Consider the following 250,668-nt stretch of genomic DNA (forward strand, 5'->3'; position numbering starts at 1 on the left):
GGGGGGGGGGGCAGCAGGGCAGGCAAAACAGGCAAGGGAACATCTCTAATGTTATTGAGACAAGTCTACAAAAAAAAAGATTATTATTCATATTAATTCAATTTCAAACACTCAGATTTACAGGTGATTGCCAAAACATAGGATGCTAAAAACTGATTGAGTTTAAAACCTCAGATTTGGACACTAATGCAGACCATAGCAATCAATATTGGAAAAAACAACAATAAAAGAAAGATAGGATAATAAAAAATGTATAATCAAACACTTTAATTTAAATAAAACAATATAGAATATTGATAATGATGAGTGGTGTATATAAAGTGAATATAAATAATAAACACTTGAATAACAGAACACTGTGTGCCTGCAACAACACCAGGGTCAGAAACCCCCTAATGAGGCCCCCAGCCAATAGAACACACTCTGCACTTAGTCTATAATGTTGATAATTTTAAGACATGGAATTAAGTATTAGTATCATGTGTTTCCTGAGGTGGGAGTGGATTGTTGGTTTGGCAGTTTTGCCCAGGGCCCCCAAAAACCCTTGATGCGCTCCTGTTAAGGGTTTAATGAATCGTCTCTTTCCTCATCAAAAAATATATCATCAACTTTCCCTTTTGGAGAAATCGCCCACGGCAACCAGGTATTTGAATGCTTGAAACAGGTCCTGGCGTGTGAGCTATAGTCCTGGGAATTAATTAACCCTTACACACACACACAGACACACAGACACCCACACGTATGTATATATATATCATACATGCATAAACAACACTCGTGAGAATTCAGCTGGAAACGCAAGAAACAAACCTTCCTTTTTCTTTAAAATGTTTTCTATGCAATTACAAATATTTGACTCGCTTCAAAAATTGGCCCCTGGATCCTACGAACACTGAGGAGACATACGCCTTTAAATTTGAGACTTGAATCCTTCTGCTTGTTTTAAATGTATAAATACATGACTGCATTGACCTGCTTTGGGATTATAGGTCCTTAGTATTATTAAATCTGCATCTCTGAAAGTAGAGGTTCAAAAAGACGTGAAAACAGCCCCAACCTTCAGGTCAGGGGTCACAAACCTTTTCCCCTTTAAGAGTGATTCTAAATTATTGAACACATTTATCTGTATATATCACACTTACCTCTCCAAGGCGATGCCTGGAAATGCTTCTCTTGGGCGAAATGTCTGTTGTCAGGTGGTAGTGATGACGATTGCAGCTGTAGTTCCAGGTTTGGATTAGTGGAACCAAGTTTCGGTCGGTTGTGGAAAAACAAACCCTTACAAGTTGTCCCAAACTAATATGTTAAGTCTTGAATCCATTTACCAAATCCATTTGAATTCCCTTTGGGATCAATGATCTATCGATGGGGGAAGATCTTAGTAGAGCAGAGGGAGGGTGTGGTGTTTAACTTTCAGGTTTTCCTTTTGTTAATCTGCCACGAAAAGCTTGAGGGAGTTTTGCAAACTCCTCCGCACATAAATCAGTTCTGTTACCTCACTTGGCAGAGGCTTCTATACAAAGTAAACTATAGCTTTGGATTGTGCAAAGAAGAACATTTCTTGTGGTTTCTTCAGATTTCTTGGTGTGTTTTTTATTATGTCTGCCAAAGAAGTTGTGTTTTCATTCTTTTAAATATTTGCACGATTTTGCATCATTTTCACTGATTTATATATTTCTCTGGTGGTTGGCTGCAAAAAAGAAAAAGTTTTATGAAGAAGCGTCCTGCACATTCTGCCGAAATGGAGACACAGAGACAGGGAATCTGATTTGAGGCTGTGTCTTCTTGTTTCCTGTAGATGAATGATAACGTGTGATCTAGAGGATTTTGATTGTCTTCCAGCATCTGGAGTGTGAATAAAAAAAACCTCTGTCTCTGCAGTGCAGTGATACGGAGGGGGACCCCCCATTGTCCACAAGGCGAGACGAAAGGATTCCAGTTTTAAATAAAAGACAAAAACAAAACATCATCCTCTTCTCACTCGACGGCTCCCAGAAGGAAAATCTCTTTCTCTCTGTGACTAATCTTTTTCTCTTTCTTTATCGTCGTCTGTTACAGACACAAAGACACACACAGGGTAAATGAACTTAGATCTTTGTGTTCTCCATGCCGGGGACTCTTAAACACCACATGTTTCTAAGAAGCAGGCGGCACGGTGGTTCAGTGGTTAGCACTCTCTCTTTACAGTTCGAATCCCAGCTTGGACGGGGTCTTTAATTCACTGTATGATTACGTCAGATTTTACTGTATTTTAGATCGATGTAATTCTTTGTCATAATTATGTGGCAGTGAAATAAGAAAAACAACTTACCATCAACCGTAAGAAATATGTCAGTGTTCATCACAGATAATGAACACAATTAATTAATCACTGTGCTGTGGTCGACGTTTGACTGCAATCATTTGTCGTAAATATACTTTGCTGTCACAGGCGACATCATTAATTATGGATTTTATTGTCGTCTGTGAATGTTTTCCTTTTTTTTTAATATCAGTCCATGTCAGTGTCATTACAAGAACCGAAGCATGACAGTGTTTAAACATGCAACATCACTCAAAGCTCAAGATAAAGTAAACGTGTATCATCCTGTATTTTCTGTTTTACTTTGAAATGTTACTGTCACTTCCTGGATTCACCTGCACCTGCTCAGTCCTACCCCTGTACTTCCTGTCAGGAAACCCCTTGTACAGGCTCATTCACAATGGGGCCTGTAATATTCCAACTTTGTGAGTGATGATGCCAACACACGCGATTAACTTAGCTCGTTTATGAGTTGTTTACTTTCTTCACGGCTCATCTGCTTGAGGGACTGAACTTGTGATGTCATCATGATCCAGCTGTTATCAGCACTGCGCTGTGTAAACCATAGATATCATATATAAAGGCTAGATGTCTCGTTCGACGGAGCCGGACGTCACCACATGGCGGCCATCTTGCTACGGGGTAGCTCGCTCACCCATAACATTATGTTGGTAGTGGTAAATAACCATAACTTGCTCAATTTTCAACCGATTTTTAAACGATCTGGTTTGTTATAAACGTCAGAGATGTAGTTATGACACTGCATAAATTATTAATTTTTCTTAGAAAATAACATAATTATTCATAAGTATGCAGTGTCATATCTACATCTCTGACGTTCATAACAAACCAAACCGTTTAAAAATCGGTTGAAAATTGAGCAAGTTATGGTTATTTACCACTACCAACACAATGTTATGGGTGAGCGAGCTGCCCCCTAGCAAGATGGCCGCCATGTGCGGACGTTCGTCTCCGTTGGCCGGCAACGCAGACGAGACATCTAGCCTTTATATATAAATCTATGGTGTAAACTGTAGACAACAAGATGGACGACACGACCGAATCTTCTCCATTGCCTCCTAGTGGCTGGCTGCAGTTTAGGTTGTAAATCCAAAATACACCTCAAATAACATTCTTTGAATCCATAAAGGTTGGTTTGTTTACCCGCACCAGACGCTATGAATTGTGGGTAATGACCATTTGGAAAAGTCTGCGGAAATGCCTCCTTTATTAGTTCTCTAAACTACAATAGAATATGTAGTAAACATGTTACCTGGTGCACAAACTACCATTTTATTATGAGCAGGCATCTGCTAATGACTCTTTGGACCTGTAATTGTTTCGTACAATTTCCGTTAGCTACTGTTTTATTTTACTACTTTTAATTGTTATCGCTTCCTTGTTTCTCCCAGGGACGCAACAACGTGAAATACACTTAAAATAGGGCACATCTCATTTTAGTTTGAGTCCCCGTACGCGCAAAGGAAATGTTCCCATCGTGCATTGTATTCCGCAGATGACTCCTTTTTATGAATTTACGAGAGCATTAAAGGAGGAATGAACCCACGGTGTCCATTTCGCTGCAACATAATAAATTGCTCGTTAAAGCTAATTCTCATTCAGCAGATATTGATTTGGCCTGAACTAAAGTCTAATTACGTCGTGTTACTTCCTGTGTGATGGGCTGTGGGGGGGCTCGTCTCTGCTGACGCCTTCTAAGGCCGCTGGTGCTGAGCCGCGCTGATAAGCCAAAGTCGTTGGTGTAAACTCGCCGGCTCTGTGTCCGCGTGCGCTGTAAAACACGACAATAAAATATGGACTCGGTGCCTTGGTGAGCTGTTTGTTGGTGCCGGGCACGGATTAAAATCTGACCACTCATGCACGGTCAAGGCTTCGGTCAGACTTTTAGTAGATTCCATTTCCTTTAGGGTTAATTGGTTTGGAAATGGGTTGTACCTCTTTTAGTGGACTCATTGTTTCCCACAATATAAAATTGAGTTGTGTGGGAAAGCCTTATTTTCTTGTGTATCCCTCTAAGTAGAAGTCCCTTTATAGTGAGAAGAGGCTGGTGAATGCGCGGGTGGTTTTGCACACAGTCTATATTTGGAGGAGAATGGGGGTGGAGCCTGTAAACCCGCCTACACTAATAGAAAAATGTTTACAGACGTTTTAAATCAAGTGAGAAGTAGACTCACATTGCGATAGACTTCTTTTTGCATCAAGCGGGATTCGCCCTCTACTGGTCATTCAAGAGAACACAGTTTTCAGGCACCTCCGCATTGGCTTCACTTTCCAGATCCAGAGTTTACCTCTGTCACAGCGATGCAGAGAGTAGAACATCACTTCCTGGTTTTTTTAGACACAGTGCACTACATTTCCCAGAGATCACTTGTCCTGAACAGTATCTGGAGTCTGTGATTAAAAATGAGAACAGCAGAACTTTTAAACCTCTTTAGAAGAGGGTTGGAATTAATATAATGGTTGAAAAAGCATGTAATTCCGACAATATTAATTTTCTCTTCCATCTCATATATATGAGCTGTCCTTCATTTAATCAGGTTTTTCTTTTAGCCATGAACCGTTGTGTCCTTAAAAATAAATGTTTTTTAAAATCCTCTTAAACGCTGAAGCATGATACTTGAGTTGTGGAGGTGACTAAGATGGTAAAGACCTTTTTTTCCACACAGTCAGAAACTTATCATAAGAATATTTGTGAACATTATTGGTAAAGATCATGTTCAGGCCTCAGGTTGGATCAGAGCGTGTTTGTGTGTGACAAATAACTAAATATATGAATGACTACTTGTGGGATCATCTGGAGGAGCCATAAAACCACACATGCCAGAACCTTAACTTCAGTTTAGGAGTCACCATGCATACAAGTCACAGACTTCAAGATAATTAAGGACCTTTCTGTAAATGTCACGAAAATAACATCAATCTTAAGATGGCATTAAGCTGCCAAAAGCTGAAAATACACTGAAACGTCTGTTATTGTTAATTAGCGTCTCCGTCTGCTGTGTTTGCGAAAGGAAGAGGGAAGATGTAACCATGGTGATGTTGCTGTGGTTTATTGTCGTCTTGAATAATGCAGTTTAGGATCATAAAAGGTTACTTGAGCTTTATGCATACGCAGCAGCTCTGGCCGGAGGCGTCGTGTTTTGGGTTTCGTGTGCATGTTCGATTCCTGTTGAGTTCACTGAACCCCCACAAACCCCGTTATTCTGGCCTCTTGACTGTGATATGTGAAGAATGGCCCCCGGGGGGAGGCTTCTTCAAATTTCAGCACAAACAGAATCAAGGTGGTCAGAAGTCAAGGTCAATGTGCCGCCACCGTCCATGTGATGAAATTCCCTACGTGCTTTCCTGATGTATCGAGTCCCCCCCCCCAAGAGTGAGAGAAAACACATCACTTCCCTGAGACTGTCCATTGCTGCAGCTCCTCTTTCAAATCTCTGTCTGAAACACTGAAACCCCTCCAACTCTTGAGAAAGCCCTGTCTGCTCGGATTGGTCAGGAGGCGTACCTGACTAATTGTGTGTTTATGCAAATGTTGGGGAATTCGGTTATCACATGACGCTGCGATTCTGCACCACTGCATCTCGGAAGTTTGCCGAGCTCTCGTTGTTTTCACTTCCGTCCTCACGCGGGCGTCCTCACATCGCCGGACTGCTTGTTCAGAACCTGGCCGACAGGGTCATTGATTGTGGCGTTTTATTACCAGAGGGGGGCGTGTTCATCTCATCTCTGGGTGCTCAATCAATGTAAATCCATCCGGGCGGGGAATTTACGCCCCACATGATGAAGTGCTCCGCTTTACTGCGCCGCATTAATTTGACGGAGCTGTGATGTCGTCTACTGGAATGATAAGTGAGGCGTAATTCATTCAGTTCGACATCGTTCCTCCACTTCTCTCAGGGTCTGCGTTCAGCTTTGCAAAGCACACACATCCCATAACTTTAATTTTCAACACTATTTGTCTTCTTCATCCGTCCGCACACTTGTTGAATTTGTCCTCGTCCTGCACGGGGACAGTTCCTCAGACCCACAGAACCGAGCCATCGTTCTCTGCTCCGGGAACACGCCAGCTGACCCAATGCTTCAGCTGAGAACCAGTTGCTAGGAGACGCCTCCTCGCTGCCCAGTGGATGTATGGGTTGTTTGGATTGGAGTTGGAGAGCGAGATAGTTTTATGGTTCTTACTTATTTTCTAAATTGTATTTTTATTAACATATAAAACCACAGTAGACATATTGTCTCTGTCTCACACTTGTTAGAAATGCCCTCTCAGTTTTTGCAAAACATGCACCTACATTTACTATTATAGATATCGATATAGATAAAGACCCTCTTCTACATTGGCTTTGTAAAATAATTATGTTATAACCAAAACAACATTTATTGTTTTTGGGAGAAGATCCAAAAAGACAGAAATCACAGCAGCAGAAGTGAGGGTGAACATCTGGAGCCGAATCCATCGTTGTGACAGATGTTTGTTATTTTTCGCTGCCGCATTTGGAAGCTTGATCCGTCAGCAGCTGTGCAGGAGGCGAGGACACAAACGCACCAAGAGAAAAATTCACCTTTATTAACATAAGCTGCACACCAACCTCACCGAGCCCGGTTTGTACGGCTGCTACCTTTATAATACATGAAGAAAATGGTGGCCACGAAAGCACCTGAAACTTGAGTCGAGAGGCAGAAGTAAAACAGTTGCTCAGATACATACGTTTAGGGCCTTTATTGTTTCTTTCGAGGACACACTCCTTTCTCCCAGAGCTAAATAATACAAACAAATATTCATCACGTTGTCCTGAATCTTTTCTGAACACAAAGAGGACTGTGTTACAGCAGTTTGGCAAAAAGGAGAATATCTGAAGGGAGGAAAAAGCAAATAGTCATGTCTACTTTTCTTAATCAGTTTCCTTCACCTCATTTGAACCACACACACACACACACACACACACACACACACACACACACACACACACACACACACACACACACACACTGCTCCAGTCAGAAGATGTTAACTGTGTTACAATCTTCCCTGAAGTCGGTTTAGTGCATATGGGAAGTAGGAGGAGATGCATTAGTGTGTGTGGGCTGCTGCTGTCATGTGTGTCCTCCTGATTCTATCTCACCCTAACACACGGTTGCACACTTCCTTTTTTAGGCTCTCAGGTAATTTATCTGATTCTGTATGAAGCTAAATTAAGTGTTTTTCATTTGTTCAGATTAAATGACATGCAACCGCTTGTTAGAGGGAAAAACAAGACAATCAACTGATCTTTGAACAGGATGTGATGTCCAGGTCGCACACGTCTCCATCCTGTTCCCTCTGCAGCCTCTTATCTCGTTCACATCAACAGACACAGGTCGAATCATCTTTTATTTGGACAAGACACGGCTAAGACTGTTTATGAAATACGTTTCCTGATGTCGAGGCCCAAGCTCATAAAAAGCCAGAGCGCCATTATCTCTCTCACACACACACACACACACACACACACACACACACACACACACACACACACACACACCTCATAACTGAGATTAAATCACAGGCGCTGCGACGGAGCTCACGGCAACAATTTCACAATTACACTGTTGTCGAAATCGTCTGCCTCCCCTGCAACACTATCGATTAATCAACGAGACAACGGGGCAGAGCCTTCATGCATGTTTGACTCACGCATTCATAAACCACAATAAAACATAGATTAACACTGAATTATTAATCACTGCCGCTATAATCAATATTCTACTTTAAATATTGAATAATTAACGGTGTGAGAAGAATCGTCCCTCGTGACAAACACAGAAAAGGATTCATCAGCTTTGTCTGCAGTTTTCCTTTCGCATCTTTTACTTCCTCCACCAAGGACGGCCTGTTTTCACTCCTGTCAGTTTTGATTTGTTCGTTTATGATTATGCAAAATGGACCCATTAAACCATCACCCCCAACCCATTAAATACTTGGCTTAAAGCTCGGGCTGGTAACCCTGGAAAAGATGACGATAGCAGTCTGTTATTTCAACAAATAAGATAACAAGTGTTTCAGAGACAAATTACCAACCCTGGTTTTAAGAGGAATACTTAAGAACCAATTCACAACTCAAAGCTGGATGTGAACCAGGCAGTAACTTGTTCCTAGTTCCAGTTTCATCATGGCGCTCTAAGTTTTTCTGTTCCTTCCACCTACACAGAATGAAACCTACTTTCTTCCCCTGACCCCGTGCGCTGACTCACACAGCCTCTTTGTTAACTCACCCTCCACACAGACGAGCATGCAGGCTAATATAGTGTATATATACAGTATATATAATATGTGAATAATGTTGAGTTAAACACTCAGTATAACATGTTAAATACACGCCTGATCACTGAGCCAAACACGCCTGCATGATCCCACCCCCCGTGTTCTGGAATTAGACGTGTGACGTGTCTGACCCACTGTGCCGCCCTATTCTGTGTTTATATACCTTTTCATACAGAATAGTGAGGCCTTGAACAGGTTATGTAAAAAAGGCGACATTGTGACTAGTGTGCCACTCATGTTTGAGTAATTTATTCAGAACTTTAGAGACATTGAACTGGTTTCCTCTTGACCCAGAACAGGAGGTCAGATCTCTCCCTGGAGTTCATCATCACGTTATTTCAAACACATGAAATAAAAGCAACTACCGTGGTTGAGACACACACACACACACACATACACTGATTCTTAAATACAGATCAGATTTGGTGTCTGCGTTCACACCTGTAGGAGTCCGCTTGTGATCTGATCACAAAAACCACATGTTAATAAAAATGAGAGATGCTCCATAATCAATCCTCAGATGACAGGATCAGATTTTGATCATCCTATAGTTATATAAGTAGTCTAGACTAGATTTGGAGTTTTAGAAACCTACAAACAGTGACTGCCTGATAATTTAAACCTTTTTTACTGCAGTTTTGAATTAAAATAAATTGTAATATCATCACCACTTGAACTTGCCGAAATTTCACTATTGTTTGGTATCTCAAAATCGGCAAAAGTCCTCGTGAAATTGTCCGAACCCTCACCTACAGGCAGAGGACGGTGTCTTCTCCATCTGATCGGTGACATAATAGAATAAGTTATCCACAGAGAAGTGTGATAAATAGATTTGGAGGGAAAAGGGAGAGAGCTTTTCTTTCTTGTCTCCTCTATTGACCCCCCCCCCCCCCCCCCCAGGTCTTCCTGTGAGGATGGTCCGAGCAGAAAGTAGTCATGAATAAATCATGGCTCAGCAAAGCATGAAAGAAAAATTGAAATGAGGCGTTAAGTGTCTAAAGGTGAACACATCTGCACATTTTGCCGTTTGGCTTGGAGAGAACACAGCGCCCCCTGGAGGCTGCTTCAGTTTTGTTCTTCTGGACTCAATGCGGTCGACTGATCTGAGGCGTTGACCGAGGGCCGTCCCACCCGGAGACACTGTGTCCAACAGGCTTCGTTGTGTCCACTGGTGGGTTATTAAGATTCAGCTCGACCACGGGCGGCTGACCTTTGCTCCTCCGCACGTTATTCTGCTGTTAATGAGGAGGAAGTCGATTTCAGCCCGTTCCCAGGGCTTCAGTGTGTGTTTTCACTCGCTGAGCTGCAATCCCTGATTCACACTGGCCTGAGAGGATGGACGGCAGCCAACCGTTTGGACCAGTGTGCAGTCCTGGATCTCTGTCAGCCAGAACAGAAGCTCAAGAGGCTAATAGCTTCGATTTATTAGTGACTCCAGACTAAACGCTTCGGTGTAAAATAATGTTTATGCTAATTACAGCGGCCGGATGCTGAAATAAGATGATATAATTTGGCCTTAAGTCAAGTATGCAACTCCTTTGACAATCAGTATCTAGTCATAGACGTATGCAGCCTGGTTGCTATGGGACCAGGTGGGAGGCACTGGCTAATCGCTCAGGGTATAAATCCAGTGGAACGAGCTCGGCCCTGGTCGAATGGGTTGATCGAGTCTGACCTGCCATGATTAAGTGGGAAATGTTCAGGGCTTTAAAATGCATTAAGCTTTCTTCCTGCTGGGTTCCTGGATGCACTCGAGGGAGGGACACTGCACGACCTTGTCCCTCCGGAGGGGGGGACTTTTGGACCCATGCGTCCAGAGGATTTGGCGCTAGGCTTCAATTTGAAATTGCAAAATCCATCGTCGGAAATCCCAATATTCCCAATAGAGACAAGGAAGATCACTGAAAGTTGACATCTAATAACTTTTTAGAATTTATTTAACCTCTCATCGTCGACTTATCCTGTCTTATGATCCACAAATGATCAAATAGGATGATATCACATTGAACAACAGATTTTCACCTCCACAAACCAGATGTCAATAAGCTCTTACTCCCAGCTGCCACCTTGATATCTCTTGATTACACGTCGACTGCAGTTTTGCATGCATGCATGTTCTGAGTCACACATTGTGCAGCGGCTTCACTCTCATTTCATGCCCGGTGGCTTTGGCTAATTAGTCTTTCTGTTTAATTCTAAACGTATCCACTCTTGAGGAGACTTGATCAGCCTGCCTGGGTTTTTTATTTATACTTCCGCTCAGCGTGCTAAATATAGAGCGTCCGTTGCTGCGGATGCTCTGTTTAGGATGAATTGGAGGGAAATGGAAGTTCCCTTGGCAGCCGATTCGAGGAATCCTCCCCTAGATGAGTCACAACTATCAACTCATGAATTAATTTAGCGATTCGATGTCTTGACCCACCTTCATTTAACAGTATTTTTCTTTAGTCCCTTGGAGTAATGAAATCATTTCCCACTCTCTGACGTAGGTAATCGCCTCGCTCCCTTTTCTATTTCTGGTGCGATGCCGTTACTCCGGATACGGGATCTTAACCCCAGCCAATTACAACTGCAGCCACAGCTCTCATTCCATTTATAAACTCCAGAGAGCGTCCGCGCTACTGTTTTCAACCCGAGAATCATCCTGCGTCAAAAAACCTTCCAGAGGCCCCGGAGGAAGACGTCAGAGCTTCTTCTTCACCCCTTGCTCCAGCCTAAATAACCAGTCCGGCACTGGTGAGATCTCTGAGGAGCCCGTGTGTATCCTGCCCTTGCAGCCGCTTGAATTATTTATGTCTGCTGCCTATCTGGCCTCTCAGCAGGACCAAGACACTTTGCCTTTGAAACGGAGAGCACAAAACATACAGGAGGAAATGATGCAGCGTGCAGAAGACGACAGGATGTTTTCCATATACGTCAGCTGTCCAGGAAGTCATTTCCTGTCACATGGATGAGCACTGATTGGCTGTTTGAGCCGATTTAAGATTTAACGACTGTGGTGTAATATATATTTGTGGAAAGAAACTCAAAATGCTGCATGTTGCATGCACTTTCACCACAGAGAATAGAGATAAATACCTCCACTTCCTCTGAAATACATCACGTGACTTCAACATGTAACGATTCCTTCCCTCGCCGTGTAGTCCCATGATGCACCGGACAGGTGGTCCATCATACAACATACAGTGGAAACCACAGCAGGCGAGAGTACAAGGCCCTTTGACACTGGCCTCATAAAACCTTTATGGGACACCATCAATCAGTTGTTGCCGGCAGAGAGAAAGTGTTGGAAGACCTTGACGGGCGGCTCTTATCTATCCTGGGACCCGGCGATCTTGATTTTTTTTCCCACATTAGAAGATTCATCGTACACCGGACGTGTCGTACATGACGCGACGAGGTGATTCCGGGTGTCCAAAAGTGTTTATGATGATATTTAGTTACCGTTGAGACATGAAGAGAGATGATCATGAGGCTGACGTGCAGTGAAAGGATTATATTATTATTATGTTATATTATATTTCCTGTGTCAAAGTGCTTGTTAATATATTTATTAAAGTTTACTTTAATCTATTACTGAGTATTAATGGCTTTATGCTATAGAAGAAAAAACAGTTTAGATGGGAGTGAAGATACAAGGCTTGAGTTTGCATTCTGAGTATGACTGAGGACACTTGGAAAAAGAAGAGATGCAGTTGAAAGCTGCAGAAAATGTTAGTTTATATGTCAAAATAAAATAGCAGTTAAACATTCCATTCCTCTGTTTGATGGTTGTTACTTTTGATTTTCTTCTGAAACCTGAAAGTTGCTTCATAGCTTAGACACTGATAGTGAAAGTTCGGCGACGTCATGTATCACAACTGCTGCTTGTATGTTGCACATTTGGTGAAACAGGCCTCGGCTACACAGAACAGACACTGAATGAATTTCATACACACCGCTTTTTTTGATTCATTCCCAGACGTTGTTTCAGGCAGAAATGTGAATTTAGCCGGGATCTGAGCTGTGATCCATTTACACCACAAACAAGCTCAGCAGAGAGTCACCAGGGACCCGACAGCCCAGTGACCTTGTTTTAGGGGCTTCACATAATGGATGCTGAAGTCAGGCTGCATTAATGAACTGAGAATTTTATTAAGCATCGACGCAACATGCAGCAGAAGAGTCTAAACACTGAGACGGACAATGAAGAAGAAGGCAAGTACAGCTCAAGACTCCATCATGAGTGCAATGAGATACTTTGGTGAACAGTTGGGACACAAACATGTTTTCACCCCTTTTATTTTGTGTGTTTGCAGGATGATGCAAAAACTACAAAACAGATTTGAACAAAACTTAAGGGAAGGATGGGACTTGAGTCAAGAGAGGACCCCATCAAGTTTGAAGTGGATCAGGGTAAAGGTACAGATTCAGATTTTTCTCTTTAACATTGTGAGATGATTTCATGGACCTTAATGATAAAGACAAATAAATCAGGTATATTTAGGGGCCTGATATTGATGAGTGTTTTCAATATAGAAGTCTGGATCCAGCAGATTTTAAATGTGGTTTCATAAGGAGACTGTTAGTCCTTGGCTGAATCGTGTGTCATTCCAGTTCCCATTGAATCTTCAGTGAGTCTGAGCAGGACGCTCGCTGTGCAGGATCTGTATGTGTGACCTGCTCCTGCACGGCAATCAACACTTCACTCTCTGGTCATCATGTTTGGTGTGGATGCCATCTGTGTCCTCACGCCTCTGAATCCTCCATCTTTCAGAAACCTCACGAGTGAAGGGGAGACGTTGGCTTCTCTCTCTGGAACCTTGTGGGCATGTATAGAGCTTATGGACGCATTTCCCTCCTTCCGCTGTGTAAATATTAGTCATTGGGTGATGAGGGGGATGGTGGTGGTGTAAGAGATGGGGTATGTCACAGACGTGATTGCGTTCAAGCATCTGACTCTGGCCCCTCTGGGAGGATGCTCCACACACACACACACACACACAAACACACACAGCGAGGAAGCAAATGAGTGTGGTGTAGATGCACACCCCTGCCTCGGTGTAACAGGACCACAGGACGTGTGAGGCATGAGAAAAGAGGTCGGATAGCCCCCTGTTCCTGTAGCGCACTCCCTCCACCCGCCATCCCAGCTTCATTAGCAGCTGTCTGTCAGCTATAGGCCCCTTACACCACTGGATGGTTGCCTGGCAACTGGGACCCTGCTCGGCCAATCGGGACCAGATGCAACAGGAGTTCTCGGCGCACGCAAGAGGGAGAATTTCATCGCCAGTTCAAGCGATTTGGATTTAGGATCATTCACTGCAGAGCGAGGAGGAGCAGGTGGACAAACGAGTCCAGAAATCTGAATCTGACTCGTATATCTCAAGAACCGTTCATCTTATCACACTTGGCCTATGCATTGTTAAGGGCCCAATAAAATGCAGCATTGAATTTGGTGCGATTTGGTATTGAACCAACGGGTGAACAGCTCTTTGTGCAGCAGCAGGTCTGTACTCACCACAGCACAATCACTGCAGGTCACTTCTACAGTTTCAGGAAGAAAAGCTGCAACCTGCATCACCACTGACCAAACAAACAGTGACTGTACAACTAAGTAAAGTACATAAGCACTTAAAAGTCCTTGAACTACGGTTGTATTCTAAAAAAGCAGATGCTGTCATGAACCAAAAGGTATTTCAGACCTGTGGGAGGATTTGGAAAAAACTCAACAGTCTCTTAGCAACATCAGTGCAGGTAGAACTTTGAAAAAAAAGGTAAAGAATCCACGTGTCTGCTCTGTGTAATTCTAACATATCATCACAAATAATTTACATTGTTAATATCTTCTTCTAAAAAGAGGATTTATTCTTCGGTTTCTACTTTTTCAGAATAAAGTTTTGTTTGTTTTTAAATGTTTCTAATTATTATTCCATTTAAAAAATTTGAAGCCGAACTTCCTCCTTGTTTCTCACCATCTTCTGCATTGGAAACAGGAACAGTAACTTCATTGCATCGGTTTGAAAACGCCCGCACGCATTAAAAATATATGACAGTTTGAAAAGCAATGTGGCGGCACACAGGACTGTAATCATGGCGAACAATTCATCACGCCGGGGGTTACAGTCGACTCAAAGCTCCACTGATGGGTTCAAGGCAGAGCTTTCTCTCCGCTCCTCTTGTCCCTGATGTGCTGCCACACAAAGTCAATTGGATTTTCAAATTGCGGAGGCGCACACTGGATTAATACTTAATGGTTACAGCGGCAATGCTCGTCTTCCTGTCTGTGCGAGGTACGATGATGGAGACACACGTGGCCTTGACGCTCGGACGCTGACCTCTGACACGCCAGGTCTGTGGACTTTGTGGATGACGTACACAGATTTTAAAATGAAAAATGTATCAAACGCTGGAATGAAGTGATGTTTAAGTGTCTTTTTCTTTTTCCTTTTCAGAGCATTCATTTACATTTTACTTTATTTCCGCCTCTAAAGCTTTTGTTGCGTTACGATCTCCCTCCGGTGTCGGCGAGAGACGTTTGAAACTGTTATGTAATGTTTGACAGACTTTTTCCCCCAGACGTCTGCTTTGTAGGTGAAGTGTGATACCAGAGCTATGAAACTTTAATCCACTTAGTCAGCGAGCCATTCATTTATAATTTATCATCATTATTTATCTTTTATTCTTAGATACTCTCCAACAAAAATTAAAAAAAAACCAATGCAGCCGTCTGTACTTTATTCAAACAGCTTCACATGCTGGTTTCAGGGATTCTCGACACTGTCCCCGTGTTTGTCATAAAAACATAAAGTGCCTCTCGTGAGGGCACTTTATTCTATCGTGGCCTTTAACTCAACTCTCTCCTACTTGGATTAATGAGATGACTCACATCTCTCAAGACACCGCGGCACATGGTGGGCGTGTAATAACTGTTGCGGCATGAATCACGAGGTAGAGACGGGCGTCGGTAGTTTGATTCCCTGCTCCTCCAGTCCATTGGCAACATACTGAAATCGGAACAGTGAATGAATAGTGTGTGATAAAAGAAAGTGCAGGGTGTAGAAGTGTGTGCACAGATGGGTGGATGTAAATTTAACTGTCAAGCCAGTAAGATTGGAATGGCACGATATAAATAGTGTGTTTATTAGTATTAACTCTCTTTAATGTGGGGACATGGCTCCGGTGTTTTGTGCCGTCGAGCTGAGAGATAGTGGAGATGTGCGATAAGGTGCAATAACATCAATTTCGCTGGGGAGAGAGCAGCAGGAAAAAAGAGATGTAATCCTCCGCGGTCCGTCTCCTGCTTCCCTCCCGCTCTGCACGCTTCTACACCTGATGTATGTCGTGGATGTGTGACTCTTTCACCCCCGTGGGAGAGGGACACAGCGAGAGGGAGGCTGTGGTGATGGACTTTTAAAGAGGGAGGCTTCAAAAAGACATGTTAACAGGAGTGGAAAGTGTCAGACATTTTCTTTGATCTCCTGTGAAACAGCCCCGGAGAGACAGGCAGCACGCCACACCGCTGTCCCCTGAGTTCACCTGGGCCTTTTCTCAGCTGTCACATCATATGGGTGACTGCTTATTTTAACCTTTACTCATTAATATTAACCAGTGCACAAAACCCAAGTCCCATCGTCCTGGGCAAACATTTGCCAAATCGTTTCCCCGCAGCCTGCGAGTGTCTGTGTTTCTAATCGGCTGCGAGGAGCTCAACTGCTCAGCCTTTATTATTTAGCCTTTTGAGATCCTTGAGATTTGCATGCACGAACCCGGCTTGTGAAAAGAGGGGCCATTTGCGTGACGAAGGGGAGGAGAGGGGGCGGGTGACTCGTTTAATGACATTCACACTTCGAGCGTCGAGGAGGAGGATTAAGATCTGAGCAGCGTCACAGGTCTCTTTGCTTTTTATAGCTTCCTCTTGATTCCCTTATCGCTTTGATCATTGGCTTTTAACCCCGGCGCCCGTTTTAGCATCATTTCAAGTGAGAGCACAGTCAAAGGATGCAACGTGCAAATATATATATATATATATATTTTCAGATAAGGTTTTCATCAACTGGCTGCATTACAAGCATTCATATGCAGAGGCATACGCTGACTGCTCTGGGGAAATTAATAACCAGTGAGTGACAGAGCCCTGTAGTGGCAGATGAGGCATGTGGTGGTCAATATGGTGGGTGGGATGCTATAGGAGCAGTCACTTGCATGATAAACACATGACTATAATGGTTATTGTCGCGATAGTAATAAGGAGCATTTATTCATGGGTAGCGCCATCAACCAAATCGAACCCTGAGATGAATCCTGAGATCTGAACCGGTTCATTTAGTTTCTCCATTCAAACGGAGAGAGGCTACTCCCCTCCCTCTCAGGCCAATGTGAGACACACGCCCATCTCCAAACCAATCAGAAGAATTAGAGACTTTAATGATGTTATCGTTGCAATAGTCATGAGGATTTATCCGTGAGTAACTGATCCATAAGCCAAATCAAACCTGCAGGTGAATCTCTGCCGCGGTGAACCTCGGGTTCCGGGTGTGTCGGTACTCACCAGCTTCACCACCTGCAAGCTAGAGTATTTCTTCACCTTGTGGGACAGCCAGCTCCACTTTGCCACTGTGTTTGTTTTGGTAATTTATCAGATGAGAGGCAAAAAAAGAAGAAGCTGGAGCTGCAGCAGAGGAAGAAGACATCTGAAAGCGCTTTCCCCAGACGGGACCCGGTTGCCGCTAAAGAGAAGAATTAGACAGGAAACACCAAACTAGTGTCTGTTGATTAAATGGCGTAGCCGGCAACGGGCGGCGGGAAGATAAATCAACCAGGATGGATGTTTTCCCAGAATCCAGGGAGGGTAGATTCCTGTGAATGGAGATCCAAGTCCATAGATCTTACACGGTGATTGTTTTTTTTTTACAAAAAGACGAGATGTAATTATCTAAGTGAGGACAACACACAGTCTCTGAAGGACTTTGGCTAAAAAATCATTGTTTCTCCACAGACCCTCCCCAGTGGGACATAGTATAAAGGTATCAGCACCATGGACAGAGACAACCACGACTACAGGCTACAAATTGTCCCATTGACGTTATGTGTGCATGTGTATATGTCTTTATCTTTCTATCTCTGTGTTCTTGGTCCCACCTGCCATTAGATTCCCACTGTATTGAAGAGCGTTGTGTTTTCACACTGTTTTCACTAATTTCTTCTTCTGATAAGAAAATACCAATAGAGTGGCTCTCTGTAGAGCACGTAGCTGCGCCAAGGCCAAACAGACCAACGCACCATTGTCTGGCTCCCTGTTGTTGTTGGGATATAAAAGAAAAATTGCAACAAGTGCACTAACAACATATTTGATTTATTTGTCATAAAACAAAGTTGAAGAAAGTTCCTGGATCTGTTATTTAATCCACATCCATTTATCTGTTGTGTATAAAAGCTTGAGTTATTTTTTATATGCATGTCTTTGTTCGGTTAGAGTCAAATTTTGTCCACAAATGGTGAGTAAGAGTTAAAAAAATTGCTTTTTTACCATCTGTGGTTTGTAAAATCTTTATTTCAACATCTTCATTTCACTGGTTCACATCTAAAACAAGAGAGAGATGATTCGGTCTTTTCAAAACAATCTTTGCTGGAGACGCACTCAGGCTTTACTAAAACATTCATGCCTCCCTTTTTTTTCTTAACCTAAATTATAGCAGTTTCAGTGACACTCAGACTCAACTCATTCAAGCTCTTTAATATTTGATGAGCAGAGAAATGGTGTTAGTCTTTCTGGGGTCGCACCATCACTGAGCCGCTGGGTAACATTTCGCTTCGGGTCGAAAGTTGAACCGTAAAGAAAAACACAGAAGAGAGAAGCTTAAAAATGTTTATATTCCATGACATTCAACATGGAATAAGAGACCTCTGTATGTTTTCAGCAGTAAACATTAGGTTCAGGTTGGACTCATCACCTGCTGTTTTATTTCCTGTGATTCAAAGTTGCTTTGTCTTTAATCTATAAGTAATCAATCGTCTCTTTCCCCAAAACAGAATTAAGTAAAACGAATCAGAGAGTAAAACCATTAAAGTGCATGTGTGGGTTTTAGTGGCTCCTCCCACTGCTACTTCTCTTGTGAGGTAAACAGACTCGATCAATACCCAGCAGCACTGACACAAGACTGAACTGCTTGTGACCCAGTGTTTAGATTCATGCTGGTTGGCTCAGTGTCGGGTGTGGAAGGTGGTGCAGTGGTTAGATGGTTCCTGGTTTGAATCCCAGCTTGGCACTGGGAACTTCTCACAGGGTAATTCCAACCCAGGTACTCCACCCAAAGACATGCAGTATAAATAATTGGGTTTATTAGGATACTCTTAATTGAACCCCAACTCTCGCATAATGTCAGCCTCATGGTCTTAAACTGGAAAACACAAACCAGAAGATTAGTGTCATATTAAACCACGTTCAATGCGTTTGGGCATGAAGTGAAAATGATCACAAGACTAGTCGAAAGACTTGTATTCAAATATACAATTCACCATCTCTTAAATATTCTTTTAAAAAATTAAAATGAATCAATGATCTTCGATGAAATTTCTCTCATTTTCAAAACTGAACCAGACTAAATGCAACAGCCTCAGAAAACGGTCCCAGAACAATCCCAGTTTCAACAATTGGAAGCCGGCACAGACCAACTGTGTGACTGGAGAAGGTGAAGCTGCTGCAGCTTCCAGTGGCGGCTGCTTTAATGACCCTGGGAAAAACTGAATGGAACAACATCACACTCATATAGTGTATGGACAGGAAATAAATTAATTTCAGATATGTGATTTTTGTTATTTCTATGAATTTGTAGCCTTGTGCTTCCTCTAATCTTTTTTTTAAAGTTTGCACCTCAAATGCTTGCACCTCAAATGTTTGCACCTCAAAATTGTGTATTATCACCCTCATTATTACCAGTAAGAGTAGTAGTAGTATTGATAGTAGTGGTAGTATTGGTAGTAGTGGTATTGCTGTGGAAAGAATTGCACAGCTGCAACTTTAAGACTCCGCACGCCTCCCCTCCGTCCTCTCCGACAATGGTCTTTTCCAGCTCCGCTTGTCACAGCAGAATTTGTAACATGCCATAATTCCTCCACCGGTGTGTATGTGTGTATGTGTATATATGTGTGTGTGTGTGTGTGTGTGTCGTCCCCGGAAATCAAATGTCATCACCCGACGCGGCTAATTTGGCGACCACCGGCCCTTCGCGTTTTTGACGATGCCCGCGGCGGGGACCAGCCGCACCTTCAGCTCCATCAGCTCCATCAGCTCCAACCTCGGATCCTCAGAATCCCTGCTGCTGCTCGACGGTGCCTGGTAGGACCGAGCGGAGACTGCGGTCGCCACCGATCCGCTGCCGGAGCCTCTCCTCGTAGCGGAGGGATAAATTGTGAGTATGCACCCGCCTGACCTACATCGCTCCTGCAGCCTCAAGGTGATTCCTCTGCGGTGCCCTCCTCCTTCCGAAGCATCCTCGGGGTTTTTTGAATTTTTTTTCTGGACTGCAGATGTGGATGGATGCTGCACGCATGGTGTATGTGACATATGCATTGCATGTGTGTGTATCTGTGTGTATGTGTGTGTGGTTGACATTGTGGGGGCTCTGCAGGAGGAGAGAGGGGAGGAAAGAAGCAGAGGAGGAAGGAGAAGATGGGGCCGGCTGTCACAGGAGAGAGTTAAAGGGGGGCGGGATGCAGACTGAGAGGCTGGAATGATGTAATGCACTTGAGACAATGGCCAAGGATTCTCCCCAATTAACATTTCAGAGGATGTGGAGATGTTACAACGCCGCAGTCAGTGTGTGTGTGTGTGTGTGTGTGTGTATGTGTGTGTGTGTGTGTGTGTGTGTGTCTGTGTGTGTGTGTGTGTGTGTGTGGGGTTCATAACAATAAAAGAGAGGAGCTGTCATAGGGAAACAGCTGCCCTCCTATAAACGATATTATCACCGGCTATTATAGAGATGCAAAGAGGGAGAGAGAGGTTGTTGCTCTATAATAGCTCTGTGAGTGTGTGTGTGTGTGTGTGTATGTGTGTAGCAGCTCTCACACTTCCTATGTGGCCAATCTATGAATGAATGAATGGATGAATGTAAATGAATGAACACATGCAACACATGCAGGAGCTGGCCTTAATTCCACGCCACAGGCAAACCACAAGCATCACCCACCACCCTCATCACACACGCACACGACAACCGCACACGACAACCGACTGAAGTTGTGTTGTTCACTATATCTGAATGTAGCACAGAGGTGGAACGCCTCATATGACGTGTGACTTTCCAGTGACGCACCTCCACCGTGCAAATGCTGAATTTGTCTGGTGTGCAGACTAAGCTGATTGTCCAGAGCAGAGGGCTACTACCTGTGGCAGGAGTCTCCTAGGCCAGGGTGTCTCCTCATGGCCATTGGACACAGCCTACCTATAACCAGGAAGGTGAGACGTTGGCGTTGGTGGCGCCCGGCGTGTTGCAAACCACTTACAACCTGCAGCTCGTCTCTTTTTCATTCACCTCGATCTGTGCTCTTATTCAATCTGTATCGATTGATGGTTTGCGTGACCTTGCTGCAGGAGATTGTGGGCGATGGTGGAAGCTGCACGCTGTTCACTCGTGCTTTAATGTGCACGCGGACTTTACTCTCAGTTCAGCACACACACACACACATCAGAAGAGCCCCCCCACCCCAGCAGAGGCTCACCCACAGGCTGAGGTGTAGCACCCTCAGAGACAAATAGACCCACAGACACACATACACAAACTCAGTCTCCACAGCAGCCAGGGTGTAACTCTACACCCGTGCCATCCTCCGTCTCCTTCACCTTTCTACTACTCTCTGTGTCTACTATAGAGGAATATCGTTTTTTTGTGTTAATTCATGTTTGGCCTTATCTCCATTTACATTCTGTGAATATCATACTTTGATATTTAAGGAAATTAAGCAGCAGCTATCAGTAGATTTTAGGTCCGAGGCGACTTTAAACATCTGTCCTCTTGCAGATGGGACAACGTGGATGGAACGTGCATAACTAAGATAAATCAGCGTTTGGGTTCCTCCCAGTAACAGTGGGACACATGCTATATTCTCAGCTGTGGGAAACAGTGGGAATGGACAAATACCAGTGCACCTGTGGCATTTATTTCAGATCAGGAAGTTCTTACAGGAGCTAATAGCAGCGACATTTTAAAATGAGAAGATGTCAATTAAAGGCTCATAGTCACCATTTTCCTTCCGTGATTCTATGGAACATAATTTGCTTTTAATTACCTTCAGTCTTTCAAGAGATTTACCTTGATTGTCCTTTACGATCTCTTTCCTGCGCTGCCTCGTCGCCTGGTGTCTGTGTCCCTGTCGCCCACAGGTACAGTGAGATGCTCGCTGAAGGTCATTACTCTGAAATGCATTGAACTGAGCGCAGCCGTTCACAGACTGCAGGAGAGTTTTAAAAAATTCATTACACTTAACATTTAGGCGTCTAAAGTGCAGATTTTCCAAAACGTTGGTTTCTGTGTAACAGTGTGAACATGTAAAACAGAGCGTTTGTGTAGAATGGCGGCTTCATACTGGTTTATCTGCATTTTTTTTAGCACTGCTGGTGTGATTGCAAGTTTGAAGCTAAATTTAGCATCACTGCACCACATGACATTCACAGGCGTACGTCTGCCTCGCCCAATATTACCTGGACCACAGCGTTCTTCACTGGTATTTGATGGATCATCGATATCTTGTATAATGAGGGAGAGAATATTGGGTCAAAAAATAGCACAGAAGAGGCATAAATGTTTTCTATTGAAGGACTACTATTCTGATGGAGAAATGCTGAACCTTTTTTTCTTCTGTTGGCATGGAAATAGTCTAAAAATATTAATAATATAAAAAAATATTAGAAACTATCGTAAAAATGTTGCTCCAAGCATCATTTCTTAAATATTGTGTATTTCCAACTCCAACTGTTTTCATTAGTAAGACCTTGTAGTGTTTATACTAGTAAATATTCTAGTTATGTATTTTATTTAAAGAGTATTTTCCAAGTTGCTCAAAGAGGATTCACAAAACAACAGCAAAAAAACAGCCAGTATAGATAATTACTGGTCTGGGATGGAAATACAACATTTGAGGCGTCTTTCCACTAAGTACAATTTTTATTTAAAGAGTGAAAACTACACTTGAGGTCACAAAAACACAGAATTCCCATGATAAACACAGCTGAAGTGACCTCAGTGACCTCAGTGTATAGCAGTATACCTGCATTAAAAACCAGTCCCACTGCAGAAATCACAGCCTCGTGTGGTTTATTACTTCTATATTTGATGTCCCAGCCTCGGAGTGTCAGAGATGAGTGAACTGTTCACTCCATCTGCTCGCTGGACTCCACTTTGAGCGTGATTGTATGATCCTGTGGCTCCGATTGAATCCAACAGACTTGAATTGCCGTTTTCTTGGCAGCTCTGTCTCTGTGCTTGTCTCTCCGGTGCAGGGAGCCATATGAATGGGATTTCTCTCGGTGCAATCTGGCCCGTTCCATTCACAAAAAACGCTGTGTCACCCTTTCCCCCCGACTGCCAGTCTGATACGGATGCCAAAGTGGGAAGGAGTGGCGTACAACAGCTTCTCCATTACCCTCAGGGCTCATCAATACGGCCTGCAGGTGCACTTTGTGCCCAGCGCCACGCCAAGAAATCACACACCGACGTTATTTAAAGGTGGAGTTCCGCAGCAGTCAGCTCCCCTGGTGGCCGCAAAGCAACGCGCGCCATCAGCCTCGTGCTGCTGGCGCTGTTGCGGAGGAGGTGCGTTGTCACTCGTGGTCGTGCGGTGAGGAAACGAGCTCAAACAGACGAGCCGGGGTGATCTCAGCTGTTTGAGAAGCTGACCTCACGTTTGATAAAGACATTACGTCCTAAATTGTTTTTTTTCCGGGCCTAATTTGTCTCATCTTCCTTGTGTCTAAATGATCATCTCCCTGCTTAACAAGTGAAAGAATTCCATGCTTGATGAAAACAAAACTTTAAACACACTATTAAGTGACGCCTCTTTCCTTTCCCAGTCCCTCCTCGGCCGGCATCGAGCGCACGGTGCAGCGCTGCTTATCTCCAAAGCCGCAGAGTGTCATGCTCGCTCCGCTGCCCGTTCTGCTGCCCGTTCTGCACACGCTCCTCACGACTCTTGATGTTTCCCAAGCCGCAGATAGCGCTGAATGTGCCCCACATGGCCGAACACAGCTCAGGAACATACTGCTGTTTTGTGCACGGCTCCTTATCTGCTCGCACAATTGTTCCCATTAATGAGATTAACTGAGGACATTCAGGGAATTAGCTGCCGCTTGCCGATTTCTTCTTCTTCGCCAAAACGAAGAGGTTCTGCACAAGTGGCAGAATTTGCGTTCCTTTCCTGAAATAGACGGTTCACTGCCTGTGCCTTTTGTCCATTTCTCCGAACTGAATCAATAGTCAAGTTTCTTTTTTTTGTAGTCAACCCTCCGAGGACCCTAATGTCCAATACCAATGTTTTAAAAATGTCTCGCTCTCTGTTGACCAGAGTTCGAAACCCTCCTCCTCCTACCCATCTGTTGTCTAAATTACATGTAGGCGAGGCTGTTTTCCACATTTTCTTTAAAGTAGATATATTACACTCATATTCAGGCTCATAGTTTTGATTTGTGTTATTGCTTAAAAAGGTTCACGTGCTCTGTAAACTCTGTTGTGATTGGTCGACCGCTTCCTGTGCGTGTAGGAAAGGTCGGCCTCTGCTCTCACTTGACATGGCTTTGTCAGGGGTCATTCCACACCCCCCCGCTAGGTGTGCGTTATGCAAATTAACGATGTAGAGGCGTCAGACCGACGACTGAAGAGGCGTTCAGGAACTTCAGGAGCTGTGGAGGTTTGTGGAGGCAGAACTCTTACATTTCCCCCCAAAAAACCTGTATAGATTTCTCGTTTTAAATAACAAAATCCACAACACCGAACTGAACGAGTGGAAGTCTGTCACGGGATGCAAACTCTGGGCTCCTGCATGAAAGAGGTGCACTACTTAGTGATCTGTGGAGGCAGCTCAGGGGGTAGAGAGGAGGTTGTCCAATAACCAGGATGTCGGTTGTTCGAGGCCCGGTTCACCCAGTCTGCATTTCGAAGTGTCCTTACTGGACCCCTGCCCCTGATGGCTCTGCCGACAGTGTATGAATGGTGTGTGTTTGTAAAAGTGCAGCATATAGAAGTGTTGTATGAAAGTGTGTCATCGGGTGAATGTGACTTGTGCTGGCAAGTTCTCTGAGTAGTTTTAATAAATGGTATTTGAGCAAAATATATACCATTGACTTTGTGCATGGATGTTAACTGTTAGGTGTAGTATTGTACATTAGGCCATTGTGGTATTTTGTACATGTTGCAAAGCGCATTGAGCCGCTGAACAGAACTGACTACAAAAGTGAGAATGAGGATCTTAGCACAAGTTTCCCGGACTTTTACATAAACTTTGATTAGTGCGAGTTCAGGTTTTTGCTGTGTCTGACTCGCTCTCATCCTTATTGGATCACGTGAAGCTTTGTACTCTGCTCTTGTGCTTGTTGAACCTTTGCTCAGCAGGTCTGTGCTCTTGGCTCCACTTGCATCTGCAGCCACGTGTCTCTGTCCGAGGTTGGATGAGGCTACGTGCAGTAAAAATAAACGACTTCTGGATCTGTTGCACCGATTGGGAAGAAAAACCTCTCTCCCACCCCCCTGAATAATTCATTGATTGGCATCTGGCACGGAGAGAAAAGCCCAATGATCCCTGCCTGTCTGTCTGTGTGCGTCTCTCGCTGCATCTGCGGCTCACAATGTGCTCAATTGAGCGCGCTGCTCTTCCTCCCCTCCTGCAATTCCAGCATAATTTTAGCCTCAGATTCCACATCTTTAACCAGCCGCACTGAATCCAGTCACTTGAGCTTCGTCTTGTTTATACAACAGTCTTAGGTCTATTACCACAAGTACCAATTTCTCTCCATGAGGATCACGCTGACAGATAAAATCGTACATATTCATTATTAGACATGCATTTATGCAAAGCTGGAGCCTGACACGCTCGTGGCGTTCCGGGGCAGATTTCCCCGCCGTACGTTATCGTAATGTGGCGTGATGTTGCGTTGCGGAGGAAATGTGCAGAGACTCTCTCAGTCGTCGTCCTGTTGACCATTTTAATAGGGGGGTCAAATTGACTGCTCCGCTGAGATGAAGCAGTGTTGTCAGTGTGTGCGACGGGCAATCAAGACAACATCTGCATCCCGGCTGGCAGCGACAGCTCCGACGGCACATTCCTCACACTGTGGGTGATTAGTGTTTATCTACTCAGGAGGATCACAGTAACTCGTACCTGTCACCACCACCGCAGCCTGCCTGCACTTTACTAAAGAGAAAAGAACGACTTGCTCTTCAAACCCTATAAAACAAAAAACAGCAGAGGAGCATTTTGGTGAAAGCAGCGACTATTTTATCACTTCATTTTGCTTCAAGACATTTCTGTTATTTTTTCTGAATCTCAGGTTCAGCCAAAAAGCCTTTTCAATGGCACAATTGAGTGGATACACCTTTCATTGAGGGATGTGGTTTTTCTGCCTCTTTTTTTACTGGTGAGGGTGAAGACAATAGCAGATCAGTCAGTCCACTTACCCTCCGTGTCTATTGATTTTTCATAGACAGCGGGAATGATTTAAGGGACGGTCACGGCACGATCAAAGCAGGAGGTGCATCAACAGGACAGCAGGGGATCGCACGCGCCACGAAGCAGAACAACACCCGTCCTCCGTGCACTTTGCTTTCCTCGCAGATTAAAGGAGAAATAAAAACCCCTTTTTAAACATGAGAAATTGTGCCTTGGATTTTGAGGACGGATTTGTTGGTGCACTGAGGGGACAAGAGCTGAATGTTTTCAAGGAGAAGTTGCAAAGACCCCTTGAAAAAACGTGAAATCTGTCCTGAGCGGCCATTTTGGACGTAGAAATCGACAGAATAGTTCTCTTGAAATTTTGAATCTTTTCTTGTTGCTACTCAACCTGTGGCCTATAGCTTCTTTCTGTTTCCACTCCCGGATGATTCAGATGCATTTCTACTCATCCAGCGCATCCCCCCCCCCCCCCCCCCTCCCCTTGCACACATCTTCTGAGCCACAGTCAGGAATAAACCTTCTACTTAAAATGCACCACCCATGTCTCAGTCTGTCCTCCGGCTGGCATGTGCAGCGTGTCCAGCCAAGCAGCACGCCGGGCCCCGGTCTCTCAGATCTAAGCGGCAGCGGATGGTGGCTGAATGGTGGACTGGTGGGGGTCTGGCCTGGTGCCTGCAGAAGATATGGTACACCCCAGTTTAGTGCCAGAACACGCTGAGACCCAGACCTGCCATTTTAACCCACTCGGGAGGAGCTAGTGCCTGGTCGATGGGTTATTGAAGGACATTACTCTGTGCGCGTCACCAATGTGTGATGATGCAAACCCAGATTTGTGTTGTGATGAATCCTGAGGCTCCTCTGGGAAGCTGGAACATGGCCTCACATTTCCACTATAGCATAGATACGGTGTATTATGTAACTCAATCCAGGCTGGCCCATTAAACAGCACAAGCATGAAATCTAGGGCAACATGCCCGGCCTCCCAAGACGTCTCTGCAGCTCTGAGTCGGTGGGGTGACGCTCAGCCGAGCTCCGGTTCTCTCAAGCCCAGTCACATACACGAAACCACACAAACAGTGACAGGGGATATTCATACATCCACTGACTTGGACACGTTTGTTTTGCAACACAAATATTTTAATTTCCACTCATAAATCTTCATCTCTACGGATGAGTTATAATTCTTACCTCCAGCCTGAATCCAATTTAGATATTAAAGAGGTTTTTATTTAAATACCACGCCCAATTTCAATTTTAACTGTCATCATTTAGTTTCTGTTCTCTTACTATTAGCACCTTTAAGCTCTCGATGATGAAGTTTCTATTCTTATATGTATCAGATGCGCTACAACATTATTCTATTCAACACCACCCTCCTTAACCCCCGATCTTCCTCCTCTCCAGCAGAGCCAAGATGATGTGCGAGGTGATGCCCACCATCAGCGAGGACACGGCTCTGAGCCAGCGCGGCTCTCAGAGCAGCTCCTCGGACCCCGACTCCCACTTCGAGCAGCTGATGGTCAACATGCTGGACGAGCGGGACCGGCTGCTGGACACGCTGAGGGAAACCCAGGAGAGCCTGGGACTGGCCCAGCAGCACGCGCAGGACGTGATCTACGACCGCGACGCGCTGCAGCGCCAGCTCAGCTCCGCCCTGCCACAGGTGAGAAACCCGGACGCCGCTTGATATGATGTTTGTGCAGATATGGACGGGAAAGATGGGAACACATGCAACTAAGGTCCGTGGCTGTATGTGAACCAGGGATGCTATAGTGATATGTGTGTGTGTGTGTGTGTGTGTGTGTGTGTGTGTGTGCTTTGTACTCTTGACGATGTGGACATCCACGTTTTGACCTTTGTCTGTTTGTTTTAAGCAAAAACTACCGGACAGATCTGTTCAGTGACATCCTAGTTGTGGATCTGATTTTTGTCAGAAACATTTTGCGGTTTGCAATGAAATTGAGAGACATTGATGTATTTTGGCCTCAAAGTCCATTTGAACTTCATTGAATCTTCCTCCAGTTTTGTTGCTCCAGGATCTTGTTGCATGCAGTTTGTGGTTTGTGTGAAATCAGATCTGATGTATGGTGGAGTGATGTATGAATGCTGGTATTTGATGAGTGATATTGGTGCCGCTTTGCCAAGAAATACAAGGTTTGACCGGGTGTTTTCCTTTATGAGTAGATGATGGACACACAGGTTGTGAGGATGAAATGCTGCATCAGTGTCCCTCACTGAAACTGTGTGTACTTTTAATTTACCGTCTATAACTTGACTTCAGCTTAACTGAACATTGCTCAAACTTTGTGTCTTCCAGTGGCTTTACTTTGGCAAATTTTCCATTTCAGTGATTCTCATTAATTTCTAATTAAATCATGCAAGAGTTTAAAAAAAGTGAATTTAGCATAATCGCTTGCATCCATTAATATTTTGGGGAAGTGGGCCAGTTAGCAGTTGGACTCCCAGCACATGAAGATCTTTTTGTGTAAGGCTGTTGTTTATTTATCAACACCACAGTATGCGGCCTATGTGAAGGAATATGGTGAAACAATAAACGTTGTTGTGTGTTTTGTTCATGTTTGGAAACATGTGGGAAAAAGAGGAGTTTTATGTAATAATTCCTACAGCCAGCGGAGATTAGCACTTTTTGTGTCTGTAATTCCAGTCACATGCTCTCTCTCCTCACACCAGCAGACTCTGGAGGTTTCGCTGGTGGAGAGAGGAGGACTTTGTCCACCGATAGCGTCAGTAATCCGCATGGTTTCACAGACCCAGGCGGGGCGCACACTGTGTCTGCATTAGCTCTGGTGTCATCGCACATTAAGGCTCAAAGGGGGTTTGAAAATGTTAAAATGATGCTTCCTATTTTGAGTTTTTGGCCTTTGGAATAATTTGAATTAACCCACTTAGACCTCTTCATTCTGGAACATGTTGTCGGAGGGTGCGTGCTGAGATGTTGTAAATATAGCTTTTTTTATCAGTGTCTGCATTTGCTGTGGTTTCTTCGACGCTGTGGTTTTGAACTCGGGGTGAAGTGGTCTCCGGCTCTCACTGCAGCCTCTGGGCTTTCTGCTTCTTCAGAAGTTTCACAGAGGACATGATATACAGTTTGAGAGTACGAGACAAAAAAGGGAAAAACTAACCAGCTACAAAACGCTCCTCACATATTTTACCCTCTGAGAAAAAGAACGAGGACATCAATCTTGCATGTCTCTTTCCTTATTCTCATCGGAATTGCAAATCTGACTATTTCACTTCCAATCTCGCAGAAAACATCCAGGGCTCCCGACGTGAAGTAACATTTCCATTATCAGACAACTGACGTCCACTGGCGGCGAGGGCTCTGCATTGATGCGGTGATGCATTGGTTGTCATTGTGTAATGACAGAGCTGACATACTGTTCTGGTGCTTTGCCTGGCACCCGGCTTAAATTAGATGTCACTCCGGTGATTGGGATCCTCCGAGCGGCGTCCTGGCACAACCGATTCCATTAATTAGCCTGATGGAGTCTCATTGGCCTGTGTGATATCAACGTTACTCTAATGGTTTGTGAAGAGGTTTGTTAGACCCTGGTAATTACACAGAGACGTTTAGTTAGTCGAGGGAAAGCGCTCCTGCTGTGATGCTGCTCAATCTGCATAATGATGCGAGCTCTGCTGGCAGCTTCTTCCTTTCTGGACCGAGGGAATGATTTTATTCTGCAGATGCAGTCGTCACCTTTGTGTTTGTGTGAATGTCTTTGGACTTTATGGGTGTGTAGTTATTGTACACTTCTTTTTATGAATGGGGTTTTGAGGCTGAAAAGAGGAGCTGCAGCAATGGACACTCTAAGGAAAGTGATTGTTTTTTTTTAAAATTGAGATTATGAACCTGAATATGATTGTTTCTCCTCTAAATAAAGATGTAATTAAGCAGGATTTTTGGGGGCATTGCATTTTGGATCAACGCTCCGATAACGAGTCATAAACGATAGGTAACTTCCAGGTCACTCTTCACTCTGTGGAGGTTGTTAATGAGAAGAGAAGCAGCAGAAATTCCCTTTAAAAAGACACAAGTGGGCGAAACGTAGCCTGTGAGTGTGTCTTCGCTGATATCACTCTGTTCCCGAAGCCCCGAGCTCTGGCAGGATTAGGCGTCGGCCCGCCACAAACTCCCCCCCCATACCCTGTTCCTTCTCCCTCTGTTTCTGCTGTCGCTGCCTCTTCTGTTATGTTTACGCTTTGCTTTGTGTCTTCCTCCTCTCCTCTGTTTTTTCATTCTCCCCCAGCCCCTCCATCCGAGGTCACGGCTCCGCTTCACATCATGACACTTCCGACCGATCGGAGTGACATTCGCCGTCCCAGCTCAACGCTTCCAGGGCAACACCGCACCCCCCCCCCCCCCCCCTTCACATGCAAAACAATCCCACTGTCCCTTCCCCAGCCACTGTCCCTCGTCTTTCCTTCCTACATTTCATCCGTCCATTTTGTGACACAGCGGGCGACCATTAGCTGTATATGTGTCATAGGCCCATTCGCTGCATGGCGTGCCTTGTGCACATAGACGTAAATGTCACAGTTAAAGGAATACGCCACCGAAAACCTCAAGTCTCAATCACTCACCTTTGGCAGGTTTGGAAAGTTTGTAACTTGCTCCTTTGGTTGTCTGGATTCAAGGAGTTTACGTCTTTATCTGTGTTTGTCTGTGTGCGACTACTGGACGGATTAGCCTGACACTGGGTGAACAGATGCAGTATTTGAGTTGGTGTTTTTCCATATTTTCATTGATTTCTCTGAGAATAATTCATTGATCCTGGTGAAAAACATCAGGGACTGACATTTACGAGTCTGTGTAATTTGTTGTGGCTGAATTGGATTTAATTAATTTAATTTTGTGGAAGTATGAGCAATTTATCCAAAGAAATTTCTCAAATCAGTCTTCTATAATAAATCTTTACTTCACAGTTATTGTCAAGTTTATCTAGTTTTTCATTACTTACAGTTCTGAAGCTCAACAGGATATAATTAATTCAATGATTTATTAAATTAGCCACTTATCAAGTCCAGAGGATGAAGGTTAAACTCGGTGGAGTCAAGTGTCTGCTTTTGAAAGCAGAATTATACGGCAACTAGAGTGGACCTCATTAGAGAACGTACCTCTCTCAAGGCCAAACGGTCTCCTTAAATTCTCTCTCATAGATATCTGTACCCTATATATGCTAGATTCAATGCGAAATCAAGATCCATGAATTGGATGAAGGAGAAGCAGTATCTTCTTGTGTGGAATGAGGGGCACCACCGCCCCCCGAAAACCTCTTGTTCTTCCTCATCTCTCATTATTCTGTCTGTTTCCCTCTGCAACGAGGAATCTGGAGTCGCTCTGCTCGGAGAAAAGACTCCATGGACTCAGTTCAGAGAGAGAGAGAGAGAGCTGAGGAAAGACATGTAGAGCGCGCAGACAACCAGAAGCCTAAAGCGCCGAGCTCATGTGACCGTCCTCCCATCCCCCCACACACCACCCGGCTTGGTGCAGGCGAGCCGGCAGACAGGCAGTGTCCTCCGCAGCGCTCAGCTGCGTTACTGTACTCCGAGGGTCCCGGGGGGCTGCGGGAGCCTTCTCTTCGTGTTGTTCGTTCTCTGTTGCCAAACATGGTCTCATGGACACTGTTGCTGATGCTAATGTTCTCCACAGCGTCGAGATTTCTTGTCGGTGAACCTACTCTGGAGACTCTGTGACTATGACCTTGGTGTCGTTGACCCTGGAAGGTCAGCAGGTGGATTTAAACTGTCGGGGAAACACCAGAAGTGCAGTTGACCTTTAAATTGTGCAAAAAGGAATAACAACTGTACAAGCTCGTAAGGTTGAGAAAGTGAAGTGGGCCACTGTTTTTTTATTGTTCTTCCAAAAAACAAATGAGACATGTGAGTCGCCTTCGAAATGAGCAGGTCTGCATCACAGTGGCTGTTTTGGGATGTAACAGCAGTTTGTGTAATCACAGACAGACGGACGCTTTGATACTGTTCGATCTTGTTGATTTACGCTGGTTTATCTTGAAAAGTTCACATTCATCTTTGAAATTCATCTCACAAAAACGTTTTATTCCCTCCCTTCCAAAGACGTTCTGTCTTTGCCCCTAATTTCGTTGTTTGTATGTTCCTCAGCAGAATTATGTAAAAACCTCTGGATTGATTTCCACAGAACTCTGTGAAATAGTAGAACATGAGCTGAGAAAGAACTTTGCATTGTGAGATTTGGATTTCTTTTGACATTGTCACTAATTTCCCAGGGAATATTTTATGCACGAATTTGTGAAATTTGGTGTCCCTTGATTGAATTTAAGGAAATGGTTGGGTTCAAGGGGGATTCTGTTTTTAGCCGTGTTCCTTTGCTTGTTAGTTAGCAGGATTACGCAAAAACTACTGGACAGATTACCTGGAAACTTGGTAGAAGGATGCTGCATGGGTCAGAGAGGAACTAGTGGATTTAAATGTGGTTTCATAGCAGTGTAGTCTTTTTCAGCTGCTGCAGTCAAAAATACAGATTTAAACCTGTAACTACATCCGATGTGTAACAGAGAAATGTGGTCTCAGCTACAAGGTAAGGTAAACTTGTTTAATTTAAGTGGCCTCGGCGGAGGTATGCTCTCTGAGGGTCTTTATTTTATTCGCGTTCAAATTTAGAAATGTAATAATAATAAATCTAGTAATAAGTCAAATAAATCCTGAATTCCTTTTTTCCGTCTCTGTGGATGTGTAAATCTCTGCTTCTGGACACTCAGGACCAGCAGCTCGGCCTCAGGTCCCCAGACGCTGATCCCAGAGCTTTCTCTGCCCGGCCGCACAGTAATGAGATACCAGGCAATTGATCACACGCACACTCACTGATGTAGTAATGAAAACTACGTCTGCAGCAGATTACTGTACAGAGCAGCCCATTGATCTGTGGTCTGTTCATTCACGACCATCCCACTGGTTTCGGCAGACGTCGTTCCCGATGCCTGGAAACATGCTCGTCACACAGGAATCAAAGTTTCATTTAAAGATTAGTAATCAATGCAGCAGTGGACGCCATCTACTCTGTTTATTAATCACACATGACACGGCAGTTCATCAAAGGGTCTCTCTGCAGCCGTGTCATCGCATTCTTCTTAAAGCTCCAGTTGATATTGGCAAATAATCATGGAACATACCCCTCCTGGACGTCCGTGGGGGTGAGTCGAGAACAGCCCAGTGGTTCAGAAGGAGGGAGGAGGGAGGAGGGAGGAGGGAGATGGTGGAGCTCCCCGACACGGGCACAGCGTTGAAACGAAGATGACGAAGTTCTTCGAGGAGGAGGAAGAGGAGGAAGAGGGGGATGAGAAGGCGAATCCTTCTCTGATGTGTCTTTTTTCCCCGTCCCCCTCCTCGCTGCTGCCCTTCCTCCACCCCTGACTCTCTGTTGCTTGTACAGGAGGCCCTGTGGGCTCCAGCAGTCAGCCAGTCAGCTGGTCTCCTCCGCCAGAGCAGCACATGATTTTCCATGATTACTGTTATTGTTTGTGCCCCAGTTCACGCCGCCTGCAGGCTAGATGTGCAGCCGATGCGTGGTCGGAAGAGGAGATGGGGGCTTAGATCGAGTAGGTCCACAGTGACGACTCCAAGATTCAGAACGTGATAAGGAAATGTGGGGGGAGGTCATTCATAGATGTCCTGGCCCGGTCAGTTCCAATCTTCCCGTCTCACAAGTGAAATTAAAGTTATTTCTTCTCAGTTTCCCCCGAAAGCCTTGATTTTCCTCCCTTCCCCTAATTCCTCTCTCCCCTTCAGTCTTCTCCACATCGACAGAACCCGTGATGGACCCTTGGCCCACGCGCCGCTGTCTGCGTCGGCGTCTCTGACAGAGATGCCTGATCAATACCCTTGAAAGGTTAGGGTCTGATTAGGGAGACGGATCTAGTGCCTCCCCCCAGATGAATCATCCCGGTGCCAGGCGCCAGATGCCGGGTGACCGGAGTCTGACAGTGGGGTTGGCGAGGGGGGGGGACAGAAGACGGGGTTCGGATCTCCTGCAGATGTCATTATCTGTGTAATGAAGGGGGGGGGGGGGGTGCTGCTGTAAAGTCAGAAAGTTACAGGATCAGTGCATCAACCTAACAAGGAGACAGCAGCTGCTTGTGTACAAAGACTTTCTTATTTATCCGTCTCTTCATCCGGTCGGTGTATCTACATCCCACTGTGGTTCATGTCAGTGGGATAATAATAAAATCCAGCTCCTCCTCTTCAGTGTTTGCAGATGAGTGATGAAGTTGCAGTTGTTTTTCCTGACAGTTAAACGACGAGAGCGTGTAACTGTTTGACCTGCAGAGAATAGAGCAGTCGTTGTGATGATGTGTGTCTCGTAAGAATGTTTGGAATTTTACGACTGTAATGAGGGTAAATGTCGGAATAAACACTCTTTGAATAAAGTATCAAATTTCTAAAAAGTCCCAAATAACTAAAGGGGATGTTAAGTTTAGTTTAACGACCACAAACAACCAGCCCGTGGTTTTAACAAGAAGAAAAACTGAATCTATCAGTGATCACGACGTACAGAGTAAATGGTTTTGATGGTGATGTGTTGATTGATATAAGACTTAAGAAGGAAAGTGCGTCTGTGCAGCTTCAGCCTGTCAGAGCGTCTGCAGCAGGGACGACTCCTCCACACACGGGAAGTTATTACTAAAGCATGACCGACCCAGTTGCCGGATTAAATATTTGGTGCTGCTAAGCTGTAGCTTCTGTTTGGCTTTTGTAAGGTTTTAATTTTTGATCTAGGTTCCTTCACATCAATCTTGTAAACGAGCTTCTCCTCCGACGCGTCTTTCGTCAGATTGAAGAGCATCTGAAATGTTACTTGTGGAAATATTAGGAAAAACTTTAGGGTCAGTGTGGTTAGAATTATTACTATTTTGACACAGAGGCTAATACAACAACAATACAGACAATAAAAACCTTCTCCACTGACCAATCACAGCTCTGTTTGAAGCCCAGGTAGCTCCTAAAGTCAGCCAGGGTGGAACCTCACGCACATGCCACAGACACAGAGAACCCCAACAAAGACAAAACACAAACCCTCCATGAAATGTCATAAACATGGAGTCAACATCGTTCGATAGCTGGAAATCCTCCATTTTCTCACATGCTGTGTGACAGTCACTCGGCGAGAGGGAGGACCCCAGGGATAGGGAGAGGAAGTAATCCCCTAATAACCAGGACTCACGCTGCTGGTCAGTGGTTTATGAGTTTAATTCACTTAATGAAATCAGTCTGTTAGAGACGTATAAATATATACGAGCCTGTTCCCTGTGTGAGGTGATTTCACGCAGCCTCTGGTTCCTGTGGACGTGATGAGTTACATGCTCGACTCCCTGTTTTTCCCACTTCGTTTTCAAGAAGCGAGATGGATGTGAGACCCTCCTGGGGATATTTTCTTCTGTCCTTCTTTTTCAATTTTCCACACAAACATTTGATGATCAATCACGTGCGCAGAGGAAGCGACAACGCTCAGGCAGACGTACGCCTGCGACACTTTGATGTCACCTCCTCCAGTGGGTGGAGATCCACGTACGTGAGTGTGGGCGGGGGAGGTGGGGGGAGTTTACATCACTGCGAGGAAGAACTGCGGCGTGACTCAGACCCTGAGGCTAGAAATACATCATTTTTCAAGTCGTAGTCCACATACACACGTTCCAGCCACGCTGCCTTCCTGCTCTGCCTGAATGAAATAGAGAGCCGGCTCCCTTGAGAGCCACTTAAGTGAGCCGAGTGAAAACGAGGTTATGACCAATACTCACTGCTCCTCGCCCGTGCTCATCTGCAAAACGTAATCCTGCCTCCAAAAGCAATTACATCTGTTTATTTTCTCTCTGCCGTGGATGGATACCAGTTTCCTTTTTCACCAGTTGCTGCCTCCACTCTGGAATCAGCTGCTTCCTCGTCTCAGTTTCCTCAGACTCTCCAGACACGAAAGCAGAAATGTCCCGGATGCAAACGTCGATGATGTCATATCAAGGCCCGGCCAATACACACGCTCAGCCAATAACGCTTCATTTCTAACATATCTGACATTGACCAGAACGTGCAGTCATCCCCCCCTCTGCCCCCAGCCACCTCCAAGGCCCAACACGCATTCACCCAAATGAGCCTCAGGAGCTTTTTATAGCAGCAACACACGACCTATATCTGATTTCTCCCTCCCACACGCGTGATGAGGACGGGCGTGGAATCCTTGGGTTTTGAAGGTGAAACATAACGACTTGCTCACGCTCTCCGAGGAATTGATTCCCCCCCCAGCGCCTTGTCTCCGTACCTGCATCTTACTCAAACTACATCTACAACCTCCTCCTCCTCTTCCTCTTCTCTGAGGCAGATGTGCAGCCCATGTGACTCCACCACCACCACCACCACAACCAGCAGCGTGCAGCACAGCATTGCACTTCATCATGTTTCTCCTCATCACGTTCCCCAGTGTTTGGTGATATAGAGCGATACTGAGGCACTGCTGCAGGGAGGGTCTGGTGGGGGGGGGGAGATGGAGTCAATGAGCCACAGATGCTTGATATAATTAAGTCACAGATTTAGTTTGTAATTGTTTTTAAACACTTTAACGTCGTGTAACGTGTCTCAGCTTCTTAATGTCACTGTTTTGCACATTTGCAGTTTGAACTTGTAAAATGTAAATGTTCAAGAACTTTTTTCATCTCTTTCTTTCATTTTCGCAATAATTCCAAAGTTAAATATCAATTTTTTTAAATCTTTGAAATTGTCATTTACATTTACATTGGCCTAGTAGATTGAAAATGATCAGGCTTGTTTAGGAAACTGCAGCTCTGAGTGTGTGCAGCTTGGATTTCAGGAGACTGCTGGGACTGAGTTTTACTGACTGCCATTCTAGTTATTGGGGGGGGGGTTTATTCCTCCGTGCCGAGGACAGCAAGTGGCTGCAGTGATTATGTTTTCTGGGTTGTGTGTACGGCCCATTTTTGTGAACACGATATCTCAACAACGCCTTGAAATGTCGTAGTTTGACTAATTAGATGTGGATGGTTGAAGGTCAAGGTGACAGTGACCTCACAGAACAACTCTTTGTCTTCCGAATGCAACATCTCAGGAAAACCTTGAGGGGACAAATTCAAATTTGGTACAAACGTTCACTTCAACTCAAAGATGAACTGATTAGATTTTGGTGGACGAAGGTCAAGACCTCATGTGAGTCTGGGAGGGGGATGTATGGAATTGCACTGGTCAGTGGAGACACACAACCACAGGGTGATAATTCATCTCATCGTCCTCCTGTAGGAAACTGCACAACTGAAATCGTAAAAAAAAAAGCCTAAACTGTGAATGACATTCTGATGTCGGCCTCTTCAAACTTAAATAACGAGCGAGTCCTTGTAGACACGCCGTTTTGCACTAATATTCAGCGCCTTGAATAAATCATAAAGCGGCAGAGATTTCAATTTTCCAAGTGACGGTGGCTGGAATGCACAGTGGAGCTTCCTGACTTATTGCATTTTCCGCTGAGGTTTTCTCAGGCTGTCTGGCTCCTGCCTCTGCTGCCACGGTTGCTGTCTGTGTGTTTAATTTACAGCTGAATGCAGCAGGTTTTCACACTGAAACAAGGATATGTGGATTCTCTCAGAAGACAAAACCCAGTCAGAGGCAGGTTAATTCTATTTCTTTAAATACATGGACACACAGACCAATAGTGGAACCACACTCTGCTCTCTGGAGTTATTAAAATCCAGCTAGAATTACTCGGTTTATGATTATAAACCAGCAAACTTTCAATCCATTATTTCTTGAATTGTAATGAGAAGACGCGTCACTTAAAATCCCAGAGAAAACTCGAGGATTTAATGCAGTTACATGAAAATGTAATTCTTTTCATGCCGCAGATTGAATTAACCTTTCATTTTATGTTCTTCGAACCGACAACAGACATCTTGGTGTCTGTTTAAACAAACTAATTTAGAGGTATGGTATTTAATGACCATATTTTAAACATAATTAAACCTAGAGAAATACCTAATTTTAAACATACTAATGGTCTATTTCATTTGATTCTGTCCGTTCCACATCTCCACTGTCTTCTATGAATCAGTATAATGGTTCTTTCCATTATTTACCAGAAACTGTTCAAAATGAACTCTTTATCTAATTGTAAGGAACATTTTTACAATACATCTTTTTAAAGCTTGGTCATTTTAAGTTCATATGTTTGTCCTTTGTTGCTGTTTGGATCATAGACTATCAATAAAGATGGACCAATATTTTTGTACACGCTCTCGACCAATTTTTTGTCTGTCTCGACTGTTTTTATATCATCAAACAACCAAACTTACCAGAAACATGAACACTTGGACATCAGCGTGATCAGAACTACCTAAAATGACAGAAACCATCTTTGAAAATAATGTATTTTGACATATCTTGCGTTTGTATCGGTCTTTTCTGTCCTGATGTAAAAACGAACATCTCACTCAGCGTTGGAGTCAGAGTGAAGCTGTGGGCTGCAGGTGTCAGTGGTTAATTAGCCTCAAGTGTTCGCTCGCTGGCCTGGTTACATTCACAGCTTCCTGTGGCCCCGCTCTGCACTGTGATAATCACAGCCTGGCTTCCTTTTAAAGACCGGGCCCTCCCACCCACCGCTCCCACAGCTGCATGTTTTGTTCCCCGTGCTGAGAGCAGTCATCTGGTGCCAGCCTCCCGTGGCCAGCTGCTGCCCGCCGCGCTCCTCTCGCAGGTATCTCACAAAGGGCGTGTGGTTGAACGGCAGCGCGGCCACGTCCAGTCCCACTGCTGCTGAGGCGGCGCTGCACTGGAGCCGCCAAGTTCTCATGAGCTGCTTCAAAACAATTTGATTGATTAGAAACACGTCCAGCTTGTTGATAATGCTGGGAAAAGCCATTTATGGGTTATAGGGGCAAAATTATCTCATAATCAAACACGCACGTCTTCCTATCTGTCTTAAAATCGTGGTTTTTGATACATTTTATATTTAGGACAACAGTAAATTAGCCTTGGCTCCTTTACACGAGAGCATCATCTTATTTACAGTTTTCCTGATCATTTATGAAGCAAACAAATGTGTTAAACTAAAGCGACTGTTTAAACCTTTGGTTTCTGTAAATAAACAGTTAGATACACAAGCGCACAAAGCTTTACAGCATCAAAGGAAGGAAATGGATGCGATGAATGTTTAATTTGTTGTGTGAGTCAGTGTTTGTGCGTCTGAGTAACAGCGTCGCTGTGCACGGAGCGTCTCGTAAGCTCGAACCCAAATAGAAACACGGGAGGCGGAGGAATGAAATAACAAGAAAACAATATGAATGAGAGGACAGTGCATCGCTTGTATCAGAGAGTTTTCACTTTCCTATCTAACCTGGTATGATTGTTTATCCCTGCAGTTGTTAGAGGCCTGTTGAGAAACCCCAGAAACAAATTAAGACCTCTAGGACGGAACTATCGATAAAGATAAACGATGCGTCTCCACTTCCAGAAACGAAGCCAAAATATCTCAGAAAGGAATTCAGTCATCTTGCACCGATGACGTCATTTAGGGCCAATTAAAGGGACGGAAATTCTAACGCTCACACAGTACAGACTCTTAATTGCTTGTACAATTACTGCAGACCATTCTCTGTGGCTTCATGCAAAGAGGGACCAACAGATGTGCGTCCAATCAAAGCCAATTTTACCCCTGTTGGTGCTTAAAGGATGAATTTCACATTTACACCTCTTTTTTTAATTTCTTAATTCTCAGTAAAACTGTAATCACAGCTCCCTGCAGATGTGTGCACATCATATCAGAGTATGTGGTGTGAGATGATGCCGCAATGCCGCAGAGACTGAAGACATTCATCTGTCGCGCCACTAACTGTGTTACTGTTTCTCTGTGTACGGCAAAATGTTTCCATTGTCCCCGACAAAGAAGCGTTTGACTGAAGCCGCTCGGCTGCAAGAGCGTCGCTGCACCGCTGCCGCAGCCGGTGAGCATCACAGCTCTCCTGATTTATGGGCGCCTGTAAATGACTGATGGCCTCAGGCGACCGAAACTGCATTTTATCGAACCTCTGCTCCTAGTGTATCGCTCTGTGTACGTTACCGTCCCCACCTCGCAGAGCGCCCCCTGAATATAGATCAGCAGCAGTTGATTTTGATCTACTGCCGTCGGCGCCGGCCACCGAAATGCCTCGTGCCGCTAATTAGCATCCTGATTGGCCAATCTGGGGTAATCTCCCTCCATCTCTGACAGCATTAGTCATGTAATATGCAGACAAATGCTCGGCTGATCACTGATCCCCCGGAGTTTGGATTAGCAACCGAGTATGGTTCGTGTCAGTCATTCTGTCTGTATTATGGGATGTATTTATAGGCCTGTGCTTGGACGCCTTGTGTTGAGTCGACGGCGCCGTGCTGCTTGCTTGATGATTTCTGTCTGCTCAGTGTTCATCTTTAGCAGCTACGGGAGGAGACCAGGACGATGGGATCAATCCACTGATTCAGGATTCAACTGATTTGCAGTGTGATGTCAATGCTCCTCTGTTTATTGACCAAAAGGCATTTCTTTTGGTTTTCATTTTATATATAAACGCAGCAGTGCAATGACGCAACCCTCAGATGATAATTTCTCTCCGTCTGAATCGATGCTTTGGATTTCCCAGGACCGAGCACTTCAGTACAGAGTGGAGATGAAATGACCGAAGCTCCAACCTCAATATGGCGACAGTAAAAGCAGCAGATTTTTTAAACCAAGATTTCTCTCGTGATGCCTCCAGAGGGTTAGGGTTATTACTCTCACATGATAGAATGATCTCTGCAGACCTACAGTATAATGTAATCTATATTCAGAGGTTATCAGTGTGAGCCTCAGGGAGTTGATCCGGTGCATGTATATGTGTGGGTGGAAATAATGCTTTGGTTGTTTGAGGTAAATATACACTTCATGCTCTATGCATTGTGTTTTATTGGATAATATATGACATTTTGAGACATGAGTACTGAGTTACTCAATAGACGTCCAACAGTCCCTTTAAATTCAATCAAGGTGAAACAAATTGCAGACACACTCGTACAGATTAGATATCCTCATCAAGATCCATGAGTCCTCGGGGAAAACGTTAAAAAGAAACATCCTATTTCGCAATGTCAGTGGAAAAAAGGGAAAAATAATTCTTGGATCTGCTTATTGTCCAGATTCGTGACAAAATGTAACTGACTTAATTTGCCTTAGATCAATTGCTGCAGCTTTTACAGTTTCAGAAAGAAAACTGCACCACAGGACACTGCACTAGTATTGAAAAAAACATCAATATCTAGAAATGATAAATGAGATAATTATGTTGTGATGCTCCGAGTAAAATACACACACGGTCTCTCGGGGCTTCTCTCTGTTTTCTTTTCCAATAACTTCTTGTCTTTTTCTCACAAACAAAAATGTGACTGAAGCCGTTGTCATTGATCCTGATGCGCAGTTGTTATGACAAATAAATCTCTGCGGCTGCAACGCCTGTTTAGATTCGTCCGTCAGTGTGACAGCAATGATCCGCTCGAACGCAAGAGGGAAGGAGGGGAACCAGTTCTGACTCATCTGAGCCTTAACTCCCCGCATGACCTCTTCCCATGTTCTCCTCCCATTCACACTGGACACCGCTCATTCAAAGAAAGTTTCCTGCGTTCACAAACTCCCACATAAAACCTCCAACTTATACAGTTTCCTCCCAGGTAGATGCAGAGGAAGCTTCTTGGCTCGCAGCAGCTGGAGACAACGGGCGTAAATTGCTATCGACTTTTTTCAGCGCTCCAGAATGAAATAAGAACGGAATCAGTACAATTTTTCTGGCATTTAGTCCATGACGGCTCTGTAAAAGATATTGTGGCAGATTAAACTTATGAAGTAAGGCTAAATCTGTACTGAAGTTCATTTTCAAATTCAAACGATCAATGTCCACTCAAGTGTTTGGATTCTGTATCAGTTTAAAGTCCTTCTAACGTGCCTGAAAACCTGCCTGTGTGCTCAGATTGCTCTAAAAATGTCCCAGTATCCGACATGTTTGAGGTATTTAAAGTTTGTGCAATTTGGTTCATCTTGATTGAATCTAAAGGAGGAGATGTGCTCTCTACTGAAACGATCTAGTTTGGGATTTGGACTCATCAAGCGATCGCAGCATCGGCGTGAGCTCGATAGAAACATTAACAAGTCCGACGACATGATGGCAGCTGTAGGTAAAATAAATATCGAGTGGCAGCCGCCTCCTGCCAGCAGCTTTCTGTTTAGTAAACGCATTGGCAGCCTTTCACCCAGTTGATGGTCTCGATAAATCAGCCGTCACTTATTCTGGACTAATGGATGTAAACACCACCTTCCTGTGCTAATGGAGCCGCTGGATGTGAAGGAGGCCAGGATCGTCTTTTAGGAGGGGCCACTTGAAGATCTCCATACATCCTGCTTCTATCGTTACGCAATATGGCTACTCGCTTTTCTAGATGGAGTTCCAATCCCCGTGCGTTGTTTATGGCAACGACACCCAGAGGGTTAGGAGCAGCCACGGCAGGAGAGCAGGACACATCATCCGGTGTGGAAGCTGTGACTGTGGCGGCGGGGAGGGCGGACCGGAGCGAGGCAGCAGGATCCTCTCGGCGGCGGGTGACGCACAGCTGAATGACTGACAGCCCCGGTTCTGCCTCGCAAAGTAGGTCGCAGCCAACGACCCCCTCTGGTGAGACGCTGGCACAGAGACAGACCCGAGGAAGGAGATGGAGACGGGAGGAGGTGCAGCAGAGAAGGTGCACTGATCAGATTAGTACCCGGCTCGTGTCTTGTTGATCCAACAGCCAGAAACATACAACGCTGTGTCTGAGTGATATTCTCTGGATGTCAACAAATCATCTTTATTGGTTTATTGAGATTTAGCACAGGGGAAGTGATGCAGCTTCTTTTTGACGTGTCTTCGCCTCCGTCAGACGCAGATTAGGTCATGAGTCATGAGCGAATAACTGTTATTGTCCTAAATTACAGGGATTAGCTGGGTGACAAGTGGCTGTGAGTCTGACAGCCACGAGTGCCAACTTGTCTCTTCCTGACCTCTGCACATCATGTGATCAGCGTCCTCCTCCGTTCTGGATATTTAGAGATGGACGATGAGGTGATGAACCAACGAAGACAAAAAAATGGCAGGATTAGGGTGAGAATGACGACTTGCTTGATGCTTGATCCTCCTTGCATGGAGCTAACACCACGGCATGTTAAACCATGGTAATATTTTGACCGAGTAAATTGGTTGGATGTTTAGTCTCTGGAAAAACCCAGACACGGTGGAATTGATAATCAATCATTTTTGTCTGCTGCGCTTCAGGCTGGTGACGCAGGAGTTTGAGGTATAAACAAAACATTTGTTTGTGTTTTAGCCTCAAGGAGAACAAGTAATGCTGTAATCAATAAATATGTTAATTCTATGGGGGGGGGATTTCACCAAAAACTGAGATGAAGAGAAAACTATGTGTAAATGCAACAAAACAAGCATCTTTCAATACTTCAAATAAAGTATATCCACAACCATTCAAGTGAAAGCAAAGGATATTGGAAATATTTTTAGAGGAAAAAGTGTTTGTATATATATATATAAACTCACATAAACCCTGCCCAGTTCGGCATGAAATGATCATAGCGATTATAGCGCTTCAAAGTTTCCTGCGATCTAACATCTCTTGAGTGGATTGTCTAAAAATAGCTGTGACACACACACACACAAAAAGGTTTCACACACTTTTGGGCCAATCTAGTTGTATTTTTTTATATTACAACATGAATGAGGGTATCTGGTCCATGCATACAGTCACACATTCATTTTATATAACATGGTACTTGTTCAGTGTGTTTATGTTCTACCCTCTAGGCTTAATCCTGTGGTATTTAAACCAGCGGGAACATCTTGGAGGTTTAAATTGTGTTTGTAATGTACAGCTCCCCGGGGTTTCCCTCTTAAATAAACACATGACAGACACACACATACTGGGGACATGTACACGAAACAATGTCCATGGCCTCCACACATAACTCGTGGTCCTAAGATATGACCAGTGGCTTCTGTCGATATGAAACCAGCTCAAACTTTGTGTATTAACATCGTAAAATTGATTAATTGGTTGTTGAACCAAACACACCCTGCCCTCCCCATCTTAATGCCTGTGTGCAAAAGGTCCATTAAAATGTGTCAATGCTCAGATTGGTAAAGATAAATGTCTATAGTTTAATATTGTTTGAAAAAGACTTGAAATGATTATATCACATGAGTCGTGTTTGGCGACATAAGTGTATTTGTGCTTTTTTTATTGTAAATGTTTCCAATATAAATCGTAGAGTTTGTGGTATCTGTGGATGAATCAATACATTTGACTGTACAGCCCATATTCCTCATGTCATGACAAAGCCAACAATCTGTATGATGTTGTGTTTGATGGTTTGACTGTTTGTTTGATGTCTCATTTGATACTTTGACTCCTTTGATAATCTGATACTTTGATCTAGTGACTCCTTCGATACTTGGAGATACAATCTAGATCAAAGCCAAGTTCAGTGTCTAACACAGTTGTGGAAGAGAAACTTCTGTCATCAGTGTGGAGCTCCTGGACTCGACCACTGATCCACAAACCCTGCTACAGACAAGTAGCCGGTGAGAAGACAGCAGCTCCGATAGAGATTTGTCAGCAGCTCCTATAAACCGAGACTGTCAAAGCACGTGAGAGTTCAGGAGTACTACTTCAGTACTCCTACTCTGCACCTGTATTCAACCAAGATAGAGGGGAACAACGAAACCAGCGGCGAGGTGAGGTTTTTGTGTTACACTTATTCGGGACACCATAGATTTAATTGTATATTTTTTCATCTTTCGACTCAACAACCTTAAAAATGCTAGTGTTAGCATGCTAACGTTAACGCTTTTGTTTGTATGATAATCCCGTATTTTGACATCATTTCATGTCGCACCCCCCCTCGTTGAAGATACACTATGCACCTATTTTAATTAGCACTTATCATGGAAGCACTGCAAACAGACCACTGCTAGCAGCCTGAAGCATTTTGCTTTTGATTTATATGTGAAATAATACAGAGCATTCAAGCTTTTGAATTTCTTTTGAAAATGGGATATGGCCTTGCTTTCTAAATGTTACAATAGTTTGTGGTTATTATGCAGCAGCTGTTAAAGATACTTAGAATGTGTTCAAAGTTAGTATGGGGCTGTGTTTTTATCCATTATTTGAATGTTTGTGTCTTTCAGGCAGTGCTGCAACATGTGCATTCTCCCAGTAAAATGGTGGAGGAGCTCCATGGAGAAATCAAGCACCTGGAGTTTAAAAATTTGGGGCTGGTTCAGCAAAATGCAACTCTCAAAATGGTTATGTCCAGCCGAGAAGCCGCATGGAAAAAGGAAAATGAGGGTTCCGAGTACGAAAGACTCCGGGCCGAATTGGAGAGCGAGATCAAGCAGGTTAAAAAGGAGTTGAAATACCAAGAGAAAGACTACAGATGCTTAAGTGCTCTTTTCCAAAACCAGCAGACAGAAAACGAGGAGCTCCGAAGGGAGCTCAGGCAAAACGGCCACCTGAATGAGAGGGAGTGCTTTCCTGACGAGAAAATGACACCCGATGTCCATGAAGGGTATGAAATGATCAACATGGTCACACGTCAAAGAAATGCGCTGGAAGACGAAAACAAGGAGCTCATGGCCGAGCTGAAAGTCAGTGGCTTAACAATCACCCAGAACAAGATTGAGTGGGAGGCGAGATACGAGGATCTGGAGTTCCATCTCAGACGTGAGCTGGCAGAGGGCAGGAAAAGCTCAATGAAAATCAAGCAGCTGGAGAAACTGGTCAATCACACAGAGGTGACATGGGCTGCCAAGATCAAGGCCTCGCTCAGTAAAGCGAGCAAGATGGAGGAGGATATAATTCTCCAAAAGGATCAGGTGATCGCCAGCGTCACCAGTAGAAATATGGCTCTGGAAGATGGCAACCGGGAGCTCGTGGCCAAGCTGCTAGCCATGGAGAATGATATCCTCCAGAGCAAGACCGAGTGGCAGACGAAAGTCAACGATCTGGAGGACAGTCTCTGGCGTGTGCAGGCAGAGATGGAGGCCAACTTCAAGATAATCAAGGAGCTGGAGAAACGGGTCAAAGATACTGAGGAGATGTGGACGACCAAGCAGGAAGAATCCTTCAACAAAGAGAGGAAGATGGAGGAGGACATAACCCCTCAGCTCAGTTTTATTGAGTAAAACCAAGTAACTCCTGTCTTTCAAACCCCCAAACATCTCAACCCCTCTCCCTTCACTACCCTCATTACCCTTGCCTCACCTCCTTACCCTCTTTTTCCTCTTTCCCGTCCCTACCCTTCATCCCTAAACTGGAAATATCTATGTATATTTGTTGGGGGAAAAAATTAAAACTTAAAGTCAATCCAGCCTGATTTTTAATTTTATTCACTGACCTGACAGACGTTCTGTTCTGTGTTTTTTGTGGATTTGACACACCTCAGGTTTTTGGTTTGCATGCTGGGTCAGCATGCAAGGAGGAGGAGGAGGGGGGGTGGGGTGGGGGAGGGTGGACGTGCTGTTGTCACACTGCACTGGAATTCTGTGGACGTCTAATTCGAATGTGAGATCACGTAAACAGGCGAGTGAGGTGTTGGGATCTGAGGCTCACACTCTGCTGTATTTTCAGGCTTTTCCCAGAGGTTTTCACAGCTTTATTTACAGTCCATGGTTGGCAATGCTGATATAATATTGTAAATATTAATATATAGACAGGCTCACTGATTAGAACAGACTCCAAAAAGGTTGTTCATTTCATTTAAACATGAAGTTGAACTGAGGTGAAACGGTGTGAAATGGCACAAATCTGCAGGAACTGTGTACGTTATTTTCGTTTTCCTGTACTACAACACACACATTGATTTTTCCAATGGCTTGAATGTTAGGAGCTGTGTTCTAATCATCGTAATGACAAATCGTTGGACATCGTGTCGACTGATGGAGCCTCTGCAGGGAGGGGAAGTTCAGTCTCCATCCCGGTGGCTGGATAAGTGAGAGACCATCTCCGCTGATGGAGGGTGTGTGTCCAGCTTTGTGCAGCTGTGGACCGAACTTTTTAAAGTCATTAAAGCTGCACCGATCAATATTTCTTTATTAACAATGGATTGAGATTACCATGCATGAAGTAAAAGACGTCTTTCAAATAATTTAACACAGAGAAAAATGTATATCCCATCCCTGCAGTTCACTTTATACTTTTTCTTGGTGAAGTTTGCATGTTCTCCTCGTGGGGTTTTCCTTTGGATATTCCGGATTCCTCCCACAATCCCACACACACAATCCCACACACACACGCACACACACACACACACACACACACACACACACACACACACACACACACACACACACACACACACACACACACACACACACACACACACACACACACACACACACACACTAATGTACCATTAGCTCATCGTGTCTACAACACTTGACAAAGTCAGATTTCCCATTAGGTCCTTTGGCTCCACGTGGCACCAGAGATGTTACAGCCACAGTGGATTTGATGAACTCATTAGCCTTTCAGTCTGACTCCACACAGCACAGAGACCAGTGGTTAGTTCCAAGTGACTCTCTGACTCTTATCACACTAAGCACATCACCACTTCTCTGCACAAGAAGCATTCGCTGGGTTCAAATTGGATCATAATGGTCCTTTAGCCAAATTAGCTCGTTGTGAAGCTGCTGTTGCAACATGAGACGTCGGCAATTCTTTGGAAGCATCGACACGGCATCTGGTATTTCTCTCCTCCGTTGGTTCTGTCCAATATAAAACAGCAAATAAATCCAAACCCACCTCGGAAAATAGTTTTGGCCCAACACTGCCACACTGTCATTTGGCCCCTTGAGCCATATACCTCATGTCAAGGTGCCAGAGGTTTGTTTTGTGCTATTTGAGCCACTTTAGGCTCACAATCCAATTTGCAAGAGGGGCTGCATCATTGCCTGAAGTGGCCCACATCCTCAGCCGCCTGGAACCGACGGGTGAGGAGTGGTCACTGGCTCATTTACAGCAGGAAACTGTAAATTAAGTAGGAAGAGGAATTGAAAATAGGGTGGATTAGCCAGGATTCAGGGCAGCATTTGCATGTGTATTTGTGTGCTTCAAAATTCCGATGCTTCCTTATGTCAGCGTGTGAAGGTCAAGGACGCTCTCTCCCCCCCTTTCTCTCGTCCTCTCTCTCTCTCTCTTTCTCTCCTCCCTCTCTCTCTTGTCTGTTACCCACCGGCCATCTGTGCCCCAGTGTTTCTCTGCTTCTCTCTACTGACCGGGTTGAACTCGCACTGTATGAAAAAGGAAAGAAAATCTCATTTTGAAAGTGTTGCCACTCCGGAGCAGGTTATTGCAAACACACGGGAGCGTTGACACTCGGCTGGAGGAAGTGTTGGGAAGCATCCGCCCACATGCAGGAGGGGACAAAGACGTAGTCCAGTGTCTTTACAGTCCATCGTTGTCTTTATGGATGGATTATAGATTTGTGCACCTGAAAGCATCTTGTCAGGGGCAGGAAGAAAAGAGGAAATGCACAAGTCAACATACACACACACACACAAACTGTACTCCCATTACTTGTTGTGGTTTGACCTACCACTGTTTGATTAAGGGCTAGCTGTGGGAGGCTTGTGCTGACTGACCTGGTCACAGCATGTCACACACACTCACACACACACACACACTCACTCCCACACTCACACAGTGGCTCATTTTGTGATTGGATGAGCGCTCGTCCCTGGCTCAGGCATCACGGTCTCCCTGGAGCCGCCTGCCAAGAAGTGATGTCACCATCTCTGTTTAGACACATCTCGTCTCTCCCTTCAACAAGGGCAAAGCACAAAGCTCTGCTCCGCCTTTGTCTCTCTCTCTCTCTCTGACTCACACGCGCACACTCATGCACACACACATTCACACCTTTTCTGTTGCAGCCCGGGCACCGGCGTCGATATATGCTGGTGTGTGAGAACGCTGGCCGGAGTGTCCTTTCTCTTGTTTTCATCAGGTCACCCAAGAACCGTGTGCACCCGTTCTGCTTCTAAACGGCACGTAGCCCGTCCATGCCTCAGTTTGTGGCCTCAGGCAAACACCGAACCACTTGAGCTGCTGCTCCGAGGGGAGCGGTGCAGCGGTTAGAGACGTGACCTTGTGGCCGAGGGTTCGCCGGTTTGACCGACAGGCACAAAGCGGGTGGGCAAAAATCCTCGACTACAATTTCAAGAAAGGGAGCTATACCGCAGCCGCCCCAGTGGAGCTGCTCAACGGTCAGAATAAGATTATTTCAGTCCTCCTCCTCCTGCTGCTGTCATAAGAGTTCTTTTTCCACATCTGCTTAGATCTGCAGATGTGAACCTCTGATCAAAGTCTGTTCTCTTGATGCATCGCAGTCACAAAAGTAAAAAAAAACACCTGCCAGTCGAACCTTGAATTTCTCCAGATCTTTGAAAAAAATGCAGGGTGTACTTATTAATACATTATTATTAAGTATTTACAGAATCTTCAAAGTCTCTATCGACTTTCTGGAGCAAATATATTTATTTATTTATAATAAGCTTTTTAATCACACCACTTTCTCCTAAAGCAAAAACATGCAAACTAGAAAGTTAACATATGCTCCTAATTTGTGAGACAATAAAGATAAAGACTATTTATAAAGATTTACAAAATAATTGAGCTTCATATTTATAATTTTATGGAAATGCGTAACAGTTAACTTTTTAGTTAGCAGTCATTTTTAATTGCTTTGCTAATTCCTCTCCATAAATTTCATCTGCCTTAATGGAGCATATTGTCTTTGTAGCCACCGTTTATACCTCCTATAATAGTATATAGTTTTACAGCGTTTTCATGGATTTAATAGTTTAATTTACACTATTTTCTTTTCACTTGGAAAGCAGCTTGTTATCATTAAGAAATATATATATATATATATATATATATATATATTCCTTATCCCTGACTGGACACGGGACAGTTGGATGAATTTCTGACATGTCAGAGGTTTTGGTTGGACGACTTCTTCTTCTCTGACAATATCCGGACAGGTCCAGCACGTGAGGAGTCAGATCCACACACTGTACACTTCAGTTGCTTTTCCTTCACACGATTATCTTATATCGAGTGAGCTGGAAATTACCCACAACAGTTTTATTTAGGACCACGCTCTGTCCACATGTTGCTATTGTTCATGAATTGAAGTGCGTTCCCGTCATTTAACCTCAGTATCACCAGTTTATTCTTTCCACCGGCAGAAACATCAATTGTGACAATAATTCCCTCATGTCAGTAGAATGAGTAAAGGTCATTTCACGGAGTAGTTAAATCTGTGAGTGGAGCCTTCCTTAGATAAACCGAAAGGGTCGCGCAGCTCTCAGCACTTTCCTGCATAAAAGATATTCAAAATGATTCATGTGAGTACAAGGTCAGTGTGTGAGTTTCCTACGCTCAGAGCACGGTTACCAGCTCGTTACAACCACTCTGCAGCCTGAAATCTTTCAAACCGACTCGGCGTCTGAAGCACCTGGCAGCCGACGCTCGAGCCACGCACACACAACGCCGATATATTCAAATGCCAAATGGTGCGGCATATGTGAGGCGATGTATCTGTGGGCAGGCTGACATTTCTGAGGAGGAGAGGAGGGCTAATGAGAGGGATGGAGAGAGAGGGGTGAGGAGAGGGCGAGGAGAGAGAAGCCTTCCTACACACCTCCACGAGTGGATCCGTGTCAGACGTGCAGAAGCGAGAATATGAGCTGGTGCGTTTTTAATGTTAAGTGCGTGAGCGTCGTTTTATTTTTTTGTGTTTGCCTGTGGAAGAGCGTGTGACCTAGAGAGCTCGTCATGTGACTGACAGCATCGGAGACAGAGGACATCGGTTGTGGAAGTCACGCGTGTCGTGTGTGTGTGAGGGACTGAAGAACTTGCAGGGTTTAATGTAGAGCTGGCATTCTGCATTATTAAGGCAAATACTGCATTTTAAAGTATGATCTATATGGGGATTTCTGTGTTGAGGAAAGAGCGCCCTCTACAGCACGATGACACTGATGCATCTTTGGGCATATTGTGTTTTTTGAGGCCTATTTCCCGCCCGATGTAATGGTAAATTCAATCAAGCTGCCTTATGCTGCAGACACTCGTTGATATCAGTCCCTTAAATAGATCCATGAATTATTCCCTGGGGGAAAACATCCGAAGAATAAAACCTGGATCCGCCACAAAATTGAATGAACTCTTTCTTGGCTCGTGTCTCATCCTTCCACGAGCGCAATGCAAATCTGCTCAGTGGTTTCTGCGCAATCCTAAAAGTAGAAGAAGAAACAAAACAACCTCTTTTCAGCTCCATTGTCTCTGAGTAACAGTTTTTCTCTCCGTCTCTGGAGGTTTTCTGAAATTGTTAGAAATTCAGGAATTCATTCAAATCTCTAAAAACACAGTACTGACTTTAAATTCAGCATGATCTGTGCCTGAGGTGGATTTACCTTTAAATGAGAGCCCCCTAGTGGCTGAAGTTGCACATTTCAAGTTCAAACAAGGTGATAATTGATAGAATATCGCATCCTTTTGAAATCTATCACTGTGAAAAAGCATAAATCATACATTTTATGTCTATGAAGTAAAATATATACTTTCAAATGACTATTTCAAAGAAAAAATATACAATCTTCAATTTTTTTTCGGTTTTCATTGGAAAAGATATTAAAATTATTAGAGATTAATGGCAAATATGAGCAGAACTAGCAGCTGCAAGCAAAAAATATTATTAGCAAATGCCCCAAGTTGATCTCAGCTTCATATTTCTTGTTATTTTGGGACACATTTGATCCTCTTCTCCCAAATTCCCAAAACGACCAGTGAAAGTGATGAGAGGAGGAGGAGGAGGAAGAGGAGAGTTTGCGTGACAAACTCAAACCCCCCCCTAAGTCTTTGCCCTCAGAGTTGATTTTGGTCTGTGCTCTTCTTCCGCTGGGTGATTCTGTCCTGTCCATCCCGTTCCATTTCTTCCACTCCTGTCCCCTGTGGACGAGGCCGCTCTCGTCCACCGCCACATATACCAGCACTTACCAGACATATACTGAGGAAGACGAGGAGGAAGACGAGGAGGAAGGAAATGGGACTGCGGATTGCAAAGTTTGCTGTGAAGACGCAGAGCTGTTTAGTGGTTAAAACACAAGAAAGGAGTAAAGACTCTCTTTCATTTCTCCGTCTCACAACCCTGAGCTCAGAAGCTTCGTCCTGAGTTATTTTGGGAAACCGTAGCAAACTCTCAGACCCCCCCCTCCACCCCCGTCTGCAGCAGCATCACAAAACGCTTCAGCATGAGATTCATTCACGTGCCTGCCATCAAAGAAAAGAGGGGGAGACTAGGAGGAGGAGAGAGGGTGGGGGGGGCGACAAAGAGGCAGGGGCGCAGGTGGCTGAGGAGAATAAAGATGTCGCTCAACCGGAGGCTCGAGCAGCTTCACAGGAAGTGTTTGATTCTCATGGACGTCGGCAGCAATCGGTGTACGTGTCATTTCCTTTTATCACGTCTGTGTGTGTGTGTGTGTGTGTCTTTGTGTGTGCCCGTGTGTGTCAGCAGAACAGGGTCATTTGTGCCTTTACATTCTCCTCTGTATTACTTGTTTTGGTATACCTCCGCGCTGGCGACACCTTGTGGCCGGAGACCTCAGCTGGACTCAAGGATGAATGATGATTCGATTTTGGTTGTCAAAGGTTAAAGGTCACTGTGACCTCACTCATCTAATATGTTGATTTAATTTGTGTGTGTAAGGTTTTAAATGTTCCCCTGGTGACGTTTGTTCTCTCTCTCTTTCTCCTTGTTGGTTCCTTCCACTGGATCCTGGCCCCTTGTTTCCACTGCTGCACCCACAGGTAAATAACTTCCAATCATTTCCATAGAGTCAAGTGGTAATTTTTGATTTGGAAGATCCTTACTGTGTCGAAATCTGGTTTCTAAACCTTCTCAGGTACAGAAATCTCACCTCAAAGTTAAATGATTGGTTGATTGATTATGCTGAGGGTTGTGATCCTGTGCAGTTTACTCAGTTGTCAGTTTTCAATCATTTACTGTGCACTTGAAGAACCTCTCCTCCATGTCGACTATAAAGTTGAGCTCAAGATTTAGATTTTTCTTATTTGGCAAACAACTTTGTGTGTCATTAAATAATCTTCATCAGTGGAAAAATAATTCAGCTGCTACAGGTTCGCTCGCAAATGGAGCTCGAGGTGTTTTCAAAGTCAAGAATGATCGTTGAAGCTCAAACCTCAGTTTGATGTTTTCATGTTGCATAATCCCAAATGAATGTGTTTAATCAAATTACCACACAGCAAATCTGACACCAGAGACGAGTCGAGAACATTATGGAGAAACACAGAAAATCTCAAGGAGGAATTGGGTTTGAAAAAGAGCCCAGAGACTCATTTTGGACTTGTTGCTTCTTTACGGATTAGTTCTGGCCTGTTCAGCTGATTGGAGACGTTTTGGCTTCGGGGCTTTGTCACCGAAAAAAGCTTCTTTGGCGGAGAGAGTTTGTGGTTTCGAAGTTTTCTGTCACAGTTTGGTTAAGAGGAACAGGAGCGCAGCACCAGCCGCTCGTCTCCGTGTCGTCCAATAGCAGCAGCCATGAAATGTCCCAAAGCGAAAGGTTATTTCCTACTTCAAAAGTGCTCGGGGAGGAAAAAACTAAACAAAGCAGCGACGTCTGGTTTGTGGCCGAGCAAGTTTCAGTTGTCAGTGGGTCAAGGACGGTGCTGGTCAGAGATAAAGGTAGAGAGAGTAATTATAGCAGCAGGTAAAAGTGGTTCATTAGCTTATTCTATTTATTTGTTTATATGATCTTATCGATTTTATAGTTCAATCTCAGCTCATGTTTCTCATTTTTCCCGCCTGTCTGGTGTTATTTCTTCTTCTCAGTTTATTTATACTTTTCGTAGTATTTTACTTTATACCAGGTGGAGGTGGAAGTTGCCACCTACAATATTATGTATTGCAGAGGTTTCTTATCTGGGTAGATAAATAAATAAAACTAGATGAATCGGAGGGGTCATAGGATGATGAATGGGCGGAAACACATTGTCGGACATGAGGGATACTATTAGAATTATGCAGTAATTCTACCAGATAAGAGATATAATGTAATCCTGGAGATAAGACATCATAGAAAGGGTAGAAAGGGTCCTGGTCGGTTTCAGAGATCATCTATAATAAACAAGTAGATCAACTCAATACACTTTTTACAACAGTTTGTGCCTAAATAAGCTAAATCCTTATATTTTGAAGATATTTGTCATATTTAGAAAAAATAAAAAATTTTGTCGAACCTCTTTGTATTCTTCGAAATCTCTTGTATCTCTCTTGTATCTTAACAATCTGCAGTTGGCCTCTCAGATGACACTCCAGCATTTATACTGACACATGGCTACACACACACACAGAGCACCACACATCCTGCTTACTCAGAGAATAACCAGTCATTACTAGGCCTCTGTAGTTTCTGTGGCGTGGGCCGAGCTCTGGAGATTGGAGGCGCTGGCTGCAGCTGACTCCGAGCCTACCCCCCCCTGCTGCTGCTGCTGCTGCAGGGGGGGGGTTATAGTGGCTGCTGTAATTTGCTGCTCTGACAGGAAGCCGCTTCCTCGAGAGCGCCTCGTATGGATTTGCGTGCTCTGAGTGTGGGAGGATGCTCCGTCCTGATGGCTGACACGAGGGGCCTCGAGATGCCCGGTGTCTCATCGATCGGGGGGGATCTACGGTGCAGACGGCATCGTTTCCTGTCTGGATGGAAAAGGGCAGGGCTCACGTCTGACTCCTGGAACCAGGGATGAGGGATGGCGGTGCTGGACATGTTACCAGATTAAAGATGGAAGACGTTTGGATTTCTTTTGAGAAGAGCTGGACTGAAACACGACAAAGACATGTGACACATATTTAAGAGAGTGAACGACAGGACTCTTTTAATTTAAGCCTCGAGAGAATTAGATGCTGTAAAATGAGCTGATACAAGATTGACTTTTTCCTGTTGTAGGATTCTGCCATCTTGTGGCCAAGTCAGGAAGCACAGGGATCAGAGATTTATCTATCTGTTATCTATTCTTATCCTTGTCAGGATCAAGTTAGAATTAATAACATAATAGGTATTTAATTATTATATTATCTTCATTATTATAATAACAGTTCACGTTTTATTTGGGGATTTGATGAAGTGTAGAAATAATAATTTCACCTGGAGACTATGCTGAAGAGACAACAAAACTCAATTAAACAATATGAACAACAAAATAAATCATCCATCTTCCAATTCATTATCAGAATGAAATGGGGGAGCGGGTTAAAAAACAGACACTCAGCAAAGGGTCGGAAATTATCTTTTTACTCCAACTTAGCATAACTTGTAATATCTGGAGAATATCTGCCAAATATTTCTCTTTATTATTTTAGGGCAGTGATCTCATGTATTTATTTTCGAAGCAAATACTATTGCAGCAGCTGTCTTTGCCCAGCAGATGGCGCTGTTTGACAAGGAGACAACCCTTCCTGCAACACAAACTCCTCATGTCTTCACCTTCAGTCCTGCACATGGATAATTTACTCCTCCTCCTTCTGAGTCTTCCAACAATCACTGATCTCGACAAAGTGATGCTGCCCCCGGCCGGGATCGTTCCTGAGACGATATGAATTTAACTCTCTGACAAAGTGTGAATCAAAACCATAGATCACAAGTGATTTGTGTCAGTGCACTCGCTCTGACTTCATGATCAGGTTAAAAGCAGCAACAGCAGCCGATGGAGGAAAACAGATGATTTTCTGCTCGTCCTCTCTTCACTTAAGGAGACTGACTGGAGTTGTAACATCTCATGACACCACAGACAGAAACAGAGACGTGTTTTCCCAGGTCGTGCACGTGTGTTAACTTCTTTTCCCAAAGCTTCATCTGTTTGTTTGGTGGGTTTATATCTACATAGGAGTATGTTTGCACTGTCACGAGGCCAATTAGGGCGTTTGATCCAGTGCAGGCCTCTGCTGGTCGGCGGCGACAGGCCAGAAGACGTAGTGCTCGGGGTGCACGTCGGGGGGGAGGATGGATGGCGTGCTCGGGGACAGTGTTTGTTGTCTCAGTTAAACAGCCGAGGCGGCGTTCCTCTCCATCCATCACCTCCGCCCTGACGACGTGGCCTTTAGAGAGCGAGGGGCTGTCGGCCCTGTTAATGAACTTTTTAGTGGATTCACTTTCTTAAGCTGATAGAAGAGTTTTCTCTTCGCTCTCTGCGCCGTAATTGTCCCATAAATTCCCATTTTTCCGCCTTAATTGAACCAGATTGGAAATATTATGTCTGCTCATCCTTTAGATGTATTGTTTTTTGTCCAGGTTTTCAGCCTAAATATTACACATGCTCACTTTAAATCTTTTTTTCCCATCATCATGAGAACTTTAACCTTATTTACCTCACCCCCCTTATTGGGTTACTTAACGACTTTCAGCGTCGGGAAGCAAAAGCGCTGCAGAAACAGTATTTCGTCTCCCAAAAGCAGGTCTGTTGTTATCTCTGAGCAGCAGCAGTGCTCTTCACGAGGCCGGGGGGGCGGTAATGAGAAACTTATGAGATTGTTCCTTCCCCCCCGGCGCCGCTGCAGAAGACTGATGAGCCCGAAGTTGCAAATGAAGTAAAAACAATCAGGGGAAAGAGGGCGGCGAGGAGGAAGAGGCGCTCAGACACACATGAGCCAAATAAAACGAGATGTGGTTGCATCCTCCTGGAAGATTGATTGGGTCAATATCCACTTCATTTCTATGCCGAGCATGGCTCCTCTTAGATTTCCTCCTCATCCTCCTCATCCTCCTCATCCTCCTCATCCTCCTCATCCTCCTCCTCATCCTCCGCCGTCGTCAGCCTTCAGCCGCACGACTGAAACTCCAGCGCTGAGTGAAGCTTGTTAACTTCCCTCTGTGGGAGTCTCATCAAGCAGCGGCTCTAATGGGACTCGTTCAGATTTAGTGGCCCAGATCCTGCCTTTGGAAATTTAGATATTTAAGATTGGTTGGTGTTTACTTACATGAAAACATTTACATTCGTAAACTAGAATTTCAGTCCCCTTAAATAACATGAAGCTGCATAGAGCACCTAAATGCACCTGACAATTTTCTTCAACATCCAGTAATCAGTCCCTGGGAAACTGGTGAAAAACTCACTATTTCATTCTTGGCCCATGTGCCATCGTTTCACTAAATTTCGTGGAAATCCGATCAGCAGTTTCTCTGTAATCCTGCTGAAAAACAAAACAACAGCAAAGACAACATGAAGGAGGTAAATATTGTCTTCTTTTTGAAACTAAATTGAATTTCTGTAGTCGAGCAAATGGGGGTTAGATTCTAGAACATCCAAAATCATGTCGGTCTTGTTTTCTAACATGCACCTTGACGACACCACGGATTTAGAGTCTTATCTTAGACTAAAACAAACTCTAGTTAATATTGAAGGATTCAACACGTTTCTCCAGGATAAATAAAAACATCTAAGGATTAGATCTCTGGGTGGATTTTCAGATTAACACTCATCATGAATTATCTTGCCGTGGTCTCCAGTCACACCCACTTGTGCATGTGTTCACTCAACCATCAGAATGACTTCGATGCACAGGACACTGGAGATGTTCCCAGACCTGCCACTAGGGGCGCTTCACTCATACGTTTCAGTGGAGTATAATGTGCAGGATGTGTCAGTTGTCGTAGTTTTTTCCAGCGACATGAGTAATCACATTGTTGTCCGTGGTCCTGTCTGGGTGGAGGAGGTGTAATCCCAGCCTGGCTGACTCAGCAGAATCCTTCACATCCCCAGAGGAGCAGGAAGCTGCCGTCTTGTCGTCTGTGTCTATGCCTCCATGCTGAAGACATTGTTTTCATGTCCGTCCCACTGTTGTGTTGATGTCTCAGGAACGCCTAGAGGGAATCCTTTCAAATTAGACTAATGGATTAACTCATTACATTTGGGAGGTCAAAGGTCACAGCTGCTTCACAGAACATGTTTTGGACCTGTTGAACATATCTCCAATATCTTCTTCAAATTTGGACGAGTTGGACTAATTTATTGAATTTGTAGATATATCCTGTTCGTAATAGTTCTTGAAAACTATTACGAATATTTTTCTTGTATAAAACTCTTTGATTGATAAGAAAAGTTGCATCAGCAGCTACAAGAGAACAAGGTGTTTTAGAACTGAAGCTGTTTTCTCTGCTCACATTTACCAAAGGTCGCTATTGTTCTTTAAACTTTAAATTTTTTTTACATCAACCGTCAAACAGTGAAAATCCTGAAGCTTAACTGAAAGGTTTTCATCTATTGTTAAAGTGTTGAGTTACACGGTTAAATATAGTTTCACAGTTTCTCCTCTAATGTGGTTACTAAGCGATTTTGTGCCTCCAGAAAAAAGCTTCTAATGAGACGGAGACGTGGGCGGCTCCACTTCACTTCTCTGCTTTTTGTGACTCAGCCAGTTGGACCTTTTAAAATGTATCCTTCATAATCATCGAACTAGCAGCTTCATGAATGAGTGTGCAGGTCCCAATTTGATATTTAAACTTTTTAAGAAGTTTTGCACACTTCTATGAATGTATTATTTATTGTAATGTTGATTGCAATGAAAATGAACTTGACATTTGACCCCAAAGACACAGCATCAGCAGATTTAAGTGCGTTCACAGAGAAACAAACTCGTCTATTTCGCAGCTTCGACTTCATCTGCTTCTTTTTGTCACATTCTTATTTAATGTGGAAAATCGCCAGCGTAACCTTCGGATGTTTTCCGTCAGCGAATGCACATGAAAGAACTGATTGACAGCTCATATTCCTGAGTCAGCGTTTTTCTTCAGAAGTGCTGAGCACGACGGGCACATGTCGTCAGGACGGACAAGAAGCAGCACGATTGTAATGCAGCGTTGTTTCTCAAGGGGGGGGGGTGATTGAAAACCTGCTCCACCGCTCTGGCTTTGCGTTTGATTACTTTGCCCGACGGAGTCTCAGAGTGAAGCTGGAATTGGTTTAGTCTGTTGTTATTTTACGTATATGATTAATACAAATACCTGTCAGCAGGAGCAATGTTGGAAGAGCTAAATATAAAGTATGAACAACAATAGGATCAACTGTTTCTGCATTTTCCTTTCAATGGAACTCAATGTTTAATTGTGTCCATAAACTTAGGTCTGCAGGAAAAGAGAGAGCGTTGAAGTGAGAGCTGCAAAATGGGAAAGTCCATCAGGGTTAAGGAAGCAGGCTTCTTTAGTGTCTGTTGTCAGGAAGCACAGAAGCGGTCGGTCGACCACAGGGATGAAACCTCAACTCCTCTCTAGCTCCATTTCCTGTTTGTCCTCCAGGCTTCATCATCAGAATTCTGTCTCTATCTTATAGCTTGTGTAGAATAAGAGATATTTCCAATGACAACCTCCTCACAAACTCTTCTTTTGAGATGAACCTCCAAGGGAAAAAGATGTCAAAGGCTGTTTCAGGCTCGCAGTGCAAGTTTGGAAAGAAGTAAAACAAGTCGACTGTAAAGGAGACTTGGAATTTCCCAGAGGGGGGCGAGCGATACTTTAACTCACAGCCTGGTCGACTGCCTCCGCCTCCTTTTCCCAGTGTCGTTGGAAGTCTGACACGAGCTGCTTTGAAATCTTGCAGATCAAAAATGGAGAATAATGGCTCCTTGGATTTCATCATCCGCCCTTTGCTCCGAAGAAATCTCACAGCAGCTAAAAAAGAAAGAAGACGACATGAGTAAGATCTTTAAAATGACGGAAGTCAAGAGACTCGGAGGAGCAGAACATGAAAGATGCAGTCACATGATTGATCCTGTGCTTTAAAAGTAACTGGTCTACCTCTTCAAAATGAGTTTGATGGTTCACTGACTTGAAATATGAAGCATTCCGAACAGAGGTTGGTTGCTTTGCTACAGCAGCAGCTCTTCTGGTTCAGGAAGCCGGGGATCATGGGTAATATCCAGGGTTCAGTTGGAGGATTTGTTTTTTCCCGATATAAAAAAACACTTAATGTTGAGGATTAATCACCTGCAGAGGGCGCTGTTGCTCAGTAAAAGTTAATGTTGCTTTAATATAATTTTTTTCCGAATATGGCCTGTTTATTAAAGCTTTGTCCACATGAGTTATTATATTAGGGCTTTTATTGTGAGGTGTAATTATGTAACAACACAAGCACACATACATGCAAATATTTGTGTTTGCCATTCAAAAGACATTGATTATCTTATCACATTAATAAAAATGCTAATAATCGATCAGGGCTTTTGTCCAAGATGCTTCACCCATAAAAGTCCTGATTCAAACCAGGCTTTTCTACCACCTACATTTTAGTTTCTTGTGTCACCTCTTATTGACGAGTCGAGGTCACACACGCACACATACACACACACACACACACACACACACACACACACACAAAGACACACATTCAGTCACACTATATCCCTGATAATGTTTTAGCCGTGACTCGGCCATTGCGACGTCCATTACGCTCGCCTGCCCACACATGACTGTTGACACGATCAATACGCCTCCGCTGCCGTTCCTCCTCAGGCCGTTGTTTTCCAAGATGGCCTCCGTGCAGGGAGGGACCCACGACCTTCGCTCGCACCCGCAGATTGTATGGGATCGTTGCTTGTTAGTCTTTTAAGATGACAGATATTGAAACTCTAAGGTAAGTAGTTTTCTGGTTGTGATGACAGATCAGTCGCATTTGAGGAAATGAGGGCACCAACAATTCTGAATAAGATATTTGATGCTAATAACAGCCACTGGAGTTTCAGTGGAGTTCTGCAACAGGGAAAATCCCAATTAGGCAGCGACATGTGTGCTAATGGAGGGTGACAGCGCTGTGGAGCCTGGGGGGGGCCCGTCAGCTGCAGGCTGAGCTGTCAGGAAGTCGCATAGAGAATAAGAGCGAAAACCACAAGCTTTCCCAGCAAAACTTTCTTTCAGGAATGTTATAATGACCAAAAAAAAACTAATTTCCTTCAATGATTTGTCCTGAAAATGTCCCATCTCTTGTTATTTTTTGGAGACTCAGTGAAGTCTATTCTTGAGGCTCGTAGATCCTTGTCTGTGTGTAATCTCACTCCGCACCCAGAGGACGAGTGTGGATTTGCAGATTGCTCCGGCTGACAGTTGAGCTCTTCTGGGAGCTCGGGAACGCAGCGGCTACCACGGCACATGACAACACCGCCTCGGCTTAAAGGGGCTCGGCTCCACTCGGCTCGTTAAGGGTGCGTGTTGACACTGTGTGCCCGGCACAGTGACGACAGGGTATGCTAATTCTACCCCCCCAATCCGTGCAGTCCCTCAGTGATTCATCATGTGCTGCATATCAAGTGTGCACCTTGGCACGTCGTGGAAACAGCCTCTGGAGCTGAGCTATTTACAGCACCAGCAACTTACGCTACAGCTTGAACTGAGAACACGTGTTTCCAGGTAACACACAAGAAAGCGATGAACCTTTTGTTTTGTGAAGTCATTGAAGTCTGGAAGGTGAGGGAACTTTGCACGAGTCAATCTCAGCTATCATTTTATTTCATATTAATTTATTCTACTTCGACTTTTGGAGTTTGGTCCATTTCCCATTCACATACACGGAGGGAGGCAGGGTTTATGACACACATCTCACAGGCTGTGTGTTTAAATATGAAGTTAATGTTCATATTCCCCCCGCGTCAATGCTTTTGACAGCTCTGGCTGCAAATGTGTATTTTATGCTCTGCACGTCAGGGACAGACCCTTGTGACTCTTATTCCCAGAATAATCGCTTTAGGTCATCTTCTCTCCCTTGTTTCCAGCTCATTTGCAGTTTAAGTGTTTGTCTCTTTGAACTGAACTGACTCGCAGCAAAACGCCCGGTTACAGCTCCGGGTTTTATGAGGTATTCTTATTGAATCTGTCCCAAACAAGATCTCTCGAAGCAGCTTCAAACATTCCTGCACTAAATGCATATTAGCTTTGCTCTGCGGCACTACACACATGCCTCTCATATTCCAATTTGTGTATTATCACTGCTGCTGTGTGATATATCTGTCAAAGGCTGCAGCTTCTTAGATTAGAGGCGCACAGCGATCAAACACACGCTTTAAAACCCAAAATCAATTTGTTTGAGCTCTTTGATTGATAAAACATGGACTGTGTGTGTTTTTCTGCTTATGGGATTTAGATGGACGGAGGGATGAGAAGGAGGAGGAGGAGGAGCAGGCCAACATGAAAACACACACATTCAGCACATGCACACTCACTCAGGTGTTGGTTTAATGAATATCCAGCAGCGTTTGCACAGACTGCCTCCGTGGTGCCCATGTGAATAAGCCCTTTGATGAAATATTGATTTGAAATATAATTTTTAACCGCTTTGATCAAAGATTCAAGCTGTATAATGTGTACAATAACATAATACAATGAAAATATAATTTCACTAGTGGAAGACAAACAGGAGCGTGGATCAGGGACGAAACACAGAGAGGAGAGAGAGGCTGCAGCCAATCAGCGCACGGAGGCACTATGCCACGCCCACTGCACATCTGTAGAAATGATGTCAGAGTCCAGTGCACTGCAGCGCGCAGTCTCTCACTGTGACTGATGTGCGGGACGGCTTAGTGCAGCCCCTGGTGGCAACAATCCTGCACGCCCACTCTTCACTGTGTGTTAGGCTGCAGCAGGATGAGTTCAGCTCCAGAGACACAAGTGAAACAGATCGATTTTAAAAGAAGTTTCCTGTTGAAGGTATAAAGGCTGAAGTACGTGAAGATTATCATTTTAGAATTCATGTCTGAAACCAGTCCTGATGGGCTCAGGTTGGGAATCCACATTCTAGTTGGTCACACTCCCTAAAAGAGACAGTGAAACACCAGAGGCTGACACTTGTCATATTAGAGCATTTTCAAGTAAAAACACAAGTTAGAATCCTCAACTTGAACCTGAATTTGATCAGAATCTGTCTCCTTTAACTTTAACACTGAACGTCTTTCTCACTTCATGTCTCCAACCTGCCCTCCTGCTGCTGTAGCAAGAGTCGGGGGGGCTGGATGTGTCTGAAACCTACTTTCACTCCCCTCAGGATTCCTCCCTTTCGCGTTCTATCAGCCAATCAGATGCCTCGACTTTGGACCCCATCTGGAGGTGTCTGCCTTGGTCAGAGGAGCGTGACTCACTTCCCAGCATGCATCTCTCTTTAAACGACAGGCGCATCAGAGAGGATGATTTCCTGCACTTTTGGGGGCCCTCTCCTTTAATTACCGCTAATCCTTATTCCTGGAGGTCTTATCTGTTTATTAAAAGCATTTATTACCGCACATGTAAGGTTAAACCCGTGGTGGGTACAGAGCAGTGCTGAGGACGAGCTGGAGAAGTGAGTCTTGAATTAGTTTGGGCCTCGTATTCCCCGGGTCGGGATGAGTGTGTAACCTCGGCTCGTGTCTGGTTAATGGGATCTGCCGCTCCACAGCTGGAGACGCTGTTAACCTGCGATGTCGGGAGCAAGTACTTTGAAGTGTCTCCGATCCAAATCCCTGCTAAGAGCGTGAGGGAAGCAGTGAGTTCAACCTGCTCGGCTTAATCAAGCTCGCTGAGCCGTGTCTAACAGAACAGGATCCGGCCGGGCCTTGAACCGCCGCAGCTGTTTAAGTGGATTTGATATCTGAATAAAAGCTCAATACTATTTGATCCAATTATCAGTTCATTGAGATAAAATGCTGAACACTCCAATGCTGCCGCTCGGGTTCAATTGCGACAAATGCTTTCACTTCTTCACCATTAGATTGAGAACGAATTGGATTAAACCAGCAAATGTGGCGTATTCTCATGAAAAGGCCACTTGATGTGGGGAAATTGGAGGAAAAGTAGAAATTTTTCTCAAATAGGTTGAAGCAGTTTTATTTGCATGTGGATCTGGATGAGTTTGGTTCCAGTCCCACTAAACCTTTTACTGTGTGCTTTGGTGAAAGTGAAGACAAAGACAACACGCTGATTAAACACTCAATCACTCAAATCGCCTCATAACCATCGTGTGGAACGACAGCGACTGAACCAAATCAGATTTTTTTTGTTAAAACATCAGTTTGCAGGTTTTCAATATGTGACAGCAGCAGCTGACCTATATTTACTCCTCCAGCAGCACTGGGGGAAATTCAAAGGGATTCTGCACCACAGTAATTTCACCTCCCGCCCTCTGAGGGAGCAGAGAAGGCCATTTCTCACCCAGTGTGATTTGTTTTTACATGGTGACAACCTCTCATCTTGTGCCACAAAGAAAATTGCCTCAGTTAAGGAATTCAAGCATCCTCCACCAATCAATACAGAGCTACACTGCAAAACATGAAAGCGCAACACACGAGCCATTTTTAAAGCTTAACTTCACCACCACCTCTGAGCCAGTAGCTCCACCCACTGTTTTGGAAGTGCATTCACTTAAGAGAATAAAGGGGCCTGTTTTTTTTAAGTTTTTATAAACGAGATAAATAATTAAAATACGTTTCTCAAAATCCTGCTAGAATGTTTTTTGAAAGGAAATTTGAACTTCCCCCTAAAAAAATTCTCAGATTAACGATTACAATTTCTTTCAAGTGAATGCAATACCTTCTGTTTAGTTATTTAATACATCTATTTTTATTTGAGATAGATTCTTATTTCTTTTTCCATTTTATTTCATTAAGCCGCATAAAAAGATGAATAGTTCTTTTTTTCTTTTTAATTTCCAGCAGTGTTGCACGATCAGATCAACAAATAATAAAAATCTGAATATGGTCACACTTTGAAATGTTGTTTGTGTCTGAGAAAGAAAAGACAGGGATATTTGTACAGTGTAGAAAAAGAGCCAACGTGCGTCGCTGCTGCTGCTCCCGGTGCGCGCGTCTCCGTGCGCGTGGCTGTGATGCTCTGTGTGATTATTGGAGAAGCTGGAGGAGGAGGAGGAGGAGGAGGAGGACCAGGAGGAGGAGGAGGAGGAGGAGGACCAGGACCAGGAGGAAGGTGATAATCCGCGCACACACGGACGCATCCGAGCCGCTGGCAGAGCCGCTGTCAGCCGGTGTCCGGGACCATGGAGTCGGTGTCTCTCCTCCGGATTCGATCTGCAGAGGAACCGCTGCAGAGGAGCATCTAGTGGGGGGGTGCGTGCGGGAGGGGGGACGCGCAGCCCGGAGAGTTTCCTCTTTGCTTTCCCTGCACATTTCACCGGAGCGCTGCGCCTTGTGATGCCGGGGTTGCAGCGTCGGGTCACGGGCTGATCCCAGCCCTCGCCCCGGTGCCGGATCCCTTACTGCGTTTGGCTGATTCTGTTTTTTTTTTTTTTTTAACACAACATCAACAACACACGGATTGTTCCAGCTGTGGATTGTTTACCCATCAACCGAGATTATGATTTTCTCAGACATGAGCGCGGGGACCAACTCCCCGAAGGTGCATCCGCCGAACGGGACGAGGTTTTACACGTTCCAGGCAAGTGTGAACAAGGGTTTTCTTAATTTCCAACGCACCTCTCCTCACCACATTTATCACTCATAGCAGATTTCTCCTTGTGCAATGTGTGAGAGGTGCATGGTTGTCTGCAGATCTTGGAGTGCTGGGTGTTTCCTCACATGCATTTTTGCAAAAAAATCACAATTTCTCATGAGTTTGTTTTGGCTTTTCATTGCAGCCGTGCAGTGTTTTGCCTTCCAGGTGATGGATTTAAGTCTGAACTGTTTGTCATGATGTGTGTTGAGTCTAAAGCAAATGAGGACACTGTGTGTGCAGAACTAACACAAGGGACTTCTCCCCTCACTTAAGGAAATAAAACATCTGAGAGTGAGATCCGGAGAGAGTTCAGCTCTTCATAACGCATGATGTGCAGGCTATTCCTGCTCAGCCCACTGTGTATATATCTGTATTTGAATCGCGCCCCATGCTCCTGAAGAGGAATATATTAAGGATGCATGTGCACGGTGCCCTACATTGATTACTGTACGCGGCCCCGTGCATATTACATCTTTGCCCGGAGCCTGTGCATTGCAATGAAGCAGCGTCAGTGGGAATCGATCGAGCGTGTTCCACATGACGCCTGGAACAAAGCCAGGGCTGTGTTTTGATTCACTGTGGGTGGAAGAAGGGAATGACATGTTTCAGTGAGTGAGATATCTACCATTTATTTCTGCATTGTAGAAACAGGGAGGGAGGGGGGGGGGGGGGGGGCGCGCTTTTCCCCATCCAGGTGCAGCTCTGCGTGGTTTCATTCCTGAGGACGACCTCAAAGTGGTTTGTGCGTTTGCTTCTCAAGTGCTGCCGGGAGCTCGTGTTCCTGCGATGAGACGTTGATGCAGAAACACACCTGCTCTTATCAGTGACAAGTTCAAGTTCTGCTTTTTTTGTCAAATCAGTTGTGAGTCTGTGGTGAGATTCCAAACAGCCCCTTGTTTTTACAGTAAACAAGAAAGAAAAGGCCCAGAGGCTGTGAAAGCCCAATAAAGCACGGTATCATTATCTCTGCAGCTTAAATCACCTCCATCCAATATCTGTTTTCTCTTCTTCCCTTGAGCCTGTGACTTTCACATTTGAAGATGTCCCCCCCCCCTTCGGTGTTTTGCGCTGGGCGTCGTAAACCCCGAGCTTTGCCTCTTCATGTCAAATCATTAGTGAAGACAGGTTCCCCCCAGGGCTCGTACCTGTTGGAAGGAGACGCTCCTATGATATCACAGAATCAAAGGGACCCTCGCAGATTACAGTTTCAGGAAATCCCCATGAAGGAGAGAATTGAAGGGGAAAGTCGGTATCGGGCGGCTTCAACGCCCATAAATCACAAATCTCTTCCTTCCACCCTCGAGGTGATAGAAGGATCCATCATGCCTGGTTTGGTGAACGCATGCATCGCGGCACCGAGCCACGCCAAAATCTCTTACTTTCTCCATTTCTGAACGCACTTCCTCTCAGATTGTTTACCAACTCCTAATGATATTCATTTTTTATCAGATTGCCCTTCCCCTCGTTTGCAATTATAAACCGGCGAGGGCAAATTGAATTAAATTGCAAAGTAGGGTGTCTTTTGAAGCCTCAGCAGCTCCGTCTGGGCGATGGAGCTGCTCAGATCTTTTAGTATTCACCGCCAACTTACGCAAACACGGACTCAGAAGTGTTATCGTTTGCTCAGGTCTTTTCAGGGGGGGGGGGGCTTCGCTCGTCTGTTGCACAGCTGTGTCCACACACAAGCGATTTCTCTTTCGGGGACATTTGGAGGCAGTGAAGTTGGCAAGTTAACACCAAGCACAAGCACAAGAGAGGGAAAGGAAAACAACATGTCCTCCTTTGCGGTTGTTTTGTTTAGAAAGTGATGGATGGTCCGGTAATTGACTGAGGTGCTGTACAGACTTGCACAAGATGCTAACATGTTGTCATTCAGTAGGTAATGTTGTCTTTTCACCTCTGTGGGTCGATTGGGCCATGTGTCAGGATTTCCCTTTGTAAGTGGATTTGCTGCTATCGGAGTGAGATTGCACATATTTGTGAGTCCTTGCCATGTGAGAGTTGGATGTGATCCATGTTTTTTCTGCCCAGAGCAAAACCACGACTGTTGTTCTGCTTTGTGTCTTCCAACCGATTTGCCTCATACCCCTGTGAGCTGCCGTTATACAACCCGGCAGTGTTAGTGTAATGTCATCAGCATGCAACGTTTCACGGAGTTTGTTCTGGACAAAGTCGGTGGAAGAAACAATGCACACATGCCTCGGCTCCCTGGGCAATTTCTCTTTTTTCTGCTGAGATGAACGCACTTCTGAGATTTGAGCTTTCATGAAACACCGAGTGTGAAAGTTCAAACAAGCGGAGTCGAGTGTTGTGAGTCAGAGTTTGGGACCGAGAATCTGATTTTCCACCTTCAGTAAGAGGAATAAAACCCTGGATCTTTCCTCTATTAGATTATAGCTTTGTCCTCGTATTTAATGTCCCATCGTTCCCATCCCATAATACCCTGCCAAGCATTGACGGGGTTGAGCTACCTGAAAAATGGGATAATTGTTGCCTCGTACTTGTCCTTGATTAGCAAATTATCCCTTTATGCGATTAGTCTTTTCAGCTGTAATGTCTTTACCCTAAAGGTTTCTGAGCTCTTCCCTTCTGTCTCTCTCCATCTCGGCCTCAAATGCATTGTAGAAGCTACGATTACAGCAGGCCGCTCCCGCTGCAGCTCTAATTGAGGGAAATTGGAGAGCGCAAACGAGGTAACACCGACGACCGGATCTAATCAGAGCTCCGGCAAAGTCGCACCAAAGTTGGCAGACAACTTTTCTGACAGATTGTCAGATAAACTCGTCCCTGCAGCTTTTTTTGGGGGTTTTGTTTAAAAAAATCCCTCTGGCCCCTGTTAAAGTGGAGGGGAAGGAAAATTAGCTGCTTCTCCCTGCACTCCTTCAAAGTGATCCTCCCTTCTTCTGCAGTCAACTGGCATTCAGGCAGCGTTCAGGCAGCGTGGCCGCAGAGGGAATTTGGCTAAAGAGCGGCTGTTTGGAGTCGGGTTTGTCTGTGAGCATCTGTCCCCTTGTTTGCAAGCACGACCACGCCCCCCCCCCCGCTCAATCAAGCCGTTAAAGCGCCGTTTGGCTCGTTCTCCTGACAGTCGAACCGAAGGCTCACATTCGGGGTCCGACAGACAAGACGGATGACGCGGTTAAAGGCACTGATTAAAAAGTGCTACTTCTCATTTAGCCCGCCCCCCCACCCACCCACCCACCCCACAACACGTGCAGGGCTCTCTCAGTTCTGCTGTTGTTCTACTGGAGCTGTGGTTCCGTATCCTCACATCTTCAGATAAATCAGTGCAGACGCTCACAACACCTTCACACCCACACCTGAACGTCCTCATTCGCCCAATCGGGCTCGTGGAGCAGAGAAGGTCTGCGAGACAGGATGATTCATCACGTATATGACAAGTAGGCTCCTATTTTTACTGCACTGTGATGCCTCGGCTCCCAGTTTATTTCCTGTTGACTGCCTAAGTTCTCTCATGCACATCAGAATTTCCTACGCCTTTATTAGTAAAGCAGAGCGTTGTATGTGCTCTCGGTTTGTGGTGTTAAAACTTAATTTGATTTGACTGGATATGTAGGAAGCAGAAATGTCGGATGTCTGCAGTTTCCATCTCAACTCTTTTTATTATTTCCTTGGTTGAAGGATGGAACAAGGGCCCTGAAACAAAAAGTTATATCTTCATGATGATCTTCAGCATTGTGAGATTGGCCTTTTTTGACATTTTCAACAGGTTCTTAGGGAATGATATCAACGCCTATGTGAAGTTTGGTGCAACTTGATTAAACTGTTGGGCCTTGGCAGAGGAATGTGCTCCACTGAGTTCCACTCTAGTTGTAAACTGAATCCATTTGGGTTCTGTTGTGTTGAACTTCACATGTCGGTCAACAATCAATCAGAAACCATTGATTTGCTGTAATTTAAATAAGCAGAAATTCCATTTAGACAGGTTATGGAAATTGGGACTATTGATACTGATAATGAAAATGTCATTATTTGCAGCCATAGAATTGTCAGGGGTAAAAAACAGCCACTGGCAGACTTTCAGCTGTATTAATGCATTTTCTATCATCTCTGCTCAACTTGCTGTATTAGTGACCTCTCGCTGTCTGCTGCACGTCAACTATTAATCTTGGAAATCCCCATTTGTGCAGCGTGACGACGGGCTAAGTGCAGGGTCCCGCCCCTCTGATGATCTCTGTGCGTGTATCAAAGCCGTTTGAGGCGACGCCGCTCGTCACGTGACACGGGGACAGCGGTGGAGGCGGAGCCGGAGGGGAACCGCTGCTGAAGGATGAAAGTCAGCAGCGTGAAAGTGTGCATCCACAGCAACGTGCAATTATACATGAAAACACAAGCGGCTGCAAAAAAAATAAATAAATAATGCACCCAGCTGTGGGAGCAAGCTTATCCCCACAGTGGTCCCACACACACACACACACACACACACACACACACACACACACACACACACACACACACACACTCACTCCCCTTGTCTGCTGTCCAGCCCAACCTGTGTCATGTGCCGGGGGAATGACAAAAGGTGGCCGTATGCAAATTAGCGCAAACACAGCAAATTGATGCCCGGCCGACAGATTGAAGTCGAAGTGGTTGACCTTTCATCTTAAACACTGACATGTTGTAATTGCTTACAAGTACGTCTGACACCCTGGCTAACACACACTCAAACACAGTCCTCCCTTAGGTATCCATTTCCTGCCACTGGTCTCCTGAGCGGTGTGTGTGTGTGTGTGTGTGTACGTGTGTGTGTTGTAGGCGTTTGCCCTATTTTCTTGGTCTTTTTTTAATCAGCCCTCATGCATTTAAAATCTGGCCAGGGCAGATGGGAAAGGGAGTTTGACCCACTTTAATGGATTCCACACCGATTAAAAGGATGAGTGAGCTTTCGAAAGCAAGAGGCCCCTGTGTGCATGTGTGTGTGTGTGTGTGGGTGTGTGTGCGTTGCCGTGTGTCGGTGGGCGTCAACAAGGGACAGAGGGAAGGAATTGAAGACTGTTTGTGTAATCATGGTTGTGCGTACTGTATGTGTTATCACGAAGCCTACACTTCACAACCTACTCTGCTGCTGATTCCTCCAGGAATATGTGAACTCGCCTCAACTCAGACTCTTTGACTCGGACAAACTTAGTTTTATATTTATGTGAAGGATTCTGAACGTCCCTACAGGCCATGTACAGCGAGTTCCCCCAGTATCTTTATTTTCCAACTATTTGGTTTGTGGAGAATATTCTTTTTTACTCTCTGGTTAGCGGCTACGTGCAGAAATGAACATCATCAGTGCGTTGTTGGTTTTTGAGTTTCTGGAAATTTCATATTTATCACATCTGCCAGGTCGTGTTTTCACCCTGCTCTCTTTGCTTGTTGCTCGATTTGTCTCTTTGTCGGTCTGAGTACGCAAAAAATACTAAATGGATTTCCACGAAACTTGGGGGAAGGATGAAGCTTCCTGATTTCCCAGGAAATGTGTCATGGATCCGGATAATAAAACTCATCAATATTTAGAGGACTGATATCTATGAGAGTGTGCAATGGTGGCTTGATTGTATTTAATGGGATTGATGGGCCATAGTGGTGGAGGTGTGTGCTCTGCTGCCTCATTACATCACTCCAAGAAACACATTTTACACATTAGTAAATCGACAGAAGCCGAGTTGTACAGATCTGAGGGACTCGCTCACTCAGGGTTGATGCAGCATGAGACTTTTCAAACGGCAACAAAAAGTGTAGAATATTTCCCGGCCCTCATCCTTTAATGCGAGACACAGATTTCTTCCTCCCTTTATCAAACATCATCCTTTAATCTCCCCCGGTGCAGCGTCAGCCGCGGTTCGCACGTGGCGAACACTGAAGCATATTTGATAAACGCGTGCGCACGTACACAGCACAGATCCCGCAGAGATTGTAAATTGGAGGAGGCTGAGCACACAGGCCGAGCCGCTCACTTCAATGGGCTCTGCTGTGGCAACAAGCGCTCGTCATTGATGTAATTATGGCGTAACCCTTTGTCACGGCCCGCTGCAGCAGCCCAATCCCATTCATCCGACAAGTTGAAAGGTGGAGAGTTTATTTTTAGTGTCTGGATTGACAGAATACGAAGCTGTCGGGTGTTTCGTTTTTGTCATTTCCACGCTGGAATCAAAGTCTGCTTGCTGCGTCGGGTCAAGGGACTGATGAAGTTACAGTTAATCAGGACGTATAGGCTGCGGCTGAAATCACTCACCAACCACTATACTCCAAATGTTTTAAGTAGTCCAAATGTTTAATGCCCTGTACGTCTCTGCCTTTTGTCTCTGACGATTTTGCTCCTTCATTCTCATCAACAGTATCTGAATTATCATGAGGATAAAGACAGACAGGTTTATATTTCCTGAGATTTTCACACACAGAAAACGGACTAATATTTCCAACGGTGTGGTTTTTATGACCTGCACGCTAAATATGTAATGAAGCAGCGCACCACAGCACAAACTCCAGCAAACAAGATCGTTTCAAGTCATTCCACATGCGTTTCACCCAAAAGACTTAATGCCAAAGTGTGAGATAAACCGATAGTCTATTTTACTCACTACATAGTCCTCTATAGAAGTCCTTATATAGTGAGTAGGGGGTAGAGCATGAGTGATTTCAGACACAGCCATATATCCTCCAGAAAACCTGTTTACAAATGGCTCGGTGCTTCCAGGAGTGCCGCCGCACCTTCTCAAATGATTCTCATTAGAATCACGTCAGCAGGTAATTTCGCCGGAGTAAAGAAGCTGCATTCTGGCTGGTTTGGGCAGCGGAAAAAATAATGAGACAGGAGGATAGTGGAGCAGTGAATCATGGGTAGTAATAAAAGCAGCACTAGCTCGGCGCTCATCGCCTCACTAGGGACTCGTTCAGCCATTGACATTGTGTCATTTCCCATCCAGATTCAATGCTCAGTGACCAAGTAAGCCCGTAGAAGCTCACAGTGGAAATGATGCACGGCCGTGACATGATCACCACGTCCATCCGTCACTTGACCTCTGTGTCTGCGTCACGTTCGCACCTGCACCGGCCACATAGTCCCACTTTAGGTGTTCCCATCCTCCCTCTGTCCTGTAACAGGGTCACGTCTTCGCCCAGATAGAGACGAACATCGTCAGCGTATTCGTCTCAGCACCGAACCTGCGAACACCACCTGCAGCACCACCAGCTTGTTTTGGGATTTGCGAGTTGGAGTTGGAATAAAAACAGAAATCCCAAATACGAACGCTGCCATATTTCGCCCCGACTGTCAACCCTGAAATGACCAACCATTTACAACTTTACCTGACGTGTACTTCAACTTTTTTTAATTTGACCCATCTGCTTTTTTACCAGTTTTACATCCTATCCTTCAGACAGCCACCAGGGGGTTTGGGTTCTCTTTTGGGAAGCTGCCCACGTCGTCCATATTCACACACACTCTGTGGTCCATTGTTATTCCGACAGGCCTCACTGCGGCTGTCGGGCTTGAGACTTTTATATCGTAAGCAGAAAAAAAGGAGGTCAGGAACTGTCTTATTTTTTATTATCACTCTATCTTTTATTATCTATTTTCCATTCATTCAGACCGAGCGGATATTTCCTCCCGTTCCACTCAGACTGGGAGATCGTCCACTCACAGTCCATGCTGCTCAAACTGGAGCCGTTCCACGCTGCTTCCCTCCATGGCCGTTTAATCTTATAGCTGCTGTGTGCTCCATAATGGGAGCAGTGGTGGACGTCGCTGTGGTTTAACTCCTCACCAGTCTCTTTGTTTCTCATCCCCCTCCCTCCCTCTCCACGATCCTAACGGACATCTCTTTCCCTTTTTTACCGCCGGGTTTCATTCGTCCATTTGTAGTTGGACAACTTTTTCAAATCGCTGTATCATTGCAGATTCATTCATCCCGAGCCGCTTCCCCTCAGCCACACTGTCTTGTTTGCAACATTACATTTCCCCCGCAGTCATTCACACCAGGCGATGCAGTATGCAGTGGCCTTTGTGAATAATGCAGTGGCAATAAAATCCATGCTATGTTCAATTACAGCAGCTTTGGCTCTCTCCTGTTTTACTGCCGCTCCCCCCCCCCCTCTGGTGTGTGTGTGTAACTTTGTCGGCCGAACTCGGCTATTAGATGCAACAGCAATAATTCCGCTCCCTCCTTTTATTTCTCTATTAAACCGCGCTGGTTTTGCCAAGCAGATTGGCCCCAGTGTCAGAACCGTCCTGCCGGTCGAATAGCAGATTCCCACTCTCTCCCCTGTGACCTTTACCGTAGATCTAACATGTTGTCTCGCAGTCAATTGACAAACGAGGGACAGTGAACTTAATTAGCAGGACATGCCGAAGAAAGTGAACCCCCCCACTCTAAGGGAGGAAGTCGATGCATAGTTATTATAGGTTCCCTGACCTCTGACCCTCATTGTCCTCAACCAGCTCAACACAAGAGAATGTTATTTGACGTCAGAAGCTCTATATTCCTCTATGAAGGAGAATTCAAGCTTTAAATGCTGATATTTTGAAGAGAAAAATAGAAACGGGCCGTAAAAAGCAAATCAATCTGGTGTCTAACACAACAGGGTTATTAAGTTTACAAGGTCGTAGAGGGACGCTGGTGGTCGTTAACGTACGTGTGGATCTATATATCTTGTTGGCTGTTCACATGAGACATGTCAAACAGGACGTAAACAGTGGATCGTAAACAGACAGAAGCAGTTTTGTTGCCGGTAGTTCTGTTCTCCCGCTCCTGCTGCCGCCGCCCTCCCATAATGCACTGAAATGAAAACCCTCCAGAATCAATACATCCGCTCGCAGGCTCGCTCGGGATGAAGAGGGAGTTCATCCAGTAGCAGCCCCCCCCCCCTCCCGCTGAGACAACACCAACTCTGCACCTAATGTTTTCCATAAAGGCTTCCTCACCGGGCGCCACTGGTGAGCGGGTGTGTTTAGAGAAGCCGACGGCGAGAAGCTGATTATCTGAGATCTTCATTGTCTGCACATAGAAACATTCTCACCTGCTGCGGGAGAATACTCTAGTTTTTTAAAAATTATTTCCGAGGAGATGATTTGTGTCAAGAGCCCTTCAGGTGAGCAGGTGGCGTGGAGTCATTCAGGAATTTTAATGAAAGTGTGTAATGTCGCAGCAGGCGACGCGACTGGAGAGGACTCGCCGACGGGCACGAGGGAGGTCGTGAGTCAGTTTACCGGGGGGCGCGGCAATTACCACGCAAAGACATGGAGGGACAGATGAGTTTGGCTCACTCTGTTACAGCAGGAAAAGAAAATAGTAATTTCTGGATTTTTAAAGGCCAATTTATCCCTCTGTAGAAATTGGAGCAGGACAATAAAGGCAGCTGAATAATTGACCACGGCCTCTGGCGAAGGTTCTGCAGGTCACGTCTCATCTGCACCAGTTAACCAGACAAACAAGTAAATGGTGGACGGCAAATTCTCACCTAAATGATTAAACACTGTGATTATATCAACTGTTGACCGTAGTTGACTATAGCAAATGGAATCAGGCTTAAAATACAAAAAATTCTAAAAAATAAAAGAATATAGAATATATTCTTTAGTGAAAAGAAGCGAAAGTGCCTCTTTTTCCATCCTTTTCAAGCCTCTATTTATTTTCAAGGTTGATGCTGCAGCCGCTGAGTTCCTCTATCTGTGTTTTTGTCAGTTTAGCCTGAGAGTTGCTGTTTACGTGTCTAACAGACGTTAGCTCCCTGCACGTTGACTCACTCAGGTCAACGGGAGACTCAAAGAAACGGTGAAACCTGTCGAGTGCCTGTCGCTGTGCTGACACCGATACCAGGCTTTTACACGCGGCACTTTCCTTCTGCTCAATTCATGCAGCTCTTTGAGGATTCGGCGTAAAAAACTAAAGTTCGATCTCAGCCTGTTTCATTTCAGCCCCTCGAAGTTGTAAGTTGGTCCCTGAAGGACGATTGTTGTAAATTAGTTTTGAACTGTGAGTCAAAAGTTAAGATTGCATTCATTAATCTTCTGTTATTGTGGAAAGCAAATTGCATTGAAATTAAAGAAGGTCTCATTTTCTGGAGGGTTCTTGGTGGAATGCTCTCGAGTCCCCGGACCCCGACTTCAAGGAGCTCTCCACGCAGGAGTCGCCTGTTGTTCCTCTGCTTCTGTAATAACTCTGACACCAACACAGACCAGGCCTCAGACTGGCGTTAGCTCTGTGATCTGCTTTAATGTGAGCTGACAGCTAGCCCAGCATGGCCCGGCTCTGTCCAGGCCTGGTGGCCCTGCAGGCGACACTCCACTGGAGGAGGGGAGCGCCACCTGCTACATGACAATCACTTTAACGCGCGGCGGAGGCACCATCCGCCCCGCGAGGACCGCCGCATCCTCCCTGGGTTGCCGTGGAGACGGTGGCTGCGGCTCGAGCTGGCGGATTGGCTTTTTTTTTTGCCACACCCATGAAAGAATGGAAAGGGTTCAGAGAGAAAGCAGGAGATTAGAGCGAGAGAAGAGCATCAGGCAGCGGCCGTCTAATCCAGAGGAAGAGTTTTATTACTGTGTTAATCACCTGTTGCCAATAGTCAAAACACAGCATCTCATTTTCCTGTAAGGATCAATTGGGGCATCAGGGAATTGTGCAATTGATTGACTGAAATTAATCCATGTGAAAACAAAATTTGCATATTATTGATCAAAATCCTTCAAGGAATAATCCATTCTTCATTTTTAGTTTAATGATCTGCAGGAGAAAATCCAAACATTCTTTCTGGTTGCATGAAGTCAGTATGTTCCTCAACATTTGAGTGTGTCATGAGGTGTTGCTGCATGTGAGCACATTGTAAAAACACACTGACAGTATGAGACACTGCAGGACTGTGAGATTCTGCACGAATATACTTAAGGTTAGATACGATTTTGGAATTCCCAAAGGTTGCTTTAATATTACAGTGTCACAACAAGTAACAGAGAATAAAACAATAGAGTATTATGTCTGAAAGATAAAGGTTAAAATACAAATTATGTATTTTGTTCTATTCTAACTACCTTGTGCCCTAATTGTGATCTGATTCCTCCACATGTCTTTTTAGACAGTGATGCATGTGTTGGCTTTGCAAACGCTGTTAGAAAAAGACATCGCTGTTAATGTTTATATTCTGTAGCTCGTATTGCACATGAGCAATATTTCCCCTCAGGTGGTGAATTTTTACTCAGGTCTGGAATTTCCCTGCGACGCATCTTATTATTCACAAGGCCGGGAGGGAAACCTTGTAGAAATAACCTCACTGTAACCTTGCATGTGTGTTACTGGTTTTCTGTGGATCTACTTTAACGGGTTATTAGAAAACAAATGATATGTGAATTTGAAATAACGATGGAGCCATTCGTGGGGAGCGGTTGTTCCCGAAACCAGATTATTGCCTCCTTCCTTTACGAGAATCAGAATCAACATATTATATATAGAATGTAAATATATATATATAGAGAGAATATTATCTTATTCTCAGGAGGCGTACCCTGACGTGCCAGGTGGTGATTTTCCGAGCGTACATATTTCTGCTTGTTGTACCGGCCCTTGAATAATTCAGTGCAAAAGTATAAAGGTGGATGTTATTTTAAAGAATGCCATGAATTATGAATGTGGTCAGCTCAGGTACGTTATCGTTCACATTAGATGATGAATGAAACCTTGTGGATTCGTGCTGGAGGTCACGTGACCCAGCAGCTGAACAGGAAGTGATCGGTTAAATGTTTGTTCTCAGCAGAAAGAAAAATGTCAAGAACGTATTTTTTATCTTTGGACTTAAATCATAGAAATGCTGACGTGCGTCTCTTTTTGCTGCGTGTTGGCTTTTTTCCCAGCTGGAATCTGATTTGGTTTTGAAAGTGAAATGAAAGATTTTGGCGAAGATCAACCCCCATGATCCTCTTCTTCTCTGTAGTCGTCTGCTTTTTGAAAGTGTTCTTATTTCCGAGCAGCTTCAACAAGCTGAGTTGAGAACAACCGTACAACCACTCCGGTGTGATCCTCCGTCCTGCTCCTGGACGAACCTCAAGATATTTGCAAAGAGTGAGAGACATTTCTCCAACGTGACTGGTTTGGCTCATCTGGGCTCTGCTAACGAGGATCCTGCTCCGACCCCCTGACTCTGAGTCTAATGGATCCTCCGTGTTCATGTTAACGCAAGTGTCCCCACTTAGAGGCGCTGAGACGTCTGTTGTGTCAACCTCCCGTCCACCTCTCAGCAGAGGAGTCCTCTGGTTTCACCGGCGGTTGGAGTGCGCAGCGGGTTGTGTGGAGGCATTAATGGCTCGGGGGGGCTTTTAGTGCAACATGACGAACTGTCAGTTGTGCGCTCTGTATTCCCTCCCCCCTCTTGTGTGTTTCATATGTAAGTTCAAGTGAGGGTTTGTGTTTGTGGAGAAACGTGCACGTCTGACGGCTAAAGCTACTTTCACATGATCCGCATCAAAGCTCCGAACACCATTCAGTTCTTTATAGAGGGAATACTGATGGAGCTACACATGCCATCCCAATGCCTATTTTTAAAACTTTGAGTTTGACCTTTCCTGAGGGTTGTTGGGTTTTTATGAACAGTCCAGGTTGTCGTCATCCTTGTGTTTAAGATCATAAAGAGGACTATCTGAGTTTCTGAGGTTTTAAAAACTCCCGTCGAAGCTTCATCCTCATCCCTCGGTCGCTCTCCTCTTCCTCACCCCATGAACTCACTCACTCAGAGTTCCTTCCCATCGCTTCGAGAGATGAGTAATAATTTCTTTTCAGGAAAGTCAGAATGCTTCTCAGGTGTAGTGGGCCTTGGGATTGGAAGAGAAACCTGTGCTGGAAAATTGGATCATCTGAGTCGATGGGAGTAAATATGTTGTCTCACTTCACTCTGTTTTAGCGTTTGTTCTATTTCAAGCCTCGACGCTGAATCCTATCAGCACCTGTTCCATTCCTTACCTGCTCTTCTCCTTCTAACAAGTAACTGTCACTCTTATATTTTAAAATCATCGGCAAGTCCTGTCCGTGCAGATATTTTACAAGACAACCTTTTTCCCAAACGTCTTTCAAAGTACAGATTTAAGAAATCATGTAAGACATCGAAGGACGCGTCGATTTCTTTCAAAAACATCTGCAGTCGTGTAAACAATGTCAAGAAAAACCTCGAGCGCTGTTCTCTGATGCTTCAGTCTGTCTCTTCCACCTGTGTTTGTCTCTTTGTGTGTGTGTGTGTGTGTGTGTTTTGACGCCTGTATCCACCTCCCTGATGAGTTTTCACACCTTCTCGGCAGCAGTGATTATTTTATCTCTGCGTAATCCTGATTTCATGCTCGGCGTACGCCTTGTCACAGACGCTGCTCCCACTTCTCCGGCACCATTCTCTCTCTCTCTATCTCTTTAGTTTTTTTTAGGCCCTTCGGTGTGACTCTGTTATCTTTGTGCTCTCTGTTAATCTTCATTAAAACTCTCAGTGGGAGTGAATATAGAGCCCGTTATCAGGTTGGGTTGAAAGTGCTAAAAAAGGAAAAAGGATATTGCTTTGACACACATGCTGACGGAGTCCAACCTGTTGCTTATTTTTAAATCATCGCATGACTCAGATCTATGGAACGTTTAAGATCCAGAAAATTATTTTTCTTTAGTTATTTCACCCAACATGTCAGAACAAAAAATCTGTCACTAACCCACAGTTCTTTATCTACCATTTCTGCTTCTTCATTGTGTGTGTGTGTCTGCAGGTCCTAACTTTTATTTCTCGATCACCTTTCCCTCTACGGATCCATGGAGAAATATTGTCAGCATGAAAAAACTAAAGGAATTATTACTTTGCTTTCCACAAAGTTCAAATCCTAACGAGGCTCAGAAGACAACATAATGTTATAATTTTCCCTTTTAACTGTTCTTACACGAGTAACTGAAGTCAGAAGACAGACAGTCGTTATTTCACAAAGCTCTTTTGTTCCCTTCTCCTGGAAATAACCTTTCTTTTTACAGAGATTTTCTTTCTGGAATCTCCTACAGATTAGTTAACTGTATTAGTCGAGTGTCACAGATGCTCCATTCACCCGGCACAGTCTTCTCATTGTCTCTTTTGGCTGTAATCTCATGAAAGAGGCAGCAGCTTCTTCTTAATAAGTCACTTTTAATAACTTCGTCAAGTAGGAGCAGAACTCGGCGTGTAACCCATTAGTGGCTGCAGCCGCCGGCCAGTCCGACTTCACCGGATAATATCTTGTTTTTGTTTTTCTCTGGGTTTGAGTGGTTGTTAATGAGGCAGAAGAGTGGAGGCTGAAGTGGGAAAGTAATTGAAGCTGGTTTTGTGAGAATATCAAATCGAATGTGTGGAGTAGAAATGTTTTAATACAGATACCAGGTAGGAAAATCACAAATCTGATATCTTGTGGTCCGGACCAACCAGAAGCAGAAAGTCAATTTGATTAATGTTGGATGGAGATTGCAGGCGTCTTCCTATAGTCCCATACAGTCCCTTCCTCTAATTACACTCGACCACCTCCTCCACCCAGGGAGCTCCCTGCTCACGTCCATATCCATCCCCTCTACGTTGATGGGCTGGATATGGACGTGTGATGTGAGCAGAGATGATGGAGCTGGGACGGGCGGCGGGTTATCGCGTGGCGCTCGGCAGCGGAGCGCGAGTCTCCGTGTTCATTTCCCCCAAACGGATCCACTTCATCTCGTTTCCTCGCGATGCTATCCACCTAACAGGAAATAACGTGTCTCTGTGTTTCCCATCAGACATCCTGCTCTCTGCATTGATATTTGTCACTTCCATTTTCATGCTGGTGTTTTCTTAATTTCCCTTTGTACGTATTCCAAGTAGTCAGCTGTCCATCAGCAGGTTTTACTCTATTTCCTTTTCCGTCTTTTCGCGGCTGTCTCCCGTCCATTTGATCCCATCGCTGCTCATTTGAACTCTGTGTAAAAGCTTCAAAGGCCGAGAGCGGAGGCGTTTTCCGCGTCCCGCTGCCGCACTTGTGATGTGCAGAGGGAAAGTGTTTTGGTGTTTGAAGCGACTTCATCGTGACACCAGTGAAGCTGATCTCCAGAGGAAATCACTCGGCTCCGTGGGCGTCCCTCTCACGTCCCATCCTCTGTTTTAGCCTCTTTTTAATTAACTATTTAAACCCTCAATCAATCATTGCCTTCTCGTGTATTATGCATCCATCCGCAGAGTGATGGCGTTCTTTTATATATGTGCTGTAATTATTGGAGCAAAGCAGAGATATGACATGAAAGGCAGAAGTTTTACCGGCCAAGTGCAGCAGCGGCGGTTGGGCAGCGGCGGCGAAGTTTCATGTTTTTGATGTTTTTTGCTTGTGATAAGCTTCAAAGTCTCAGAGGCATCGAGACTGAGCTAAAGACCGATGGAGGATCCTCACTGTTTGTGTGTCTGTGTGAAGTCGGTCTTAACAGCTCACATCAGTGGATTTTAACTCTTTAACTTGGTCCATGTCCCATTTGCTAACATAGAGGAGACACAGGGTTTATGACCTCTTCTGCAGCCAGCCACCAGGGGGCGATCCAGGGGAAACCTGTGGAGTATTTAACAGCAACACCACCACAGAGTTCAGTGATGGTGTTAAACTTAGAAATCTGCATAGTCACTTATCACCTGTGCAATGAAATGGTCCAGAAGTTGATGATCTGAGACCAGAGGAATGAAGCCAGCGTGTTTTAAAATCCATATTCCAGCTCCTGTTGATTAATGGGAAGAGCTCAGTGGACTAGAATGGAGCCGGATGGAGTTTCACGTTCCAGTCGATACGTAATAGGATTCAGCTCCAAATACAAATTAATTAACTCACCGTGAGAAGTTTAAACGAGGCCACTGGACTGAGTTTCCACGTTATGCTCATGCAGCGACTGAACAGGCGTCACATGGGAGAGCAGGACTTTCCCAGAGTGTGTGAACAGATACATATGACAATAGAGGAACAGTTGTAGTTAACACACATAAAAAGTATGAAGCTGCAATCAGTTTTCAGTCATTTAAGTGTCACTTTACCATTAAGTCTTGGGTGAAATTCAAAAAATCCGCTTAGAACTTGGCTTTAACAGTCATTTAATTTAGTTTTCAGCTGTAAAAACACATCTAAGTGCAGAATCTCTTTAATCTGTGGTGACGCTACATCAGGTTCAATTTAGGGAATTATTATTCGACATCCGGCCCCTGGGAGCACGTTGTTCTGGAGAAGATCCACATGATGAGAGTGTGTGTAACGGACATTATACAGGTGATCTGAAAGCCTCTCATCACAGGCTGTGTCACATCAACACAACAAAGTGGAAAAAGGGTTAAAAAGAATTGAAATGAAGCTGAATTTAAATTAGTGCATCAGATTTCCATAATGCAGTGTGTGTGTGTGTGTGTGTGTGTGTGTACATGTGTGTGTGTCTGAGTCATCACGTCCGTGTTCTCTGTGAGTCGCTGCTGCGTTTGTGAATAAAGATGAAAAGGCTCCTTTACTCTCTGACGCTCCTCCAGGAGATTGTTGGTGGACACTTTCCAGGAGTGCGTCTTTCAGAAAAACTCTCTGACCTCCAGGTTTGTTGGTCTGAAGTTTGTTTACGTGTTTTTTTTTTACGCCGCAGAATTCCTCTCTTAACCTTGATTGCAGCGGTGGGGGGGCGGATTTGTCTCTGGAAAGGAGGTTATTGGAATATTGGATTTGCAGGCTCAGCTCGGTTCTGCATGAATGAGCCGGTTCTGCTGCGTCCTGGAGGAACTGCTGCCGCTGACCGGCCTCCGCTGACCTGCTGTTTACACTGCCGTCAGATTAATTCGCACATTTTGCATCTGTTTTTCCATTTCGAAACTCCATCCAGGAAACGGCTGAGGGGGACAGGGGCGTTTCTCTTCTTATTCTGAACCCTCACCCCTGAATGTGAGAGCTGTGAGCTGTTCATGTTGTGTAACAGCTTCTGTAGTGGAGTCAGTGGAGGAGGAATTCAGATCCTGAGAGTAACAATAGCACAATTTACTGTCGGGTCATTAAATGTGCAGCACTTTGTCGTATTTTCTACAATTGCAGCGTTGTTGTAGCTGTTGAACGAATGTATCTGTGAATTTAAGTGAAATATGAAATGGAAGGAAATATAAAAATAACTAATTAAGTACAAATACCTTAATAGTGGCAGGAAAAGTAAATCTGTTTTGTGTTGGTGTCAAGCTACTCAGGAATTCATATTATTGACCACAGTTGTGCGACGCTGCGAGTAGGGATGAATTAATAATACCGTGTCCAAGCTGGAACTCAGTGACTGTCCACCTCACAGCAGCAGCAGCAGCAGCTGAACTCCTCCACCCCCGAGGAACCGAACATCATGTTGATGCATGACTCCTCCACCGAGTCTCCACAGTATTGAACCTCCTCTCCCCTCGTCCTCTTTTCAGCTCAGGCCCCGAAGCCGCTCCTGACCTTTGCTGTGCTGCTGAGGAAAGACAGAAGCTCAGAGTGTGTAGCTGTGACGTTTGTGTAGGCGCGTCGGGGGTGAAAGGACACTGTCTTCACTATTCATTCCAGGTCCAGTCCATATGGGTTTAAGTGTGTTTTATAAAACATCGATGCAGAGACTCTATTATCTCAAGGCCGTCGAAGAGGAGGTCATTGTAACAGCACAGGCTGAAGCTGTGTCACGTGATCATTATTACATGTCCACTTCACTCTGGAGGAGAAGTTGTCCTTTTAGCAGTTGAAGCGTTTGACTCTGAATTGAATGTGAAGCCACGGGAGCTCAAGGACGTTTCACTCTCGTGTTTTTTCTCTTACCCGCGGACATTTGATTCCACTTCAGGATACTTGAAATGTGAAGTCGGCTGCAGAAGCCAAAATACTCCACAGGTGATCAGTGCAATAATCATCCCTCAATGTTTATATTATTTTTGTATAATTTTTACAATTTAAAGAAGACATGACACGTTTTCAGTTTTTCTTTCTTCCATCCCGTCTATCAAGTGCCCTTAAAACTTAATTTTCTTTCAAAAAGTGGAAGTATTTGTCAGTTTTTACAATAATTCCCACAAGAAGCAAATTTTTTTTTGAATTTTCTATGAAAATTGACCTTTTATTTTGCACAAGAACCATGAAAAATGTAGAAAAACTAGAAAAAATTGATTTCCCTGAGTAAAACAGCAGATTTTTCCACAATAAGACAACATTGAATTTATCCCACTGGTATCAGCGCATGTTGCTGAATACAGCAGCTCCTCACCTGCAGCTCACTGTGTCCTAATATAGAACAGAGAGGGAAAGAAGGGGGCTGCCACTTTTAGAACCTGGTTATTCAGAGATAATACTGACATGAAATATTTAAACAGATGAGGATCTGTCACCTTCTGTCACACCTGACAGACGGGGGTCTTCTTCTCCATCAGCCGGGTTCTTTTCCCTGCAGCTTAAGTCATAATTTGTCGTATCACTTGAATCTTTGTGTGTTTGTGAAGTTTCCTGTAAAAAACACAGGCGCTTCACCTTTTTTAAAACCACCTCCTTTCAATGTCACCTTGAGACGCAACACATTCATCTTCTAGTGACTTTTTTCTCCTCCTGACTTTATTGTATATTTTTCATATGACCGTAAATCGTTAATTCTTGGAGTATGACGACTGAATCCGTCTCCGCACGTGTAATTTAAAACTGCTTTTTGCTAACAGAGCGTTGGACTCCACATGTGGGCGGAGGCTTGGAAAAGAAAAGCAAGTTTCCAAGGAAACAAACAATTGAGATTCTGTGTTCAATAGTGAACGTGCATCTTTAGACTGAAACACTGTTTATCTGCTGTTAGTTAAAAATGTCCCTTGGGACTGGATCGCTTTCGTTTTGGCCCAAAGTAACAATTTGCTTTAAATAAAAGGTCTGAACGAGTGGAAGCGATTTCTGAGGGCTGATGTGGAAACTGGCCTGATGACACTGTTGATGACACGCCCTAATCTACAGCCGAGTGCTGCTTTAGTTAATGAAGCCATTTGTCCTCTAATGAACGTCCTCAGATTGTGTAAGTACATTTTAGTGGATTGTTTAAGAGGTTTATATAATAAGAATTTAAGATTGATGATGATCTGTTGGTTTGTCCATGTCAGGAAAACCCAAGAGGAAAAGCTAAGAGAGATTAAAGGTAGCAGATCGTTAACTGGTTAAATGTATCTCGCACTGGATGGAAGTGCAGTGGTTAGATCTCACACACCCTCACATTGAAACAGGTCACAATCCAAACACATGCAACATGTGACAGACGCTCACATGTCCACGTTGCTTCATTCTGGCGGATTGATTGGAAACCCAACACTGGGAAACACTGCTCTAGTTTATTTTTTCCACAGTGTAGAACAAATCTGTGTGGGCGTCGAGAGGTTTGTTTGAGCACAAATCTCCCATTTCCTGCTGCCAGTTACTTTCTGAAGATGTCAAATCTCCCATGATGGATTTTTTTTTACGGGTCTTGAAGGGAGGATGTCACCTTTTTATGAACATTGGAGCGGGAGTCACCTGGTGTTTATTCATCTGGCGACGGCTGAGTCCCAGCGAAGGGGAACAATCAGTTTTATCTCCTGCAAACACAAAACCTCGGCAGCATACCGGAGGGGAGAGGTCACATGCTTTACTATGGTAACAATGCTTGGAGAAGAAGAAGAGCACTTGTTTCCAAGGTGACGCGTGTTGCCACATTGCAAAATGTGGGCTGGAGAAGATGCTCCACCTCGAGGCCGGCCTCTGTTTCATAAATGGCGCCCCATCAGGTGGTGTCATTAGCGGAGCACTGCCCGCTCTCTTCATTTCGTCTGATTGTTCCTTTAAAAAACATCTCCTGCAGAAAATCAGTCATTCAAATGTGTGTTTTATTATTGTCTTATGCATCTGCAATTTGTGGCAGAATCATCACATGAGTGCAGCTCTCTCAGGAGGATTGTTTTGTCCTGCGCACCAATCAGTTCACTACAGGGAGGGAGGAGGGACACGCAGCCAAATATAGGAAGAGATCATCCCCCGGTTTCATGAAGTTGTTTTTTTACTTCAATCCCTTTTCCTAGTTTTAATCTCAACCATAATCGTAACGATCCTTTGTACAGTATTATAATCCAGAGATCCTGAAGATTACATGTGTGCCAATGGGGCGGGGGGGGTACTGTACTTTTAGAAAAGGTTATGAAACAATGTCCTCATTGATGGGGGGGGGGGGCTCCTCCTCTTCCCTTTAACCTTCTCATAGTGGAGCTCATAGTACGTTTGTGCTGCTTCTGCCAAGATCCTGGTTTTAATTAAGCAACTTTTGTCTGGGGAAGCCGACATCAGCATTAATGACGGGGACAGACAGTGAGAGAAGTTGGACTGGGTGTTGGGGGGGGGATATAAATAGCAGTTTTTGTAGGCTAAGGGTCCCCTGTTGGGTTGCAGCCAAGCTAATAGCAGATCGCGCCAGCTGAGTAGCAGAGACATGCTCCCGTGGCTGTGGATGCAGATGAGCCATGGTGATGTAGTCGACAGGATATGCTGAGGAACAAGTCCCCCCCCATCGCATAAATACACGGCTCTCATTTGCATTGTGTGTGTTTGTGGAAGTGCACACGTCCACAAGGAAATGTCAGAAAACATCAGGTTTGACGGAAGATACTGAGGAAATAACAGGTTTATGTATTTTAAACGGATGAAGCACATAAATGCTGGAGTCCAACATGTAAATGGGGCAGATTTATCCATAAGGGCTAGTTTTCATCTGCAAATCATGCAGATAGCACATGGACATATGAATAAAAACACAGAATGCATGCACAGACACAAACAAAAGCACAGTAACACAAATAACCAGTAAAGAAAAGTAAATATGGGTGTTTAAAGCAAAATAAAGGAGTTGAAGTCCTGCTCTCCCTCCACAGAAATCCTCTCTTTACGCCTTGTGCATGAAGCAAAAATTGCACTTAAATTTAGTTTTTTCATGTTTAGATGAATAAATAATAATTATCCGATAGCATTTAAAGGTGGGCGATGCTGTTTCTTCCCCCAGCGCGAGTCGCAGCAGTTCAGATTGACAGGATGTGCGATTTGTGGATCACCGCGGCGAATTGCTTTGACTGAATAGATGTGTACGTCCTCCCTGTTCTCTGGATTCTTCTTCCTTCAGTTGAGAGAAAATACAGTCGCTCAAGGTCCAGTCAATCAGCGCCATAATGGATTTCCTGTCTGCCTTGACTCTTCGACAATGTCTCTTTGTGGCTGCTTGTGTGTCCCACATTGTGTGTGTGTGCTCGGTGGATAGCAGATGTGTGTGTTGTAGATTTAAAAAAAAAAATAATGAGGATATAAATGAGAATACAGATGCACACATGAGACTTGTAGCCTTGCTTCCCCTTTAACAGCAGGTTTCTGTTTTGAATTATGCTTCATCTGCACCTTATACTTTTTACAATGTTGCTTGCAGCCAACCTGCAGCGTGCTTCAAATAGGAAGAATGTGGTGATAAGAGCCTTTCTAAAGAGCCTGAACAATTTGAAGTTCAATTTGCAATTCAAATCTTTTTCAGACTCTGATTGTCAGTTTTCAGAAGAAATGCGTGAGCCTCTATTCTCAGTATCAGCATCAGCAGAGTGAGAAATACTCGTAAAAGCATGTGTGTGTGGGAGAAACCAGCAAAGACTGATGAGAGAACAAAAAAGATTTATAAATTCAACCAAAACCATTTCTCTAATGTGTCGTCCTTGAAAGCTTTTATCGTGAAGGGGAATATATGCTTCTGCTTTGCTGCTCCATCCGTCTCTAAAAAGGATTTGATCTGAAGCTATACCAAACCCTGCTGTTGCTTCAGGAGCTCATGATGTGCGGCACACTTCAGAGCCGATATTTCACCTTCTGTGGCACATTTGGCAACCCGACATCACACCAGAGCCTTTGGTGCTTATCTGTCAACCGAGTAGCGCTCGCTATGTGGGTCAGAGCTGGCAACGCTCGGTAGCTGTCGAGGTTTGAGGTGGAGTTGGCAGCCCTCGATAACCCTGAAGATTTCTGACACATATCTGACAACCCCGCGGTAACCCGTGGGATTTTCAAACGCTCTATCTGGCAACGCTTCACTCCACCGGGGCTCGTTCCACGTGGCGCGTCTTGATCTGGCATCGCGGCGGCCTTGAAGAGCTGCGGGGAGCCGGCTGGTGCAGAGGATGGAGCTGGCGAGTCACCAGAAGATCTCATGTGAGGCCCATTGGAGACTAAAGGCAACTAAAACAAAGATGTTCACTGAGAGTGGTTGTGATGGTTCATTTCTCCACTTTTTCTTATCTAATTTTACAAAGAAGAATAAAGTTGTCGTGCTATAATCGTTACGTTTTAAGTTTCCCTCCCATCTTGCCCTTATGAATGAATGGATAGAAACAAATAGATATTAGTCGCAAAATTACACGAATAGAAGACCGTTGAAAATTGCACATCATTCATATTCTCATAGAACAGCCGTGATCAGGCAAATCAGAGAATGCCAGGGAATTGAACCACAGACTTTCTGGTTGGTGGATAACCCGCTCTACCTCCTGAGCTACAGCTGAAAAGAACATAATACATATTACACATGTATATACACAGTTTAAAGATGTGTAAAAGGATGTATTTTTTTGTATTTGTTGCCGTTAGCTAAGACATTTTAATAGTTTTGGTTTATTCAAGGACACTATTACTGAGATATGTCGTTGCTTTTGCTGATGAACCAAGATTGGGGGGTTTACACCTAAATAAAAAGGGGATTTATTCCTTTCCCGTTGCTGTTAGAGAAGTTTCAAGTTTCAAGTTTTCCCAGTGAGTCACGTTTGAACATCACAAACACGTCAGAAACCATGACTGTCTTGCCACCGTGCACGATTCTAAGAAAAGCTAGTGGTTGCACGTTGTTGCCAAGACGTTAAGGTGGAATGTGTGGAAACTGAGTTTTACAACAGAGGAAGCACATTCAATATGTGTATTAGACCTGCAGGGTGCGTTTCAGAGAGAAACTCTAAATGCAAATCACTTTGTTTTGTTGTGACGTGACCATCAACACAGAAGAAACATGACAAACGATTGTAATTACAGTAACTGTCATAACGAGCCGGGTGTTTCTTTGGCCTTAATTGCACAGATGCACGTCCTAACAAGCGCCCTTCGTTTTAATCAAGGCCTCGAGAAAATAATAATGAGAAATTAACCTGTGTGTTATTATTTCTCTGAGGCTCGCGTCGAGTGTTAATGTTCGGAGAGAGAGGGAGGCGTCACGGAACAATCGGACCGTGGGACGAGAGGGAAGATCCACAGAATCGTGACGGACGCCGTTCACTCAGCTTGTTGATTTACTTCATGTCATTCCCCCCCCTCATGTATTATTGAGACCCGTTCCAAGTGTTTTCTGTGATACGTCTCCTCGACGATGCATCATGTGGCAGGTCACTACCCGTCTGCCCTCGGCGTGACCCCGACGCCACATTAGGACGCCACCGGGGAACCTCTGCTCTTGTTTGTGTTCATGGAGGAGGAGGATGTGGTGCTTCTTGCTTCTCTGTAGTAAGTGCGTGCTGGGAAACATGTCACCGTGCGTCACAGGTCTGTATCCCACAGGTGTTGAAAAGTAGTTGTATCTCGCAGGATGTGTCACTTCGTCTGTGAAGTGTGAGATTTACCTGCTTGGAGATTCAGCAGATATGAATAGAGGCACTGTATCTACAGTATACAGGAAAGGCTGCTGCTGTGTAAAGCATCAGAAACACGTGTGCTAACTCCTTCTGCACCGATACGAGCTTCGGCCAGAGCCCAGTTTACTTCATTTCTACTTCTACACTGTGTTTTTTCTGTATTTTATTAAAAATTTATATTTGTAGTGGGTCAACAGCTTCCCGGTGTTTCCCTGCGCTCCTTCCAGGAAACAGCGTTGGTCAGTGTGTGTCCTTGAAGCAGATCCAACCTCTTACTAGTGCACTCTAGAGCAGAAAGCGTTAATGTACTGAATACTCTGAGGTCGCTCAACCCTCTTCCTGTTGCTGTCTGTTGGACCAGATTGAATTACTGTTTGCTGCTAGATGTCATCTTTAAAAACAGGAATCTGAATCTAGTATTGAGTTCCAGGAATTTAGCATTTCACATACGATTTTGTAGATGAATGTCAAAGCGTGACTGCACAGGGAGTTGTTGTCTTGCCGCTTGCGAGCTTTGTGTTGTCGTGTGATGGATGCAGCGTGTAACGGAGGCACCGGGGCCCGGACCCAGGAAGACAAAGCTAAACATCTGGTCACCGTGCCCTGAGGAACTGAGGGACATTAGCCTCCCAAGTACAGTTCTCTCTTCACTTCATATTCATTTGTTCTCTGTGTGTGTGTGTGTGTGTGTGTGTGTGTGTGTGTGTGTGTGTATACTGCACGTTTGCCACACAGTCCAGTCCAGATGAAGGAAAAGTCATGATAAGCAGCTCAAAACCTAAAAAAAACGTATAATCATCTATTATCTCTAAGTCCTGCTTGAAGCAACCAAAGGCGTTTTATCTTCTTCTTTTTTTTTTAAAGAAAACCGATCACTCCTTCAAGTCACTGCTCAAACGCTCGGCGCCGAACTGCATGTTCACCACCTGCGAGTTGTTTGTGTTGCATTTCCCCTGCAGGTCCAATCCACGTTTCCTTATCTCAGCGCCACTGCCTGCCTGCTCTGCCTTTGGACGGCACTATCATCCCGCTCTGCCTCAGCCTGTGGTGAACACTCGGCTTCTGCCCGGCTGGACGCTCGCTCTCTCTCTCTCTTTCCGCCGCATTGCATTGGAGGAAACCAGGGGAAGTGATTATAAGCTCGGTCTGTTTTCTAAACACGCGTTGGCCCTGTTCTGCTCCGACTCTCCCGGTTATGTGAGTTGTTTTGATCAGCGGCTGCGCTCTGAATGGCGTTTCCTGAATGCCGGCTGACTCTCAGGTGGTCGCCTTCGTGCCACAGACCTTTCATGAAATGCCAGAGATTCCCAGCACCAGGCCTTCAGCACTGATTCATTTTGAACGGCGCCGGAGGCCATTTGACTTCCAGTGTTTACCTACAGAGAGAGAGGGGGGGAGGAAATACTCGTGTTTGTGTAGCGATTGAATATGTACACACTTGTATATGTAGTTATTTAATACTGATGTGAATTCTGTCGTTTGTTCTGTAAACAGTAGCAGCATGACATGGAAACCTTATTATCCCGAGCGGTTTGACCTTTAAAAGCCAAACGCCGCGGCTCCGGCACAGCTTGGATGTTACAGGAGTCTTTGGCAGCGCTCGGCGATGATGTGAACGGCGATTTCTGAGTCGGTTTTTGAACCGGCCTCAGTCACGCCGCCTCTTTGAGAACCTGTGGGTCGCCTCGGATACCGTCTCTCTTTCTCTCCGCGTCCACGACTGTTGTTTTCATTCGAGTCCATATAATTCATGGAGGATCCCTGTGATCTTCGGCCGAGTGAAGTGACCACGAGGCTGGGCAGGAGAGAGGGCTGAGGGGAACGATAACGCCGGCCACACATACAAGAAATCAGGGAAAGTAGGTGAAGATTTGTATCAGATGGTTTGTAACGATGACCTTAAAGGTATCAGCCCTCCGACCAGTGCTTCTCCAGTTTCCTCCACGCACCGTAGCTACTTCATGAGCTATTTCTGTTCGGTCCCTGTCGGTACAGCTCGATACGAGGTGGAGCAGATCCAGGCAGCGCGCGTACACAACTCGTCTTAATATCATGCGTAGTATCATGTTCATTTGTTTTTTGATAAATTGTATTTTTGGGATAGTAATACACCAGTTTGTTCATCCCCTCAACTAGTTTTTACAAGGTATATATTATGAAATATTAACTCTGGTGGCAGTATACTCTCTACATGGCTCTGGCAGCTCTATGTAGCGTTAGCCTACAGTTAGCTCATAGCTGCCTCAAGCTCAAGTTGACACAACAACAAAATGCCTAAAACTATTTTTCTTTCAAAAGTGTGGCTGTATTTCTGGTGATTCCGCCAAATCTAAATTTTAAAACCAAAAATATGATGCTACTATGTCTCAATTAAACATAGCACATTGTCCATTGGCAGATTGAGTTAGTCCTCTTATTGCTGCCTGCACTTTGAAACTGCACCAAATCTCCAAATCCTGGAAACCATGAGATGCAACTGAGGACATATGTTGTTTTCTATCTATTTAGATGCAATCACAAATGAAAGCAATAACCCATAAAGCAGGAATGAAAGTCCAGAGTTGCTGCCCGCTCTGAAATCCTCCGTTCAACGCTCTGTGACACTAATTCATAACTTCTGCTGTTTGATATTAACACACCATTTAACTTGACTTGCTGTGTTCAGGACTAAGTGGACACACACACAGCATGCACAGTCAATGCCGCACTGGTACTAGAGAGATTGTATTAGCACCTTGATGGTTTGAAGTGTGGTCAGACGATGATGCATCCTCCCCCCCGGTGTCGTTAGAAAGTAAATGTTAATGGACGAGCCGTTAGAGCTGTACAGAGACACAGAGGCAGTAAAACAGTTTTTATACCCCTGGTCTGTTCCAATGTTTCCTGGGCATCGTACATCCACCCTATACGTTCTCCTTTTATTTTCATGGACTTTTCACTTTATTCTTTGGGTTCCCGAGCGCCGTCCTTTCAAGGAGGCTGCGATAAATGGAGCCAAGGTTCAGGTCGCTGGGGTCGGAGCTCGCTTTTCAGCTTCCAGTGTGGACAAACCACCCAGGACACAAAGACGGAGAAGACAAGTGAATGTCAAGGCCTAAACTATACTATTTTAGATGGAATCGTGGAGATGTGGCTGTGTCTTTTGAAGCTTTGTAGCTTTGCAGTTTCCCTCCCTCTCTCCCACGCTCTCTGGCCATTGTCCCTTTTGTTAAGACTCCTGTAATGAAGCTTTAGATTCCTCTGATCTGTCCGATCTTTTTCATACCTCGGAGAACCGAACCTCAGACGGTGCGTCGGGGGTGTTTTGTTGATTACGGCTGTCGCTGGACGATGTTATCCGCACGGACAGGGATTGAATCCTAGTTCTCCCCATCGTCTGTAATCTTTGCAAATCCCACCACTCGTCTGATGAATTTTCCACAAGTGGCATCTCGCCCGTAACCAAACGGCTCCGCTGCTCAGTCGTCGGTTATCAGGCCTTTAAATAAAATTGCCCCGGTTATCTGGTAACAGGACTTTGATTTACGATATTAAACTGGAGCGCGCGTCCTGCGGTTCATCTCCGCTGGGTTCATTCATCTCCCGTCGCAGGACAGAAACAATATGTTTGTCAGGAGCTTGGCGCTGGTGAACGTGGATGTACCACAGTGTGTCTTTGTTCACAGTCTGAACACCAGGACGCTCCAAACCCCATTGTTTTTTTTCCGTGGTTAATTTTCATGATTTCAATTAGTTTACCTCTTGTCAGATTTATTGAATAAAAGACGACTTGACCACAGTTTGATAAGGAAATTGTAATAAAATAATAAGTAATCAATCAAGCCACCTCGATTTCAGCATCTCAGATACATACTAATTTTCAATTTCCATGAAACATGATAATTGTAACTTTCCATCTTGCCCCATAATCTTTAAATTTAGACTTTCCTGAAAACAATAGGTGCTTGTTTTCCTTGCATCCATTTTTAACAATATTAGGTGGATAAAAACTTGACGTCTGCAAATAAAGGGATTTGTCGAAAGCAGTTCCAGCCTCTGGCAAAACGGTAAAACCATTTCCCCTCCATAAGCCAGGATAAGAAGACACAGCGTCCTCAGCCATGGGAGCCCCCCCCCCTCCTGCTGCACAAGGTGGACGACAGTCACAGCACATCAACCAGCAGCTGTCCCTCTGCCGCTCTGTCCCTGGAATAAAAAAAACAACAACAGGACACTCAGAGACCATTTGTCTTGTTTTGGTGCGTCCTGCTCTCCGTGGATAATACATGATGGATGGTGTGACATTTGCGGCCATGCTTGTTCGGGTGCTCCTCAGCGATATAGTACTCGCTTGCTGCCTGGATGCCCAGCGTCATTGGGACCAAATGGAGAGTGTGAGGGAACGTTACACGTGGGACACAGAGAGTCGGGGCTTCTGGTTAGGGAACCATCAGCGCTCCCCCACCTCCCTGACCTTTTTAAATATGGACATTGTATGGCCATGCATCGCAGTGGCATCAATTTATCACCATTCTGTAGCTGGATGTGTCAAGTGGAGAGCGCGTGTGGAGACTTCTCTCGCTCTCATTTCCCCAACGAAAGCCAAATAATCCATCTGGAGGCTCGCTGCCTCTCTACCTTGACCTCGGCCTCCTCACACAGACACAAGGCTGGGCGGATCGCTCATCAGGGAGCCGGGGTCTCCTCCGAGCCGTTCACACCTCGTCAGACTCTAACCGTTATTCCAGTTGATACAATGCCTCAGAGACAAGGAGATGGAGAGGGACTATCTAAACTTATTACAGTGGATATTACGTATTTCCCTCCCAAACCAAGTATTTGAATTACTTTTCCTGTCAGACAGCACAGGGATTGTGTGTCTGCTCTCTCAGAGCTTCCCTCACCTCTGAGACAGATTGACTCTGACAGAACGTGTCGGGCAGATTGTGGTCTGATATCAAAACCATTTTGTTTTCTGAGATACTTCCACTAAACAGTGAGTCTATAGAAAATGATATATGTAGGTTTACATCTATTCTATAAACATATGCAACATTAAAAGATTAGAAGAGGTGCATTAAAGACGTACATAAATACATTAACAAACATGTACGGGTATTTATATGCAAACAGGGGAATACAGGGACTGTAAAACATACATATTTCCACACTTTTCCTTCTCTTGTATTTACCAGTGAGAGACTCGTGTTGTGATGGGAGGCTGGAAGAAGGCGTGCGAGTTCAAAGGGATCAAAATTAGTTATTAGTTGCTGGAAGGGCAGTAAATTGTCGTGCTGTAATTTCCCCCCTCAGATTTACGATTTGGCCTCAAGGGGCCTTTACAGCACCGGGACGACCCCTCTTACCTCGGCAGCTAAAGGTTATTGTAAATCACGCCCCTGCCCCCCCCCAGCACCATCACACACCCACACTCTCTCACACACACACACACACACATGGAGTCACACAAACATCCTGACCTTTTCATTTCCCTGTTTTTCTTTAATCTGCTGTACATGTCTGCTGCGCTGTACCGGGAATAATCCCGTCTACAGGTTGATTTTTTGAATTCATTTTTATGCCTCCATTGAAAACATCGGGGCAGTGACCAGTCCGTCCGCCGCTGACCCGAGAAGACATCAGAGCGGCGCAACACAAAGTCCATTCAGGGCCACCGGGCATTGTCCTCCTCAGGGCCTGTCTCTGGTTTGTGTGTTCAGCGTCGCCTTTTGTCCCTGGAGCTCATTTATTAAACTGTTCAACTCCCCGACAAAATAATCACAGGCCATCGAGCAGAATGGAATCAATGCGTTATTCAACCAGAGAGAGTTCACTGGTTTCCCCTTCACTCATGGCTGGCTCGGTTTAAGTTAGTGGTTAATTGTGGATGATTAATTTCTTCAAGGTCCATTGTGCGTAAACGATCCTCCTCTGGGAATTAGAATCTTCTTGTGGATGTTTGCAGAGGACGTGCACGAAGGGAATCACACGAGCATGTTCGCCTTCGTTCTGAACGTGTCGGGGACGCAGTAAAAATCCAATCTAGCTCGATGGTTTTACTCCTATAGCGTCTTTACATCTTTCCTTCTTTTATATGCTCTTTCATTTGAGCGTCTCTTTGAGGCTGTGACGTTTTACAACCTGACACTTTCTCTCAGGGAATATTCATGTCTTCTCTCTCGGCTTCTGCAGGTGCTGTGCAACTGCATGAAAGCAATAATTCAATTGTCAGCTGAGTCGTTGTGCGTCCTTGGTTCTGTGTTTTGACAGAAAGACAGAGATGTTTCATCTTTGATAAAAGCTCGCTGTGTGTCGTTGTAACACTTGTCGTCTGCACCTGCAGCTCAGCGATGTGTTGCCGTGTAAGAAGAAGAGCGGCTCGTCAGCACGGATCGCCTTCTTGAATATTTAAAGCAGAGGAAATGAGCCGGCTGCTGGCTGAGCAGTGGTTTCTTCCTTCTTCCTGTCTGTGGCTCCTCGGTGTCCGAGCCAGAGACGCTGTGATGGATTTCTTTATCAGCACGATGCTGGCCAGGAATCGAGCTGGTGCTGGTCCTGGGTGGACGGCTACTGCTGCTGATGTGTGGTTGATGAGATGGGTCTCTTGTGGGGTTGATCTTCTTCTATTAACTAAAGTCCAGATGAGTCTTTAAAAAACAATTTCTCTTTGTGGTTAGGTGCTGCAAATACACCCAAAACTCTTCATATATAATTACTTAAATTAAGTATAAAAAAGTTACATATGGTGTTTTTTGCAAACAAGTCAACAAAATAGTAGAAATACGACTTCTCCTTTCATAGATATGAGATATACAGTAAAAGAAAAGATTGTTTATTACCTACTTCTGTCTGTTGTGGTCACTTTATTTCCCCTGAACAGTTTTTTACCAATTTACAAGCTCGCACAGTCGTTTGGTTTCCATTCGTCTGATCTCCGTGTTTGAATGTGATCATAGTGATATTAGTCGGCTTTACCCCCGTGTCCCTCTGCAGATTCTATTGTCTGTGGGGATTTATAACATCGGTATTGACGGCAGCCGGCTCGTCTCATCACTTATTCATCAGCTCCCTCTGTCCTCTCCTCCCTCTGGTCCCACGCTGTAAATATAACACTGTTTATCAAATATTCAAGATCTACGCCGGAGCTTTTTTCGTTGTGAAAAGCTCAAAAATCCCAATAAGACTTCTGTCTGCGCTCATTGGTCATTGTCTGCTGGTGTTTTTTTGTCGTAAAATCACAGTCACAAAAAGCTTTGTTTGCAGTTTCAAAGCTTCGCGACTGTGTGAGAGAATTTACTGCTGGTTTCAGATAACGTTTCCCATCATGCAGTCCTGCAAGAAGATTCCTGGAGCCCGGCTGCTGCAGATGACGGAAGCATCATATCATAGAAGTGTTTTTTATTTTATATTTTTACTTTGTGAGTCAGCATCACCGTCAATCACACCTCCGATTCGCCCTCTCTCTCCTGAGAGTGATGCACAATCGGCAGGATTTGTTTTTTTAGCCCGGAAGCTCGACTGCAGAATCACACGTCCCGTTTCTTTAAAAAATAGAAAATAGCTGCTGCTGTAATTTTTGGGACAACTCAGGGAGGAAACCTTGTCCACCATTTCATTTAGAGTTCACCTTCCAGGCTCCACACACACACACCCACACACCCACACACACAGAACCTGACAAATTGCAGTGCGAGGCAGTTTGCCCAGGTAATGAGAAGTGGGGAATAGAAGGAGGTGTTGGGAGGCGGGGGGGTAGTGGTCCAGCAGGTCATGGGTAAAATAGTGCTGCAGAGAAGCTCGGAGCCAAACCTCAGCTCAACCCGGTGGAATTTAATTCTACCCAGCTGTTTGAATGGGCAATAAAACACAGCACTAACACTTCATCACGCGCTGATGATGGCGTTTTTCAGCCGAAGCAAAGACGAGCCTCTGAACAACAGAGACTTTTTTAAAGATCCATGTCAGGCACCACAGAGATGGAGGAATACCAGAGTCCCCACAAATACTGCCACTGCTCCATAATTGATGATAAAGTGAAGTAGACGTGGAGAGAATAACCAGGTTGTAGATGTGTGTGGTGTGGAGATACACAACCCAGAGAAATATCTGAAACAATATCTCACAGCAGCCCAACGTTCAGCAGCATTCACCGTCCAGATCTGTACTTATCCCATTTATCTGTCGACTCGACCATCACAACGTCCTAATTATCACAAACTGCCACTCCACGGCTCACGGGGGGGGGCAGCAGTTGGCAGCGTGGAAGATGTCAGCGTCACTCTCATCACTTTCCCCTGAGGGAGTTTGCCAATGTCCACAGGCCCTTAACCTCTACTGTGTGTGTCTTTGTGCGTGTGTGTGTATACTTTTACACCACATCTGTACATCCGACTTGTAAAACCACGGCAGAGGTGAAAGTCCACTCAACTGCCTGCATTAAATATGCTGTCACGCAAGGCCCTGGCATGCGCAGCTTCACCTTTCTTTATTTATACGCCTCCACTCGAACTCCTCTCTCCGTCCCTCCGGCTTCTCTGAGTCGTATATTTCTGCAGCGGCGCTTTCGACCATTTGCAGGTTATTTCTGAGAGCGGCGTCGGGAGGCAGAGTTTCCTGGGAATTCAAATTCATTGTTTTCACTTGAGAGATGGAGGAGAAGAAAGAAAAGATCCGATGGAAACAAACTTTGATTGATGCATTTTCAAAGTTCTTGCACCTTTTTGTTATTTCAATGTTGATGTGTTTGTACATAGTTTGTGGATGTTGCCGATACTTTGTACAGTTTCCCATTTTCAAGCTAAGCTAATCATCCTAAACTCTAGACTCATATTGAACACATAGATCTTAGATTGATATTGATCTGGGCAAGAAAGCTTTAAATCTAGAAATGCAAATCGGGGTATTGCTTTTTTGCTTTTGATCGTTATTTACGGTAGATATAAAGACGGATGACATGACGGCTCCCAGAAGCTAAATCATCTAGATCGACCCCTGGTGGCTGTCGACAGTATAGGTACTAAACCCTGGCTGCTCCGTGTTAGTGGTTGGATTTGATCCAGACCTTTTCTCAAAGATGGATTGAAGGTCGTTCTTATCGCACTGATGTATGTCCAAGTGTTTATGTTTCTGATACCGTTTGGTTTTAATTAGATATTTGATGCTCTGGAAATGATTGACACCTTAGACTGAATCTTGATTAGTCATTTTTGTGAATTTCACGAATCCTCTACACCTCAGCTCTAGTCCTGCCTACCTGAGAGAACTTGCAAGTCAATAAATCCAGGTGTTGTGAGGATACTGGTGATAAAACAAACACTTCCACAAAAACCAACACCCACCGTCTTTATCAATCACGCTGCAGCTGGACTGTGGTCGATGCTCTGGCAGCCGCCGTCGTGGGTGAAATGTTGTTTCGGCGGAGCTCATAATCTTTCAAGGTCCTGACAGCGTGGCCTTTAGGAAGAGGCGGTCTTAAAAACATTTCCCTGGCCCCCTGGGGTCGCAGCCTTTCTCCTTTTAACTCGGCTCTGAGAGGAGCGGTCGCCCTGAGACGGCTGCTTTAAAGAAGGGCTCCGGGGGGGGGGGGGGGGTGCTGTTGCTGAGGAAGCTTATACCAGCACTGTCGGAGCAGGAGGAGAGAGAGAGGGGGGGAAATAACAGCAATTTGTGCTATTATTTCTTTATTTTTGGATGCGAGGAGGTGACTGTGATGAGCTGCTTTCCTCTGGGAGGCCGGTCTGTGAGCTTCTTTGAGCTGCTGCACGTCCACAGTGAAAGTTTGGAAAACGAAAAAGACGAACCCTGTCCTTTAACGACTCTGGAACTTCATTCACAAATTATTCCCAAGATGATTGAGCGATGAAAGGGGGGGGATGAGCACTCTGGGGAATATGGATTTTGTAAGTAGCAGTGTAGTCGTTGGATACAGAATATTTAACAAGTCATAATATAATCTGCAATCATTTAAGATTCCAGTATTTTTAAAAATCATAGCAAAGGAGTAAATCTTACAAGCCGTCCTTCTCGCTGTTTCACGGGGGCCATTATCTGCTGTTGCCATGGTAACAGCCGTGCCCCGACGGTTGACCCGATCTTGCTCGGCAGATAATCTAGTTGTTAACTCAGCAGTCTTCTCCCACTCGCTATAAAAAAACACATTTGTCCCGACAGGTCAACCTTTGTCTTCTTGATTTGTGCCGACAGGCTGCAATTAGACGTGAGGAAGGCGTCCAAGGAGCTGGATTCTGGCCTGTTTTGGACTGTGTGGATGTAATTAACCAGCGTAACGGCAGGTTGACGTGTAATTAATGACGACGTGAACATTTTCCTTAAAGTTGTGTTTGCTCTCGATACCAACATAGTGCTTTCTCTGATGAGAAATCAGTGGAAGTGAAAGGTTTTTAATTTATGACAAGTTGTCAGAATAATATCTTGATTTCTTTTCCCCAAATGATTTTGTTTTTAAGAACTGAATCATAAGAAAATAGACCTCAGTTAATAAACACAACAGACGTTATTCCCCAAAAACACACACTGACATTCAAAGGACTTTGTTCCACTAGAGAATTCATTTAAAATAATATAATTAAATGATCTCAGGATAATGTGATTAAAGTCCTGCTCGATATTCTTCACACAACATGTCTTTAAATCACGGTGCACAAAAACATTACTGTGAATAGAACGTTGTCCAGTTCAATGACCTATTTATTTATTAATTTAATCTTTAATCTAAACCAGAAACATTAAGATCCACACCGTCCTGGCTTCTGCACTTTTATTTGTTGAAGCTGCAGTTTAAATCCAAGTGGCTTCTTTACATCCTTTAGGCTGTAATCCTGAACCCTGCCCCCTGATTGGCTGCCAGGTCCATTAAAGATCTGAAACACGTCTGAACCTAGCAGGCGTACGACTCCTCTCAGTCGATCCCCTGACGACACAGAGGCCGTGTTTCTCTACAAATCGTCACCACAGACCTAAAATCTCATGTTTGATCATGGAGTTAAATCCACTTCACTCCCCGGCACAGAGCGGCAGTCGGGGGGGGATTTGGGGGGGATTTTATAGTGAGGATGATTCTTTGTGCGGATGATTTGTCGCTCTATAAGATCTGTGAGGATTTGTTGTGTAGGTGCGAGACGTTTGTCGCACTCCCCGGAGTTTGTCTGTTACCCTGAGTTATCGTCCTTGTCGCCTGAAGGACAGGTTGTGTCTCAGAATAACAACGTGTGCTCAGACTCAGATCACAGCTCCTCACAGGTGATTTAGAAGATTTTCATTTTATTATGAGCACATTTTTATTTTATTACACTGAAATAATACTAGAGGTGCAACTCTTTTTCATATTTTTATTTGAATTATTTGATTAAATTATTGCTCTATAGAATCTGAAGCAAAATAGAATATTAACTGATCCCCTTGATATTTTGAAGCAGGATATTATTTGTGAGATTTTCCTGCTGTACTCTGCAGACGGTATACGTTCAAATATATAGTCACGTTTTTGCATGGATTAAAATAAAGGACGCCCCCTGTCAGACTGTGACAGTCGTCTCCAGCTTCACCTGCGTGTTTCTGTCTTTATTCAGACAGAGGTGACGGGGACTAAGGCTTGAAGTCGTCCTGAGTGACGTCCTGTCTCTCCTCCTCTGATGTTTGTTTACCACAGCGTTGTCAACATATAGCTCAAAATCCCCCGATTGGATTTGAAACGTGCGTCTCGCTGCTGGTGTTTCTGTGGCTGGAGTTCAGGGGTTTGTGTGTCTGCAGCAGCAGCAGCGTGATCAGGCTCTAATTGGTGTGTAAATGTAGCTCAGGCGTATTTAAACCTTTTGTTCTTATCCATCTGCAGAAAGATGGAGTGAGACGGACGGAGAGGTTTGGCAGAGGAGAGCACGGCGCTGATTCAGACTCGTGTTCATCTGGAGTTTCAGTCTCAGGCGTTTTGGTTTCTGTGAATTTCCCTCTCCCAGTATGTGAACTTGCTGACCTATAAGTTGCTGCAGCTTCATCGTAGTTTGTGTTGCTTAGAATTTCTGTCCAGCAACCTTTAAAAAGCCTGTTTTAAAGCAAAAACATGTAAAATCCTTTGGGTGCAGACCATAGACCTTATATAAAGATGGATGACAGGTCTGCACTTCCTCCTGTTGTAGAATAATGAAGCTATAGTGCACTATATAGAGAATTCACCATTTTCCGATGTAGTGCACTTCCCACAAGGCATCGTGAGAAGTAGCGAACAAGGGCCCGACCTGTCACATAGATGCAAATAGTAGCAGAGCAAGTTAACGAGTTATTTCTACATTTTACTTAAAGTATTAATATAACTGTAAAATAAATTTACACCGGCTGACATTTTTTTCTTCTCTTCCTCCTTCTACATCCTCTGCTCCTTCACCTTCTCGTATTATCATTCTTCTCATTCCTCTTCTTCTTCTCTTGTCATCCCACGTTCTCCTCCTTATTCTTCCTCCCACCCCTGTGTCCTTCCTCTTCTCCCCCCTCTGCCACATTACATGTCTCAACCTCTTATTTTCTCCATCTCTCTCAGCTTCACCAAATCTACAAAACAGAGTTAACCTCGGGTCTGTGAGCTTATATCCGTCTCTGTGAAATATTTGTGCGACTGAAACCAGACGCAGCCTCAACACCTGCTGCTCCTCAGCTGTCGCTCACCATGTCGTGCTCAGTTTGCCGTACGACTTCACAGGCGGCACCGCAGGCCTCTGTGGTGCCGCCGCTCTGCACCGTGGGTTTGAATCCACTACACCTGCACCAGTGCACCGAGCCAATCCTCTTTTCCAAAAACATTTGTTTGTACATGTGACACTTCTGCACCAAATAGTGTAAGTGTTTCACCAGTTACATCAGTAGCTGTTAGGAGAAGTCGTGCTTGGTGATTTCATTTTGTTGTTGTTGTATTTTCACTTTCCAGCAAACGTCTGCCGAGCTCGGCGGTTTTTTGAAGTATTGCGTCAGTGCACCGTGCACAATGCAGAGCTGCAGCAGAGCGTGATTCTGACCCTTTCTCCTCCCTTGTGTTTGTTGTTGTTGTTGTGCAGGAGTTTGCGGCGCTGACCAAGGAGCTGAACGCCTGCAGGGAGAACCTGCTGGAGAAGGAGGAGGAGATCTCCGAGCTGAAAGCGGAGAGGAACAACACCAGGGTGAGGACAACCTCCACACACATACTAAAAACATTAACTAAACTCTCCATGCTCATCCAGACTAACTTCTGCCACCTGATTTAAAGAAACACCAGAGTTTATCTCCAATATTCAGCAAGGAAACTTGAAATATGAAGAAATGAAGCTTATGATGACGCTCGATTCTTCCAAATTCATCCTCCACGGGGAAACTTGTGCAAACGTCCCAACTTGCCCCAAATTGTCTATGTCAGCTGCAGAAAATACAAAATAAACCCCTGAAAAACCTGCTGCGCTCTGTGATAGACGGCGTCCAGAGGAAGCTTAAGCTATCTTGTGGGTTCCGGTTTTTCCGGCTGCAGAAGCACCGGAGCAGCCGTGCGGCACAGTGTGCTTCCAATGCCCAGACACAACTCATTAGCTCCCCACATTCAGTCTCCCCACTTATTCCACAGCTTCACGTGCACGGCTGTTCAACAGTGAAACGTCCAAACGGCGCCGATGCTCCGCGGCGTCCACTTCACAGCGTCTCCAGCAGTGGAAGACATTAGTGGATCAGCTTAATTTTTGGTGGGCTGATGTCCCGTATCGTCAATGACAAGTATTTATTTTCTTTTCTGAAGCAGTAAGCAGACTTTGCTGTTCTGCTGTGCACAGATAAGAGCCTGTGTGCCCCCCCCCCCCCCTTCCTGTGCTGATGAAGGAAGGATTTTCCTGCACCGTCTCTCTCTGGGTGTGGAGGCAGGAGGAGGAGAGGGAGGTGCAAGGAAACAGAGTCATTCTCACTCTCTCACTTTATTATCACCTCCAATCCTCAGACGGGCAATTACCAGGCAAACTTTAATTAAGCTCGGTTCTGGTGTCTGGAAAGTTTTAATGAATGTTGGAAGGCATGTGTGGGCAGTGAGCGGACTGAGGAGCTGAGGTAACTAAACTGGTTTTTGGGGACAAGGACATGGACTGAATATGAAGACGGACGACAACACTGCAGCCAAAGCCTCTTCATTGCCTCCTGGTGGCTGGCTGCAGTAGAGATCATCGACCCGAACTCCTCCCTGTTAGTGGACGGGTTGTGGAACAAACTAAGAAAACTAATAAACTGTTCTCCAAAGAGGGTTTCTGCCATTTTATGTAGCTGTAATGCTTGATGATGATGATGATGTTGACAGTGATCTCTCCCGTCTGTGTCCTCAGCTCCTGCTGGAACATCTGGAGTGTCTGGTGTCCAGACACGAGCGGTCGCTGCGCATGACGGTGGTCAAGCGTCAGGCTCAGTCACCCTCGGGGGTCTCCAGCGAGGTTGAGGTCCTCAAAGCTCTCAAGTCCCTGTTTGAACACCACAAAGCCCTCGATGAGAAGGTGAGTCATGGCAGCGCGATGGCCGTAGCGTCCAGTCGGAGCGCTAACGGCTTAAACCAAGTGTTTCAGACAGAGGCTGAACAGAGGAGCTGCAGCAATGGACAGTCTGAGGAGAGTGATGTGTTTTCTGAACAATAGATAAATTATGTTAACTAATAACGCACATTAAAAGTCTGAATATGTCTCTTTTTAATTTATTGCTGGATTGACCAGCTAATCCTAAACGTGACACACATTGGCGCTGCAGCGTTATCTGTGTCCTCCTGGTATCACTTGATGGTTTGAGCCTCCACTTGTCCCCACCATCATTTCACAGCTACACATTTATGACCTCCGTCCCCCGTGCGTTATCACCGCCGCTCCTGTTATCCATTCAACCACTCCCGTAAAAGCCGTCATGTCCACAGCCTCTCCACTGGCGAGGGACTGAAAGCTGTCCCGTGGAGGTGGGGGTCCCATCGCACCCCAGACCCCCGGCTAACCTCTAATCCAGTATGCCACTGGGCCACAGCAGTGATAGTGCACGGTCGCCACGCGGTGACAGTAATTGCTCCATCACAGCTGCAGCGACCCTGGAAGAGGACAAACATGATCTGAGTTCACAGGCGACGAGGGGAGGAGGAGGAGGGGAGGAGGGGAGGAGGAGGAGGGGAATCTCCTCCCAGCAACTGGTGCTTTAAAAGCACTAACAGCCTCATGTCGCTGCTTTGAAGAACCTGCAGAGTGCTGTTGTTCAGCTCCGGGAGGAAGAGCACACACTCCTTTTTCTTTCTTTTATTCCTGCTCTGTTCATCCCTGACGGCCCAGACTGGAATTTAAACTGTGAGAAAAGGAGCTGTGTAACCGACCTGAGAGCAAAATACACAACGTGTAGAGAACATAGATTTACAAACGTGTGCTGATGTGTGTTTGGTTTGTTTTGGATTTCAGGTCAGGGAGAGACTACGGGTGTCACTGGAGAGGGTGTCCGCCTTGGAGGAGGAGCTTACAGCAAACAATCAGGAGGTAAGAATCAACACAAGATAACAAACATTATATTAAAGTTTAATCGTTAGATTTGGACAGCGACTGTTATAAACATTAAAAGGAGAATAAGACTCAGAGCTGCTCTCACTCTGCAGACGGGCTGAGAAAAAGCCCTCAGGCTGGCACTTCACAGCCAGTCAGACACTCAGGCCCACACTGAAGGTCTGAGAGAAGAGGGGCAGAGGAGGGGGGGAGGAGGGAGAAGAGGGAGAGGTGGGGAGGTGAGTGGACGGACAGGTAGTGAGGAGGTTTAAGATCTGAAGAGAGAGAGAGAGAAAGAACAGTTTTTAAAAAGAAAGGTGACAGACGTCTGGCTCCTTAAAGCTCTGCTTCTCCTCCCTGACAAACATCTGTGTGATGGACACTTTGAAGACATTTCCCACATCACAGCAGCCCAGGTTAGAAAGACAAGGCTGCACATCTGCACGGCCCGGGCTCCTAAATGGTTAACGCACCTCGCACTTGTCAGGAAGGCGGACGGATGAGTGATTAGTCGGTGAGGCGGCGGAGGCGGAATAGAAATGTCCACACCTCGGAGGCTCCTGGGAGCCGGGAGCTGCTGCGAGCCGGGGAACCGGTAATTGATTTGGAACGGAGCACTGGTACCAGTCCCTCTCTGGCTGCTGGGGGGGGTAGAGACAACAGCAAAGAGCCTGATGAAACCGACGACCTTTGACCTGCTGCAGTCAGAAGTGTTTACAAGAAACTGAATGTGTCGGAAACTCTCTGACTGTTGTTTAGGGTAATGAATATTAATCCACATTTTGGGCAAATTATACTCCCTACATCTAACGCTAGATGATTTGGTCAAAAATAATATCAGGATAAGAGTTTTAATATCAGTCGATATCGTGCGTGTGTGTCTATAAAGCACATGATCGATGACAATTTAAATGCGGTGCACCAGCCTCCAGCACGTCCACAGCTCTCACCTCGACAACATCAATCTTTGGAAACTCCCCCCCCCCCCGTCACTCCCTCCTCCTTCATCACAGAGGTGCTGAGGAGAGATAAGTAAATCCTGATGCATGCGTCCTGTCTGTTGCTTTCTCTGGTTTCTCCATCGGACGTCTGCCTTTGACGTGAGGTAAATCAATGACATGAAGAAGGAGGACAAATTAAATAATAGGCGGTGCGGAAACGTACGGAGGCATCATTACGCCGTTGTTTAAAACATAGAGCAGAGACACAGTGGAGAAGAGGAAGAAGAAGAAGAAGAAGAAGAAGAAGAAGACCTCAGGATGCTGATGGTGAAGTTTCAGGCTGCAGATGTTACAGTCGGAGAAACGAGAAGTTGACGTGTCTGCTGCCTCCCCCCCATTGGTTAACAAGTACAAGTGGCAGCTCAGTCTCGGAGGCATTACCTGCCTTTCTCTTCCCCGTCCTGAAGAGAGTGATAATCACACGGTGTCAAGACGAGAAGTTAATTACTGTTGTCGTCCGTCAGAACTGTGACAGGATTATGAGGGGAGGACGGATGTTTAAACGAGACTCGAGGTCCAGAGGACGTGAAGATTATAGTGGTCGTGTCGGCGCTCACATGTTTCCATGTTAAGATTCCTGAAGAGGGCGTCGCCGTAATTTACTCGTTTGGCATAAGATGGAAACATGAGTTCATAGCTGAGGACGGATGTTTATCTCATGTATTGATGCTTTTGTGCTCATTTTTAAGGAGGTTTGGAGAAGTTGCAGAGCAGGAAAGAGCAGGAATCAAGATCAAATGAGATAATTCACTCATTATAGCAGCAGATTGTGAGAATGATGAGGACAAGGGAATAAAATATGCAATAACATAGAAAATTTAAATATATAAAATAAAAAATCTGATGACCTCGCTGCATTTCCCACCCGTCCTGCAGATTGTGGCCTTACGGGAACAGAATGCTCACATCCAGAGGAAAGTGGCGTCCGGGGACGGAGGAGACGACCTCCTGGACGGAAGTGACGCTCAGCAGAAAGTCCACAGCAAGGTGAGCAGCTGAGATCAAAAGACAAAGAGGAGCAGTACCACTCAATATTAATCATGTGCATCATACAGGATTCACAGACCTTATCTACCATGATCTCAAACATTCAGCCTCAGAAGTCGTTGATTGTCTCCACCGCTGGATTCTATGATACATGTACAGTATGTTCCCCCCCCGCTGCTGTGATCGTCAGCACAAACATACTTGTTATTCAAACATCACAACATTTATTGACAGGTTTTGATGACACACATTTAGCTCTGTGGGACTCCTGAAGGGGAGGAGGGCGCTCTCGCTGTGACCTCGGCTCCTCTTCTCATGCAGGAGCACGCGTGGATCTGCATAGCTGAATACAAATCCCTTTTGATTATTAATTTAAAGACGTGGGGGGTGTAACAGCAGCCACGTTCCCCTACATGATGCGATGCTGTTCGATATCAGTAAAACATGCACCCTCCCTGAGCCCGTCTCACAGAGGAGACCTGGGAGGAGATGAAAAGATGAAACATGCGCGTGACTGACGCTAACCAGGAGACGGCCATCGTCTGCTCGGGTGTGTGAAGTTAAAACGCGGAGAATATTTGTGATGGAAGTTTGCAGAAGGAAAATTGAGCTCATGCTTAAACTGCTGCGGCGAGTATTTCCTCCGGTGAACGGACTGACAGCCCTGTAACCTTGTCGCGAGGCGGAAGGGCTTAGTTATTCAATGTCACCGCAGTGAGACGTGGGCCGAGGGAGCGGAGTGACAGCGCTGATGTGCAGAACGCTCCCCCCCTTGCTGGGTGGCTGATGTGACAGGTGGGAAGGGTCAGCGAGAGGGGGCGGGGGGGCGGGGGACTCAGCTCCTGAAGTGCATGATGACCCTCGGCACAGACCTGGATCTCCCTGATAAGCAGCTAATGCCGACTGACACATGAGGCTCGCTGCTTCTGCCACTTTAAATTTTCATATCGTGGATTAGATTCATTGCCTCTCACTCGTCGGATGAATTGATTTACTCTGAAGCTGAGTTACTTTCTATCTTGGTCAAGGAGGTGATGTCTCTACTCAACAGATTTCCATGAAACTTAGTGGAAGGGAAGAATTCTTTCTTTCTTGGATTATGGATATAATATAATATAAATAAAATTTAGGGCGGCTGTGTTTATTTATTGTAAAGTTGTTTTGTGACGTCGTCCTCGAACCTGTGTGATTTGAGTCTCTCCGTTGCCCCCCTCCCCTCTCTTCAATAATCTACCTCATGCAGAGAGAACCCAGCGCAACCTCATCATATCACTAATGTGAGCGTCCAAGCAATTTCTCCAGTGGAGTCAGAAGCGATTCTCATTCCCAAAAATAATCAAAGCAGAGAAAAAAGAACCAAAGCCTCGAGCGGCTGAACCCTGGATCTCAGAAGCAGAAATGTCTTCTGAAGTGGGAGCGAGACCTGATTTGTCAAAGCCCACTTCAGTGCACGGCAGGAAACCAGAGCATGATGGGAAATCAGAAGATTGTTTTTTCCATCCGGTTCAGTTTTTTAATCTGGATAACATTTGACTGATTTCACAGAACGTCTTTTCCTGGAACTGGATTTGTTTAATCTTTAGTGCCTGTGAGGTTAAAACAGTTTATTGGAAGACACATGTTTTCATTATTTGATTTTTATATAAACTCCAATGTGTCCTACTCCAATTGCTGCTCAGTTTTTATGAGTTTACAAAACACGAAAAGACAACAAGAAATTTATTCCATGAAATTTAAGATCTACTAATTCGAGACAATTACACAAAACCTGAATTTATATATATGATGTAAGACTCATTTTCACCGTTTTGAGTGTTTTACTTTCTTCCTTAGATTCAGACATGAGAGCGTTGATTGCTCTTAATTAGTTTGTGCTTCATTTGTCTTGTTTTTCAGATTTTTTTGCGCTCAAGTCTCAAACTTTAATGTCTCTTCTGGTCGTCTTCTCTTGAAGTTTAATAAGCTCAGTATTCTTTCTCGCAGACAGGAGATTATATTGATTTTGTTATGTCTCCCCTCCTCACCCGTCTCTCCCCCTCAGCGCCTGTCCAACGGCTCCCTGGAGTCGGCCCACGAGGCGAGTCAGGTGGTGGAGCTGCAGGACCTGCTGGAGAAGCAGAACTACGAGCTGGCCCAGATGAAGGAGCGCATGTCCTCGCTCTCCTCGCGGGTCTCCGAGGTGGAGCAGGAGCTGGAGACCGCCCGCAAGGACCTCATCAAGTCGGAGGAGATGAACATCAAGTACCAGAGGGACATCAAAGAGGTTACACAACACACACACACTCACTCAAACACACACTTTCACATATTTGCAAAGGGAATAACAGTCGCAAGAGAGACATCAAAGAAGGCGGCGGCCTAAAAAAAGCTTGTATTAGCATCCGCACTCACAGTCTCCCTCCCTCTGTGTCTCTGAGTATCACACACACTAACACACACAAACACACACTAACACACGCTTACACACACAAACACACACAATTCAATGCAAATCAATGCAAACTGCTTTATTTAAGTACAAATAAATAAATAGATGTATAGAGTCCTTTATAAACATGTATTCTTTATGTTGAAACAATCAAACACAAGTTGGTGATTGTTATAAATAAACTATGTATATATATATATATATATATATGCACAAAACCAGCCGGCTGGAAGCCACTTTCAAGGACAAATATGAATGCTTGTGTGTTAAACTGGAAATAACGAGCAATCATGAGCCCACTCGATGCGTCTATATGTGAGGTGAATGCCTCTGAAGTGGACTGTACACAAATAGAAGCGGATCTCCTCTGACTCTGAGCTGAGATCACTATTGATTGCTAACGGGCCGGAGCAGTGATTGTGGGGCAGGAGAACGTGGTCTCATCAGAGCGGCTGCATGTTATTACTGCTGCTCTATATTCAGCTCACTGCAGGTAGCTCGTGTGTGTGTGTAATATCGTTCTGTGGTTTTTGATTTTGTTTCTGCGGGCTGTGGATCGGTCGTCCACTAACTTGAATGTCAATGGTCCCGGGCAAAAGACCGAACTGTGACATACAGTGTAAAGTGCTTTGAGTTTTTGATATCATTTTAAAAACTCAATATAAATACAGTCTATTTAACATTTTAATACAAGACCTGTGACCCAAAAGAGCTGAAATTCAAGACGGAGCTTAGATTACAAATATTGAAGATCACACTCATGCTTGTTGTGTTTTGCTGAACCTGCGATGTTCTCACTTTGCTTGTTTGTGTCCGTGTGCATGTGTGTGTGCAGGCCATGTGTCAAAAGGAAGACATGGAGGAGCGGATCGTCACGCTGGAGAAACGCTACCTGATGGCCCAGCGCGAGTCGACCTCGGTGCACGACATCAACGACAAACTGGAGAATGAGCTGGCCAACAAGGAGGCATTCCTCAGACAGGTCGGTAACGGGACTGACCGGTCCAGCAGCTTCTGTGTTTTCTTATTTCCAGGATTTGGGATCTTGTGCCGTTCCCCAGCCAAACGTTCTCCATCATCTAAACCGGATCCAGGAGAATGAAGCCTGCATGCAGCCGGTTGTTTCAGACATTTTCTGTCAGTGAGCTTAAGAGCCGCTCCACTGAGAGAAGCTCTTGACATTGTGTCAGATAATGTCAGAGGAAATTACTGCTGGGGAAGGAACTCTGACGATTTCACCCTGTTTACTTTGAGCAGATGCACTCGGCTCGGTCCCGTCCTCATAATTGTCGTAACGCTGAATGATCCGATCGAACCACGGAGCAGATTCATTCTCCTTTTGATGATATCTTAGTGAGTCACTGCAGCCAATTAGATAAATTGCCCGGCCATACAAGGCTGAGTGACATTTTCATGAGCACCGAGCTCGAGCACCAGCTGAGCTCTGGAGGGAGAGGAAAGAATTTCACATTAACGTGAGCAGAAGAAGTTGGAGACGCCACGAGACGCAGGAGCAGGAAGTAGACACCGGGCAACGATCGGTTAAAGAGCACAGGACGACAGGACGAGCTGAAAGAACGTGGACAGGAGGGCAGCTTGGGAGGATGGTGCAACAAAAACACTCTGTCCTGCTTCCCCCGGTGTCAAACACAAAATATAAGTGACACTCAACACGACACAGCTCCAGCCCTCTCTGGTCTAATAGCCGGAGATTGAGCTGCCAGGCCCCGGTGCTTTCAGGAGCAGAGTCACTGAGCGTTGGGTCTTTTATTCCCATCTTTTTAATGGCAAGTGCCGTATCTGAATGTGAAAATCAGGCCGATCGTTGTTATCTGCTGAGCAAAAGTTGCCTCCGTCATTCTTGGCGAGTGCAGAGCTGCTGCTATTCTCACAGTCACGTTGCTATTTCGAAAGACGGGTCGAGGCAAACTGCCAGCGGCCGCTTTCTCCTGCTGGAGACGGAAATCTGTGGTTCTGTTTCCCACCGGGAGACTTCGGCAGGAAAAGAGAGTGAAGAGGTTCACATTGAAAGTGAATTCTGTATTTTTACACCAGCCTCACTGACTAGTTTGAGAACCAGACCTTTATTTCTAGAAGTACATTTTTAATCTGACAAACAAACTCAACATCTTCTCCCTTCATTTTGATTAATGCACATTTTCCGAGCTTGTTGACGTCCTATAAGACAAACTGTGATTTGTGAATACGGGCTGTAGAAATGAAATTTTATTTATTGATAATATGGAATATGGACACAGCTGCATCACTTCATATTTCCTGTCAGGCCTTTACTGTGAACGAGTAGCAATCTAGTTAGCGAGTTAGTGAGTTTACTGTGACAGCTCTTGACTGCTCCGTCACATCTATCCTTCTGATGTTGCTTCTGCGCAGATGGAGGAGAAGAACCGGCAGCTCCAGGAGAGGTTGGAGCTGGCCGAGCAGAAGCTCCAGCAGACCATGAGGAAGGCCGAGACGCTGCCGGAGGTCGAGGCTGAACTGGCCCAGCGGATAGCGGCCCTCACAAAGGTAGGAAGATAAACACACGCACACGCACATGTCAACACACGTGACGTTGCCACATTCTGACACTTGCCCTCGTCTCTGGATTTGTTGTGTGTGCACATGGTGTCGTGTCATGACGTTTCAACGTGTCCCTCTCCTCTTCCTCGGCCACCTAGTCCGACTCCAGCTCCTCTTCCTCCCCCGATGATTATCACTTTGTTATGGAAGCTAAACTCCAAGACATGAACTCCATTCTTAGGAAGGTAGACCCACAGGGCATCACAGCTACTGCCGACTCCTGCAGGGAGCAGATTCCATTCATCTCTGGAGTGTTGTGTGGCGAGCGTGTTTACTGGGACTCTGCTCTGGCTGTTCTACCAGCATAGGACAGCTGCATGGCTCTTCTGGCTGGAGCTCATACTTGGCAGTGCTGGAGCGGCTCTCCTCCTCCTCCATTCTGTCCTTTGGTGGCCTCGTTCTCCATCTTTCCTCTCGTCACTCTTTGTTTCAACCAGCTCTCTCTCTGTCCCTCTCTCTCTCTCTCTCTCTCTCTCTCTCTCTCTCTCTCTCTCTCTCTCTCTCTCTCTCTCTCTCTCTCTCTCTCCAGTTATGCTTGAAACAATAGATCTCCATCTTTGAGTTTGGGGTAGAGGCTTTGGCTTGTGTCGTTGCCACTGCTTTGTTTTGTTGTTGTTGTTTTTTTTGGTTGTCGCCCTCTCGGCCGTCACAAACAAGGCAGATCATCGTACCCTCTTTCTGTTCTGTCTACGCTGTGATCCGTGTGTAGGCGGAGGAGCGTCACGGGAGCATCGAGGAGCGCATGAGGCACTTGGAGTGCCAGCTGGAGGAGAAGAACCAGGAGCTGCTGCGGGTGAGTCACTGCGGAGGCGTCGTGCCAGCGACCGTTAACCAGGCGGCCGCTCGGGTGACGAGCGTGACAGCTTGAGGCGACGTTGACATGTTGGCACGGCGACACTGATTAAACTTCACCAAATCATTTCTATGTCGTACTCTGCTGATAGAATGGTTTCACTTGATCGTGGTCACGTTTTACATAGATAAACACAGTTTTCACAACATAAAGTGTAAATACAGATGGATGACTAATTCATGCTGTACAATAAGAAGTCTTCTGGGCTTCTGATAAATTTGGAACCAGAACCACGGCAGCGAGGTCCTGTTAATAAGCAACAAAAAGCAAGTCAGTCTCTGCTGTCAATCATGATGTTTCACACCATTTTTATAGCAGCAAGTTACTATTTAAAATGAGCATTTGAACAAATATAAGTGGGATAAAAATTACCCACGGAAAAGTCTTTGAGAGAATTGTATTTGAGGTGAGATTTGACTTTTTGGTTTGCTCCATGTCCAATGCACTCACATGGAGGAGGCAGGGTTCATGTCCTCTACTGCAACCAGCCACCAGGGGTCAATCAAGATAATTCAGTCTTTAAAAGCGCGGTGTGAGATTACTGACGGGAATATAAAGCTGAAAATGTGTGTTCTACTCACTTCTTTAAGCCTTCCTCTGCCTTTAATTACATAATAATTTGTTTTCAATACTTCTAGCCTTTTAAAAATATTCTACAACTGAAAATAAGTCTGTTCTGTTGTATTTGGCACAGCTAAGGGCTTCATTGTTGCTGCATAATCATTATAATTATGTTGAAATACGAATACGCTTCTGCCTCCAGGCTCGACAGAGAGAGAAGATGAACGAGGAGCACAACAAGCGGCTGTCGGACACGGTGGACCGACTCCTCACCGAGTCCAACGAGCGTCTGCAGCTTCACCTCAAGGAGAGAATGGCAGCTCTGGAGGAGAAGGTTCAATATACAAACGAACACAGATCAGTTCTTTCAATGAAATGTCAGGGCTGGATTTCCTCACCTCTTCTTTCTCCGCTGCTCCTCACAGAACGTGTTGATCCAGGACTCTGAAGGTTACAGGAAACAGTACGAGGACTCCATCCACGAAAAAGTAGGTTTATGTTCCCTCATCATTTTACACAAGGTCTCCTTAATTAAGTATTTATTAACTGGGAAATAATGAGGTTGGTTGTTGGAGTTAGTTACATTTTTATAAACCGTCCGCTGAATATTCATAAGCTCCTGTCGCACAGGGGGGGGGGATGAATTTCATAAGCAGCAGAGAAAGAATCAGAGTGTCAGTTTCATCAATATGAATTTAATCAGCTCCACAAGCTCTGAGCCACGACACTGTTGACATGAACTAATGACTGCTGGCTGATGCACTGTAATCACACACACACACAGACACACACACACACTGACATGTTGTTAACCTGTTATTTGCAGACGCATCTAGCAGAGGAGATTGAGAAACTGAGATCGGAGATCGACCAGTTCAGACTGAGGACAGGTTCCCTCACAGAACCCAGCCTGTCAAGGTAAGGCTGTCAGCAAAATCCTCGTTTAGGAACTGAACCGGAATTTGACTCGAGATTCGGTGTCTCTCTCGTCTCTCAGGTCTCATCTGGACACGTCCACCGAGCTTCGCTTCTCTCTGGGATCTCTGGCTGAAACCCAGTCGGACCACTACCGCTCGGCCAAGGTCATCCGCCGGCCGAGGAGAGGTCGAATGGGTCTGCGTGAAACCAAGGTGAGTGGGCGACTCCGTTGGGTCTGCCCCTCCATCGCTGTTCTTCTTCTACTACTCTAACTGCTTATACATGTTGGTGCAGCTCGTAGAAATTGCCTCGTTAGCCTGAGGCTGTAAAGATTAAACAGCTGAGAGAAAAGTCGCCTGTGTGGTAAAATAATTAACCTTTGGTAAAGTTTCTAAAATCAGATTTAACATCTTGTCCTTTTCAGAATCTGAATGTTTTAACAGAAATATATGAAGAGAATATATGGGAGGAGATAAATGTCCCTGCCTTAATAATTAACTTTACAGATACAGAAATATAAAAAAGTTACAGATGAGAAAACAGTTAAAACAAGAAGTTAAAATGAAACATTACAAAATTATTAAAACAGATTAGGAGAAAGCACAGCTGTAAACATTTTTATTCAAGACAGATTTAAAAGGAGAATAAAAGAGATAATAAAACAGCAATAATATATGCAACATAAACAGGATTCTGCAGTTTATTTCTATACTACGATGTTCATAGTCTGTCCACGTCTGTCTTGTTCAGGCCAAATCCCTGGGCGAGCACGAGTGGCGCTCCCAGCAGCTCGGCGTTCTGGGCGGTCACCACTTCGAGAGCGACACCGAGATGTCGGACATCGACGACGACGACAGGGAAACGATGTTCAGCTCCATGGACCTGCTCTCGCCCAGCGGCCACTCCGACGCACAAACCCTGGCCATGATGCTGCAGGAGCAGCTGGACGCCATCAACAAGGAGATTCGGTGAAAATTAAAATATAAAAAGCCGCATTGCCAGATCTGCTTCCTTTGCTTATTGTGTTCCTAATCCATTTTGCTCAAAATCCACTTAGCACGTGATGGGGTTTTAAGATGGTGTCCCAGAAAGCTGAGCCCTTTGGGATTCATGTTTCTGACATTGAGGTGTTATTATGTAGTATTATTACGTCTTTGCAGTACTTCTACATCTCATCCTTGGATTCAAAATGTGTACTTCTACTATCAAATAACACTTATTAATGTCAGAGCCTCCAGAAGCAGAAAGAAAGCTGCAGCGTTATGATCATATGATCTAGAGACGTGTTTATTTTCATTCGAAGGTTTCACTTCTCTCATCGTCTGTAAATAATATTTCTTATCAGTGAGCGAACACTGTTTCACTCTGCGTTTCTGGAAGTGCGATCTGCCTCTTGCTTGTAATTATGCGCTGCTACATATTCATAACCTCGGGCACATTTCAGTGAGTTCTTTATTTCAAGGGTTCTTAATGTGCCGTTTGCTCTTCGCTGATCTACACAGACAAAGTTTCAGGAAGCTTAAATTCAGACCTGGTGGCAGATAGTGATCCTGGATCCCTAGTGCTGAGCTCTCAGCTAATTACAAGCCTGGACCCGGGAAAGGGTTAAAAACTAATGACCTGACTTCCAGCCTTTTTTTTTGTCTGTGGACTTTAATTAGTTTGTCTCATTTACTGGAATTAGATGCAAATCTCCAGGAATCCACATCCAAAGCCTCTTGTAGATAAACTCGGTCATGGTGTCACTGATCAGTCTAATCCAGGATGATGCACAGCTTAACACCACATCGCATCACTTATATTTCAGCTGTTAAGATATTTACAATAACACACAAGGCATCAAACCCACCAGCAGCTTTTCACCACGTCTCCTCCTCCACCTCCTCCTCCTCCTCCACTTCCTCCTTCTCCTCCTTCTCCTCCTCCTTCTCCTCCTCCTCCTCCTCTTCCTCTCTCCGTGTCCCAGGCTGATCCAGGAGGAGAAGGAGTCCACGGAGCTGCGGGCGGAGGAGATCGAGAACCGCGTGGCCAGCGTCAGCCTGGAGGGGCTCAACCTGGCCCGAATGCACCACCACGGAGCCTCCATCACTGCCTCGGCCACCGCCTCCTCCCTGGCCTCCTCCTCCCCACCCAGCGGACACTCCACCCCCAAACTCGACTCCCGGAGTCCTGCTCGGGACATGGAGCGGATGGGGGTCATGACACTGGTGAGTTCTGACCGAATATCAGAATCTTCTTCAGACCCTCTTGGATTGTGGTGATTTAAGGAGCAACAGTATAAATGCTATGAGCTTTTTATGTGCTTTTTGACGCCATATTACACTATGACGTGAAGTTTGAGGTAAAAACTTCACAGTATAGGGTCAGAGAGTTCATCAGTAGATGTTTTATGGTCTTCCCTGCAGCACGTGCAGCTCTCCTGTCTGAGGTTTACAGTTTCTCTGCGTGCTCGGCTGTACAGTAAAGACATTAATCTTTGAAGACTTGCTGCATTAAATCTGCGTGCAGAGGAATGTCGTGAACAGAGAGTGTTCTTCTCCGTCAGCTGTCATGGTGCAGGTGTCACAGGGTGGTGGCGTACACACACACACACACACACACACACACACACACACACACACACACACACACACACATACATCTCTTAGAATAGACAATCAGATGAATTCCTCTCTACAATGACCTGAGGCTCAAACGCTCCACATGAGCCCAACAAGGGGGGAAGACTGTAAAGATAAAAATATTCACACCCGCCTCCACATCCCAGGATGTGAGGGGATGAGTTCTTTGTTTTTTTCCAGGCGTCTCTCAAAGGAATGTGATTTTATCATTGATCGGTCAAATGATTTGTTGTCCAATCTGCGTCCGTCCCTCTGGTATCGATCTGTGAATTGATGCTCTGGTATCAGTTGAAGGCTCATGAGCATCTAATGGTTCATGATGTTCTGACCAAGGAGCCAATCGTCTCTCATTTGTTTCTGTCCCTTCTTCAACATGAGGATATTGACGGTTGTCTTTTCCTTTTCACATCCAACAGCCCAGTGATCTGAGGAAACACAGGAGAAAGGTGCGTCTTGTGATTTTTAATATGACACCGTTTCTACACAACTTCTTTATCCTCACTGGATAAATAAGATGCTTCATTAGACTCATGTTCCGTGTATTTTCTTTTCTGTGTGTCCTCGTCTCCCAGATCGCAGCGGTGGACGAGGACGGCCACGAGGACAAGGCCACCATCAAGTGTGAGACATCCCCCCCTCCAACGCCACGCACAGTCCGAATGACACACACACTGCCAGCCTCCTCGCACAATGACGCACGAGGGTAGGTGTCAGCTGCACGGAAGATAAAGCTCATTGGGTTAAAAAATGTAAAACTGCAGAGCAAAGAAACAGTATGAAGCAGAAATGTAAAAAAAACATGGAGGTTTAAAGGTCTGAGAAACGTCTGTTTTCATCATCTATCAACACGTTGTGACCTTTTGAGAAATGGCCTCTCAAACATGTGGTCTCGTGCTCGTCCTCAGGATGGTGGCCTCCCTGGAGGCTGAGGCCAGCGCCCTGAGCAGCGTCGCCAGCAGCCAAGACTCCCTCCACAAGCAGCCGAAGAAGAAGGGCATCAAGTCATCCATCGGGCGGCTGTTCGGCAAGAAGGAGAAAGGCCGGATGGCTCACATGGCGCACAGACACGTCATGGTGGATCCGCAAGGTGAGTGCTGCTCGCGGAGGTTCTATAAATATCTTTTTATTCACGTAGCACGTCTCAAAACAACCTGCGTTCTTCTGTTCATCAGCGACCATGATGGACCCGGACATGGCCGGCCAGGACCTGGGCCTGGGGAAGCTGGGGACTCAGGCTGAGAAGGACCGCAGGATGAAAAAGAAGTAAGCTGTCATTCAAGTGGACCCCGCCCCTTCTCAGTGGTCCTCAGAACAGAAATGTCCCCACTGGCAGTATAGTCTCTTTACAAAGTGGCTCATCGTATTTAGGAGAATCCTGTCTGGAGGTCATCCGGCTGGAGGATAAACAAATCGTAGCTTTAGCGTCTGTCCACGTCCTGTTCCTCTTCACGTCTTCTTGTGCGTGAACATTGGCTGTGCTCTAACCATATGTAACACCACAGCACCGGGAGCCGGGTCGATAGAGCAGCCGGAGCCGGACCAGCATCCAGCAGCAGAGATCAGCTCCTCTGTGTTCAGACGCACAGCCAAAGTCAGAGTATTGATCCCGAGCAGAGAAGACGATTAATCTCACAAAGCTGCTTCGTATATTTGGAGGTGGTTTCCCGACACGTAGATTCCGCTCGCTGCCAGGTCGGGGGTGTTCTGCCCTCTAGAAAGAAAACAGGGGGGGGGGGATATCTCTTCTCTATCTTTCAGACGGAGTGTGTGTGTGTGTGCGTGTGTCCGTCTGTGTGTGTGTGCGTGCATTTGCCCATTTGCCCCAGTGCCAAATGATGGATGTCATTTGCTCGAAGTGCACATTGACTTGTCATGACCAATAACTTTGCCCCCCCCCGGTGAAGTCGATCAATAGCGAGTATTGTTTTCCTTCGCTATGTTGACAAACGTGATGTTTTCTCTTCCACCGCGCCGACTTCCTTCATAGCAGTGTCCGGGGATTAAGGCCACGCCCCCACCACCCACCGCCGCCGCCATCTTGCATCTTGGCGCCTCCTCCACGCTGCATGCCATTAAGCTGCCTGCACTATTTTCCATTTCAGCATCTTGGGGTCGATCAATACCGCTGTGGTCTCATTGTGGGGCTTTGTTTTGTTTTCCTCCCTTCAACCACAAATATGTGAATGTAAACGGAGCATTTGAATGTGAGGTCATGGACGGCGAGGGGCGGGGGGGTTGTGGGCGGGGCCTTGCTGTGTTTCCGGTGCATTCCTCATTTCCTCTGCTGCACGCCACGTGGTCAGGACTGCATTGTAGAAGACAACCTGTTTGGACTGGTCTACAGATGCTCCTGCAAAACGAATGCCTTTCCATTGTGACGTCTACGTGTGCGACTGCGTGCGAGTGTGTGCGTTGTTTTTTTTTGTCTGGATCCATGCGGTTTAAAATGACAATTAACTCATTAACATGTGTGTACTTTTGTCTCCCCCTCCGTCGCTCTCTCTCTCTCTCTTTCTCTTTCTCTTTCTCTCTCTCTCTCTCTCTCTCTCTCTCTCTCTCTCTCTCTCTCTCTCTCTCTCTCTCTCTCTCTCTCTCTCTCTCTCTCACTCTTGCTCTCTCGCTCTCTCTCTCTCTCTCTCTCTCTCTCTCTCTCTCTCTCTCTCTCTCTCTCTCTCTTCCTCTCCTCCCCCTCCTCTCCCTCTCATCACCCTCTGACTCTTACAAAAGCGGGTAAGTTGTGAGGATGTGAAACTGAGCTCCTGGATAATGAAAACTGTCTCAGCCATACACCGCCCTGTCTGCCATCTCTCCTGTCTGTCCGCCACATCCTGTTGCCCCCCCCCTCCCCCTCCCCCTCCTCTCCTGAATGACCAGTGCCAAAGCTGACGTCTCTTTATCTACTTATCTCTCTCTTTCTCTCTCTCTCTCCTCCATGGCTGTTAAGAGCACAATTGCTTTCTTTCTTTCTTTCTTTCCTTCTTCATTTACCATCTGAAGACGTTTCTTCCCCCCCTTTCTACAGTTCAGTTTCCGCAGCTGCATCCTTGGCTGGACAGAGAATGTGCCCGCCGCTAAAAAAAAAAAAAAAAACACACACACACTGGGGTCCAATTTTTCAAAACCCCGGAATGTCTTCCTCTCCTTACACGTGTCTTTCTCTCTATTTGTGTGAAATAACCAGCTGCATTTTTCTGGTTATGGGAATGTGGTTTTTGTTTGTATGATTTGATCATAACTGTTTCCTTACTTCCCCTTCTCCCCCCAGCTATGTTCAGTGGATGTATAATTCTCCATGCATTAGACCCGACCTGAACATAAAACATGAGCTATCTCCCCGGCGATAGACAGTGAATGTACCCGGTTGTGTTTGGATGAACACATTTCTCCTGTCACCTGTATTTAAGTGGCCTTTCACCGCGAGCGCTACGTGTTATCATGTTATTACGAAAGCCCACTCCTTCCATTTGTCAAGATCTTTGACAACATACTCAGGGAATGGGTTGTTGACTCAGTTTTTTTTTTATCCGTTATGAAATGTGTTCGCTAAATAGAATAAGAAGTGGCATTGTTTGTATGTGTGGGTGTGAGTGTGTCCTCAGCTTGTCAGGCCTGTTTATCAGTTTTCTGCGAGTGTGGGAGGATTGGACACAAGCGACTGCGAGCGCCTATCCGCCGCTCGTCGTCGATAAGGTGCAATTTGCATCGTGTCGAGCAGGTCGGCTCTCGAAAGTGAGGCGAGACAAACATCTCCCCTCTCCAGTTACACTCCAGCACCTGCTGGGGGGGGGGCGTGGAGCAGAGCCCAGAAAACGAGAGGAAAAGTTCCTTTAAAAAAAAAAAGCCCTGCTGCATTATTCACAAACTGCAAAGTAACAGTGCAGCGAAAGAAAAATCTCGCTCAGCAGAATAAGCCCTGAGTGGCTGAACTGGGATGAGCAGAGCAGCGGTTAAGTGTCCGACTTCACTGAGCCGCTACTGGAACATAGTGTCCTGCTGGTGTGTGTGTGTTGTGTTTACGATAAGAGAGGACACACACAACTTCAGCCATTTGTGTATGTATATATATATATATATATGTAGATTTAAAGAATTTACATAGAAAATACGAGCAGGGCACTCGGAGGGCACGTAGAGAAACAAAAATCAGATACAGATACCATGTACACAATCAACTCAGGCAGATATTTTAATATTCATTCTGTAACACAGCTGAAAGTTATATTTGTCATCGTACAGTTGCTAAAAACTGATCACTGCCTTTAAAAAATACTTCAAATCATGACAAATGCACAAATGATCCTCACCAGATTTGATTGTGTCCTTCTAAAATTTGAAAAATACAGAAATATGACGGGGACAATGTTAACAGCAGGATGTAGCTACAGGGTGTGTTTGTGTGTCTGACTGTGTGTCTGTGTGTGTGTGTGCTCCACTCTCGAGGGATGAATGATAAAACAATGCCCTGTCCAGCTCTTCATGTGAGATGAAACGTGTGTGAGTCTCTTGCTCTCGTTCATGTTGTGTGTACAGACACACACACTGTATTGCTGCAGGTTTTCACACTGTGCAGGGATGAGGATGTTGAATGAGGGATGAAGATGAAGCTGTTTTTAAATGTGTGCTTATGACAATGCACAGCTTCACGTGCTCACACCTGCTCTCCTCTGTGCCCCGCCCTCAGACACGAGCTATTGGAGGATGCCAGGAGAAAGGGTTTACCTTTCGCCCAATGGGACGGCCCAACTGTCGTCGCCTGGCTGGAGGTAAGAAAAGACAAATCGTTCTTTATTCATCGCTGCACTTTTATATTGCTGCTGCAATTCTTTGAGTTTATTATTGAGGGGTTACAATAATGAGAGTTAGAACTTCACTGGTGATGAATCAAAATGACACTCCCAACAACTTATGATGAGTTTTGGAGAAGAAAGGGGAAACATGTAGAAACACTACTGCCCCCTATTGTTGAGAGGAGGATGTACAGCCACGAGCCAAATCATGAACCTATTTATCTCCCACATGAATGTTGAGATTAATGCACCTGATGGTTATATATTTACAGCCTTCAGTATTTGTTAACAACATAACAGACTGTTTTAATGTTAGATAATAAGAATTCAGTGTTTCCAGGGATAGTTAATTAGGAAAGGAAATTAACACTTAATTTCTTTCCCTTTCAAAAATGTTCACCTTATTCTTTGTCTTGAAGTAATGAATAAACTAAACTTAACATTCCGTGTCTCCCTTGTTTCCTCTCCCGTCTGTGTGGTCAAGCTGTGGTTGGGGATGCCGGCGTGGTACGTGGCGGCGTGTCGAGCCAACGTGAAGAGCGGCGCCATCATGTCGGCGCTCTCCGACACGGAGATCCAGAGGGAGATCGGCATCAGCAACCCGCTGCACCGGCTCAAGCTCCGCCTGGCCATCCAGGAAATGGTCTCCCTCACCAGCCCCTCAGCCCCGCCCACTTCGAGAACCGTGAGTCCAACCGGGAAAAAAACGTGACGGACACGGAGAGAAAGTTCAGTCGTCCAGAAACAGGAGTCGTTTGGAGGAAGGAGAGGTTTCATTTGAGACTCTCAGAGAATACTTTGGGAAATTTGCTTGTAAGATGTTACGATAGCAGGCTGATTAGCTTAGCATTAAGAGTGGAAGATGAGAAACGGCTCCTTACAAGCTCATATCTTTTTCAGATTCTGTTTATTGACAATAACATAGTTAATAACTTTGTTGGGGACCGATCGATATGTCCAATCACTGACTTTGGCGTGTACACTGTCCTCCAACCTATAATAAGAAGGAGAGAGTTTTTAAGTTGCACCATGAAACTCTGAATCACAAGAACAAACACTGTATTAAATATTTTCTGAAAGTATAGAAGGTCAGTCAGTGATACCTGAAAGAGAAGTAAAGATGAATTATTTTGTTTAATCTGGATAAAAGATTTTAAACATTGTTTAATTAGTTTGCTTTAGACGTTCTGTTGCATTGAGTCACAGTTTAGCCTCTTAATGCTAAGCTAACAGGCAGGTGATGTTTAATGTAAACCACAGAGTTTAATGTCTTCCTCCAAAGCAGCTCTGCCAACTGTTCCCACGACTGAACGTCCTCTCTGCTCACATGCACGACTCCCGCACACATGGGCGACACCCGTGTGGGTGGGTGACAGGAAGGGAAGTGGCGCCGGCGGCGACGTAATAACAATAATATTAAACTCCCAGCCCACGTGTCAGTGATACTCTTATTTTTATCCCCGTAGTCGGTGCTTGTGTATGACAGTGGGAGTCGCTGACGGCCTGGTGTGCAAAACATTGCACCAGTGTGTAGCTCTCCAGTTGCTCCCTGTTGTCATGGTAATTGCACCTGGTCTCTGAGGACTCCTTAACGATAGCGGAGCGAGGACGAATGAGCTTCATACTGGAGGGGCACAGACCATACATCACAGACACGACACGTTCTGTGCTCTTAGATATATAAACCCAGAAGTTTTCTTTTTAACAATCACATCTCTGCATGAAGCCGCCATCACTCACAAGCTCCTGGTTCTCCCTCTCCCCCTCCTCCCCGGTGTCTCCCTCTCTTTACCTCACCCTCTCCTCTGCCACTTGGCTCCACTGTCCCCACCTCATGAAATTTTCATTACAGTGCATGCGACAAACTCCCCCGACCGTGACGGGGCTTCTGCCTGTTGTCACAATCGAGTTAACTGACCTTGTAGTGTTTGTCCGAGTAGGAAACTGAGAGAGGGGAAGGAAGCGCTCGTTCAGAAACCTCCTCGTGCATCAAGTCCACCACTGCTGCCATGTCTGTGGCTGCACCAATATACTGTTCATACCATTGACTGTAAAAAAAAAAGATGGACGACATGTTCTGCCTCCTCCCGCTACACAAACATGAAGCAAAGATATTTCTGTTGAGCGAGATGATCCTGGTGTGGAGCCTTGGTATCAAAGTCCCGCCCATACACAAGCTCATGACGTAAAACAAAACTAAACACAAACATGAACACTTGTACATCAGTGTGAAAATTATGTGAGATTCAATTTTTTAGTTTGGTCGATGTCCCTTCCACTTACATGGAGGAAGAGGCAGGGTTTATGACTTCAACAGCAGCCAGCCACCAGGGGGGGCGATTTGTCGTCCATCTTTATTTACAGTCTCTGGCATCTTGACCGCCGCCGCGATGAAACAACAATGTGGACAATAATTAAGTAGTATAAGCATTAAAAGGGTTATTCACACAAATTACAAAAAAAGAAAAATCTGTGAACTTTGGGATTTTGCCACCATGTTTTAGAAATCTGTCTATTATCCGTCTATTAGGACATAATGGTAAAACAGTAAAACTGCTGTGAGCTCTGAATGCCTTAAATTTTTTTAATCCATTTAATTGACAAAGCAGAAATCTAGGATATTGCGATTGGTGTTAACAATTGGTTAATAATCAACAATCACAGATCTCCTCAGTGGCAGATAGAGATAAACATGACGTCATGGCTAACACCTCTAGAGTCCAGGTTGTTTCTCTGTAATTTGCCTGACAGGACCTTCCCAGCTGCAGAGGAGCACTTGTGTGTGTGTTGTCGTCCTCGGTACTAACTCGTCCGCTCTGTCTCGTTGTGCATGGCCTCTGTCGTTTGTTATCTGTGTTCGTCCTGCACAGTCTGTAGCTGAAGATTGTTCCCGTGCCCAGTTCTGTTTGTGTTTTTTTTTTGTTTCTCTGTATTTGCCCTTTGACCCCCGGTGGGTTCAGGGGCCAGGTCATCATCTGACTGTGATGCTTTAACACTATTGGCTTACAGTGGTGCTGCTCTTCTTCTTTAACACTGCTTGCCCCTCCTGCCGGACCTCTACTACCAACCCTGCTGCTGCTGCTGCTGCTGCTGCTCTGTCTCTTGGGCTCTGCCCCCTGTAGGCGTCAGGCAATGTATGGCTGACCCATGAGGAGATGGAGACCATGGCAGCCCCCTCTAAAACGGTCAGTCCCCCTGTGTCCCTCACCCGCTCACCCCTTCTCTACCTCTACCAGTCGTGTGTGTGTGTGCATATTAAATGGACTAAATGAAGCTGGACCCCGGTGGTGACTGATAGAGGAGGCATGCGTTGGATTAACCCCGTCGGTGACCTGTGGACGTGGATCTAGTCAACTTTAAGACTTAAGGAATAATTTAGTTTAGGTTTAGAAGCCTATTGTTTAATGAGGGGTTGCTGAGAACGGCCCCAAGAACAAAATTCAGCTTTTTAAAGGCAACTGTAACGACACCACAGTCAGAAACCCCCTAATGAGGCCCCACGTCTTGAACCTTCTGACAAACACGTCAGAACTTTAGAGGTTTGGTTGAAGATTGAAGTTTAACTTTAGCACTTTACTATTATTGATGTGTACGGACAGTGAAGGGGGGGGTTTGGTTCTGGTCCAATGAAGACCCCCCCTGGTTCCTTTTGCCTGGAGCCCCTGTTGTCCCTAGAAGCGCTGCTGTTTTTAATGATACACACAAGCTCTATATATGTACAACTTTAATGTTTCAGAATAAGTTTGATCCTGTTGACTAAGCTGATAAAACCCAAACAAAAAAACAAACTCAATATACAGCAGATCTTTAAAAGCTTCTTGCTCTTGACATCCAGCTGTGATAAGTCATCCTGAAGAAGCAAGACGTGAAATGCAGGATTCGCTTCTACAGAAAAAAAGACTAAACGCAAACACAAATGAAAACAAAGAGTATTTAGGTTTTTCCATCCATACTGAGGGTAAGAAACTGTCTTTATGTTGGGTTTTAATTATCATACACGACTGAATGTAAAACATATAGGTTACTACCTTATTTCAATGCCATCTGCTAGACATCAACATGTATTATAGACGTACGGCAGATATTCTGAACCTCCTATCTGGTTTGAGGAACAACAAACCTAAAAGGCCAATCTTGTACCTTTTTTTTTCACGGACAGCATTTTAGTCCATTAGGATCCTTTCTTCCACAAATGCAAACTGTTGGGTCGGACAACATCTGAGAGTAAGAGAGGCCCCCTGAGGCCAATTCAGATGCCATTTAGTTTTGAGCTATTTCTCCTTTTTTCCTCTACTCAACAGTTACCCCGAGCTATTTACTGTGTCTTGAAAGCTGCTTGTGGATATATTTAAAGGTTTGGGAAGAGGAAAGTTTTCTTCTGTTGTCTGGTTTTCTTATAGACGTAGGAGTTAGACAACCAACTCGACACTGGGTAACATCATAGTATTGTGCAGCAGATATCTGACAGTAGCAACGTAAAACCAGCCCTGCTTAAATTGGCGATTAATTCAGCATGCAATGTGTTGTTGGTTTGGTTCAGCTGCAGGATTTGTCACAGAATGATCACATGACGTTGTTTTGTCTTTGTCATTGTGTTGCAACCAGAAATCAGACTCTGAAGAGGGCAGCTGGGCACAGGTACGAGAACCCTGTTTCTACTCACACATCAAGTAAAAGTTTTCTTTCAAGGTTCTGAATGTGTCCTGACGTGCGTCTCCTCTCAGACTCTGGCTTACGGCGACATGAACCATGAGTGGATAGGGAACGAGTGGCTGCCCAGTCTCGGACTACCTCAGTACCGCAGCTACTTCATGGAGTGCCTGGTGGACGCCCGCATGCTGGACCACCTCACCAAGAAGGACCTGAGGGTGCACCTCAAAATGGTGGACAGCTTCCACAGGTACTCAGGACTCAGGGCGACTGTCTGAGAAAGAAATGGATTTCAGAGAGTAGAATTAACTCCTGTAAAATAGGGGGATGAGGGAGTTTTCATTCTAAAAAGAAGATTCTAAGAAGTGTTTTGCTTTTTGTGACGCCAGAACAAGTTTACAGTACGGAATCATGGGTCTGAAGAAGCTCAACTACGACAGGAAGGAGCTGGAGAGACGCCGGGAGCACAGCCAGCATGAGATGAGAGGCCAGTGGAACAAAGAAAACTCAATGACGTAGCACATCAAAAAATGTTTAAGAGGGAGATTGAAATGGGAATTGTATCCTCGTGTCTGCAGACGTGCTGGTGTGGAGCAACGAGCGGGTGATCCGCTGGGTGCAGAGCATCGGCCTGAGGGACTACGCCAACATCCTACTGGAGAGCGGCGTGCACGGGGCCCTGGTCGCCCTGGACGACAACTTTGACTTCACCAGCCTTGCCCTGCTCCTCCAGATCCCCAATCAAAACACTCAGGTACGTGAGGCTGTTAACTGCAGAGCCACTTAATGGGATATTTATCAAATATTCCACGCACAAGATAATTACCTTGTGGGAACGAGTTGATGTCGGTTTAATTAATTAATTGTTTGTCTCCGAGCTAGAGCAGAAGGAATTTCATTTCATTTCAAGGTGAAAATGAAACTTGAGCTTGCTCCGTCATGGCGGCTGCGTGCATCTTCAGTTGTTAAAGACACAGAATCGTTTTTTTTCAATTTGATTGTTTTAAAACATATCACCTTTCTGGACTCTAGGGGTTTGATACTTATCATAAAGTATATCTGTATTTCCCTTAGCTTTCAGACAGGCGGGGCATAAACCCACACAGGGAGGGAGAAGTTATTTTTAAGGTGCTGATTATGGACCGAAATATCCTCTGTCACCACCTCCAGTCCAGAAATAGAAGCATGTTATCATCCCTCAGAAGCCGGTGCGGTCTAAATCAGAACACGCAGATCTGCCAACTGTCACTCTGGCGCTCTGCCCCGCGAGTCGTCACTGCTCCTCCACACGCGGATAAAATAGAAATGCAGTGCAAATAACGCTAAAAATAACCCCCCTGTTTTGAAAGCCGAGTTGATTGTGTTTTTATTTTGTCCTTCTTCTCTCAGGCACGTCAGATTCTGGAGCGAGAGTACAACAATCTGTTGGCCCTGGGCACCGACAGGAGGCTGGACGAGGTGAAGCGTCACAACAAACTCAGCCCGTGGCCGTCACTGAGGAGCATTTGCAATTATTATATATTCACGACCTTATTGATATTCAAGGGGTCAAACGTAATTTATTAGCTCCCACTCACAAGAATAAATGATGTATTTAAGTGACAGTGTCAGACGGTGATTTCTCATCCATTTTAAAGTGATGGTGATGCATCGGTTTAATGATGGGAGTCTGTCAGTGTAATAGTTCTGAATTATTCATGTCCATCAGTAAAGATGCTGAAATTCTCCCGTGCGTCTCAATTAACTTTACAGTGACCCACGATTTCCCTTTGTCTCAGAATGTGTCACATTAATGATTTGAAACCAGATTTTTACAGTAAATAAAATATCAACAGTCAAACAAAGTCTGTGCATTTAAACCTTTCTTTGATAAGTGAACCATCCTAATGGTTGTAATTAGAGGACAAATCTTTACTTTTACTGAGAAACAATTAAGCTAAAGGACAGAAAATACTTTTAAAATCCACTAGGAAAAGATTTGCAAGAACAGAACTGTTTCCAGTTGCCAAAACAGAGGTGAAACGATAAGCTGACTGTATTTATCCAATCTGAAAACAATGATTTCTCTGTTTTCGTTGGTCAGTGTGACGACAAAGATTTCCGCGGCCCCTCGTGGAGGCGACAGTTCCAGCCCAGAGACCCTCACGGTATGTGTATGATGGCCGGATCAGCAGAGACGCTCCCTGCCGGTTTCCGTCTCACCACGTCGGCTCACTCTCGGAGGCTGCCCCCTGAGGGTGAGTTCCTCCAACTGCACCTTTTTCTGTTTTAATTTAAATCATTATGTAGGTTGTAAATACTTCAAGCTGGTTGGCAACAAAACAGCACAGCTGAACACAGGGGTTGCTGCTCCTCGCCGTTTTGTGACCATGTCTCTTGTTCTCTCTGACTCTGTGACGGCTGCTCCGCAGTCCTCTATGAGGCGCTGGACGACAGTCCTGACGACATGTATTTGGACTGGTATCAAGGTCAGATATGTCCCAATGAAGGTTCCGGGCCTGTTCGCCCTTCGTGTATTATTAATATTCTACATATAATCCCTCCTCCTCTCATGGTCTCCGCCCACCACTGTCCTGCTGTGTCTTTGATTTTCTTCCCGGTCTCTCACCCTCATCGTTCTATTCTCTTACCCGTCTACTTCAATCTCTCTTCTATCCAACTCTGAGGGTGTTGTCTTGCGGAGTTGCTAAACAAGTTGTTGTCTAGTCGTCCCCCCCCCCCCCCCCGGTGGTGAAAGCTAGTGAGTCAAGTTATGGATTCCAACCCATGCTTGCTACTGTAACCCTTGAAGTTACAGAGATTGAGCAGCAAAACAAACGGTGGCCGAGCGGCGCTATGTAAGTTGGCCTGAATCAGGAGGTTTGCATAGGCGACGTCTTGGATGTTTCAAGAAGTCAAGCGGAGCGTTTGTGTCGTTCCCTGTTCCCCTGATGTTAAGAGGACACTGGCTGAAAGGGGCTCGGAATAAAGGATCATTTTAGATCATTGCAACTAAGTTCATTCTTCCAGTTCTTTTTTTGTTCTGGGAGTAACAGCAACATTATTGTTTAACAGACAGAGCGAGAAACACAAGCACTCAGACTGGAGTTGAAACCGGAATTCGAGCGTGAACACGTACATGTTAGTTTGTACTTCCATTCAATTCGGCAGCGCAGTTTAAAACCTGTACCTTTGTCTGACTGAGAATAAAACGTCAAACTCGACACAGAAGTTGTAATAAACTGGAAATAACCTTTAAACGGATGCAGAGTGTATTAGCAACTGTGTCTTTACTAGTTTACTCCACACAAGTTGTGATACATGAATATAGATCATCCAGCAGTTCTGATTTGAGCCAGTGTTCCTCTCTAACAAGGTGCCCCCCCCCCTGTCTCTATTCTCTGTGCCCCCTGGTCTGTGATGTCCACAACTACACTAAAACCGTCTCACTGGTGGTGTCCACTCAAAACTAAAAACCTCCTTTGAGTGTGTGATGCCTGGTTTTTCTCTGCTGAAGGTTGTTTCTCTCTGAATAATCTCCGTTGTGTGGAAGAAGTGTGTTCAGTGTGTGATCTCACTCATCCTGTGGAGGATTGTCTCCTCTTGTTCGAGGTGGTCGACAAGCGGAGGAAGGTTTCCTTCTCCCTCTGAGTCCATCTGACGCGGTAAGAGCCGAGAAGCCGAAACCTAACGCTCTCTCCCTGTCTCGCTGTCTCCCCCTACAGTCGGATCCTCTACGGTGCAGCGGCTGGACACCTCCACGGTGAGAACCTATTCCTGCTGAGAGGAGGAGAGGGACCTTACACTGTACACTGTATGTAACATCTCACATTACAACACACAGCTTTCCTCTCAGCTACTGCACAGGAGAAAAGGGCCAGTTGGGTTTTTCCTAGATGAGCATGTTTGTGTAGATTTCTTATTTCTGTCCCGAGCTGGAAAACAATCAAAACACGAGAAACGCAGCTTTCATTTGGTCCCAAAGAACTCTGACTCCTCCTCCACTCACCGACAGCTGGTTGTTCTCAGTCCGGTGGAGGTGGTTCACGTGTCCCGCTCCTCCTCAGGGATCCTGGGGCCGGTCCATGGCCTGATGAGCCAGTGTTTTCAGGGTCTGTCCCGGGGGGGGTCTCCTGTTAGTCGGAGCCTCTGTTATTCAAGAGTCGCGGCAGAAGCTTTCCCAGGAAGGCTGTGTAGTGTGATACCCCCCCGATAGTTGTCCCTCCAGCCCACACACAGACACACACACTGTCGACTGATACCTCATCCTCACCTAGCGACCTCTGCTTTGGGTTTAGGAGTTCTTCTAGAGTTTAACAATCCTTCACTACGCATTTTGCATAGAGAATATTATTGTCATATTTTGGACTAACAACTAATAACGAGCAACAAACTACCACAAGTTAAATGACTTTCCTGTCGTTTCATGGTCAGTGGAGACTTCAGGACTCATTGAACGTCTTTGTGTTTCCCCTGCAGGTTCAGTTCTGAGTGGAGCGCTGGACGGGCCCCCCCCCCCAGCCGAGGAACAAACCATTCTGACGACACGCACTGCCAAGAAGCCCTGCTTTCCTCTCTGAACCCCCCGCCCCCCCCTGTCCCGTCCCGTCCTCCCCCCCGTGATGTAGGCACCAGCTGCCGGTGCTAAACTGTCCCGCAGGCTGCTGACTCTCTCCCCCCCCCCCACCCACCCTCGTTCTCCCCATTTCTAACCTTTTACATGTACAGTAACTTGTCAAAGCATAACGTACTGTGTATTTCTTCTACAGGAGATGTGTAGGTTATCTGTAAATTAATATAAATATGCCATTTTTTAAATATATATACACACACATCTATGTATAAAAAAAGATATTCAGAGTTTGTGAAAAAGTTGTCCCTGCCACCTCATTTAGTGGACCATAGATGAATATATGCTGCTCTTCAAACTGTCTCCATAGTCCCCCCCGGCCCCCTACCATTTTGTACATATGGTTTTATTTTTTCATTGTGCTGATGATGACGAGTATAAAGACGAAGAACCTTCGCTGAGACTGGGTGTGTTGTGCGAGAGCCCGCCCTCTAGTGGTGAACAAGAACACTACATTCCTGGCACCATCAACCTTTCTTACGGACTCGCCGTCACACGAGGAGCATTTCAACGAGGGGACGCGTCGACGCACTGGAAACGACACAACAAGCACTTTGATACAACCGCATCAACTCAACGGACTCGTTAGTAGCCAAGGACAAAACCAAGAGATGCTGTTGCTCTCCGAAGTCGCACAAAAAAACTTCCTCTCAGAGAACACACACAAAAAAACAACAGAAAAAGAAGAAGCAGGAGGTCATTTGTAGAACCTGTCACTTGTTGTACTGTACGTTTCGGCAGGAGATACAATAACACAAAAAGGACACACAACCACACACGCAAACACTCAGCCAAGCTGGCCTTCTCGACAGTCCGTTCACAGGACAGATGAAATAACTGAAAGACAGACGGCTTCAGCTCCTAGTGTGCGTAGAGTGTATATGACCATGTTGAAGTGAGGTGACTTTTCAAAAACGGGAAAAAGAAAAACCTGTTTCTTGCTGTGACCTTGGTGTAACTGTTGACTCTTTGTTTTTCTGTCGGGCGTGTCCGGGGGGGGGCGACCGATCGTGCGGCCCCCCGTTTATCTATCTGTCTTTTAGTTATTTCTGGACGGACGACAACAAAAAACAACGTCTTACGCCATTGACTTATTTTTACATCTTTTTTCGATTTGCACGAATGACGAAAAACCATTTTATTTTGTCTCCCATGTTTTTTTATTTTTATTTATTACTTGTACTTTGGTCAAAAACTAAGTGGTGAGCAAACAAATTTTCATTGTCAATAAAAAAACTGTCAGTGAACGAGGAGTCCATTCATTTAGTATAAGCAGCAGCTGTAGCTTGCTTCTGTGTGTTAGTTATGAATATGCAAAGCTTATAATACAGCATAATTTACATCATGATTCAGATTACATTAAGAAAGATGATTTAATTACATTGTTACAAGCGGAAACATGAGCCCTGCAGCATGGAGTTGCCGTTGGTTAGCGTCCCTGTGCAAAAGACGTGCACGTGCTTCCTCTCACGTTGGAATCGATCTGACCTCAGTTTTTCTCGGTCGTCCCCTTTTAAATTAATTCAGCTCCCACGAGGTCTCAGGGCTTTTTCCACCTGCTCCAAGATGTCCTTGAAAACGTCCGGGTCCTCGATGGTCGGAGTGATCTGTGCAGAGGAAGTAGTGCAAGGCTGATTTGAAAAAAGCTAATGAAGCCAACACAACCTGCTAATTGGCACCAAATTAAAGTAATAACTGAACAATTAGGGAAGTCTATTATATTTTAACATAGATTCTCTAAAGCAGCATCCTTGAAAACTCTCCTTTAAACAAAACTACATTCTACTATATTACGTTTTATTCAAATTGTTTCTCTCTTATGACCGTCGGCACCTGATCAGCAGAAAACTGAGTCCGTAACTGAAATTCCAAATCAGCCCCGAGTTCTATTTAACAAGAGCACGTTCTGTTAATGCAGCATCATCCCTCCTAATGAGCTTTACTCTGAGCAACTGTAAATATTTGGACAGGGGATAAAAAGTGTACTGTTCAAACAATATTACCACTTTCATCCTGCAGCACTGGAGCTGATGGGAATGAGGCTACGTTAGAAGAGCTGTGTGTTACCTTGAAGGGTTTCCCGTTGACCAGATTGGCCAGAGACGACCGGGGGATCTTGCCCGAGCGTGTCTTCGGCAAACTCCGCACAAAGAGCACTTTCCTGAAGGCAGCGACGGGTCCAATGTGGTCTCTCACCAGGGTCACCATCTGTTTGACGATCTCCTCCTCATTCTTCTGAACGCCTGAGACAAACAGAAACGTTATATCACACACAAATGATTATAGTGATTTTTAAACTCCTGTATTATAGATGGACATGTTGCAGAATGCTTCTCACCTTTCTTGAGCACACACAGGGCCAAGGGGACGTGACCCTTCAGAGCGTCCTCCAGAGCGACCACAGCACAGTCTCCCACTGCAGGGTGCTGCAGCACAGACTACACAAACACAGACACAGACACAGACATGACAACACCACAAAGAAGCATGGGGGGGGGGATGGGGCTTTGTGTCTGTTCTCTTACCTCCTCCAAGGCTCCGGCAGACAACCTGTGACCGGCCACATTGATGACATCATCCGACCGGGACATGATGTACAGGAAACCCTCGTCGTCCACGAAGCCTGCGTCCATGGTGTCGTAATAACCCTGATGGAGAGAGAGAGATGGTGCATTGACTTCACTGAAATTCATGGTATAAACAGAATTGGAATCTGAAACATTCAGCTCCTTCCATTTAAAGATCCTCACATAAGACAGGAATTCTGCAATGAAAGGGTTTAAACACTAGAGGGCCACCTTTCACCAGGTATCACTACCCATTCTCCTACAGTTTATATCCTGCAACTTGAGGAATTATCTTTTATTTCTAGATTCCCTGGTCATAAATCCAAGGAAGCCACTACTGTGCAGGTTATTTAATGTAATAAACACATTTGATTGTTGGTGAATGATTGACCGACTTACTGGGAACTTGGTGAAGTAGAGTTCTCTAAACAGACTGTGGTTCTGCCAGAGTGACAGGGCTGCTCCAGGTGGAAGAGGAAGTCTGAAGGGAACAGGACAAATGTGTAAATGTATAAATGTGCCCAGATTTAACTTGATGAAGCCGAAAGGTTGTGTGAAGATGGAGATTTAACTGTTTTACACACACACACACAAACACACACATACACGAGAGCATAGTCGCTGAGTTTTTTGTTTATGCAGGGACAAGATATCCGCCCTCTTCTCGACCAGACCCTTGACCGAGATGTTTCCCTTTCCATTCGGCGCTGTAAACACGTCTCTGCACAGATTGATTTCTGAAGTTTATTTCCTGTGGGAGGATGTTGATAGTAAAATCTGCACTCGTCTACAATACTGCTCGCTTCAAAACTGGCAAAATACCTTCTATCATAAGCTGCTTTCCATTTCAGTCGTCCACAGGTAGTATAAATATAAACAAGAGCTCCACTTGCATCAATAAATGCCACAAAATCAACATTTACTTTGGATTAAAACACATAAACCTTAAAAGCGGTGACACAAGTCGATATTTCCTTTCGCAAATATTGAAAATTACTTCACGAGGCGTCTGTGCCGCCACCGTGCTTTGATTCAAAGCTTTATCAGACTTTAAGGGGCGACGGGGAGGAATTACAGTAAGACAGCTGTGTCTACCTGTCGCTGTTCCTGGATGCACCCTACACATGGATTCCCTAGAACCCCCCCCACCCTCCCTTGTTGGAGTGGTGACAGATACTGGAGGTAGCAGGCGGCAGAACGGGCTGCAAGTCGACACATGTTCTTCTCTGACATCAACAACAAAACAAGGCCTGATGTGTGAGTCCGATACACGAGTGAATTATTAGGATTAATGACTGAAAGTCAGGAGGAGTTTAAATTTGATTAGTGTGCAGAATGCTTCCTGTGTCACATTTTGAATGCGAGTGCATGTGCCGGTGACAGAGGAAAGGCTGTTAAATCCTCCACTCAGCTTACCTCACCACTATATTTCCCAGGGTTCTTGGCTTCACCTCCTGCATGTCATCATCGATCACCGTGACTGCAGGAAGGGAGAGAACACAGAGAGGTGGTGTTACTACACACAGGCAAACTGGAGGAGAGAATTTATTAAATCCTCTGCAGGGAATTACACAGAGTCCTTTTTGATTTATGTGTACACATCTATATATAGGCGATTTAAATACATTTAAATTGTTACTAGAATATGAAAATGTAGGAATACACATGCTGGACGTTTATAGGTTTTTATTTGGGTCTCACCATTGTAACCTGGTACAGGTTTTCCAGCCTGGCCTGCAGGTGGCGTGAGTGAGTTCCCGAGACCAATACATGTGGAGGTGATGGCTGAGCCGGTTTCTGATGAGAGGGACACAGACACAGAGGATCAATGAAAACACACCAGCCTCTGTCGTCAATTTGACTCAACAGGACCATAATTTATGAATGTCATAAATGAAGTGAGATGTCGAATGATTTTCTCATTCTACAGAAAGGTAACAGAGATTTGCCAAAATGTCGTCTGGCCCCTGAGAATATATCAGCTATTGTGAATATCAAACTCACAATATCTGATATTTTCCAAAAGGTATTTTTGGTAAGAGCATACTCCTTTTTTTAAGTGAGCCAAACAGATGAAATAGGAAACAGTGGCGTGAAACAATAATCCTGATTCCTTAAACAACCATATTGGTTTCTTTTTCTTTACTGTACATGAACAAGAGCCAGTGAGGCACTGCCTCTGTGACGGCATTAACCTATTTTACACAGAACTGTGGCAGCTCCTATGGGCTCTCCACAGCTCCACCACCCAGCTGAGCTCCACCACAGCGAACACTCGCCTGTATGGAGGCTCCGCCCGCCGCCGCCCGAAGAATAAATCACATTCTTGATCCGGCTCACTGAGCAAGATTACATCAGAAATGACACAGCGGCAGACAGGCCCAGGATCAGCGTCTGTCTTCTGTGTTTGACTTGAGTTTTAAAAACACTGAAGAAAACGCTGCAGCTTCTCAGTCGGTGGGTGACCATCAGTTTCTCAGCGTGAATAAAAGAGAGAGACCTATTTAATCTACTCAGTTGTAGAGATGAAAGTGACTGTAAAAGATTGAATTATCAGTCTTATCATAGGATGAGTGAAATCACTGTAATCATTTTTATAGTTATTAATGATGTCTGGTTAAGGATTTTGTATGATTTCCTCCTGCAATTTTCTTTCTGTATGATGTAAGTTATATTCAGCCCATATTCATCCATAATATTTGCCTCAAAGGGCTGAAAAATCTGCACAAGGTGCAACATCTCCTGTCCACAAATACAAAACATAACCTGTCCACCCTTTTGCCATTTAACTTGGAGCAAAACAAATAATAGGGTCATTCATTTGCTGCGACACATCTAAAAGCATTTCAGAAACAGTCCATGGCCTCAGTTCCACATATTACAAACAGTTCTTCTTCACCTCATATGCAAATGTGGCCCAAGCTGCTCAAAAACCAAATCAGATCATCTCTCAGGAAGCGCAGACAGCAGAGATGATGTCTATGTCATGTTTTGTTCTCAGATTACCGCAGCCGAGCATCGTGGCATTTTGCCCGGTTAATATGCAGATTTATGCAGCAAGGTGCACGATAACAGATCATTTACTGCGCAGGGAGGAAGTTTACAGTTTTCTGTCAGGTTCTCCTCTGAAATATGCCGACGGCGATGTACCTGATGCTTCGCCATTAGTCTGGCATTGGCCAATTCTCTCCTGAGAGCACCGATGGCAAAAGATTCAAGGCAGCGACAGCAGCAGTAATGCAAATGACAGCTCAGTTAACACGGTCATGTGCAAAAAGGAATCATCGACTTTTATTAATCCTTCAGGGAAAGCTACAGCTTCACCGAGGTTTCATACCTGTCGGCTACAAAACAGAGGGACTGGACTGCAGTGAGAGCCTGACCACCAAATAACAGAGGGACCGGGAGGAGACCCACTCTCTCAGACAAGTCTAGAACCAGTCGAAACCACCTCTGGGCAACTGTAAATTGCAGCATGCTGAATGTGGTGTCAGATTGTGGGGAGAGGAGCATCAATCCACGAGATCCCAACAGAGAGAGTTCTTCGGGGGTTCTTCAGAGAGATTTTGGAACTATGAGGTCAGCGTGGACTGAGACGAATGCATCTCTTGCTGAGTTACAAATTCTTTCAGCTGAAGTGGCCTCAGAAGATGTCTGCCCTCTACTGCTAATCAAACAAGTGCACAGAGCTCCAGAACCGCTTCCAGCTCCAGCTCAGCGGGCTTCAAAGACCTGAGCTCAGGGGCAGGAGGCTGCTGTTGGTCCAGGAAAGGATTAAGTTAGCAAATAATGAGGACTAGATGGAGGGAGTAGGGCGGAGTGGAGTTTAACACATTACTCCACCACAGCGGCCTCTGAACCATGTATGCCTAATTCGTCAGTGGCAGGTTCGCTGCTCCCTGCAGGGTTCAAAGCCCCGTCAAGTAAAAGTGTTTTCAGGGCAGCGTTTGGTCCAACCTACCTAGTCAGAGAGCGGGGTCACGACAAAGTGATGACCCTGACTTTCCTCAGGTGTGGAGTAATGCACGGCTCAAGGCAACACAACATTTACAGCCCTCATATTATCCGAATGGAACCAGAGCAAAGGGGAATTTACCTGCTCTAATGTGTGCAGGTAAAATCACTTTCCTCCGACTGTCCATTGCTGAAATGCTTGGTTTTTAGCGCCTGTCTCTTTAAAGCCCCCCCACGATAAAGTTCAATCTGGTCATTATGAGCCACTTATTTAACTTTGCGGACTTTTTACATCCACAACACACTGAGAAAGATTCATGCGACTCATTAAAAAAAAGAATTACGTTATATGATAAAAAGCTCATAAAGCAGCATTGTAATGTAGGTGGATGACATCGTGTTAATAATGAGCCAGAACATCGGGCCTGACCCTGAAGGACACTATGAGGAGCACTGGTGAATTAGAGCTCGACACTGAACCGTGTCGGCTTGAGTGCTGTGTTTAAACCTGGCTGTTTACAGCAGGACTCAGGGATCACTGGTCACAAACCAGCTTCAGAGAGTCCGTTCAGAAACCAAATGAAAGCAGACAGAATAATTGGGTCTTGATGTTTTTTTACAGATGCACAGGAAGACAGGATTGGCCGTGCAGCTTTCAGGCATGAAATTAAAGATCTATCCCACCAATAGATAGCCCCACGAGAACTTAAACAAACTAAAGTTATGATTTAATATTAATATTTTAAATATTAATGTTTTATATTTTATTTTGATAACCAAATGTATTGAACGCCTAAAGGCACACCAGCTTATGGTATCACTCCTAACCATTATTGCACAACACTGGTCACTGACAACAGCACAGACGAGAGACTGCAACTGACAAACAAGAGAAGTAATCAATCAAAACACTAGAGGGGCTTTCACCCCCCCCCCCCCGCCTCTACCAAGGCCTGACAGTCCCCTAATGAAAACACATTTAAATTCAATAGAGCTGGATTATTTGCTGGGTCAGCATGTCATGGTTTGTTCCTGCGTTTGTTGTTATTCTTCTTCATTTTCCAATTATTAATCTAGAACCATGAATTTTTCTATGAGAAATCCACAAACGTGTGGAAAACGCCCTCATCTTGCAACGTTAAAGAAAGTAAGTGACCCAGAGCTCATCCAAGTTTCAGGGTGATCAGTCCAGTAGTTTTTCGGACTCCTGGTAATTAACAGACCCAGATGAAAACTAATTGGCAGACGTAATAAAATTATAGGTCAGATTTCTAAATAAAAAGGGCCTCTGCTTATAAAAAAATTCATCCTGTTTATCTCAAAAGGTGTCCGATTTGTAATTCAGGCTTCTGCATCTTGAACTTTTCTGCTGATGCACAGACCTGCACTTGTGTATTTGTCTCAAGGAAAATAAGTCTCATCACTAAAACCTTGTGTCCTCACATTTACATGAAAGATGGTGAATTGACAAGAAGGGAACTTCGTCTCCAGCAGCTGACTCAGAAGTTTACCAGGAAGTCTCAGCCCACAATGTGAAGGTATAATACATCATAACACAGTAGCTGTTGTCTGTGTACATCCTCACACTACTGCGGCCAAGAGAGAACAGACAAGAATTATTAAAACATGTATTAAGACAACACGCAACAGTAGAAATACGACTGTGGACACACGCTTTGTGATTTACTCCACTCTGACAGCTGGAAAAGACATGGTCCTTCCATTGCTTCTATTTTGGTCAAATATGTGAATATCCTGAATGAGACAGGCAGACAGAACAGGCCGGGACACTAGAAGAAAAAATGTTTGTGGGCTCCACCCCTCCCAGCTCTCTCTCGCTCTTACACACACACACACACACAGGTGAGTGGCTGTCCATCTGCTTGTCGGACCGGTGATGTGAATCTTTCACAAACACAAACACCTCTGTATCAGTCGTCTCCTCCTCCCACCTCGGTCGTCTCCTTTTGCTTTTTGCTCCGTCTTGTTCCCTCGCGCTCTCTTTTCCTGCTGCACACAAACAAATCAATCTTCCTTCGACCTGTTGGAGATGAGCTTGGCTGGCGAGGGGGGGGCGGAAGGTGGAGTTGTTGGAGGTTGTGTTGGAATTGCAGAACGGGTGACACACTGTCGTACTTTCAGCTGAGAAGGTGCCACTGACCGGGCTTTGGTCATTACAAGTTAGTTACCTGATGGGAAAATCAAAGCTGGCACTCATAATCTCTTTGTGCAGCTCCACTATTTCTTTAACAGATGAAATAACTGTCTTCTCCTCTCCACCTCCACTCTGTCTGTGGGATGTAGGATCAGACCTACAGAGGCAGGAGAGATGAGCACACTCAGAACTCAAGTGCATCTGAGCAAATACGCTGAAACACTAATTTACACATTTTCAGTAGGACGCATCTTTCTAATAACTCAATCATTCAGTATTTGAAGCCAATTATGACCATGATTGGTTCATAATTTGACTATAATTCCTTAATTTTCAGTTTAAATTTCAGAAATTTATCTCTTGCACTTTTCAGAGATTTGGGGATCATGAGTAAAAAAACTGGATTTAGCTGCCGAAGGGAAAGTTTCCCTCAGAAAGAGAGAACATATAAAAACGTATTGGAAACACAACTCTACATGTATGCTAATGTTCAAACTATTTGCTAATGCACGGTTAGATCTTTCATATTTATTTTCAAATCTAATGAACCAAAAAACACAAGAGAAAGTGTGTTTCTGTCCAAACGTTTATGAATAAGTGTCAAAACTCTGAAGTCTGTTGATGTAACGATAGCAGGGAAGCTAATATATTGTAAAGCACAAACAAAACAACACTTGTCACTTAACGAGTCGGGTGCAGGAAACAACAAGCCTGTCAGAAAGAAGCCGTCTGGGTGGGGGTGCTTTCTGTACATCACACGTATGCAAAGCAGTGCTCGTGGTTGTCCTGGTGACGTGCGGTTGCCGGGGCAACTCCGTCAGGTGCTAAACAAGGCGGTCGACCGGAGGTCATCTGAAAAGATGGAGTAGCGTAGGAGGACGAGGACAGAAAGAGAGGGAATCGATTGCAAGCTGCTCGGCTCGACTTGGAAATATTAAGTTTTTCTTTTTCTTTTTTGCTGTTTTCTTAAACAACACCGATTTCAATTTCCCTCCCTTCAGACAAAACCTAAAAAATACTTCAGCCTCATTTTAAATTGGTTGTGAAAACACCATGAAATTTTGAAATAGCAAATCGTGAACAATACTTTTGCAGAATACTGCAGCAAAGGCCAATGTAGGACATGCAGGTGAGAGAGGAGGAACCTGCACACCGTCCTGTACTTGAAATCAAACTTTATTAAGTGTAACACGTTCCGCTCCTGTGGGGGGAACCTGATGAAGGTCTACCCGTGTTACACTTAATAAAGTTTGATTTCAAGTACAGGACGTGTAGGTTCCTCCTCTCTCACCTGCACAAAAACACACATCCAAACACAACATGTTTGTCTTTAGAGACAAGCTTTTCATCGTGTGTGTTTTTCTCTCCTCCTGTTTTGAATCAGGAATGAGCGAAAACAAAATCTTACTGCAAATCCTGTGGGATTAGTTCTGCATGAAGTCTGTGTTGGACAACGCTGCTGAGACGATCACCATCATTGGCGTGTGGGCCTCAACCCAAACACAGGTGGAAACAGAAAAGGGTTGGTTAGCCAGGCCTCTCCGATTGGACAGAATGTTCAAATCCAGGAAAATAACAACTAACAACAGTCGTGAAAAAAGAGGGGACACTGTAAAATGTGTGTTGGGGAGAGATGAGAGAAAGATGAGTTTTCAGGTGTTACGTGCACACGCATCTTCACACACTTTCCCATTTACACTCAGACTTTTCGAGTCTCCCTGATCGTTCCTCAGAACTCCCTGCTTCACTTGGTAATGAAAGATTCCCGTCTAGTGCCTCAAAAACCTCAGCAGACAAAAAGCAACAATGGCTAGAAACGAATGCCAGATGAATTCCCAGGTTGGAGAGACGACGACAGCAGGCGATTCGAACCCCCCCCCCCCCCCCCCCCCGCCTGTCCCACTCCCCCCCCTGTCCCACTCCACAGTAAACAAAGAGAAAACACCGCCGTGGCACCCTCGGCTCTTGGAGATATAATTACATGAGCCCGTGACATCTGCGCCACTGTATCCTCAGCCACGTCATGAGACCAAGTGAGCAGCTCTCTGGTGCTCGGTGTTGAACGGCGGTGGGGCACAGAGCCAGCGGGGGGGGGGGGATTTGCCTCAGAAAAAATGAAAAGAAATGTATTCAGGTTTTTGTTTGGGGTTCTGTTGTGATTTTGTGTTTTGCTGAGGGACCAGTTTATACCCAGAGATGTCGGCATTTTTATAATTGTGTTTATTTGCTTTTGTGTCATTTATCGAACACTAAAAAGTAACACAATATTACAGCTGTTATTTGCGATTGTCTCAGGAGGCTCTCTACAATACTTTGGAAGCTCTGATTCAGCCACAGCGACATTGCCGAGGCTCTGGCTCACAGCCGGCAATTTCACTTCATGATGAAGGTGCTGTGTGGTCGCAGCTGAGGTCACAGCAGCAAACACCCACAACAAACAGCACAGGCTACTGTCATTTGAAAACAGACCACTGCCACAAAGATGAAAACACACATTAATCATACACAAGGAACCAGAAAGCCACAACTAAAGGACATGAAAACAGCCACAGACCTCGAGTACACAACAGAATATGGTCCACACACTTCAGGCTGTACCATTTGAACTTCAGTAAGAACAGTTTACCCCACTGTAAAATGGAGTAATCATCACACTGTTAACAACTATGGATTTAAACTGTTTACAAAAAAGACACATGATTTTTTTTACACCATTTTAATGACCTACAGCAGTAATAAAATGTATGTGTTCCCTTTTTCATTTTTATTATAATCATAAAAAAACTGAAATCACATTGTTGAGGGTGAGTTAAAAAGTTCCACTGCCTTTTAAGGTGAGTTTCAACAAAGAGACTAACTTGTAAATATAAAATAATCCTACTTCAACTAGACTAATATATTAACGGTTACATATTAATCAGGAGTGGCCTCATAAAAAAAAACCTTTCTGCCTAATTTCCTGTGCGACACATTCTGCACCACGGTGGTTTTTCTGTTCCGCATCAACAGTCGACTCAGCCTCCGGTATAATCAGGTAACAGCGAAGAAGTTAATAAGCTGCCCACTGAGAAATGTCTTGTGAAGAGATATCCTGCAGGTGCTGATATGTTTTTGCATTTAAATAAACACATGCAGAGGTAATATTCCCGCCGAGCTCTTTGGTTTGGGGTTAAGATTCCTGATTAACCCCTGCTCCTGCTGCGCTGCTGAGTGAGCTCCTGGATGCTACAGCTCTTAAAAGCCTTTGTTTCTCTTCGGTGAGTGGGAGGATGTGTTTTCGACGAGGCTGTAAAACTCCACTTCACGGAGATTGTGAGAGTGTGACTGTTTCCCAAGTAGGAGGAGGAGGACGTGTGGAGAACAATCCTGTGCCAGCGCAGTATTTGGCGAAGGCCAGAGGGAGACAGTCCATTCTACCATTTATCTGACAAGACAGATGCTTTGAGGCGCTCCACTTCTATTTTTTAAGGATAATACCATTCTGTGTATAAAGGCATCTGTTGTCTGTCGGAGGGAGTCAGAGAAACAAAGACACACAGAGACACGAATCCCTAAAACACTGTTAGAGTCCATCCACCAGCGCTCACTGGTGAGGCAGCCAAGCCCGGCCAACTGGAAACACACATTTGTTGCCAGGCAACACCAGTGACATCAGCAACCTTCCTCACCCCTCCACACCCGCTGCCAGTGGCTTAAAATAGCTCACAGATTATTATCAGCCTTCAAAATGGCAGGCGTTTTCTCATATGCACGTAAAAGGGAGAGTGAACTGGGCTGCTGCTGGCTTCAGGTGGCACGCATGCAGGTGTGTGTGTGTGTGTGTCATGGGTGAGTTAGGGGTTAGGGGATGTTAATTCACTGTGTGTAAAAGAGGAATAAACAAATTATATCATGGGAGTGTAGGTGGAGGAGGAGAGAAGGAGCGGCGTGCCGTATCTGGGTTGATGAGACAGGATGAATCAGCAGTAGTCTGAGGAGTGATGGAGTCGGCTGCACATGAGGATAACGAGCAAACCGATCACTTCCCCCTGTATCAGAAAGCTAATCACACCTGCAGCAGCCAGGCGCTCCAGAATGAAAAACTCATCATCGGCTAAATTGGGAAAATTAGTCAAATTCTCTGCCGCAAGCTTGTCGGCACGATAAAATATGTCCCGCAATCATTTGGCATTGATCGAAAAAAGTGTATGTTTGACAAATAAAACAACAGCGTGTGTGATGAAGAAGAACTAACTCTGGATGGTAGTTCCATGGAAAACTTCCTGAGATCCCAAGCTGCTGACAAGATTGTTTTGAAACCTATGAACCTGTGATATCTTCAACGTGTGACCTCACGTCTCCTGAACGTCACGCTGCCGCTCTCCGTGTTTTGATGGCAGCTGACTCCCTTTGATTTTTTCCAAGTGCGGATCTCACCGAGCTCCAATCGGAAGGAGAGACGCCGCCGGCTCTTTTGTGTGAGACAACTGTTTCCCAATCAGCAGTTTTTGCTTATTTGGCTGCAAGGTAGAGGAAACTTCCAGGGGACGGATGGGAAAGTGATGTGGAACCAAACCCTGAGCCGCTTATCGGAGGTGTGCGCCTGGAAATCAACTGTTTCCACTATAAGGAGAGGAAGTGAATTTGATGAATCTTTCAACAGGAGCTGGAAGAACTTTTAAATACTATCTACAGTGATGATAGAGCAGTTGGAGCCTGAGACTAGAGCATGTTATCAAAAATCTAATCCAGTGACAAATATCTTATTTCATTTACTATTGATTTAACACAATTTCCTTCTACTTGCAGCGAATTGAAAGTAAACTGCATGTTTTTCAGCTTTCAGCGAACAACCCTGGCTTCTGTGCGAAAGTCGATGGGAGCTGCAAGAACATATTTCAGAAAAATAAATGGTAAAATAACCTTGAAGTAAGACTTTCATCTTCTCTGAACCTTTTGGCAATTTCAGTTGCATATTTCTACGTTTTTACTAAAACCTTTTGAAGGTCACACCAAATTCAAACTCAAGTCATGAGTGGGGGAAAAACACACCAATACCATCAAAAATCAAAAGAATACATGTACTTATATTTAATGTACTTGTTTTTAATGATAATATAGCTTATAAAATCTATGGTATTGGATCTTATTCTCATTTTCATTTGTTTGTTGTATCAGCAAATTGTGTGGGTTAGGGTTAGGGTTAGTTCTTCTAACTCCACTATCCTGCATGAAAGGTTCTATTCAAATTAAGTTTGATAGTCTGATTGACTATAGATTTAGTACAAACCAGTGAAGGTATGTTGTAAACCTGGTTCTCTAACCCTAGAGAGGAACTCTAATTTAAAATGTTGGTATTTCCCCTCCTCTCGAACTCCTCCCACACCTCATCTAACCTCCAGGATTACACGCATGCAGCCTGAAAGATTAATGAGCAAATGCACTTGTGATTGATTTTGTTCAATTTCTATCCATATTGCATGTGACTGCAAAATGCAAAGCTCTGTTGTGAAAGTAGGACAAATCTATCCTTGTATATAGATGAAAACCAAACGTGGGAGAGAGTGACAAGTTTGAAAAATGACTCGGGAGCCGGACGCCTGCAGACACGAGCAAACTTTGTGTTTTAGGTGTTTGGACTATAATGAGTTTCTCAAGGAGGAGTCTGGCTCCTTCTCCCCGACACACATTTTGGATTAAACGACCCTTGAATGCTAAACTGCTCTGCAATGAGCAAGTTGCTTCTTCTTCCGTCGGAAGGGAAGATGAAGGAAGGGTTGTCAAGCCCCCCCCCCATCAGACGATGCTAAAAGTCGCTTGATCGATGTCCTGTCCCCCAAAAAGACGGTTGAACAGTAAACTGTGACGCTCGCAGCTGGGGGACTCGTGAACTGGAGACAGGCTGCAGGAAATTGAACACTTATCTTTTATAACATTTGATATCTGGCTGCCAATTCGACAATGTTTATTAATTTGAATAAACACAGCACTTGAGGATCATATGAGGTTTGAGGAAACACCAACAGGGTTTTGGACTGGAAAATAACTATGGTGCTCTCGTTTTCCACTTTCTTTCATTTTCTTTACTGCTTAAGATAGAAATTACAAACCAACAATGTCTTAATGAGTATTTCAAACATGGCCGAGTAGTAAAGCAAGACTCCCTCAGACCCACAAAACCCTGAACACGTTTGGATGCACTGCTGGCCGCCAACTGCCAGTTATTGAGTTAAGCAGGGGGTCTTTGAGTAAGTTTGTATCTCTGTCCGGTTGTGATGACATGCATCTCAATATGAAGTTGATCTGATGAAAGCCTTGGGACTGACAGCTGATCTCTGTTTGTAATGACTCAAGTCTTTTTGAGTTTACATAACTCAGCTGAGGATCCATAATAAAGCCTAACTCCAGCATAGAGAGGGTGAGTGAATGTGGTCTGGACTCTGTGGAGGAGAGTCATGGTGTCAGCGACGCTGTAGAAGGACAGAACACCTGCACTGTGATCCAGGTACACTCCTACTCTGGAGGACCAAGGACCTGACACAGGAGTCTTGATGTTGTTGTATTGAAATACATATCGGTTTCCATCACAATATAACATCCAAGATTTATCATTGAATCCAAAAACACATTCATGTGAGCCTCCTGCTCTGCTGATATTCTTGTATGTGACTGCTACATAAACTGCTCCTCCCACCTCCACCTCCCAGTAACAAGGTCCAGTCAGACTCTCTCTACTCAGGGCCTGAGCATAAACAGTGAATCTGTCTGGATGATTAGAATAAGACTGTTCTTCTCTCATAAATGTTACTTTTCTGCTTCCCTTAGATAACAACACACGTCTGTTTGCTGTGTTTGGATCCAGTGCAATTTCCTGTGAATATTTTAAGAAGTCAGCTCTGATCTCTGGCTCTGGTTGTCGCAGTAAAACATCCACTTGAGACACATTCTGTAAAGTCTCTGTGTCTGTCTCACTCAGAATGTCCTGAAGTCGACCTCCGAACTGTGACACAGCTGCTGTCACGTCCTCAAAGTCCCTCAGAGGACGGAGCCTGATGCTGGATGAGTGTGCATATCCACTGAGTGGTGACAGTAAGGGGTAGTTGTGTAGAAACTGGTTGTGATCCTCTGTGTCTGAGAGCTGATTCAGTTCATGGTCTTTCCTCTTCAGCTCAGTGATCTCCTGCTCCAGTCTCTCCTGAAGCTCTCTGACTCGACTCACTTCAGTTTCCTCCTGGGATCTGATCTGCTTCTTCACATCAGAGCTTCTTTTCTCCAGCAGACGGCTCAGCTCAGTGAAGATCTTCTCACTGTGCTTCACTGCTTTATCAGCAGAGCCATGGACGACCTTCTCCTTCTGTTGAAGCAGCTTCACGTCTTTCTCTGTGTCCTGGAGTCTCTGCTGGATTGTTTGCCTCCTCGGCCCGAGCTCTCTCTGCCTCTCAGTCCTTTCTGCTGCAGCTGACACTGTGTCGTGGTCTTTATGTTCCTCCACAGAGCAGAGATAGCAGATACACTGCTGATCAGTGCGGCAGAACATCTTCATCACCTCGTCGTGACAAGAGCAGATGCTCTCCTGGAGCTTCTCCGAGGGCTCCACCAGCTTGTGCTTCTTCAATGCAGCTGACTGAAGATGACGCTGGAGGTGTTTTTCACAATAAGAGGCCAAACAATTCAAACAGGACTTGAGAGCTTTCAGTTTTCTCTCGGTGCAGACATCACAGGCCACATCTTCAGGTCCAGCATAGCAGTGATCAGCAGGAGCAGCTTGGAGTCCAGTCTTCTTCAGCTCCTCCAGTGAATCAGCTAACATGGTGTTTTTCCCCAGGACAGGCCTCGGTGTGAAGGTCTGTCTACACTGAGGGCAGCTGTAGCTTCCTCTCTCCTCCCCATTGTCCCAGTGGGTGTTAATACAACTCATACAGTAGCTGTGTCCACAGCCAGTAGTCACCGGATCCTTCAGTAGATCCACACAGATTGAACAGCAGAATCTTTCTCTGTCCAGTTGATTTTCTTGCTGCTCCATTTCATCTGCTGCCAGAGACTGTAGAACAGATTCACTTCCTCCGAACAGAAACAGATCTCTGCTCCTCACTCTCTCTCATTCACTTCCTCTTTTTTTCCACGTATGAGCAACAGTATGGTCTTACCTCTCCTCAGCAGTGTTGTCAAACTGTTTAAAGGCAGCTGACTTGATGTCACACCTTTAAACAGTCTGACATAAAGGCAGCTACAGTTAGACATAAAGGCAGCTGCTGCCTTTAAACAGTGTACTGCAATGCATTGCACACATAATTAGTATGCAGAATAGTAGTATATGGCACGCATAATAATGAAACCTTGCACAGGGCTCCAGAGCTGCAATAACAGACACAAACAGCAGGTTTTACATGTTTCAAAGATAGCAAAGGTATTGCTGTAAGAACTGGGTTAAAGTGACTTTAATGTTAAATCAAAGCCCTCAAAAAGCTAATTAAAGCTTTCTGTAGGTGGCACTGTTCAGCCTTTTTGCCACGCCCATTTCAAATTACTCCAGAATACAATTACTTTTTTGGGCTTCGTACTTCCTGCAAACTTTGGTCGGGATTTGACCGTCTAAGCCCTGAAAAAGTCCAAAAAAGGAAATAATAAAAAGAAAAATCCTTAGAATTTTAGTTCGGTGCTCGGGCCCTAATTAGATGTTTTGGGAGCAGTGGTAGGTTTCATACATAGAAAAGTGTAAACAAGTGTGTCACACAACACCAAAAGACCCACAAATGTCAGAATGTTGTTTGCCTGCGTGCACTGCTGCTCTTAGGAACAGTGGGAAAACCCCCGAACAAAAGACCAGATTTTCACCTTATATTGAGCCTCTTGCTACGTATACACATCCCTGGACTGGACGGAACATCACAGTGTAAACTACAGTGATACTTTGAAGAGAACAGTCTTCTTATGAAACCGTATTTAGAAACACCAGATCCAAGATTTCATTTAGATCTGCACCAAACTTTACACACACAAATATCAGGCAGAGGTAATCACAGTGATGAGCCAGTACACGTCTCAAAAAGACCAATTTTAAAAGACACAAATCCATTCAGGTCTTTTTTCAACTTACCATTGTGTGCTCATTATAATAATAACCTAATTTCCACTTACACTCTTTTATCAATATTGGGCCTGATGACTCAGCAAAGAAAGCTAATTATGTTTCGGTGTAATTTATCTGCAGGCTCGGCTCAAATGGGTGAGCCTGGTTGGCCAGTGGTGAGGTGGGGGGGGGGGCGCCCTGGACAGGTGGAGTTACAAAGTCTTCAATCTTAAAAATTCCACACACGAGTGATAAGCCTGAGGCCGGATCAGCAGTTTAAACTACACACATAGGCCGAGTTGATAAATCACATGTCTAAAATATCGATGCCCACATTGAGCTCTTCCCACTCCCACCGAGTCTGGAACCGACCAATCAGCCGAGAGGGCTAATCTGCGCTCAGATCAGACTGTACCAAGCCCAAGGTCGATGGATTTCCAACGGTCCAATACCCGTATTGATTCCATATTTAACACAGATATGTCGTCTTGTCCGGCATCGATCCCACGGTGCGGAGGCAGGATATTAAAAAAACAAAGAGACATTCAATTGTGCTCTTTTGCCGTCGCTGGCACATTTATCATAATTCACTAGTTCTTGGTGGGATGACATCAATCAAACAGCGAGGGGGGGGCGGCACGACATTAGCATGGTGGCACGCTGTCTGTACTGGAGTCTCCAGTCCAACAGGCTAATTGGGTCTTACTCATTGAAGACTCATTAGAAACCAGGGTCTGAGAAACAATGCTGCCAGAGCTGGGAAGCAGACATTCCAATTACTTTTTTATCACCCAGCTCCACAACAGCAACTGTAAACTGAAAAGGGAGTACACACACTCTTTCAGAAGAAATCCAAACTCCCCCTCCCCCCCCCCCCCCCCCCCGACTTGTGCTATATACAACCAATGAACTGTGAGTTTATGAAAGTTAAAGAGCATGACCCAGGAAGTCTTTAAAGCCGTGCCTCGGTGAGCGCGGCGTTAATCTAAAGTGCAGCGGTACAACGGGGTATCGAGATATTGACAATGTTAATGGGATTTTAAAGAGTAGACAGAAGATAAAAATCCTTCAGCCCCACAAGTCATCAGCTGTGATAATGGTGTTTAACCGAGGGGACAAAATGAACATTATCATTCTTCAAAGAAAGATGGATCCGCCCCCCTGACACTAAACGACCCGTCCCACATCCTTCCCCCAAGTTTTTGTGGAAATCTGTTCAGTTGTTTTTGCGTAATCTCACAAACAAATCGACAGGGACCCGTCATCCCATAGTTAAACTCTAAAGCAGGCTTCTGTGGGGTGAGCATCTTCAACTTCCACTGCTGAACAGATGGACAACTGATTGTTCTTTTGTGTGAACTCAACGAAAGCTAAAGCCAATCAAATCCACGGTGCTGTCCAGGAATGTGTCCAGTTGAAGAACGGCTCTCTGGGAGTCTTCCCCCCCGTCTATGGCTGCATATGGACTTGCTCAATCATCGTTGTCATTTTGTGACCTTTTCTACATTGGTAGATTTTTTGGCTCGTTAAGTCAAAGGCGAAAAAATGTCTTTTCCCCCATAAGATCCCTCCAGTGATCTCAGCCATCTGCTCTGTCTGCGTGTGGTGGATAGGATGACACGTAAACTTTGAGCGATGAGCAGTTTGCACATCGAGGGGTTTGAAATTCAGACTGTGTGGTCTTTAACGTCATAATTACTCCAGTAGCTTTGTATCGAGGACCGATCTCCGGGTAGAGGATACAAAAACATAGAGGGGATTAATCAAAGAGGGACGTAAAAAATAAAATGTGCCTCATAACAGCAGCAGGTTTGTGGAGAATAGGGACTTTCTGCAGTTACGCCTTTTCTCAAGGCCGAGTTAATGTCAGAGGGTTTATGAAGTACAACAAAGACCTCATTTATATTCTTCTCACGCTGACACGCTGAAGACGAACAAGTCATCAAGATCAAGTCAAATTAAAGCATCATACACGGTGCACGCTGCTTGAGGTCCTTGAAGTGCCGTCTCAGGATCTATATCATAAGAGCGTAATCCCTGATGTTTAAGGGTGAAGTACATCTCAACCTACTAGACTGTATATAATTAAACAGCAGCTTTAGGCGTAGACCACCAGTAACGTTTAATGATAAAAGACAAACTGGACCCAGTGAGCATGTGTAGAATAGCCTGGCAATTTAAAGTTAATTCATGGTTTCTATTAGTTACTTCTTGTCCAGTTGCTTTAACTTGAAAAAGGAAAATATACGAAATATATGCAATCAGGTAAAATTGGTGCATCTATTTTGTAGGATTCCAACGGGTAAAACACTTCCTTACCAGTCTGCCACCAGTGGTCCAGGACAGGAACGCCAAAACTCTTCTTCGCCCAGTCCAATGTCTCCACGTCGCATCGCTCTCCTGCCAGGAACAGCGACCGCAAACTGCAACGACACAATCAGTCTGTCAATCAGACTTATCCACTCGCTCACAAGGAATGGTCAAAATAAATTGAAGTGACTTCATGAATTGGACTCTAAAATGATATCTAAATGAGAAAACCTGGATTTGGTGCAGATTGAATTCTGTTGCCTTAAAGATCTTTCAGTCCCCCCGCCCCCCCAGAGGAAATGAATCCCTGAATCCTTCTCAGTGTTGAGCATCATCTCCGCAGGCGTCCTGCAGAGCTCAGTCCTCGGCCTCTTACTTTAAATTTCATGGAAGAAAAGACAAAATTCGACTTTTCCCCCCCTCTTCTGAAACTCACTTCTTCCTCATTTCAAATGCATTTCGTGTAGGATATTCTTTCAAGTCTCACAGCAATAAACAGTCTCGGCAAGACTCTTTATTCCCCCGGGAGAATTCTGTCCTCTACATGGCCTCTGAGTCAATATTGATGAGACCCTGAAACGCCAAGTGCCTAGAGAGAAAGGATTCCAGCTAGGACATCTGAATATGTCAAATTCTTGCTGCCTCTTCTTTGTTTAAGCATTAGTTTCCTCCCAGTCCCTGGCTTCATGAAACCCTCCCCTCCGTGCCCTACAAGTGACCCTGAACACTGCAGTCTCCATCTTCAGCCTCCCCCCATTCCTCTCTCCCATCACTCCTTGCAAAACTCCTTCTGATGGCTGCCCATGGCTGCTCATACCTAATTCAAAACACTGCTGGTCGCTCGCTACAAGGCGGTGAGGGGAACCGTATCGCCCTGTGAGTCCAGGCCGCGGTGCAGCTATAGATACTCGTCCGATCAGCGGGGTTCTCCCCTCAAGTGACTGCTGGCCATCACTCATCGGTTCTAACTCCCCGACCTTCCAACTACAATCAAACTCCAAGTCACATCCCATCTTTTGAAAAAAGGCAAGACAAAATGTCATCACGCCACTCTTCCATCCCCTGCTCTCTCCCGGGAATAATATACCTGACTCTTCTTCAAGCACTACTCTCAAACTTGATTATCTTGTCAGGCTCTGCGATAGTTTTTCTTTGCTTTCTGTACAACCGTGATGGTTTTATTTTAGTTTAGTTATTGATTATCTGACAAATAATACCAGCTTTTAGTAGTCGATCAGACTGTATCAAATAGGGACCATAATAAAGCTGCTTTGATTGGTTGATCATATTGGACTATACATAGACTTATCAGTATCTGTATTTGTTTGCCAATATGAGCATATATGACATTTTATTTCAGAATGACAAATGCAGAAAAGCTTTGCATTTATAGATTAATTGAAGTTCTATTTTATAGGTTGTATAAGTGTTTTTACTTATTATGGTTAAAGTGGAAAATATCTACCCTCAATTAAATTTCTTTGTCATAAGGGTTTATACAAACCTCTTAGGAATCATTCAAAATGTATTTTTTATATGCGCTGATATATCTGTAACAACATCGGCCCCAGAAATGCGCATCATCTCGCTCTACTCGTGATTTACGATATACCTCAATTCATCCGTCTGATATTCTGTCCTTGAGAACTCGGCACGATAACAAACAGAATAAAAAGATTGACTCATTCTCCCGGCAGTGACCTCATGTTCCCACTAATCCCCATTACACTACAGCCCTCATCCTTCCAGTTAGTCAAGGACGATACGGATTCTCTGTGGTATTCAGGTTTTTTCACGGAGGAGTTCAGTGGAAGTATTTACTGTGAGATTTACTGTGACCTCAGAAATAAAAGTGGAAGGGACCGTGGGTTTGGCCGCCGCCCAAGTTCAGGGACTATCAGGCACACCGAGTCAGGAGCAGTTAGTGTAAACATCCGTGTGCGGTTTTCAGGAGGAAAAAACTCTTGATAAAAGCCCAACCTTCCCTTTCTGAAATCACTCTCAAGCATCAAGGACATATATCAAAGGTATAAAAACATATTAAAAACTTCAGTAGTGCTGATGGCAGTGTATTATAAAATCTCAGCAATTTGTTTTCCAACTTCCCTCCCACGCAGAAATAGCATCAAGGCCAGAAGTGTGTAGGAGGGTCAGAGAGAAGCGAAGAGACAAAGACTCAACCAACAAATATTCCACCTGTTAAGTTCATGGTGTCTACTAGAGGTTAATGGTGAAGGTAAGGTACAACAATGGCAAATTTACTCACTATATTACTGGTGCTTTGCTTAAAACACAAAGTAAGAAAGAGTTTTAATCACAGATATATTCACTATTTCTAACACTGTCCATTCTGGGGCCAATAAAAAACCACAGGGCCTCACTTATCTTCACGCTCCGACATTGAAGTCGGCAGATAAAGAGAAAAACATGCAACTCTTAGCAGGTAGGGTTATCCCTGTGATGACCTTCTGTCCCACTGTTAACATGCTTCAGGATTGTGTAGGGTCAGTGTGGCAAAGTTGATGAGCAAAGGGAGAATGGAGCTAAAGTTGGAGGGAGGGATCTTTTCTACACAGTTGGACGTTCGCTCTCAGTTGGAGAATACGAGAGATGTTCCGATCACAACATCAGAAACGCCTCTGGTTCCAGGTCAGACATTGGAAACTGTATTCTCCTGAATATAGAGAATACACTGGTCTATTCCCTCTTTATAAACAGCACTGGCCTCGATTATCAAAGCACTTTGTCACTTGCTTATGAGTGATGCTCTAACCAGTATTTACTTACTCCTGGCTTGAAAAAAAACACACCTGACACTTTCCCTGCCCCTTTGTCACGCCACATTTATGCAGAGCGCCGCTGCCATCACAGGTTCAGACAGCCCTGCAGCCAGACTGTCAATGTGGCTTTCACCTGCACAGCGAGCAGAGTTCTACGGCTCACGCACACCGATAAGGTTCCAGGGCTATTACAGTGGAGTGGCCCTTCGAGGGAGTGAACATCTCACAGTGTCAATAAAGCCCGAGCTGGGCGTTTTGAGCTGCTTCAGATTATATTGTTGGATGTTGCTTGAGCGTGAAATCATGTGTTTGATAGTTTTCATTAAGATTTTTATTACTTCTATCAAGACGGTTAATTAAAAAAGCAGCGTGGTTGGTATTGACCTACATTTCTGTGTGTGACATCACCGAGGAAACAGGATCGAAACCTTTTAGAGGTGGAGGAATGTGTTGTGTTGCAGAGATATCGTCTGGAGTCGAGCTAAACAACCTCTTGTGACTTGTCCTCTACTCCTGCCACTGCCTCATCTTACCTCAGCCTCTTTGTCATTGTCAGTCTTATAGTAACGTACAAAAAACAAATATCAAGTTACATAATCAGACAGCAAGGTGACCCCCGTGAGAAGAGCATTATTCAAGGAGGTTTTTGACAAGAGAAAATCTTTAAAATAGTATAAGAATATCACAGATTGTGAGTTTTCTGAGCTCATCGCGGTGATATGTTTTGCTCAGCGCCAAAAGGGAAAAGCAGTAATCTTTCACAAAGCTGCCTCCTCCAAGGGGAAAAGACACATTAGGAAAACAAGTAAGATCACAGGGAGACAGCGTGACGTTCACATGACTGATTGTGGCAGAGTCCAAACCGAGAGGATAGATGTTTTACAATATTTGAGGCAAAGATATCGTAGAAAATAACCTTGGGGCAACGAGAATAGCATCTAGAAAAAAAATAAGGTGCTGCGCATTTAACACTGCAAACCAAGCGAAGATCGTAAAATTCTGCACACAATGCCAGAGTTGCTGAATGATTCACCGGGGCCACAGGTCATCCACACTCAGGATTGCTTTATGATTGTATGCTCAGAGGCATTTTCAGACTGCTGAACAGAATGAAAGTGGCGAATTGACACAACAACCCCTCAGGTCAAGGTCTCCTCAGTGTTCTCCACCGAACCATTTACAAGTCTGATAATCTCAGCAAGTATTTGAGTCAGCGGACCGAACAAATACCACGAATGATGTTTATTCTTTAAACTGAGATACACGCAACCTTTTTGCCTTAACAGGGAGACCAGAACAGCCGTGGAAGCCGGTTCACACAGTGTGATTTAATACAGGCGGACTGTTATCCATCCCGATTAACACCGAGCTGCTCGAGCTGAGGGTTCGGACTGTGAGCAGTGGAGGTGTGAGAGGGCTGAGCCTCGGCAGATGGCTGGAGACTAACCAGAGGCTGGACACGTGGCACAGACCACCGGCAGCCGTGAGACACTTCGGCAAAGTAAAGTCAGGAAAGATGGACTAAACTCACAAAGTGGCATTTAGAGGTTTAGGTCTTCGAGAGGCATTAGTTTGTTTTGCACTGATTCTATCGTAAATACTACCAACCACTTCTTTATAAGGATTTTGTTTCTGTGTCAGGTGTTGCTTTACCTGGTCAGGGGGTATTTCTTCCCATTTTCCGCTTGTGGGTCTTGCTGGCGAATGGCTCGGATGGCGGTGGGTGCTGTGAACATGGAGGAGGCTCGGTGCTCAGACAGCACACGGAAGAACGCTCCGGGGTCTGGAGTCCCAACAGGTTTACCCTGTAAACAGACGGGAATAGAAATCGTACAACAGATTGCCTACAGAGGGAACAGCACACACACAGATTGCCGTGGAAGCTGAAAACCCTTACAGGAAGATTTCCACAAGGCTCGTTGATACAAACTCACTTCAGCTGTCATTTAGAAACCATGAATATTCACAGAGGAGCTGCTGAGAACGGACAGGCCCAGTTGGAAGGCTGCTTTCCAGACAGATGGTTCCCAGGAAATCCAGGGAGTAGAAAACACAGTGGCACTATAGGAGTGTTGTCTGTCTTGAGGAAAAGATAAAGACAAAAGACGCCTGCAGGCAAATACCTCCAACAGCAATTTCCTCTGTGTTACTTGCATTCGAGTAGCCTGTCTCCTCACAGCAAGAAGACGAGTGCGGATGAATGAGAATGAGCAGCAGTGAGTTGCAGTGGCTGTGGGTAAATATTTTAGACAGAAAACTAAATATTGTCAGCGTTATGTAGACATGGCCGCTAAAACGATATCCAGGAGAAGCGTGGCAGGAGTCAAACATTGATTTAAAGAAGAGAGATTCATTTTTCCAGCTGTGCCCTCTTAGCTGCAGGTGAGAGAACAAGATCTACAGAGTTTGTGATATGCTGATAAGCCTCCACATGTCAGTGCTTCACTAAATGATGGGGAAAGGACTCAAAAACCAAAGCTGCATTACATGTAATAATTAGATGCATTAATATAGAGTAGCTGTTCAAAACACAAATCATGCAGAATAAGCTTGGTTGTTCTTTTCCTGTTTAAAAGCAGCTGCAACACTACTGCAAAGAGCTGAAATGAAGATTGTGTATTTTGGCTTTGTTTCAGTGAAACAGGAGGAAGTGGGGACGCTTTGTGCATGTTTATTTACATACTATGGCTCATTTGAATTGAAACATTAAAATCTTCCACCAAATGGATCATTTCTGCAGGCTGAGTTTCCTTTTTTATCCCCAGTGTGCAGGTAGAAACACTGTAATTACTCAAGAAGAAGGGACTGGAACAGAAACTGCTGCAAGTCTCTCTCAGGAGACTGGACCACAGCGGCCAGAGTTAAACATGGAAACAAGGTCAAGCAGTTCACATCTTAAACCGAGTCCCAGTCCACGTTAACTGGAGTCGTTAACCAAATATGGAAATGTTCAGCGTGCAGAGACGACGAGCGCAGACACACAACCTGACTCATGCAGCTCTGTGAGTCCAGAAACTCCAGTTTCACAGCACATTTCTGCTCTGTGTTGTTTTTGTTGTCGCTCCTTTTTAAAGACAGTAAATCTTGTTGACAGGGACAAACCTCGTAGAGAATTGTGCTGTTCCCATGGAGCAAGGGGCCGTAGCAGATATATGAATGGCCGACCACCCAGCCCAGGTCCGACGCTGCCCACCAAACCTACAAGTGGTGAAGACAGGAGACAGAAATGAATCCACTACGTCCTCATTCATTCCCTCCGCCGCTTTCAATTCTAAAGATTTAAACATGCATGGCTGCAGTTAATGTAAAAGAAAATCAAATGTGTTGTGTAGACGATAAATGTTGATAAATAAAAAAACTAATTTCAGAACTTATGAGTCTTCGGTTCACATAAACATCACAGGGTGATTAAATCTTCCTAAGAGTGGAGAACAGTCTCCCGGCTGACTGCTCGCTCTTTGTTTCTCATGCACACCATTATCTCAGGAGGAGGACGATGCTTTATTGCCTTACGTCTCCAGGACTGAGTCCATAAATATTTGACATGGTCCATTTCAGCATCACAGCATAGCCGGCGGTGTCTCGTACCACGCCCTGTGGGACGAGAAGAGAAAAACACAAGGCGGGTGACAGGAATTAGGCCAAAAAACAACACACAAGTTTAATATCAATCTAAATATCTACACTTCGCTTTGCTGTACAGACAGAGATGGTACTTTGTTTTCAAGTCAATTCCTCTCAAACCAATTACAGCTTTTTTATTAGTTAATGGCGCTGCACATATACAGAGCTGTTTTTAGAGATCCAGTTTCCCTACAGGCGTCACAGAGGAAGTCACAGATGCTCACACAGAAATAAAAGCTGACACAAGCTGCACTGCTAAGCTCAGGAAGTAGCCGGCAGGTGGATATTTGATGTCGTCTGTTGACCAAAGACAAAATGATGCCGTTTCAACAGGGAGCCACGGTTTATTTCCATCTAGAAACCGCCTACGGGCAACGGCTCCTGCGTGAGCTCCAGCTCCCGCTGTGGAAAAGCTCCATCTTATTTATGTCATGTTGATGGCGTTTGGATTGAGCCCGGATTGTTTTGCAGAGTCAAAGAGCAGATGAATCACAGGAAAAGCTCCGCGCCGAAACTGACGGCACTTAGACAAACTGCGGCCGACAGAAACTCCTATAACTCATGAGAAATGTTTTACACGGTGTCTGCAAGTCAATGCATGAGGCGATGATTTATATTTCTCCACTGCTGCTGTAACAACCAGTACCTTTGGTGTCCCAGTTGTCCCAGAGGTATAGAGGACGTACAGTGGGTGGTTGGACGGGAGAGGAATGCAGTCGTGTGGCCGAGCAGTGGCCATCTCCTCCTCCCAGTCCAGGTTCAGCTCTGGACTCACTGATACTTTCTCCTGAAAGCACAAAGAAACAAGGAGGATATTACTTGTTTGCATTCTAATCAGTGAACAGCAAAAGGAAACAGCTTCAAGGTTCGGTGTTGAAGGTCGTGTTTATTATCATCCCACCAGGGATTTCTTCTTGTTTTCAAAGAGGGTTGCGGTACAGAGAGAATACAGGAGGACAGTTTTATCAGTGAATCACGGAACTGGTGAAGGAAATGGAAATTTATGGCAAGAAGCAATATGCAGAGAGACTTTTAGGGTAATCACTTCATCTATTATTTGTGAATGGGAATACAAAAAGTATAAAACTGCATATAACTGCAAGTATTCCAATAAATGTTAAGGAAGAACACCAATAAATTATTTCCACATAGAAAACAATAAGCTACGAGTAAGTAGAACATATGAATAAATCAAATATAATCAACTATCATAAATAATTAGATTTAAAAAACTAAAATTAAATTACAAAGATAGCATAGTATTAGTAGCTCTGCATGTGGTCGATGAGCTTTTATTTCAGTTTTCAGCGGGTTGCCTAGAAGTAAAAAAGGATTGAAATTCTTTCTCCAAAATGTGTAAATATATAATTTATACAATTATATAATATTTATGCAATAGACTTATTGTTGAAAATCTGCCCCGGCTCCTGTCTGTCATCACACTCTCTTGTACCGACCTCGGTCAAGGTTTAAAGACCTTAACATTTTCTGTCTCTTGTCTCCGTGAAACCTTTTTGATACTTCATTTCTTTAACGTGAAATAGTCCCGGGAGGGTGAAGAAAAGTCTCTTGTTCTCAGAAAAACGAGCTCAACACATAAGACATCATTCGGTATCACGCACGGATTCTTCAGGCAGAGGACAGACATCCCATAAAACCTCCAGCTCTCGGAAAAGCATCCTTGTTTATCCACTGAAGCCAAGCCAGGGTAAAACTTGGCTGCTTCCACAAGGCTTTCATGTCGGAGGCTGTGTTCCACAAAACCCACAACCTCCTGCTCGCTGAATGAGGGATGTGATAAAGCAGCTGCAGCCACTGTGTTTCACATGATCTTAAAGGTGGGGGGGGGGGTAAAACTGTGAAAACAATTTCACAGTTTTACTTTACAACAGCCCTGTAACTCCTTCAAAACACAATGTCCTGACAACAGCCTCTCATGTCTCCGGGGAAAGACCTGATAACACTGGAGAGATGGAGTGGCAGCTCACTGTGACGTCACCCGTTTGTCTCCGAGCTGACGTCATGAAGTTTGCTTGAGGACACTGCACACACCCCCCCCCCCCCCCCCCACCACCACCACCTATGCCTGCACCCACGGTTAATGGTATAATTAATAATGAAACTAGAAAATGAATGAAACTGCGACACAATTATTTTTCCTTGACCTCAAACTCCGCTGCGCCTATTTTATTACCCGAGTATCAGCAAATCAAGCTGATTCGGGCTTGTTGTCACCACATTAATGCCTTTTTGTTTGCTTTGTAATTACACCACACACACTTCTTACTAATTGTCTTAATGAGGCTGCCTATGAAACCTCAACCCCTCAGCTGCGCACATTCAAGGTACATTCTTCACTCTCGTATCATTCTATTAAACCAGCTATGCATCATTTTATCATGTGGTTCTGAGGCAAGGTTTGTATTACGATACCTTTTATTCATATCTGGCCAATTCCAGGCGATCATAATCCAGTTTTTTAGATTCAATTGAATGAATAAATGCACTATTATAGCTTGAAAACTGCAACTCTTCACCTTCCCTCCCCAACAGCAGCTACACGGTGACCGCACTCGTCAGCTTTGCACACTTCAGCCGTATTTTCAGATGCACTCACAAATGACACCGCACTGTCAACCTTAGCTCCGCGGAGCTCGAGGGCTTCTTACCATGTTCGGCCTGTTGTAGATGAGAACCTTGGAGGGTTTGTGAGAGCTTAGCTCCAGGGCCTTCTCCACCAGAGGGATGTACTCCACTCTCCTGCCGGGCTCGATGCCAAAGGAGGACGTGACAATCATCTTGGGCTGAAAAACACGAGAGATCAAGAGAGAACGGGAGTCAGATAAAAAAATGTCAACAACTCATTTTTTAGAGCTATGTTAGAAAAGAGCTGTCCTTTCATGATACGTGGAAATGTGTTTTGCTGCATTTTTAAAAAAGGGTATTAGTGGTATTAGCCTGTAGCAGCACTGCAGAGTCAAGTCAAGTGCAGTTCACTTAAGCCTATTTAACATGCATGTGATATTCCAAACAAGCTAACAGGATTAACTCACACCTGAGGTGCTTCCTAGAGGGTAAATAGCATTTTCTATAACTTTTTAGAGTTGAAAGTTTGAGGCACAAGCCACAGCATTGAAGCAGATGTGATGCACACAGGTTTATTTTTGCCATAGTGGCTATTTAGGGCCATTACAATGTCTATGGTAATGCTGAGTATGGATCAATCATGAAAAGAACAACAGTTAAAACACTTTCAAACCATTGTATTTCTTCAGATTAATATTTGTATAAACACATCACTGAGAGTTCACCATCGCCAGACACCTGGCACTGGCATCCCTTTCAAGTGTGTTGCTCTGAGCGGAGAAGTCGAGCCAAGAGCTCTCCTCTGTGAATGATTCATTTTCAGCAAAACAAAAACAAAGAAGCCTCAGGCTACCCCTTGTTTTCAGGGAGATCTTTTTTTTTGCACAGGATGAATGGTGCACATTATTAACGGTGCCAGAGAATACTTGAATTGGAAAATTATAAGTTGCCGCAGTGTTATTGGTCTGTTAAATATCAAACGGCCGGGCGTACTGACGTGTGACAGTTAATAAAGATTATATAGTTTTATCCAAGCGCAACATAACGATAGAGCTCAACCACAACCGTGATAACGCTTCCTAACCTTGGCGTGATTGATGCGGACGGAGAGCTCTTTGGAGGCGAAGCCGCCGAAGATGAGGCTGTGGGGGGCACCGATCCGTGCACAGGCCAGCATGGTGAACATGGCCTGGGGCACCATGGGCATGTAAATGACCACCAGGTCTCCTTTGCGAACCCCATTCTTCACCAGGACTCCTGCTAACCTGGACACCTGGGTTAAGGAGAAGAGATACACATTTGATATGAGTTTTGAGCATGATTTTAAGGTTAGATAATGAGGAAATAAATCTGAAGACGTAATGACAGAATGTGAGAAATGAAAAGGTCTCAACGTTGTAAGTTAAATTAAGTGAGGTGTCGTTTTGCTTCGGGTTAAAGGCCGACAAAAAGCTGGGGCGACACCATTTCTCATTTAAAACACTTTAAATTATAGTACATGCCACTGAGCGCTGATTGAACTGGAGCGTCTGCCCTAATGTCAATAAAGTTAATTATAACCCTCTCCTGCTTATTATGTTGGACTCCGGGTCAATCCAGCTGCCACGGCAGGAAAACAGCAGAGAAACTCGGCCAAGAAACTCAGCTGAAGGATTGAAAGGGAATTTATCATCATGGAAACACGTTCTTATGTCAGAGCTTAACAAAAATAAATCCAGCCTTAGACAAAACGAGTCCACACAGCTCTTTAAACTTGCAGGTTCTACATCTTACTACATCTACCTGGTCCTGAAGTTCCCTGAAAGTGATGATCTGTTTGGTCCCGGTCACCGGGCTGTCGTAGATGATGGCCGGCTGCTCGCCGCGGCCGCTCTCCACGTGGCGGTCCACAGCGTTGTAGCACACGTTCAACTTCCCTCCGACAAACCTGACAGGGACAAAACATAATCACTCTCACCACTGATCAACAATCAAAAATTTTAATTTTTTTAATTTCATGTGTTTCATTTATCAACTGACAAAATACTACAAAGTTAGCAAAATAAGCCCTTTTTTTATCTTTTGTCCCAAATCAGTTTTTACAAGGCCAGCTACAATTAAAATACCTCTTATATAAATAGTAATATCTATGGATAATACATGTGCAATATACATACTATCCACACTAACTGTACCACAAGCACATGATTAAACATCACATTCAATAAAAACAAGTCAATAACCCATGATTAAAATGCATAATACAAACTAAACAATACTGTTCAACACTCAAACACTTTTGCAATGAACAAAATATATCACATATCATATGATGTCCTAACACTTGAGGAAATCGATTCCAGTGAAGACAGACATCTTTACCAGCAGCCACACAACAAATCAATGCACCTGATGAGGCCTCGGCTGAACTACTCCTGCTGCTGCCGTGCATATGGATGACGAGCAGCAGGCAGGTGGAGCAGATGGTGTTTCGGGAGCCGGAGACACACGATGGTTTGTGACTTTCATTTCAATATGTCTGTTTCTTAACGTGCTATGAAGTGCAACCGTCCAAACTCAATCACCAAAAATCAAAACAAAGTGATTTTTCATTTTCCCCAGCCGGTGCAGGAGGAGGTGTGTGAAATAAGAAATAAAAGAAATATGTAATAAAAAAAAAGACAATAACCCTTGAAAACAGTTATGTTTCTCTCAACAAAGAGCTTTGACAGAAATCTACTGATCCACTTACCAGCATGTAGAGAAACTCATACATTCTACTAAATAAATAAGTGAAGTATAATAATTTAACCTGTTGTTTGGTTAATTAATGCAATTTATGGCAAAAAAATTGCCTGGCGGACGTGACGTAATCTTTCCTCTTCAGCTGAAGAACTTGTCTATTGAACTTGTCACTAAAATTATTAAACAACATATTATTTATTTTATGGTATCATGATATGTTATATATATGTTATATATTATTATTATATTATATTATATAATATTAAGTTATATTCTACTCTATTCCATTATATATTATTTAATATTATAATCCATTATATTCCATCATATTATATTATATTATATGATATAATACTGTGTTATATTGTTTTTTAATAGAAACATGTGGTTGTTTTTTCAGGTCATTTTCTAAACTATGAAATAAATGCAGATTTACAAGAGGCCTGGATGTTTTCCAAGTATTCTGTACTTTACACACAGGCAGTGGTGAAGACTCCTCGAGGGGCTTCTTCAACTCTCATGTAAATAAAACACTTCCTTGTCTCCAGTTTCCTGCCTTCAGGAGCTGAAGCCTTTTTCTTGAAGTGATTTATCACTCATTAAGAAAAAATGCACGAGGGTCTTGCGTAACTTTCCTCGAAGTTATGAGGAGTTCGAGGTCCGTGGCATTGTGGGAAATGTAGGCTTTTGTGTCTCCCAAGAATTCCTGGGGCAGTAAAAGCCACATATCAAACGTGTCCCCTGCTGTGTTGTCACCTGCTGCACTGGAACCTACCAGTCTGGGAACACTGGGTCCTCAGCGTGCAGGGTTCGAGTCCACGGCTCAAACCAGTGGATGTCCCGTCCCACCTCCGCCCAGTAGCTGTCGGGCTGGTCCCTGGCTGAGGCGAAGGTCTGGCGATATGCAGCGTCCGACGCGTAGCTCCTGCACACACGCTGTTGTTGTTGTTGTTGAGGATGTTGTTGTTGTTGTTGTCGTGCAGCTGCAGCGACAACCCACGGGTTCCTCCTGCACCGACCCAGCCGCAGGAGCTGCCCAACGTGCTGGTGCATGGTCGCTGCGTTGGTTGTGGTGGTTTGGTGTGAGAAGGTGGAACTTTCACACCACGTTCCACGTTCCTCTTCCGGGGGAGAGAGAAAGCCTGAAGCCTTTATCAATAGCCCTCTTCAAGGAACGCGAACTATGAACTGGATGTGCTTGGTGCAGGAGGAGCTTTGGAGCCACAATCGAAAGCTGTTACACAACCAGTAAACCGGGAGAGCTGTGCCTTAAACCCGCCAGAGCCCGAGGGACAACACCGGGAACGATGCTGGACAGAGTAGAACACTCCAAATATTCAGATTTGCAGCCTGTAGTGTCAGACTATATTTGTTACCCTGTTTGTTTGTTTGTATGTTTATCAGAAGGATTGTGCAAAAAAACACTACACACCAGATTCCCATGAAACCTGGTAGGGCGAGACAAAAACCAGGCAAAGATTATGTGCATAGAAGAAAACATAAAATATTCATATACAGGCAACTTTATTGATCGTGAGGAGGACGACTCATTTGCAGCTTCCTCACACAAACCACATCCAATATGATTTGTGTCAATGTGTAAAATAAAAGGACAATAACTACATAATAAATAGATATTTGTTACGTGTGTTATGTAAAAAGCATAGTCATAAAAGATGTCATTTAAAACGACTACTGTCTAAGTTTAGCAGCCTGACAGCAGAAGGATTGAAAGATCAGAGATACATGATTACAGGCATCACCATTGACATTAGATTCGTAGCCTGCAGGTCAGTTATCATGCAAAACAAAACAAAAATTACATATTTGATTTGCTCGCAGCTCGTTTTCCAGCACAAATCTTTGTTTTATAGCAGCAGCATTAAACTTTCATGTTCCTCAGGGTGTCATCCTGAACCCTCCTCCGGCTCCAAGTGCAAATACCTTTGCTCAAAGTGATCAGCGGGAGCACTCCGGCTCGTTTGGTGGATATTTATGAACACGATTGTATGGACTGAAATAAAAAACGCACACCCACACGCACACTCACACACAAAACGTCGGAGTCACTTGTTCCAGTATCGTGCTCGTGGCGTTTGCAGTCCTGTCATGCCGCACATGCTCCAGCTCCATGTCCCCACCTCTTTCCTCACTGCCATCATCCAGGCTGCCGGTAAATACCCATAATCCCGCCTGACCCCGTGTACGTGACCCCTGCACGCCGCTGCCCCTGGTTGAGTAACTCATCCATCTGATATTTCAAGTCATCTGTTTCTTTTTATTCATGCACAGCAAAGCTTCTTTTTTCTGCTAGAAACTTGTGAGAGTATTAAGCTTTTTTTCCCGGGAGGCTTTTCTCAGGTTTTGCCTTGTAGCTACTGGGTTTATTAAGCTTCTCACTGAAACCTGCACTTTCTGGATTTAAAGGAAAATACATTTGAGCCAAGTAACAAAAAATGTGCGTCAGTTATAAACACAGCATGTAGATGCACTTTAACAGGCATGATAGCAGGAGGTTATATTTTCATCCCTCTCCATTGGTTGGTTTGTGTGTTTGTCAGCAGGATTACACAAAAACTAAACAATAGATTTCCACAAAACTTGCTTGGAAGGATCGGACACAAGCCAAGAAAGATTCCATAAAAACTTTGGTGCCAGTCCAGGGATTTTTTGTCTGCAATCCAAATAAAATCTTAATCTAGCGAATTTAAATGTTCCAAATTGATTCCACGAGGCTTAAATGGAGATTTGCTCTCTACTGATGGTTCTCGTGTTGTGAATTGTTGAGGTTTTCTTAAACCCATCCCCTCTAAGTTACCCTGCCGCCTTTCAGGCATGATGAAATTATTGTTTTTCCCCTGATATTGATTCTAATTTTCGCCCCATTTCACCAGAGCATGCAAGCTACAAATCCATATTCATGCATAATCAAAGCCCTGATAGTGAACGGATGCCTCTCGTATCCACTAATGCTTTAATTACTCTGGCCAAAAGGTCTCTGCTACAACCCAGACTCTGCCATAACTCTTCTTATAACCACGCATGTGCTGCTGGCAGAATATGTATCATCACTCGTGCTCTCTGGCAGCGGACGGGCACCGAGCTAAACAGTTGATCAGAGCTGAGTCCAAGATGGCTCATAAAGGCCCCTCCGAATCTTTTGAAGCAGAAATCAGTCTACTGCCCTTCAGTGGCAAATCACCAGAGTTTATCTGCACATGATTCATCTCCGAGCAGTGTGTGTGTGTTTCTCGCTCTCTCTTCCCACAGAGTTTCTGAAATTAGTTTGAAGATGACGATTGTCGCTTTGCATCTGGAACGGGTTTTTGCGGACGCGGCAGTTGGCTTAGAGGCAGGGGGATGATTTCAGACAACGTTATTCATCGTTTTAAAACAGATGATTCATCTTTACAGTGGAGTGATATTTCTGTTCGACGTTGCCTGAAACTGAACACACAAACTAACGAGGACACTCTCATGTAGTGCACTGGGGATGTAAGTGCAGTGTAAAAGCCCCGTTGAAGATTTCGTATTTCAAGCAGGAGATGAGGATAAGAAGTGGCTGGCGGATTCAGCAGAGATATTTATTTTTATTCGATGTACATTTCTATTCTATTGAATGTTCACGCATATAAGACGTGTAGAAGCATCACAAGCTCAATATGAACACCGACATCTTAATATTTCTTTCTGTCGGTCTGAAAACCAAAACGCCAGATGAGCTCGGGCGCAGCATCAATAAAGTCTTTTCATTTTAAGCCCCTTTACATTCTGACAGGTCTGACAATGTACTTCTACTTGTCGCGTCTGCTCAAACTAAATTAGATTAAATCACTCTAGCAGCTAATGGACGCGACAAAGTGAACCAGTCTGCGATGTCATTACTTTGTGTGATGAATTATTTCCATTTGACAAGGTGAGCGGGTGCTGTGTCTCTGAAGGGGATTTCAACAGCCTTATGGTTGAATGGAGATTGTGTAAAAAATACAACAGCAAATGCAAAGAATGACTAAAACTATGTAACTTCTGTACTTTAAAAAAGTATCTTCCTCTTTTATTCCCACTCCTCATCCTGAACGTCTGGTCTGTGTGAAACCGACTGAATCAGGTCCAACGAGTTCAGGAATAAAGTTGAACTGTAGATCAGTTAAAAAGACTTAAAATTCCACATATTCAGAAGGAATATGAATATGAAGAATTCTGAACAGGGTTTGGTGGATTTGTCTCTGCGGCAGCTCTTCTGCTTCAGGAAGCTCGGAATCATGTGTTATATCCTCCGTTCAGATGGGTTTCAGCTCAGTGAGTGAGTCACAGCCCCAGTCACGATCATGGACATTGTTTTTCATCCTTCTTGAAAATCGCTTGGACACGGAGCCCCAACAGCATGAGTCCCTATGCCTGGCAGCAGAGGGCGCTGCTGCTCAGTAAAAGTGACCTAGTGTTGCTTTAAGTTGCCGCAATAAAAATGTAACTTCACAGGAAATCAAGAGAATTCTGTGAACCTAGGATCATCTACACACTTGCTTCATCAACTTGTCCTGCAAGAAATGAATAAAACATTTTACTCAGTTTTACCTCACACGTTCATATGATCATGGACATTCATGATCTGTCAGCTGCTTCCTGATGGAGCTTTGCAATAAACCAGCAAGCTGCTGTGGGAACGCAGGCTGTCACGTCACGCAGGAGAAAAACCTTAACACATGTATCACCATTTGTCTGTTGCTCTGTAGATTTATCTTTCCCCAGTGTGACACGCCGTGTAGATCACAGCCAGAGCCGCGCGGAGATCACAGTCAGTAGTTGTCAAAATTGTATTATGCACTGTCTCTTTTTAATAAATAGAGGATTAGTGAAGCATTTCTGCCGTCAGTTGTTTGAATTACAACGAAGAGGTGGAAGCATCCCCACATTACCAATGAAATCCTTATAGAGGAGGCATGACATCTTTCATTGACAGTATGCTATCTTCATTTACTCTGATCCACCTACATCTAAAGTGTTTTACCTTTATACAGATCCCAACATTATTAATATAGAAGCTGTAGCTGCAGAGATATTCTCTTATCCTTTTTGGGAAAGCATTATTTTCGAGCAGGGTTCCTGTGAAAAGGCCACATGAGAAAAATAAAACTCTCATTTTTGTTTGGATTAAACAAACCATATTAGATGTAGGGTGAGAGGTTCTGCTGAACAGAGCTGAGCTGCCTTCACTCTGTTTTCTTTACATTGACCATACACACTCCAAAGTGCTATCGGCAAATAAAGCGTTCGTGCTCCGTCCAATCGTCTGTCTCGTGCATTTTTCTTCCGGCCTCTCAGAAATCAATTTATCTGCAGTTTGGCGGCTTTAAGAGCACTGCAGCGTAATCCCACCTCTTTAAAAAAAGAACTGTATTCCAGCCCATATGGATGTGAGGCTGTAATCTCTCGGTGCCCTCTTTCTCGTGCGCTCTCTAAGCCCTCGCCCTCTCCGTCCATCCCCTTCAGCCGCACCACTTACAACCTGTTTACATCTGCATGCAGCCGGGGGTGGGAACATGGACGGCTGGAGCTCCCCAGCACATATGGAACGTGTGATTAAACGTGTGCAGGTTTAGCAGATTACCTGATGCTTTTCAAATGCTGGGAAATTGTGAAAAATTCCATTTAGATAGAAAAAGGTAACCTCTTCCCAAGTGGGTACAAGCTAAAGCGAGTGGTTTTCCTTTTTCTTGAAGGGCAAAATAAATGAGATTGAAATGATTTAAATGTCGTATTGTTGCGTCTCAATTCAGGGGCTGCATCCTTCGGAGGATGCCACGAAGGAGGCGTGTAGAACCGCGAGGCCGAACCAAAATTAGACAATCCGGTCTGCAGAGGTTTGACCAGCGTCACCAGCATGTCTTGCCCTAATTGCTGTCACCTAGAAACAAAGTTTGACCCAACAAGAATGTTCTAATGATGTTAGCTGTCAGGTTTTATGCTGAAGCCTGGCTCTCAAGCATTTGAATGTTGCTTGCTGGCGTCATTGGGAATCCTGGGATAGGTTGGGCTTCTGTGTCTCGAAGATGAAGGGACAGATTTGATGGCCTCATTCGAAGGATCCTTCATAGAGGGGCAGTCCAGTCCAGTTGACGCAACTGGTCTCTTAATGCAGCCTTTGAAGAATGCAACCTAAATACCAGTCCTTGTCTTCCAGTGTTAGCCTTATTTACAGCCTGCATTTGTCACAGTGAAGTCAGAACCATGAGACACATCATGCTCTTGCTGCAACATCTGCCCAACCAGGAATTCTCCCGATGATCTTCTGCTTCTGCCGTGGAGTGAAAGTGTCGTGACCGTCCACGTACGAGCCCGACACCATTAGGCAGCAGATCCACAGTCAAATGCAGCGAGCCAGTGGTCCGGCTCTGTTCTGCTGTAGCATATAAACATGAGGATTAATCCTTAAGCCCTTCACAGGCTGAGGTTCACTACCATCGTTCAGTCCTTATCGGGCCGCGTGCGGTGCGTGGAGCCAAGAGGGGAGATAACCGGCGGCGTGGCTCAGCGCTTCACAATAAACCTTAATGGCAAGCGTGCGCACAATCAACTGATCTGTGAAGTGCTGGATGGATGAATGGCTTATACGCGGCTAAGCATTTACAAACAAGCGCTGGTGATTGTTGGATTGAGAATGCAGAAACCGCAGGGCTGCCGACGGAGGTGTGTTACTGTGATTCACCACCGACTTTTCATATAGTGGGTGATAAATGATTACACAGCGAGTTGGAGGGGGCGGTGTTATTCTGATTTATGGGATACGCTACATGGCCAAAACTACGTAGACACACTATTTGTGTTGTGTGTTTTTGTGATTTATTTTCCTCTCGGGCTGTTTCTCATGTTTTGGAGAATGCATGTTTATTACATTTTTGCATAAAAATATATTTTGGACGATAGTTAGCCTCCAGCTTTAAGGCAAACTTTACAAAAGGGTAGCGTGAGACCGGGCTGCAGTGCAGGTCATTAACCCCTACTCCTCCATGTTAGTGGACAGGACATGGACCGAACTAAAAAGTCAAGAAAAGTTTGGTTTAATTAGTTATTTGATGCTTTAAGAACTTTGTAAATGTCATGATTGACAGCTGAGGCTGGCTCCTGATTGGTCGATGTGTCGGTTGATACCACAGCTCCATCTCCACCGTTCAGGTTTGTCTGAGACATTTTGAGCTTATTATGATTATTACTGTTATTATTATGAGACTGAGCAGAGTTTTGCCTTATAATTCATCGATCCACTCAGTCACTCAGATTCAATTTATCCTCACAAAGGAATAAAACATTTTCCCACTTGTCATAATATAATATACTTGTGTCCATTATAAACTTAATTTAACGTCATGTCATGAAAGTGTCTGTAAAACAGTGTGTGTGTCTTTTATGGGGCTGGATTCTCATGAGATATTATGAGGATGGAAGAAACCCCCCCCCCCATCTCTCACTCTGTCTGTGATGCTGTAGTCTCCCTCCCTCTCTCTCCCTCCCTCTCTCTCTCCCTCCTTCCCTCCCTCTCTCTCTCCCTCTCTCTCTCCCTCCCTCCCTCCCTCCCTCTCTCTCTGTGATGCTGTAGTGCCTCTCTCTCTCTCTCTCCCCCCTCACTCTCCATCTCTCTGTGATGCTGTAATCTCTCTCTCTCCCTCTCTCCCCCCACTCTGCCGCTCTCTCTCTCTGTGATGCTGTAGCCTCTCCCTCTCTCCCTCCCTCCCTCTCTCTCTCTCTTTCCAATCCTCTCTCTGTGATGCTGTAGCCTCTCTCTCCTCATCCTCTCTCTCTCTCTCTCTCTCTCTCTCTCTCTCTCCCTCCCTTTCTCAGTGATGCTGTAGTGCCTCTCTCTCTCTCCCCTTCTCTCTCTCTCTCTCTCTCTCTCCCTCCCTCCCTCTCTGTAAGGCTGTAGTGCCTCTCTCTCACTCTCTCTCTCTCCCTCCTTCTCTGTGAGACGGTAGTGCCTCTCTCTCTCTCTTTCTCTCTCTCTCTCTCCCTCTCTCCCTCCCTTCCTCTCTCTGTGATGTTGTAGTGCCTCTCTCTCTCTCCCTCCCTCCCTCCCTCTCTGTGATGCTGTAGTGCCTCTCTCTCTACCTCCCACCCTCTCTCCCTCCCACCCTCTCTCCCTCCCTCTCTCTCTCTCTTTCTCTCTTTCTCCCTCCCTCCCTCTCTCTGTGATGCTGTAGTGCCTCTCTCTCTCTCCCTCTCTCCCTCCCTCCCTCTCTCTGTGATGCTGTAGCCTCTCTCTCCAGTCTCCAGTAAACAGCAGTCATGGCGACAGTGGTCCAACCGCTCACCCTGGATCGAGGTAAGACGGAGCACATTTTCTTCATGTTTAATTTCCCTGTGCTCGTCATGTAGAAAACTTGGGAACACGCACGACGGTTTCGCTGCTCGGATCTTTCCCACAACGTTTCGTTATTTCCGAGGCGATCTGAGCCAAATAAAAAACCAGTCAGTCGGGTGCGTGCGCGTATTTTATTTTTTGCAGAAGCAGAGAACTGGTTTCCTCTGTAAAGCCTCTGGATGCTCGGATTAAATCAACATCATTCATCCGTTATCTACTCATCTTTTATTCCCTTCTTCATTATGTAACCGCCTCGGTGGTATTATTCCATTATAGTGCGTCGCTTCTTTCTCCTCACGTGTAAACAAAACGCCCCTGACAGGCATGGAAATCTACTTTGGAGGCAACTTTCGTGTTTGCATTAGACAGGTGCACTGCACACGAACACGGGCGTGTTGTGGTCTTGCTGTTGTGCACATGCAACTTGCAAGAATCTGCAATTAAAGGCTGTGGTGATTTCTGCAGACGGCAGCCTGTTGTGTTGCGTTGAGCTCACTCTGGTCACGCAATTGTAGCCCATGTGACTGACACGCATTATTTGGGTGTCCTCTGACCTCATGTGTCTCCAGCATGGATCCTCACGTAATTAATAATGTCACCATGTGCAAGCAGCTTTAATCCCTCAGTACGTTTCAGAGAAGTCCCTGAAGAACACTGCCAGCAGATTCTCTTTTTTATACAAAGCGTCCTATACACACACACACCCATGAGAAGCACTTTAAATCCCCATACTTTCTGGATAAAAGTGTCTATTTTTAGATTGCAACTGAAAAGATTCCCCAGTCTAAACATGGAGATCAAATGCATATCCGCCGGTGAAACATAATATTGCACAAGCCTTGCATATAGGAAATGGATTCTGTCAAATATAAAGAAAAGGATAAAGCATCGCTGCTTCCTCTGTGCCAAGTCAAGCTGGCATCGAGCTGCACAAGCCACAAGAAGACACTATAAATACACCAAATCTGGTGGGAGCATGGTGCAGGAGGTAATTTGACAGGTGTCACAATTACCCACAATTGATCATTTTCTGAAATGAGGAGTTCGATTTAGTTTTTGTCCGCTCGCTCAATTGCAATTTGTTCTGCACTAAAGTTTATTGCTCCTGGGCAGTCGAGCTTTACTGATGCACAATCTGTTGCATTTGCACGAGTTGATATAATGAATACGGCTGCAGCAGGCAAACAGATTAGACCAATTCCCCAATCCAACAGACAGCAGATAGAATTAAACACAGGGACTAAGGTGTTCTGACGATGTTAAATGCTCGACTATGAGAAATGTCCTTGTCTGTAAAAGTTGTATTTGATCCTAGTCGCTGGCTTTGGCAGTGACTCAGACGTGACCTCCGCCTGTTTGCAGCAGATCCATATTCACGTGCCGTGGCATGAATCTGACCAGTCAGCGGCTGGCAGCTGTAATGGCTTCGAGGAGTTAGTAATGATAGTTTCACACAGAGGGAGAGGCAGCGTCACAGGATCCCTCTCTCCGCTGCCCCAGGGTAACTGCTAATGAAAAGCTAGTTTTTCATCTCGTGTTGGGAGCGGCTCCGGTGCCTGAGTTTGTCAAACACACACACACACACACACACACACACACACACACACACACACACACACAAACACACAGAGGGAGGAAACAGACAGAGATTTTCATTTTCACAGCTCCCACTTGTCTTGTCGGGTCACAGCAGGATGAAAAGATGTGACATCACTGTTTCTTCCTGTTATTGTCGGGCGGGAAATGACGATGATAAGAAAGCACCAGTGCCAAGGACAATGGATCTGAACCTCTCTGTATATATGATAAAAAAAAAAGCAGTCTGCATTCTGTGTGGATCTGGAAGTCAAACACAATATGAATGTCCTAGAGATGATGACAAGATCTCTAATGGGAAACAATGAGTGTAAAGGTCGTTGAGATTGTGTCGCAGCTGAGGTTGATCTAATTATTTTGTGAAAAACGTCTTCACGGGTAATGAGAAAGAAAAGTTGGACACTATTGTGCTAAAAAAACTGAGTTTGTGTGCAGGTTGTAACAAGTTGTATCTCGCCATGTTAAAGACAATAAAGAGAAATGCATGAATTCTTCCGTAGCTAAACCCTTCCGCCAAATTTCGAGGAAATCAGTTGTGTAGTTTTTGTGTGATCCTGCTTGGGAATAACACAAGTTGAGTCCACAGTCATGCTAACAATAGGCTACTGCATTGTTTTGAGCTAAATGCCAATGCAACATGAATAGTCTAACACGCTTATGTTTAGCAAGTATAATGCTGGACTTGAACACACATTTATTGTTGGACTTTACATAAATGTCGAAACTATGTCAAATATCCAGGTCATGACGACGCTAGGTGGAAAATTTAGAAGGTCACCAGCGTCTCGGGGCTTCGTCCTTTGGGGAAACCTGAAATGTCTGTGAAATATTTCATCCAGTAGTTTACCTGTTGAGATATTTCAGTTTGGATTGAAAGTGGTGGACACGCTTTGCGCCCCCATGCAGCTAGTAAGGTTAAAACATCAAACTCCAGCAGTATGATACCTTGGGTTTTCCGTGGCTATAGGTTTGTGCAGTTGTTTTTTATACAACTTATATCCTCCTGATTTAATAGACTGACTGACTGCTGCACCCTATGGTCCCAGTCCTGGTTTTCTACTGGAGAGACCTTACTCCCATCACATGCTCAGTCACACCGGCGATTTGAAGGATTAGAAGTTTGCTGACAAGCTTACATTACTCATAGCAGGTGGATATTTCACCCCACCTCCACAAAATGCAGACATACAGGCTTGCAAGCTGATTGTCTTGCAGGGAAACTGTCCACTAATTGGACAGGATGAAGAAGATGTTAAGAGTCAGATGTTTTTCCCTCTCGGTTTGCACCACAGGCTCCTGCAGGAGCCATTAGCCCTCAAGGACTGATTTACTTTCTGTGCTTCAAGGGGATAGAGGCAGTTCGGCAATTTAGAGCTAATTCTCTTGGCTTGGGGACATGACTTGTTTGGTAAAAGCCTGTTGTCTCATTTTACTCGTTCATAGTGTGATTATTTCACTTTTTATGGCCGGAGTCAGAGGCAAGGGGCACCAAGGACATCCAGGTCGAAGTGGTGGTGGCAGATGGCAAGGCCCTTTCAGGACAATTTATTCCAGCGTGCGTGACATCCACAAAGCGTCTCTCCAGGTACAAAGGTACGAGCCGACACAGAGGAAGGTCGTCTGGGCCTTTACCTTCATCTGCTGAGTCGGAAAGTGGCATTTCAATCAATAATCAAAGTCAGAGTTTGAAAAGAGGAACTTCAGGCTGCAGATATTCAATCAAGAAAAGGACGTGTTTGTTTACATCGCTGCAGTTTGTTCAAAATGACACTTTTGAGCACTGAAAAATGAATTGATTTGAGCTCTGCCACTGTTATAAATTGACTAATAATGGCAGAAAGATGGAGAGTCGCCTAGTGCATCCCTGCAACAGTGTTGTGGAGCCTCATCGAGCGCTGAAGCCTTCACTAAGTGTCACTGTAGGTTTGCTCAGCCCGGTGCCGCTCTTCTAATCAGCCGATGATGATGATGACCTTTTCCAGGCAGCGAGTCCGATGTTAGAGAAGCCTGGGGGAAATGAGTTTCCAGGGTGTTGTGCCACACAGACAACAACAATTTACAGATTGCCTCTTTTTTGGATTATTTGATTATTCTTGTAAAGCTGATGGACGACGAGGAACTCTGAAGATCTTTGCTTTGTGCGTGAGATGATGAGAGTGGCTCTGATTAAATTGTGTAATACATCGTATGTCATCAGGATTGCTAAAGCTGGTAACATCAAGTAGGAGGTATAATTTATCTCCTGTAAAACCACTGCACACCAGTGATCGACTGTTTGTGGGAGATCAAACCCTGTTATAGTCCATCTGTATATTTTTGTTCCTTCCACAATTTACTTTATTGTCCTTATTTTATTAATGATCCAGATCAGCCGACAGATCCAGGAATGTTTACATATCACTTCCTTTAACCTGGTTTCTTAAGGAGTAATTCATTAATCCTGATTTTTAAAACGTCATATTTAGGGGACTGCAGCTTGATTGGCCTCAGTGGAGGAATGTGCTCTGTTGACTGCCAGTCTCATTTCTTATCTAAGAAACCACACTTAAGCCTCTGCTGAGAGAAACACAAGGGAATTTTTTGCTTTCAGTTCATTTTTGCATTTTGTTCAGGTGTGTTTATGCCTGAGTCAGTGCGAAAAATATGTGTTTTTAGCTTAAATCTGGCCCAGAATGTTTCACCCTTTTGTCGCAATTAGAAATTAGTCATTGTCAACCTTTTGTTGTCTCGGAGATTCTCACCACAGTGATGATTATACCCTTGTTATATTTAAGGTTGATGTCTGGCCATTGTATTCTTCTTATTCCTCAATACATTGCTAAGTAATTTTCTGATTTATATAAATATGGTGTTCATATGCTAGAGGACTGACAGGTTTGTGCTGTTTTCCTGTCAATCCCCTTCTGTTCTTGATTATGCTCTTTGCATAGTAAAAACATAAGTAATTGTTTAATACAAATCCAAGTCATTCAGCTTCATTAACACGGAACATTTTGCAAGTTGCCGTGTTTCTGTTTGCCTTCAAATTGATGTTACGAGGTCATATCTCCAGCTTGGGGGAGACGAGCACGTTGTGTGTTTGGAATTCAGGTGACGAACGCTGGAGGAAGGAAATGGAAGTTGATATTAGACAACAACGAGAAGGAGCTGCCGGCGAACCTCATCACTCACCAGCCTCGGGAAACTTTTCAATTACTTCTCAGTTTATCTGCAAACACAATGAAGGCACCTTAAGACCTGCAGTGTTCCTCAGGGGACGTGACAACAACACACTCAGCATCTTTCTGTGTGAAGTGAGAAACAAAAGGAATATTTCATTTTCTTTTTGGGGAAATGAAACAGCCTCTTCACTCGTATTTAAATTCTCTTTGAGGCGGTGGAATCCATGGAGCTGCTGGTGTGAGAATATAAAAGTGAAGGGGAAGAGCCAGCATTACAATCTGTTGGGCACCGTTAACTGGGAAAAGAGCGGAATGTTTTTTAGGGACTTTAATGCTGCGTTTAACGTGGTTTTTTTTCTGTTCTTTCAGAGATTCATTAATGAGCCTCCTGAAATACTGAGAATCTATCATCAACACACCGTGGAAACTTGGTTTTCGGAGAAAGTCTTGACAGTCGCTTAATTAAAAAACAAAGTTTCATCTAACTAATTAATCACTAATGAGAAAACCCTCACCCTTAACACAGCAGAGGGAAATTAATTGCTGACAGTATCTCTGCCGGTGTCACATTCTGCTGGATACGGCAGCAGAGCGTCACACCGTCACTGTATCCTGTTGTAACGCACACATAGGTTTTCCTGGTTTGGTCTTAACCTTCAGACTTTTCAGTTTAGTCTGAACCAAAATAACAGGATAACGGATTTTTAAATAGTTTATAATGGTTTTTGAGCTGGAAAAGAAGATTAAATTTGCAGATACAACCCCCCCAACCTATAAGCTAGCTTGTCTATAAACAAATCAATGTCAAGTATATGTAGACGCAGCCGATGAGAAGACGTACGTCAAACTAAAGTCTTTAGTCCGCTCCCTAAATTAAAATGTGAAACTAAACTAACCAGATCGAATGTAAACAAAGATATCAACCTTCTCTGCTTATCGTGATATCTCCATCCTGTGGTTTCTGAGCTTCCTCTGGCAGATGATGAGAGAGAAAGATACTTTTCAAACATTGTTTTAAGAAAAACCTAAAATTCCCTTCCCCTCTCTCTGTGGAGAACAATCTGTCAAACTATCCAGCAAGATGACCTAATTGTCTGTTTGCGTCAGACATGTGCTAAATTTGGCACTTGTCCCTTTTCACATTCTAGCTTATTGGTCGTTGGTATATCACGCCTGGATCACCGAAGCAGATGTAAAACCCTGCACAGATGTTGCACACATCTGCAATCCCCCAGGGCCCAAAGCTGTGGGTCTCTGGGTCGAGATTAAAGTCAATACAATGCAATAAAGCCCCATAGGGCAAAAGCTAATTTCCCACTACTGCGTTCTCAGTGAAGGAGTAATTAGGTCAGGAAGTGAAGCTCTGGCACAAGGGTTCAAATATTTCACTCATGAAACAGCTTAGTTTGACCGAGGAAAGACTCAATTGCATAACTCAGAGAAAAACAGGTTGGGTCAAAGCAGCGTCCGAAACACAGGAGGCGGGTAACACGCAGGCTGTCAGGACAGAAAGGTCAAGTCTGGAGGGTGGGAAATCAAAAAAGGGCAGTTCAAAGAGACATCACAGACGTGTGGAGGAAACTGATGAAGGGTCTATCTATCTATCTATCTATCTATCTATCTATCTATCTATCTATCTATCTATCTATCTATCTATCTATCTATCTATCTATCTATCTATCTATCTATCTATCTATCTATCTATCTATCTATCTATCTATCTATCTATCTATCCATCTGTCCATCTGTCCATATATCTATCTATCTATCTATCTATCTATCTATCTATCTATCTATCTATCTATCTATCTATCTATCTATCTATCTATCTATCTATCTATCTATCTATCTATCTATCTATCTATCTATCTATCTATCTATCTATCTATCTATCTATCTATCTATCTATCCATCTGTCCATATATCTATCTATCCATCTATCCATCTGTCCATCTGTCGATCTATCTATCTATCTATCTATCTATCTATCTATCTATCTATCTATCTATCTATCTATCTATCTATCTATCTATCTATCTATCTATCTATCTATCTATCTATCTATCTATCTATCTATCTATCTATCTATCTATCTATCTATCTATCTATCTATCTATCCATCCATCCATCCATCCATCCATCCATCCATCCATCCATCCATCCATCCATCCATCCATCCATCCATCCATCCATCCATCCATCCATCCATCCATCCATCTATCTATCTATCCATCCATCCATCCTTCCATCCATCCATCCATCCATCCATCCATCCATCCATCCATCCATCCATCTATCTATCTATCTATCTATCTATCTATCTATCTATCTATCTATCTATCTATCTATCTATCTATCTATCTATCTATCTATCCATCTGTCCATATATCTATCTATCCATCTATCCATCTGTCCATCTATCTATCTATCTATCTATCTATCTATCTATCTATCTATCTATCTATCTATCTATCTATCTATCTATCTATCTATCTATCTATCTATCTATCTATCTATCTATCTATCTATCTATCTATCTATCTATCTATCTATCTATCTATCTATCTATCTATCTATCTATCCATCCATCCATCCATCCATCCATCCATCCATCCATCCATCCATCCATCCATCCATCCATCCATCTATCTATCTATCTATCTATCTATCTATCTATGAACAGCCATGATGAAAAGAAAGAGCATGGATGTGTTTCCTCGGACAAAGTGGAACTGCTGCTGAAAGTGTTTTCGTTTATGACTGATAAGAACGGAGCAGGAAGTGAATTCTGGGAACTGCATCGTCGTTGTAAACACCAGTAAAGCTATCTGTATAATATTGTTCTGTTATTGTTGTATTTTTTCTGAGATTTTGCAGAATGTGGCTTTGTGCGTCTTATTATCACTCAGCAGAATTTGGTTAATGAAGGGTGGGATCCCGTTTCCTGTGTCCCCCTCCAGCTGAAGCTATTCATAGGCCCAGTGCATTTTAACAGGCTCCGTGTGGCGTTATCTTGAACTTCACCTCATTTGTTCTGTCTCTCCTCAGACGAAGGTTTATATCAGTGTGCTTGTGTTCTGTCAATGCTATCAGAGTGCACCAGGTCATTCAGGCGTCCCCCCCTCCCCCCCCTCCCTCCCTCCATCCCTCCGCTAGACTATTAACTAATGTAACACGTCATTTATCTGCACATCTGACTCCGGAGTTATTTCCCCTGCAGTCATCTCGGCTGCAGCGTCACGGAACACAATCACCTTTCAGTTCCTCATCTCCACATGATCGGTCACGGCTCAGGCGAGGGCCCACTCTCTACGTTAAGCATGTAGATAAATGGGACATTTTCTGGCCTCGCGTTTGCTTAAAAGTCTTGTTTGAGCCGCGGGGTCCAGAGCTAAAGACACGAGGAAAAAATTCCATGCACCAGAAGACATTTCATTACCTGTTAGAAGCGGAGAGCCACAGTGTTCCCACTCGTTACCATTCATTTGCGTGTGGACGCCTGCAATTACACTGTCTTCTAATCCCTGTGCTGTTCACTCTACAGGAACCTGATATACGTTTTCAGTTATTACAATAGCCGTCAATTTCTTAGTCGAAACACTCCTTGATGTAAATCTCCGGGAAATTCAGGTTTTTAGCCCCGTTCAAACGAAAAAAGATCGGATCAGGAAATGGGCAGGCATCACTTCTGCAGGAAAAAAAACCTGCAACACCGATCTTTGAAGTTACGATCCGAGTGCCGAGCAGAAGTCCTTGATCTGGATAAAGAAAATGCTGCTAATGAGAATGTGAAGAAAGAGAAGTTCTCTCCTCTGTGGCCCTTGACCTTCACTTAATGAGAAAGAAACGCTCGTAAACCGCAGAGACGCCCTCGCTGCTTGGGAGAGAACCAGCTCATTACCAGCTATTCAAAATCCGTGGGTTTTCTTGTTCTGGCACACAGGTAAAGAAAAAGGAAGGACCTATTCATGGGGATTGGAAATAGTAATATCATCCTTTTTAATTCCCTTATGGATGGATATCAGATCAAAGTACTTGAGTGAACCAGTGAATAGATAATGGTTTCACTGGACACAGCTTTCACTGAAGGTCACTTTGACTTTGGCTAAATTTAACACAAAAATGCAAACACAAAATCCCAAATCGTGAATGAAGAGGAGCAGAAAGAAGAATCATCTTATTTAATTTTCTCTTTCAAAAGACATTCATTAACAAAGCAAATCAATTTAATTCCATTTAATTAATAAATAATTTAAATAGCTGCAGGCCCCTCACATCCTAAGTCACAATTCATTTTATACCATTGAAAGTAGCTCACAAAATAAAAAACAAAACAGAACAAAACCTAATTAAGACATTTTGTCGTATTTCCTCAACAAACTGGCTTTAATAAAATCCTATTTGAATGACAAATAAATCTGTCTACATAGTTTCAGGCTCATTTGCACCAGAGGTTCCTTTTTGGAGTTTTCCAATCAGACTTTTGTTTGTGCAACAGAAACAAAATTTATCTTGTGACGCTGCAAATTCAAGTTTCAAACCACAGAAGAAACAGCTCCTCTGAAAACTGGCTTGTTTTGGGACTGAGAACTTTCTCTTCTGTCATTTTTCAACGCTGTCACGCACAAACAGAAAAACCAGGCAGACGCACCTGGAGAGAGAGGAAAGGTTGTTGGGAAAAACCCGCTCATTAATAACTATAAGCTGCCAACACAAGTCAGATGGAGCCTCATTAAATGCACCAACCTGCACTGGATGCTCTCGTATCCTGATGTTATTCTTCTGCCTGACACAAGCATCTTATATCTTCTTCATAGCATAATCATATCTGTAGCTTTACAGGATCCTGGCTTCAATGTGACTCAGCTGGAATATTACATAGATCCAGTGGGAGACTGTTTTAAACCAAATTATATTTCTAAGTTTAGCTCAATTAGTCAGCTGGATAAATTGTGTCACACGTAATTTTAGCCTTTCCAAATTAAATGAATGAATCATTATTCTAAGTCTGCGAGTATTATTAGTGTAAATGTGATTATTAAGTTATAGAACACTGCTCGTGGGCACATCGGCTTCCTGCCACACTCCACAGACATGCAGGTTTAATTGGAGACATTAAATTGACTGAGGGTGAGTGGGTTGTTTGTCTCTTGGTCCTGCGATAGATTGGCGACCTGTCCGGCGTGCACTTGTCTAACGCTAGCTGGGATCGGCTCCCTCGACCCTTTAAGGATAAGCGCTGTAGATCATGGGTCCTTGTGACTGTCCTGATGTGAACGGTTGTTGGATGAATGACTGACGGCCTCACCTGCCAATACAACTCTCACTGGACTTGTTCTCGATGGGGAATGAACTTGCAGTGTCAATACAGCCCTCAGTTCTAGTACTTCTATTATTATGGAAGTAGAAACGTCTGCATTGGATTTCTCAGTGCCCATTGTCTTTTTGTCGAATCGTAAAAGAAAGAAGCGATAAAGGTTTACAATCTTTAGTGTTTTTCACATCTTCCTCTTTACGGCCCCGATGCAGTATTCACACTGTCTCAGTTCCAGACGGCTTCTTCGTCTCTCTCGTGTCCCTCAGGTCTCAGATCTCCTCTGTCTGCTGTCGGCTTTATTGAGTCACTCCATATTCCCAGAATTCAATATCAGTGTGTGTGTCTGAGTGTCATGTCTCCGAGTAGAATTTGTGTTTATCGCTGTGTCCTGTGAGAAGAGACACTGGAAGTAGGACGACAGGGTGGAGACTTTCTGTTTAGAGCTAAAAGAACCGGTTTTACATTCACAAAAAAACCTGAATAATAGAATAAGCATCTTATGACTCATTTAAAAACTTCAAATATTCAATATCAGTGTGTTTTTACGAGTTTAATACCATATAATTGAAATGAAACATCAGTATTCTGCCAAAACAAGCAACATTTCATCCTCCAAACAGTTGATTAATAAGTGAATAATGAACGGGTTTCATCTATGAAAAATCCCTTCTGTTGTCGTGGTTCATGTTATAACAAAACCAAACTAATCTATTTCAGGCTGAAGGAACAATCACTTCCCTCTCCCTTCATTATTTACTTCTATTCACCAAGTCAGTTTTCACAGGGCACGAAATTAATCAGGCACGCCGGCGGACTCCTCGAGCGCAGGCTAATTAGAGGGGAGGGGTGGGGGGGCTCAGCTGAACCCCAGAGTCGCGGCCTCTAACTTAAAGCTTACGGTTTAGTGTAAATGCTTTATAATGCCCGCCGGTGCGTCCTCGTGCCAGGGAGAGTTAACCTTCCAACAAATGAGTGTCTGACTTATTCCCTCGCTTCTTTATTGTCGTGCACAGAGCTGAGCCGACGCAAAAGATCCCCGGGTTGGATTGGTATTCTATCTCTCCTTCCCACTTCTGGCCTTGAGTCTATTTCCATTATCCTCCCCGTTGATGAGCGCCGGCACGTTCCTCTGCTGTTAATTGAAAAGGAGCTCTCCGTCCCTTTTCGGTGCGATTCACGTATTCATGGCCGTGTTTTGTCCCCACCAGATGTTGCCAGAGCCATCGAGCTGCTGGAGAAGCTGCAGGAGTCGGGCGACGTCCCCGGTCACAAGCTCCAGTCGCTGAAGAAGGTGCTTCAGAGCGAGTTCTGCACGGCCATCAGAGAGGTGAGTCACCGCCGGCACAGCGCATGTCTTTTGATTCTCCCTTTTTTTTGTCCTGTGGGAATTTTTGACCTTGTTTTCTATACAGGAATTATATTTGAGTTTGTGTAGTGAAAGTACAGAGCTCACCAGGGACTCTTTTCTCTGTGCCACCCTGGGAAATTAGTTTTTTTTTATTTTCACTAACTTTGTTTCTAGTTTTTGTGCATTGCATTGGATTTCTGTTCCTCATTTAAGAGCTTTATTTGTAAGGAAACAAACCAGTAGGCACCATGAGAGTGATGGTGTGCTGCATTTATCATGACATCTAATGAGTGAGCAGTTTAACACCAAGAGGAAAGTTCTCTAAATTCAGATTTTCTCATTCTTCATGGTTATACACTACCCGCAAATAGCGTGGATGGCATAAATGTAGTTGTTTGGATTAGAGTGCGGTTCAGGCTGCACTTTTCAGTGATGATGCAACAAGGAAAACCATTGTAGTTATTTCATGACTTCTCCAAAGTTCAAAGGTCAACTCTCCCTGATGATGCTGTTGCGTTTGGAGGAATCGCAGCAATATCCACGACACCAGAGAGCATTTAAGTCCATGTTGTGTGACATAAATCAGCAAATGACCTCCACATGATCAAAATGTCAGAGTTTATTGCTCAGCCTTATTGCTGCTGGAGCCCGACACCGAAACTCAGATGCACGGCGAAATTCGAGAAACTCATAAAGATCTTTTGAAAATGATCACAGTGCCAGAAAACATTACGAGCATTTCATTAAATTGAAAGTTTGATAAGCTCGTTACGCTGAATTTTAATTAAGCAAATCGCTGTTAGATTGGTTTTAATCACATTTTACAGGACGGGATAAAGTGTGCATCGTAAACGAGAGCCCTTGTTTTTCTCCCCTCGCCGGAACGCTCTCACTCACACGCACATTAACAGTCACCCGCCGATCCATCATCCCGACGCCCATTCATCAGCAGGACCCAGTACAACAGAGATCTTACATATTCAGCGTCCGTGTCTGTTGAGATATACTTTGGCCCAGTGTTGTGCTTTACTTAAGAAAACCGGATCTGAGGAGCAGGGGGAAACGATGACAGATTCCACCCCGGCCTCCGCGCTGCAAGTTAATTGTAAACAAAGTGAACATGTAATTTGTCCCGGGAATGAAAGCAAACAATTAGCCGACTTAATCAGTTTGTCACAGAGATGCAACACTTTACTTACCAGAGGGAGTCGCGCTGTAGATTAAAGGGAGAGGCTTCACTGCCGTACGTTTTGTGTATTATTGATCATGTCCCGGATTACTGGTCCAGCTGCTGCAATATCTGGTCCATAAAGGAAATGTTTCTGGAATCTTTACACTACAGGAGACCGCTGACATCATGTGACAGAGAGGAAGACAGGACCAGTCTCCTCCTCTCATGAGGTCCAGCTCCGCTCTGGCAGGTCCAGGGAAGCCTGGCACATCCTGTCCCCCTGTAGGTGAAACTGATCTCAGTGACAACGAGCTTCTCCTGCTGCCCTTCGCCTCGAAGCAGAGATCCAGAGATCCAGACCACTTCACCCAGAAAGCTCAGTCACCAGGGAAACCATCAGATAGGCTGTGGGATTAGTGGGCCGCAGCGAGGCCGTCGATTATAGTTTTGTGCGCCGCTCTCTGCGGTGCTGAGCCAGCTGCGTGGAGGACCTGCTGTAAGTGCTGGCCGCTGCAATACTGTAGAATATCACTGTTATTACGCTGTGGTGGAATATCACAGCTCTCAACAGCTGCGCCCTCAGATGCTCCGTCTGCGTCGGGAACAATTACGAGACGGACTGGAGAGTGGAAGGGAGACTCGCACGGAGAGCGGTTCTTAATGGCCTGATATGCACAAGGCTTCTTTGCTTCTTTGAGCCACTGTAGAGAAACAAACACGTCTACAAACCTGTAACTACCACTTACGTCCAGCTGAGATCACGTGGATTCAGTTAGGAATCAATAGTTTATATGGATCTTCATTTTACTGTGGGATTTGCAGGAAAGACTCGGACTCTGACCCCTCTGGATACTTTCAGGAGAATATTGGGACTCAGCCCTCAATTCTTTACTTCTTCCTTTTTAATTAAATACTATTTCATTTTGACTTCATGACTCACGTCTCCCTCCTGCGCGTCATCCGTCAGTGTTGAGTTGTTAAAACAGGTTAAACTGTAAATTCACCTGTCAGTTGTTGGTCATTCGGTAAAAACTCACTTCTTTGAACATTCATTTTCTTTCTAGCGCAGATATCTTTGTGAAATCTCTGAAATGACGCCTTCCTCTCCGTGATGTAAAACACTTCAGAATCTGAAAAGACGAACACAGCACGAGAAGCAGATTGAACGTCCGGCTCCAAACCTGAACCCCCACTTTACGTCAATAGAATTCTGCGAACATGAATCAGCCTCGTTAGGGATGACAGGCTGGCTGTCAATGTGAAGAATGGACGTCGGGGAGAAAGAGCCTGTTCAGCAGGGCTGGGCTAAATGACAAAGGGACAGGGTTTGATGAGCTGGTTGTATTTCTCTCCGCCACGTTCATCAGCGGGCGAGAGTGGGAGGGTGAGAGAATCCTGCGTGTCCGCGTTAGTCTCATCGCATCAGCCTGAAATAGTTGTCAGGGTCAATCAGCCTTGCAAATGGGGAAGGAAGGACAGAAGGCGAAGCGACTGGAAGGGGCTAACCAGCTGGAAATGATGGAGAGTGGGAATTCGCAGTGTGTTGGGTTTAGAGAGTCCCTCTCACACGCAGGAGGCAAAGAGAGCCGGGCCGATCGCCGCTCGTACGCTGCAGCAGATTTTACGCTTCGGTGGAGATTTTCAATCAGCATAAAAGACATGTTTTATAAAAGGCAAAAGCCAACGCGGGGCGGAGGATTTGTGTGATGCCGTGCTGATTCCCTCTGACTCCCAAGTCGGCACGTGCAACCTCAATATTAAATTCTTGTTTTCCTTTTCACACGGTCAGGTCGTCTGGGGGAAAGAAGAAAAAAGGGGGGGATTTAAAAAAGATGCCTGCAGGTCAAGTGGCCTTTCTTAGAGCAAAGTGCAGCCTCGATGAGAGAAGACTGACAAGAGCTGTGTTTGTTCCATGTTGTGGCTCCGCTATCCAGGGCAAAGCACTCAGGTTAAACATGAGGAGCGATACTGTAATAACTATTGTGTAATACTTCTGAGTCAATAATACTTTGTTGTTCTCACGTTAAATAATCTGCTCCTTTGTCCGTATGCACGCCAACATTTAATGTGTTCTTTCTTGGCACGTGCATCCTTCAGCCAGGTTTAACCCTTTAAGTAGTTTGTTCGTAATCCTATTGACAAACACACCAATCAGAATTGTTTCCTGGGAAATTCCTGTATCCCCCCCCCCCCCATTTGTCTGGATCCGTCCCAAAGTTTAATATGTTGTTTCTTGGCCCAAGTTCTACTTGTTTTATTGTTGTGTTTTGTATTTGTAGTTATTTATAATAAAGTTTATGGTTAAACTATAAACTTGACTTGCACCCACCTGCCAAGGCCCAACAATCCCCTTATGGATCCACGTTAAAATTCACTACATCCAGATTCACACATAAATATCAGCCTTAACTATGTTTCTCTATCATAATTATATTAAATCATTGCATTGAGGTCAATTTCTTATGTTACAGACACTTCTTTGGTATCTCAAATACATTTCTTCTTAAAATCCATCTCGATCAGGCTCTCTATTCCATTACTAAATTAAAGAAAATTCTTCAGGGACGCTCAATCACTCGTGAGGCGATGACCGCCCTTTTCCCTCGATGGTCGTTCATTAAGCCCGTCAGCTGTCAAACACATCCATCACTCACACAAACCGAGGAGGCTCTTCTTCTCTGTAACGATTATTTCCCGACACAGCGCTGGGCCTTTATTTTCCTTCAATCACCAGATGCCAAATACCAGATGAGCAGTGCAGTTCTATGTGTGACACTCCTGTCATGTCTGGAAAAAACAATTACCACAACATTTGCATAACACAGACCAATGCCTGATGGCCCATAATTGTTTTTGTGGCCATTGTTTCTACAGATGAAGCTTTGTTATAGGTCACATGTGTGTAAACGTGGAGCCAGTAGCAGAATGGTAATTAGCAGTTGTGGTCATAAAGGGATAACTGAGGGATGAGTGAAGCCACTCTGCAGACACACAGAGGTAAAGGAAAACTTTTCAGTCCTCGGGAATAGGTGTCATGTGGGAATTCAGTGTTTCTGTTCGTGTGCGGACGGCAGCTTTTCTACTATCCATCAGTGCTATCAATTTCACAAAGATGCGTTGCATTCTGCATCGGGGAGCCGCGCTCTCCGAGGCTGCTCGTTTTTATTCTTTGAGATTCATGAGCAAGCAGCACAGCAAAAGCTCGGGGATATTTCTTCTTTTACCCACAGTGAGATCTCTGCGTACAAATATCTCGGGGTCTGGATCCAAATCCTTCTGATGATACTGGAGAGGCGAGCTCTTTGTAATGTTGTTCTGGGATTTATGAAAGCTGGAACAGGATTAAAAGTCATTTCTGAGCTGAACTAATTTGTATTTGTCATATATGATAGTTCTTTTATTTGGCACAGTATCAGATTCAAATATGACCTGCTGACTTGCTCAATTAACTGAAGCCGCAACCGTTGTTTGTTTTTACAAGTAGATCAGCTTTACTTGAAAACCTACGATCTCTGCATAATCAATTCACGTTTTCTATCAAGTGTGTTGCAGCAGCTCATCAAAAACCTTTCCTCTGATACACTCTGTAATCAGCACGTACATCTCAATCATCAGATTTCCTTCCTCCTATTGTATTACAGCATGGAAGGAGGGGGTGGTGTTGCATATCTGACATTTTCAAGTCTAACAGCTGCAGTACAGATGGCTTCAAATGCTCATGCAGAAAAGTTCTGCTGTGCGTAACAGTGTCTTAACTATACGTCCTCATTCCAAACTGTCTCTGTCTTCCTCTTCTTCTCTTTTATTCTTTGAACAAGTTCGGTTGTAAGTGGTCTTCACAAGACACGTCTTAACTGGAAAGGTCAGCTGTCGGCATTGATTCCGTCTGCCTCGGTGAATTGGCAGAAAACCTTGTTTTTCACCCGACTGGATGAACAGCAGTCGCACGTCTTGGCTCCGGTTCAGGCCCACAGTGTTTCTGCCTCTCATGACTCTCTGTGCTGCTTGTAAAGTCAGAGGCAGAGTGTGGCTCAGTCTCCTGAGTCCAAGACTCTTCTTAAGACATGTGTGCACACTGAGGTGCTGCATGGATGTACAGCAGAATGAGGTCGGGACTAACACCGTTCGATTTTCACCTCCAACTTCATGAGCTGTCGAAATAGATTTCCCATCAGTTGCCCTTTCAAGGATGTTTATATCTCCCCATTTTTTGGTTGGTTGGTTGACTGGTTGGTCGAAAGGATTACGCAAAAACTACTGAACAGACAGTCAGTGGATTGATGGGACATGAGTTTTCTCTCCGATTTATCAGGGATCTTGATTAAAAAACATCATATTTCGGGGACTGATATCTATGATTGTGTGAAATTTGGTGTAAAAAACAGGATCTAGTAGATTTCAATATGGTTTTATTGGGGGTTATGGTTTTTCGTTTGTTTAGTTAATGTGAATTCAGTAAAGAATCAAAGGTTCTTATGTTTCATCAATCGATTTACCAGGAACGTCTCAGATTTGGTGCAGGATTTAAAGGGGATGTTTGGCCTTGGCGCCGGAACAAGTGAATAAATATTATCTCTTCATTTCTTCCAGGTGTACCAGTACATGCACGAAACCATTACAGTGAATGGCTGTCCAGAGTACCAAGCGAGGGCCACCGCCAAGGTAAGAACATTCTCGCATCAATTATTTAAAATCATTCACTGTGACGAGTGAAAAGTGGAACTAATGAGTTGTGAACTATCTGTTAATCACACTTCCCCGTTATAGCCAAGTAAGCTCGACTCTGCTAATGGCCGTCATTAACAATGGGTCTGTGTAATTAAACAATAATTCTGTAGGAATTTAACTAAAAGGGAGGAATCTCTCTTTTCACTGCTCTTAACAGATTTATCAGATTATTGATATTTTTGCCAAACATTGCCCGCAGGTGTTCTTGTTGCATGCTGTGTAGAAAACACTGTGTTACGTGGTAACAACACTGACGTTTCCAGGTGTTGAATGTATAGAATTAAATCCACTTATCTAATTTCCGTGTGCAAAAGAGATAAGCTTGACCCGGCCACTTAAACAGGACATTTAATCAGAGCCTCGCCTGCAAGAGACTTCAGGTCTTTATGAAGAACAACAGTGTTTCATGTGAAGAGGAGGAAGAGGAGGATGAGATGGGGGGTTGATTGATGAGAGCACCTCTCGAGCCCTTTCGTGGCTTCAAATCGTGACCAGCTCTTCTCTCTGCTGCCGGCTCCGCTCACAGTCTATTATGCTAATAACGCAGAACCTGGTGAACTGCAATTCAACACCTGGTTGATGAACATACTTGATATACCTCCTACCTTTGGGGGGGTGGGGGGGGGGCGCTGAGACGATCGATACCTGCATCTTTGCTTTAATGGAGCAAAAGTCAGGAGGTGGTTTGTAAATTAGCATAAAGATTGGGAGCATGAAAGCTCGGCTGAGTTCAAACAAACACCTCTAAAGCTCAATAATAATAAATAATACATATCTCATTTGTTTGATCTGCAGTCTTTTCTTTTCCTTGCAATTACAATATTTAAAAATGTATATATATAACTGCCTGTTAAATAAGAACTTAATCTCTTTATGTTAAGGTTTTGCGTACAACATCGATAAATTACGTCTCCTGAGGGGTGTGTGGACTCATTGTTTCCCATAATGCATCGTGATAAGTACCTTACAAGTGATGGTCAATAACTGAGGAATATAGACCATCATGCATTGCGCTTGTAATTAAAATGGGGCAGTGAAAAGAGAGGCAAGCACAGAATGAACAAACACACCTGCGGACATTGCTACGTTCTTATTACACAAAACTATTAACGTTGCATTAACATATATCACATAAACTCTCATAAATCAAACAAGTGCACGTTTTTTGACATATATGTTGTTCTTATATAACAGAATGCACAAAATCTTAGAGGGAAAATGTCATGGTTTTGTCTTCCAAGTGTTTTCAGTTGAATTATTATTACCTCCTTGTGTTCCATGTTTTTCCTTGTGTTTATGTTTGTATGTGTTGTTGCTTCTGTGTTCTGTTTCCTGTTTTATTTTGTAGTTTCTGCTCCCAGTGTGTTTTCGTTCTTCACTTCCTGTCTTTGTGATTGCTTGCACCAGTCCTCATGTGTTCCACCTGTGTTCAATAGCCCCCCCCTTCCCTGTGTGGACATAAATCTCTGTGCTTCCCCTTGTCGGTTCGTTGTCCTGTGCTTGTCTTAATGTCTATTTTGGGCAGCCGAGAGGTGTCGATGATGGTGAAGTTTGAAGGAAGGATTCTGCGGACCAGAACTATCTTGCACAGTAAAAGTTTTATTACAAAGAAGTTCACAGATCAGGACGGACTCTAGAAGTCCGGAGACATCCACACGCCAATAATGGAAGCCTGCCTTTGCAGGAGTCAAGCCCACATTATATACACCGCGTTCCACATTATTATGCAGATTACACTTTGCTCAGATTTTCCTAAATAGTAATGCACAGCCAGTCAGTATATTTTTCAAGTCATCAACTGTTAGAGTATAATTCAAATTTTATTGAACAAACCTCCCAATGATAACAGTATTTTTTTTTTAAATAAAAAACTCAAAATACAGTGTTCCAAATTATTATGCAGTCACTGAGTTTCTGAGTTTCAAGATATTTTATAAGTTGTAAAGAAATAAAAATTGTCATTTGTTGAATTTGCAGCATTAAGAGGTCATATTTACTGAAATCAAAAAAAGGTTTTAATCAAAAACATCTTAACAGGTCAAGTTACATGTCAACATAGGACCCTTCTTTGATATCACCTTCACAATTCTTGCATCCATTGAACTTGTGAGTTCTTTGATAGTTTCTGCTTTAATGTCTTTGCAGGATGCCATAATAGCCTCCCAGAGCACCTGCTTGGATGTGAACTGCCTTCCACCCACATAGATATTTTGCTTGATGATGCTCCAAAGGTTCTCAATAGGGTTAAGGTCAGGGGAAGATGGAGCCACACCATGAGTTTCTCTCCTTTTATGCCCATAGCAGCCAATGCCCCAGAGGTATTCTTTGCAGCATAAGATGGTGCATTGTCATGCATGAATATGATTTTGCTTTGGAAGGCACGGTTCTTCTTTTTCTACCACGGAAGAAAGTGGTCAGTCAGAAACTCTACGTACTTTGCCGAGGTCATTTTCACACCGTCAGGGACCCTGAAGGGGCCGACCAGCTCTCTCCCCATGATTCCGGCCCAAAACATGACTCAGCCACCTCCTTGTTGACGTCTCAGCCTTGTTGGGACATGGTGGCCATTCACCAACCATCCTTTACTCCATCCATCAGGACCATCAAGGGTTGCACGGCACTCATCCGTAAACAAAACAGTTTGGAACTTAGTCTTCATGTAGTCCTGAGCCCACTGCAACCTTTTTTGCTTGTGAGCTTGGTTTAGAGGAACGAATAACAGGTTTAAGGACACTTGCAAACCTCTTGAGCATCCTTCATCTTGAAGTTTGCAAGACTCCAGAGGCACCAGCGGCTTCAAACACCTGTTTGCTGCTATTCAATGGCATTTTAGTGGCTGCCCTCCTAACCCTACGCATTTGTTTGGCAGAAATCTTCCTTATTTTGCCTTTGTCTGAACGAACCCGCTTGTGCTGTGAATCAGTGACAAATTTCTTCACCGTCCGATGATCACGCGCAATTCTTTTGGAAATATCCAATGTTGTGATACCTTGACCAAGGAATTGCACTATTTGCTGCTTTTCAGCAGCAGAGAGATCCTTTTTCTTCCCTATTTTGCCTGAAACATGTAGCTTGCTTAATAATGTGGAACATCCTTCTTAAGTAGTTTTCCTTTGATTGGGCTCACCTGGCAAACTAATTATCACAGGTGTCTGAGATTGATTTCAATCATCCAAATAGCCCTGAGACACAATACCATCCATGAGTTTAATTCAAAAACTAAAAAATGAATGTTTTTAACCCTTATATCCAATTTGCATAATAACGTGGAATGCAGTGTAGAGAGGTTGCGACCCAAGGCAAAACAACGTCCCAAATCTCGTGGTTCGACAGGACATAACTTCATGTGTCTAAGCATATAATGTAAATGAAATGGTGTATTCATAAAGACATGCCTCGTGCAGAAAGACAAAGACCCATGTTCTATACTCATCCATTAACAGGTCAGAGATCATTCCCTAGAGGAGAGAACTAACTAAAAATACAAGGAGGAATTACCGAGAATCTAAAGATGAGGGCTGCATGCTTAAACATGTGATTCTGGTTCATACTCAGGTTACAGGGATCTATTTAGCTGAATTTACCAGTCTCATGAGACCTTTTGTTTAAACTCTTCATCCGGGGTGCACCTGCTTGACCGAACCTGAGAGAAAATCCTTAAAAAAGACCATTTTATTGATCATTCATTTGTTATTGCATTGGGAATGTCTCCCTTTTTTTGGGTCAAGTAGGCACCATTGTCTAATCTTTATTTATGACTAAAGTCGAGTAATTTCCCTTCGTAAAGACACTGTGACTAAGCCTGGAGCATGAAGACGTGATTTAAGCAGCTTTAAAACTCCACTCTACTTTCTGTCTCTTCGGCCCAAACTTTGAGAAGTTTCTGCTGCTAAATCTGTATTAAAATTGCATATCCACCGGGCAATTAAGCCCACGGCTAATGGCCTGAGCTGGCTGAGCCGTGGGGAGCTCTCTCAACTCGAAAGGACCGGGTCTTTTCAAAAAGTTTTTACTCTCCTAAGAGATTTTTGTGAAGCCAGGTCACGGTGCCAGTTGCATTTAATCAGTATCACACGTGTGAAAAGGAAAAGAGCTGCGTGCAGTGGTTTGGAAAATGAAGCCGCAGCAGCAATAATGATCAAATATGTGAAACGTTGGACGACACCTCTGTTCGTCCGAGCGTTCGGTTCATGAGACGGCAAAACTCGTCACAATCAGGGTTTGTTTTTCACCTGAACAACTCGATTATTTTTGATTGCTCTATTAATAGAATTAATTCAGCCTGTGAGTCCTGGCCTGAGGCTTCTAACGCTGATCCTAATAGAGACATGCAGTGTCAGGGCCGTGTGAAGGGGGGTGGGAGGAGATGATCAAATGACTGTGGATATGTGAAGTCATATTTACACAGTGTCTGACCAGGGGAAGAATCTCGTTGTGAGGTTTTCATTCAGAAGGCCCTCCCCCTCCTCGGGAGGCGCCGGGCCATCTGCCAGCTTGTGTTTCCAGTCACAGAATCCACAGATAAAGTTGTGAAGGTCGATGTGGCGTGAGGCCGAGGGAGGCTCCGGCGTGCATGCTGAGGAGCCTCTGGGGGGGGAAGAGGAGAGGGGACGGAGCGGCGAGGGAAGCGGGAGGAAGAGGCGACACGATGCAATGAAACAAAGAGTAGGAGAGGAGACACAAACGAGCAGATTTAGCTGAATTGAATGTGGATGGTGGATGTATGAATATGGAGGAGAGACGCCATCAAAGGCCTGGAAGTGCCGAGCCGCTCCACTGCTTCTGGGGAGTTTGGATTCACATCTCCAGCAGAGACCCCCCCCCCCCCCCCCCCTGCTTTATCATCCTCCCTAAATTTTCTCGATTTTCCTCACATATCATGACACCAAAGCTTAATGTGGCAGAGCGGATCCGTGGACACGCCGGAGCCTCTGTTCGTTTGCCATCGGCTTTCCCCCCCGGCCGGGCCGACAAGCGCCTGGCTGCTTTGTTCCGAACGAGGAGATCGGTTTCAGTTCAAAAGACGAAACGCAGCCGGAAACATCAACCAGCCGGTGACGACACGGGAGAGTGAGAGTCGTCTGGCTGCGTTTCCTGGGATGTGTAGAACTTCTCATGTGAAGTCTAAATACAAAAACCCTCGAAAAAACAGCTTCCTTCTTCAGCAGTCAAGCCAAATCATCCCAGTCGCAGTATCGGTCATAAACACAGCCTCCTCCATGTTAGTGAATGGGACCAAACCCAAGGGTGCATCTTCAATAAATTTGTCTCAACTATAGGACGTTTCAAATCCTCCTCACCCGTAGCTCTGTCCCAAAGTAACTGATGAGATGATGGTGTCTTATCGTTTCTCTCCTCAGGCCACGGTCGCAGCCTTCGCCGCCAGCGAGGGTCACTCCCACCCACGGGTGGTGGAGCTCCCCAAGACGGAGGAGGGGCTGGGCTTCAACGTGATGGGCGGCAAAGAGCAGAACTCACCCATCTACATCTCCCGCATCATCCCCGGCGGCGTGGCGGAGAGGCACGGCGGCCTGAAGCGAGGGGACCAGCTCCTGTCCGTCAACGGCGTGGTAGGTGGAGCCAGACGTTTGGATCCAGGCTGGAGGGGGAGAGGCTCCATCACCCAATATTTAAAATGGAACTAATATTCTTATACATTAATCATCCTCCCTCTCTCTGAACCCCCCCTGCAGAGCGTGGAGGGCGAGCACCACGAGAAGGCGGTGGAGCTGCTGAAGGCTGCGAAGGACAGCGTGAAGCTGGTGGTCCGCTACACGCCCAAGGTGCTGGAGGAGATGGAGGCGCGCTTCGAGAAGCTGCGCACGGCCCGGCGGCGCCAGCAGCAGCAGATCCTCATGCAGCAGCAGCAGCAGCAGAACCTGGCGACTCAGCAGAACCACATGTCGTAGGTGAGGCGCTTCATTGCTTTCAGCGTAAAGGGAGGGGGGGCGGTGATGGAGGATGTACATTACGTTCTCCTTTGTGGCATCATTCTAATATGAGGTCATAAAGTTCAGTGCAATATCGTGAGAGGTTCAAACCAGAAAGTTTCATTCAAGAGAAACAGGTCAGATATTTGCTTCTTCTCGGAGACGGAGAAAAACAGAGAGTTTTTATAGTTTATAGTTTTGTGAGAACTCTTGATAAGGAACCTAACATTGGGCCGTTAGCTTCTAAACTCCGCTCTCGTGGCTTATTGCTTTATTTCATCACACAGTCTCCGTTGGGCTGAACGACTGAGGTCAAATCGAGATGAGCACAGATTATCTTTGAGCTTCAGCATGAATTTTATATGTATTTTTTTTGTTCTGGATTAGAGGTATTTTGCTATTTTAGGACTCAGACGTTATAAAAACCAAATCAGAGGAGATAGTGGGTGCTCATGTTCACATGCAGTTCTACCTTTTTTATCATTTCCCTTATGAGCATGTGTGCTGCGCCTCAGGCTGGAAACCGGCAGCCAGAAAATCCTGGAGCAGAATTATTATTATTATCATCACGAAAAACCTACTTCTAATCTCCAGCATTTCTCACAAGATTCAAGAATTAAAATGCTCCAAATCATTAATTATGGAGCATTTTATGAATTTGTTTTTCAAGTGTGTAATTATAAATACTGTTTACTCGAGTTTTCAGTGGCTGAAGCCGGGGGAACATAGATGGAGATCAGTGAAGTGGAGGCACGTCTATGGGCTCGTGTGCCGTAACTCGAGCGTTTACATCCCAGTACGAAACCTGAAACCACAGTGGTATATTTAGCAACCTGCAGCAGCTGGTAACCTCTGAGAAAACATCAGCGCCTCGGCTTTGTTCTGCCAGGGATTCTGTTGTAAGGCCGATAAATTATTAAACCCCAAAACCGATTACATCTGCGGCCGGTGCTTCGCAGGTATGAGGATAAGTAGATGCAGCCCGCAGGGTCGATTCCTGGAGGCTGCAGCCGAACAGATCCTCTGCACACACCTGCCCCAGACGGGTTTTACACGTTAGACTTCAGATTTAGACCAAAGCTCTGCGCTGCCACTCAGACTGAGAGAGACAACGAGCAGCTTTTCAGGTCACGGAGTGAAATCACATCATGCTACGCCTAATTCTTCCCAGACTTATCGAATTATTACGTCTCCCTGACGTGTTTGGAGGCGGGCGTGTATCCAAGTTCTCCCTGGCACCGCCCGTTCGATGCTAAATCCCCCCCGAGCGTCTCTCTTGTCTTGCACTTGGCACCGAGCGGCTTTGGAAGGTATTTGGGAGCTTGTAACTGTGTGTTGTGGTGGAGCCGCAGACAGGGAGCCGAGCAGGGATCGGGTTTTATAAACGCCGACACACCGATCCCAGAGATTTGCTTTGGCAGCAGAGAGTATTAAGGTTTTCTCTCGCTGTCTCCGTCGGTGTCTTTTCCTCACACACACACACACACACACACACACACACACACATTTTTATAAAAGCTGCTTCTCATGGTCAAATGACTTAATATCACCTGGTTAAATATGTGGGATGGACGGATGGATATGGCTCAGGGTATTATATATAATATACAATAGTATTAGCAAAGTACAGTAAAATAGACAATGACAAATGTACTAATATAACAATTACTACTACTACTAATAACATTTATATGGACAAATAATAAAAGATACATGAAATCTCTCTTTAAGACACATTTTTGCTTATCTCAAGAATTCACCCTCAATTGTTTCTTATTGTTTAACTTCAATGCGTCATTTTCAACAACCATGTATGTGTATTTTTAAAGGTGCTATATGAATATAATGTAATTAATAGATAAAGTATATTATTCATTTGCATGCTGGTGTTTAAAAAGTGACTATAAAAGTGTTTGATCTCATTCCCAAACCCTGACAGTTGGCAAACCTGACATCACACACTCAAGGTCACAGATGTTCTAAAGTCAGTAGGCAGAAATGATCGATTCACAACTTCATCATCAGAAGAAGAAGAACAGACTGTTGACGAGCTCCAACACAATCGCTCTAAGCTAGTTTTTCTTTTTTATCTCTTCTGCCCCGCAGGTTGTTCCAAAAGAAGAAGAAGGAGTGTACGGAGGGGCGGGGGGGGGAGAGCGGAAAGGTGGATCTCAGAGACCATCTGTTTGTGTTGAAGATCCCAAAGGGAAAGCCTCCGAGGAAAACCAACAAGTGAAAGACTCTTTTACTTCCTCGTTCGTTCTCTCTCTCTCTCTCTCTCTCTCTCTCTCTCTCTCTCTCTCTCTCTCTCTCTCTCTCTCTCTCTCTCTCTCTCTCTCTCTCTCTCTCTGGCTTCCACCGACAACCGAGTAAAAAGCTGCGACCCGCGTCCTGACCCTGGTGCTTCGAAGGAGGCGAGCTCCGAACGTCGTCCGGTTTAACTTTGTATTTCCTTTTATAAGTGGTTTCCCCTCCGATCTGGGCGTGGCTCTGAAACTGAAACTCCCTCTTTTCCTCTCTCGTGTTTGTCGGGTTGTTTACTTTCTGATCGCTGACAGACGTTTGTTAAAACCGTCTCTCCACCTCGATATCATTTGTACAGTGGATGTTTCTATTGATTCTTCAATCGGTGCTTGTGTCTCTGTACGAATGACTATTGATTATTGATTCAACTGTTTCTTTGTCCTGTTTGGATGAACCTGAACTTTTCTACCTTCCGAACTGTAGCAAGAAAACGTTTTTTCTTTTGTTTTTTTTGTAATCTGCTAGATTTAGCAATAACAGAGATTCTTCAGTTTCACATTTCAACCCTGATTTCAGTCGCCTCATTCGTGCAGACAGTAGAAACAGAAGCTGTGTCTCAATTCAGGAGCTGCATCCTCTGGAGGCTCCTTCAAACGCGCCCTTTCCAAATCCCAGAGAAACAAAGGTGGATCCTTCTCGGCCAAACCCATCCCAGTATGCATTGCACTTGGGTTATTAAGACTTTAATGGCCGGCAAGCCGTCCAATGCTTCAACTCAACCGTGCAGCTAACGGTTCACATTTTAAAAACCAAGGGGCATTCGAACGTGTCTCGTCTGTTGCCAGGTAACAGCAATAAAGGGCGGGGACCAGAGCGTCTCATTGTGGTTCGACCGCCTCATTCCAAGAGACGCAGCTGAATTGAGACTAGAGTTAAAGATAGTGAGTTAAATAGAGTTAAAGATAAAAAAGCGAACTGGGTCTTATGCACCGAACGGCAGCTTCTGAGTCCAAATCTGTGCCATTTAAAGAGATTATACAGGTGGCATAACATGTGCAATAACTATTATTATTATTATTACTAGAGCTACTCCCAGATGAGATATATCCAGAAAAAGAACAAATATATGTCTGATCAGAAATACTATCCACGTCCCACCAACTGAATCAGCAGTTTCTTCATTAAGATTAAATGAAAGTTATGTTTATTTTTCAGATGCTTCTATTCTATAGTTTATGAGATGAGAGATTTTAACACAAAGTTGTATCGCTTCCTTTAGAATATTACGTGTTTAGATTATTATTATTAGTTGTGTAACAGCACATTCAGTAGTTTCTGTTCTGACAATCACAGTGAGCTGAACCTTCTTCTCTTTTTCTCGTCTGTACCTGTAAAGAAAAACTGTTTCTCTACCAAAAAGCTCCAGAGTCTGTGTTTACTTCTCCGTCATCTCCATCTTTGGTGCTTAGTTCTCCTTCTGACTTCACCTCCCTGTTGATGTCTGTGTTTCTTACACTGTCTTGTGTTTTCTTTCTTTTCTGAGACGTTCACTCACTCACTTCTTCTCTCTTTGGTTTTGCCCCCATCATGCAGACTTTACACCCTGAGGCTGTTTCCTCTTTATCACGAATCCAAAACACTAAGCACATCATTTCTGGCCCAGGGGACCTGTTTTTCCCCTTAGCAGAATGAAAAGCTGCAGATTATTTCTTTGGCATCATGGATTTATTGATGTAATGTTAAGGATCCATTCAACACTTCTCCTTAATAACCTGTTAGCGTTAAAGTCGCTCGACGCTAAAAGCTTTTTTTCGTGTTCGGTGACATTAACGCTCTGGTTTTATGGGAAATTCTAAAGTTTTTTGTTCAAGCAGAACATCTGAATATGACAGATCCCTTTTTGTATCTTTCAATCACAGGTACTTTTCTTAATTGACTTGCATTTTTGAAGCTGATGGTCCTGTACTTAACGTAAAGATAAAGAAAAAAAAAAGACAACAAAACTGTTGATATGCAATTGTTATACATACTATATTTGTATAAATAAATCTATGTGCTTGTGTACAGTGAACATGTGTCAGTGCTTCCTTTGAACCAGAGGTGTCTGCTGAATAATTATTTATGAAGACGTCGGCAGAAAAATACAAATGTACGTAATTGCATAGGTTCTTTTTTTTACACGTTTTTAACTATGGCTCAAGAGGTAGAGCCACTCACCAGAAGGTCGGCGGTTCAATCCCAGTCCCCCCAGTCCTGCGTGCGATAACACTGAATCTCAAATTGCCCCTGACAGCTGTGCCGACAGTGTGTGAGCGACACATAAATACAAACCATTAAGACCGTGCACCTATGACCCAGGGTTTGACAATTAATCCAGTAAAACATTTGCTAGAGGAAATACTGTTACTACCTTTTATGACAAATAAATCATTTAGACCGGTTCCATTTTTCTTTTATATTTCTACCATAAAAGAGGGAGATGATGATGTGATGGATGGTTTGACCTCGGTGGAGGAATGAGATCAGAAAGATGAAGGAAAAGCTTTGTGGCTCCTGACTGGCCACTTTATCACAATATTCAGTAGCCTGCTAACAATGACCTCTGTTCATGGATGTTAGTATAAATGAATTATTTCATAAAGATCTCGGCATCATTTGTTGAGAAAAAACGGACATGCCCTCAAATCTGCATCAAACTCTTCCCTGACCCACATCACCTCCTTCCACTTAGTTCCATGATGATCTGTTCAATAATTTTTAAGTAAATAAAAAACAAAGAATCACTGAAGAACACATAATTAATAAATATATAAATTATAGCAAAGAGACCACGTCTATATTTAGTTGACATTATTATTTTTGTCACAATAACAGTGAGTCACTGATGATCGTCTTCAGCCTCCGAAGGTCAAGTGATTAAAACTCCTCAGTGGCCGTTTGTCAGCTCAGAACAAACCAGTTACTGAAACTAAAAACGAGACCTTTTTAACACTAAACTCTGATAGGAGTTGTTTTTCTTCAGCAGCAGCCTTTTGTACCGGCTGCAGTAAAACGTCTTCCCCTGATCACCTCTCAATGAGCAGAGGTGACGTGACAAACCTGAGGAGGGAAGGTGACGTGGCTGCAGGCGACAAATCCCTCACCGGGGTTTTAATCAGGGCCGAACGTGACACCTCCGCCAGGATCAGGAGCTGAAACTGTTCATCTTTCACTCCGGCAAAAGGCAAAAAGCTCTGATTCCTTCAACCTGAGGCACAGATGAAGAAATAATACAAATGTTCCAATTTGTTGTCTTTGAGCTGGAACTGAAAGGGCAGCGAGCAAACTGGGTTCACACCTCTGATGATGACGTCTCTTTTAATTCAGCTGGAACAAAAACAAAGTTATTTAATGTTTGATGTTATTTGATGTTTAAATGGTTTCAAAAAGATATACAGTAAGAAACTGGTTTATTCATAATTTTTTATTTAATCTCTTAAATGTTTAAATGGTTTCAAAAAGATATACAGTAAGAAACTGGTTTATTCATAATTTTTTATTTAATCTCTTGTATCTGATATTAAATACAGTTTGTAGGTTTATCTGCGGGAAGAGACTATATTTTTTACCACATTCATTTATTATTATATTAAATATATTTAATAGGTTTATCAGTTTGGAGAGAGACAACATTTCATCGCTTATTCAATGATACGACTTTCACATGATGGAAAACATGGAAAACCAGATCTAGATTCTTACAACTTTCTTATCTTAAGTTTTACAGTTTTATCTTAAAATTGCAAGAGTCCCAGCGTTTCTCTCTACGTGTCCCTGAGCGAGACGCTGTAGCCGTTTACACGACGGCAGCAAAATACATCTCTGACTCTGCTCAATCTCATGTGAATCATCAAAGAATCTGCTGATTTCATGGACTTGTTCAGGATTGAGTGAGGTTTAGATCCACCTGGTTTTATATCATGTTCCTGCAGCTTCTCGCTCCGTCAGCTCCTCCACATCACTCGAGTTGCCTCAGGCCTCAGTCGACTTTCTACAGAGTTACACTCAGTATTCTCCTCAACTCTGAGAACACTGGTGAATCCCTGTATCTTCAATAGTTCTCATATGATACTAGTGATGGTTTAAAGAGTCAGAAACAGAAGAAACGTCTCAGGGGTGAGATGATCAGAGTCCAAACATGGAGGCTCAAGGTGACCAGTTAGGAGTTAATGTGGGAAACGGAAGAAACACCTCTGCCTTGTGGTTAAAAATGGTACTACAGTAATGGGTGAGCTGGGCCTCTGACTCCAAGCTGTCACAGAGTTGAACTATAAATGATGTCCACTCACTTTCAAGATTTAAATACAACAAATATAAAGCTGTAATAGACAAATTTATATATTTCATTTTACCTGATTTCAGGTTCGACCTTTAACGCTCCGTCTGGTTTGTGTCCACGCCGTCAGCTCAGCAAGTCCAGAAAGACTCACAACCAGAGGAATGTTGTATTCGTGTGCTCAATGAGAATATTTTTATATTATTTATGTATTAATCTCTTATTAGTATTATAAATATACATATTATTAATATTCAGATTTAGGGACTAATGCAGACAAAATAAATTCATGAAAAAACAACATCACTAAAAGGAAGTTAAGATACAAAATGCATTAAAAAAATTTGATTCTGCTAAAAACAGCTAAAAGGAAAAATCCCTGTTTATCTATGTATAAACTTTACCTCTGAAATATTAAATAGAATAAAATATAAATATCTAAGTCAAGTACAAGTATTAGTTACTTCTGAGTATTTCAGCAACAGTAAGAAAACGGTCAACAATCATGTGAAGTACACATAAAAATAAGAAAAACAGAGGAAAACTATTTTTTAAAACATTTTCATGAGATATTATGTTTTAAAAAATGTAGATCTTAAGAAAAAGAGACGTTATTGTCGTTACAGCACATTAGAGGAAGTGTAACAGAGCAAGATGGGAAAGTTAATATGCCTCAGGGAAACATAACCATAAAAACAATAACCGTTAAAGAAACATTTTCTCTGCATGTGTTGTGTTTTAAATAAAAATAAAATATTGCCTCTCAACAGAGAAAGCATCTGAGCGACATCATGATCAAAGAAAGTACGACACACATGTTTCCCCCCCACTGGTCCCTCACCGTCACACTCTAAGTACAATTAGAGGCCATTTGTTCTCAGCTCCGGTGCTGATGGTGTAATCAGTGTGTTAATGATGACTCACATTTGGCTGCAGAGAACAAACAGGTACCCCCCCCCCCTCGTAGACACACACTCTCACAACGCAGGGCTGCACAGAAAGGAGAAATGCACACAAAGTGGATTTTTCTTTAGAAACTCGCTGCAGCCTTTTTAGATTTTGGCATACGCTTGTAATTGTCTCTGCTGTGGTGCAGAAAAATATATATTTTATTTTTTGTAGTGCAAAATGCTTTTTCATCGCTGCAATGACTCAGCAAGCTGCATGACTGATTGATTATATATGATGAATGTTATCAGGAGACCTCCATCAGTTTCTAATGTGATCTCCACACCTTATCAGCTGCATGGGGACGATCCAGAGTGTCCACGATGAGAAGTTTAGTCATTTGCATTGATTATTATGCAAATGCACAGGAATCGTTAAACTTTAAAGATTGATGAAGTTCGCATTAAGTTGTAACTATAATTAATCAGAGCTATAATGATGTTTTGATCATTAGATGATGTGTTATTTCGTTTGTGAAGCACATTTTGATGAATTGAGGTTGTTAGGGTTCTTTAAAACAAAGGAAATTGCTTGGTCACATGGTTTTGGTATTTTGAACAATTAATTGTTCCTTATTTTAGCTCCTAATTTAAAGTGATAATTAATGAGATGCAGCAGCATCACAGGGAACAAGAAGAAGACGACGAAAAGCTCAAATCTTAATACATAACAGTGAAAGATTTAATGTTCAGAACAACATGAAAAGTAAGAAACAGTGCATAAATACCACTTAATGTTGGGAATAATGCAACATCACATTAACTGCCATTATTAAATATGTCTCACTGGGTATAACGGTATAGAATAAATGGGCATTTACATTATTTACAGTCTCATGTACAATATAAAAGCTTCTGTGCCGCAAGTCCTCCGCTGCTGCTCCTTCACATTCACACAAAACTCATTCTCATGGCGTTTGTCTGTTTTGGTGAAGGAACGCAGCGACGGCCTGTGGGGACTTGTCCATATTTCACAGGACGTGGTAAACCGGCCTGGACCCGGGGCTCTCCGGCGTGCAGGGCTGCGAGTCGGTGCTGCCGGGGGAGAAGGTGGGCATGTCTCTTAGGGCGGGCGGCCCGCAGCTCGACTCCACGGCGGAGAGGCGGTCCACGATGCTGGAGAGACACTGGAGACTGGAGGCCCCGACGGCTTTATCGCATTCTGAGAAGACGAAGGCAGAGTTGGGATCAGTACAAGGAGTTTCTCAAAAGTTACATTTTTTAATTTTTCTTACTTAAATCCAGGCAACGTGCACAATAAAGCCATCAAACATACATTTTTGTAAAACACAGCATTCCTATCAGGCTGAGGAAGCTCTTACCGTTCTTTGCATACGAATAGCCGCTGCTGTAGTTTGCATTCAACTGGTGCCACAATGGACTGTTGCCGTCGGCCTGTACAAGCAAATGAGAAGAAATGGGAGAAAATGAGAAATGCACCCTTGAATCCTTGCAAGTAAAAAGTAACACAGACAGATTTGAAGTGTCGCGGTTGCATAAACATTCATGGGACTGGAAGAGGCGGGAAAGGAAAGTGCAAAAAACACCAAACAACCAGTTCCCTTCACGATATCCCGGACAGGCTAATAAATCCTGAATTCCAAAGTTATGGGCTTCTTCATTTCACATACACCTTAAAGCCAAAGTGGCAGCGTTGCACCCCCTTCCCCCTGCCCCCCCCCCCCCCCCCCCCCCCCCCCCGAATGGGCTCTGAGCGTGGCGAATCGATTGTATCAGTGGAAGCAACACCAGTTTGTGCAAGATGACACTTTCTCCCAGTAAATCTGCAGAAAATCCTGGCAGCGGCGGAGAACATGCAGTCAGGATGGAATGTAGAAAAGCACCCTCTTTTTCCTGCCAGACTTCAGCACGGTGGATTTGGCTCAGTTTATTAGGGCTATAAAGTGTCCGGTTGTGGGAAAGCTATTACTCCATCCAGCATTTACTGATGCACGGTCACCTTCAGTCGGCCGAGGTGATAAGCATCAGAGTGCAGAGAAACGTGTAGGAACGACAGAATCGATGTTTGTATTGAGGAATAATGGGAGATTAGGTAATTTAAGGTCTTTGGACAAAACCAATATATTTGATTGATGGGTTTTTTAGACTGTAAATCCAGGTTTTACTTTGAAATGAACTACATGGTCAAAAGCAACGGAATAAAAGACTTAAATTCAAACATTTCGTCAACAGCAAAGGTCTTTTGGGGTAAAGACGAACTCCTGTCCCACATGCAGTTGGTCTCTTTTCCCTGATGGACATGTTTTTGGGTTTGCAGCCACAACAAGGCTCAACCAGATGGTTGTTGGATGAAGGGTCTTACCATTCCGTCAGAGCAGCTGGACAGCGGACTCCCGGGCTCCGAGCCGCTCCCTCCAGGCAGACCGTAGTAGTTTTCCACCTGCTCCTGTAGCAGCTCCTGCAAGCTCTCGATGTAGTGGATGGCATTGCGCAGGATCTCCACCTTGGGCAGGCGCTGGCTGGGGTTCGCCGAGGTGCAGCGGCGCAGCGCCTCGAAAGCGTGGTTGACCTTCTTCAGCCGCCGGCGCTCTCGCATGGTGGCGGCCCGCCTGCGGTCCACGAAGCTGGACTTGCGCTTGCAGGCCTTGCAGGCCCACTGGAGGCAGTGACCCGGCTGGTGAGGCGAGGCTCCGGGGACCCTGACGTGCTCGTCCTCATCGGAGCCGGTGAGCTCCATGCCGGGGCCGAACTCCAGGCTGTCGGGAGAGGAAGTACACGCTCTGTCGTAGTAGACCTGGGAGGGTGAGAAGACGTCCATGGCTTGTTGAAGAAAGGGGTTTGAATGGATGGAGTGATGGGCGCAGAGGAAGGAAGGAGGAGTGGGGTGAGAGAGAGGAGACCTCTGAGTGATATGAGGGGTCTGTTGCCCCGGGGCCCCCCTTATATGCCCCCAGGCCACAGCCAAGGGCCCACATTGGCCGGATCTAATTACCATGGCCCATTGGCCCAGCCAGAAGGCAGGCTGGGGTTAGCTCAACTCCCTCCCTGCCCCATCCCAAACCGCTGCCTCTCAACCCCCAGTACCCTGCAGAGTTTCCCACATCTGCACTTACTGGTGTTTTCCCACTCATCACCACCCTCTCCTCCCAGCAGCCCTCGTCCTGCAGGGCCACGGTGAACACAAACCATGGGAATGTCTCAGGATGTTCGCAGCTTCAAACACAACGTGACCTTTTCTTTAACAGTCGTAATAAGTGCTTCGTTTCTTTGCCTGATTTATCTGTAACCGGCCTGCGGGCGTCGCGTCAGGGGCCGACAGTGGAAGTGACAATTTGCCATGAAGACATAAATATTAAAGAGTGTGTTTTGTTTGGTCAAACAGTGCAGAGCAAGAGGGGGGCCGCTCACAGTGAGCATGAGGGGCAATTTGAACGGTGGAGACAACAGCGTTGCAGATGCAGCCCAGCTGCAAGGGAAGGTGTAACATTTCAAGCCCAGTGAATTCACATTGCAGCGGCAAGGACACCCCCCCCACCACCCACTCAAACACCTCCAGCTCGTCGCTGAAGGTGCTGCGTGAATGAGGCCGTCCATGTTTGCCAAAGCTCATTAAAACAGCAATTACACAACCGACACCGCCGCGCAATCCCCTTCCAACGATTCCCCTCCGACGGCCAAATTTTAACCATTAAATGTTATTGACACAAGTCCAGTGCTTCAATGCAAACAGATGGTCGTTACAGTCGTTCTGATTCAGGTGGGTGGGGGGGGGGGGGACGTTTAGAGGAATTTAATGCTGTTTAAATACACGGCAGGAATCTCAATGTGTCTCTTATTTGTAGCTTTTATGTATGTATCTATCTATCTATCTATCTATCTATCTATCTATCTATCTATCTATCTATCTATCTATCTATCTATCTATCTATCTATCTATCTATCTATCTATCTATCTATCTATCTATCTATCTATCTCTCTATCTATTTATCTATCTATCTATCTATCTATCTATCTATCTATCTATCTATCTATCTATCTATCTATCTATCTATCTATCTATCTACACATTTAAGAGTTTAAAAGTTTTTTATCGAAAAACAAAATAGGTATAGATATAATAACGGATAGAAAGAAGGCCATTTGCATGGAAGTACAGATACAAGAAAATGTTACTTAAATAAAAGCAACTTGGATCAGAGGTATACTTTTTTTTTTTACAGTGCACATCAAATGGACTGATTTCTCTTCTTCTCTCTGTTTGTGGAGTTGATCTCCTGCAGCAGGACACAGGCTGTCAGACAGATTGAGGGGGGGGGGGCTGATTGTGTTGCTGACAGCTTCCACGGATACAATGCGGATATTTCTCACAATGTGTCAAAACGTTTGGCGACCCCCCCACCCCCCCTAATGTCCCTGTGTGCACCTAAAACAACACTCGTCTACCTGCTGCCCCGGACTTGCTCTCGGGCTTTGGATGATCTCACAGCTGAGGAACACATCGCTGAGGGATCAAAGGATGTTCGGTGGCTGAGAAACTCCGCTGGTTGCGTGGCACTTTACGCACAGGGCTCCAGGACGCGCATGTGATCCGTGCCGTGCCGGGCCGTGCCGGGCCGGGCGGGTCTCCTGGGAACCGGGAGAGTTTTGCTCTGGTGTTGTTCTCAAGGGTCAGAGCCGGAGTTAAGTGAAGGGCAGGAGGTGACGCTTTAATGTCCGAGTCCCGCACGTCTGAAAACCTTCCTTCTTCCAAAGTGCCTCGTTCTTTGACCCAACGCGCTGCTTGTTTAAATGCAACACCGGGATCCTGACAGGGGCACGATTCATCACCTGCACTCCTGCACAACAGACTCCTCTAAATAACACATTGGGACTAACATGATTTTTTTAAATTTTTTATTCTGTTTTTGCAAGATTTAGCAGCTAAAATACGACTTTTAAAAGCATAACTTCACTTAACAAAGGTTCACTCCATGTTAAATTAGCAATTCAGAGATCCAGGGAATTAGCAAGTACCAAATGTTATTAAAACACCTCCGAAGTCCATTTGAGAATTAAACACTAAAAACACCAAAACTGAGATTCATTTCAACTTTAAGTGATTTGAACTCGTTCCCTTGTTCTTTCCCTTTGAAGTAGAAAAATACAAGTAGAGACAATAGTTCTTTTAAGTTTTATCCAAATAAGTGAAGTGCGTCATATTTGTTCTGGTAGTGCTTGATGTTACATTGAGGTTTTTGGCTTCTGATAAACCTTATAAACGTGTGTGTGTGTGTGTGTGTGTGTGTGTGTGTGTGTGTGTGTGTGTGTGTGTGTGTGTCTGTCTCTGTATGTGTGTGCAGGCCTGAGAGATGAGGCCATCTCCCAGAGGTCAGCAGGGCTCTGTGTCATCCACAGAGATCTGAGGGAGAGTCCATCACACCCCAACATTGTAGACAAACGCCTCTCCATGTTAAATTAGCATGTGGACACATAAAATTAATAAAAACAGGATTAGTGTTGTTTTCTCCTTTGGTGTTTTTTAAATTGTCTTTTATGTTTTGAGCACAAAAATAAATATATAAAATCTCTAATTTCCTTGAGGGTATTTTCCTCCCAAGTCCAATTCCCAATCCCCCAAAGTAGTGAAACCAAAAAAAGAGCATTTTGAGTGGCAACAGCATTTGTTTGGCACGGAGCAGAGAGAGGCCTGCTCTGCTCTGAATCCTTATTCTTAGGAAGGAGTCTGGATAAACCGAAGCGTTCAGCAGCCCCCCGCCTGTAGCAGCTCGCCTTTCATCAGCTCTGACGTTTCTTTTTTTTTTTAAAACACTGCCTTCACAGCCAAATGAGAATTATATGGTGCCATCACTAACACCAAAATCCCCGTAAAAGTTAGACAAGAGCGAGTCAGGGCTCGGAGTGGGAGTTCATGCTCGCAGGCCCGATGGTGTGAAGCCTGGGCTTTTTGCAGCTAATACAACTTTTAACACCAGCCCATAACCTCATGAAACCTTTATATTTCAAACTAGAATAAGCACCAGCACTGAATCACACAGACCTTTTGTTTTAAAGACGAATTATGATGGTTTGTTGTTGGGTCCATTTCTGGTAATAATAGCGAGTAATCACCAGAAACAGAGAGGGACCTGGCGGCTCACTGTGGAGCTGCAGATGAAGCAACAGTGCGATCCGAGTGACTGAGAGAGGGAGAGAGCAGGGGCCCATTAAAGTCACATTACTGTTTGGAGATATCATGTTTCTGCAGAAAACAGGATATTTGGTCAAAGACGTGAATAGTTGTGTTGAAAGGAGCCAAATAACAGCCTTGGGATCAGTTTGTGTTTTTCAGCTTTTTATTCAGCTGCAGTGAGGAAGACGCACTTACATGATTTAATCAAATTAAAGAAAACAATGTAAAAGTATAGAAAAAAGAATAAATGCTGAATTCAAGTTCTATTTCATTATCTAGACTAGTACTTAAACTAGTAGTTAAAGTAGTACTTAAACAAGTACTTTTTATTATTGTCCAATTTCAGGAGTTGTATTATTGCGAATATATAGTTTGTGTAATTGTATGCAGTATTTTAAATCAGTGGTTTAGTATCTGGAATAGAAAACAGAGACGATTAAACACAGTTAAAATAAGTATAATAGAAATAAATATTGAGGAATAGATGCATATTAAAAATTTACTAATAACGTTATGAGTGGTAGATTGGTCGCCTCCATGAATCACACCAGAGATGCAATTAACATATTTCAGAGGGACGTGGTTATAGCCACAAAAGTGAAAAACAAGCAAAACACTAAACTTAATCAGCGAGTGGATAAATAAAAGAAGATGAGGTTAATAAAAAAAGTAATAAATGTAAAATAAAACCCTAAAATTAACTATTCAGAGATCCAGGGAATTAGCAAGTACCAAATGTTATTAAAACACCTCCGAAGTCCATTTGAGAATTAAACACTAAAAACACCAAAACTGAGATTAATTTCAACTTTAAGTGATTTGAACTCGTTCCCTTGTTCTTTCCCTTTGAAGTAGAAAAATACAAGTAGAGACAATAGTTCTTTTAAGTTTTATCCAAATAAGTGAAGTGCGTCATATTTGTTCTGGTAGTGCTTGATGTTACATTGAGGTTTTTAGCTTATGATAAACCTTATAAACGTGTGCGTCACATGTTATTGTGTGTGTGTGTGTGTGTGTGTGTGTGTGTGTGTGTGTGTGTGTGTGTGTGTGTGTGTGTGTGTGTGTGTGTGTGTGTGTGTGTGTGTGTGCAGGCCTGAGAGATGAGGCCAACTCCCAGAGGTCAGCAGGGCTCTGTGTCATCCACAGAGATCTGAGGGAGAGTCCATCACACCCCAACATCGTAGACAAACGCCCCCCCCAGACCCCCAGCCTGCCTCTCATGTCAACACACGACAACAAGACCCCATGGATCTCCGTGCCGTTAGCGTCCTGTCACACATTTTAATTCCGCGGACGCTCTGCCGCGCAATGACGACAAAGCGAGCGACGATGAAGCAAGACCCTAATGGCTCAAATAACCTTATCATGCCGCTGGGCTTTGCACTCGTGCCTGCCGGCCGCAACTTTCCATGTCCCCCAACATGTGATAGGAGCAAGAGAGGGGGGGGTTCTCGCCGTGTGTTTGCAGTGGACTCGAGTTACTGTTGTGGGATCAGATCTGCTGGAACAAAGAGGGGCAGCCCGGCGTCAAACTATTCCAGGGCAGTTCAGACTGATTTTATGGGGCCTTTAATGGCCGTGAGTGTTGGGAGACCCGGACCCGGACCTGGAGCTCGAGGCCGAGCGTCTCAACGTGTTCACCTCGAGAACAGCGTCTCTTAAATAAAACCATCTCTGTCCACGGGAGCGTTTTTGGCTCCGTACCAGTTTTGATCTCCGACGGTTTTTAAAGGATTTGCGAGAACAATAGCTCGTCTCCAACACATGTTGCATCATTGTAAACATTTATTTTAATGGCACAACAGCTGTCAGCAAAGAAAACAGGGTCAGCAACGCTTGTAATTGATTCTCCAGGTCACGTTCGACACTGGTAACTGAGGCTGGTGTTGGGAAATCATCGAAGGTGATGTCGTGACTGTAAAGATCCAATCAGCAGCCGGCTGTGAGGGCGTGCGTCATCGTTTTCCAAACACCTCAGTTCTCAGATTAAAACGCAGCCTTGGATATTTTCAAACTTTTCCGTATCCGCGTCTCTAAAACTCAGGAGTAGTGTGGACGGAAGACGTATCCGTAGCAGAGTTGAAATGAAAACGTAGCCTTGTGGATGTCGCCTGAATCAGTGAGTCGGATAAAAATGACATGCACCTGAAAAATGAGGACTTAAGTCGATTGTTGAAATGGAAAAAGTTTATTTTCACGATCAGTTATGTACAAATATTTAAATACAATATGAATTTTCTAACTTTTAATACAAAATAAATTAATCTAAAATGTCTCATTCTTATAAAATATGTACAAAGTTGTTGCTCCTGCTGAATAAAAACGAAGACTCTGTTACAAACAGGAGCCAGAATGGCCGACTCGTGGAAACGATAATGGAAGGTTTTAAAATTTGAAATGTTGTCGTCTGGTCTAAAGGGCGGCGGCGGCGGCGAGGCCTCAGTTGTCCTGGACGCTGGAGCTGATCTTCTCGTCGTGGGAGATGCTGTCCACGATGGAGGACAGACGCAGGAGGCTGGAGGAACCCGAGGACCCGCCGGTTCCTGTGACACAAAACAAACTGACCTCTAGTCCCCACTTGACCGCTGCGTTTCCTGTCGGTCGTAAAGAAGAAAGACAGCTTTACCTTCTCTCAGTGCTGTCATTGCCGCGGCGGTGGAATGGTCAGCAGAGGTCAGCCAGGGCTCAGAGGACTTCTTCCAGAGGTACGGCTGAGCGGCGGCCTGAGGAGGAACACACACGTCACACATCATCACACATGTTCTCATGCACGCACAGATCCCTTCTTCAAGATCACAGGGGAAATATGCATAGATATGAATCAGGGATTTCATTATTGAATATCCTGCTGTTAAAACCCTGCTGGAATAAGAGACACTGGGAGATAAACACATCAGAAAACAATAATAGGCTCCACAGACAATATTCCAGCTGGGAGTTCATTATCAAATCATCTTAATGTCCCTATAAAACCATCTGAATATCACAACTTGATGAGCTTACACTGTGATCTTTAGAGTGAAGTGTGGATCCGTGTTGGGGTTTATCCTCCTGCTCGTCCAGCGTCTGCAGCAGCTCCTGCAGCCGCTCGATGTAGCTGATGGCGCTGCGTAAGATCTCCACCTTGGGCAGCCTCTGGTTGGGGTTGGCCACGGTTTTCCTCTTCAGCGCCTCGAAGGCCTCGTTGATCTTCTTCAGCCTCCTCCTCTCCCTCAGCGTGGCGGCCTTGCGCCGGTCCGGGGGAGCAGACCTCCTCTTGCAGACCTTGCAGGCCCACATGAGGCACTGGCCCTCGCAGTGCGCACGGAGCCCCGGCGGAGCGAGGACGTGCTCCTCCCCGCTGCTCTCCCCCCCGGTCTCCGACGGGATATTATGGTCCTGGCCCGGGGACAGCGGGCTGTCGTCCCCGTTGTACAAGGGGGACACCCCCGCGATGTCCAGGTGCTGCAGTGGTCCATGATCCCCCTCCTCCAAATAACGCAAATCACTGAAAAGATAAGTGTTGGTCTCAAAAAGGTCCATCATATTGTTGCTGCCCCTCTCCCTTGTTTTGACAGTGGGACTGTGGCATTTAAATAGAGCAGCAGGGACACAAGTCACCAGGCTTATATATAGAATGTGAAACTCTATCCAACAGTTTGGCTGCCACGCTGCATCAAGCATCTTCCTTTTCAATGGCTCTTTACTACCCACTGACTTGGTGTGTATGGGAAATAAATATGTGCAATAAGGCCTCGAGAGGTATGGAAGTGTCACCTCGGGTTTCATGACAGGTGCTTTAGATATATGTGCATAAAGTGCAGGACATAAACAAGCCCGGTCCACTGTCAACAGGAGAACACAGAGCCCAGATCAGATCAGATCAGAATCACTTGTTACAGCAGCAGAAAGTCAAATGTAATAGAACACAAAATATATTACAGACTATATGTAAATGATATAAATCTTTCACTATTGAATTGTTCTATATTGTATGTATATACATGTACTTGAGTAGGGTTCAGTGACACAGGATGTGAACAGTTTGTACATTAGTATAAGGAAATGTTGAAATAAACATCTGTATTAGACTGTTTTAAGATAATTATATAGGCAGGTGTGGTATAAATATTAATATGAGTTTGAAAATATGCTTTCCGGGGTATAAATTCCCATTAGTATACTAAATACCAGTAAATTGTGTATAGTACAGTAAAACTCTAAGTATAAGTGATTATTTCTAAGGAACTTAGTAAGTCTTGTATTAGTGTAAGGAGATGTTGAAAGAGATGTATCCATATATATGTATATATAGACTGTTTATACGGATATAGATACAGATACAGGTATAGTATCCTAAAAGAATATGAGTATAAAATGTTCTGTTTATATATATAAATGGGTATAAATACACCAAAGTACATTATATTGCATGTTGTAAATATTCTAACCTTAAAAAGATGTATACAATTATTAATATTGATATAAGTATAAATGGGTGAATTTCACAATAAGAGGTCCATTGAGATATAGTGTCACTTTTCTCCTGGTCAAGATGTGCAGCAATGAAGTAAAAAGTTTTATACATAAATACAAGCAAGGACAGTCAATACAAAAGCTCAGAACAGATATAGAAACCCACAGGAACATCTTGAAATACAGACTTTATGGTTTGTACTTCTGCTTGTAATCTGTTCTACTGTCTATCTGCATTTATATTACAACTTTTACTATACTGTCGTCCATTATCTCTTCATTAACTCCCCCTGAGATGATCATGTCCTCCACACACAGGAACCATAGTCCTTTACACACTGGTGCCTGTTTCAGCTGCATGGTTTCCAATTGTAACGTGTAGAAATTTCCATTATAAATAGACGGGAATGTGCAGAGTCAAAACACATGTGTGTGTATGATGGTTATAAATAAGAGCACGGCTCATTCATCTCACATTCATGGAGGAGATTCATAAAGGGGCCGTGAGGAGGTGACGTACGTGATGTACGACCCGCACGGAACCTGAAAGGTCCACAACTGGAAGCTTCGCGGACAGGAATGTGAGAGATTCCTATTTCCGTACGGCGTCGTGACTTTGTGTTATGAAACGAAACGAGACGCCGGCAGAGAGGCAAACACGCCGGATGTTTACCAGGTAGAGACCAATCAAAACCTGATTATTTACTGATGGAAATGTCTAGAGTGAGTTCTGGATTATTGTGATTTATAGGAGGCTTCACAAGAAGAGAGAGTCACAGCTCGGCTTGTGAGGGGTTTGACTTTTTATCTCCACAGACGAGTGGGAAAAACTCTCCACCTCAGCTGTTTACTTCTCATCTGCATCACAATCTCCACATTAAAATTAACTTATGGCCCCAGAGCCGCAATAACTGACATCCTGTAAAGTCCCACAGCACCAATGCAATCAATTCAGGAGTAATTCAGGAGATTGTTTCTTCATATCTGGCTTTTTTTCTTTCCATGTCAGGAATAATGAATGCAGGTTTAAATTTCCAGGCGTCTGTTGGGACCTGCAAGACTAACGTGGGGATGAAATCACGAGGAAAATCATGTCTGTCTGTTTGTGACCAGGATTACACAGAAACTGCTGAGTTGATTATCACGAAACTTGGTGGGAGGAAGCGATAAGAGTCGAGGAAGAACCCATTAAATATTGGTGCGGCCTTGGATTTGGGGTTTTCTATTACTTTCATTAACATAACTAACAAGATAGAGCATTTTTTGCCAATTTCACTGATTTCCCCGTGGAATCATTCATGGATCATGTTGTTCTCATGCGTGTTTTGTGGTTTCGATCCAGAGCTGTTTGACTCCGAGCATCTTTGGAGTCCAGACAGATTTACACTTCTCGCGCTCAGTCCTGACTCCGCCTCCTCCTTCCCTGAGAGGCCTGAGTCTGTATCCCATGATTCTCCCTGACAGCTGAGGCGTCAGGTCCTCGTCACTGACGGGGATTTACGTCGGTTCAGGATGCACAGTAGCTCTGTGGGGGGGGGGAATACACAGTCAGGGCACAGCAGGGACCCGACTTCATTTAGAAATGTGTTGGCTTCATTTCAGCTCGGTGAACGAGGCCAATTACGTTTGAAGTCGGGGTTGATTTCATTTTTTTTCATTTGCAGCAACAATTTGTCTCATGTGTTTATCATCAGGTTTGATTCATCTCCGTTTGCCACTTTGCACTGGGACTGTTTGTTTGCATGAAAGTGACGAGAAGCAGCAGCGACAGAAAACGCCGGAGCAGGTTTGTTTTCTGACGTCCCCGGCGAGCAGATGGAAAATGTGTCGTACTGCGGCCGATCTGTCGACCTGCAAACGGAAAGCAACACCTCTCACCTGAGGGAACTTTGTGTGGAACAGTCAGGCACACACATGCACGCACACACACACAGCCAACAATAAAATAACCCCACCCCACATGGAGCACACACAAGAATGCCTCATATTTCTTATTACGATGCTGTATTATGAGTTTAAAGAGCAATGTGTCCAGATTTGAGGTGGTAAACTCTATATAGAACATAAACTAAAAAAGTTTTTGTGTGTTTCTTCACTTTCTTCACTTTGGAAACATTTAATATTCAAAACAAGTGGGACGTGATCCCAGCAGGACGGTTGCTGTTTCTCCTCCGGTGGCACTTGGGGATTCAAACGTGAATAATTGAGGGAGAAGTGGAAAAGAGAAAAAGACGTACCAGAAAAAAGTGCTACAGATAAACTCTGACACTGGAGATCGGATTGTTTTTAAATAAGCAACTGATTCATGCAGCATTTTTGGATGTTTCTACAAGGCTTACACTATTTCAAAAAGTAAGTAAAAGTATATATATATATATATACATGTTCCGTCCCTCCAACCTGTAATATTTAATATTGAACTGGAAATGTATGTTTAAATGTAGTTTTTAACTCAACTTCCTGATGTTGTCATGTGATATTTCCGCCTCCAGGTGTCAGAACGATGATCCAGTTAGGACTAGTGGAGGGAGTCACAATTAGAGCTGATAATGAACATGAACTGCAGGACCTCTCCTCTCCTCGCTCTCCTCCCCCATCCGACACCTCCCCCCGCGGCCTAACTGGACCTCCTGCCTCCTCAGACTGTTTCAGAGGGAAACCCTGAGCACCGTGACGGACACACCGCATATAACCCAGCTCCACACCTGGGATATGAATTAGCCAATCGGGGGTTAAATACCGTGGCCGTGGGCCCGATGACAATGCCTCACCTGGGATCACGACCCGTCGACCCCCTGGATCACCGCTCAGCTCACCCTGCTGCAAAGAGGCTCTGATGAGTGAGTGGAAAACAAGAGCTCATATCTCAATAAAGAGAATGATTCTTAGGAAAGATGTTAAAGATTTCATCAGAGTTTCATCAGAGATTGATCCAGAGGAACCAAAAGATTGAAGATCCTGCAGTTTATGAAGCGATAAACAATCTATGTGTTAGATAACTGTATTTTATTACTTTAAATTACATTTTTGTAATAATACAAAACAGTCTGTGTGTTTTTTGTCAGTGTTCTTGTCGTACTCTTTGCAACAAAAACAGAAAACAAGTGCGATGAATGGACAATAAAACAAAACCATCATTGGAGGAATTCACCGTCAGAAGGAAACGTTTTAGGAAAAGCATTTGGCTGTTTGCAGACTTTGGAAAATCGAAATGTTGTACACGACCATCGACTTGTCACTGTAGTGATACCTAAATATTTGGGACCAGTTACTTAGCTCTATGTAGGTTAGGTTAAATGTTTGTTGATTCGTTAGCAGGATTGGGGTTTGGAGTTGTGCAGATTCTACTTTAAGACCAAAACAATCATGTGTAAGATTGTTCGGCCTCGTCTGAGGTAGAGGGACTTTCCAGTTTTTAATGTGTCCTGTTCACGAAGAGCTCCGATGACAGTTAAAGAGATCGGACAATGAGTCAGAGCAGGAAGGAGGAAAGATGAACTCATTTCAGGTGCCATGCAGAGTCAGAGGCTGCAACAGGTGGCGACAATAAGCACAAATTCCCTGTGAGCTGGTGTTTATTAGTCACTTTTATTACCAGCCAGGAATAATTTTACGCCACAGCAGTGCATGCTATTAATAGCATCTTGAAAAAAGTAATCTTCTTCAGCAAAAGAAAGCAATCCGCCCTCTCGCTGTAAACCCATCTACTTTCAGGAGATTGCTTTTCCATCAGTGCGGCCGGTAATGAGATGTCTCGCTCCAAAAACCTTGTGCTGCTACTTCTGTTCATACATTACAAGTCTCTTTTAAACTGCTGCCTCAAATTACGAGCAGAAAATTGATCATTTGTCGCGTCATTGCCGTTACCTCGCTAGGCGCCACGATCATCAGTCTTTCTTTGAGACGCACATTTGGGGTTTTGCCTAAAAAATGAATATTACTCCTAACAAAGGAAAACACCAGTGCAGGAGTTGGGAATCATGACAACCTGTCAGGGTGGAACTAAGCGTTTGAAAATCTCACAAAATTCAAGGAGACCACACTCCGAGAAAAAGCTGTAAAAACTTTTATAGGACTTAAAGTGCCACACGCTGATGCTGCTTTCAGACTGGAGCTGCATGTGAGGAGGTAAATGTCCGAGTCAGTTGCCAGGGACATTCTCCAAAGTTTATCCAATGTGAGAATACAGCAGGAGCCTGTCTTGACGAAGATGTCAACTTGGAAAGACAACAAGATTTGAGAGTTTTTGGCGATAAGGGCCGACGCTGTACTGAACCTTTCCACACTGTAATTTATACGTCAGGTCCTTCTTTACGCAGAAGACTTAACCTGAATGTCTGAAAATGGCTGTGCAGAGCAGCTGTGAAAATGTTGCTGTTGTCGAGTTATTATCTTGATGATGTGTGGTAACACAACTCCAGGCCTAAAGTCTCCGAATCCCTCAGAGCTGGAGGAGCGCCAGTCGAGGCTAAAGTCAAACAATGGCTCCCGGGCTCTGCCGAGCATCACCGGCCCCAAACCGCATGTATGATTGCATCTCCCACCGAAAAACACGGCTAATCTTTTCTGGCCTGGCTCCCTCAAAACTCACAGGCCGGGGGAATAGCTGTCTCTCCTGAGCTAAGCTAACAGACGGCTCCTCTCACTCGTGCCCCGAGCCGAGGGGGGGGGGGGAGGGGTGGGAGGGGGGCGGTGGTTTGGGTTTCAAAGACAAAAGGGGAGGGGACACTGATGGCATCTGCCTCCTCTCTGGTGGACGACGCAGGGATTCAGTTCAAAGAGCGAGCGGCTGGGGCGCATCAATTAGCGAGGGACAGAGCTTGCCGGCCAACTCCCGATGACCTCAGAGCGCTTTCCACCGCCGGGCCCCGGTGAGAGCGCCGCGGCGCTGGCCGGGGCCGCGTCAATAGCCCCCTTCGCAAATGGACTGGTATTGATGGACAGGCTTAAAGAGTTGTTCCTGCAAATGGATGTGAAGAATAATAAGCCAGCGCTCGGTATCGACAGGAGAGGGAAAAAAAAAATGAGGCAGAGATGAAGCCTGAAGGGCGAGGCGGGGTGGGGGTGGGGAGTTGCAAAAATGTCCCCCAGCTGCTCACGTCCCCTGTTTTGCCGTCCTGAGTCGTACTACACTCTCTCTGAGAATGGCCGTCTGCAGCTTATCACCTGACAGCTGAGGGTGATTTAGTTGCGAGTGATGTGAAGGTCCCTCCTGATTGATTCTGTCCTCATCCTGGGGAGTGATGGATCAGCCGCACGCTGTCCTCTGGGTCTCGGCCTCCCAGACACGGCCACTGGTGGGGACTTAGCGGGGGGGCATCGGCCTTGACCCGGCAGCAGACGAGAGGAGACCCTCGTCTGGCCCGGCGAGGTGAGACGTTGACCCCGCTGACCCCTGTCTGGCCCTCTGTGCCAAGCTCCAGCTTTTATACTCGTACTTTTTATAAACATTAAGTGACTTTTCACGGGGAACAAAGCCGGAGGAAAGCGAGTCCGAATCAATAGAGTTGTTTTAAAAAAATATTTGGGGTGTTTTTCTTGCAGAGCGTTGCTTTGATGTCAAAGCCTGTAAGCGATACGGTGGAACATCGCTATCATTAATATCACACTGCCTCTGGGAGTCAGGGGGGGTGGGGGACATGGCCGGAGATAACAGGAGTGAATCCAATCATCAGCGAGTGGGACTGTCGCCGTGGCAACGCGGGTGACAATGATCTGCCAATATTAGTTTTTCCTGAAGCGTCTGAGCCGAGAACAAAGCGAGTTTTGTTACATGAATGAATATTAGACCCTTGAATAACAACAACACCAGATTTCTTTTGGAGTGGCAGTGGTGGTAGTGGTAGTGGGGGGGTAGTGGGGGGGGGGGATAAAGTGCTGCGCTCCAAGAGAAACTAATAGGATATTGATGAATGTCAGTGTTGACGAGGGAGAGAAGGGTCACTGCTGCGCTGTATAATTGGTTATATGGGCTCCTTCGTGAAAACAGAAGATAGCGAAGGAAGAAGCGTTGGCAGGATGCAAACGATAACATGAGAGCAATAAAGCCGCGGTGGGTAAAGAACACAGCCATGTCTGGCTCAGACTTAATGGGGAGACCTTTGTTACCCAAAACCAGAGATTTACCCCGTTGATTCAAAATGAACCTTCTTCCAAAGGAGTGTCATCGTAAGTGAACATCGTTTGACAGAGACAAACTTTTTATATACGTCTGTAAGTTTTCTTAAACTGGTATCAAGTTGTTTTTTCACTGATTGCACAAAATCTACGGCACAGATTTTATTGAAACTTAATGGAAGTGTGAGGTTTGGTCTCCAAGGAAGAAGCTTTTGACCTTTGGTTTGGATTTGACTAAAGGGGTAGGATCCAGGGCATTGTTGTTGGGAACTTTACGACATTCTTGTTAAACTAATAATGTGAGATAAACTATAATTTTCTATTCTTTTAGTTTCCATTCTTTGTTCATTCTTGTTGTGTTTAACTTTCCTCTCTCATTCACTCCTGGAGCCTCTTTAAGCCTCAGAATTCAACAAATCAGTAGAAAATAACAGGCTTTAGCTCGTTTTCCTCTTATCACTGAACTCTGTCCCCGGATATTGAGTTGCATCTCCTTTTGAAACCATATCTCAAGCCCCATAATATTAATAATCCCCCTTTTTTAGATTATAGACAGAGAAAAAATTAAAGGAGTTGTTCAGAAGTGAAGGATGAACAAATACAAGGTGGGAAATCTACAAAGTGCAAATACAAGGCATCTTATCAATCAAATATTTGGTACTTCACATGCACATTCCTTAACAATTAGCCAACCCGTTACACACAGACGAGATTATTTATGACTCGGCTGAAAGGAATAAAACAAGACTAGATTTACAATTGATCCGTATAATGTTGACAAATGGGCAGAAGGTTGTGTCCGAACAGACGTGTGTGGCCCACAGAGTGTAAGAGAATCCTGAGATTCCCACTTTTGACACCCGCGTGAATTATTCTCAACAGGTTGCTCTCCACACCCAAAACCCTGAGGACTAGCATTACTGTCCAAACACAGGAGAGGGTAACTGAGCATCGATGATTGTGTGTCTGTCGAGCCCAAGTTAAGTGTGTGTGTGTGTGTGTGTCTGTGTGCATCCTCCCTCTTCCAGCATGCGGTGAAAGCATGTTACAATCTTATAGTGTTGTCCGTGCATCACGAGCCTCAGGAAACAACCAACTAAAACCAGACCAGTGTGTGAGAGTGAGGATCAACTGTCCTATCTGAGGTGTCACTCACATGCACGTGCACATGCATCCCTGTGTGCACGTGCATACACAAACACAAGCCGTACAGCACGCCTGGTGCCGGGCGTTTCACCGGCCCTGAAGGTCATCGCCACCTGTTTGATACAATAAAAAATCTCCTGTTACTGTTGTGGAAGTTATTGGAGGTTGGGTTTCTTTGTGCGTGTGTGCAGGTGCATGCAGGGAAATGGTCAGACGGGTGAAGTGTCGCCGACAGGGAAGCGTCCGTCTGCAATCTGCAGCTATTGTCTTACACCCAGGAAGGGATTTATAGAGACAATGGGGATGTCTGTGCAGAAAAAGGACGAATATAATGAGTCAATCCACTGGAGGAATTAATTTTAAATCCGAACTAAAGGCGAGGACCGGCCGACCGGCTCTGTTCACAGAGAAAATGTTGAAACGCTGCGAGAGGAGAATATCTTTTTACAGAGAAAGTCTCCGGCTGAGCTTTTGGAGGATGGTTTCTCCTAATGACTTAATCCAAGTTCAGTCTCAGTGGCCTCAGCTCTTTGTGTGTGTGTGTGTGTCTCTGTGTAATCCTCGCTGTGAGATGGGAGCCCAGAGCTGACCTCACTGTTTGGTTTCACAGGGTCTCCGGGGGCCCGCCGAGGTTCTGGGGCTGGTCCTTACAGCGGAGGGGTCTGAAACGCTGACATGCAGGCCCGGGTCCGCGGGGACCGCCAGTCCCGGCTCTTGTTACCGCCGGGGTTAGTCACGCTCTGTGAGATTTATGTGTGGAACAGTAGAGAGGGTTTGGGTTGCACGATACCACCAAAGTGTCGCGATATTAATCCTCTGCAGAAATGAACTTGTAATTCCAAGGATAAATATAGTTTTGTGCATTGAACGAATCAAAAGTTTTGGTAAAGTTTTGTTTTGAAAAGCGAATCTCTCTCACTATCACTGAATTTAAAAAACACTATCAATACATACAATACTGCAGCTTATTGTTATTTAATTCATTCAGTCCCTGCTTCACTTTTCCATCTTCAAATAGTCTAAATTAAATTATGCGAAGAAAGAATGGTTCAATTATTCCTCTGCACTTTAATTAACTTCATGTCAGAATTCTGCCCCCAACGTCCTTTTGGTGATAGAGAAAAAAAAAGAAAGCAAACAAGTTAAATTATTCCCCTGTGGTTTGCAGCAGAGGACAAAACAAATTAAATGCAATGCATGTTTCTAGTCTCAAGGACCACTTTCAAAACATGGTCCCCATGAGTGCTATACTGGTTGAAGTATAAATTAACATACAGTGGAAATCCACTACCTGAGTACTTACCAGTAGAGTCAAACACAACACGGATACTTGACGGAAGGAAAATATTATTTTAAGGGGTCGACCAACATTTCAAACACTCTGCTTCGTGCTTTTGTTTATTTCCAGTGACGTCAGCGTCGTCTCCTGGACTTTGTAGTAAATTCAGATTCCACATCACAGGCTGAACAAACCCTGTCGTGTTTTCTAAGCACTGACACAAATGGCATTGGCAGGAAAATACGCTGAAACAACTCAGACGCCAACACGTTGTCAAACACTATAAATTCCTTTGTTGAATTTTAACGGAATCGAATCAGCGACACAAACGTCTCCCCGATTTTAAATCCCGAATCCGGACTTTCTCTAAAATTCGCTCCAATCCTCGATTCAGATTTCGCTCATCAGAGGCTTTTGTGCAGATAATGACAACGAAACAACAGCAAAACAAAAACACGTGACAACACATCTTCACCAGGAGACCACACAGAGAGATAACGGGATGTGGTCCTTTTTAAAAGCCAGCACTTGTCCCGGCTGACATTTGGACGGGCCGCTGGTTATTGTGTTGTTTCACACTGTTTAGCGTTGATGGGGTGGGGCTGCTCCTGGTGTGGATGGAGCCAGGCAGGACCACCTCTCTGCTGGTTGACCCTGGCTGCTCGGGGGGGCATGGGGACAGGTGGACCGGGACCCCCCATACTTAACAATGGACCTCCAGTAGAGAATACTTAGTCCTGTCTCCCCAGGTTTATTATTATTATGTGTCCAATGAATGGGGTTTAAGAGGATATCACACTTTTAAATGCACTTTTTCTTATATTGCTTTGCAAAGTTCAAGGAAGATTTCCATGCACAAAACCAGCTTTTATTCCAGAGATTAAACATTGTCTGCTAGCTGCATTTCTCTGCAGAGGTATTGACTAAACGAAAGCTGTGTTATTCCACCTCGCTCTCCCTGTAGGCGGTTTTAGCGTCTCCGTGCTACCTAGCAGGGACAGAAGGGTTTGCACACACGCCCCTGCATGGATGCAGACCACAAACAGGCAGCACAAACAATGCCGAGTCTGCCTCGTGTTTTATCTCCTTGCCACCCACAGTTTACGCCAGCGGGGAGCTGAAACCTTGCGCTACCTCGGGTTCATCCGTAAGCCCCCGGGCTAATCGCCGTACCCCCGGCCCATCACAGAGCATGGCTCCAGGCCATTAGGACTAAACCAGCCCTCTGGCTCCCAGTCAAAATTATTAAAACACAAACTGAAACCTTAAACTGCTAATAGATGTTATGTCGGTTTCCCACCAGTCCAGTTCCGCCGGCGGCTGGAAACCAGGCCAGCTTTGGTCTGTGTGTTTCCCTCTTCGGAGAGACTTGCAGACGTTGTTTAAAGAGCGAGCAGCGCTGGTGCCTGAGAGCCTCTCGCTCGTTTGGACATTCTTTGAGAGTGAGGAGCTCCTTTGGGGCCAATGTTTGAGTTTTGAGTCATTTCTTCACGCTTCTCGAATGGAAAGGAGACGCTCAGGGATGAGGAACAATAGGAGGGAATGGAGTCATCTTGGACCAGTGATTCACCCTCTTACCCCCCCCCCCCCTCTCTCTGCGTTTCTTTTGGCGCTTCGACACAGCATTGACCAGGACTGACCCGCTTGACCCGGTCTCAACAGTGCTTGATGAAGGAATGCACATCTTTACTCTCTACATTAGAAGACTATTAGCGCCCTGAATTCATCACAGCAGGCCTGATGTCGTCCTGCTCCCACCCACCCCCCACCCCCACCCCCCCTGCGCTGACTTGAGCCAGATGAAAGGCTACATCAGCGGTTGTTGGTTGTGTTTGTCGGACATGTTTTCCTTGATTCCCTCTCCCCGTGTGGTCTCCTGCAGCCTGCTTTGAAAAACAGCCGACCGAGCCCGGGGAGAGGTGGCAACCGGGAGGCAGGAACTCAACATGGCAGCTGAGTCGGTGCGTGTCAGGAGGCTGATCTCACCGGGAGCGAGCAGAACATGAAGAAGAATTCTGAGTCAGTGTCTCTGTTCCACAAACCCACCGTCGACTGAAACACGCTGAGTCACACACGGTGTCATAGAAACATGTCGAGCTCGGGTTCTCAGCACAGGACGAGTGACTGGATTCTTAACTAATGGAGGAAAATGTGTTCAAATCGAAACTTACACTGAATTATATCTGACTGAAAAGACTGAAAATCCCTTTGTTCCACATCTTTTCTTTTAGTTGTCAACGTGACCCCGAAGTTATGAAGGTCAGTATCGTGGCCATGTGACAAAAAGATGTTTTCATTTCACAAATTTTTCTGAAGCAGCTGCTGCACAGTGAATTCAACCACAAACCCACCAACCACCATTTTCTCTTTGTCTATCAAAAGTAACTCAATGCATTATTTCATATTTATTTTATGTTCCATTTTAAATGCATTATTAACCAGTTACCTTCTTTTTATACTAAATATTCATCCTTAACATGTATAATGCATCGTTTAATATTTCCTGTATGCTGTAAATAACTCTCAAACAAACCACACGGTAACTACTTACATTAATTATTAACTTGTACAATGTGAACATACAGAGCAGCTGATTTGATGGTGTATTCATCTCCCATTCATAACTCTTTATGCTGTCTATTGTGTATTTTTTTTTGCACTATTCTTGACTTTTTGTATACTATGTAAGTACATTGAGATCAGAGCGTGTACTCTTGTAAAAGATGATTCTCATATTTAAAAAAGGCTTCTCATTCTCTAATATTTAGCATTGAGAAGTGTTAAGAGCACTTGAGTGGGCAACCCTGTAAAGTCCTGGGTGAACTCCCTCAACATTTGTCATCCACACCTTTGTTGCATGTCAACAAAGGTCCTCACCTGGGAAGTGGCTGACTGGAGTTGGACGGAGGAGGTCTGGCATGGTGGGTATAATGGGAGGAGCTGCAGGACAACCTGGGTAAACACAACAGGGTCATCCAGGGTTCGGTCCTCAGAAAACTAACAAACCTCTTCCCTCTGTCTTTTCTTGAATCTATCAAAGCTTCAGAAATCTGCAAAATCACTTCATCCAGGTCCACCACCTTATTTATTACTGACAAGCTTTCCCATTTCAGTGACACAGTCTTTCCCTGCAGAGCTGACTCTGCAGAATGATGAGTGTATCTGCATATCATAAACGTGCATATGTTACCGACACCGCGCCAGGTACGAGATCCACGCAGACGGCCCTCGGACAGAATGTGAAGAATTCCCAAACCCATCTCCCCTTGCAGCGAGCGCAAAGATGATTTGCACCCATGACGCCGCAGCTTTATATCAGTCGAGAGGAAGAAGAAGCCCTGACTCCACTCCGCCGTGCCCCTGGAGTTAAAGTTACATGATGAATGACAGCGCAATCAGATCAACTTTCCACTGCGGCAGGACACTGCCGCCCCGGAGACAGCGCAGCAGGAAGGATTGTTTGGTCGCGAGGCCGAGAGGACATCCAGATAAAGAGGAGGAGGATGTGCGGGTGCGAAACTTTACAGCAGATAACAACTGATACGATACTTTCCCTTTGAATGCTTTCCCTTTATCTCTCCGCAGGAATGAATAGATCTTCACAACCTAATTATCCTGAGAATATGAAGAAGTGCAAGGAAGGAGGGGTTGGGATGGTGGGTTGGAGGGCGATGGGGTGAGAGGGGATCAGGGTGTCACTGCTCCGCCGAGCCTCCACTGAGTACTTGATGGATGCTCTGTAACCAATGGAGATCGAGTGCCCCCATAGCCGGGGCGAGCACACAATCTTCTCAGCAGATTAACTCGCATTGATTTATAGAGATTTACCTCAGGAAAGAAAACAGCTGGCGAAAGGACAAATACCAGAACTGGAAAGGCATAAATTCAGCCGGACAAAAGCCAGCTCATTTGTTAAAAAGATGATTCTTATCAGCGTGAAAGAGATGGAGGATCAAATTACTGAGGAGGCAGTTTAAATGACGTAGAAACGACAGGATTAGGAGAGATTAAGAAACGGGTTCTGTTCGTGAAAATCACCTCAAGATTTGATATGTACCAACTGTTCAACCCAGAGAAATCCAGAGTTCTACTCAAAGTAACACAACATTTCACTTTGGTCGCTTTTAACTTGTGTCATATTCGCTTTACCCATGGCTTTGTCCGTCACTGATGTAACTTCGGGGACAAATGACATATGATGACGGTAAAACACTCTTCTAGCCAGTTAGCTAAATAACATGATAATGGCAAAAACACACTTCTAGCCAATTAACCAGTTAGCTAAATGACAATATGATGAAAGAAAAACCCACTGCTGGCCAGTTAGCAAGTTAGCGAAAACAACATGGGGAAGCGCAGCCACCAGGGGGGCGATCCAGATGTGGTGGCTTCACTTTTAATATTTGAATATTTTGAAATTCTTGATTAGTGTCCCTTTAAGTGGCATTGGGAACATTCATAGCCAAAATGTTAGAATAAGGTTATTTCTTATCCTGTGTGAAATTCTACCGATTTCACATCTTTATCAGGGAGGTTAATAAAGCTGCCAGCTAGTCTGTGAAGGCTGAATCATTCAGACTGCGAGACGGAGCTCTTAAGTAAAGATTATCTGACAAGTGGAAATAATGTAGGAGTCAGTCTGAGCTGTTGAGGAAAGAACCTTTGCTTTGTTCAGCCAAACGATCTCTTCTTTCTCGCTCGGGCTCCCCACCCCCCCGCGCTCACCCCCACTTAACACCCGTCCATTAAAGTGAAATATCAGATGTGGTCCAACATGAACATTTACACAGCTCCCATGACATCAGCTCCGTGTTTTGGCCAAAAAAACCCAGAATCTCTGGCACGAAAAAACCCAACACAACACGTCCGGTTTCTGTGGCTCTGCAGCTTTTCAGGGAACTGACTTTGACTGAGGTAATGTGCTCCCACACTTGAAACTACATGAAGGACAAACTGTAAATTATGCCAAAGCTCCATTAACATCAGAAAGTGGCAGTTTAATGCTTTTGCAGCAAACAGGTCTTTCAGCAAGAGTCACTCACCATCACTCTTCTGTACTGTTTCTTCTTTTAATTAAAATGTTTTTTGCCTTTCCTGTATTTTCTATCATCCTGAAATCCTGAAGCTGTAGTTATAAATGACCTTGCACCTTATTTTGTTATCTTTACCTCCCTCATTTTACTAAATAAATGATACGCCGACATGTTAAATCAGGTCAATAATACACGTTGTATCAAATCCCACTTGTGTTTTTGTTTTCCTGATCTCCAGACAAGTCGGGGCAAGTCCAGGCACGTCTCCTGCCACTTCAGGGGATTCGCAGAGGGTCACGTTACTTCTCCTCACACACGTAAGATCATGTATCATCAGTCTAACGTCGTATTAAGCACAGTAATCTCCATGTTAAAACATCAGTGTTAGGTTGTTTTTTTTAGTCATCGACTCATCAAGTCACATCAGAGGATGCCATTTGTTCAAAATCCTTATTCCTCGATATAAGGTATTATATTTATTGTCAGCAATTTATTCGATATCTGCATTTATTCTCAATATGGTGCATTTAAAAACCTGTCTACTGTTTCCTGTTCAGTTGAGTTGAAGTTTGATACACAGTCATCAGACATATCGTCAGTACCTTTTTGAAAAATGGTTCCTCCCCCAAGCGCAATGAATCCTGGTCAAGGAAGGATCCACCTGTTGGAGCCTTTGTTTCTCTGGGATGGAAGGACGCATTTGTCTGTTGCATTTGAATTAAATGTGGCAAATGTGCGGCCTCCAAAGGATTCAGCCCCTGAATTGAGACACAGTCTGTTTCAGTCACGTTACGTCTCATGATGTTTTCTTATTTAAAATCGAGTCGACAGTGGTTTAAAGGGTCAATGGAGAAAAATAAACACATAGAAAACGGCAAAACTTAAAATACACGTAATAAATCCTTCACATTTACGACTGCATTGGATTCATCCAACCTTTTACTGCCTGTACTCGTGCACTGTAGTTATAGACTGTGTTCTGGCCCGGAGCCGCAGATCACACGTCTGCAGGGACCTGGTATTTGTTCAGCAGCAGCTCACACAGTAGTTTCCTCCTGTGGACGCAGCCGAGTATTGGATGCAGCTGCAGTTGCGTTTAGGTGTGATTCAGTCGACCTTGTGTGTAATAATGTTACACGGATAGCGCTCAGCAGATGTGCACCTCTCTGACACACACACACACACACACACAGTGCATACACATGTGCATCAGGCGAGAGTAGAGAGGAGTCCTAGCGCCCCTCCTTCCCTCTGAAGATCCTTCCACACCTTGTTGATGGGACCGGAACTTTCCTGTGTTTCGCCGGGGTGGGCCCTGCTTGACTCATGGGGCTGAATGAGAGGGGTCGCGACCTGCGCCGTGATCTGCTTCCTGTTTCTGTCGGAGGGGTCTTCCGAGGCCTGCGGTGATCACAGGACAGGCTGGCGGGCCGTATCCGGTTCGAGGTGATGCTTCCACACTAAAAGAAGAAAAAAAACATACATCAACGGAGCAGTAGCTGGAACAGGAAAGAGGGGAGATAGTGAAATGCTATTATTTACTGCTCCAGGCAGATATATGCTCGACTCTGTCAGATGTGGAGGACGAAGCAAGGGAGAGATGGAGCTGGTCTGCGGCTCTGTGCAGCTTGACTCATAAATTAGAAGAATGGCTCCCAATCTTTATTTGCCTCGTGATCCCATAAACAATAATTCATTACAACTTTGTCGTTTGGCCATTATTTCTGGAGGTGATCATAAAACTCACTACGGTAACTGCTGAGATCTGGGAGCATGTCTTAACGCTAGAGCCAGGGGGCGATGTGGAGCAGGAAACACTTGACTAACAAACCACCCGTTTTCACCGCTGTCCGTTTTCTGTGTGGTTGGTTTGTTTGTGACCAGGATTACACAAAAACTACAGAATGGATTTCCACGAAACTTGGTGGAAGGATGGAACATGGGCCGAAAAAGAACCCATTGCATTTTGGCATGGTGTTTGAAGTGTCCCGATTCATGTTCACGGTTGAGGATATGACACAATTACAAATGAAACATCTGTTACATTGATTAAAATGGGGGATTTATATGGGTTTGAGGTCTAAATATACAAGGTGCATTACTTAAACATTGTCAGTCTTGTCAGGAACAGCATTTTCTTCTTTACGTTAAAACAAGGAGTTTTTCAAAAGCAAAAATCTGCCAAATGTGCTTTAAAATACATGTTTAACTTGTTTTGAGGTGTTAGAATTTGTGTTGACGTCGAGTAAAGTGTCATTATCCACCAAATCACTGTGTTTAATCTCATAATGGGGCAGTTTGCAGCCCTTTGCAGCAGTTTACAGATTTGATCTTTTAAATACACCGTGCACATGAGGTTTATTTCTTATCTCACAAACACTTTTATGCGATTAGATTTTCCTCCTGCGTCGATGGCTCCTCTGACCTCCTCCTGCCCCGCTGACAACTGTCACGGGCTGATTTAGGATTATTTTTAAATCAGGAGCTGTCGAGGTTTGACAGGACGAGGATGGGGTATCTGTGTCCCCTGAGGCCTTGTAAATCTGGACAGTTTACTGCGGAGAGGGGGAAGAAATGGCCCCTGCGCTCTCCTCGTCCGAGCCCGGCGTAATCCCACCACTTCCTCTCCTCCGCTCTGCTGCCCGGGCCCACGCCGTAATGCATTTTCTGTAACTAACAGCCGTTGTTTCCCGATTGTCACGCTCCCATCTCTTTCTCGTGGAATGTGTGTATATACTTGTATGTGTGTGTGTGGAGCAGTAGGCAGGCGTGTTAGGGTTTAGAGCTCTCTGCAGACTGGGGAGTGGTGGAAACCCAAAGACAGACTGGTAGGAGAAGGTCTGGAATTGCAGTTAATATTAACGCCACCTTCCTCCTCCGCCTCCTCCTCCTCCACCTCCTCCTCCTGCCCTGTGCCTGAGCCCTGGCAGCCAGACAGGGCGCTGCAACCTGGGCCTCCAGCTTCCGTCACGCTTGCCCCGTCTCTCTCTAGAAACAAGAACACATGGGTGTCAGGTCCTCTCGTGCTGCCAGTGTCCAGCCCCTTTCAACAGCTTTTACTACGTTTAATTAGCCATGTCCCCCCCCATATCCACATATGGGGGGCATGACAGGCCCAAACACACACACACACACACACACACACACACACTCGGCTCAGGATGGCACACCGAATGCGTTTTGGCAGCAGTCGGAGGGCAATCAATTCAGGCTCCTCTCTCTCTCGCAGTAACATTCTTCACGACACTTCCTGACAGGTCCGAGTCGAGCGGCTCATGAGCTCTGCAGCACTTAGTGAAGCTGACGGAGCCGGAGGTCAGATCCCTCAAAGGAGAGCAACAGGTTTGTGGGAGATTCGCCAACGTGAACCCCCGAAAGTGATGAGAGCATCGACTATAAAATTCACCTGCCCCCCAGTGGCAGGGTTTAAGCACATGCTTTAACCCGAGTGATAAAATATTACTTTTCATTAAACGTCGCTCAGATAAAAATCAAATGTGATTTTTGTTTAAGAAAATGTGAGATAAAGATGTTTTATTGTTATGTGTAGCGGTCATGATGTGAATCCTCGACTCAGCTCAGCTGATTTTGCCAAGTTTGTATTTGGAAGTGTTTCAGTGGAGCGATTATAGATTATTCGTTCTGCTGTAAAGTTTTATAGCTTCACAAAACCTCCATCTGTCCACAACTCTTCCTCTTCTCTAGATACATTAAGCTGTTCCGTATAAAGAGAATCAAAAAGTAGTTTAGTTTTAAGCCTCTTTACGTGTTGTTGTTGTTGTTTTAAGGTCACGCTCAAAATCTATTATTCTTATACATCTATAACTCCTCCTCTAAAGCTGGTATATTATTATTAGTAATATTCTAGGTCCATAGAACTAAAAGGAGCATGTGGACGCTGGGGCTCATTCTCTCGTCTCCTCACAGGTAAGTTGACCTGTTGCTTTAATAAAGACGCTCAGGGAAACAACAACAAATGTGGCAGGAATGAAAGATAACCTCTTTACTTCAAAGCTGCCTGGAACCTCATCTCCGAGCGTCGTGAACCCTAATAATCTGCTCGGCCCTCGCCACGCAGGAGGTGAGGCGCTCTCGTATGAACTGTGTGTTTTCACTAAAATAGATCCTGACCCCCTAAGAGGGGGGGGATCACCGCAGGTCGTCGGCAGGTTGTCGCAGAGGAATCAGAGCGTCGCTGCCGGGGCTGAAGGGTAAAAGGTTGGAGGGTGTGTGAGGTAGCCTCTGACCTCGCGATTTGGCTCGGACGTAACACCCGGCCTCTCGGGGGGGGGGGGGGGGGGGCACCCCTGCGTGACCCGGCTCACTCTGTGTGCAGGGCCACGTCCAGGGCCGCAGACGCCCAGCCGGCACAAAGATGGAGGAAGAAAATGAGGAGTCGAGGGTATAGAGGCCGATTTGAAAAAGGGAGGTGAAGGTTCTGCGAGGATCCACTGGGACTGATTCTGCGTTAGTTCAAGTTTGGATTAAATTTGTTGGGAGTGACTCAACTGGCCGTAGAGGGTTAGGGTTAGAAACTCAGAGCAGAGAGCGGAGCCTCCTCATGCAGAGTGAAGCAGATGAGATGAATCCATCATCAGCTCCATTTTCTCCTCAACGGGGACCAGGGCTACTTTAAGAGAGCGGGCGGGGGTGAAGCTAGAGTGGAACGCTGTGGAATAAACACAGAAGGCTCCACTTGATAGCTGTCATCAGGTGGAAGCTCATTCGAGATCATCGTCCTTTTAACAGCCAACTATAAAAACTCTATACGCACGTAGCGGTTCACACAAAGCTGCTATTCGCAGGAAAGAAGGAACAATAACCGTCGTCGTTAAACTGAAACCAGCGACTGACAAATAGTGAATCACTGTTTCTCAACACTGATGATTCTGCAAAGAGAGAAAATGATCCGTGAAACATTTAATCCTCAGAGACGAATCCAAATCCAGCATCTGTACACACACACACACACACACACACACACACACACACTGTAATCAATACACAAATGTGACAGTGCACCCACATTCACAAGTATTACAAAGACAACTTTATTTTGCCTTGCAGTTACAGCTACGCACCATCAGAGGGCGTACATCCTGGCAAGTTTTTCGACTTTGGACAAATTTTTGTATATTTCCAAAGAAATTGTTCAAAATTTTTAGCAAATCATTTCCTACGACTGTATGTAAAATGTGTAGCTTGAGGTGTTAGCTTAGCATCAAGACTGGTAACACTGGGCCAACAGCTAACTGAGCTCAGTCCAGAGGTAATAAAATCCATTCAAGAGGCCAGAAAATACCGAGCTGGAAAACATCCATCACAGGTTCCCAGAAAGTCAGGTCGAGTTACTTGTTTTGTCTGAGTGAAGAGTCCGTAACCCAAATTATTACCCACAATCCATCTACAATGAGAAAACAGGGAAAAAAACTCAAATTTAAGAAGCTGGAAGCAGAAAATGTTTGGGGATTTTGTGTAGAAATAATGAAAATTGGTTAATGAAATAGCATAATTGTTATAAGTGATTGTTTATTCATCAAATATTGTTCAAAAGTCAATAAAAGCCGATTAATTATGAGGTTAATTGAGGTCACATGTGTAGAAAAACATGTTTATTTCCTCAAATCAGCATCATTTCAGTCTTGGTATCAAAACTTTATTGACACGTCAGCGTTGGATAAAGTCGTTGCTCGTCTCCACTGACTCACTCGTCCACTCACTCACAGTCACATGCTCTCCGGGGTCACCTCCCTCAAGGACAGCGCCTCAGATCAGCAGCTCCTCATTATCACCCAGCGTCATTACCACAAACAGCGGCGTGTCGCTTGGTTAAGCTGCATTTCCTGTGCACTGAAGCCAACATTTGTTGTCCCTTAATGCTACTGTCCCCTGATCCTCGGCCAATTGTTGTTTACTCACACGGGGCAATGAGGCCTGACGAGGAGGGGAAGGCTGCAGGGAGGAGGAGGAGGAGGAGGAGGAGGAGGAGGAGGAGGAGGAGGAGGAGGAGGAGGAGGAGGAGGAGGAGGAGGAGGAGGAGGAGGAGGAGGAGGAGGAGGAGGAGGACAGGGAGGAGAGCAGTGGTCAGCATGAAGTCGATGAAGAGACCTCCATCTTACTTTTTGTCCTCTTAATAATATTTAAACCTGTGCTTGAAGTTTATTTTATACATGTGGATGTGGGTGAATTGATCATATCCCCCCATGTGTTGATTGCAGTGTGTGTGTGTGTGTGTGCGTGTGTGTGCGTGTGTATGAAGGCGTTGTGTGTAGAGGTGGGGATGAAGTGCAAGTGATGACAAAATGCATCCTGGCCTCACACCTCAGTGTTATTTTATGCTTTGGAGACTCAGAGAGTCAGACGTGTGAACAGAGGAAAGGCAGGTGTTAGGTTCAGTGTGTGTGTGTGTGTGTGTGTGTGAGTGTGTGTGTTTGTGCGTGTGTGTGCGTGTGTGTGTGTGCGTGTGTGTGCGTGTGTGTGTGCGTGTGTGTGCGTGTGTGTGTGTGCGTGAGTGTGTGTGTTTGTGCGTGTGTGTGCGTGTGTGTGTGTGTGTGTGTGTGTGTGTGTGTGTGTGCAGAATAACCCCTCATTATTTATGATTATTTATTTTAGGAGCTCGCACATCAAAAGTATATTTTCGTCCGGAGTGGCATTAAAGGGTACATGTTGGGTTTTTACTTTTCTCATCTTATCCACCACGAAGAGTTTTACAGTAGTGGACACATTCACCCATTCACACAAACAGTACAGCGCCATCATGTGCTGCACTTCATAACTAGAGTTTATTCTTCCGTTTCCATCTCACTTAGGCTGAGATGCACACATCACTCAGAGGAAATAGAGATTGAGACAAATTCTGTCATTGCAGAAAACCCCATAACACAGATTTGTCACAGTTTTCTGCTCCTTCTGCTCCCTGCAGCTCGCCACGTTATCCTCATTATTCTCCTCCCTGCTGCCGGTCCTCACTCACAGCCACTTCCACAGGGGCCGACGCTCGGCCCTGCGAGGTGAGGCAGTAGGCCGGGGCAGAACATAAACAGCAGTAAACAACGGTAGCAGTGGGGAGTGAGCCTCCCTGCTGTTTTGATTATTGGAGAGCTGTAAACAGGCCTGATTCCTCCTCCTCCTCCCATCAACCCCAGCACCGACCCCTCGGGAGCTCAGCGAGCGGGAACGGCTGCTGCTGGCCGCCCGCAGAGAGGCCAACAACATCTGGGCCTCAGCTCAGCCCGGCTCACCTCATCACGCTCCTGTGGAGTGTTGTGTGTTTGTGTGTGTGTGTGTTTGTCCATCAGCTCTGGAAGGGAAAACAAGACAAGGGCAACGAGGAACCAGCAGAAAATGAGGGAAACATGCTGCAATCTGATGTAAGACTGTGAAGCCGGACATGATTTACAGACAAGAGGACATGTGCTGGTTTGGAGTTGAGGAGATTAGTGAGAATCATCTGTTTCAGGTGCTTTCTTTTTTAGTCAGGTTTAAAAAGAGAAACCTGACTTGTAGTTTGGATGATTTTAATGAATAAAGTCAAACGATACTCAGTGCATCTGTGGTTCTGTATCTGTGCTGTTTGCAGAGATTTTCATACAAATTCTAATTGGGTTATATGAATATTACATACTTATCTAAAGTCATTTAAATTTTTTTAAATTGTAACGATTGTATGATTCATATAGTTTGAGCTCTGAAACCATGACACTCATTCTGAAATGGCAGCAAGCCACTAGAGCACGTTTCTAATGGCTGCTGGTGAGGGAGTCACATGTTGTTTCTATAGTGTAAGAGCGCCACCTGCTGTTAGAATGTGGTACTGGTATTTTAATCGAAGTGACTTGACTGTGAAGTTGCTTGAGAAAGTAAAACGTGTTGGTCTTTTGTCCCACAAAATATTCAGATATGTCAGTCATAAATCCTGTGAATAATAACTTCTAACAGCTGCAGGCACAGAGACATTGGAAATATGATAATTTTGAAAAGATTAACTGTGCTTTTCATACTATAATTCAAAATATCTGCAGGACACAGGAGCTTTAACTCTATAAACATCTGTCCTTAACTTCGGAAACTAACACACAACTGCCAAATTATTCAAACACAAATATTACAATAACTCAGCAAACAAACACTTTTTTAAGATTGCTTTTAGCATAAAGCAGCATATTTAGTATTGAGGCAAAAGCTCAGACTATTTTTTTGATGTTCTACTACTGCAATTAATTTCTTGTTCTGGTTCAGAGCCCGGGACAAGAAACTAAGTCAGAATAATGTTTGCTTGTATCTTTGATCTAAGAAAACTTATCAAAGTATTTTAGTCTGTATGTATTGAGCATAGCACAACAGTAACTGTGTCACATTGAAGTAATATTTGTACTGAATTTACTATTAAGGCCTGTTCCTTTTGACTTCACGATTCATGATAAATGCACCTTGTGCTTAATGATCAAGGAAACCAACTTCTAAATAGAATGGTTCTCCATAGACGGCATCTATCCACCAATCAAGCTGCACAACATTGCACTCCTACACATCAGTTCCCTAAATGTCTGAATTGTATCATCTAGATACACATTTCTGTGAAATCCATGAGAAATAGTTAAATATATACCAAAACTTCCTGGATCTGCATCCCAACCAATATTCAATGGGTGCTTCCCTGATCTATCCTACCAAGTTTCGTGGTAATCCGTCAAGTAAATCTGTTAAAAAAAATGGAGATGAACACAGAACCTCTTAGGCTGAGGTCATTACTATAGAGCGCCAGTTGAATCTGGCAAATTCCTAATTTACAGACATCACTGCCTGATGAGAGGAAGAGCAACTCGCACATAATTATGAATTAAAAAAGGACGAATGAAATTATTTGTTCCTCCACTTTATTATCAAAATGTACAGGTGGATTAACGGTAGGACTTCTGGTAGCGGGCACGAGCTCCGGGTCCACCGAACTTCTTGGACTCGCAGCGACGGGGATCGGCCACCAGCAGGGTCCTGTCGTACTGGATCAGGATGTCCTTGATCTCCTTCTTGGAGGCTTCATCGACATCTGGTGGAACATGAAATCACTGGTTATTAAAAAAACTCTTAACGAGCACATGAGTGGTTCCCTGCTCCTCCCATTTGTTGTTAATGGTTCCAAAAAGGTCCCTGAACTATGGTGTGGGAGCAGCAGGGCATGATGGGACTGTTTTGAACGTTCACTTTAATATCTCTCATACATCAGGTCTACACAACAGTTCACTGTATAACGTTCAAAAACAAGTCTGACACCTTACAAGCTGCGCTCCATTTACACACAATTTACGCTCCTAATGTGTGTCTTAGGTACCTCTCAACTTCTACAACTATAGCTCTTGTTCATGTACTTGGAGAAAGTAATATGTGATCGGCTGATGCTTCAACTTCTAAAGTAAATCTTTTAAAACACTTACACTTCTGGTAGTATGCGACCAGGGACTTGGAGATGGCCTGGCGGATAGCTGAAAAACAACAAGTTATATCGTGATTGAAAACTCATCTCTCTAAATCTCACTCCCTCACAAACACCAGTGACTGTTGAATATAAAGACAAACTACATTAAGAGAGAGTACAGGTCTGCTTACCATAGATCTGTGCCACATGTCCACCACCCTTCACTCGGACTCTGATGTCAACTCCAGCAAAACGCTCCTTACCGAGCAGCAGCACGGGTTCCAGAAGCTAAGAGAACAAACAGACGTTAGCTTTATGCTCAGCAGAATATCAGAATTTTAAAACTATTGAACAATATTAAGAATAGAGCCAAGTGAATTAGTTGTTGGCCAATATGAGAACTTAAAGTGTAGAAATTCAATAATCAAACACTTAAAAGAGTAACTACTTGACACTTATTTTAAAATACACAGTATTACAGGAGGCCTGCCTCCATCAGACCCCCGAGGTCCCTGCCTCTCTCCACCCGGCAGATGGCCTCTCCTCCCCGGACTCACCTTGTACTGGAGGGTCGCAGGCTCCACAGTCTCCAGGGGTCTGCCGTTCACCTTGATCAGGCCATTCCCCCTCTTGCAGTGGGCGACGGCTGTGGCGGTTTTCTACAACACAAACATCTCCATCAGATCCCAACCAAACCATGAAGTGCATCCCGTCTCTGTAAGTGACTTCATCTCACACACACATGGGGAACACACTGGTTCAAATGAATGGGAATCACCCTGTGCATGATATCTGACATGTTCTAACCTTGTGACATTTCATTTTAATAAATGTGTATATTTAATTGAGTAAGTTGAGATGTGAGCTAACTTCAAACGCTGTCACCCCCTGGACACCGAACCACTAGCTACCAACCAGGCTAGCTAGCTTAAGCTAAACGACATTGCTACACTCGCTACACGCACACAGTAGCGTTACAGTCATACGCAACAACATCAGAGATACACGCAGAGCTTCAGTACATTAAATTAGCAACAAAAATACGCGTAGAATAAGATTATAGGGTTTCATCGGTGTAAAACAGCGTCACGCCACATTGTCGTGTTAGCTACAGGAGCTAACGGGTGCTAGCAACACAGCGGAGCCTCGACACCACACGTGGAATAACTACGGTGTTTTTACTCACTTTGCGTCCGAAGACCTGGACCGACTGCAGAGGACCTTTAGCGGGCATCTTTCTGCGACACACCGAGTAACAAGATTACTTCACAAACATCAGTATTTTGTATTATTTGCAGTATTTGTGCGGAACAGGATGAAGAACTCACCGTCTTCAGCTGGGGTGCCGTACGGAGAGACCGAATGGGGTTTCACACGCCGAACATCAGGGGCTGCTTCGCGACACGGGAGACGCGCTTTACGGCAGCGTTTGCGACGGTTGCTCCATTTTACATGTAGAAGTAGTTTTCAGACCAATCAGTTTCCCAGGCTGATTTTAAATCAATACTATATATATATATATATATATATACTTTACTATAAAATACGATGCTTTGATTAAAACTAATACAGATTTATAATGCGAAATACCCCCAAAATGACATTAAAGTCACATTTACTATATAATATATATATATATACTTTACTATAAAATAAGATGCTTTTATTAAAACTAATAAAGATTTAGAATGTGAAATTTCCCCAAAATGACATTAAAGTCAGATTTAGTATCAGTAGCTTTTCATGCACATGTAGTTTTTTGTAGTAATTTTGCCTTTTTTTAACTGTAAATGCTGCCCATCAGACATACAACAATACATGTTTGCACTATAGGGCCTATTGGTTTGCACTACTCTCATCTTATCCACCATGGCTGAGAGAACTGGACGCAATGCAAATTGAGAAAACACGTGCAAATACAAGAAACATGTGCAAACAGCTTCATCAGTTTGACGACAACACGTTCACTGCAAAAAGTCACAACACGTCCAAAAACAGAATAGATCTGCCAATTGCGAAAATGACCAGTGGACCTACAAAAGTGAAGAACCGGGGTGCGGTTCCATCACCACTGACGAGGAGCAGACTTCAGTTGCTTCACAAAGCATTGAACTGATGTGTAACCCAAACATGTGCTCTAACAGTGACGCCTTCAGAGCTTTGTTTAAGGCAAATATTTGCATATATCAGGAGAAGCGAAGGCAATAACATTGCACTTAGTGGGGTCATATTACTGGGTTGTACTGATGGCACATAGCACTTGTTACCGTTATTAATTACTCCTGTTTATATCCTGTTTATGATCTGCAGGTATCATTACAACACTTCATCTGGGCTTTTTGGATGAAGCTGTAGGCTGGGAACACAAATGACCCAGTGTGGTGTGAGGATGACTCAACTGTTTCCCTGAAGGATGAGAGAATGTGGGAATGAATCTCCTCGGACATTTCGATATGCAGTAAAAGGAAAAGCAATTAACGAAGACTGACTCCCATTTGTGTGTGATGGATCAGTGATCCTTGGGAATCCAAATGAAACAGCATAACTGTAATTAGTCATATCTGTGAGGTTCCTACATGTCTGCTGTAACATCAACTAATTTTACACATCATATAATACTTAACATCGGAGTAAAAGAAAGTGGAAAACAAGTCATAAAAACCTGATTAAAACATTATCACATAAACCTCACAATAGAGGGAATGTGATTTAATCTACCAGACAAACGTGTGAGTATAGGCAAAATATTGTGATATGGTGAAAGGTTTTTCTCTATGTGCTGCAGGGAAAGATAGACTGATGTTCAGAGGAGGAAAGAAATATGTATAAACAACCAAAACCAGAAGAAGCAGCAGCTCTGTTCTGCTGCCAGTTTAAGGGAAGGGTCAAAATACAGTGGCTGTATTATTTTTTCACACTGTGAAAAACCACAACCAGTTTATAAACAGATAATAATTTGACATGTAAGACTGCACTGCCTCCTCCTCATCCACTTTAATAAATCCCTACACAGCAGCACCCTCTGGTGTTGGTGACGGTTGAGTATGTCTCTGCAGAGCTTGCATTGGTTCGACGTGAACATAACTCAGTGCAGCTTGGGTTGATCATGGCCTCACTTTGCAAGCTGTGGTGAGTGGAACCACAGAGATCATTTAGTTCAGCGCTGCTTGGGGGGGCTGAGGAGCTGAGGGTCCGGGTGTGGGAACGGGACTAGACATGGGAAAAAGGAAGTGTGGGATCTTTTTGGACGCTGAAATGAAACCAAAGTCCTACGCAAGAGACAAGCTTTGAATTGGCCACAATGTTGGGACATGCAACCAAACCAAATCCTGCACTTGAGGGAGCAAACTGGCGTAAAATGGTTCCCTCTCTGCTCATGATTCACCCTGGATGTGCTGTTGACAAACACAAATGTAGCCTCTGTGGTGATGGACTCAACTGGATAGAGGCCTTGGTGAAAAATTGCACCAGGCACCTTCTCTGTCTTCTTGTCAAGATTCTAGAGTGCACACATCCTGCAGTCCGACACAAAAGTGTTCGCATGGAGACGCAGTCTTACCCTGAAAGGAGGGAAGAAGCAGAGCCGTGCAGAGAAGGAGTGAAGACGGATAGCATCTTGGGAATCTGTATACAGTGATGTGAGTCATGTGCGGTGTGCAGTGCCTACCTATGCCTGACATTTACTGCAGAGAGAATGGTGTTTACGGTGTCGGCCACGGGTGAACAGGCCCCTGGCTTCTTTTATTGTCAGAGGGAAAGTGAACTCCCATCAGGAGCTGCCTGCTAATGAGGCCTTCTCCATGGAGGCAGGGGAATTAAAATATTGTCTTGTGCTTGTCTGTGTCAGAGCAGTTAAGGTCATATACCCAACTTCCTCCGGTTTGGTGGATGGGACATGGTCCAAACTTTAAATATCACACGTTAAATATAGGTTTCTCAAATCAATACACAATGCACAGACTTTGGCTCCAAATGATGGATAATGGATATATATATATATCTTTATCCAGGAGGAAGTTGAGACACGTCGTTTAAGCTCTGTTGTTAGTGTCAGTTCGGTTCGGCCTTCGCGAACTACATGGCCCTTGAGGGACGCGGCCTTCGTCTTCAGGTGGTAACTCTCTGTTTCACATATTGCATAGTGCAGCTTTCAGAGTTGAGTCTTTAATCTCCGCTGGCTGCGTTTCTTCTGAATTAAAGTGGGAGCAGGGAAATAAAAGGTGTCAGTGTTGATATGAATGAAGATGTACTGTAGACTGTGTAGCTTTCCTCCTCTTATAGTGACGAATGGAATCTGCTCCATTGAAGAGTCATTATGAAGATGCTGGTCTGAACACTTTCCCTTTTCGTTGCTGCTTCCCTTTCACTTTTTAGTTTCAGTGTTAGGGCTTCAGACCAGTGTGAGTCAGGCAGACAGAGGAAGCTCTGTGTGGGGACCCCAGGCTGCATGATAAGCATTCAGATAAACCCATGTTTGTGTTATGGGTCACCAGAGGCCCGCCCTCCTCAGCGTCTGCATAGGAAACATGTTACGGCTGCGGAATCGTCCCTGATTTCCTGCTCTGATGGCAGCTCACTAAAGCATACAGTCCCTTTGTGTTGCTAACTGTCAGCTCCATCTTACAGTGTCCAGGCCGCTCAGCCATTTCAAGTTAAACACTCTCACATTACAGCTTTGGGTAGAGCTAGTTCAAGGCAAACCTCACGCAGATGCATTATATCTCCTCCTGTTTACATGTGACAGATAAAATCGAGACCATCGCAGAATCCCACTCATTTTGGATCTTACTTTTTGACAAAACGCAGAGCTCCATTTCTTTAGAAGAGGTGCAGAGCTTGCAGAAGGAGGAGAGTCTGTAGTCGTCCTGGAAAAGAGCTGGCAATAAATAAAGGCCGCACCATATATGTGCAGTTCCTCTCCTCGGCCTTATGGAAACACATCACCTGGAGGCCCGACCCCTTTGACCTTGTCCTGTCACAGCACCCTGAGCATGAGACAACACGCTCAGATTTACAGGGGAGGAGATGCGGCTCCCGGGCAGGCCGCAGCGTCTCATTTGACCATAATAGGGCCTTGGGGTGGTTCGAAAAAGTGTTGCCGGTAATTGAAGTTACCCTGAGCAGAAGGAGAAGATCGGCTCAAACCGGGGGGGAAGGCGGAGAGGCACCGGGAGGAGGTGCTGGGAGGTTTTTGTGAGGTACACAGAGGCAGGGTCGTCATGGCAACGTGGGAGAACCGCAGTTAACCAGGCAGAAGAGTGTCTTCCCTGAAAAGCAGCGATGAGTCTGCAAGTCAGGAGAGATGTGATGAGCAGGTCTTACCTTTTATATCCTTGTGCGAGGAACCAGAAATAGCTTGTTGCTCATCAGTTTCTACAGTGAACCGCGATTTTAAAAAAAAAGATTATCTATACGCTTGTTTTTATTTGATCGTTCATGCTTTCTGACACATTCAGACGGAGAAACATCAATCCTGAAGGTGCTGGTCACAAAAAGAGGATTCTCCATAATCTGGCGTAAAGTCAGAGTTAGATTTAAGAGGAACCAAAATGGCTGCCACCGCCCCCTCTTCTGTGCCAGTTGCCGTGTCATGGCAGCAGTAAATATTGACGTCTGCCCGACTGGATGACAGCTCATGGCACTAAAATGTAGCCTGGTATTGAACCCCAGTTTGGACTTGAGCCCCCTCCATTAATTTGGCTATTTCAGCCGGCGTTTACCACATAGCAACGGGCCTCGCAGCTGTCCCACGCTCTGTCAACTTCCCCCGCGGCCTTGAAGTCGGACCCGCAGGATAATGCAGAAGTGAATGGGCTCAGGCGTGCAGCGGACATATCGTCTCTCCTCCCAGAATGCAATAGCAGTGCTGGATGTAAATAGCGGGGAAGTGTTTTTTTTTTTCCATTCAATTATAAAGGCAAAATACAAAAAGCGCTAAACTCAGAATTGAAAACATACTGAAACCATGAGCCATGTTGCTATGGAGATGTCACATGAGCAAATTAATTTAATAGTGTTTAATTATTATATTACATCCATGTCAGCCATGCAACAGTTCCATTTGATGACAAAAGAAAGGTCAACTATCGACACATCAAATCCTACTGTGATAAAAATTCAAATCGGACTAATATTGAAAAAAGTGACCGTAAATTAATTACTTTGCTTTATTAAACATGTAAGAATGAACTTTGTAAATATATACAGATAATAGTTCAGCAAAGTTGAGCTTAACGTGAAACCATGCTGCGATTTGCCTCCTTACAGGAAGTATTATATTATATCATACACAGAAGTAGTCGTGAAGGTGTGAGCGTGTCCTTATCCTGCTGATAGTCAGACAAACAAAAATGGGAAGGAAGGTGAAAAGGGAGTTTCAATATCTTCAAATGTATGACTTTATATAGAGTAACCAGTGTAGATATATATAGAAGGTGGAGAAGGAACACAGAATAATGTCGTCCATCTCACTGTGAGTTATAATCAAGTGCTTCAGCAGTTCTTATTGTTCACTGAAGGTTGAGGAGCTCAGAGTTCATGAAGTTGCTGTGGCTTTAGAGCAGGGCCTCACTTCACTCACCATTTATCACTCACACACACACACATACACTCACACACACACATACACTCACACACTCACACACTCACACACTCACACACTCACACACAGACACGCTTCTCCTCGATCAATCTCACTCACTCGCTCGGCTCGCCCACACAATCCGCTACATCACCCTGCGTTCTCCATCTTGCTCTTGGTCTCCCCCTGCTCGCTCTCCTCCATCCCACACTCCCCCTGTGAGTGAGTGAGTGAGTGAGTGTGTGTGGGTTGACTCTCGCCAGGGTTCACGTACGAAGCAGTGGCAGCGGGGTGAGAACGGGGCCATGTAGGGTCTGGCTGACATCGGCAGCGTTAGAACCAGAGAGGGTCACCGCCACACCAAAGCCTCCTTTATACTCCCTCGCTTCTATTCTTCTCCTCCTTCCCCTCCTCTGTGTCTATCTGATGGGCTGTGGAACACGGAGCTCCAGCTCAGCTCCGGCCTTTGACAACATCTGGAAATACAATGATGAATATTATCGCTAGCAGCAACTAGAATCCCCTCATGTCTCCCCCTCACTCTGCTTGTGCCTGCACACGTATTAAAACGTCCAAAAGATGATGGAGAGGGACCTTGACAACACGCTACAGACATGTTACAACTTGTGCTGCGTCTCTCTCATAAGCACACATGACAAATGATCGCCACGTCCTCGTTGTGTGTCATTTTTCTTAACCGCTTCAGTGCCTATATGTGTGTGTGTGTGTGTCTTTTCTTGTGTTTGTAAAGCGTATTACATCCATATTGTGTTTCCTGGTGCTTCCACAAGTCCGTGCTCAGTCGGTCTGTGCTCCAGGCTCCCAGGGGGCGAGGAGATGAGGCTGGGAAGCTCTGATGGGAAAGTGGGCCAGCGCTCCTCAGCCCTCCGCTGGAGAGCTCCTTAAAAGGCCTGGAGAGATGATGTCGTGGACTCTTTCCTCTACCCCCCTACCACCAGCCCCTTATGTTTTTTTTCCTCCCTCAACAGCAGCGTGTGGAGGAGCCCGGCAGCAGGAGCAGAGCCAGGCTTTTGACCAAACTCATCATGCACATCAGACCAACACACGACACTGATGACTTCATTCAGCTGAAATAAGTCTTCCATCCATCAGACGCTGTTTTCAAACGATAGGATTTCCCAGATGGGGAGATATTCTGTTTCTTTCAAACGTGGTTATTTTTTGAATTTGTGCTGCACACAATTGTGGAACTGTTGCAAAGTTCCCTTTATCTGCAGAGCAAAAAGCAGAAATGTGGATGAAATGCAATATCACGACAACAAGAGATGCAGAAGTGGTCTTTTGTAAGCTGAGCTTGCGTAACAATGAAACCAGTCTATTTAGCCACTTTTCCCATGCGTCAGGTGGATCTGTCGCCGCCTGGCCAATGAGAATGGTGCAAACACACGATAAATAGCGGATGTCTTCAATGCAGCTGCAGGCCGACTCATTTTTTCCATCACAGCCTGCGTGATACGGGTCAAGAACCACCGCATGTACACAATGTGCGTGAGGCCAAGTAGATCCCACTGGCCCCTGGAACCCTCCACACACACAGACATGTTAGAGCCTTGTTTCCCAGGTGAGCCTCCACTATCAGACGCATCAGATGTGCGTATGGGGGGGTGCAGCCGCTCCTCACCCTGCGCCAATCTGAGGGACATCTGCTGTTATCTGTGGAATGCTCTCCGCACACTTCATGGACATATATGTACCAGCGCTTTGACGTCTTTGCTATTTTTAGCGGCCGGCCCGCCCACTGGAGGTTGTTATGATGATGTCACGCAGGCTTTCAAAAATAAATCTGATTGTTTATCTTGGGTTACACTTCCTGCCCGCTTCTCATGTCACGTGTGTTTGTGTTTATCCGTCCGTAACAAGTGGAATCTTTTGGGCTTGCTTCAGTGAGCCGGGACTTGTTTTTCTTTATTCACAAGAACAGACGAAGTCGCACCTTTTTAAACCCCATGAGACAAATTGTGATTTGTAAATATAGGCTTTATTAATAACATTTGAACATTTGAAATGTTACAACATATGATTGACTGGTCAATTGGTGAGCATTTCTAAATTTGAACAGAACCAGGCCAGATGTTTCCCACTGGTCTTTATGCTAAGCTAAGCTAACCACCTGCTGGCAACCACCTCCATTTGCCATACATACATATGTGGGTGGATTCAGTCGTCTCTGCTAAATCTCAGCAAGAAAGCAACCGTGCATATTTTCCAAAATGTCAAACTAATCCTGGAAGGTTCAGGGTGAGTTTAGGGTATGATAACTGTTGGGAGAACGTACAGTACTTTTAAGAGTTTGGGACATGAGGCAGAAAACAGCCAGTATCCCTTCAGGGCAGCACGAACATGAATCCTGAACATTTCGATGTGTTTCCAGTGCAGCAGAGACAAAAAGGGATTTCACTGAAATATGCTGATCCCGTGAGACAGGTGAATGGTGTTCTGTCCTGCCTGCGTATGGAGGCTCGTGGGAAAAGAAAAAATCTCCCTCCAGGTGTTTCGAGAGGGTTTCAGAAGACAACACCTCCGATAACTCCAGTCCCCTAACCCTTTCCAACGTCCTCATCTCCAGCTCAGGTGAGAGCCGTTGACAGGAACCACGTTTGATGAACAGCGTCAGTCTTCACGTTGTCCGTCCACACCTCGCCGTGGGGCCTGTGTCCCGCTGATAACACAGATGAATCAAACGCTGCAGTAGGTCACTGCAATCGGCTTTTCTCCCTAACACCAGGCTCAGTGTGACACCTCGTCCACGGCGTTAATAATGCAACTCATTTACATTCCTCCGGTCACACAAGGACAGTGGACATCGGCGTTTAAAACCGTCTCCACCCAAGTTATTGTGCACTATCACATATGGGACAACCGCCTATATTACAATAAACAAAATTAATTGTAATTATCACAAGATAGTGTGGTGGCTGAGGTTATGAGAGAGAGGTGGCAACCCTAACCCTAACCCTAAAAAGTACTTTAATTAATATGACATCAAACCACAAAGAGCATGATTTATGTTTCTTTCTCAAAGATTCACACCACAAAAAATGTCTTTGAGGTGTCATCTTTCAAAAATACAAATCACTTTAATGTTGAATCATTGGTCATCATGCAGAGGATAAACCATTCAGCCTCACTAAACCTGCTGGAGATTGTGTTTCACCTCTTCGGAGCAGGAATTGATTGCAATAAATTCAAGCTATCTTTTCTTTTGGTGCTTGCGAGCGTAAGTCAGGCTTGTACAGTGCGCTGCTGAGTTAGTGAGGAAAATGGCTGCATAAAGGGTAATAATCATATGTGGGTGGCACTGTGCGAGGGAGGGAGAGCGGCACAAGTAACACTTATCTATTTTTAAGCTGCTGCTCGAGGGCTTCGTGAAGTGTGTGGATGGCGGTTAACTGCGTTTCTGTAATAATGGAGGAAAGTTAGCAGCTGTTGGTTAGAAAATCAGCCATCTGGTGGAAAACGGATCTTATGATTTCTAAAATGGCCTTCAGAAATATAATTCACGATATGTGAAGACGTCCCTGCATCGTGAGTCTGACCTGCAGCTGAGAGTATGACTGATGCCGGTCGTGGGAAACACTGTAGCCAACAGATAGCCATTGTAACTTGCTGTAGATTTTAGGATTACAAAAGCCGTGGGGGATGAGCACAGTTAGGAAATGAGATATATGACACCTGTTAATTGAAACACGAACCTGTCCACATGTGAACCCAAGTGCCTTGAAGTTCTGCTCATGACAAATGGGACGGTCTGTGACCTCTGACCTCGGAGAATGCACCCGTCGGGCCCCGCACCCCCTGATCATCCACGGGGTTGAGCTCAGTTCACAATGCGTATTTAAACCTGATAGGGCTGCGGCTTAAAGACTGAACGTGTGGCTCTGTTTTTCCACTCATGCTTCTTTTCATCAAGGTGAATGGAAATAATGAGGGCAGAGGGTTTCAGACGGCTAAATGGAGAACTCTAAAAACAGGTGAACCCGTGCCTTAAAATAATCTGAGAGATAAAGAGTGTCACTGGAAGTATGTGTCCTGTTCAGCTTTCGTGGAAACCACTCCGAGGAACCTCTTCCCTATATTCGCTTATTTAATTGGTCTTTTAACACTCTTACCGACTCTGGCCAATAATGTGAGGTCTAATAAATATATGTAAACCTACATATTAATTTGCTTGCAGGCTTCCTCACTGTCTTCGTCACTGATAGACAGATCTAAAACTTGCTCGTCTTCATCTGGGTGGACCGTCGCATTCTGTTTTTGACATCTTATCTTGATGATCTGGATTTTCCACATCTTGCATGGTTCATTTCATCTTTTCACACTCACAGGCTTCACCACAGCTCCAGATTTGGGGCTATTATTAGCCTCTTTTCTGCAGGAAACAAGGTCACTCAAAAAGCCTCGTCTTATTAGGCTGTCACTGCTCATCTGGCCTTAAAGCAACACGCGCTACGTCCACTGTTCATTTGCACATATATATCTGATGTAACAAGGTCAACCTACATTTGTATTGAGTTCACGCAATCAAACAACCATTGTTATCATGCCGGGGTAATGGGTCTAGGATTGAAGGAGTAGAATCAAGGGATGCTCCGGCTGCACGGCCCCTGCTAAGTGAAAGCGGCTGCCCTATTTCTGTCCAGCGTTAGAACTCAGCTGTCGTCTGGGAGTAGATCAGCTCACCAGCACTCACCAACCCTAAGCTCGTCTCTCTGCCATGCTCCGACGCCCAGAACCTGGGTGTAGGGTGCTCCCCTCCTCAGGTCGTTCAGACCATCAGGTGGAACAGATCATTTTGTCAAGCTGGTGTGTTTTAGAGACACTTCTGTAAAAATAGTGGGGTTCCTGCTGTAACTACTGTGTTAACTACTGCTGTGTTAGTCTAACGCAGCAAGATGGTTTGCTCTTTCAAACCCATTGACCTCGTTCTTATTGGCTCCGATGATGGGTTCATTCAACCTCATAATTATCACATTTTGTTGGAGTAAAATCTTTACTTTTTAAGTCACATTCACCCCATTCTATCCTCAAATGGCATCGGGGCAATCTGGGGTCCAGACTGAAGGAGACAGGGATTGATCCACCGTCCCTCTGGGTAGAGGACGACCTGCACTATTCCTCCTGAGCCACAGCCGCTCATTTTAGGTTAAACTTAAACTACACACTAATGAATAATTTAATTACTAAGATTAGACAAGCGCTATCCCAGAGAAATGATCCGAAAGGAAGGCGACAGGGAGACGCTCCAACAGCTCCTGTCTCTCCGTTTCATTACTGATCCAAAATGGCAAATTTTGCAATAGTCACACTCTATTCCATGCAGTACACGAGGTGTTGCTGCAAGGCTTAACAGATATGGTCCAACTGATTGAAGGACCTAGAGGGGATCACAGAAAGAGGAACCTACGAGCATGTGTGTGTGTAGAGCACTGTCCAGATCAGGTTTTCTATTTGTATTCATCTTAATGAGAATGGGCTCACACAACCTCAACCCTCCACCTCCTTCATCCCTCCTGCCCGTCTCTCATCTGCCTCTTCCCTCTCTCCCCTTCTCCACTTCTGTGCCAATCGCTCCTCTTCTTCATCGCCTGACAAACGATTGGCCTTGGACAGAATCTGCTTTCTCATTCCACTCTGGCCCTGAATACTTTGGCAGACGAAGCCCCGCGGTTACAATGGATGGAAGGTGAAGTTCTACACATAGTTTACATGCAGTTAAATGGAGGTCAGTTAATCAGTAGTGGAAGTGAACATGATGTCACCTCTGGGCTGTTTATTCCTGGATGACCGATTCTGAGAAGAACGTTTTTTATTCCATAGAATTCCGGCCTCTGTTGACCTGCTAACTCTCACCTGATACCACAAGCCACAGCCAGATTCTCAGGGTCTGAAAGGTTGAGCGAGCGCTATCAGAATATTTCTCAACATCACTTTTCAGACGTCCTCCGATAACATCAAAGCTCGACTATTTCTATCTGCTGGATAACGCTGCGGCCCGGGCCTGCATGGGGCCGGGAAAGGAGATGAGTGTGTCAGTGTCGCAGGCGCCAACAGAAGACTCAGGGTGACACGGGAGCATGGGAGCAGGGGGTCTGGCTTCCCTCAGATGGGACCGGGTTGTCCACACATCAGCAGTCACCCCTCTGTGAGTGCTGCTGGTCTGGGTCACCGGGACGGACACGCTGCTGGATGTGACGGGATAAAGTTACTGCACAAGATCTGAAAATACAACTTCTTCCCTCTCTGATCTCCCTGCTGTGAACTTCAGGGGCCTGACATCATGAGCAGTCTAGACTGACACCTCTGATTACTGTTTATATTGTCGTAATATTTAATATCAATTCATTCTTTTCTCACCAAGATACAGCGTTTGTCCCGATGCTTGAACAGGAATAGTCTTGAAAACAGCATCTAAGCACAACTCAACAATACTGAAAGCTGAACTACAAAATAAATACAATTTCATTGCTAGTAGGTAGAGATTGGTTTTCATAATGGTTTCAAAACATTTGTAACAATGAGCTTCACAGTTCAAACTGTTAAAATATTAATGTATCAGAATGCAGCTCTACAAAGAGACAAAATTAATATTTTAAGGAATGTTTTTTACCTGAGTGAGTCACATTGATCTCAACCAAACTTTTGGGACTCTGATACGCTGATATTCCTTCATATCTGTTATACTTGATATTAGTCCATTCCTAAAAAGTCTTGAATTTAACCCGTGAAACATCCAGAAAACTGACTCTTTTGATTAGACATTCAGTTGGATGGTTGTAGCATTTACCTGAAACATTAATATTTTAGTCTCTCCAATGACCCATGAAATGACCTCTGAAGTGCAAATGTACCTGTTTCAGGATTTTTTTAAAATAAGAATAGGGGATTAATAATTTAGAATCATTATCATCATCTTCCAGATAAGCACTACTTGTTTCTGTTTTTCTAGAAGTATTAAAACAGTCTGCAGCTCTCTAACTTCACACCCACTCTGTGCTGTCAGTCCATCCAAACAGCAGCTTACACATCACTCCAGCCTCCTCATATCATCACACACTGGAGCCACATGGCCTGCAGCTTCCTGACACTGACGCTGTTGGTGTTCCTCCATCTCGATGACTCACTTCTCATGACATTAGTGTAGCGCCGAGTCCTCTGGTCCTCTGAGAGTCTGAGCCTCCTTGTTCTCCCTCAGCCTCCCGTGTTCCTCAGGACAATCTTTTGCAAAAAATAAATTATTAAAATCTGTCTATGCTGCGTGTCGGTGACATGAAGAATGAGAAAATGGGGGTGGGTAGCGGGACTTTACACAAGAACTCGTGGTCACAGTTGTGTAAATGTTTCGGGTAGTGATTCTGCTTTAGCGGCTTGTTATTCAGAATGTCTACCTCAGGTTTGGTGGGTGGGGGGGGGGGGTTCTGATCAAGAACAAGCAGCATCATTTGTCTTTTACTTAAATGTCTTCAAACACAAAAATAACATCATTATCTCCTGTAATGTCACTTGAGGTTTTTTATCTGAAATGGCTGCTGTCTTCAAACCCACAACTTGCGTATGAGGAGTCGATCCGCACCCCCCTGCCGTGTACACATGGGTGTCTGCCAGCAATAACACACAACGGTGCCAGAATAAAAAACACTTTATGCCGGGCCACCGTGTTTTTACTCCAGGTTGCGTTGGACCACCCCGGTGCTAAAGTCCACCAGACATTCCTGGCACTTCAGGTGTTGCCCATCAAATCATTACAGGTACTTTGTGGTGAGATTTTTAATTTCCCTCAGCGAGCCATGTGTTTTTATGTGATGGAAACTAAACTGGTTAGACATGACACGGTTGGGAGAGGAGTTTTATTTGATGTGGTTTTGTATGGAAGAAAGCGGGACATCCAAAATTAAAGCTGATTTATTTAGAATGGCTTAACATCACTTCATAAAGTGTTATTATTTTTTTCTAATCTGAATATTTGTTTTTAAAGATCATTGATTAAGACGCTATATAGTTGAGAATATGAATTTGCAGATGGGTTAAAAAGTCTGGATAAGGACTTGTAAACAACGATTTGTAAACATTTGTTTGGGCTCTTTATCTCTTTAAATTCAGAATGCTGAAGTAAATGATTATTCCATGCGGATCACACAAACAAAACATGTTTACTACACTATACACACAATATGCTAAGTATAGTCATGACACTCAGCACAATACTGTTATAAAACAGGAGAAAGACTAATAATCCTTCATCAGTCACACTGCGAGGGGAGGGGCAAGGGGAGAGTAATAATAGACGCCCAGTAAGAGTGAAAAATGAGTAAACATAGAATATAAACAAAATGAAAAATAGAAAATAATATAGTATGTGCGAGTTTCACTGAATATTTGTGCACATAGATATTATTGTCATTGGACGATAGAAAGATTGGACAGAAGGACTGTTAAATTAGTTAAACTAATATTATTATCATTATTACTGTTGTTGTTGCTATTATTATCATTATTGCGGTTGTATTTGTTATTATTATCACTATTAGTATTGTTGTTGGTATTATTATTAATCGAATTATTGAACTGTGGGTGACCCATGACCTCCATGTGCCCTGTAGTCTGTCCCGAGTATAAAAC

General features: G+C 44.5%; 7 protein-coding genes across 12 annotated transcripts; 2 read left to right on the forward strand and 5 right to left on the reverse strand.

Annotated features, from left to right (window-relative positions):
• Positions 1 to 27,675: 27,675 nt before the first annotated feature.
• ppfia2 (PTPRF interacting protein alpha 2) lies at positions 27,676 to 130,173 on the forward strand. Of its 6 annotated transcripts, none has more exons than XM_061073475.1 (32): positions 27,676 to 27,924; positions 51,216 to 51,225; positions 53,541 to 53,575; positions 56,983 to 56,997; positions 102,580 to 102,678; positions 103,852 to 104,016; positions 104,947 to 105,021; positions 106,902 to 107,012; positions 109,054 to 109,275; positions 110,276 to 110,422; positions 111,832 to 111,966; positions 112,730 to 112,813; positions 113,637 to 113,768; positions 113,860 to 113,922; positions 114,261 to 114,352; positions 114,432 to 114,564; positions 115,103 to 115,320; positions 116,319 to 116,559; positions 117,390 to 117,419; positions 117,546 to 117,676; positions 117,879 to 118,021; positions 118,137 to 118,236; positions 121,655 to 121,736; positions 122,245 to 122,445; positions 124,883 to 124,949; positions 126,373 to 126,418; positions 126,481 to 126,660; positions 126,800 to 126,897; positions 126,989 to 127,164; positions 127,800 to 127,868; positions 128,494 to 128,647; positions 130,115 to 130,173. In XM_061073475.1, the coding sequence occupies exons 1-32, from the start codon at positions 27,676 to 27,678 to the stop codon at positions 130,171 to 130,173; spliced, it is 3,762 nt and encodes a 1,253-aa protein (XP_060929458.1). The 6 variants fall into 6 exon arrangements, with proteins under 6 accessions (XP_060929458.1, XP_060929465.1, XP_060929469.1 ...); XM_061073482.1 differs by having other exon boundaries at positions 126,373 to 126,398; positions 126,485 to 126,660; XM_061073486.1 differs by lacking the exon at positions 124,883 to 124,949 and having other exon boundaries at positions 122,245 to 122,449.
• A 1,997-nt stretch (positions 130,174 to 132,170) lies between these two features.
• On the reverse strand, positions 132,171 to 163,919 carry acss3 (acyl-CoA synthetase short chain family member 3). The gene is made up of 16 exons (XM_061070222.1): positions 163,544 to 163,919; positions 161,827 to 161,971; positions 161,129 to 161,317; positions 160,128 to 160,262; positions 158,105 to 158,245; positions 157,348 to 157,428; positions 156,937 to 157,032; positions 155,488 to 155,639; positions 151,064 to 151,167; positions 135,288 to 135,383; positions 135,003 to 135,066; positions 133,986 to 134,067; positions 133,545 to 133,667; positions 133,358 to 133,457; positions 133,087 to 133,262; positions 132,171 to 132,626 (listed from the first exon to the last, which is right to left on the reverse strand). The coding sequence occupies exons 1-16, from the start codon at positions 163,819 to 163,821 to the stop codon at positions 132,543 to 132,545; spliced, it is 2,046 nt and encodes a 681-aa protein (XP_060926205.1). The 5' UTR covers positions 163,822 to 163,919; the 3' UTR covers positions 132,171 to 132,542.
• Positions 146,024 to 147,712, reverse strand: LOC133004874 (tripartite motif-containing protein 16-like). The gene has a single exon (XM_061074419.1). It carries the CDS (start codon positions 147,695 to 147,697, stop codon positions 146,024 to 146,026), a length of 1,674 nt encoding a protein of 557 aa, XP_060930402.1. The 5' UTR covers positions 147,698 to 147,712.
• A 7,108-nt stretch (positions 163,920 to 171,027) lies between the features above and the next one.
• On the forward strand, positions 171,028 to 194,351 carry lin7a (lin-7 homolog A (C. elegans)). Its single transcript, XM_061079374.1, has 5 exons — positions 171,028 to 171,082; positions 182,404 to 182,522; positions 188,305 to 188,376; positions 193,803 to 194,012; positions 194,136 to 194,351. Exons 1-5 carry the CDS (start codon positions 171,046 to 171,048, stop codon positions 194,349 to 194,351), a joined length of 654 nt encoding a protein of 217 aa, XP_060935357.1. The 5' UTR covers positions 171,028 to 171,045.
• An 8,498-nt stretch (positions 194,352 to 202,849) lies between these two features.
• Positions 202,850 to 204,814, reverse strand: myf5 (myogenic factor 5). Its single transcript, XM_061077101.1, is given in 4 exon segments — positions 202,850 to 203,040; positions 203,201 to 203,273; positions 204,202 to 204,771; positions 204,773 to 204,814. Coding segments are annotated over 4 exon segments (876 nt in total).
• A 5,634-nt stretch (positions 204,815 to 210,448) lies between these two features.
• myf6 (myogenic factor 6) lies at positions 210,449 to 211,534 on the reverse strand. The gene is made up of 3 exons (XM_061075709.1): positions 211,013 to 211,534; positions 210,636 to 210,732; positions 210,449 to 210,552 (listed from the first exon to the last, which is right to left on the reverse strand). Exons 1-3 carry the CDS (start codon positions 211,532 to 211,534, stop codon positions 210,449 to 210,451), a joined length of 723 nt encoding a protein of 240 aa, XP_060931692.1.
• A 23,364-nt stretch (positions 211,535 to 234,898) lies between these two features.
• rps16 (ribosomal protein S16) lies at positions 234,899 to 236,850 on the reverse strand. Its single transcript, XM_061070976.1, has 6 exons — positions 236,780 to 236,850; positions 236,638 to 236,689; positions 236,009 to 236,110; positions 235,643 to 235,739; positions 235,471 to 235,518; positions 234,899 to 235,085 (listed from the first exon to the last, which is right to left on the reverse strand). Exons 2-6 carry the CDS (start codon positions 236,683 to 236,685, stop codon positions 234,940 to 234,942), a joined length of 441 nt encoding a protein of 146 aa, XP_060926959.1. The 5' UTR covers positions 236,686 to 236,689; positions 236,780 to 236,850; the 3' UTR covers positions 234,899 to 234,939.
• Positions 236,851 to 250,668: the final 13,818 nt, after the last annotated feature.

This window comes from Limanda limanda, chromosome 1 (genome assembly GCF_963576545.1).
Source record: "Limanda limanda chromosome 1, fLimLim1.1, whole genome shotgun sequence".
In the NCBI taxonomy this organism is placed as follows: Eukaryota; Metazoa; Chordata; class Actinopteri; order Pleuronectiformes; family Pleuronectidae; genus Limanda; species Limanda limanda.

Excerpts from the sequence above, each read along its gene's own strand:
- ppfia2 (XM_061073475.1), top strand. The coding sequence starts at position 27,676 with ATGATGTGCGAGGTGATGCCCACCATCAGCGAGGACACGGCTCTGAGC. Across the intron at positions 104,017-104,946 it reads ACAAAGCCCTCGATGAGAAG|GTCAGGGAGAGACTACGGGT; the intron begins GTGAGTCATGGC and ends TTTGGATTTCAG. Across the intron at positions 117,420-117,545 it reads TGAGGAAACACAGGAGAAAG|ATCGCAGCGGTGGACGAGGA; the intron begins GTGCGTCTTGTG and ends CTCGTCTCCCAG.
- acss3 (XM_061070222.1), bottom strand. The coding sequence starts at position 163,821 with ATGCACCAGCACGTTGGGCAGCTCCTGCGGCTGGGTCGGTGCAGGAGG. Across the intron at positions 160,263-161,128 it reads TCCGCATCAATCACGCCAAG|CCCAAGATGATTGTCACGTC; the intron begins GTTAGGAAGCGT and ends CGTGTTTTTCAG. Across the intron at positions 157,033-157,347 it reads ATGGACTCAGTCCTGGAGAC|GTTTGGTGGGCAGCGTCGGA; the intron begins GTAAGGCAATAA and ends CACCACTTGTAG.
- lin7a (XM_061079374.1), top strand. The coding sequence starts at position 171,046 with ATGGCGACAGTGGTCCAACCGCTCACCCTGGATCGAG. Across the intron at positions 188,377-193,802 it reads AAGCGAGGGCCACCGCCAAG|GCCACGGTCGCAGCCTTCGC; the intron begins GTAAGAACATTC and ends TTCTCTCCTCAG. Across the intron at positions 194,013-194,135 it reads TCCTGTCCGTCAACGGCGTG|AGCGTGGAGGGCGAGCACCA; the intron begins GTAGGTGGAGCC and ends CCCCCCCTGCAG.
- LOC133004874 (XM_061074419.1), bottom strand. The coding sequence starts at position 147,697 with ATGGAGCAGCAAGAAAATCAACTGGACAGAGAAAGATTCTGCTGTTCA.
- rps16 (XM_061070976.1), bottom strand. The coding sequence starts at position 236,685 with ATGCCCGCTAAAGGTCCTCTGCAGTCGGTCCAGGTCTTCGGACGCAAA. Across the intron at positions 236,111-236,637 it reads TCCAGGTCTTCGGACGCAAA|AAAACCGCCACAGCCGTCGC; the intron begins GTGAGTAAAAAC and ends TTTGTGTTGTAG. Across the intron at positions 235,519-235,642 it reads ACATGTGGCACAGATCTATG|CTATCCGCCAGGCCATCTCC; the intron begins GTAAGCAGACCT and ends GTTGTTTTTCAG.
- myf6 (XM_061075709.1), bottom strand. The coding sequence starts at position 211,534 with ATGATGGACCTTTTTGAGACCAACACTTATCTTTTCAGTGATTTGCGT. Across the intron at positions 210,733-211,012 it reads TTCACTCTAAAGATCACAGT|GCCGCCGCTCAGCCGTACCT; the intron begins GTAAGCTCATCA and ends GTTCCTCCTCAG. Across the intron at positions 210,553-210,635 it reads AATGACAGCACTGAGAGAAG|GAACCGGCGGGTCCTCGGGT; the intron begins GTAAAGCTGTCT and ends TTTGTGTCACAG.